Genomic DNA, 280,079 nt, shown 5'->3' with positions numbered 1-280,079 from the left:
GTTCCCTGTGCAGGACCCTGCTGGTGTCTGGCATAGCTTCCAGCGTCAGAGCAACGCCCAAGCTTCCACAGACAGGTGGGTGGTGGAAGTTATAATTACTGGCAAACATGAGAACAGCAACAATACTAGGCGCAGACTCAGCAAACATCTCCTGTCTGCCCACAAAAGCGGTGATGCTGAGAATCTGCATTTATGGACAGAGAACGCCGACAGGAACAGGATGCTGCCCCAGCATCCCACGACCTCCTGACCCTGCTTTCGTCATGCCTGAAAAGCCACTGTTAGAAGAACTCTTTGCCATCCAAGTCTTTGTGTGGTTTGTGTGGACAGCCATCGATCCCAGGAAGGGACCTTGCTGAGCACCAGTCCCCATGTCCTAGTCTCCTAGGCTAACCAGCCCTCCAACAGGGCTGTGCCGGGACCCTGAAATGTCATCTCCGCTTAGCCCATCCCCCTGGACCTTCCCGCCTTCCTCACCTTTGGCCGGAAGAATGCCCATCACAACCTAATGGATCCTTGTGGTTACCACCCATGCCCAGCCACCCTCTTTTGCAGCCAGAATCACCTGTCTGTATCCCCGAGGGCTCTGGTCCAGCGTAGAATCTCCCCCTGCCTGCTCAGTGGAGGAGACTTTAGTGAGAGCACAATCTGCCAGAAGGGAGGAGAGTGTCTTTCTGATTTATTCTTTCTGATTTACCTTCTCTGAAGCTACTCCTGCTCACCTTGCTTGAATGCACAGAGAGGCAGCATGGGAGCAGGGGATTAGTATTTGGGGGTAACCAGTCAACAGTGGGCGCAGAGGCTGGTGGGTAAAGGCTGACATTCTGCCAGAAATGCTTCTCAGGGCTCCCAGGGGAGAAAAACCCCAGTCACTCCCCACAGTGAGCTCAGCCACACCCTTAGATATTTGCCTTTTTCTTTCTCCCTCTGTGGGATCCTGCAGCTCCCTCAGTCCTCGGACACTCCTTCCAGCAGACGTCTCTGAACCCACGTGCCCACCTCACGCTCTGCCTCTGGGGGAGCCCATCAAAGGTGTGGGCAGTCACAGCCAAGACCAGAAGCTCAACAGGAAGCGGGGGTGGGGGTTGGGGGGTGGAGAAAGTGGGGCAGAGGTGGCCCCACCTCTCTCCACTCAAGGTCTGAAAGAAACCAGCAGGCAAGGAAGTGCTGGTGAGCAGCCTCTGTGGGCAGGCCTCTCAGGACAGAGCAGGGCAGAGAGAGAGGGTGGGTCTGGCAGGGTCCCGGAGAATCGCCACGAGAGTGTCTGAGACTCAAAGCTTGCCGGGCCACTCCTTTCACAGCAGTCCAAACAAGAGCAAAATGAATGCTAAGGAAGGGCATCTCCCAAGCCCTCTCTGGCTAGGCTGGGCTACTCCTAGATTTTACCTCGATGATCTCATCTAATTCCCACAGCTCCAGTCCTCTCCTCGGTGAGGAAGACGCATCCGGAGTCTCTTGTCACAGGAAGACCTCAAAGAGCAGAGACACTAAGCAGCTTGTCTAAGGCTATGCCACCGGGCAGTCTGGTTTGACTGCGGGGCTTGCTCAGTGAGGTTTGCATTCCTTAGCGAAGGGGGTTAGGTCAGCAGTTTGAACCCACCAGCCACTCCACAGGAGAAAGGCGAGGCTTTCTACTCTCGTAAAGACTCACACCCTGGAAACCCACAGGAACAGTTCCACCCTGTCCTGTAGGATTCCTATGAGTTGGAATTGACTCGATGGCAGTGAGTTTGTTTTGTTTCTCCTCCAAACACGGGGCTGTCAGTCCCTGTAACAGCCCCATGAGTCAGGAGTAGTGTCCAGCCGGACACTTGACCCATGGATTTGGACTGCTGCCTCCATATCTGCATGCCCTTGAGCAAATTGCCCTCTCTCTCTGGATAGGTGTGTGTACGTGTATATGCTTCGATGTCTATTCAATGGGACTTCCATTTGCCACAAGGTTTTGAAGTGCCCTCACTTTACGCTTCCCTGATGGAGAGAACCCAGCAAGCCTAGTACAGAAAGTGAGGTGGAAGCGGGGACACGGGGGCTGGTGTGAGGGCAATGGAGACAGACAGGAGAATGTCCTCTGGGACCTCTAAGGCACTGTGCAGCTTTGAGCGCTAGTACTCTTGAAAGGAAGTGTACATGGGGCAAGTCTTGCCTAGGTCAAGGTTGACTTTCTGGGTTGCTTCACTCACTCACCATTTACTCATTCAACTCATGCACTCACTCATTCACATATTCACTCATTCATGCACTCACTCACTCCTCTCCAGCAAGGACCCTTTGAGTGCTACCTCAAGTCACATATGTATCCATAGGGACCCCGGGCTGCTTGACCTTCTGTCTCCTGTCACAGATTACATGCTTTCACCACCCCACGCCGATATTTAAAGTTGAAGGTGAATGGAAACGAGTTCCTACAAAAAGTATTAACATTATTCCACACTCTGTCAATTTTGACCCATTCCAGGTGTGCAGACTCGGAGCCGGGGAGGCTGCCTGTGTTTGTTCAGTGCACTCCCTGCTCGGGCATTCACGGAAAGAAAGGGGATTCCTTTCATTGGAACCTTTGACGGAGACACACACTGCTTACTCAGGGCGCCGAGGACTCAGCGAACACATTATTGCTACTGCCTCTCCTTGTGTGACTAGCCAGCCACCACAGACGGACGGGTTTGCCTGCTGCTTCAGAACTATGAGTTCATCTTCTCTCCCATCACTCGCTTTGGAAAGAGCAGATCACATAGAGACCGAGAAAGCTGTCTGTAGGCCGAGAACCAGGAAATGGCTAGTGCAGGAGACAGAGCCAAGGCGACCCGTCTCATCTTGTTGCTTCTGCCACCTGTCATTCGGCTTCCCTTTCTGGTGTGCCCTCCCCACAAAGCCAGTGACCAATGTTTCCTTATAAAAATTGATCCCGGGGGTGGGGGGACAGCTAAACAAACACAAACACAAAAGAAAAAGATTCAGCTCTTCTGTCTTGTACTCACGGAGCTAACAAAGAAAATAGAAGGTGGTCTCTTTCTTAGATCTTTAAGCAAATTTCTTCCGTGTGTCAAATGAAAACAGAGTATTAAGAGAGAATTTAACTTGCAGGGGAAAGAAGAGTATTGACAACTCACAACACCTCGACCACCCCATTGCTACCGTTAGATATTGTTTGACTCATGAAGGCATTGACTTACCTCTACTGAGCCGTCCTGTGCCATTAAGTGGTGGGCAGGAAGCTGTCCTGTGATCTTGGAGAAATAGTCACTCCCCGCTTGCTCACATGGTGAACTCCGGCCATCCTATTACCATACCCAAATCTTTTCTCACCATGCTAACACTGACTGCTTTGGAAAGAAACCAAGAAAGTTCTTGTCAAAAGAAGTGGAAAAGAAAAGTCTATTGTTGTAAAGATAAAGGAGATGAACATTTTAAAAACCTTTTAATCGTTTTATTAGGGGCTCATCAACTCTTATCACAATTCATACACACATCAATTGTGTCAAGCATATTTGTACATTCATTGCCCTCACCATTCTCAAAATATTTGCTCTCCACTTAAGCCCCTGGCATCAGGTCCTCATTTTTTCCCCTCCCTCCCCGCTCCCTCATGAACCCTTGATAATTTATGAATTATTATTTTGTCACATCTTACACTGTCTGACATCTCCTTTCACCCACTTTTCCATTGTCTGTGCCCCAGGGAGGAGGGCACATGTAGATCCTTATAATCGGTTCCCCCTTTCCAAACTACCCTCCCTCTGCTCTCCCACTATTGCCACTCACACCACTGGTCCTGAAGGGATCATCTGCCCTGGATTCCCTGTGTATATCCTCTGGGCTAGCCAGACTTGCAAGGTAGAATTGGGATCATGATAGTGGGGGGTGGGGGGAAGCATTTGGGAACTAGAGGAAAGTTGTATTTTCCTTTGTTGCTACATCACACCCTGACTGGCTCATCTCCTCCCCAAAACCCTTCTGTAAGGGGATGTCCAGTGGCCTAAAAATGGGCTTTGGGACTTCACTTCACACTCCCCCCCTCATTCACTATGGTAAGATTTTTTTGTTCTGTTAATGCCTGATACCTGATCCCTTTGACACCTCATGATCGCACAGCTGGTGTGCTTCTTCCATGTGGGCTTTGTTGCTTCTGAGCTAGATGGCCACTTGTTTACCCTCAAGCTTTTAAGACCCCAGATGCTCTATCTTTTGATAGTCGGGCACCATGAGCTTTCCTCACCAATTTGCTTATTCACCCGCTTTGTCTTCAGCAGTTGTGTCAGGAAAGTGAGCATCATAGAATGCCAATTTAATAGAAGAAGTATTCTTGCATTGAGGGAGTACTTGAGTGGAGGCCCAATGTCCTTTTGGTACCTTAATACTAAACCTATAAATATATTCACATAGATCTATTTCCCCATCCTCATATATAAGTATATTTGCATATGTGTATATCTTGATCTAGACCTTATAAATCCCCTTTGCCTCCCAGCTCTTTCCCCTATTTCCTTTTACTTGCCTCCTGTCCCACTATCATGCTCAGTCCCCACCAGGGTTTCAGCAATTTCACTTTGTTACATTACCCTTGATCATGCCCTACCAGGCTTCCTACACCCTCCTTACCACCGATTTGAATCACTTGTTGTTGCCTTGTCCTTGGGTTTGTTAATACCACTACCTTTTCCCCACCTCCCCCTTTCCCATGTCACCCCCGAACTGTTGGTCCTGTTGTTTTCTCCTCCAGATTGTTCATCCAGCCGATCTTATTTAGACAGACCTGCAGAGATAATAGCATGCACAAAAACAAGACAGAGCAAAACCAAGAAACAATATACAACCAAACAACAACAACAAAACAATGACAAAAACACAACACAACAAGAAAGAAAAGCTTGCAGTTAGTTCAAGGATTGTTTGTTGACCTTTAGGAGTGTTTTCCAGTCCAGTCTGTTGGGACACCACGCCCTGTTCCCAAAGTCCACCTTTGGCATTCCCTGAGGACCTCACCGCTCGGTTCCCTTGCTGTTCCACTGCACCCCTTAGTGTTTTTCCTCGGTGTAGCAGGATCAGATTGGGTGCAATTCCCACACTGTGTCTCTGGTGTTGTCCCTTGTAGGGTTATGGGTCAGTGCAGGGTGTCATGTCTCCTAGTGGGGCTGGCCATGGGGGCCTGTCTGTGGACTGACTGCCCTAATTGGGGTCATCGTCCTCATGGCCTGGTGGGCCAGGATGTGCTCCACTCTCTCCTCCTCCCCCTTCATCTGCTCCCATGTGCTCTGAAGAGATATGTCCCTCTAAAGGAGATGAAATTCATTAGGAAATCTCTTCTCTCAGGATTGGGAAGCTTCTGGGCGGACGCCCAGGCAACACATTGCCTCTGACCAACATTGTTTTCTGTAAAGCAATGTCTTAGGTCAGAAGTTCCACGTCTGCAATGCATTCAGTGTCTTTTTTAGGGTCAGTTGACCCCATAGGTGAGGGTACTTCAAGAGGCTGCTCGAGAGGAAAGAACAGCTTAAGATTTATGACAGCTGACTGCTATTGGTGCAGAGCATGTTGGGTGGAGGATGATGTCACTGAGCTGTTGCAGGAAGAGTTTGCAAAGTCTGAAAATGGCCAAAAGGAAAGATTCCAGCCCACGATTAAGAGCTGCTTCTTTCCCATCTTCTGTAGTGCTCTATCTCCTTTAGTTCCTCCTGCCTTTTCTCCTGATCCTCTCTTGGTTTCTCGGAAGAGGACTGGTGACACAGAAGAAGCCATCTCTGTTTTGAAGCAGAGGCATTGAGCTCCACGTCTGGGATTGAGGCACCGAATAAGACCAGTTGTCCGCCAGTGTCTGTTGACTCAAGATTAGAGCAATCAGTTCAGTCTAGTCGAGAGTGCCTCCTGGGGATCCCTGTCTGAGTCTAACTGTGCTCCAGAGCGTTTTCAAGGGCTCAACGTTTGAAAGTCGATCACGAGGCCTTCCTGCTGGGGTGTCCCAGTCACCTGTCTCATTGCATTAGGCTCCCACCACGAAGCCCCCAGCGTTTAAAAGAAAATTGGGGTTCCATTTGTCTGAAGCAGCAGCAGTAGAAGGCGGGTCCGAAGGAAAAGGATGAGATGCAATGTGCGGTGATGGCCCCATGAAGCACTACTTCCTTTATCATGAGGACAGAACTGGCTGTGCCCGGTTGCCATTGCTGAAGACTTTGATCAGTGAGTCTACAGAAGAAGCCTGAACAAAAGAGGGGAAAATGCAGAACATAATGGCAAATCCTCAAGGGCTCCAGACTTTCTGGATGTATTGGGGCTGAAAGAAACCCTGAGACGATGCCTCCAAGCCTTAAACTGAAACTCTCCCTGCAGTCATCCTACAACCAAACAGCAGTTTAATTTCACTAGGAAAATAATGCTTGCCTTGGGCATATGCCCTTTTAGGACTGATTTTCTGATCAGAGTAGTAATAGAAACTCAAAAGATGAGATAGGAACTTTCTGGGCCAGTGGCTTTATGTTAACCGGGGAGGGGCAGCTCAGAGCAAGGAGGGTGAGCACAGAGGCACAGTTTGAAGAGTGTCACCCATGCCGCTGTGTTGCCAATGGTCGAAACTCTTGATTGAATTGGTGTGTGCTTTGCCGTGTATATGGTCAACTATTGCAACAAAGTCAATGCGATGGAAAGAATTTAAAAGAAAGCCAAAACTGGGACCAAAAAGGATCAACAAATACAGAAACAAAAGAGCAGTCTTGCATCCATCAGCCTCACCACCACCCCCGCCCCCATCATCCAGTTCACAAATAAATAAAATGTGGACGTGGTTTCTTGGCAATTTTTCCCCTGGGTGTGAAGTTGATACATTAGTTTGTGTGAGAGAGTGGACATTGGGTGAGGTGAACATGCAAGCCTGCTGCCCTCTTGGTTAGCAGCTGAGTGTGCCCACCAGTTGTACCACTGGCGGGCTCAGGGTTATGTATCGGGCTGCTCTCCGAAAGGTCAGCGCTCAACACCTTCAGCTGCTCTGCAGAGAAAAGATGAGACTTTCTACTCCTGTAAAGAGTTGCAATCTTGGAAACCCTCAGGGGCAATTCTATGCTATTCTAGAGACTCGTTATGAATCGAAATCAACTCAAGAGCAGTGAGGGTTTTTTTGGTTTTCTTTTTCATGGACTCCCAAAGGAGTCCTGGTGGCATAGTGGGTAACAGAGTTGGGCTGTTAACCGCAAGGTCAGCAGTTTGAATCCACCAGCCACTCTTCGGGAGAAAGATGAGGCTTTATGTTCCCATAAAGACCGACAGCCCCAGGAAACCAGATGGGGCAGTTCTACTCTATCTTTACTCACTGTCATTGAGTTGGTGCTGACTAATGTTGACCCTATAAGACAGGGTAGAACCGCCCCCTGTGGGTTTCCCAATCTACAACTTTTTATGGGAATAAAAAGCTTCTCTCCCTCCTTGGGGCTAGTGGTTTCGAGAATGGCTACCCTGGAGGTTAGTTCCGTAACAAGTAACCAAAAATGCCTCCAGGGCTCCTGCAGGGTCACTATGACTCAGAATGGACTTGGTGGCAGTGAGCTTCTTTGGTGGACTGTGTTTGGTGAGGACTCCGAAGGCCGCAGAGAAACGGGGGAAAGGTGTAGGGCAGGAAGGAAGATGATGGGCATGGTTTAGATCTTACTGAGTCTTAGAGTGAAGGAGCACTGGCTGGCGTAGTGGGTTAGGAGTCGGACTGCCACCTGCAAGCTCAGTAGCTCAAGACCACCAACTGATCCGCAGGAGAAAGAAGAGGCTTGCTACTGTTGTAAAGATAGCCAGCCTTGGAAACCCACAGGGCAGGTCGACCCTGTCCTACCGGGCTGTTATGAGTTGGAATCGACTCGATGGCAGGGAGTTTGGTTTGAATGTATTAGAGTGAGTGTCACCAGCACCAGCAGCTGTGACCATGTGGAGGGTGGGGACCTCTTTGATGCTCTAGATGCTTCCTCCTGGACTCACACCTGGCAGGAATGTGGCACACCTTAATACAGGGACTGAGCACACCTGGCCTTGCTTTGGGGGATCTCTGGTCTCTTTAAAAAGCAGTGTTTGTAATGGGAAATAGCCCCTACGTTGATGTACAAAATGTGTGGCCCCCTACTGAGGAGTATAGTGAGTGGCCTGTACAGTGTCCCAAATTCATCCTTTCTGTGCACCCCCCCAACCATGCCTCTTCTTCCTTCTTCTGGTCCCTAGAGGTTATCATTGTCCTGGGAATCTAACCAGAGGCTGCATTTAATCTCAGCTCCACGATTTTCTGACGGGGGTATTTGGGGAATCAACAAGATTTTAAGATGCAAGCTCTCAAGTTCTTCAAACCCAGAGCCCTGCTCACTGCCATCCAGTTGATGTCAACTGATAGAGACCAGATAGGACCAGGTAGAGCCACCTCTGTGAGTTTCCAGGAGGGTGACTCTTTATGGGAATAGAAAGCCCCATCTTTTTCTCGCCAAGTACTTCAAAGGCTTTCAAAATATCGATAAAACCTATTTGAATGAGGTGACATATCTTAAGCCGCTTTGTAAGTTGCAAAGTGTGGTAAATGTTGAGGTTTGACTTCTCCCCAAATCAGCTTGGGTTTCAGCCTGCCTGTCCCAACTCTTTGGGAGCGTGGTTATTCTAAGAGTGAGAATGGAGGTCAATGTTTCTCAGTCCACATAGAGGCTGCCATGTCTAAAAGTCTTTCTCAAGGGAATCTTGGTATTGGGAGGGAGACAGAGCTTCTTCAAGGAAGCAGCAGTGAGTAGCTTTTCTTGGGGGTTGAATGAGTGGGGTGGAGAGGATGATTCTTGGGGTGGAAAAAGTCTTTAACAAGTGCACTAAAGTTGCTTAGCTTTAGGAAGGTTTCTTCCAAGGATGCTTACCTGCAGTCAGTCTTATCTAAAATTATTGGACTAGACATTTATATTTATCAACACATTCTGAAATTAAAGCACCTTGGAAAATTCCTACTGGGGTGAAACACAAACTTCCTATTGGGGCTTTATCAATGACTAACATCTATTTATTTGTTAGTGGTTTTCAGTTAGTGTTTTTTAAATCTATCTATCTATCTGTCTATCTATTTATCCATCTATCATCTCTCTTTATGGCATTAGGAGCCCTGGTAGGGCAGTAGTTAAAACCTTAGCTGCTAACAGAAAGGTTGGCAACGTGAATGCACCCACCAGCTCCACGGGAGAAAGGCCTGGTGATTCCCCTTTATACAAAGTACAGTAAAGGAAGCCCTATGTGGCAGTTCTACTCGGCCATGTGGGGTTGCTCTACGATAGAATCCCAGCATCCTGAGAACACCAGCTCAAGCAAAATTTGGTGGAAGGAGCCATTTGGACGGTGGGTCAGAGTTAGTGAGGTCTGGCCAGGCCTGCCTGGCTCTGGGAAGCTCTGGGACATCAGCGATAGGAGAAGGGATTTCTAGGACCTGGTTGGTGTCTCAGAGGAAAGAAAGAAAAAGCATCCAGAGTTGTGATTTGCTGACATGATTATATGTCATTTTCTCAGCAACTTTCTGACGAAGGCACACTCAGCACCGCAATTGTTCAGTGGAGAAACTGAGGCCGTGAGGGGTTGTATTTCATTGTTGGTGGTTACCTCGCGGAGGTTATCGGTGGAGTGACTGGAGGTCCGGTTGCTCAGTAGAAACTCCAGCCACGTCAAGATAAAGAAGGCCGGATGGGGAGGAAGAATTTCGCCTGACTTGCTCACAAGTAGACAGTAACAATGGTGCGGAGAAAGCCCTTGCGGTCACAGATGGTCACAGGCAAAGTTCCGAAGAGAGAGGAGCCTCCACATTCCCCTGGAGCAGGAAATAGTCTTCTTCAGTAAAGTCAGGGAAAGCTGAAAGGAATGTGGGTGGAGTTCGCTCCATAAAAAACTACTACCTTGATGGTTAAAGATTTATTGAGCGACCACAATGTGCTGGGCATATAAATAGAATTCACCCTTGCCCTTAGGGAACCCAGAATAAATCTGCAAGATTTACAGCTAGACGGTTTCACGCCAGACTAGATGTTTTAGGGCTATGCACCCGGCCAGGAGTCTGCGGAGCGGAGCTGAAATATGTGGCCTGGAAAGATGGCTGGGCTGGAGGCAGCAGGCCGGGCAAGGCAGACGCATCCCTGGGCTCCTTCCTGTCTGCTGGCTGCGTGAGCTAGGGCAGGTTACTTCACCTCTTTGACCCTCAGGGTCCTTTTCTACCGAAGAAGGTTTCTATGCGTTGTCAATTACAGTAGCTGTGGTCAAGTCGGCCTCTGAGGCATGGTGCTCCCGTGCACGAGGGAAAGGAACAGAACTCTGTGTGGTCCTGCACAATCTGCCCAATTGGTTGTAGAGCAGACCATTCTCCTCCATAGGGTTGCCATTGGCTGACTTTTTGAAGAAGATCGCTAGGCTTGCTTTCTTCTGGAAGTTTCCCTGAAACCTGTTCACCATCACAGCAACAAGTAAGCTTGAAGCATCGACAGATGGGTGTCTTTATGGATGAAGTGCTTGGTCAAGAATCAAACACAGGTCTTCTACATGAAAGGCAAGACCGTACCACTGAATCACTCCTGCCTCCAGCCATGCTTGTCCACGATGGTGTTGTCCTTGTGAGGTGCTGTAGACTCAGTTCCAAGCCCCGTTGACCTCCGGACAACGCATAGTCTTTCCCTGTGCTTGAGCCCCTGGTTTCAGCCCCTGGGTCAGTCCAGCTCTTCAAGGGCCTTCCTCTTTATCCTGCCCCTCTGCTTTACCAAGCATGGTGTCCTTTGGGACTGGCCTCTCTTGACAACACGTCCAAAGTACCCGTGAGGAAATCTCGCCATCCTTGTCTCTCTGGAGCACTGTGGCCATGCTTCTTCCAAGTCAGATCGGAGTGCTTGTGGCAGTCCGTGGTTCTTTCCGTGTCCAATAAGGCTATGTAAGCCTCCCAGTGCTCCACCAGCTAGCACATCCAAGCTCGGCTCCCTGGTGTTTATGGCTCTCCTGAGGTTAGCATCAGCCTAACGCTCAGTCTCCTCTCCTGCTGCCCTTTGCCCACTAATCGGCCAACATGCCAAAGATATTCACTTCATTCTACTTCGTCTGAGTCCTCCCCTTCCTTCACAGCTTAGAACAGCGATTCTCAAAATAGGTTTACTGACCCCCGGGGGTCTCCAAAGCACTTTCATACTTTCATATGTCTTCTGGTCAAGGTTATTTCATCACATTATACTGTCATTTGTCTTTTTTTTTTTTTTTTGCTGTAAGGACATTTGTGATAAACTAAAACAATGGTGATGACAGTCAGGCAGTACTAGTAAGCACTGGAGTTGTCAGTTTCACTCAAAACAAAAGAGAAAACATCACTGCCATGGTGTTTTTGAGACTAAGTCTTTATGAAAGAAAGCCTCATCTTTCTCTCTCAGAGTGGCTGGTGGTTTCAAACTGCTGACCTTATGGTTAGCAGCCCAACACATAAGCAATATGACACCAAGGCTCTACTTAACAATGTTCTGAATGAAAATTTAAAAGTTTTAATTGGAGTAAATCTTGACCTTGGAGTACTTTTTAATATTCCCCATGATGAAATGGACAACATATATCCAGCACCTTTGCTGTGTGAATACTGATGTCCAAGGGTCCTAGAAGAAAGCATCTGTGCCCTTGAGCTGTGGGCTGAGCTTTCTCATGGCACACCACCTTTATTCAAAACAATAACCGATGGCCAATCTATGGTTATTCAGACATGGGGATGAACAAATGAGGTTGTCACTTTAAGAAAAACAACTGGTCGTGTTTGTTGCCGAGTGATACAATTTGGGCTTTCCAGCAAAAATCAAATAATATAATAGAATTCTAGAGAACTTATATCTGCCTGCCAAGATTCACAGCAATAGTAGCAAATGTGATTCTTCGGAATATTGTATTATAAAGCTTGTCAAAATTTCAAAGATACAAAACTTCCAAACAACCTGTACCTATTGTTATAAAATCATGCGTGGGTAAAAGATTCACTCAGAGTTCTTGATAGAGCAATGGACTGTAATGTGATACACAAGAAAATCTCACTGATGTGATTTCAAATTGATTCCACTTTGCAGTTAATGTTCAGCGAATTGCTCTCTGTGGAGTTTGGTGTCATAACAAAGGAAAACTGCCCACTGTGTTCTCAATTAGAATACTATTAAAATAGTCCTCCTTTTCCCAAATACATACCAGGCGAAGCTGAATTTTTTTAATAGCAGGGGGCTTCAAAAATTTCATGAATTTTTGTTCCATTTTCCCACGAACTTTTGGACACTCCCTCATAGATTTCAATCCGGTTAATATGTTGTTACAAGAGAATCCAACTATCCATAAAGAAATTTAGAAATTTATAAAATATCACTTTTCTCCCTGGTTTTCTTTTGTTTTAGACAATGTCATGTTTTTTGTAAAAGGCGTTATGTAATAGATCCATCTACCCATCAATTTTATAGTACTGCTGGCAAGTGTGTTGATATAAATATTAAATATCCAAGTAAGATTTATTTTTTAAAAGGACGTAATGTGTGTTAACACATCATTGAGCTTATATTGTTATTTTTTACAGGAATTGATAAGTATTCTTAACATTTCAGTGTTTTAGTTTCTCATTTGGTAAGTCTGTCTAGAAAACCTGCATAAACAGAAGCCCTGGGAGGAGCTCAGGGATTCTCACCCAGGCACTCTGCCCATGTAGATGTCAGTCACGCTGTGACTGATGTCACTACGGGGACCTAGAGGCCACGGAAGCAGGATTGGCACCCACATCATCAATGATGGCGAACGGGTGCTAGAGACAGGGATGTAGGATGGTACAGACATCTTCAATAAGTTTTAAAAAAATGTTTTTCTCCCTTCCTTCCACTTCTTTCTGGCTGTACATATCACGAACACAAATTTCAGTTCATTCACACATTTGAGATGCCATATGCTGACTCAGAGCAGTACTTGAGGTATAAAAAGCAGGGAAGTAGGGGGGGTGGACAACAAACAGAACAAAAACAGGCCCTCTTTGGCTCCCATTTACACCCTCCACGTCTCACCCAGTAGAACTGTTAAGGATTGAGAACAGCTTGCTCGAGGCTGATGTGTCTCCGATCCCATGTGGAGTTGACATTTTTCTCACGGTGTGGCATTCTCTCCCGACTCAGCAGCTTCCAACCGCTCCCTTTCCCCCCAGATTTCTCAAGTACTTGGTTTGCTCAGCTGCCAGCAAATCCCACTTTTGCTGAAGTATGGCAGGCACCCCCCTGAACCATGCGGTACTGCCTGAGTGGCAGGCATCCGCTTCTCCAGGAAATGAGCAGATGGGTCGTGGCTCTTAGGGCTGATGAAGATGTAGCTGCTCAGAGCTTGGAATGAAAATTTAAGGAGTCACAAAGTTGGACGAAGCCTCCCAGGTTTCTCCCAGCTTCAATTTCCTTGTATTTCCTGTTTTAGCACAACATTCCAGTCGTGGAGAACACAGTATTGCTAACCATCTCCATTGGTTGGAGGAGTCCCTGGAGGTGCAAATAGGGAATGTGCTTGACTGCTCAGTGATGGGCTGGTGGTTTGAAATCACTCCAAGGCACGTCAGAAGGAAGGCCTGGTGATCTCCTTCAGAAAATTCAGCTCGTGAGAACCCTGCAAAGCACACTCATGAGCCCACACACACAGGGTGGCAGGAATTCAGAACCGACTCACCAATAACTGATAACACTGATGGGGCTGGATGTAAGAGAGCGCTTCACAACATTCATGGGATTAAAAAATGCTATTGTTATTGTTGATTCTAACTCAGGGTGACAACAGATACGCCAGAAGGAAACACTGCTGGATCCTGCACCATCCTCACAACTGGTCTGATGCGGAGCTCACTGAGTCAGCCCATCCCGAGGGCCTTCCTCTTTTTGGCGGTCCCTCCACATGACCGAGCATGACGTCCTTCTCCAGGGGCTGGTCTCTCCTGACAGGGCTAAAGTAGGTCAGAGGAAGTCTCTCCATCCTGGCCTCTCAGGAGTGCTCTGGCTGTTCTTCTCCCAAGACAGATTGATCTGTTCTTTGGGCGGTCAGAGGTACTGTCTGCATTCTTTGAGGAATTAAAAGATCATGGGGATTTTTGTCCCCATGAACCTTCTGAAACCTCCTCCTGTTTGACGAGGTAGTCTAATAAGAGTAATATAACTGCCAAGTGCTGCCCATGTGTCAACCAGCCTTCTAACACTGCCTAAATAGACAGCCTCACAGCAATTCCATGACGAAGGTCAACCATCACTGCAAGGTTAGAGATGGGGAAACCGAGGCACGAGATGGTTCAGCTGCTTGCTCAAATTGGCAGTATTCTAAAGGCAGAGTTGTGATATGAACCACGGAGGTGCCACTCCGAAGCTCATTCTCCTCAAAGAAATAAAGACAAAAACAATAATAAAACAGGAAATATAGCATCAACAAACCTAAGCAAATCAAACCTCATTGCCTTCCAGTGGATTCCAACTTCCGGTGACCCTATCACTGACTCACTGCTGGCCAGTCAATTCTGACTCATAGCAGCCAGACAGAACAAAGTAGTGATACTGCCGGACCAAGCAGAACTTCCCCTTGGTTTTCTAAGGCTGTAAGTATTTTTCCCATAGAGTGACTGGTGGTTTCAAACTCATGACTTTTCCATTAACAGCCTAGTGAGTAACCCACTGCACCATGAGGCCTCCCATAAACAAAACAGGCTTTAAAAAGTGTATCTTTTTAAAGACGCACCTCACTGACTCAAAGCCCTACAGGAGACAACACCGGAGACACAGTGTGGGAATTGCACCTGATCTGATCCCGCCACACTGAGGCAAAACACAAAGGGGGTGCAACAGAACAGTAAGGGAATGGAGCGGTCCTGAGGGAATGCCAAAGGTGGATTGGGGGGCCAGGGCCTGGTGCCCCAACAGACTGGACTGGAAACACTCCTGAAGGCCAACAGACAGTCCTTGAACTAACTACAAGATTTCCTTTCTCATCGTGTTTTGTTTTGTTTTTTGTCATTGGTTTGTTGTTGTTGTTTTGTTGTATATTGTTGCTTGGTTTTTCTCTGTCTTGTTTTTGTGCATGTTATTATCTCCCCAGGTCTGTCTAAATAAGATAGGCTGGATGAACAATCTGGAGGAGAAAACAACAGGTCCAACAGTTCCAGGGGGGCATGGGAGAGAGGGAGCTGGGGGAAAAGGTAGTGGTGTTAAACTCAGGGACAAGATAACAAGAAGTGATCCAAATCGGTGGTGAAGAAGGTGTAGGAGGCCTGGTAGGGCATGATAAAGGGTGATCTAACCAAGAGGAATTACTGAAACCCAAATGAAGGCTAAGCATGATAATGAGACAAGAGGAAAGTCAAAGGAAATAGCGGAAAGAGCTAGGAGGCAAAGGGCACTTATAGAGATCTAGATAGAGGCATGTATGTATGTAAATATATTTATATATGAGGATGGGGAAATAGATTTATGTGCATATAATTATAGGTTTAGTATTAAGGTAGCAGATGGACATTGGGCCTCCACTCAAGTACTCCCTCAATGCAAGAATATTTTCTTCTATTAAGTTGGCATTCTATGATGCTCACCTTCCCGACACTATCACTGAAGACAAAGCAGGTAAATAAGCAAATGTGGTGAAGAAAGCTGATGGTGCCCGGCTATCAAAATATATAACGTCTGGGCTCTTAAAGGCTTGAAGTAAACAAGTGACCATCTAGTTCAGAAGCAACAAAGCCCACATGGAAGAAGCACACCAGCCTGTGCCATCATGAGGTGTCAAAGGGATCAGGGATCAGGCATCATCAGAACAAAAAATCATATAATTGTGAATGAGGTGGGGAGTGCGGAGTGGAGACCCAAAGCCCATTTTTAGGCCACTGGACATCCCCTTACAGAAGGTTCTTGGGAGGAGTCAGTCAGAGTGCGATGTAGAAATGATGAAACATACAACTTTCCTCTAGTGCTTAAAGCCCCCCCAACCACTATCATGATCCCAATTCTACCTTACAAATATGGCTAGACCAGAAGATGTACACTGGTACAGATAGGAACTGGAAACACAGGGATTCCAGGGCAGATGGATGATCCCTTCGGGATCAGTGGTGTGAGTGACGATACTGGGAGGGAAGAGGGAGGGTGGGTTGGAAAGGGGGAACCGATTACAAGGATTTACATATAATCTCCTTCCTGGAGGACGAACAACAGAAAAGTAGATGAAGGGAGATGTCGGACGTGGCAAGATATGACAAAATAATAATTTATAAATTATCAAGGGTTCATGAGGGGGGTAGAGGGGAGGAAGAGGGGACAGAAGAGGAGGGGGGAAATGAGGAGCTGATGCTAGGGGCTTAGGTGGAGAGCAAATATTTTGAGAATGATGAGGGCAATGAATGTACAAATGTGCTTAACACCATTGATGTATGTATGGATTGTGCTAAGAGTTGTATGAGCCCCTAATAAAATGGTTTTTAAAAAGGGTGTCTTATAAGCCAAGGCATGCGACTTTTCATTATCGTACGAGGACAGCGTCTTGTTAGCTCATCATTTACAGGCGAGGAAAGGGAAACAGGGAGGTTAAGAGACTTGCTCGAGGTCAAGCAGTCCTCAGTGGCAGAGTTGGGATTGGAACGTAGGTTTCAGAGTAAATGCTTTGGAAGCACATCCCTAGATTTAACTGAGATGAGGCTTCAGCCTTGCCCCTCCACCCATGTAGGGAAAGTGGGAGAAGATTTTTCCCCAATTCTGACTCCGGGTTCTTCACTTGCATGGACAGTTCCCCTGCTCCCGTGCACAGGTGGCTTTGCTGGTGATCCAGACAAGTGGTCATTTTCCACCTTTCTAAGATAGCAAGAGAAACGTGGCGTGCTTTCTGCAAACAGAGAGGCATTCACTCCAGGGAGAGGAACCATGGTCCCAGCTCCAGGAGTTTGAGGGCAGGCAGGGAGAGCTGGTCCCTGGAGTGCAGAGGACCCTGATCAACCAGGAGGTGGAACCGTGGTAGCCTGAGGTTTGCCCTGCCCCACCCGCAGTACTTTGTTCTCATGCTAACCACCCACGTTCTCCAAAGACCGGGAGGGAATCCATGCAGGTACTGGCTGGGTGAGGGCGATTCCTTGCCAGGACGCCTGGCGGAGGCTGATGTAGAGAGACTCAGCTCTTCCCGTAGATTAATGACCTATATCTGGGAGACTCACAGTTCTCCCCTGTCCTACAGGGTGGTTACGGGTCTGAATCGATTCGATGGCACTGAGGGTTTTTTGTTTTATGAATAGATTTTGAGCTTGCCTTTAATCTTATCCTTAACCTAAGAACAGTTAGTTCATATGACAGGGCCCTCCTCAATACTGCAGTTTATGAAGAGATCCCTGAAGATGAGGGGGCCACAGTAAAGCGTGGTAAAGAAAGCAGATGGTACCTGTCAATCAGAAAGAGTGGTGGTCTGTGGTCTTAAAACAAGCAGCCACCTAAGTGAGAAGGAAGCACACCAAGGTGTGTGATCCAATGATAGTAAATAATAAAATCCAAGACCAGAGGAGGGAGCAATATTAGAACTTAAATTCTGAGTATCTGGTTTTCAGAAGGCAGTGCATGACAAAGAAAGCCAGAAATCAATAAGCAGCCTCCCTACATGGATTAAATCTCTGGCACAGTGCCCAGGGTGGGGTGGGGGGGGTGTCGGTAAACAGCTTTGCTATCGGACAGAATGCATTAGAAGGTGGATGAACCTGGGCAGTTTGGTTAAAATGTAATGCCTTTTCATCTGTTCTCAATTTTGACCCCTTTTAAATTTGTTTTAGTTTTTCTTATTTTCTGCTTTCTTTTTGATTGGGGATTTTCTCTGTTTTATTCCATCATTGCAGTTTGCCTGTTTTGTATTAGTTTTTTTTAAAAAACAATTTATTAGGGGCTCATACAACTCTTATCACAGTTCATACATATACATACATCAATTATATAAAGCACATCTGTACATTCTTTGCCCTAATCATTTTCTTTTTTTTTTTCTCCTCTTTTCTTTTTTACATTGGGGGTAAGTTTTTTTATATGAAATCCAAGATACGCAATCTGGAGCGACAGTAACTGGATTAATAGTTTCTTAGGGTTAGGGAGGAGAGTTTGCAGGAAGATGGGGAACTAATAATAATGAATACAAGGACGAAGAAAATCTTCTAAAACTGATTGTCATGATGATTACGCAATTCCTTTAAATATGTTTAAGCCACTGGATTATATCGTATGTGAATTATTTGTCAAAAGAACTGTTAAAAATATAAGAGGTTTTTTGTTCGCTTCCCACAGCAGTTCAGAGAGCCCTAGTGGTGCGAGGGGTTAAGCATTGTACTGCTAACTGCAAGGTGGACATTTCAAAGGCACCATCCTCACTGGGGGCGGAAGCTGAGGCAGTCTGCTGCGGTAAATACCTGGTCTCAGACACCCAGGGCAGCACTCCTGCTCTGAGTCCGTATACACTCTGTGGGGATGGACTTAGGGAGCTGTTAGGTGTGGTTGGGGGGTGGGGGGGGTATGCACTTAGTCAGGTGAGTAGAAGATAGTGTTGCTGATGGGCTGAGAAGGTGATGGATAGACAGCTTTGAGGCCTCACCATTGGCTCCGACCAATTCCCTGATCTTTCTGTTGTGGGGACAATAAGCTCTCTTTTCATCGAGTTCAGAGAAGTTGACTTTGCCGCTTGTAACTGACTGGAAACTACCCGCAAGGATGTAACTTAGTCTTTGAAGCGGTGGAATGCTGTGCCTCTCTCCACACATAGCCTGACTTGAAGTGGTGTGCTGCGAGGACCACTAGTAGCCACGGTACAGAGACCTCAATCCAGAAAAGCACATGTGAGTTCATCCATGTGTTGGGTCTCAGACTCGTTAGGAAACCAGGCAGGGAGGTAGGGAGCAAGGTGCTGCCCCAGTTAGCAGGGCTGATGGCTTTGGAAGGTAAACACTAGCGATCCAGTGACCTTGGGCCAGTCACTTAACCTTTCTGGGTCTGAAAGATGGTCAGAGCCAAGCAGATTGGGAGTTTGAGGCATTTGACCCACCACATGTCCAACACACGTGTCTCTTTGGGGTTTGTTAGAGTGGGGCTTTGGAGAACAAGGGCATAGGGCAGCCATCTCACCTCAGTACACCTAGGGGTGGTCTACTTGGGGAGAAAGAAGATTTAAAAAAAATCATTTTATTGGGGTTTCATAGAACTCTTATCACAATCCATACATGCATCCATTGTCTCAAGCACATTTTTACATTTGTTGCCATCATCATTCTCAAAGAATTTTCTTTCTACTTGAGCCCTTGGTATAGGCTTCTCATTGTTTTCCTTCCCTCCCTCCCCCACCCTACCTCCCTAATGAAACCTTGATAATTTATAAATTATTATTATTTTTTCATGTCTTACACTGGCCAATGTCTCCCTTCACCCACTTTTTTGTTGTCCATCACCCTGGGAGGGGGTTAATTGTAGATCATTGTGATTGGTTCCCCTCTCTCCTCCCACCTTCCCCTTACTCTCCTGGTATTGCTACCCTCAGGATTAGTCCTGAGGGGTTTATCTGTCCTGCAGTCCCTGTGTTTCCAGCTCTTATCTGTACCTGCTTACATGCTCCGGTCTAGTCAGATTTGTAAGGCAGAACTGAGATCATGATAATGATAATGGAGGGGCGGGTGGAGGATGGAGGGAAGGAAGCATTAAAGAACTAGAGGAAAGTTGTATGTTTCATCAGTGCTATACTGCACCCTGACTCGCTTGTCTCTTCCTTGTGACCCTTTTGTAAGGGGATGGCCAATTGTCCACAGATGGGCTTTGGGTCCCCACTCCACACTGATGCTTCTTAGAATGGCGAGTGCATGGAGCCCGAAAGAACAAACTCTCTGCCATGGAGTTGGGGCTACCTTATAGGCAGAACCCAACAGGACAAAATAGAAGAGCCCCTGAGGGTTTCCCAAGACTGTAGCTGTTTCCGGGAGTAGAAAGCCACATCTCTCTCCTACAGAGCAGCAGGTGGATTTGAACTACTGACCTGGTGGTTAGCGGCCCAACACGTAACCGAGTAACAAAAAAGGAGACCGATTTTTAATTGGTTTCATAATTTTAAATTATAATCATATTGTGGTTCAATCATCACCATTATTCACTTTCAAAACTCCCCATCACCTTTAATGCCATTATTATTGGCTTATGATTCTCTATAAATTAGGCACTCTTCTGCGTGGGTGGTTGAGGTGGACTCTTCAAACGGTCCCCAACCGTATTATTATTTTGTTTTAATTGCAGTTTGGATGGAAGTTTAAAGAAAAAAATTAGGTTTCTTTTCAACAATGTGCGTGTTTTGTTTCACAACATGCGTTGCAATTCCTTCGATGGAATAGAGCGCTTTCCTCTTCCTTCCTGGGCTTCTCTTTCCATCATCCTTTTTTCCCCTGCCCCTTCCTTCCTCCAAGCTTTGTTTTGAGGCAAAATGCCGTCCTTTGGCCTCCTGTGGTGCATTACTCTGAGTAGCACAATCTTCACTGGTGTCACTGTTTGCTTTATAGATTTGTCTACTGTTTGGCTGAAAGGTGACCTCCCCACCACCCTACCACTAGATGCTCCCCTGTGCCCCTTAATCTTTCACCTGCTATTTAATCTCTTTATTGCTTTTATTTGGGGAGCATAAGAGCTGTTTCCCCTTTTATTGTTTTTTTTCACAGTAAAAAGAACTTTTAAAAGTTAGTTATATAAATAACCTATGTGAACACATTCAAATAGTACCAATGAACCTTGATCTCGATGATGCAATCAGGAAATTTCTGGACAAGATACTTATCTTCCCTCAAGTATCTCCTATGCCAGCAACATGCACTAGGTACCGCACAACGTTTGCAATGATTCCAAGAGAAAAATCTAAACTGTACATTATTACAAAAAAAAAAAATCAAAGTTACGTTTTGGGGGCTGGGGTGGGAGCTACTCAGCCAATTTTGATGAACTCCAGAGAAGCAGCTGGTTGATAAATTCGAGTATTTTGTCCTGTTCAAAATCAAACCAAAGCAAAATAAAAAAAAATAATAAAACTCCTTAATTAAATCTCTATGTCTTGGCTTATCAAACAAAAAGAGTAGGGTTTGGTCACTGCAGTGAATTTTGTTTGTTTGTGTTTTGTTGCTCTGTTTGTGTTATATTGTTGGTGTTTATTTATTTTTAAAACAAATTTGTTAAGCTTTGGGGTTGTTTTCTTTAAAAAAAAAAAAGAATAACACTAGACATATTCTCTCTGTTCCAGGAGAAACATCCAGTCTACCCTCAATTTGAACCTGCATCCATGTGGTCATAATTAAATGCCTCAGAAGAACAGGGAATCATCTGAGAACCATCTGACTACATGGTAACATGTCCAGCTACACAGGACAGGCAGATGCTGTGCAGAAGTTTTCTGTCTAAAGTGGCATCTGTGGATGTCAGGGAGAAGTGGCTTTTCAGCCCCAATGAGCGCGGAGTGGATTCGCCTCGTTCTCTGTGCTCATTCCCAAGCATCACTGTGGTTTTGGATCAGGCGGCGTGAAGGGTCCTTTCACAAGCTTCCACTTCTATCGATAAGGAGGGCTTACAAAGGCCCCACAGCTTAACTAAATGGAGGACCAAATCCTTCTGAGGTCCATGAGGAACACTGCTGGGGGACTCATGATCCTGAGGCCAAGCCCGAGGACTGACTGACTGACTGACTGTGGTGGCCGGTGGAGAGGGCTGGGGGGTGGGCAGGGTCGCTTGTGGGGTAAGGACTGTGTACAGACGAATGGGTGCATCCTGAGAAAACAATGCATTGTCTTGTAGGGCCCATGGTTGGGGTGGGGAGAGGGGTGGGAGAGCGTGGCAGAATGGGCATGGCTGTTCCAATGAAACTTCATTTTCAAAGTAATCTGGGATTCCAATTTGGTCAGAGCGGAGGGCTTTCACTTGCTGACCTCAGGCTTGGAGCACACGGTGAAGTTTCGTGTGATTCCGATTTTACATGAGCTCTTTTACAGCCCTTTAACTTACAGATGAATGACGACAAAGCAAAATAAGTCTTGACTCTGATGCTTGGAGGTACACTGGACCCTGCCTTCCCCTCCTCAGCAAGAAGCTATTTTTGTCTGGATTTGCACTTCTTGTTTTTCTTGTCCCTGTCAGTATTCTTGGTCTGTAACTGTGTCCGTCTTTGGATTCTCCGGTGTTCCATTCCTTCACTAATAATGAGTTAAATAAGATCTTTTACATTTTATATGCAAACAAGAGTTATGATTTTTCTTATTTTTTAGACATCGTGCTTTAGCTACTAGAACAGTGTAGGGATAGCTCGCAAAGGGTTTGCAAGCTAGTTGAGGGTCTTCGGATTCCGGCCTCTGTGACAAGGGTCTCTAATCTTTTTATATGGCACCCTTACCAACAAAGGCTTAAGTACTCTCGTTTGATGTGTGTGTGTGACAATATCACACCCTTACCAACAAAGGCTTAAGTACTCTCGTTTGATTTGTGTGTGTGACAATATCACACCCTTACCAACAAAGGCTTAAGTACTCTCACTTGACACGCAGGCGCGTGCGTGTGTGTGTGTGTGTGTGTGTGTGTGTATGTGTGTGTGTGTGGTTAGAGTCAGCTCTAGTTACAGGTAGATGCTATATCTCTCTCTGGATTCAAACTCACTGCCACTGAGGCAATCCAGACTCATAGTGACCTAAAGGATAGAATAGAATTGTTTCTGAGACAGAAATCTTTACAGGAGTAGAGAGCCTCTGCTTTCTCCTGTGGAGTGGCTTGGAGTTTCAAACTGCTGACCTTAAAGTTAGCAATTCAGAGTCCTGGTGTGGCAGTCAGGTAAGTGAGAAAGCTAAGACTTCTATAAATATTTTCAGTCTCAGAAACCCTTACATAGGGTGGGTCATAATCAACTGCATGGTACCGGGTTTGTGTTTTTGGTTGATGTTGTGGGTAACACATTGGGCTGCTAACTGCAAGGTCGACCGTTTGAATCCACCAAGCTCTCTGCAGGAGAAAGATGAGGTTTCCTATTTTAGTAAAGAGTTAATAATCTTGTAAACACACAGGGGCAGTTTTACCCTGTCCTATAGGGTCACTATGAGTCAGAATTGACTCAGTGGCAGTGAGGTGGGGTGGGTTTTTAATACATATATACAGTATATTGTATATATGCAATGCATTGCATGCATGTTAACATACATGAGCATAAATAAAAAATTGAACTAAAAACAAATATAGACATTTTAGTAGTTTCTTCTTCTGCCTCAGTGGATAATCTTCTTAACATCTTTGGTGTCCTCGCCAGTTGGCGACCCACTCTCTTGGATAATAGGGAATCAAATATTAATGGTAGTAGTAACATAATCTGGTGTCAACTTGAGACTATTAAGAGCGAAGGGGTGGAATTAAGCCTGTCAATCAGGTCGCAGTTCGATGACCTCCTTTGGAGGCGCTATGGAGATAAATAGCTCACTGGAGGCCAGACCCACACTCTCTGCTTTGTCTTCCTGCTGACAAGACATGTTGAAGGAAGTTGATGGAAGAGTCCTGGAGCTGGAGGAGCCATGAGGAGGCCCACACCAGTGCTGAGATGCTTCCACTGTCATTGGATCCACTAGACTTTCCACCCACTGGCCTGTGATCTTCCATTGCATGTATTGCATGAGTCTGAATTGGAATTCATAGACTGGTACTGGATATATGGGCTAATATCAGACTTATGGATTTGATATGGACTGGGCTGGGATGATTTCTCAATATACAATTGCTTTTTTATATAAAGCTCTTCTTATACAGTATCTTCTTATATGAGTATCTCCTGGGATTTGTTTCTCTAGTCTACCCAGACTAACACATAAATCAACTGAAAAACAATGAGATTTGAGTTAAACAGCTACAAGAACATGCCAACAAAGCATGTTGTTGTAAAAACTGACTGTGGTTTGAGCTGATTGGCCTAAGGTGGTGGCAGAATTCTTACGGAGACAACTACTCGTTTGTTCTGTAAAATCACCTGAACTGATTGCTCATTAAACAACAACAACAAAGGAGTACCAAGTGGTGTGAAGGAGCCTTGGTGGCATACTGGTCAAGCATTTGACTGCCAGCCAAAGGTTGGCAATTCAAACGCTCCCACTGCTCCAGGAGAGAAGGGTGGGATCATCTGCTTCTGTAAAGACAACGGTTCTGGAAATGTTATCGGGCAGTTCCGTACTACCCAGCTGCTCTGAGGGGTGACAGGCCATTCACTTCATTACCAACCATGTAAGGTACGGGGTTGTGGGGAAAGGTTACAGACTCAATATGTTCTATAAAAACAATGCCGCCACCCCCCCCAACTCCTAGGTGGTGCCAATAGTTGGTCGTTCAAACTCACCCGGTGCTAACATGGAAGAAAACCCTGGCAATATGGCTCCATGAAGATTACAGTAAGATTGCAATCAAGAAAGAAGCCTTAGGGAGACGTTCCACTCCGCAACACATGGGCTTACCAGGGGTTGAATTCAACTTGATGGCAACTGGTTTCTTCTTGGGGGGTTGTGGAAGTTACATAATTTCATGTCAACTTTAAGGTATTAAGAGTAAAGGGGTGGAGTCAAGCCTGTCAATCAGTCAGAACTTGATGCTTCCTTGTAGGCATGGGCTGCTCATGAGGGTTTTGGGAACTTCCTCTCTCTCCCTTCATCTTCCTGTTGACAAGCCACGTGGAAACCTGCTGAGCCCTGCAATAGCCTCTCTCACTCTGCTTCACCTTCTTGTTGAAGAGCCATACTCAGAGAACTGGATGAGCCATCTGGAAACCTGTGCTGACACTGAGATGCTTCCACTGCCACTGGATCCACAAGACTTTTCACCCACTGACCTGTGATCTTCCTGGATTCTGCATCACTGCATGTGCCATATGGGTCTGAAGAAGAATTTATAGATGAGAATCAGACATATGGGCTAGTATCAGACTTATGGACTTGAGTTGGACCGGTCTGGGATGTTTTCTTAATATACAATTGCACATTGATATAAAGCTCTTCCTTAGGCATATATGTGTGTCCCTTAATTTGTTTCTCTAGTCAACACGGACCAACACAGGGGTTTAGGAAACCTGGAGGTGCTGTCCCATAGAAAGTTGAGCATACAGGTGAACACCTCAAGAGACAGGACTAACAGGGCTAACAGTACCCCTGCTTGGGAATTATCCTTTAGTAAGTGATATGGTTCTTTTTTATCCTTTTATAAATATTAAGAAAGCCATACTTTGCTTTACATACTCATTCATTCAAAGGTATCTATTGAGTGGACCAGCCACATTCTGGTCCCCTCCTAGATATGACAGATGCATGATTCATATAGACTTTGGAAATACGCAGTCTAGCCGATTTGGTCACAGATAAAAGCCAGAGATGCAGAAAAGAGAGCACTTTCCTTCTGGCTGGGATATCTGGACTTGGCATTGGCTTAACTGAGTCCGGCGGCAAGATGACCAGGTTTGGAAGAAAACAGGGAGGCATTGCCTTCAGGGATGGAATTCTTAATGTACACATATGGAAAGGTAGTGAAGAAGTTCACTTACCTTTGGGTCTATTACCTGCCCAGTTTTCTCATACACCCACCCGGCATGTCAAATATTGCTCACCACTTTTTCTGCCTCCTGCAGACTAGGTCCTTACACCCGTGCTGACAGTTACTTCCTCTCAGCACAGGCAGCCAGCCAGGATCAAATGGCCAAGAACAGGGTCTGGTACTTGGCTGGGAGGATTATGCTGGCCTGGCTTCTCCTCTGCCAACTCCCCCCCCCCCCCCGGATTTAGGCCTTGCTCTTCTTGCGGCTGTATAGCCCTCAGTATCCCTCGGGATAGCTCCAACATATCCAGGAGATGGAAATTGAGTTTCGGCTTCTTTTTCATTTGACATTTTCCAAACTCTCCAGAGACAAGTTTCATTTATTTTCCTTTCCGTTTAGAGCAAAGACACCCACTTTCGACGAGAGACCTCTCAATCTTCTACTCAAACTTCAAGGACTATTTCAAGGACCATGTCTTCAATGAATACTTTTCTACCTGCTTACCTCCCCGATGACCCTACCAGATGTGATGGCGGTCACATGTCTCAGACTGTTCTCTCTTAGCACGTTGAATAGTTGCCTCTCATCCTCGTTGAGAACAGGAAATGTAATATTGCTCTAGCTAATATCATTTGGTTGTATTTACTGGAACCTACCTCCGCACAGGAAGCATAACTGGGGATCGATGGATAATTTTTGTTTAAGCCAAATTAGATGAAGTTCTGTGGATTCCAAAGGAGTCTGGCTAATGCAATGATTAAATGCTCGGGTGCTAACGAAATGGTTGGTGGTTCAAACCCACGCAGTGCCTTCCTGGGAGAAAAATGTTCCTGTAAAGATTCCCAAACCAAGTTCATTGCCACTGAGTCCATTTGGACTCATAGCATCCCTCACAACAAAGAAGCACTGCCCCTGAGGGTTTCTGAGACTGGAACTTTATGGGAGTAGAAAGTCAAGTCTTTCTCCCCCTGTAGAGATGACAGCCTACCAAATCCACTGGGGAAGAATGAGTTTGTAGACAAATAAAATGAAAAGGCTGTGAAGCTTTTCCATGAGCTTTTCGAAGACCCCCCCCCCATAAAACCCCCCATCCCCCACCCCCATAATACTTGGTCATAAAGAGTTGCACGGGGTCATAGTCAACTTGGCACCCAACAATAGCAATGTATGGATTTCAAAAGTCAATTCAAGTTTCTTGCTGTTGTTGTTTTTAAATTCAAGCGACAAAACTAAAACCTCAAAGGGACCATATTTATCACTCTCTGGTTCTTTTTTTAGAATAAGCTCTTTCCTGGTCTTTGCTCTGAGAGAACCCCATGAGAAAGAGCCGAGACTCTCATATCACAATGCCATTCTTGTTGTTGGCTATGACTTTGGAAATCAGGAATGTTCCGTCAACACACATTCCAGGATTCCAGGCCTACACATCTTGGCTGGATTTCACAGTGCTGACTATTCATGGTACCCAAAATATACATCATTTCGCATGCTCTCTGCAATGGACTGAGGGTAGGATTTTCTTTTGTCCTCCCACCAGAAACTCAGCATTGCTTCAGCTCCCAACATGTACTCCACATGATTCTTTGCACAACAGTAAGTACTACTAGTCCTTAGTTTCGACCCCTCGACTCTTCCAAGACTAAGCTCCTTCCAAGTCTTCTGCAAAAGGGCCAGTGCAAAGCCAAGCAGAGGACAGACAGAGTGGAAGGTTTTAGGGTTCAGAAAAGAGAGAGAGATGGCAAATGACTTGTTATTTTTCTATTACCACAATCAAACCAAAACGCAGAGAATGGGAGAGAGCGAGAAGGAGAAACGAACCATTTTAAACGCTCACCTGAGAGAGACGCTGGGTTTCAGGTTTCAGTTTTTACTGTAAACTAAGAGTCTTCCCTCCAGTTTATTCAAAAGCTCCTGAGGTTTTTGTCTGTCCAGGAAGTCGGGCCTAACCGATGACCTCATACTGAAATCATGCAAAACCCATGAGCTCATGAACTGGGTGAGACAAACATGGTTCGGGTGAAAGTGTAGTCTGTCTTCGCAGGGTCATTGAAACCTGAAGGTGGATAAGACTGGGCCGGTGGAATTTGGAGACTCTCTTGCAGGAACTTGTAGTCAAATGAAACAGCTTGGTTTCACCCAAGTCCTTGAGAGACTCTTAGAGAAACTTTGGGGGAACAACTTGAAGGCTAAAGAACACTTAGTTTGCCTTTCGCCATCTCAGAGTTTTGATGTGTGCCAGACTAAGAATTTAACACAGCCATCGAGGTCAAGGCTATCGCCAATGTCCTTCCTGCTCTCTTTTCATGCTTGCTTCCGGTCCTCCATCATCAAATGACTCCCAGTGATGCTGCTCCAATGACCTCATCGCCCCTTGTTCTGTGCCTCTGTCTGAGATAAGGAGCCTTGGTGGCATAGTGGACTATGCGTTGGGCTGCTAACAACAAGGTCAGCAGTTCCAAACCACCAGTGGCTCTGAGGGAGAAAGATGAGGTGTTCTACTCCCATAAAGAGATACAGTCTTGGAAGCCCACAGTGACAGTTCTACCCTGTCCTGTAGGGCTGTAGGGTCCCAATTTGAGGACAGTAAGTTTGGTCTGTGTTTTTAGTTTTCTGCGATAGACAGGCCTTGCAAGCTGATGCACTCGACTCAGGCTGCTAGAAGCCCAGGCTGAGTTCGGGCTGGTAATGGGTTTGGTGTTTTGACTGTGATGGTACCCAAAAGGAGGCATTGCGTTCAGGAACCCCACCCCTCCACATCTGGCAGATGAAGATGTTGAACTGAAGGAGAGAGTCAGAGAGGTTGAATTTGGGTAGAATATGAAGTTGAGAAGCTCTTGCCAAAGCCAGAGTGTTCACTGGAGTAACAAGGGCCTAGAATAGGATCGACAGGACTTTCCTAGCATACCAGACTCTCCCTCCGTAAGGCAGGTGGTTGTTGGGAAGTGCCCTTGAGTCGGTTCTGATTCACAGTGACCCTGTTTGCAAGAGAACAAAACACCACCCACCTGGTCCTGCACCATCCTCACAATTGTTCTCAGGTTTGAGCCCTTTGCTGCAGACGCACTGTCAATCCATCTCATCAGATGTCTTCTTTCCATTGCCTCTCTGCCAAGTGTGATGCCCTTTCCCAGGGACTAGTCTTTCCTGAGAGTATGCATATCCGAAGCACATCATGGAGGGAAATTCAAGCTCACTGCCATCGAGTCCATGCCAACTCATAGGGGCCCTCTAGGACGGGCTTTCCGAGACTTTAACTCTTTATGGAAGGGCAAAGCCCCCTGTCTGTCTCTTTTGGAGCTGGCTGGTTCTGAACTGCTGACTTTGTGGTTAGCAGCCCAATGCATAACCACTACGTCACCAGAACCACTGTATGTAATGAAAGAGAGGCTGTTAAATGCCTTGTATCAGGTGATTTCACAGAATAGAATCAATTATACTTAGGTTAAGCAGAAACAATTTGATTCAAAGGGCAGAGGAAACAGACTCAGGATCTAAGTTGCAGTAACAACTCTCTAAGGGTCGTGAAGGACCAGATGACCAAGGAGCCACTGCTGCTCCGGCATCTGGGAAGAGCGGCTGCAGAACACCAGGCCGCTGCGGTGGTCAGGAGGCTGTTTCGGCGAGGGGGATGCTACCATCCCCAGGCCCTGGCTGTCCCTGCTGTGATTGGCACCAGCAACGAAATGAATGCCTTACACCTGCTCGGACACTCAGTGAGCTCGTGATTGGAGGCTGGGGAGGCTGCTTCCACCACAGCAGAGATTCCTTCAGGAGCAACGTGCCCACAGGAGCAGCACAAACAGCAGAAGCAGGAAAAGCCTTGTCGCCTCCAGGTCCACCCATTCCCAACAAGTGCAGGACCCTGGGAAGAGGTGGGAACGGAGGTCCACTTAGCTCTCTCCATAGCTGAAAGTGGGAAAGTGAGGTACAAGCTGCTCTGTCTTCCAACCTTGGCAAATGCAACAAATTCTAGACATTCCTAATCAAATTGAGGTTCGCATAATCCTCTGAAGTTCGTGCCAGAATGTGGCAGCGTGGGCAGTGCTGCTCCTGCCTTAATCTCTCAACCACTGGCTTAGCCCGCATCACCAAGGGCTTTCTGTACATGTGCGAGAACACTCTGGCCAACAGGGCCTTCCTCTGTCTGCACGGTACTCTCTACCCTCACTCGACAACTGCCCCTTGGTTACCCCTCCGTGGACCTGGCTTCGTGGTTTTGGTTAGCAGTGATCCTAGGTAGAATAGAACAAAACACCGCCAACTCCTGCGCCATGCTCACAATTGTTCCCATGCCTGAGCGCATTGTTGTAGCCACGCGTCCTTCCATCCTGTGAGGGCCGCCTTCTTTTTCGGTACCCTGATAATTCAGGAACTGGTCTCTCCCAAAACATGTCCAAAGTACATGAGATGAAGTCTTGCCATCCTTGCCTCCATGGAGCATTCTGGCTGTACTTCTTCCAGGACAGATTTCTTTAGATGATTTAGATAGCTTTGTAGAGCCTTTTATGATGGGCATCTCCTTCTCTGTTTTCTTTCCCACCCACATGAATTGATTTCAAGGGTTGGCAGGAGGAAGAAATGGGTCTTCTCCTAAAAACTTGGGTGACCGTGGGTCCACAGTTCACGAGACAGTCTGCAAGGCTTTGGCAGTGTCTACATCTGTCACCTTCCCTAAGTTCTCAAAAGTTCAGTTCCCTCATGTTTGAAATGAAAACATCAGGCCTCTTAGGAAAAATGCATGTAAATTACTGAATTGAATAAATTCACGTAGTAAGCTCTCAAAAAAAAATCTCCAAACCACGTGAACCATTGTTATTGTGGTAGTGATTACAACTGACTAAGACTGAGGAAGTGGAAGGGGGTAGGACACACCTGACCTCTTCTAGGTATCCAAGAGGGAAGGGGCACTTCATTCCACATCTGCCCAAGGATGATTCCTAGGAGGTAGAGGCCAGACATACCTTTACCCTCTCACCTTCTCTATGCTGTTCTGACACCAGCCATCGCTCTCAGGACACTGGGCTCGATAATGCATGGCAATGGCCCTGCAGAACTCACAGACAGGACTCAAACTATGGGGCTTTAATTAGGGCAGTTAACAGGTCACAACAAGTCAAGATCAGAGAACATTAAGGATACAGCTCTTTGGTCCACAGCAATGCCCTTTCTCAGCCATGCCAGGAGGATGTCTCTCCTTGATCCTTAGCCTGCCAGCCAAGTATCTGTGTGCCCCCTTGGCCTCTGTCCTACTTGGGCCCCGCTCCCCGCCCTCACCCTTGTGACCCCTTGATAGATTATAAAGTATTATTATTTTCGTATCTCACACTGATCACTGTCTCTCTTCCCCATGGCTCCTGTTGTTCTCTCCCCTGGAGGGGTGTGTGTGGTTGTGTGTCGGTCATTGTGTATTGCCATATAAATATATGTACATAGGCCAATGCCGCTATTTTTATGGATTAATGTATTCACATACAGACAGACCCATGCTTATACCTCTATCCATAGCTCCGCTTCCTAGATACTTTCTCTGTTTCCTTTTACCTTCCTCCTGCCCCACCATCATGCTCTCCCTACTTCTGCTTCACAGTACTTCTTCTCAGCTAGACTGTTGCACCAGCGCTCCTGGGATCTATATATCCTCCTCGTTATTGATTTTTATTTCCTTGCTGTTCCCCTATCTATGGTGCTGTTTGTCCACCACACCCTTCCCCCGCCCCCTTCTCCCCCAAAGTCCCCTGGGTACATTGGTCCTGTGGCTTTCTCCTCCAGCTTGCTTCCCATGTCTGTCTTATATAAATAGGCATACCAACAATGGCACAATCCAAACAAATAGAAAACAAATGATTGGAAAAAAACACGCATAATTCCAGGTCTGTCCACTCACCTCTATGACCATCTCCTCACTGGTCCTGAGAACTGCCCCTCCCAGCCTGAAGTCTATTTTGGGGGACTCTTTAGGGGTTTTGTGGCTTTGCTTTGTTCCCATGACTGATCCGTTATGATCCCTCCTTGGTTTGCCCCTCTAACCACCCAGGCAGGTCATTAACTCTAATAAAACCTGTTCATTAAATCTATGCTTCCCTTTTATTCCCATTCTAGCACTCTGCAAGGCAGCTTCCTGCCCAAAGGGATTGCCTCACTCATCCTGTGGGCGGGGCCGCTGCTTGTCTCAGGACTCCAGAGCTGCTCCTCTGCTGCCCTCCTTTCTGGGCGGAGGTGGGATGCTCACTCTTGCTGCTTCTGAGATGGCTGACTGTACACCCAGAGGAACCGTGACCAGGCCCCTCTTTAGAGTCCTTGATTGTTTACTTCCATGTTTCTTCCCAGTCATTTGGATAGAATGCCATGCCGAGTAATTTCACATCGCCACAAAGACTGACCCCTTATAACATTTGTATTGTTAGGACCAAGAGTCTTGAGTCTTGGACCAGATTTCGATTCAGCCAAACTCTTGCTGTGCTCTGAGCCAGTCATGGACATGGCTCTCAGCAGAGCAGGAAGCGGTTTTCGTCTTGCTTGTGTAACCTGGCTGATCATGGCTGCCTGGGAAATTGGGTTGGGGAGAGCTGAGACCAAATCTGGGCCGAGCGCTGTGACTGAGGAACAGTATCTGTCTCAGGGACAGGAGGAGATGGGGCTGTATGTGTGTCAGCCATTGGCCATTCCTTGGTTGGATCTCCTTCCAGAGTAGTAACAAAGAGCTCACCTGGCAAGAGATACTGTGTCCGAGTCCCACTTCTCCCATGTCCAGGCTCGTGATCATGACCCAACATTTAACCTGACTTTACTCAGTTGCTTCATCAGATTTATTGTCTCCCTTATAGGGTTACTTGTGAAGATCGAATGAGATAATACTCATGAAGACACTGTCAATTATGAGGTGTTACAAAATGCAATGTGTTTTTGTTATTAGACTGTGGTATTTGGCCGGTTTGTACTTGACAAAGGAGGGGGAGCCAAGCCAGTGACGGTTTTCGATTGGCCTTGCCGGCATCATCTTAGCACAGACTTCTCTTACCTCCTGTGACTTCTGAGTGCTGATTTATTGGGAGGGAGCCTGGTAAGGCAGTAAGGACTTGCATTTAAAACCAGATGTTGGCTCACTTTTTCAATGCACAATTTTGGTCAAGTTTTGTAACCCACATGAGCCTCGGTTTGGTGGTCTGTAACACGGAGGTATCATGATGAAAATATTTGTCCTAAATAACTCCCAGGGTGATTATAGATTAATCTATAATATAATCTATAATATTTCCCAGGGAAATATAGATTAAAGGTCACACACACACGTGTGCATGGTCAAAAACTCAAATTAGGAGTTTCTATGGTTCCTTATTATGTCTATGCCAAATGGATTTTCATTCTATGAATTTTTGTTCTGTTCCACTCTCCTTCCTTCCTTTCATGACTCCTCAACATTCCTATCCTGCTTAACTTGGGGTACAGCCTCCATGAGATCTTGGTGCCAACACTACATTCCCAAAGCTAAACTATAGAGCCCATAATTGGAGGTCAGAAAGTCAAGCAACGAAGGTGCTCAAAACTGAGCTGGAGGGTGGATGGGCCATATCAGGGGGTTCCAGGGTAGCCTCCAATCTACAAAGAGTCCAGCTGAGGGAAAAGGTAACTGGATCATCTGTGAGGCTGGCCTAGAAGCGCTTGATTCAGTCTTTACAGCACCTCAGAAGGCTCTGGGGCCTTTGCCAAGGGTGTTAGAGGCTGATATGTAACACATGTAGACTTACCCCTGACTCTACTTCCCCTCTTCCTCTTCTATAGATCCCTTCTTTGCGCTCTACAAACCTCAAGTCAGAACAGTGTAGTTTGAACAAGCTTCTCCTGGCTTCTCTGGTGATGATGCAAACCAAGGAGGATGGTGTGATGGTTACATTTTATGCCAATTTGATGGTACCTGTGTGGGCGTTGGGGTGGAGTCTGGCCTGTCCACTGGGTTGGTGCCTCGTTAGAGGTTTGGCCTTTCTGTAAGAGCGATACGGAGGGGATGGGACCAAGCCCTCTCTTGCGCTTTGCCTACCTGCTTGACTGAGTGCCGTGTCTCATGTCTGGGGCCAGGAACCAAGGAACGGTTGTTGCCCTGCTCCGTTCCTGTGGTCCTGGGATCCACAGGCCTCCGGAGCCACTGGCCGGTGATCTCCCAGCCTCCTGCTATGTGCCCTGCTTCAGCCGCTGGCAGCTGCATGAGTCTCAGAGTCTCCAGCTGGCATCTGACCCAGGGACTTGAGTTGGACTGAGCTGGTGTGACTATTTCTTTATATATAATTCTTTCTTGATAAATATACATACATATATATATTTATGTAAATGTATGAGCCTTACTGGTTTTGTTTCTCTAGAAAGCTCAGCACAGTCAGGGAGTGAGATAGAATAAAACACCACACTAACAGGTTTCTGCTTTGCTCGGTCAACAACTGTACGAACAGTTCTACTCTAAAGACTCCTGATAGAGGGGGAAAGACCCTTCACTATCCTGTCTTCGGTGCCTAGAATAGTGTCTGACATAGACTAGGTGCTCACTAATAATGACTGAAGGAAATAGCCCGTACCAGCAGCTACTTCTGGTTTGGGATCTGGGGCCCACGCACTGCCTGGCACGGAGACAGGACACAATCGTGGTGATTCGATTGATCATCAGTTTCTTCCACTGAGTGCGTGTGGTCTTATCTTTAAGAAGCAGGTCTCCTGGGGAGTGGAATGCAGGGCTGAATCTCCGAAGGGCCAGCTCTTCCTTAGCTCCTGCCCCTTGACCCTCCTGAGGGATCTCCCACCACTCCTGAACCCACATACCCCATTCTAAAGTCAATCTCAATCTGAACCCAGACTTCTCTTTCGAAGCCGTCACTAAATCCTTTCCCTTCTCGGGATACACTGTTCCTGCATCTCACAAAGTGAAAACCTAGCATTAGACGGACCTCAGCCAACATTGAATCCCACCCTGAAGGTCTGAATGAGGGAACTGAGGTTGAGAGGGTTGAAGCAACGTGGCTAAGGCCACACAGCAGGACCCCTAGCTCCCAGCCAATGGCTCTTCCTTTACCCTTCACCCTCTCTTCTGTTGGATGGCTGTTGGTAAAGAATCGATAGTGTCTGAGAATCCCTTTGAATGTGGTTGTGCAGCCGTTTTCGGAATGACATCCCACCTATAAGACATCTGGCAGCCTGGGAAAGGAACTGGGTCAGGCCCTGCAAATGCTCAACCCTCAAGTTTGGCTATCTGTCTGGGTGTTTGATACACCTACAGGAAAAACCGGCTTTACATTGTAGACTCTGATGTCAGCTCTCCCACCATCCACAGACAAGACAGGCCTTGTGGGAAGGCAGTCTATGGCCCAAGCTTGAACTCACACTGGGCCGTCCTTTCTAGTTTCCCAATCATACCTTTCCCCCAGCCACATTCACTGCTGAACAATGACTCCAGTCTACAGGAAGGTGAGCACACGGACGGCCTGGTGCAGGTGCTGCCTTTGTGCAGGTGTCAGGCCAAACCAAGGGCAAGATGCGGGCCTGCTGGTTGCTCTGAGAGCAGACTACAGTTTCCAAGACTGGTCTCTGCCCACACAGCCACCTGGTACTCCCCCAGCACCCAGCCAGCCCCATTGATGCTAACGATTATTGCAGGCCAGGTTTGCTTACAGTGGGCACCTGGTCTGCATGGCCCTGAGTATGTATTTGTCACACCTATACTGCCTTTAAGAAGCCGAGTTTGATAGGTACAAGTCAGCCAACCCACCAGCTCAAGCCTGAAGTGTGACTGTATGTGGGTGAAGGGTCATATTTGAACTGTTCAGTTGAACAAAGGAAAATACAGGACCCCCTGTCTAATCTGAATTTCAAATCAATCAGGGATACTTTTCCAGTATGAACAGACCAGGACCTACTTGAACCCATGCGGAGCAGACTCGTGGTCTTAGCTTGTGCTGCTGTGACACCATTGCAAACACTGCCAATGTTCTTGGTAGTGCCCATGAGTTGGTTCTCACTCAAGACGACCCTGAGATGACAGAACCAAACACTGCCCAGACCTGCACCATCCTCCTGGCTGTCATGTGTGAGCCCATTGTTGCCACCACCATGCTGATGCATTCCACGAGGGGTTTCCTCTCGGTCCCTGTCCCTCTGTCTTACGGAGCATGTGTCCTTCTCCAGGGACAGTTTTCTCTGAGAGCAGGTCTGAAAATTGGGCCTTAAAGAACAGAAGATTTGCTCACAATTCAGGAGGTTAAAAGCTCAAATCTAGTTCTCTCCAAGTCGACTCTCTTCTTCTCCCCCGACCTCATGCATATCATGCTGCCTGATTATCTTTTAAAATGTTTTCATTGGAACATATCATAAAATTCAATAGTTCAATCATATTAACAGTTGTATGATCGTCAACACAATCAATTTAGAATCTTTCTTCTTCCTTGTACTCATCGTGATTAGCTCCTCATTTCCCCCCAACCTCTCTTGCCACGCCACCAAGAAGCCATCAGTCCAGTTACGGTCTCTATATATTTACTTATCCTAGATTTCATATACAGAAAAACAGACCAAACAAAAACAAAAAACCTCAACAACAACAAAGTAAAACAGAGGGGAAAAAACCTCAATTTAGAAGAAAGTAGAAAACATTAAAAATTCTAACACATTTAAACTGGGTGCAAAGGGCCATCAAACGACAAGGTGTTACATTGTAACCTAACTGCACATGCAATCACCCCCTTTATAATGTACTCTGTGAGACAGCACGGCTGTCACACCCCCAACTGACTCCTTCTCATCGGCGGCTGGCTGATTCCTTGGCGTCCCTTGGTTTGTAGATGACCCTCCCATGGTGTCTGTCTTCACCTGTCTGCACCCATGCAGCTCTCTTGGTAACTTAGATGTGATTAGATTTGGAAGCCACTGTACTGGGGTCTCGTTTAATTAACGTAACACAGAAGGCCCTGTTTCCAAACGGAGTCACATTAGCAGGCTTAGGGATCAAAGCTTCAATTTATCCTGGTACTTGGGAGACATGTGATCGAATTCATGATGTGGTTGAACAACAGAACAAAACACCCATCCCTTGGCCCCGCTCCATCCTCACAACTGTTTCCATGTTTGAGCCCGTGGTTACAGTCACTGTGTCCATCTCGTTGGCGGTCTTCTTCCCTCTTTTGGTGCTCCACCACGCATGATGTCCTTTTCCGTGGACTGGCCTCACCTGGCAACATGTCCAAAGGGAAGTGAGATGAAGTCTCGCCATCCTTGCTTCTAAAGAGCCTTCTGGTTGCGCTTCTTCCAGCGCAGATCGGTTTGTGAACTGCTTCCCAATCAGATTGGCTTCTTTTTTTGGCAGTACTTTCAGAAATCTCTGCCAGCACTGTAGTTCATGAGCATCGATTCTTCTTCGGTCTTCCTTAGTCAATGTCCAATTTTCACATGCCGATGAGACCATGGAAAATACGACGGCTTGGGTCAGGTGCATCTTAGTTCTCAAGCAATATCGTTTCTTTTCAACATTAAAAATCATTTTATTAGAAGCTCTTACAAATATAATAACAATCCACGATTCAATTAGATCAAGCATCGTTGTACAATGAAGCCACCATCTTTTCTAAGACATTCTCTTTCTGCTTGAACTCTTTGATATCAGCTCACCTTTATCCCCTCCATCCCTCACCCTGCCACCCCCATGAACCTTAATATATTATATTATTATTATTATTGCTGCCAGATCTTGCACCATCCAATGTATCCATTCACCTACAATCCTGTTATCATTCCCCTGGAGTGGGATTGTATAGTCATCATAGCTAACAGTTCCCCCTTTACCGCTCTTCCTATCCTCTCAGGCAATCATCATGCCTGCTGCAGTTTCTGAGGGGTTTAACTATCTTGGGTTTCATGCACTGAAACATCTTAATTATATAAATGAACATATACAACATTTTCAAGAGTTTTTGTGTATCTGAAGCCAGAATAGTCAAATTACAAATTAATTTGATGTTTTTCTGTATCCAGAAATTATAACTTAATTGGCATCCTATTCATTAATAGGGCACCTCCTATTTGTCTGACACCTCTCATTGGCGTGGAATTTCAAGGTCAATATAGCCTGTGAAATACACCTTAAGAGCTAATCTGGGCCCTTTTCCAGCTCCCGTCTTGGCAACTCTCCTTGATCATTAGTATTCACAGCACTGGACCAGGGACTACAGGGAATTCCACAGGAAACTTGAGAGTGATCCCTATTTCTGGGGATTCCCAGAGGCAGAAGTGACACAGCAATTCTGGGAAAACGAACATCAGAGGGAAGCAAGTCAGCACATTGTAAAATATGCAGTCTTCTTAAAAACAACACAACACACACAGTCACATGCAAGCCTGCAACCCACTGCCACTGAGTCAATACTGACTTACAGTAACCCTGCACTATGGTTCCCGAGACTGTGCATCCGTATGGTTCTTAGCAGCCCAATTTGTGATCTACAAAGCCACCAGTCTCATTCAAAAACACCCAACCCACTGCCACCAACTTAACTCACTGCCATCGAGCCAATAGCAACACACAGCGAGGACAAGGGAGAACCATCCCTCTGGGTTTCTGAGGCTGTGAATCTTGACGGGAGTGCGCAGCCTCCTCTTTCTCCCTCGGATTGGCTGGTGGGTTCAAACTGCTAGCTTTGCAGTTAACAACCCAACTCGTGATCCACCCCGTCCAGGATTTCCAAGGCTGTCAATCTTCCCAAGAGCAGATAGCCCCATCTTTCTCCCGCAAAATAGCTGGTGGTTTTGAACCACTGACCTTGGCAGGTAGCAGTCTAACACTGACCCGATGGTACCACAGGTCTCATTATAAAGAGCCTCTTCCCAGACTAGGGTCCAGCAATCTGACCATCTCTGCTGACAGAGAGCAAACACTCAGGTGAGGGTCAGCGGGTTGGCGGAGGGAAGAATCGAGAGTCCATCTCAGCCACCAGGCTCGATGACAACTGCTCCTTTCCTTTTTGTTTGCACCAAAAAACCCAAAAAACAAACAGACAACTCACTGCCATCGTGCTCGTCCCAACTCTGAGTGAGCCTCTAGGACGGAGTAGAAGTGCCCGCTGGGGGTTTCCAAGACTGTGAATGTTTACAGCCTTGTCTGGGGCATGCTACTTTATTAGCATAATTGGAGACCTCCTGGCTCAAATAACGACACTGTTTTTCTAATTGGCAAAGCAACACTTGGTTCTTGTGGGAAAATTGGAGGGCAGAACGGAAAAAAATCGCAGAAGACAGCATGTCACCCTGGAGAGACAGAATTGCCAAGGACACAGACATGTAAGTGCATGGTCTTTGTTTGAAAGAAAAAGGCCAAGCCATCTTAGACATCCGTATATGTAAGACACGAAACTATCTCTTGTGATTGGTTATACATATGGAGATGAGTAGGCACATAGGAACTTCAAAAAGTCTACAGAGAAATTGTAAGGTCTCTTTCTCAGGGCAAGATTTCAGCCTCGGTCCTTGGCTCCACACGAGAAAGATTTCACGCCGAAGCCTGTCTCGTGATCCAAGTGAATTTAATGAGAGTTAAAAGAAGCTTCAGGTTTTACGCGGCACCCATAGGATTCCTTTGACCATGCGGCCTGGAAGAGACTGCTTGGGGTCACGCAAAGATCTCTCTCCCAAGTTTTCCTCTGAAACAGACAAGCCCCCTCTCCCTCTCAATTCCTGCCTTTTCAAGGATTCCCCGGGGAGGCGTGGTGAACGACCCCAGGTCGATCCCATTGGCTGAATTGCAATCACCTGGCCCAGGTGGGCTGATCCAGGTTAACGCCCGTCCATGCCCACAGGCGGGAAAATCCAGACCTTTTTCCTATGCTGGCTCTCCTGGCCATGCGTCAATGGACAGCCCAATCCCTATGCTAGCTACCTAACAAAATGACCTGAGGAGATCAAAGAATTTGTCCATGAACATTTTGAAGCCCTTTCACTGGTGTGCAAACATCTCTAGACCTAGGGCGGTGATTTTAAAATGAGAGGATTCGCTTTTGGCAATAACCTAGACTCAGCCCAAGACCCCCAGTGGTGCAGCAGCTAACCACTCAGTTGCTAAAACCCAAAGGTCACAGGGCGAACCCACAGCAGCGCCAAAGGAGAAAAGACCTGACTCTTCTCAGGCCAAGACGACAGCCGAGGAATACCTGTGGGGCAATGCTGCTCTGCCCCCAGGTCCCTCTGAGTCAGATTCTATGATTCAACAGCGTGCACACCACCTACAGGAGCAGGGCTATGTTCAGAGCGAAGGTGGACGTTACCAAACCATGTCCTGGTACAGAGCAGAGTGTGGGTGGACCGGGAAGGACAAGAGGACAGCCTGCTGTCACCACGACCCGTGAACTCCACCTTCCCCTGCTCTCCACATTGAACTGTTGCAACAAAACCAAACCCCAGCTGGTCGGCAATTTTGACCCAAGACACTGTTGTGCCCCTTCCTTGTGTGGACGCCATTTGCCTGGAATGACGTTTCTAAGCAGACAAGCTCCTAATGCGAAAAAAAAATGGCATACCCAAAGTGCAAATTCCTGAACCGTGGAAGGAAATCCATGCAGCACTGGCCGTGGTGTTTACGTCACGACGTGCACTTACAGATTGCATATGTTATTAAAATCCATCTTCAGCAGAATTTGAAGCGATCCCTCTCAAATGCTACTCCTAGGACGGATCCCACCCCAGGAAGGCGACTGCCTTGGCTCAACAGATGTCTGGGGTTAGTCTAGACACATGCTACCACCTAGTGGCATGCACTAACTTCTTCCAGAAAACCAGAAATCCAAACTGTCATCAAATCAGTTCTGACTCACAGTGGCCCCTCTAGGGCAGGGAAGAACTGACGCATCTTTCTCCCCTGGGGGGGTTTCAAACTGCTGACCTCAAGGTTAGCACAACATGTAACCACTGTGCCATCGGAACTCCTACTTCATCTAGAGGGCCTGGGAAATCCAGCCCCACGTTTAGAAACATGGCACCAGGAGGTGACCATTCTTAGCTAGTGCTGACTTTCACTCGGGCCCCATGCCTGTGTTCTCTTTAATTCCACCTCTCCCTCTTTGGTTTTATTTATTAGAAAGTGGCTCATGCACTGCTGTGAATAGGAAACTGATTCCTCACTTCTCCGTGTCTCTGAAAGCCCACACCCCCACCTAAACCCCCACTCCAAGTCTCTCATTCCATCTCCCCATTGTACCCCAGTTGCTCGGTCAAGATGAGGAGTTCTTGCCTTCTTTCTCCCCACCCAGGGCGAAGGATGGGCTTTCTACTCCGGTCAAGAGTGACCGTCTCAGAAACCCACAGGTTAGTTCGACCCCATCCTGTAGGCGGCCCTGAGTCAGCATTGACTCGATAGCAGGGCGTTTGCTTTGTTTGGTTGCCCCTTCCCGCTCCTTCTATTGTGTCCTTTCTTCTCCAGGTCACACATTGTGGCGCAGGGCTCTCTATGAGAGAAACCCTGAGAGAAAACTGCACGGGCAGCGGCAGGACTGAAAACAGTTAGCTCCCTTAGTAAACATTCCTGATTCTGCCACAACATCCGCGGTTTTAAAGTACCGTATATACTTGTATATAAGCCGAGTTTTTTTTAAAATGTGCTGAAAAACTGGGGATCGGCTTATACACAGGTCGGTGGCACCCCCAGCGAGGTAACATCTCGCGGGTGATTACCGTTCCTCCGCTGTTCATTCAAAGCCCCGCTGACACTGCAGGGCTTTGAATGTTTGTTTACTCACCTCTAACCAATCAGAGCCGTCCTATGACGTGGACGGCTCCAATTCACAGAAGCACCCGTAGTGATTCACTCACGCCGGCAGCTGAACTGGTAAGGATGTGTCTGTGGCTGCGCTCCGTCTCTCCCCTCTGGTCTCTGTGTTAATTCACATCGTGCATTTCCCACTCTAGGCTTATACTCGGGTCAATCAGTTTTTCTGGTTTCCCAGGTAATAATTAGGTACCTCAGCTTATACTCGGGTCGGCTTGTATTCGAGTATATACGGTAGTCATGTGATATTAACAGGTGTTGGTGATGAGTCTCTACAGGAGAAAAGAAATCTTGTATCTTTTTTCATATTTTAAAGCAAGGATATCACCCGGTACGTATGATATGGCAGAAAAGAATGAAATCCACACAGGATAGCTCAAATGACAAGGGTGCAAAAGGCTGAGGCAGGGGTGAAGAGAGTCTCATCCATGTGATGACGCAGCTTGCCGCAGGCCTCTTCCCTCACACCTAGACCCCGTCTCCTCTTGCTCTGCTTTGCTCTCGGCCTCTAGAGCAGTACTTCTCAACCTGTGGGTCTCGACCCTTTTGTGGGGGGATTGCCAAATGACCCTTTCACAGGGTCGCCTAAGACCATTGGAAAACACTTATTTCTGATGGTCTCAGGAACTGAGACACCGCTCCTCTATCCTTCTCAGGCGGGTCTGCCCACTTGCAGACATGCCCACATAAGAGTGCCAGGTATTAAGACTGTTACTCATGCTACACCATGCTTCCAGACAAAAGTTCATTTATTTGTCATTGGAAATAAATATTTTGCCATGTATAATAACTTACAGTTTTGTGATTCATCCCTATGCTTTAATTATGTTCAATTTGTAGCAATGAAAATACATCCTGCCTATCAGATATTTACATGACTATTCAGAACAGTAGCAAAATAACAGTGATGAAGTAGCAACAAAAATAATCTTATGGCTGGGGGTCACCATAAAAGGAACTGGATGAAAGGGTCGCGGCATTAGGAAGGTGGAGAACCACTGTTTTGGAAGCTCGCTCCTGGCAGGTAGGCTCCCTTGCTGGTAGGTTTCAGTTAGGTTTTACCAAGGAAAGGCGCCATCAGAGAAGTGGGAGGAAGAGGAGAGGGAGTTAGGGCTGGGAGTGAGGGTGCTTCCTCTGTCACGTGCCTCCCTGCTCAAGCCGTGTTTCTGGAGGTCGCACAGCCCTGGGTGACCCCGGTTTCAGCTGGCAGGTCTCCCTTTACTCCATCACAAGCCCTCATCAACACTGAACATGCACAGATTTTTGAATCTTGATATGTGAAAAATGGCAACTCTTATTAATCGGCATTTCTTTCTCCACTTAGAGCTCTTTCCACGCCCCCGCCCCCCCCCCCACTGCTGCTGCTTGCTGTGAAGTGTTTGTTTGTTTGTTTTTAATCTGGAATTGGGTGAAGGTCTGGAGAACAAATCGATTTTCCATACTACAATCCGTAAAGGTTTTGTTTGACATCATTGGTTGCAATTGGCTACACTGATTGCAATCCTGCAATGTAACACTATTTGCTTTCTGAACTCTGCCTTGGGCCAATGCTGTTCTTTTTTATCTCCAATGGCTGTTTGTTCTGTGGAATGCTACCTCCCTGGACTGTCTGTTCCCTTCCTAGACCTGTCTATTTGGATGAAAAGTGAGCTGCAAGGGCAAGTTCAGTTCCAGGCCTAGAACCGAAGGGGGACAAAAGGACCTACCTGTTTCTATCTGACCAGTAAACCCAAACCCTACTCACTGTCATCAAGTTGATTCTGACTTATAGTAACCCTATATGAACTCTTTATGGGAGCAGGCAGCCCCAGTTTTCTCCAGTGGGATGGCTTATAGGTTTGGACCGACCAGCCTTGCTAACTTGTTGGTAGCAGTCCGATGCCTACCTCACCGTGCCATGAGGGCCACATCTGACTAGGATGCCTAGTCTTTTTTATGTCCCCCACATTTCTTCTCCCATTCTGTCCTGGGTCTTCTAATGCAGTGGTTCTCAACCTTCCTAATGCTGTAATCCTTTGATACAGGTCCTCATGTTGTGGTGACCCCCAACCATAACATTTTTTTAGTTGCTACTTCATCACTGTCATTTTGCTGCTGTTACGAATCGAGCAACCTCTGTGAAAGGGTCACTCGACCCCCAAAGGGGTAGCAATCCACAGGTTGAGCACCTCTGTTCTAATATGATCCTTTTCAGAGTGGTTGGCAGTAGCGGCAGGGCACCATCTAATGTTTCTGGTCTCAGGGTTGTGGAGACTGAGGCTTGGGCAGGATCAGTCCCTTAGTCCTTTGTGCTCATGGTTTCTAGGCATCCTTGATTTTCTTCACTCTCCCTGGCTCCAGATGCAGGGAGACCAGCTGTTGCACCTTCATTGGCCTATCACAAGTTTTTTGTTTTAAGCATTGGCGTACAATTCACATATCGTACAATTCAACAGTTCAGCCCTATTAAGAATAGTTTGTGTGATCATCACCAGACTCAGGTTTAGAACATTTTCTTCTTCCTTGAAGTTACTGCTGTTAGAGCCTCGTTTCCCCAACCTGCCCTGCTAGGTCCCTAGGAAATCACTATTTCAGTGACTGTCTTGATAGATGGGCCTCTCCTGCATTTCATATACAGAAAAAAACATACAAAACACAAGAAACAAGCAAACAAAAAGACCCAACAATGAAAAACCGAGAAAGATGCTCAATCCCCTAGCTGCTCGCACCAAAACAGAATGATGAACACTGTTTTTTGTGGACCGCTGTGCCAGTTGACGTTGATGTCCCCCAAGACTATGGTCCCGAGAGCCTAGGCCCGTTGACTCATTCCTTCGTGGCATTGGTTAGGGTTCGTGAAAATTTCCCTCCTATGCTCCCCTGAAGAGCCCTGGTGACACAGTGGGTTAAGCCTTGGGCTTGTAACAGCAAGGTCAGCAGTTTGAAGCAATCCACCACTCTGTGGGAAAAAGATGAAGGTTGCTTGTTTGTTTGTTTGTTTGTTTTAACTCCCATAAAGAGTTGCAGTCTGAGAAACCCACCGAGGCAGCTCTACCCCGTTCCCCTCCATTTCCCAGGGTTGCAATGAGTTGGAATCAATTTGAGGGCAGTGAGTTTGGCTTTAGTGCATGCTCCACTATGTTCATGGACAGATTTGCAGCGCATGTGAACATATATGTAGAAATATCCTCTGTCACATCTCTCTGTGCTTATACATCTGGGAACATAGTCCCACTCTCTTTCCCACTCCTGCTCAGCTCTCATGCCTGTGCATGCATCTACTCGTAGGTTGTTTTGACTGTTACTGCAGGGTTGTGAATCTGAAAGGGTTTGCCTCTGTTGCCTCTCACTCTTGTACTTCTCCCAGTCTCTTTCTTTGCCTTCATCACTCTGTTGTTGTTGTTGTTGGCTGACTTCATCCTTATTGTATGGCCTTTCCATTAACCCAGCCCTTCGCCTCGCTTCTTTAGACCTGGATCTGAGGGTGGTAAAAGCTTCCTGCTGTTGCTACTCTCTGGACACTTCAATCTCCTGTTTATTTCCTAAACCCCACTCGTGCCTCTGCGGGTATTAAACCCTTCATACAAACCATCTGACTTGGATGGTTTCCTCTGCTGGGATCTTGATACAATTAGAACCATCCTGGTTTTTTGCCAGTTAGGTTTCTTGTTTTATTTTGATCATGAAAATAAAATGTTTATTGTTGAATATTTTCGTTCAATTTCTCCAGCCAGTTATGTACTGTTACTTGTAACTTACCCTCATCAACACTGATCATGAACAGATTTTTGAGTGTTAATACATGACAAATGACCAGTAATTAAAACCCCCAAAGAACCCACTGCCGTTGAGTTGAGTTGAACTCATGGCAGACCCACAGGGGAGTAGAACTGCTCCTTAGGGTTTCTGAGGCCATACGTCTCTATGGGAGCAAACACCGGCCTCTTTGCTGGTCGAGTGGTGGTGCGTTGACCTTCCAGCATTGTTTCCAGCTCAACGCTTCACCTGCAGAGCCACCAGGATTCCTTGACAGCTAATGACTCAGCATTTACTTCAAGAAATGAAATATTTTTTGGATTTTGAAATATATTTTCCTTCTGTAACTTCTATTTTGTAAATTGCTAATGCCCCTTTCCTGTTGATCAATCAGATTAAAATGTAGTTTTCTCATATGAGCGGGGGTAGCTGTTAGAGGTAGGATATTAATCTTTTGTGTGCTATCTTTGAGGAACTTTTGTTCCTTTCATTTATATATATATATATAATTTTATTGGGGGGCTCTTACAAATCTTACAACAATCCATCATTCAGTCGTATCAAACACACTTGTACAGATGTTGCCATCAACATTTACAAAACGCTTTCTTTCTACTTGAACCCTTGGTATCGGTTCCTCATCTTTTCCCCTCCTTCTCCACCCTCCCACCGTCATGATCCTTGATCAATTATATATCATTGTTATTTCATATCTTACACCTTCCATTGACTCCCTTCACCCACACTTCTGTTATTCGTTCCCCTGGCGGGTGGGGGTGGGTGTGGTGGCCGGCTATATATCCAAGCTTGTGCTGGTTCCTCCTTTGTCCTTCTGCACCCCTCCTTCCCCTACCCTCACAATATTGCTACTCCAGCTACTGTTCCTGAGGGTTTATCTGTCCTGGATTCCATGTGTTGAGAGCGCTTATCTGTACCAATGTGTGTTTTCCGGTCTAGCCGGATTTGTAAGTTAGAATGGGGTCCTGGTAGTGGGGAGGAGGAAGCATTCAGGAACTAGAGGAATGATATGTGTTTTCTCAACTAGACTGCACCTTGGTTGAATCATCCCTTCCTTATAACCCTTCTATGGGGGTATGTACAATTGTCTACAGATGGTTTTGGGTCTCCACTCCCAAAGCCCCCCTCGTTCTCATGCATATAACTGCTTGTTTGGGATCTTTTGATACTTGATAACTGATCCTGTCAACACCTCATGATCACACAAGCTGGTGTGCTTCTTCCATGTGGGCTTATTTGTGGGCTGCTTGTTTAACTTGACGTCTTTAAGACCCCAGATGCTGTGTCTTGCTCTTCACCACATTTGCTTATGTAGCCATTTTGTCTTCAGTGATTATGTCGGGAAGGTGAGTATCAAAGAGTGCCAGGTTACTAGAACAACGTGTTCTTGTGTTAAGGGGCGCCTTGAGTAGAGGCCCAAAGTTTGTCTGCTATCTTAATACTTAACATATAAATATATGCACATTGACCTCTATCCCTATTATAAATCAATATATAATATTTACATATATACATGTCTATAGCTGTACCTCTATAAGTAGCTTTTGCCTCCTAGTTCTTTCCTGTGTTCCCTTTCACCTTCCTCCTGTCCCACTATTATGCTCATCCTCCATTCGGCTCTAAGTAATTCTTCTCAGATACATTGTACTTGGTCAAACACCACCAGGCATTATATGCTCACCTTGCCATCAATTTTAGATCTCTTGTTGTTCCCTTATCCCTAAGATTGTTGGCTTCTCACTCCCCCTCCCTGCTCGCTCTTCTCCCCTGTCCCCCCAGAACCACTGGTGCCCCTGTTTTTCCCTTGGGAATGTTTGTCCCGCCTATCTTATATATAGATACAAATAGAGTGAAAGATTTAAAAAAGAAAAAGCCGATAAATAGTTGCAAGTCTTGTTTGTGATATTTTTGATGTGTAGAACTTCTATATTTATATGTAGGAATATTTATCCTATAAAATTTGTTGCAAAACAGATCATTTGGAAAGCCTCCTCCTTATATAGATAAATATACCCACTCTAGCATATATTTTTGTCAATATAGCTTGATTTTTAAGTATGTAATTCTTTAATTTATCTTTAATGTATTGTATTGTGATATAGAATATTGGACCAAGACTGAATTAAAATTTTGTTTCTTTCAAACTACTAGCCAGATCTTCCTGAGCCCTATTTTGAGTGTGTTCCAATCTGAGAGGCTTATCCTCCAGTACTGTGCCTGACAAGGTTTGCTGCTATTCATAAGAATTTTAGTGTTTAATCTAATCGCTCAGAAGTACAGCTGGAGAGCTGGACTACTTCTTAGAGGCAAGGGTGCCAAGATTTCATCTTATACACTTTGGTCTTGTCGTCAGGAGAGACCAGTCCCTGCAGAAGGACATCATGCCTGGTAAAGTTAGAGGGGCCGTGAAAAATAGGAAGGCTTTCAATGAGATGAATCGACATAGCGACGGCAGTAATGGGCGGGGCCATGGGAATAATTGTGAGGATGGCACAGGACTGGACAGTATTTCCTTCATTGTGCGCAGGGTGGCTGCAGGTTGGAACCAACTTGCTGGCACCTCACAACAGCAATCCCTCAGCAGTGGACAGTGGATTTCATCTTAGTAGTATGCTCTTAGTCTGGAAGCTCCGTTGAAACCTGTTCACCTTGGACGACCTTGCGAGCCATTGAAATACCAGTGGCATAGCTCCCAACATCACAGCCATACTCCAGCACGGCAGGATGGCATATTGATAGACCACAGATGTAGCGCCGAATGCCATCAGGGAGCTGCCAGAAATTCAAGCTGGGTCCAGCAGCAGCCATGGCTCAGGGAATATAAAGTGCTGACATTAAATGGATCTTGGCAGGAGGAAAAGAATCCCAGAAAGAGGTTTACCTGCGTTTTAGTGACTGTGCACAGGCACTTGATGGTGCGGTTCACAACAAACTATGGGTAACACGGAATTCCAGAATCATTCGCTGTCCTCATGCCAAACCTATTCATGGACTAAGTGGTGACCACAGGCCAGTGGAGGCTGAGTTGAGTGCATCCAAGGCGGACAATGTGTCAGGCCACCGACAGTCCCAGGAAGCCAGACACAGGATCCAGGCTAACACAAAGAAGGAGAGAGAGAGAGAGAGAGAGAGAGAGAGAGAGAGAGAGAGAGAGAGAGAGAGAGAGAGAGAGAGAAATCTATTTGTAGATAGGCAGTAGGCCACATCCCCAAGGAGGCATCATCTGGCCATCCCTGACGATTAATTGCGAAGCTGTTCGAAACTAAAACTGAGGGGAATAAGATGAGGACCAGATTCCTTAACTTATAACAGAGGGAATCTGGGAAGCTAGTATTCCATGGTAGGAAACCCTCCTCTTTGATAAGTTAGAGGTAAAGTGCAAGTACAGTACTGTGTTTTAAATATTCCCACAGATTCTCCCCCAACAGCTATGCTGCCTTAACGTGAGCACAGTGGGTTCCAGCTCCTGCAGAGCAGATATCCTTTCTCTCTTCCAGCTGTGTCACCCCCCTCCCCAATACTGTCCCCTAATGCAGGTATTGGGTTTCCTCACCTGTGAACTCAGGGACCTGCATGTGGATTCCACCCTCCTTGGGACGCATGTAACTACTTGAATATGCATGTCTGTGGCTACCTATAAATGTCCCAAAATAGTAGTCTCCCTCTCTCTTCTCCCCTCCCTCTCTCTTCTCCCAGTTCCACGTGGACAACAAGAGGGGCTGAGGTGAGCATGCTACTATAAAATGTGTCTGACTCCTCTATTTTATTCGCTCTCCTATCTTTCCTATCCTCTATGACTTTACTATAATCTTTATATATTATTGCCGTACAATTGCACCCACTGGCCCTTCAGTTGCTGGAGGCTGGTTTCCTCTGACACCAAACTATTGAGGATCTGGACCCAGCCAATTCAACACAAAACCTGTCACATGGACCTGTAGACGTCTTCATGATAAACAGAGAAAAGATTGAAGTTGTCAAGGATTCCATTTTCCTCGACTCCTCAACCGCTATGGCAGCGTCAGTAGGAAAACAGAGACCGTATCGCATTGGGGAAGGCTGCTGAAAAAGAGAAGACCTCGGTATGGGTCAGGTGCCCCTCAGTCCTTACAACTTAGTGGCCAAAATCTTCATGACTGGACAAATAGATAAATAACATCATGAATGGAGAAAAGGCTGAAGTTGTCAAGGATTTTGTTTTGTTTGGATCCACAATCAATACTCATGGAAACAGCAGTCAAAAGATTAAAAAACAAAAATGTGTTGCACTAAGTAAATCTGCTGCACAAGACCTCTTTAGAGTATTAAAAAGCAAGGATGTTACCGTGAGAACTAAGGTGCGCCTGACCCAAGTCATGGTATCTGTAATTGCCCCCATATGCATGTGAAAGTTGGACATTAAATAAAGATTGAAGAAGAACAGATGCGTTTGGATTGTGGTGCTGGAGAAGAATATGGAAAGTTCCATGGACTGCCAAAAGGACAGACAGATCTCTGTTGGAGAAGTGAGGTCCGGGTGCTCCTCAGAGGCAAAGATGGAAAGACTTCACCTTGTCAGGAGAGAGCCATCCCTGGAGAAGGACACCAGGCTTGGTAAAGTGGAGGGGCAGCAAGAAAGGAGAAGGCCCTCAACCGGATGGATTGACACCATGGCTGCAACCTTGGGCTTGGACATAGACACAACTGTGAGGCTGGCGCAGAATTGTGCAGTGTTTTGTCCTGTTGTGCAGAGGGACGCTATGGGTTGGGACCGACTGGATGACACCTAACAACAACGTGTGCATACGAAAACTATCCAATGACAAGGAAGCTCAAAGAAGAACTGATGCCTTTGAATAATGGCGTGGGCACGGGATACAGCCAGAAGAGTAAACAAAGCTGTGTTGGAAGAACAGGCAGAATACTCGTGCGAAGCAAAGGTGGTGAGACTTTGTCTTATGTACCTGGGACACAGCATCGTGGTTGCTCAATTAAAGGTCGGTGCAAAAGAGGAAGACGCTCGAGAAGGGAGACTGACTCGGTGGCTGCAACAATAAGCTCAAATGCAGGGACATGGTGAGAATGGAACAGGACCGGGTGATGCTTTATTCTGTTGGACATAGGGCTGGTATGACCTGAGAGAACCTAACAACAATAACAATAAGCCATTGGAGTATAAAATGCTGGACAAAACAGACAGTGTAATAAACTCAAGGAGTGTCCAGCTTTCATGTGCCTAGGAAGGAGTTAAAAATAGCATGGCTTATGAAGTGCTTTCTCACCCTCGATGTGACCTCTTTGCTTTGGAGTACTTTGAAGCAGTCTTTTGCAGTATATTAATGATGAAACATACAACTTTCCTCTAATGCTTAAAGGCCCCCCCACTATCATGATCCCAATTCTACCTTAAAAATCTGACTAGACCAGAGGATGTACACTGGTACAGATAGGAACTGGAAACACCGGGAATCCAGGGCAGATGATCCCTTCAGGACCAGTGATGTGAGTGGAGCTACCTGGAGGGTGGAGGGAAGGTGGCGTGGAAAGGGGAAACCAATTACAAGGATCTACATTTAACCCCCTCCCTGGGGGACGGACAACAGAAAAGTAGGTGAAGGGAGACATTGGACAGTGTAAGATATGATAAAATAATACTAGTTTATAAATTATCAAGGGTTCATGAAGGAGGGGTCGTGGGGAGGGAGCAGGGAAAATGAGGAGCTGATATTACGGGCTCAAGTAGAAAGCAAATGTTTTGAGAATGATGATGGCAACAAATGTACAAATATGCTTGACAAAAATGGATGTGTATGGAATGTGATAAGAGTTGTATGAGCTCCCAATAAAAATGATTAAAATAAAAAAATTAAAAAGATAATCTTTTAAAAACCAAAATGGGTTCTTCTTTTTACAAATTTTACTTTAAAAATAGGGGAGAATTCTGTGAGTACTTTAAGGCAGCCTAGTAGTGATGTGGGTTAGGTGCTGGGCTGCTAACTGCAAGGTTAGTGGTTCAAACCCACTGGCTGTTCTGTGGGAGAAAGGTGAATAAGCTGCTCCCATAACCACTTACAGTCTCAAAAGCCCTAGAGGCCCTTTAAAGGGTCATTTTGAGTCAGAATTGACTAGAAGGTAATTTTTTTTAAAAGCATTTGTCCCAGTGAACTAAAGCATTCCCTGTCTTGGTTGTTACTTTCACGGGCGTTGATTGTGGATCTAAGGCAAATGAAATTCTTGACAATTGCCGCATTTTCTCCACTTATCGGTCCAGTTGTGAGGATTTTCTTTTTCCTCCTGTTGACAGGAAATGCACACGGAAGACTGGGCTCTGCATCAGTCAGTGCTTCAAACGCTCTTCCCTTTCAGGGAGCAAGGTGGTGACCCCTGCCTATTGCAGGTTGAATTCAGAGATCTGCATTTGCAGATCACAAACCCCCAAAGGCCAGCAGTGCACAGAGGGGTGGAGAGGCACGGGAATCATTTCTTGAAAAGATCCAGCAACAACAAAAACATACATGTCAGAAATGTAATCATCCTAGTAAAGCCACCCCTTGGTCTTCTACTTTATTATCAGCTGAGGCCCCATTGAGTTCACAGATTGGCAGTGTGTTTGTTAGCTGAATATGCCCACAGCCAGTGTTTTAGCTGCACAGTACTGAGTTCCTGGTGCCATGTATGTGGTCTTGATGGAGGGAGTCCAAGAGCCATGTGAGAGGGAGCTAGCTGTACAGGCGTGCTTAGACCGGCACATCAGGAAAGTCGCGATTGCAGAGAAGGAAAGACCTGTCCTAAAGAGGAAGACAGACCCTACAGAATTAATAAGGAGATACAGTGGTTACATGTTGGGCTGTGATCTGCCTGCTCAGCAGTTTGAAACCACCAGCTACTCTGTGGGAGAAAGACTGGACTTTCTACTCCCGTGAACAGTTATAATCTCAGAAACCCAGGGCGGGGGTGGGGGGGTGTCACTGTGAGTCAGCATTGACTTGAAGGCAGTGAGTCCTAATTGTTAAAGTGACCCATCAGACTCCTGTCTGATTCCCTCTCGGTACATTAAAAAACAGAGCTTTAAGAATTTGTGAAAGGTCACTACCACTACTTTTGTTCCCTTCCTAAAGGGAGAACATTACTTATCCTACCCGTTGACATGTGCCCTTAAAAATAGAGTCACTGGAGCGGACTAGAAAGAGGACATCCTTTTGCTTGGGGCCCTTAGGAGGCCCCCCAAGGATCCATACATTTTAGATAAAGTAACTGTCCACTGTCTTTATACATGAACCTGGGAGAAATGGATGAGCTCAATGGATGGGAGATGCTCAAGGGCCATGCATTGAGTGTCAGGATCCAGGTTCTGGGTGCACCCAGGTAAACACCCCAAAACTAACAATAACTTTGGACATTGGAGATGAGAGGTTCACACCCTCTCAGGGTTGCCTTGGAAGAAACGTGCGGCAGTCCCTTCTGGGACACCAGCCACTGAAAATGCTACGGCGTACACTTCCACCCTGACACACAGGGATGGTCCCCGTGAGCTGGAATCAAATCAGCAAGGATGCTTCTTTCTTTCTTTCACAAATTTTCATCCTGAGTTTGGCTGCTGTCTTGCCAATGTTCTAGCCAGGCGTAGTCGGTTAGGGTGTTCAAACTTGCCCAGTTTAGTGAAGTCTCATCAAGGGACAACAAAGTAGTGCGATAAGTCATGTGTCACCACCACCCTACCCCCCAGCCTAATCGCTGCGAGGAGGGAGTGGTTCACAGAATCTAGAAATCTAGAAAGTGGCCGAGCGGGAGAACGTTAGTGAGGGCAGGAGCTGGAACCTCGATTGGAGCGTACAGCCATTCTTCAGTGGCACTGGAGGGGGCCAGGGGCGCCTGGAGAGCAAAGACCAACATCCCTTTTCCTTCCCCTTGCGGGCCTCTTGGAACCGCTTCCCATAGTTGGAACTCAACTAGTAAGCCAGAGAGCAAGAGACACGGTCAGCTCTTGGGGTGCAGAGAATGATGAAGAGTGGAGAGCAGGCCTAGCGGGCAACCAGCAGATAAACAGGTCAACTGCTCCTCAGTTCGCCTGGCCTCTGCTGTCTGGGAAGTCATAGTAGTTTAAACGGGACTTATAAAAACTAGAGATGGGAAAGAAAAGTACTCCTTCAATGGAGAAATTAAGGAGAGAATCGTGTGCTTGTCTGTAAAGTCAACTTTTTTCCTACAGATGTATACATTCATGCACACACACGTACATGGTCTACACACGTGCCTGTGACAAGAGAATTACAGCAAACAGGCTGTCAGACAGTGGCTGGCCACATCTAGGTCCATTTCCAATCCCTGAGTAATTTTCATGATAATGCCAGAATTTGGGGGAAGCACGAAAAAACAGTTTTTACTTTACTAATTTATCATTTCCGCTGCCTTAAAAAACATGTTAAAGAAGTGTGTTGCAAACTAGCTCTGAGACTGCTCTCAAAAGCAGTATCATTGAAGTAAATCAGAGCATCTTTGTAAAGCCACTCAGCCCAGACACCGTAACACACCAATAAGATCTTATCAGGTATCTGTAATAGCAGCCATAGAAATTCCTAATAAGATTTAGCTTTAAAAAATTAATTTTTAAGTATTTCTAGCTTCCAAAGAGGTTTAGAAACATATGAATTGGTATGTGCTACCCAATCCTATGTTTTTTCCCTTTTGAGACTCATTGCTCAACAAAAATTCCCAGCTCCCAGTGACATCGATTGAGAAAACGTTTACAAAGGTGAATTGATTGACAATAGGCAGAATGAGAAAAACTGGAAATTTGACCATGAAAACACAGGGGCAGTTCTACTTTGTCCTGTAGGGGCACTGTGAGTCAAAATTGATTCAATGGTAGTGAGTGAGAGTGTTCTTCTCAATGGTAAAACTGCTTTGCAATGAAGTAGGACCTACTGTTTGCATGGTCTAAGTCCATAAATGAAAGTTCACCAAGACTAATTGTGCTAGGCAGGGTTCTCTAGAGAAACAAAACCAGAACATTTATGATTATATAAATATATATATATACGCGCACACACACACACACACATATATATATGAATGAGGATAGGTGTGGCAGTTACATAATCTGGTGTCAACAATTTGGAACTTGAGAGGATTAAGAGTGAAGGGGTGGAGTGAAGGGGTGGATTAAGAATGAAGGAGTGTCAATCGGGTCCTAGCCTCTGTGTGGGCATGGCCTTCTCCTGAGAATTCTGGGAAATCTAGTATGTCCTTCTTGGAGGCAGGAGACACTCTCTCTCCTCCCTCTCTGAGAGATGCTCTACTGACAAGACACATGGTGCTACACTCTGGGAGCTGCAGAAGCTGCATGGACTTACCCTGATGCAACCAGACCTCTGGAGCCAGAGAAGCCAGTAGAGGTCCCTGCCAGCACTGAGAGTCTTACAACGCCACTGGATTGACAAGACTTCCAACCCACTGGCCTCTGATCCTCCTCCATTCAGCATTATTGCATGTGTTTCATGAGTCTGAAGAGGACTTCATAGATTGGTATCGGACATATGGGTTAATACAGGACTTATGGATTTGACCTAGACTGGGCTGGGATTTTTTTCAATATTCAATTGCTCTTGTATATAAACCTTTTTCTAATATACATATGAGTGTCTATGAATTTGTTTCTCTAGTATACCCAGACTAACACAATAAGTTTATACAGCAAGAAGGATTATAACAGCGAATTAGTTCACACGGCAGTACAGAGGACTCAGTTCAACTCACTTCCATGGAACAGTTAATATATTGGAAGTCCTTCAATTCACATGGGCTGCCAGGTCCAAGGTCAAGGAAGCAGACAACAGAGTCCTCTCTGGTGAAAGGCAAGCAGAGTCTGCCCACAGGCAGCAAGCAGCAGAGTGGGTCACCAACAGTCAGTACCTTGGGAGCTTAGCGAAGCAGGCCCTGATGGGATATCAAATACAAGCAATGCAAGGCAACAGGCTCCACCAGCCTCAAGCTCAAGTGATGTGCGCACCAGGAGTGGAGCAGGTCTGGAAGGAGCCTCAAGCTCTAGGGACACAATCTATGGGTTGGCCTGGCCCACTGGTAGTATAGCCAAAGCATGCGCGCTCCAGCACACTCTGATCACCAGAGAGCAAGACAGAGGGAGGGGCCCTTGCAGAGCCATTTATCTCTTTGCCCTCCAATCGAACTGTGACCTGATTAATCCCACATGTTCCTATTGGCCAGATTGGCACAATAAACCTAACTGTCACACTGACCTTGGATTCTGTGGCATTTAGAACAGTGGGCTCTGTTTATATGACCAGCAAACACATGAAAAGCTGATCAACACCATTAGCTGTTATTGTTCTCAGTCTCCACCATAAATGCTGACTCGTCGTGACCCACTGTGGGTCTCCAGGACTGTAATTGTTTATGGGAGTAGAAAGCCCAGTCTCTCTCCCTTGGACTGCTGGTGGTTTCAAACTGCTGATGATGCAGACTGTTGGGCGCCATCAAGTCGGGTTCCGACTCGTAGTGACACTATGGACAACAGAATGTAACACTGCGTGGTCTTGTGCTCTGTTCACAATTGTTACTATGTTTCGGCTCATTGTTGAAGTCACTGTTTGCGGTAGTTATAAAATCATTTGTCAGTCTGAGAAGGTTAAGAGTGAAGGGGTGGCATCTAGCCAATCAATCAGGTCATGGTCAATAAGGCCTCTGTGTGGGCATGACCTTTTCCTGAGGATTCTGGGAACTCCAGTATTCCTCCTTGGAGGCGGGAGACACTCTCTTTCTCTGCTCAGTCCCTGCTGGACATTCTTGTTGACAAGTCACATGGAGACAGACTGATGGCAGTCAGAACCTTGGAGTTGAAAGACTCACATGGAGACCCCTGCCAGCGCTGAGATTCTTCCTCTACCACCCCTGGATCCACAAGGCTTTGCACCCACTGGTCTCTGATCTTCCTGCATTTCGTGTCATTGCCTGTGTTTCATGAGTCTGCAGGGGACCTTATAGATTGGTATTGGACATATGGGCTAATATTGGACTTTTGGACTTGATCTGGACTGGGCTGGGATGTTTTCTTAATATTAAACTGCTCTTGTATGTAAAGCTCTTTCTTATACCCATATGCATGTTTATTAATTGGTTTCTCTGGTCTACCCGGACTCACACACTATGTCAGCCCATCTTTTCCTATGTCCCTCTACTTTACCAGACACAATTTTCTTTTCCAGGAACCGATCTCTCCTGACGACATGTCTAAAGTCAAGAAGTCTTGACATCTTGCTTCCAAGGAGCATGTATGGAGCAGTCTTCCAACTTTCTGGGCATAAACGAATGTTTGTGCTTCATCAGCTTGTGAAACATTCCCATGTGTATGCTGCCCATCCTTTGAGCCTTGCTTTTTAGCTAATGCTTTCAGTGCAGCTTGGACTTCTTCCTTCAGTACCCTTGGCTTTTGCTCATATGCTACCTCTTAAAATGGTTGAGGATCAGCGAATTCTTTTGGGGACAGTAGCTCTGTGTATTATTTCCATCTTCTTTTTTGATGCTTCCTGCGTCATTCGATATTTTGTCCAGAGAATCTTTCAGTCTAAGATCTGTTGAGCGAGTTCTTCCGTTTTGCTTTTCTAGCTCTAGACATTTGCACATTTCTTCATAAAAGACGTGATGGACTTCAATGGCAACTCTAATGGGGACGCGGGAGGGAGTGAGGTGAGCAGAGACGCCCGAGTTGGCAAGCAGCAGCAGCGGCGAAACAGGCAGCAGAACTAGGAGGCTCGTGTGGGAGTTGACCTACGGAGAAAGCGAGCTGAGCGCCCCTGCACTGGACGCTTCCTGAAAGAATTGCATACCTTTGAGCTCTCATTGGGTGTGTGAGGGGAGCCTACCCACCGAGATGCCAGAGTGTCTTCAGACCAAAGTTTACTGAGGTGAAGTGTGGTGTCGCCAGGCACTTATTGGTAGAGTTCATATACATGTCTTCACAATGCACCTGCCATGGGGTCTTTCGTAGTCGCTCACACAGATTCCAGCATTCAACGTCTTCCAAGCTTCCTTGTCCTCTCCCGTGTCTCTCTGGGGACATAGATCACTAGAGTTCTCTTGTTTTCATCAGGGGGTTGGGGGGCCGGCTCTGTAAAGTGATTTTTCAGCCTGTCCACCTCGATGTATGCACCGGTTCCCCGCTGGCATCTTGAGACCTGACGGTGTGCTACCTGAGAAAGTGCTTTGTTAGCCCTTGACCCTGCCTATCCTGCCTCCGCCAATGGGAAAAGGAGTCTTTGAAACATGTCTATTAGCAGAATGAGTAAGCAGGTATTACAAAGAAACTTTGGAAAACAAATAGAAGCTTCTCTCTCTCTCTCTCACTTAATCCTTTGACCTGTCTAGACTGGTGGGCAGTTTGTTTCATGAGGACATTCAAGAAACTAGGCTCCTTCCATCTAATTGGTCATCATCCCCCAGGCTATTTTTTTCTTCTCTGTGGTCTAAGGCAGGCTTGGGCACACTCATGTTCTAGAGCACTTGTTGTCGGCAGAGAAAAGGGAATTTAGGCCAGGTGAGTCCCGTCCTTTAAGCAGATGAGGCAGATATTGCACAAGCCATTTTCACTCACAAACCTTGACAAGAACCTACTACATGACCAATGACTTATGTGAACACTCCTTCCAATTCTGTTCAGTATGTCCCTTCATTATAAGATTCCCAGTGTTATTTACCTCCCAGTTCCTTTGGAGCTCTGTTGGGGGGGGGAGGGGGGGGAGTTCTCCTTGGCCAGTTCCTTCATTGGTTCTAAAGACAACGATGGGAGTGGAACTGACAGGACCTGACAGCTGATTATGAATGAATGGTTGGTGAAATACAAAGAGAAAGTGAAGGGTTTTTCTTTTTTCCTACTTGCTTGTTTAATTTTGAATCTGGGTTGACTTAGAAGATGGTCATGATATACCATCAGAAATATATATATATTTGGAAATACATATCTATAGGAAATAATGGGAGATGGATAGAGCCAATGTGTGTAACACAATAATAAGAATAGCTATCATATATTATTAAACAAGAATATTTGAGTGAATAACTCCATTCAATCTTTAAAGGAAGACATACTTACTCTACCCTTACTCCCATTCCACTCTCCACTCCCCTCTGCTTGCCCTTCAGAAAATTTAAAGATTAAGACTCGGAGGTCCAGAGAGGTAAAATAAGTAAAATAAAGTCATAAAGCTTGCCGCCGCAGAACAGAATCAAACCTGGTTGTAGTAACCCAGACCCTCTACATATGATCACTGCTTTTCAGTGTTTCCCTAATTAGATTAGTCTCACCTGGTTAATTTGGGTCTATCTTCCTATGTTAAGGCCAGGTGATTATTAACCTTAATTATGTCTGTGTAGTCTCCACGGTAATAAGTAGGGCAGTGTATGAGTGAATGCAGGGGATAAGGACCTTGGTGGGGCATCTACAGATTTCTGCTTCCTCCAGGGAGTATCTTAAATAGCAGTTCAGGAGACCCAGGAACTAAACAAGCTATTTAATTGTTCTACAAATACCCATTGCTCAGTGGTGAACCACAGATGGGACAATAAGAAGAAACAGAGGGGAGGATAGGAGGCATCTTGCGGTTGCTGGCCCATAGTGATTCTCAAACTTCCTTGGCAAATGCTGCCAGGAACCCCATTCTGGAAGTAGTAATGCTCCTCAATAGTGCCCTGGTTCTACTTCCAAAGGAATAATGTTGTAAAAATAATTTTTTAAAAATCCCTGCTAACCCAGAAAAGCTTTTACAAAAGTAGACCAGAAAGGTAACAGTTTTATTATTGAATAAACATTAAACCAGTATGTGATGTGCATCACAGGTCATCTGCTAGCAACCTTCCTAATGCCGTGACCCTTTAATACAGTTCCTCACATTGTAGTGAACTCCCAAACATAAAATTATTTTTGTTGCTACCTCATAACTATAATTTTGCTACTGTTATGAATCAGGTGACCCCTGTGAAAGGGTTATTTGACCCCCAAAGGGGTCACGACCCACAGGTTGAGAACAACTGTGCTAAAGGCATCTCAAAGACAGAAAAAAATTCCATCTAAGCAGATACCACCAATTCCATATGATAACTAGTTTTCTTAAGTAAGGGTCTTGGCAGAACTATTTGCCACACAGAGTTCATTCTAAAGTCATCTAATAGCTGGTGGCAGTCTGTGTCAGCTAGTTGTCTATTTGCAAAAGAAAAATAAAACTTCTCAAGTCTTTTCAAGCTAGAGCCAGACATTGCTGATGTTAGTTTTGTACGCTCCCATGGAAACAAGGAGACAGGGATGCTTTTTTCCCTAAGGATCCCATTTCAAAGAGACGATTCCCCACATCCTTGAGATACACATGCCTGTGTGGTAAAGGTAGCAAGAGACTGAATAGATCAGGGGTCCTCAAATTTTTTAAACAGGGGGCCAGTTCACTGTCCCTCAGACCGTTGGAGGACTGGACTATAGTTTTAAAAAACTATAAACAAATTCCTATGCACACTGCACATATCTTATTTTGAAATTTTTTTTAAAAATGGCAAAAACACCAGATGGACCGGATAAATGTCCCTTAGCGGGCCAGATTTTTACACACATCTTAAAGGAGTAAAGAAAGATCTTACAATTTCAGAAAATGTAAAATAAAGGCTCTAAGAAAGGAAGGTGAAGGGGCAGTCTCTTGTCCTTACTGCATTAAGGAAAACGTATTTATTTTATTCAATTTGTGTTTGCTCTTGGGGTAGTTCCCGAGCCATTTGTCCTCTGCCTCTTGACTTTGCTTTTTGTGAGAATGTTCCTTTCTCGTCATCTCCCTTGCCTATTTCTTAAAAGGGCATCGGAAAATACACCGTCTCTCATGGCTTAGCAATGTGCTTACAGAAAGCAATTTATCTCTCAGAAAGCGAGGTATCATCATCTACCTGTTTTACATTTCAAGAAGTCTCAGTCTCTTTTCATCCAAGTGGAACCAGTTTTTCTAATACACTCAAAAGACTTGTGGGTTTTGGTTGTGGGTTGGAATACCCAGGGGTAGAGACAAATTACCCAATAAACATGTACTTAGGGCAACAACAGAACAAGGGAACCAGTTGTGTAAAGCACTGTCATAGGTTTATTGTGCCAACCTGGCCAATAGGAACATGTGAGATTAATAGGTCGCAGTTTGAGTGGAGGGCAAAGGAAAAATGGAACTCCAAGGCATGCCCTCCCCCCTCTATCTTGCTCTCTGGTGATTGGACCAGTGTGCAGCTGCTTTGGTTAGTTCTCTGCCTCAACTTGTGAGCAGCACTACCTGTGGGACAGCCAACCCATGGATCATGTTGCTCCTGTGAGCCCTGCTTTGCCATGCTGCTGGTGGGTACATCACCTGAGCTTGAGACTGGTGGATCCTGTCATCTCGCATTGCTTGAGTTCAATATCCCATCTGGGCCTGCTTCCCTGAGCTCCTGAGCTGCTGACTGATGGCAACCTGACCTGCTGTTTGCTGCCTGTGGATGAAACTGCCTGCATTGCCCAGATGGAGGTATCAATCGACACAATGGGGACATGATTGATAAATAGAAAAGAATTCACTGTACAGAGTCAGTATGTTACCAATGTTCAACAGTAGCCATGGTTTTGACTGAACTCATGAATTTGAAACAGGAATTAATGAAGTACAATGGTATCGAAAGTGGATGAAACTGCCTGCATTGCCCAGATGGAGGTATCAATCGACACAATGGGGACATGATTGATAAATAGAAAAGAATTCACTGTACAGAGGCAGTATGTTACCAATGTTCAACAGTAGCCATGGTTTTGACTGAACTCATGAATTTGAAACAGGAATTAATGAAGTATGGTATCGAAAAAGCCATCACTGTAGTCATTGTAACAATGGCTTATAGTGGACTACCTATTGAAAAAAGAAATAAAGCACTTGGGTCCCTACGAAATGGAAATTGTTGGGTGCTGTTGAGTCACTTTTGACTCATAGTCGCCCATGTTCAAAAAAATGGAAAAGCTGTCCACTCCTATGCTCCCCTCCTAAATGTTGCCACGTTTGAGCCCATTCTTGCAACCACTGTATCAACCCCTCTCGCTGAAAGGCTTTCTCTTTTTTTGCTGACTCTCTGCCAAGCATGATGCTGTTTCCCCGTTGATAACATGTCCAGAGTATGTAAGACAAATTCTCACCATGCTCGCTTCCAAAGAACATCCCGGCTATACTTCTTCCAAGACAGATGTGTGTATTGTTCTAGTGGTCCGTGGTATATTCAATATTCTTCTCCAACACATAGGTCTTTGTTCTGGATAACTCGCACCTTTGTTGCTGCCCTAAGTACAAGCTTATCTCGCTTATTGGGTAATGAAGGGTTAGAGATGTCTAACCCAAACCCACATGCCTTTTTAGTGGATTAGAAAAATTTCTTACACGTTAAATTAAAAGAGACTGAGATGAACATTTGGTCTAGTTGAATGGTGACTCCACACCCCCTGCCCCCTTCTTCCCTGGCCCCGTCCCCCACTCCACCCCACCCCATCCGAGTCCTATTATTCTGCTTCTTGTATGTGGTAGGCCTGCTCCCTCAGTTTTGCGCAGTGGATCCAGACTCAGCCTCCCGGTGCTCTGGAATGACCATCTCTAGGACTAATTACTGCTAATCTGACATACCGGGCCTCTGTGGGAATGTGCCCTGAAGCCGTCCAGGAGCCCTCTGTGCAGCTGTGTGAATTGGTGAGGTGAGCATCCTGCTGAAAGACAGAGGGTGACCTTCTGTCTCTACCAGGGCCTCTGTCTCTATAAGGGGTGGAGTCTTAGGAAGGGAGTTGTCTGTAGTCTGTCAAAGAGATACCTTCCTTCTGTCCTTCTGTCCTTCAACGACCGACCCTAGGTCATTGTTGGTAGGTGCCATTGAGTCGGTTCCGACCCATCGGGACCTTGTGGCGATAGATAGAAATACTGCCTGGTCCTGCACCTTCCTCAAAATCGATGCTCTGCTGGAGCCCATTGCTGCAGCCAACATGTCCCTCTATCTCCCCAAAGGCCTTCCTCTCCTTCTCTGCCTCTACTTTACCGAGCACGATGTCCTTCTCCAGGGACTGGTCTCTCCAGACAACGTGTTCAAAGTACTTAAGACCAAGTCTCTCCATCTTTGCCTCTGACCACACTCCTCCCAGCACAGATTGACTGATAGACCACTTACCTGTCAGTGTGTTGTACTGTGCCGGCTTGGGTGGTGATGGGATGCTGGAAGCTGCATCACTGGTACATCAGGCTCGCCCAAAGTGAACAGGGTTCAGCAGAGCTTCCAGACTAAGAACAGACAACAAAGAAGGACGTGACTCCCCACTTGGGAGGAAGATGCTGCTGAAAAGGTTCTGCGCATTGAAAGCCTGCCCCGGGCGCAGACTGTTGATCAAGCGTGATGGTCCTCTCTACGGAGCGGCTTGGGAAGCCCGGAGGGGGGGCGGAGGGGGATCCTTTCACACCATTAATCATAATCCCTTCTCCCAGGGCAGAGTCGCCAGACCCTGCCTTATCCTTCACCCTCCCTGCCTCTCAGATTGCCACTCATGTTCAGGCACTCTTGCCAATTGGGGTGGTAACCCAGGCCAGTGGGGAACCCCTGGGAGAAGATGCCTGTCACCATGGACATGCCTTAATTACTGCTGTCAGCTGAAAAGAAATCGCCACAAGAAAGAAGGCAAGTGTGTGGACCTGGGAGAGCATGAACCTCTCGGGCAGACCATCTGGTGCCAGCAGTGCCCGAGTCCTCAGGGCACTTTTTGCAGAGTAGACAAAAAAATTGTTTTAAAAACCCAGTCACGGTCCCTTGGTATGTAAACTGCTCAGCGTCTGCCACCTACTTGGCAAAGGAACCAGGCTTCAGGGGCATCTGTGCTGGCAAGCAGTCAGTGTGTCTGAAAGGGCTTTTTATTGGCAGTGGGAAACGCTTTCCCAACTCACTCCATGCTGATCCCTTGTAAACAGAGTCTATCCGTGGTGCTTCTACCATGCAGAACAGTTTAAAAGTTCAAGGTTAATTCTGGGGAGATGTAGGAATGCCATTATGTCTTCGCTTTGAACAGTGACCACCTGGTGAATGCGAATATGTAGTAAGATGTGCATATACACCTGTGCGTCTACACACATACAGGAGGGGGCTTTAACAGGCAATGGAAATATAATGACATTTTTCCCTCAAGGGCTTTTTGAAGCCCCTGTGTATGCACATGTACAGTTTCAGAATGTGGTTCCCAAGCCAGGCCAAAGAGCATTTTAAAATTATATATTGTCAGATGGAATGCTAGAAGATTCGGATCTTGTAGTTTTGGGGAGGAGTTTGTAAACATGTGTTATAGAAAGCATTTTAGGCATAATAGTTAGGTTCTGTGGGTTGCTGTAACAGCCCCCTGCCCCTATTATTTTAGGGTTTGACACAATCAAATTGTCTTTCTTGCTCATGTAGCATCTCAGTGCACTCCTTGTCAGGGAGACGCTGTCGTCCATGTGGTGACTCCGGGACTCAAGATTCTTCCCCCTTAGGTCAGATAGAGAACACAGTGATTGTGGCCATAACACTGACAGGAAGAACTTGTTTCCCCTCAGGCTGGGGAACCAAAGGGAAGACATTAAAATTATTAAAACACAGACGTTTGGAGAGGAGCCCCATAAAGTAGATTCTCGGATATTTGAGAAAAGCCTGTGTTCAGTCTCACCAAGCTTGGAAAAGTATGCCAGGGTCTGGGACTCAGACCTCTGAGGGGTCCATAGGACAAGACGAGACTTGTTCTACAAACATTCTCCCTCAGAGGTTCCAGCAGGAACCAACTCTACCAAACACCTGGATTTCAGACTTCTGGCTTCCAGGAATGTGAGAGAATCCATTTCTGTTGTTTTTAACCTCTCTGTTTGTGGTTCTTTAGTAGGGTCTCCCTGGGAAATTAATACCAGAACCTCTGTCTGGGAACTGGAAGAGGATGGGGTTGGTCACCTGCTTCAATGCATGGCTGCCTTACATGGATTCTGGACTTTGCAGGTGGTGGGTTTGGCGAGTGTAGTGCCAAGAAAGGTTAAACATGTGTAGACCTTCTTTAAAGGTGACTCAAAGATTCTTTCGTAGTACAGAGGAATGAGCCCTGAATGCAGAGTCTGACACATGGGTTGAACTCTGCCCTCTGGTGTGAAAGCAAGTCTGGATGTCCTCATGCACAGTGTGCTTGGATCACCACGGGCGCACCATTTGGCAAGAGAACATACGTAGGGAGCTCTCTGCATTAAATGCATGCCACGACCAACAGTTGATGTAAACAGAAGTCTAGCTGTGGGTGGACACTGGCACTGGCTCAGGGCCATCTCCCCAGATCACCTATTGACATAGCTCTTCTGTTTGTTCCAGAAAAATCTCCTGTTGGCTGCTGTGGCTACAGACATCAGGCCCTTTCAAGGTCAGAAGGAAGGGGGTGTGGTGATAGACTCAAGTATATGGCTGCTATTACCCTCAACCCTCCTTGCCATTGAATCCATTCTGACTCATGGCAACCCAGTGGAAAGAGTTACGCTTCCCAGAGTCCCAAGCAGAATTTTCATAAGACAATTGGTGTTTCATTGACCAGGGAAGTGTTACATGGCTATTCAGGGTAGGCTAGTGTTATGGGTTGAATGGCATCTCTCCAAAAATGATGTAGAAATCCTAATCTCTGATTCCTGTGAATGGCACCTTGTTTGGAAGTAGGATCTGCAGGGGCAATGACTTACTTAATATGAGCCTTTTAGCTAAAGGTCTCTGTAACGTCCACTAAACGACCTTCCCATGCAGGAGTCTGGCTAAGAAGGTGGGGGAGATGCTGATAGAATTCACCTGTAACTATTAACTGGCCGCATGAGCGCACCGTCTTGCTAGGTATAATGTAAGCCCTCTGAGCAGCAGGCGGGGGATTCCACTAGCAACAAGTACCAGAAGCGAGCACATCCTCTGGACCCTAAGATCCCTATGCAGTGAACCTCCTTGATCCAGAAGATAGCGTTGACATCAGAGGAGCAGTCGCAGATCCCGGCGTGAGCATGAAATGCAGTGGTGGACTTCCCAGCCTGTGGAACCAGGAAAGCTGACTGTGCTTGCTTGGAGGCTAGCTTGTGGAGGGGGGGGGGGGGTGACTGAGCACTTAATTGGGGGAGCTGTTCTTGCTGAGAGAGGGAGATGAAGCTGGGTGCCTTTAGGTTGTGGCTTATTGGAGTGGGGTACCTCTGGGCACTTCATTTGGGGAGGTGAATTCTCAGATCCACGGACCTTGAGCTGAACGCCTTCAGGTTCAGGCTTACAGCCAAGTGGGATACCTTTGGGGCATTTATTAGCAGCCTGAAAGAGCTTTGTAACGCGTCAGACTGAACAATTATATCCGGAGTATTTCTCATGCACACTGCAATTGTTCACTCCCTTAATAAACCCTGTACACATGAATATCGTCTGTGAGTTCTGTATGTCCATTGCAGTGAATGGTCTCAGTCCGTAGTTGGAAAACCAGAAAGTGTTGTGAATGACAAAACAGAGTATTTGAAGGTTGATGTTGTCAGTTAGCATAAGGTCATTTAGTGGACTTTACAGAGACTTTTAGCTAAAAGGCTCACATTAAGTAAGTCAGTGCCCCTGCAGACCCTACTTCCAAACAAGGTTCCATTCACAGGAATCAGAGATTAGGATTTCTACATCATTTTTGGAGAGATGCCATTCAACCCATAACACTAGCCTACCCTGAATAGCCATGTAACACTTCCCTGGTCAATGAAACACCAATTGTCTTATGAAAATTCTGCTGGGGACTCTGGAAAGTCTAACTCTTTCCATTGGGTTCCGGTTATGAAGTAGCAACAGAAATAATTTTATGGTTGGGGGTCACCACAACATGAGAAACTGTATTAAAGGGTCTCAGCATGAGGAAAGTTGAGAACCACTGTTCTAGAAGGCTCTTTGCTCGCTGGATCCACCACCCTTGGGACAGTGGCTTCCCTTGGTAGCTGGAGCTCTGACCCTTATGATTCAGAGCGATTCTGACTTTGTTGAAGAGGGTTTTCCAGACCCCAAACAATGGCAGTTTTGTGGTCCCGCTGTGCTGTGTCCCCCTCCAGAGAGACCAAGGCTTTCACATCCTTTGAAAAGCACATTTAAATTGCATGGCAAGGCCTCACATCAGGCAACCGCTGCTCTGCTCATTCTTGTCCAATGCTGGTCTCTGAGGAGTCATTAGAAGCTCAGTAAGAGAGACCCGGTTGCCCTGGCTGGCTTCCAGGGCCTGATGATATCCCTCCTGCTGCCGGACTGGGCCTTTGGAGAGCCTCTGAGCATTTCCTGTGGCCTCTGGCTTTCGCCAACAAACAGGTTAATGGCCAGCTTCCCCTTCGCCTGGGGAGCCCTTGTATTTCTGTGTCTGTTTGGTGAATGGCCACAGGGTGTTTTCTTTCCCACTGGAGCTCAGCTGGAAGCTCTTTATTAACATTTTGTTTGCAAAGCTCATGGTGGTCTGTGAACTTGTCCGGTTATTTCCTGGAAGAGAAACAACTGCCGCAGCCAAACTTGAATCCCGGTGGAACATTTCCATCACTCTTTCCTGAGGCACTCCCCGCCTCGACTCCCCCCCTTCCCCCCCTCCCCCCACCCTGCCCATGAGAAAAGCCCCCTTCACTTCCAACAAGAACCTTCCAGGCATCCTCGCAAGAGAGAAAAGATTCCGTTCTATCCCCCAAATATTAACCGTGCAGGGCTACCTGTTTATGTGTGTGTGTGTGTGTGTGTATGTGTGTGTGTGTGTGTGTTGTTTTCCACAAGACTCCTTAAGGATAAATCCTATGAGTATCAGAAACAAATTTTTGTTCACCTATTTATTCAAGAACATTCCTGAGCCCACAGATGTCCGCTTGGGAGGAGGTAGAAGGGGAGGAAGTATAAAAAGTGGCTTGGGCACCAAGGCCTGGGGTACAGCCTGATCCTGCCCCTTGAGCTCCTTCTGTGGGCACCCCAGGGCTGGCCAGTCAGCTCCCAGAATCCCCTCTCCATGCTCCTCCTCTGGTCACTTTTGTCTCATCCTGAGGGAACGTGAGCCGGGCTTTGCCTGCTGTCTCTGCTAGGGGTTTTGGCTAGGATCCAGGGGGGCCATGATCCCCCCCCCCCCCCACACACACACACACACTCTAAGTTACACTTCATGTAAGTCACTTACAGGCCTCTGTACTTCTCAAGGCTGAGGGTGATGAAGTAACCCTTAACATCACATAGAAGGTGGAAGAAGGGCAGAGAGAGAGAGAGGAGGTGGTGAAGCATTTTCGGCCAGAGCAAGCTCTTCTGCAATGAAATCTAACAGAGAAGCCCATGTCCTCAGACCCACACAGACGGGACTTCTTCATCCTCAGTATTCCCGCGGCTCTCAAGTTGAAAGCTTAAGACTCTAGAGCTCAAGTTGAAAGTCACTCATTACCATGGAGAGACGTGTGGCCCCGATAACTCAACTGACTCACCTAAGGTTATAGTTGGGGCTGGAGCAGAACGGAGGCCAGGCCTCATAAAGCCAGGCTTATACACATATAGGAGTCTCTGGGTGGTGTTATTGGAAGGGTTAGGGGCTTGAGTCCACTGAGATGCCTCAAAGAGAGGCTTGGTGATCTTGTTGTATTGTTAGGTGCCTTCCAGATGGTTCTGACTCACGGCAACTATAGTTACAACATAAGGAAACGCTGCCCAGTCCTGTGCCATCTTCACAATTGTTCTTATGTCCGAGACCATCGATACAGCCACTGTGTCAACCCATCTTGTCAAAGGTCTTTTCTCTTGGTCATTTTTCTGCTGCTTTACCACACACGATGTCCTTCTTCAGCAACCAGTCTCTCCTAATAACATGTCCAAAGTAAATGAGACAAAGTCTGGCTATCGTTGCCCCAAAAGCAGTGGTTCTCGACCTGTGGGTCAAGACCCTTTGGGGGTCAAATGACCCTTTCACAGGCATTGCCCAAGACCATCGGAAAACACATATTTCCAGTGGTCTTAGGAACTGAGACACAGTTCCCATATCCTTCTCCAGGTGGGTCTGCCCACATACAGATATGCCCACATGCAATACCTGGTGTGATGACATCATAGCGCCAACCCCATCAATTACACCCCATACAAATACAGGTATATGTGACTGTAAAACCTGGTTTCTCCTGTTCTTCATAAAAATTCACTTGGATTACAAACCAGGTTTCGGCGTGAATTTTTTCTCATGAGAAGCCAAGAATCAAGGTATGACCCACTTGAGACACCTCACACTTGTTTTCCAGCACTTTAAAAAGGTCTTGTGCAGAAGCAGGTTTACCCAATACCTCCTTTGGTCTCTCAACGGCTGCTTCCAAGAGCATTGATTGTAGACCCAAGCAAGATTAAAATCCTCCACAACATCAGTCTTTTCTTCTTAGTGGTCCAGTTGTGAGGATTTTGGTCTTTCTTATATTGGATTATAATCCCCACTGAAGGCTGCAAACCTTGATCTTCTTCAGTAAGCACTTCAAGCCCCCCTCCCTTTCAGCAAGCAAGGTGGTATCATCTGCATATCAAAGGTTGCTCATGCCTCTCACCAACCCTAATGCCACATTCTTCTTCATAGAATGCAGTTCCGCTGATTCTTTGCTCCCCATCCAGATTGAATGGGTATGGTAAGAGGAGGTAACTCTGACACACACCTTTCCTGACTCTGAGCACATAGTGTTCCCTTGTTCTGTTTGCACACTGCTTCTTGATCCATGTACAGGTTTCATGTGAGCACATTGCAGTATTCTGGAATTCCCAGAGTCAAATGCCTCCGCATAGTCAACAAGACATAATTAAACCTCTTTCTGATATTCTCTGCTTTCAGCCAAGGCCCATCTGATGCTCCCAATGATACCCCTTCTCCACATCCTCTCCTGAATCTGGCCGGAACCTCTGGCAGTACCCTGTCAGTAGAGGGATGGCAGCGCTGTGGGGTGATCTTTCACAATTTCTATTCGGTCCTTAAGGTTTTCTGAGGCTAATTCCTCAGCTGGGCTCGCAGTTTTCCTAGTTTCATCACAAATGGAACAATAATCTTTAAGAATGACTATTATTGTTTTTTCAGTGATTTCCTGGAGCAGAAATGACAGTTCACCTTTTCTCTGCCATTTCATTCATTCATTCGTTTATTTTAAATCATTTTATTGGGGCTCATACAGCTCTATCACAATGTATCCATCCATCCATTGTGTCAAGCACATTTGTACATTTGTTGACATCATCATTTTCAAAACATTTTCTTTCTACTTGAACCCTTGGTACCAGCTTCTCATTTTCCCCCTCCCTCCCTACAAACCCCCGATAATTTATAAATCATTATTTTTCATGTCTTACACTGACCAATGTCTCCCTTCACCTACTTTTCTGTTGTCCGTCCTCCTGGGAGGGGCTATATGTAGATCATTATGATCAGCCCCCTCTCCCCCCACCACCTTCCCATTCCCCTCCTGGTATCACTCATTATTAGTCCTGAGGGGTTTATCTGTCCTAGATTCCCTGTGTTTCCAGCGTTTACCTGTACCCTTGTAGATGCTCTGGTCTAGCCAGATTTGTCAGGTAGAATTGGGGTCATGATAGTGGGGGGAGGAAGCATTCAAGAACTAGAGGCAAGTTGTGTGTTTCATTGGTGCTGCGCTGCAGTCTTCTTGTCTCTTCCTTGTGATCCTTCTGTAAGGGGATGTCTATGGCCTACAGTTGGGCTTTGGTGGTTCTCCACTCTGCACTCCCCCTCATTCACACTGATATGATTTTTTGTTCATTTTAATATCTAGGAATAATAAAATTTTAAAAATTGGAGGTACTAACATAATATTTCCAACTTTTAAAATTTTGTCAGATAAGAATATTTGAAAAGAGAAGAAATTCTTTATATGATCATCATGATTTCAACAAAGAAAATCATAAGACACTTAAGCAACTTCAATCACATCAGCCCAGGAGAATGGTAATCCTTTGAAAGAGAGAATTAACACAGGAGGTGTCTTAGTTATATTGGGAAATATTCATTTTTGAAGAATTTGCCAAAAACTCGCAACTTAAAATTAGACTGTCTAAAACTTTCTTTTAGGTAGCCTGTCAACAAATGAACCTGAAATCAAAATAAGAACATAAATCCTTATATTTGGGAATAAATTCATTTCTTTCCTTTCCTTTATAAAATATCACTTTATCATGGCTTCATTATTTTATTATTACTAGTATTATTTTAAGCTTTCTTTTCTCCACTACCATTAAGTTGACTCGGATTCATTTTTAGGGTTTAGATAGTGATATGATATTATTTTAATGCTAAACAGATTTTTGTCTTTCCTTATCAGAAAACCCAAAAACAACTCACCACAGGTCTGTTTCATAGCAATCCCAGGTATTTCAGAGTAGAGTGGAACTCAACAAGGTGTTCTTTTTATTTATTAAAAACCCCAACTCTTTGCCGTCAAGTTGATGTTGACTCCAATCTCTCTCCTGTGGGGTGCACGGTGGGTTTCAATTACCTCTCAACCAGCGGCCGAGCATTTACCCACGGTGCCACTCGGCCTCCTTTTGGTTTCCATAGAATTTATGTGTTGTTGAGAAAATACAGATCACCACGCCTTTCTTTTGGGCAGAACACGCACTGGTTTAATAATTTCCACATGTACAATTCAGTGACTTTGATGAGGTTCTTCAAGTTGTGTGACCATTTTCACTGTCCTTTTCTGAATTGTTTCTCCACTAGTAACAACAACCCGCTGTCCCATAAGTTTCTATCTCATATTTAGAGTTGTTGCTTTTAGGTTTATTGTGCCAATCTGGCCAATAGGATCATGTGGGATTAATCAGGTTGCAGTTTGATTGGAGGGCAAAGAGATAAATGGCTCTGCAAATCCTGCCCCCCATCTCTCTTGCTCTCTGGTAATCAGACCAGCATCCTGCTGCTTTAGCTAGTTTGCTGCCTCAACCTGTGTGCTACACTACCTGTAGGCCAAGCCAACCCATGGATCATGTTTCTAGAGCTGAAAGCTCCTCTGAGACCTGCTTCACCATGTTGGTGGCGTATATGTTGCTTGAGCTTGAGGTTGTGGATCCTGTCGCCTTGCATTGCTTGAGTTTGATATCCCATCCAGGCCTGCTTCACTGAGTTCTCGAGCTACCAAATGTCGCTGACCCACCCTACTGTTTGCTTCCCCTGGGCAGCCTCTGGCTGCCTTGCCCAAGGGAGGACTCCACTGTCTACTTCCTTGACCTTGGACCTGGCAGCCCATGTGTGAGTTGAAGGACTTCCAGCACATTAACTGTTGCACAAAAACGAGTTGAACTGAGCACTCTGTGGACTAATTAGCTGTGATATTCCTTTTTGCGTACAAACCTATCCTCTTATACATATACTCATACATGTCCTGGTTTGTTTCTCTAGAGAACCCTGCCTAACACTCTGTTGTCAATTTGAAGCTGTGATCCCATATAGATAAATCTTAAAAGAGCACGATGCTCAAAGCAGACGTTCTTTACTAGTTAAGCTAAATTATTGCTTGGGTTTGAGAAGATTCTCATGGAGTATTTTGGCTTAAGGTTTAAAGATGATCTCCAGGCAGTAGTTTCAGGGGTTAATCCAGCCTCCATGACTCCAGAAAGTCTGGAGTTCATGAGACTTTGGAATTCTGCTCTGCATTTTCCTCCTTGTGATCAGGATTTTTCTATGGACTCTGTGATCAAAATATTCCATAATGATAGCCATGCACCATCCAGTCCTTCAGGTCTCATAGCAATCAAAGTTACTGTTCATGGAAGCAACCAGACATGCATTCTATTTCCTACTCCCATTCCTAACTCTGCTCCTTCCATATCATTCCAAGGAAGTAGAGACCAGTTGTACCTTAGATGGACACTTGCAAGCTTTTAAGACCATAGGTCAACCTTCCTAATGCCACAACCCTTTCATACGATCCCTTATGTTGTGATGACCTCCAACCATAACATTATGTTCGTTGCTACTTCATAACTGTAATTTTGATACTGTTATGAATCGTAATGTAAATATCTGATATGCAGAATGTAGTTTCATTGTTACAAACTGAACATAATTAAAGCATAGTGATGAATCACAAAACAATATATAATGATCTATTTTGAAATATTTATTTCTAATTACAAATAAGTGAAATTTTGTCTTGAAGCATGGTGTAGCCTGGATAACAGTCTCCATGCCGGGCACTCCTATGTGGGTACATCTGCATATAGGCAGACCCACCTGGAGATGGATAGAGGAGCAGTGTCTCGGTTCCTAAGACCATCAGAAATATGTGTTTTCTGATTGTCTCAGGCAACACCTGTGAAAGGGTTGTTAGAACCCCAAAGGGGTCACAACCCATAGGATGAGAACTGCTGCCATTGGCAATATGCAATAAGCAATATCAGGTCCAGCAATAAGCTTCTGTTCTATAACAGAAGTACTAAATGCAATATTAAGCCAATTTACTATGAAACCATGGCTCTAAGTCACCAAAACAAGGAACCAAATCCCATGTAGTGTCCGGTTGTTCATAATTAGCTTCAATAGTGGCTCTTTTTATTGTTGTTTTGTAAACATATCTATCATACAACCTTTGTGAATTCACTTGGTAAAAGTGAATTATGAATTAGTTTATAAATAATGAATTAGCCACCATTTATTTAAAAGTTAACTAATTATAATTATCAACAACCAGGTAAGATTTTCAATGCCTAATATTTTAGAAGAAGACCACCAGACCTTTCTTTTGAGGTCTTTCTTCTTTTAAAAAAATTATTATTAATTGGGAGTTAGTACATATATCATATCATTCCTTAGTTCAATCACATCCAGCAGTATTATACAAATTATACCACAATCAGTTTCTAACCATTCTTTTGGACTCCTTGACATCATTTCCCTTGTATCCACCCACCACCACCTCTGTACACCCCCGCCCGCCAAAACCTTTATTCTACTTGCTCATCAATCCTGGGTTTCATATACCAAAAAACAGGAAACCATATAACACCACTTTGAGAGGGTGACCCCTAAATGGCATAACGCTCTGAGACAACCCCTAATATGAACAAACAAAAAACAAAACAAAAATACAGAAAATGTTGAACACCCGATCAGGTCCAACATGCATCAGAGTGGGGGTGGGGGGTCATCTGACAAAGTGTTAACTGTTCAAGTCAGGTGTATCCCTTTGATCATCTATACTCATCTCCCCAGTGCACTCTGTTTAGTAATCTCTTTCCTCCTATCCCTCCATTATGGATAGAGGGAGATCACTGGGGACAATGCAGTTCCCACAAGTGTAACTTGTTCTCCCACTGTCATCCATAGCCTTCTGCAAACTGGATTCTCAGAATTTAGGCTCTGGTCCTAATCCCTCCTTGGACTTTGGATTATCTGATTTACAATCCTTTGGTCACTATTGATGGTGCGCTTCTTCCAGGTGGACCTAGTTGCCATCTCACTTAGGTAGTTGCTTGTTTGGAGACAAGTCTTTTAAGCCCAGATGCTATTTTTTTAAACAATTTATTAGGGGCCCATACAACTCTTATCACAGTCCATACATATACATACATCAATTGTATAAAGCACATCTGTACATTCTTTGCCCTAATCATTTTCTTTTTTTCTCTCCTCTTTTCTTTTTTTACATTTTATTAGGGACTCATACAACTCTTATCATAATGCACACATATACATACATCAATTGTATAAAGCACATCCATACATTCCCTGCCCCAATCATTCTCAAAGCATTTGCTCTCCACTTAAGCCCTTTGCATCAGGTCCCCTCCCTCCCCACTCATTTTATCTGATAGCCGGGTACCATTTAGTGTCTGTGATACATTTAGCACCCATACCTTCTGCGTTTCCTTCCTGACGGTGAGTATCAGGCAGGGCCATGCTGTAAGAATTAATTGTTCTCAAGTTGGAGCTAAGATTTAGTGCGAGCCCAAAACCCATTCCTGGATCTATGTTGAGTATTTTTTGTTTGTTTGTTTTTCTATCTGTCTTTGGCTCCATTATTTATGGTAGAGAGAGAGTCTTATCGATCATCCCCCTAGGGCATTAATATTGTCTTTGATCAGCCCCTGGTACGAATTTTCTAAAGCCCTGTTGCAAGAGGGATATCAGGTCGATCATATCACAGCTAACTCCATATCACAGCACCTGATTTAGTCATGTGTACAGAATCTATCCTTTCATGACTGGATGCTATTTACACAAACAGTGGGGGCCAATTGTTAGGGAAATTTACAATGATAAACACTGAGGATGTCAGTCTCAGGTTTGTCGGTATAACACATATCTTAACACAGCAGATGGGACTTTGAGGTAACAAGACCATGTTTGTCTGCCGACCAACGGATCAACAAGTTTGATACAACTCTCTTCTGCTTCATCAGACATCAGGTCGTTTCCTCTAAGTCCTCATGTTACAAGCGTTTCTGAAGGAGAGACCAGTTCATCCAGGGGAGTTTCGGCATCGGATCTCATGCTGCCACTCTGGAGGGTGCAGTGCACCTTCAAGATTCAGGATTCAGAGTCCTGGTTTTCCACAGCTCCCGGTCTGGCTCCCCAGTTTGAAGGCATTTCTGAATGGGCTTGAACCTTCAGGCCTTCGGTTGTAGCTCAGCTCATGAAGTGTGTGTCACCAGGGACTCCCATTGAAAAAGTTGTTGTGGGGGCCGGGGTGAGCCCTAAAATGGCCGCTCCAGCACGGGCTGGTTACATGTCTTGCATGTGACAATAAATCAAATACCATAGAACCTTTCTGGGATCTGTCATTGGAATTTCCAGAAAGATACCAGTGTAGTGGAAAAGATATTGCTTCACAGCCATGTCTGGTTACTGAAATGTTGGCCAAATTCACAGAAACTGAAGCTTTAGAAGGAAAAATCTACGTCTGTGACCACTGTAACTCAAAACGTAGAAAGTTTTCCTCAAAACCAGTTGTACTCACAGAGGCCCAGAAACAGCTTATGATATGCCACCTACCTCAGATTCTCAGACTACACCTCAAACGGTTCAGGTGGTCAGGACGTAACAACCGAGAGAAGATTGGTGTTCATGTTGGCTTTGAGGAAATCTTAAACATGGAGCCTTATTGCTGCAGGGAGTCCCTAAAATCCCTGAAACCAGAATGCTTTATCTATGACTTATCTGCGGTAGTAATGCACCATGGCAAAGGATTCGGCTTGGGACACTACACTGCCTACTGCTATAATTCTGAAGGAGGGTTCTGGGTACACTGCAATGATTCCAAGCTAAGCATGTGCACTATGGGTGAAGTATACAAGGCCCAAGCTTATATCTTGTTTTATACCCAGCGAGTTACTGAAAGTGGATTTTCTAAACTCTTGCCTCCAGAGCTCCTGTCTGGTAGCCAACATCCCAGTGAAGAAGCTGCTACATCTAATAATGAACTCTTTAGTTGATCCAAAGATTGTAGGGGCTTTCTCCTTATGATTTGTATATACACTTTTTAAAAGGGCTGACTCCACAATTTTGAGCTTCATTTTTTTACGTAATAATCAGTGAACACGTTTCTGCATTCTATCTCTAGCTATAACAAAGTTCCTTTTTACAGAGACAAAATTAGTATAAATACATGTGTATCAACAAAAGGTAACCAAACCTTCCAAAATAATTGGAAATTTTAAACTTTTAGTGTTTACCTCAGGTTAGCGTTACCTCTGTTGTATTTTGATGTCTTCATTGACTCAGATCATGATTTTGTGCAATTTTCTACTGAAGTGCATAATTTTATAGGTATTATGTTTTGTAACTTTTCTATACAAATTCTTATTAACAGGAAATTACATACTTCCTTCACTTGTAGTCTTACTGAAAAGGTGGGAGGGGGACCCAAACATTTCTTTCAGGCTGTTTGTATATGGAAATTAACTTTGCCCCTTGGAATTAAACTACTGCATTCAAAGTATAATATTCATGTATCACGTAAATATGCACCAATCATATTCACTGATTGAGAGACTTTGTTTTGAAATCCAACTAGATATTATTTTGGCTAATTGGATATTTTAAAAATTTATTAAGTTTTAGTAATTATTAGTATTTGTCATAATCAAACTGTACTGTATCCAAATAAGAATGTTAGCTTTATAATGAACTGCAATACTATGGACATGAAAAAATGATGGCTGAGACTTAAATTTCCCTGGCAACAAATAGGGTTTGTCTACATTCCAATAAATCGAACAATATATTATGACATAGAAGTACAGTTTAGCCTTTGTTTTAACAACATTTTGTTTAAGATTAGCTTTCTTTAAAAAGTTTTGTACCACACTGCATCTTGAAATTTGTAGCCCTAATAAACAGAAATGTCTTAAGGAGAAACTACAGAGGGCAGAGAATTGTTTAAAATTGACAACTGGGCAACATGTCTAGCATTCCATTTTTCTAAATAGAGCCTAGATTCCTTACTCTTGCCCAGGATTAACTCTCTTAGATATTCAAACGTTAGGCCCAAACATTCAGAAGATATTTTATATCATTTACAGTTGTATTTTGTTTAAAAAACAAACATGGGGCGTGCTCACTTCGGCAGCACATATACTAAAATTGGAACGATATAGAGAAGATTAGCATGGCCCCTGCGCAAGGATGACATGCAAATTTGTGAAGCGTTCCATATTAAAAAAACAAAACAAACATGGGGCGCTCTTTATGCTTTTCATTAACAATCCTACTAGGTCTCTCTCAAGCCCTTCTGCTGCTAACCTCAGGTTACTCAGAAAGGGGGGAGGCTATTAAACTCTGTAGATTATGGATCAGCCAAGTAACATCAGCTCAGTGTTAGCAAGTCATTTTTTTCTTTTTTCTCAAGTTGGTTTGTTTGTAGGCTAAAATCTTTAAAATATCCTGTTAAAAAAACTGCTTGCTATCAGTGATCGCCTCAAAGTATGAACTATAAAAAGTCCCAAGTTGACAGATTTTTCTTTAAATTTCAGAAATCAAGTAATTTGAGGCAGCTGATAGTGAAGTACAGTGAGAATATATTAATTGTACAGACAAATCACTTAAAACAAAAATACAGCTTGGGTATAAAATGGCTGTGGTTTACAATATTTTTTTACTAAACACCTACCTATGCAAGTTGTTACCTCAACTGTTACGTAATTATACCTCATTAAAGATTTATGTGGACAAGAAAAAAAAAGTTGTTGTGTTAAGTTCCTTTGAGTGGATTCCAACTCCTGGTGGCCCTGTGTGGATTAGAGTAGGACTTTCAAAGCAGTGACTTTTCAAAAGGAGCTCTTCCCTGAGACCCCTCTGAGTGGATTCAAATCACCTTTCGCTAAGTCAATCGGGCATTGAATTTTTGTGCCATCCAAGGATACTCCGGCTAACCTTAAACATCCCCTTGGTCCCAACCATTGCTGATTTCAGGTTCCTCATCTGAAGTGGAGGCTCGCTGGTGGCCTAGTGGGTTAAGAACAGAATGGCCACTCCCAGAGTCAGCAGTTTGAACCCATCAGTCACTTTGCAATGAGCACCCCAATCCTTAGCCCACCATGCCACCAAGGCTCCAACAGACACTGGTAAGAGTGTAATTAAGGGCCCATCTCCCACTTCTTTCAGAGAGAAGAATGAAGCATTGTGCAGCAGCCCCAAGAGCAGTCTGGGAGGGGCTGAGATTGCATCGTGGCTGACTCATGGGGACTTGAGTGATATGTGGGGAAAGGCTGGCCTGCAGTCAGGAGCCCAATGCACAGCCCACTGCACCATCAAGCCTCTTTCAATCGCCCACCAGGGAGGTGAAAGAGATGAAAAGACATTTGCTTCTGAGAACACAAAAGGGACTGCTCCCATGGGAAAGGAGTAGGCTAAAAGGCCCAGCCAGGACTGGGGAGATGGGGGTGGGGGAAGGTGAGGGAGGAGGGAGGGAGCGAGCCTTAGCAGCTGCTCTCTTCTTGCTGCTGCTTTTGTGTCTGGGGCCATTCATGTGCCACTACTTTTTCCCACTTGAAATCAGACCCCGAGCAGATGGTTGTCAACTCCCATGGGCACAGCCTTGCAAGAGGGACACAGGGACCCCGGCGCTGAAGGCTGCGCTTGCACTCTGGCGCTGCCGTCTGCTCACTGTGTAAGAGATCTCCTTGGATCTTCCTTGTCTGCGTCTATAAGAGATGATTGGATGAATGCTGGTAGATGAGCCGCCAGCATGCCCGGCGGCTGGAGGGTCCAAATGAGTTCACGAAATGAAGGAATCATAATGATTCATAATGGGGACAACTCGGGTGCTCATGGTACCTCTGCACCACTCCCTTGGACTGCCCCAGTGACCCGCAAACAAGACGGGCGTGTGTGGGATGGAAGAGAAGGAAGGAGAAAGAGATGAGCTGAGGTGTGGCAGGATCACCCCCGGGGAGTTGAAGCTATTTCAGCGATGATGAAAATGACAGAGATAAAGAAGGAGCAATCATAAGAGATGAAGCAGTGGCTAAAACGCGCTTCCGTCCTCTTCTCCCTCTCAATTTCTCTGCCATCCTGACTGTGGTGCTGCTCCGACTTCACCATGAAAGTCTCATAAGACTTTCAGGATCAAGAGATTCCTGGCCAAGAAATAGAAGCAGAATCGGCCCATTCCCCAATGGATTCGAATGAAAACCTGTAATAAAATCAGGTACAACTCCAAGAGAAGACATTGGAGAAGAACCAAGCTGGGTCTGTAAGGAGCCCCCTGAGGGATAGCACACAATGCCGCATTTTCCCAGGCCCAAATCATGTTGCATTAAGACTTTTGTCCCCATCTGATCAATTGAACTTCTATTGGCAAATAATCTGGTTTATTCCTTGGTTTTTTGCTTCCTCATCAAGTTTAACAATAAATAATGTAAGGCTGTTTGTTTGGGGGAAAAAAGATATGAAGCACTGATGGTTACTTGGGAGATAATTGTAATTTTTTCCCTGTTTTTATAATAAGCAATCCATGGCCCCTGCACCCCTCCACACTCCCCACTCCAGGTTTCCCAATGTGCCCACCAGACTTAAACTTCTCATAGCCCTGTGAGCTTGGGCAGTGTGAGGCATGCTGGGACCTTGATTACATAGGCAGGGAGGAAGGAGGCAACAACACAGAGCTGGCTCTGTCTTTCAGGGAGTCGAGCCAGGAAAACCTCCAGGTGGAGATTCTACTTGACACTGGGAGATTGGGGCATGGCCAAGGAGGGTGTCTCATACATACAGAGATTCTTGTGTCAGGTGCCGTGGAGTTGGCTCTGACTCATAGAAACCCCATGCACAGCAGAATGGAACACTGCCTGGTCCTGCTCCATTCTCGGTCACTGTTTTGCTGGTGCCCATGGTTACGGCCACTGTGTCAATCCATCTTATTGAGCGTCTTCCTCTTTGTCACTCATACTCTACCCAGCATGATGGTCTTTCGCAGGGAGCACGCAGCAGCCTGCAGCTGGGTGTGGGACATCATTCCAGGTCCCCTCGGTGTGAGAATGGTTCTGCGATGCTCTTTCTGTTGGTTCCATGATGGCTTTGGTCCATGGCCAGGCGGAACATGCAGGGAAAGGACCCCATGAACAGGGTCATGAAGAATGGACCTTGGGAAATTTCCCAGGAGGGCCGACTTCTCTTTCTGCTGGCCAAAGCAGGCCCAGCTTTGAGAGTCACCCGGGGCACTGACTGCTGGCTCAGCAGGAAACTCAAGGGTGTCCTGGTAGGGACGGATCTGTTGTGGGGGAGGGAGATGACTGCAATGGGGAGATCCCACCAACCACAAGAGCTGCTGCATCTCCGAGAGTGAGAGGGGAAGGCATTTTGTCCCCTTAAAAAGACTTAAGACTAGACAGGGACAGGAAGAATAAAATCCTGCGTGGGAAGTGGGATGAAAGAGTGGCATCATAGGAGAGCATGAAGATATAACATCAGTGTTTTCCTCAGGTCAGCCTGTTCTCTGGGAAGCACCTTTACCAAAGGGTAAGAGCTCTGGCTCTAACTGAGGGTGTAGGGACTTGGAGGGCAGGGAGAAGCTTAACCAAAGCTTGTTTAACAAGAACTTTGTTTCTTTCTCCACCCCCCATATGTATTTGTTTTATGAAAGTAAGTATATAAATAACAAACATTTACTATTTCATCATTCTCCACATGCACAATTTAGTGATTTAGGTATTGAGCATAAATCATGATTATTATTCTTCAAAACCATTTTATTGGGAGCTCATATGGATAAACCTACCATTCCATCATTTAATCACATCAAGCACTAGTGTAAACTTGCTACCACAATCAGTTTTAAAACATTCTCTTCCTTCTTGAATTACCTGAAATCAATTCCCCTTTACACCCCCAACCCCCACCCCACTGAACCACACAGGAAATTTATTCTACTTGCTCTCTCTATAGGTTCATCAATCCTGGGGTCTGAATACCAAAACATGGAAAGAAAACATGTAACAAAAAATTGGTTACCCCCAATGACAAAATATATCTTAGATAAACCCCAGTACAAAGGAACAAAAGCACAGACAATGCTGAAAACCAGATCAGGTCCAAGGTGCATCGGGTCAACTGACAAGGTTTCTACCATTCAAGTCAGGTTGATCATTTTGATCTCCTATCAGCATCTTTCCAATGCACTCTGGTAACCAGTTTCTTCCCATCCCACTAGGGCGGATAGAGGGAAATCATTGGAGGCTTATTTCCTGTGTGGGTCCCACAAGTGTATCTTGGGCTTCTGCTGTCCTCCACGGCCTTCTGCGAACCAGAATCTCACAGTTCAGGCTCTGATTCTATTCCCTCCTTTGACTTCAGATTAGATGATTGACAGTCCTTCGATGACTGATGGTGTGCTTCTTCCCTGTGAACTTAATTGACATCTCACTTAGATGGCTGCTTTTTTGGAAACAAGCCTTTAAGACTCCAGACATTATTTTATCTGATAGCCAATCACCATCTGTGTTGGACAGGGTTCTCTAGAGAGACAAACCAGATTGCTAGTAATTATATATAAATATATTTATAAAGATAGATATATAATATAAGAAATGAACCATTAAATTATATACAGATAGGTAATACAAGAAATTAACAGTTAAATTATAAAGCAGTGAGACACTAGCAGTCCTTTAAGGCTTGAGAGCCGCCAGTTGCCAGTCCCCTTCTGTAGAGAGAGCTGGGCTATATATATCCAGGCAGCAAACAGCAAGGCAGGTCCCCAACTGTCATCAACTGTCGGTCCCCAGCTCCAGAGACGAACATTCCAATCGTGTGGGCTTGAAGGGACCTCACCTTACAGCGACACAGTCCACAGGCTAGGCATCCCACAGGTAGTGTACCCCTTTAAACTGAGGCACAGAACAAGCAAGGCGAGGCTCACCGAGCCATTTATCCCTCTGCCTTTCAGTTAATCCTACTTGTGTTTATCGGCCAGGCTGGCACAATAAACTATAGCACCATCTAATGTCTTCACCACTCTTTGCTGTAGCACCTGCCCCTCTGTGTTCCCTTCTCGAGGGCGAATCTCAAGCAGGGCCATGATATTAGAACTAATTGTTTTTAAATTGGAGCCAGGATTTAGTTGTTTTTTTTTTAATCTGCCTTTGGCTTCCTTTAAAGACCTCCTTGCTAATTTATGATAGAGTCTTATCTATCTTTCTCTAGGGAATAAAGATATTCTGTTAATATTATCATTGATTAGCCCCTGGTACTACTTCTTTGAAGCCATCTTGAGTGAGAAATATTGGCCAGTGTAGTCTAACTCCATATTGTAGTACCTGAATTATTCACTTGTACAGAATCAGTCCTTTCATGGCTAGATACTACTTACCCAAACAATGAGAGTTGGTTGTCAGGGAAAATTTACAATAATAATCACTGAGAATGTCAATCACAGGTTTGCCAGGAAAATATATATCTCAATAGAGCACATAGGGCCTTGAAGTAGTAACGTAATGTTGGTCCACCCACCGCCAGTTCAATATTCCTTGTATAGCTGTCTTCTGCTTCTTCCACCACCATGCAGGTTCAGTCTTAAGTCCTCAGGTTACACGTGTGCTGAGGTAGAACCCAGTGCAGTTTCCACATTGAGCTCACTGGTGTGGCCTTTGGAGCATGTTGTGTGCCTTGAAGATCCAGGATTCAAAGTGCCAATGTTCCATGCCACTCGGCCTGGGTCCCCAGGCTGTGTCCAGAAACTCAGGTTAATGTGGCTTATTCAGTGCATATTATCAGGGATACTCCCACTTAGGGTCCTTTAAAGTATTTTCAGTGATCCCCCCCACCCTTTGGAGGTTGTTCCTCCCTCTTTGTCTACCCATAGTCATGCACTGTGTACCCCCAGGCATGTCTGTTCCCCTTCCCCTCACCTAACTCGCCTTTCCTCTCAGTATCCCTATCCTTCTAATGAGAATGTCTACCTCCCAGGGGACCTCGCAAAAACTTTGTTTCTGATTGATCAGTAAGGATAAGCAGCTTAGTTATGAGGCCAAGAAGGGGGATTTGGAGGGGCCGTAGCTGTCTTAAAAAGTCCTGGTGCCATAGTTGGTGATGCATTGGGCAGCTAACCTAAAAGTCAGCAGTTCAAACCCATCAGCCGCTCCTCAGAAGGAAGACGAGACTTTTTAACTCCCTTCAAGAATTACAGTCTCAGAAATCCTGGGGGGGGGGGGCGGGCGAGGCGTTTCCCTCTGCCCTCAGGGGTCAGAATGGGGTCAGTGGCCGCTGGGGTTTTGGGTTGTTTGGGGGCCTGGCTCTGTCATTGGTAAGTGAGTGAGCATCTGAGTCTTCTATCAGTTATATGATAAGGGTGTTTCTTTGAAGCAAGACATCTTCTTGAACACAAAGACCCGGGAAATGTCCTTAACCATTTCTCTTATCCAAGTTCACAGAGTTCTATAACACTGGCAGTGGCCTTCTCAAGGCGGAGAAGCGTACTATTCCCCTGGCTCCTATGAACGATCTCCACCAAGGCAAGCGGGAGGAGCACAAACAGCTCTCACCTGTAGCAGGTGTCTGCTGGCAGGTGGGGGGGTTAGCCTCTATCCTCTGCTAAACCCACAGGTGATAACTCATCAAGCAGAAAACTAAAGATTTGACCTATGACTGGGATCTTGAGGATAGAGTATAAATAGCCACAGTTTTCAAAACGATATGTTGAAATGCAAATGCAAGAATAAAGTTCCCAAGTAGAGTTTGTAAACATGTTTGGGGTTTTGATTTAAGATTGACTGACCAATCCAAGGGCCGACAACTGTACCTGATGAACAACGACTCAGTATTTGTAGGAGTGGAGCGGGGAGTCAGGCTGCAGTGAAGAGACTCATAAGACAGATCACAATTCGTGACAGAACCTCTTGCTTCGCGGGTTTCTGAAGACTCATTGGCTGTCTGGAACAGTACCTTAAAAGTTGTCCAAACGCTTTTTTCCTAATTTCATATATATATATATATATATAATATTGTGGCCTGTCACACACTTGAAATGACAATTAAATATACAAAAGAGAGAAAAACTGATTAGGTAAAAGAATTGAACTGAACATTTCAAAAGGCAGTTTGAGAAAACAAAGTAAAGTATTACCAAGAAATGTAGAAAGACCTGGGATGGGGAAGCCTTTCACCTGGTGGATGGCAACCCAATCCCTCACCCCCAGCACCATGAGGGCAGCTGCAGTGTATCATCCAAGGTGCTTACTGACACATCCAAACGCATTGCCTGATGCTGCCTAGTGAACTAGATTTTGTTTTGTTCTGGTTTTTCCTGACCTCTGTCAAAACCTGTTCCAGCTAATGAGTCTGCTAGGTTTTCAAGGTGACTATCAAGGATGGGGCGGGGGGAGGGGGGAGGGGGGAAGAGACAGCTCTTTGTGTTGATACATATTTAGTGGTATCAGTCATCATTGTGATATCATGTAGCAAAATCGCCATGCCTTGTTTCATGATGTCTGAATAGGGAGTGTGCGTGTGAAGTTGGCTGTACATGCATCTTCTTATATGTTCAACTCCTGTGACGTGGAATCGAGTCCAATTCCGAGTGGCCTTCTGCATAACAGAACACAACACTCAGCTCCCCATCCTGTTCTGCCTGAGCCCCCACTGAGCCAAGGCTGCCTTTGGATGACTTCCTTTTCTTCATTCCAGGCACGATGTCCTTCTCTAGGGAGTGCTCCGCCTGACAACATGTCCAAAGGAGATGAGACGAAGTCTCGCCATCCTTGTTTCCAGAGGTCATTCCGACTGTACTTCTTCCAAGGCCCAAAAAAATAATTTAAAAAAAGGAGTGGGGGTATACTGCTAACGATTATGAAACCACCAGCCTGGTCTCCTCAGTTTCGCAGCTCGGGAAACGAGCTTGGGGTGCACACGAACCCCCTGACCTCACACGGCCGGCAAGTCGTCCTGCCGTTTTCCTGTTCTGTGCTTGTCCTTGCGTTGGCCGGTGATCTGGCAAGCAGCGTTCAGTGGGGTGTCACCCATTGCCTGGTGTTTGAGGGCAGGGTGCACGCGCTCGCTCGGAGATGCCTGGCGAGTCCGCGTGGCTCACAGGACTGGGAGCGGGAACACAGAGCCCGGACTCATCCTTGGGGAGAGGTTTGCGTTGCACCAAACTTAAATCACAGGAGGCGTTAGCATCCCTGTAGAGAGCGAGGGGCCAGCGTGGCCCCCAGGGCTTGGGCTGCAGGCCCTTCTGGGTTGTCGAGAGGAACTTCCCCAAGTAGGGTTACTCCTTGCTCGAGGCACGCCCTGGCAGATGTACCCCGGTCCAGACAACCGATGCCCATCTTTGATATTAGCTCTGAAATCCAAGTCAAGGTCATGAGCCTTTCCCTTAACCCATAGGACACTGCATGGACACGAGAGATGCACCTCCCTTGCCCTCGCTGGGGATGACGGTCTGCCACCCTCACTTTCTGCGGCTACTTCTCTTCTCTGGGCCGCGGGCGAGATTCCTAGGAGTTTCTGATGTCACTTAGGAGTCCCGGTGACCTTCTTAAAGTGCGCTTTCTGCTCTGGTCTCTCTGGGGCGTGGACATGCACATGTTCAGCCAGGACTGGAACCAGAATGAACTCTTTTGAAGGCCTGTTGTGCCCACTCTGCAAAGCGTGATCACGGAGGCTCTCGGGGATGAGGGCACTCACTTTCACTGCAGGCGGATTTCTCACAGCAAGTGATGGCACGCAGCCATGGTGCCCATCTCTCTCTGTGAGTCTTCCTCCTTCCCACTGTCCTTCTGTTCCAGAGACACTGCTCAGTGGCGGCCCCTCCAAATGGCATCCAGGGCATCTGCACACCTATCATAGCAGGTGTGCCTCTGTCAAGTCCCCCCACTGCCTCAAACTGCCCCCCTTGGTGTGCCAGGGGGCCGCCTCTTCCTTCCTTCCAAATCACCCATAAAACAGCAAACCTAACCAAACCCACTGCCATCGAGTCGACGCCAACTCATAGTGACCCTCAAGGACAAGGTAGAACGCCATGTGATTGGGCACCGCTGACCTTGCAGTTAGCAGCCCACTGCGTAACCACTATGCCGCCGGCCTCCTCTAGGCTAGGGTTGATTGGTGCAGACCCATGGTGACCTCGTGTGCTACTGAGCAGAACTGCTCCGCTCCATATGGTTTCCCGGACTCTCCTCTTCAACAGACCCCAATCTCCAAGGTTCTCTCCGAAGGCACCTCTGGGTGGGGGTGGGCCTCTAATGCTCAGGTTAACCGTCAGCGGCAGGAACCTCAGGAAAGGATCCAACCACCGACACAGGGCTGGGAGCGGCTGAGTGGTCATCCTAGGTCCCGGACGCAGTGATGGGGAAGGAAGAAGAGGCGAGATGCAGGTGGCCTGACTCCCATCAGACCCAGGACCTCACACAGACGAGCGAGTGTGATATCGCAGATGTGACCGCAGACAGCTTTCAGACCTCAAAGGAGCCACAGTAGTTTCTACAGAAGTTGGATAAGAATAAAGGGAGACAGAAGAATGGACACGTTCAAACTGGGGTTCAAATGAATTACCCTTAGAAGAAAGACAGCCGGAATGCTCCCTTGAAGCAAGGATGGCAGGACTTTGGTTCATCTGGAAGGACTAGGAAAAAAAATGCATGTTTGGTAAAGGAAGACCTCAGGGAAGATGAAGAAAACCCTCAATTAGAGGGACTGACATCAGAGATGTGACAAGGGACTCAGAGGTGCCAGTGACCATGAAGGCTGTGCAGGCGCAGGCAAGGCCTCATTCTCCTCCCTCCCACATCCGGTCGCCAGGAGTCCGAGCTAATTCCACCGCAACTACCAACTACAGTACGATTCTCCAGAGAAGCAGAGGACTCACTGCTGTGATGTCCACGCCAGTGCACAGTGATCCTATGCCATGGAAGACAACCTCTCCCTAGCCGTTCTAAGGCCGTAAGTCTTTACAGGGAGAGACGGCCTCATCTTTCTGCTCCAGAGCGGCTGGTGGGCTTGCACTACCAACCTTGTAGTGAGCAACCCATCTCCTACACCACTCCTCGACCAGGGCTGCATTAGGGGCAGAAGACTGGCTTCCTATGGGAAAGTGGCGGCAAGTCGACCTGACCTTGGTGTTCTGTGATGTTCATTTTCTGGGTTATCATTGAGGCTGGACCTGAGAGCTTATTTTGCCGCCTCCATACTTTAGGAGGGGGAGCCCTGGTGGCATAGTGGTTACATGTTGGGCTGCTACCACCTGCAAGGTCGGCAGTTCAAGACCACCAACTGCTCTGAGCAAGAGAGAGAGAGATGAGGCTTCTAATCCCAAAAAGAAGGTCACGTCTCTGAACCCTACAGGGGCAGTTCTACTCCGGTCCTAAGGGGTCACTAAGAGTCTTAATCCACTTGAGGGAACTGAGTTGTTGCTGTTACTTTAAGGACCTCTCTCAGAGAGAGAATAAACATCAGGATTAGAACCCAGTTCTCCCCACTTCAGCACTTCTTGCCCTGGTTCAACCTTACATCTGACCAGGCCCCAGCCCCATGGGAGCACCCTTGCTCTGACACCCAGGTGGCAGCTCTGTTCTCAACTCCCTCACCTTTTCCCTTTTGCCACCCTCCTCAGTGTTGGCGTCCCACCCCCCAGCAGGGTGCCGACTGACTGCTCTGACCCCCACCTGGTCCTGCAGTCTCCAGCAGCCCCATCTGTGTCACACGGAGTGTGATCCTGTGCATAAGCAGGAAGAGCCTGTGGGATCGATGTGAGGTTGGGCAAAAGGACAAACAGCGAGCAGCATACAGATTCCTGTGTGGTCCTACTTTTCGCCCTGCTCCCCAAACAGTATCTACAGACTCCTTGAGGCTGAGGTTGGAATCTTTCATAACTAGGCAGCAATCTTCCAAAGGTTTCATTAGATTCCTCCATCTAAACCCGCCCTGGATGCTTCAAACCACACAGTGCTCCTTTCCAGTTTCATGTCATTGTTTTAACCTGACCCTTCGGCTTAGAAGGCTTTCTTCCTTGTAGCTGCTCTAAAATTCTCCCTGTATTCCCAGGCTTAGGGAAACTTTCTCCAGAGGGCTTGCTCCCATTCTCCACAAACGACCCTCCCTTTGCTTCTGGGCCCTCAGCATAGAGCCAGTGCAGTGTGGCTGACTGGGCGGCTGCTCCTACACTCTGATGCCGGTGCTGTCAACTCTCTAAAACCTGGACAGAAGGCATGCCCTTCCTGAGCGCTGGTTTCCTGGGCTGGGAAATGAAGGTGATGGCATTTGTGAGAGGAGAGGCTTTAATGTATGAGTCCATACGGAACTCTGAAAAGTTCCTAATGATGAGCACCAAGCCAAACCATTGTCCTTAAGGCCATTCTGACTCATAGTGACCCTGTAGGGCAGAATAGAACCACCCCAGGATTTCCAAGGCTGTGAACTTTTTTCCATGGACTGCCAGAAAAACCAAGAAACCTGACTTAGAAGAGGTGAAGTTTCCTTAGAAGTGATGAGGGTGAGACTTTATCTCACATACTTCAGACATGCTATCAGTCCCCGGAAAAGGACATCATGCTTGGAAAATACTGGTCACTGCTGGACATCCCCTTACAGAAGGGTCACGGGGAGGAGAGGAGTCGGGGTGCAGTGTAGCATCCATGAAACATACAACTTTCTTCTAGTTCTTTAATGCTTCTCCACCCCCCCATTATAATAATCCCAATTCTACTTTACAAATCTAGCTAGACCAGAGGATGTACAGATAGGAACTGGAAACACAGGGAATCCAGGACAGATAAGCCCCTCAGGACCAGTGGTGAGAGTGGCAATACAGGGAGGGTGGATGGAAGGTGGGGTAGAAAGGGGGAACTGATTACAAGGATCTACATATAACTCCGTCCCTGGGGGATGGACAACAGAAAAGTGGGTAAAGGGAGATATTGGACAGTGTAAGACCTGAAAAAATAATAATAACATAAATTATCAAGGGTTTGTGAGGGAGTGGGGAGTGGAGAGGGTCGGGAGGTAGGGGAAAAGTGAGGAACTGATACCAAGGGCTCAAGTAAAAAGAAAATGTTTTGAGAATGATGATGGCAACAAATGTACAAATGTGCTTGACACAATGGATGGATGTATAGATTGTGATAAGAGTTGTACAAGCCCCCAAATAAAAATTTTTTATTTATTTGTTTGTTTGTTTATTTATTTGTGTATATATGTCATTGAAAAGAGGAAGATCCTGAACAAGGAAACTTGCAATGGTGGGAAGCATGCTTCACTTTTCTTTCCTTCTTATTTTTTAAACCACAATTTAATGCATTTTTATGAAAATTTTTAACAGGCTTTTAAAAAATGAGTTGGCATATAACATGTCCAACTATGGAAAAAAAGTATTTTTTTAAAAGGAGAAAAGCAAAGCATGAAAAACATGCAAAATAGTACGATCCTATTGACACCACTCCTTTGTCATTTAGGAAGTCAAAACGGCGTAGCTGGGGTTAAGGGGCAGACAAAGCTGACTCTTATTATAATGTGGGTCACTATTGCTCACACTACAGAAGCAGTCCCAGGTGAACCCCTGCCGTATGAGCGATCTTCTCCTGCACCTGCAGAAGGTGTGCACCAGGCAGAAGGAGACATCTCCCGCCACCATCGCGTCAATTCTGACGCAGAGGGACAGAGGACAGGACAGAGGAGAACTGCTCCTTGGGGTTGGTAGATTGTAAATGGTCACGGGAAAAGACTACTTTGTTTTTCTCCCAAGGAACAGGGTGCGTTTGAACTATCAATCTTGCCATTAGAAGGTTCTCAGGAAGGACAACCAAATTCTGCTTCAAGTGAACCCTGGGCGCTGCTTCTGGTGGCCTCTGGCCTCCGTCGCCATCTACTGGTTATGCGTGAAATAGCATTTGCATCAAAACCTCGTTGTCATCCTGTAGGTTTCCCCACAGGGATGGTCTCTCTGAATTTCTGAGGAGTCATTCAAAGGAGCTCACAAGGAGTTAAACACCGGCTGCGAGTCACAAGGCAGGTGAGTTGACCCCAGCCATTAGGACAGCCACCAGAGGAGGATGTGGCCTCTACTTCTGAAAAGGTTTACAGACTCTGAAACCCCAAGGAACAATTCTACTCTTCCTACGGGGTCTTTGTAAATCAGAGCAGACTCAGGGCCAGTAGGGTTGGCTTGGTTTTGGAGAATTTAATAATAGAGTAACAGAAATCTAGGAAGGGGCTTCAAAGAGTTCCTGAAACGCCGAGACCAGAAGAGCGACTTGGTGCCTCGGGCCACAACTACCACCTGAAAGAAATCCATTAAGTAAAGTGGGAGAAAACGGGGACCAAGAACTCACAAACAGCCCCGAGGATGGGCCTACGGGTCAGACAGGGACAGGTGGAGACCCTGGCACGACGTCTCCATCCTGCAAATGGAATTTCTAACAGGACTTGGGACTGAGGAGGTGTCATGTTAGAGTCTCCTCGCTCGGTAGAAATCAACAGCCCTTAAATGAATGTGTTCAAGGCTCACTGATTGCCATTGAGCCAGTTCTGATTTACGGGGACCCTACAGACAGAGTAGAACTGAACTTTTGGGTTTCTGAGACTTTAAGTTGTTACAGGAGCAGAGAACCTCATTTTTCCTCTAGAAGAGGGGCTGATGGATTATAACCACTGACCTTGTGGTAGGTGGCTCTGCGGGCAGTCCACTGCACCGCCAGGGCTCCCGATGAATACGTGCGTGGATGTGTTGTGGTTAGGTGCTGCCTAGTTGGTTTCGACTCATAGCAGTCCTGTGTACAACAGCCCAAAGCACCACCTCGTCCTGTGCCTTCCTTACAATTGTCCTTAGGTTTGAACCCATCAAGGCAGCCGCCATGCCGATCCATCTTGTGTGCCCCATTCTTTCTTTCTTCATAAGTCTCTTCACTGTGATTAAGCAACATAGTGTCACTCCATCCCCACAAGTGTCAGACAATCGTTGCTATCACTTGTGTGGGAGTGGGCAATGCACAGCTGTGGAATGAATCTCATCTGAAGAGGCCAGATGGGCTTATGTTCCAGTCTCCCCTCTCCCCCTGACTAGAAACTATATCCTTTTCTACTTCCTAGAAAATATAACTCCTGATACTCAGCTGTCACATGGAATGTTGGGATAAAGAATAAAGACCTCATTTCCTAGTGTCCCTTACGGGTATAAATCTCCCTGGGTGACCAAATGGTTATGTGCTCAACTCCGAGCCAGAGGTTGGCAGTTTGAACCCAGCAATCGCCAGGGCTGGATAACCCAATAACAAGGTAACCATATGCTGTGCTAGTCCGGGTAGACTAGAGAAACAAAGCCAGGGAGACACTCATATGTGTATAAGAATTAGGTTTATAGATATGAGCAGTTGGATATTGCGAAAACATCCCAGCACAGTCCAGATCAAGCCCATAAGTCTGATAAAGTCCTCTTCGGACTCACAAAACACATGCAATGACTCCAAGTGCAGGAAGATCACAGACCAGTGGGTGGGAAGTCTTGTGGATCCGGTGGCGTTGTAAGCATCTCGGGCTGGCAGGGTCTCCATGTGGCTTCTGCAGCTCAGGGCCCTCGCATAGTTCCATGTGTCTTGTCAGCTGCTATGTTCTCAGGGAGTGAGCAGAGAGAGTGTCCCCTGCCTCCAATGAGGAAATTTAGGAGTTCCCAGAATTCTCAGGAGAAGGCCATGCCCACACAGAGGCTTCACTGGCTATGATCCGATTTACAGACTAGACTCCACCCCTACACTCTTAATCTTCTCACATCCCAAATTGACAGCAGATTATGTAACTTCCACATCAACTACGTAGGAGTATCAGTTATCCAAAGACCCAGTGAAGCCAAGCAGGACACAGGAAAGAGTTGTGCTGTGGTGCACTGAATGAAACTGATACAATTTAATAACTTTTTTATACTGGAGCAATTACATTTTCTCCTTGAATCTTAGGTCAAAGACTTCTTTTGATGATCTTAAACCTGAACACACCGAAATTACAAGTTCCCAATAAAATGTTTTGGCTTATCTTCACATCTAGTTGTATTGTGTTATGTCTAAATTTGAATATAAAATCTTCGTTTACAAACATTTCCTTGTTTAATACATTTTATTTATTTTTAGAACCAAATTTAAGCAGCATAATTTTAAATCTTGCTAAGATGAAATGTTGGCAACTAAATGGAGCGCAAAGATGAATAGTTACGGAAGATTTTTTTAAAAAAAGAAGAAAGATTTGTGAATCCATAAAGACAATTCCAAAATCAACTTTATTTTTTTAATGGAATGAATGACAATAGATTTCTGCTTATGAACACACAAGATGATTAATGGGTGCAAATAATTCTACTAGAACTTTTAGTACTGCAATTACTACTAATAAAAATAATATAACAGAGCTTGAACTTGTTTCCAATTCTGCATTCATTCCTTTCTGGAAAAAAATATGAGAGAAGATGAAACTATTTTACAATCCAGAACTGTTCCATCTGCAGGCCCCGTGTGTTAGACTTGGTTTGTCTATGGAAACAAAACCAGTGACATTTAGCCAAGTGTAAGAAAGAGCTTTATATCAAGAAGGCAGCCCAGCCCAGTCCAACTCAAGTCCATGGTCTGATGCAAGCCCTCGTGGGACTCACGCAGGTACAGGCTGATGAAGCAGAAAGATGCAGTAGAAGCAGAGAGGTCACACGCTGGTGGGTGCAGAGTTGGGTGGATCTGAGGTTGGTTGGCAGTACACATGGAACCAGCCTTGGAGTCAAACAGAATCCATGCAAGCATGGAGGTGGAGAGAGAGGGAGAGACTGATTCTTGGTGTCATTCGTATAAAAAGGCCACATCCCCAAAGAGCCATCATCAGGCTGTGACCTTATTAATAGGCTGACCTCTACCCCTACACATCCATCCAAGTTCAAGTTGACATAAAATCTAACCACCATGTGAGAAGTAGCCGAAATGCAGACACTGCTTTGTGGAATCGTTTTTTTTTTCTAATAATGTCCATTATTGGAACAAAGGATTGTTAACAAGCGGGTTATCAGCAGGTTTGAAAATTCATGTTCTGTAGCCAGAAGATATTGCTAGAATGCAAAATTAATGGTGAAGTTTAAGAGGGAGTGACTAATGTGTTCTCCACACGTCAGCTCTCTCCTGTTTTGTTTGCAAAGTATTCAATCCTAAGTCATTTGCTTCTTCATTGGTTACAGATGGATTCAGCAGCACAACTTGAACGTGATTGATAAGCATGACAGCAATTCAGTGCACAGAGATTCTTTGTTGTCAAATTTAAACTAAAGATAGGGATTTGGCTTAACTCAGGAATGGTGAACACAAGTTGATGAAGAACATCGTCATTGGGAAGCTGCTGTGGAGCACCTGACTACTTTCACTTTAACACCTGTTGGGGGTGGACTGTCTTTTCAGGGGACAAATGAAATCTTTGGATCCCCTAAAAATGGAAACTTGAGTTTGTTTGGACTTGCTGTTTAGCTTGATCCATTTTTTAGCAGGTCCCATCTCAACATAAGGCAACATAGGGAAGGGCAACCCATCATGTACGTCTAAACGAACGTGTGAGGGATTCACAAGCTTCACACGTGGTAAAGTTCAGTCACCTGTTTTCAGTAAATTAAGTGCAGCTCGGTATTTCAGTTTTCTGTAGATTCTTTCTACTCCTATTCTTTCTCCTCTCATTGTTTTAAGAGATACATCTCCAGCCAATGGAAAACCTGTTGGCTTTATTGCACTTCCTAACTTGAAATGCCTGATGGGTGAAAAAAATGCAAATCAAATACTTCGCTATTGATGTGAAGTTTGAAAAACTGATTATTTCTGTGTGGTGAGGTCAATGATATGGCAATGCTGCCCAAACGTCCGGGTGTTCTGAAAGGAGGTGACAGAAAAAATGTAAGTGAAATGAGTATGTCCCTTTCATACCCTGTCCATTTAGTCTTGTAGGTGTAGAACAGTACACCTTCAGTGCAAAATTGATCAAGCATGCAATCAAGATTTATTGATAATTTTTGGTTGTTTAAATATTAAAGTTGGAAACAAGGAGGAAGGGACAGTTAGAAAGCATAACCTTGGAATTGGGGAAAACGAGATCACATGGTAGAATTCTGCAAGACTAATGCCATCTTCATGGCAAATACCTTTTCTCAACAACATAAACAGAAGACCAAGGACACGGGAATCACAATGATTCCATCTGTGGAAAGAGACTATGGGGAAGCTCGGTCTGAGCAGTGAAAAGGAGGCCAGGGGCTGATGGCTCACATGTAAGTTCAGGTTGAAGTTGAAGAAAATGCAAACAAGTCCAGAAGAGCCAAGATACAGCCTTCAGTCTACCGGACCTGAATTTCGAGAACATCTCAAGAGAATCGACACAGTTAGCCCTCATAACAAAGACGCAGTGAGCTGTGGGAGGAGGTAAAGGTTGACATGCATGAAGAAAGGAAAGAGAATATCAAAGTGGATGTCAGAAGAAACTCTGAAGCTTAACCTTGAACATAGATAAAGAGAATGGAAGAAATGATGAAGCCGAAGACAGAAAATTCCAGAGGCCATCTCAGGGAGACAAAGTAAAACCTTACGATGCAATGCACAAACACCTGTCATTAGGAAGCTGAAAAGGAAGGACACGCTTGGCATATCTCAAGCTGAAAGCACTGAAGAAAACTGTCAAGTTTTGAGGGGAAATAATGAAGGATTCGGTGGGCAAAATATTGATTGATTCGGAAATCATTAAAAATAAAAAGGAGGTGTGCTTGGTTAGATTCTCCAGAGAAGTCAAGTTGGCAATGCTTGCGTATGTTGCCGTTAGAAAGAGACTTCTATCAGGAAATGGTTTACATAGTTGTAGAAGTCAAACAGGTAAGTTCAGTCTGATTCAAGTCAGGCTTCTGACTCAAGTAAGCTGATGAACAGGAAGGAGGATAACAGAGTAGACAGGAGCAAGTCTGGTGGATACAGAAGTAAATGAGGGTGAAGTCAGCCAAATGAATTCACCCTTCCTCATCCACAGCTGGCTCCTGGGATCAGCAGGTGACACAGCAGGAGAGCAAGATCCAGCTCCAGGTCCAGCTGAAGGGGAGGGGCCAAGGAGAATTCCTCAGTCTCTCTCTTATACAAAAGGCCACACTCCAAAGGAAGTATGCTAAGCCGGGTTAGACAGAGAAACAAATCCAGAGACACTCATATGTGTATAAGAGAAAGCTGTATATTAAGATGGTTTTGTCCATTACGAAACCATCCCAGCCCAGTCCAGATCAAGACTATAATAAGCCCCATACTAGCCCATATGTCTGATACTAGTCCATAAATTCCTCTTTAGACTCACACAGCACATGCAATGATGCCAAATGCAGGGAGCTCACGGGCCAGTGGGTGGAATGTCCTGTGGGTGCCATCAGTGTGACTCCAAGGAGCTCTTCAACAGGAAGGTCTAGCAGAGAGAGAGTGTGTCCCACCTCCGGGGAGGAAGAGATGAAGTTTCAGAATCCTCATGAGAAGGCCACGCCCACAAGGAGGGATCACCAAGTTGTGGCTTGATTGACAGGCTAGACTCCCCTCCTTCATTCTTATTTATCAAGTTGACATGAAATTGTGTAACTACCACAGGTGGTGTCACCAGGCTGCAACCCAACTGATAAGTTGGTCTTCACTCCTCTCCTTACCTAGGAGTATCTAATTGACATGGTCCCTAATCATCTCAGAAGGCATAAACAGAGTCACTGTATCAGAAAGAACTGGCCAATATTCAGTCATTTCAATAAGTAGCATGTGATCAAGAATGGATGGCACTGAAGGAGGTGGTCCAAGCTCACCAAAACCATTATTGAAAAGCAAGGTTCCAAGAACTGGCAGAATACCAATGGAAACATTTCAACAATCTGACAAAGCCCTGGAAGCATTCACCCATCTGTGCCATGATATTGGGAAGACAGCTTACCTGGAGACACTCATATGTGTGTAAGAGAGAACTTTATATTAAAGAACCGTTGTACATTAAGAAAACATCCCAGCACAGATCAAGTCCATAAGTCCAATATACCCCATACGTCCAATATCAGTTGTAAATTCCTCTTTAGACTTATGCAATATGTGCAATGACACCAGGTGCAGGAAGATCACAGGCCAGTGGGTGGAAAGTCTTGTGGATCCAATGGCAGTGGAAACATCTTAGTGCTGGCGTGGGTCTCCACATGGCTCTGGCTGCCATCACCATAGCTCCATGTGTCTTGTCAACAGGAATATCTCACAGGGAGTGTGTTTGTGTCCCACCACCAGCGAGCTATATATCTCCTTAGTGAAGTGCTTCTCAACCTTCCTAATGCCATGGCCCTTTAATACAGTTCCTCATGTTGTAGTGACCCCCAACCATAAAATTATTTTTGTTGCTACTTCATAACTGTAATTTTGCTACTGTTATGAATCGGGTGACTCCTGTGAAAGGGTCGTTCAACCCCCAAAGGGGTCGTGACCCACAGGTTGAGAATTTCTGCTTAGCACCTCCAAATGAGGTCCTCAAGCTGTGACCCGATTGACAAGCTAAACTTAGCTTGTCAATCTGTTTAGCTTGTCACCACTTCACTGTTTATAGTCTCAAATTGACAACAGATTATATAACTACCACACTGCCCAAGTGGCTGGAAGAGATTCATACTTCCGCCCATTCCAAAGAAGATGATCCAGCAGCATGAGGACATTATCAAACAATATCATTCAAATCACCTGCAAGAACAAATTTGATTGAGGTTGCTTCCACAATGGTTGCAGCAGTACAGTGACAGGGAGATGCCTGAACTACAAGCTAGATTTAGACGAAGACTCAGAACAAGGGATATCATTGCTGATGTCAGGTGGATCTTAGCTCCAAGCAGAAAAAGGCAGAAAGAGGGTTATGTGTGTGTAATTGACTATATAAAGGCGCTTGCTGTGTGGATTTTAACAAACTAGGGATAGCGTTGAGAAGAATGGGAATTCCAGAACACTTGTTTTGTTCACGCGGAACCTTTACACGGCTAGAGGCAGTTTTGCAAACAGAACAAGGGACTAGTGGTTGTTTCAAATCAGCCGAGGTGGGCACCAGGGCTTTTCTGTCACCATACTATTCATGGTGTCTGCGCAGCAGGTAATCGGAGAAGCTGGACTACATGAAGAAGGTGGCATCGCGATTGGGGGAAGGTTTATCCACAACCTGCACTACGCAGGTGACACCAATGTGCTTGTTAGAAAGGAGGAGGACTTGAACCCCTTGCTGATGAAGATCAGGGACTGTAGTCTTTCGCCTGAGTGTAAGGAAAACCCCATCTTCACAAGTGGACCAATGAGAAAAAAGACATTGCCAAGGGTTCCATGTTGCTTGGAACCACAATCAAGGCTCCTGGAAGCAGCATTAAATGGCACCTCGCACTGAGCAAATCTTCCGCACAAGACTTCTGTAAAGGCTTGAAGACATCAAAGGATGTCACTTTGAAGACAAAGGTGTGCCTGAACCAAGCCATGGCATTTTTTCAATTCCCTCAAATGCCTATGAAAGTTGGACAATGACTAAGGTAGACTGAAGAAAAGTTGATGTATTTGAATTGTGGGTCTGCTAAAGAATGTTGAAAATACAGTGGACTACAAAGGGAAAAAAATAGAGGACAGACAAATCTGTCTTGGAAGGAGTACAGTTAGAATGTCCCGGAGAATGTAGTATGGCCATTTTTTCGTCTCCTGTGATATTTGGCCTTGTTATCAGGAGACGAGTCCCTGGAACAGGACATCATGTTTGGTAAAGCAGAAGGTCAGTGAAAACAGAGGAAGGCCCTCAAGGACACGGACTGACCCCGGGGCTGCAGCAATGGGCTCAAACGTAGTCACAATTGGGAGGATGGCACCGGCCTGGTTAGTGTTTGCTTCTGTTGCCCATTGAGTCGCTATGGTTTGGAATTAACTCAAGGATGCCTGGTAACAGTTTGGCCTCTTCCTTGCTATGCCTGTCTTGATGGATTTCTAATAGAAAAGAATGGAAAGAAATGTTGATTTATGACATGTTAGAGATGAAAGATTTTTCTAAAAATTAAAGACGGCCCTTTATTGTAGTGTTTGTTTTCCGATCATTAAGTTCTCTTTGATAACATCTATTTATTCGTTCATTTGTAAACATAGCATTCATTATGAAGCAAGCATTGAACGTAGTCATTTAAGGCATAATTGGCAGAAATCAGGTTTTGTTATGGGTGATCAGTAGAAGTTTACACTGATTGTTGAGACTCCAAAGTTTGTTGCCTCATTTTCTCTGTTGCAGAATCTGTAGAACGTTCTTTTTGGGGAACTTGTGATACACATTAAAAATATTAATATCCCCCATTCACTAAAGTTTTTATAATTCAGTTCATCTGGCTCCACTAAAATGTTACATGCCTGTTTTACAGTCCCATTTAAAAAGAAGTTACCTAATGAACAGCGAAGTGGGTTACTCATCAGGCTGCTAACAGCAAGGTCAGCAGTTCAAAACCAGCAGTCACTGTGCAGAAGGAAGATGAGGCGGTCTACTCTAGTTAAGCGTTACCATCTCAGATAACCACAAAGGCAGTTCTATCGGGTCACTATGAGTCAGAAATGACTTGGTGACAGTGAGTTCCCTTGGGATCTTGAAATGCACAAGGAAACAGGAGGAAGCACTGCAGATTAGGTCTCACACCCTTTAGTGTCACAATTAATTACTCCTTGGGCTGTTAAGCATGATATTGGCGGTTCGAACACACCAGCGACTCCACGGGAAAAAGACGAGGCCTTTATAGGAGATGAGGTCTGCCTGGTCTTGTAAAGACTTAGTTTCAGAAAAGCCACAGGGGGACCACTGTGAGTGTGAGTATACTTGATGTCTGTGGGTCTGGTTTTGGTGGTCCAAAGCTGACTTCTCACGCTCCCTGTTCCAGGAGCCCTGGGGGTGTCGTGGTTACAGGTTAGGTTCTGATCTGCATGGTTGGCAGTTCAAAACCACCAGCAAGCTCCGCAGGACTTTCTACTCCTGGGCCTTCTACTCCCCTAAACAGTTACCGTCTCAGAGACCCACAGGGGCGCTCTCAGTCCGTCAGCGTGGATGCCCCGGCAGTGTGCTGAAATCAACAAGTCTGAATCAACAAGATGTCACGGAGTTTCGTTTTGGGGGAGTTTTTGTTTTCCTTAAACGAGTCAACAGAGGGCGCTGTCGACCCACAAACGGCTCTCAGGCTTGTCATGCATTTCTTTTCTGAGTGGCTGTTTCTCCCTCCCACTGCAGGCTGTGCAGACCCCGGACGGAATTGTTTGATCAGCGTCTGACCCTACTGTTGCAGATGTTTGTTTACAGCGGGGGTCCTGGTGAACTAACGATGGATAGGGTGCCGAAAGTCCTGGGTGGGCCCAGGGAAATACATAATCGTTCTGGCAGTGTTCTGTGGTAGCATTCACCGGGCCCTTGGTTCTTGTTTCTAGGCCAGACCTACGTTTCCAAGGGAAGAAAAGGGCATTTGAACAGGGGTGTAAGTGGAAGACTTAAGGGTGTGTATTCTAAGATAGCAAGAGAGTTACTACTGAAAGAAAAACCACTCTACCTCTCTCTCGCATACACACACACACACACAAACACACTCATACACACACTCTCTCATACACACATACTCTCATACACACACACTCTCTCTCATACACACATACTCTCTCTCATATACACACACTCTCTCTCATACACACACACACTCTCTCTCTCATACACACACTCTCTCTCATACACACACACTCCCTCTCTCATACACACACACTCTCTCTCATACACACACACTCTCTCTCATACACACACACTCTCTCTCATACACACACACTCTCTCTCATACACACACACACTCTCTCTCTCTCATACACACACTCTCTCTCTCATACACACACACTCTCTCTCTCATACACACACACTCTCTCATACACACACACTCTCTCTCATACACACACACACTCTCTCATATACACACACTCTCTCTCTCTCATACACACACTCTCTCATACACACACACTCTCTCATACACACACATGCACTCTCATACACACACACTCTCTCTCTCATACACACACACACACACACACACACACACACACTTTCTCTCATATGCTCTCTCTCTCTCTCTTTCTCATATGCTCTCTCCCTCTGTGGGAAACTTGCAGAGGGGAGGAGGGAGTGCATCCTTCCATCCGTGTTTGCCCCTGTCTCCCAGGCAATGAAACACCACTGCTCCCTCTCACACCCGTGGGCAAACCCTGGCCCCTCATTGCAGTCCCTGGGTATTGGGAGTGCTGGTAGCTGGGGCACTATTTTTCCAGCGCCGTATCAGACAGTATTCTCTGGTGGGCCTTAGGGTTTTCATGGACTCGTTTTTAGAGGCTGACCTTTTCCCCTAGTGTAGCTTCGTGTGGAAGCTCGGCTGGTGTTCAAAACACTGGGGATCCTGCTGGTGTTTGGAATATTGGATGGTTCCAGCGTGACGGCCATGGTCAAGCCAGTGCACTTGACATGAGTGGTGGTGCCCCAGAGCCGTCCACTGAGGAGGGACCCTATGGGGCAGAGTAGGAGTTTTCCATCGGCCTGAATGTCTGCTCTGCACAGATGGAGTTGCCAGGAAGGCTAAGAGTAAGTCCTTTGGGAACTCTGTCCAAACAGCCCCACACCAGGAGAGGAGAGACTGTCCCCAAGCAAATGAAGCCCCTGGACTCCCTGACTCCGAGGGCATGGCTTACACATCTCCAAGGTCACGGGAAGGGCTTGCACAGAGAGTTCCTGCTTTCTGAACGTGAGCTCAATGGATTCTCGTAGGATGCTAGAGCTGGAAATAGATTTCCCCAGATATGACCGAGGTTCCATTTCTCATCCCTTATAAACAAATTATTGAGCAGAATGTAGAATTTCACCTTAGTATTGTGAGGCTAAATCCATTCCGGGGATACTAGTATCAGCAAGCAGCCACGTTGCTAGGGCTGGGAAGAAATCGCTGTCGAGGAATGGCTAATACAGTTGTAGAAGTCAGGAAGTCCAGTCCCGCTCAGGTCAGGCTTTTCCTGACTCATGGAAGTGGGTGAACAGGAAGCAGGATGATGAAACAGAGGCAGTGGGGTGCACAGACTGGTAGATGCAGACATCTGAAGTCGGCCAGATGAATCCACTGCCAGTACTCTGCTGATGGTTCCTGAGAGGGGCAGGAGACAATGCAACCACAGATTGAGAACCAAACACAAGATCCAGCTCCAGCAGAAGGCTCAGGAGCAAGGAGGGGCCCACTATGCTCTGTCTCTCTCTCTTATCCTAAAAGGAGGCTCGTGGCACCCAGGAGGTGTCATCAGGCTTTGGCCCAAATGATAGGTTGGGCTCTACCCCTACCCTTACCCAGGAGTGTCTAGCTGGCATAGTCTCCAATCATCGCAGCCCTCTTTAAGACCAAGGAAGAAAGGCAATGTAGACAAAGTTAGGCACAGCAATGGTTCTGTATTTAGGAGGCAAGCAGAAATTGTAACAAATTGCAAACTATCAAAAAGTGACGGCTTTAACAAATCACCACAGACCTGGATTGTTTACAATGACAGAGCGTATTTCCTCTGAAGCCTTCAAGGATACCGGCAGGAGGTTCTAGCGGAGCATCCCTTCTCCACCTCCTCTGGCTTCTGGCGGCTCACCTGGGCATTCCTTCAGGGCTGCATCTCTCCCATCTCTGCTCCACAGTTATGCGGCATCCTCCCCATCCCCCTCCTCTGTGTGTCTGATAACAGTTGGATTTCCTGCCTCGAAAAGCCAAACCTCAAGCCAACAGGTGGGGCTGGGGGTGTGGAGAGAAGAGAGAGATTGAAGAGAAACAGAGTGAGCCCAACAAAAAAACTGAGTGATCCGATACGGAATATGGGAGGGTTTTATGACCGTCAATGGATATGAACTAAGGGTCTTGAGTAATGTTCCTAACAGTCATTGTGGTCGTGTGCCCCAGACGGGCAGCCTCCTTTGCGGCCTATCCTCTTCTACTTGGGGCGTGGCTTGGTTGATGACGTTCCGGTTATGGGACATAAAATGGCTAGAGGGTAGTGACTCTGTTAGTCCCTTACTCCTGCAGGGAGCATGACAAGAATGTGGATGAGTATAAACTTACTGTCATCTTCAGTGGCCCTATAGGACAGGGGAGAACTGCCTGTGTGTATTTTTGAGATGGTAACTCTTTATGGAAATAGAAAGCCTCATCTTTCTCTTCAGGAGTGGCTAGTGATTTTGAACTGCTGATCTTGCAGCTAGTCGTCAAACATCTAATCAACTGTGGTGTGATGGTTCTAGTTACGAGTATAAAACCAAACTCACTGCTACTTGGTTGATGCCAATTCATAGTGGCCCTATAGGACAGTGCAGAGCGGTCCTTGTGAGTTTCTTAGAATGTAACGCTTTACAGCCACCATTTGTCTGTCCGTTTGTCGTACTGGGGTGGCCTGGGATGCTGGGCGCTCTGTCACTGGTATTACAAATGCCAGTAGGGTCACCCAGAGTGAACAGGTTTCCCCAGAGCTTCTAGACCAACAGTTCTCAACCTGTGGGTCATGATTCGTAACAGTAGCATAATTACAGTTATGAAGTAGCAGTGAACATAATTTTTATGGTTGGGGGGGAGTCACCATAACATGAGGAATTGTATAAAGGGTCACAGCATTAGGAAGGTTGAGAACTACTGTTCTAGACTAACAACAGAAAGCAAAGAAAGAATCAGCTGCCCACTTTGGAAGAAGTAACTGCTGAAAACCTTATGCTTAACTTCGAAATATAGTCAGATACGGAAGGCCAGATAATGAATGAAAACAGAAATTGTCAAAGAAGATAGGGAGCTAGGATAGGCTCCTCGAGGGAGAGGGCCCTGAAGATGGGACTGTGGAGGATCTGCTTTCTCAGTGTGGAATCAACCATGTGACATGACTTGGGCGAAGCCTGTAGGGGAGGAAGCTTTGGGGCTCTTGATTTGCTTATGGGGCATGACTCAAGGGACAGAAAAACAGTTGCCAAAATCTGCTGGTGATCAAAACTTGGAATGTGAGCAGTATGAAGCTAGGAAAATTGGAAGTCATAAAAAATGAAATGGAATCTTTATGAAGATCAATACCCTAGGCATTAGTGAGCTGAAACAGACTGGCATAGGCCATTTTGAATCAGAAAATCAATACAACTATTTTTCAAATTTATGCACCAACTACAAAAGCTGGCGATGAAGAAACTGAAGATTTCTGTCAATGACTTAAGTCACAAATTGATCAAACATGCAATCAAGATACATGGCTAATTATTGACCAATAAGTGACAGATATCATGATAAATGGTGAAAAGATTTAAAATATTAGGATTTCATCTTGCTTGAATCCACAATCAATGCTCACTAAAGCAGTAGTCAAGAAACCAAAAGACAAATTGCATTTAGTAAACCAGCTTCACAGGGCCTCTTTAGAGCATTGAAAAGCAAAAATGTTACTTTGAGGGTTAAAGGCAAGGCTGGAAGACTTCCTTACAGACTGTGGATGTGCCATCAGGAGAGACCAGTCCCTGAAGAAGGACATCATACTTGATCAAGTAAAGGGCAGTATGTTAGACAGGGTTCTCTAGAGAAACAAAACCAGGACACTAATGATCTAGATAGATAGATAGATAGATAGATAACATAAGAAATAAACAGTTAATCTATAAAGCAGTACAAATGGCTCAGTGCAACTCACTTCTGTAAGACAGTTAATACACTGGCAGTCCTTCAAGTCTTGAGGGCCGCCAGGTAGTTCTCTGTATAGCAATTCAGGCTATCCAGGCATAGACAGCAAACTGCAAGGCAGGTCACCAACAGTCAGCCAGATGACAAGGTCCGACAGTCCCCAGCTCAAGCGCTGTACACTCCAGAAGCATGGTGAAGCAGATCTTGAAGGAACCTCAAACTACAGCGACACAGTCCACACAGATCAGGTGTCCCAGAGGTAGTGTAGCTTGCAAATTGAGGCACAGAACGAGCTAGGGCAGCTGCACACTGGTCTGATCATCAAAGAGCAAAACACAAGAAAGGCTAGCCTGGCTGAGCCATAGATCTCTCTGCCCTTCAATTAATCCCACATGTGTTCATTGGCCAGGTTGGCACAATAAACCTACCTAAACCAGAAGACCTGTTAGATCTCTCTGGGGATAGAAATACCTTGGTCCTTGGCTCCATGTGAGAAAGAATTCACGCCGAAGCCTGGTTTGTGATCCAAGTGAGTTTTATGAGTGTTAGAAGAAGTTTCAGGTTTACACAGGCACCCGCAGGGCTCCTCCCGAATATGCAGTCTGCTGGAAGCTGCTTGCAGAGTCAGGCAAAGTCCTGGTTGACTCAGGGCTCCTGCCTTTTCAAGGATTCCACAGGGAGGCGTGGTGGACGACTCCTGGTCGACCCCATTGGCTGAATTGAATTCACCTGGCCTAGGTGGGTCAATCCAGGTGCAGTGCCCACCCATGCGTACCCAGAGGGAAACCTGAACCTCTGAGCATGTGCAGTGTGCCACTCCTTTGTTTCCATAGCTGGGACCAATGGGCATGCATTAATGGATGTCCCAGCCCTACTCTACCTTGCCTAACAGACCCTGGAGGAGATGGATTGGCACGGTGGCTGCAATGATGAGTTGCAAGCATGAGAACCATTGTGAGGCTGGCTCAGGACTGGGCAGGATTTCATTCTGTTGTGTCCAGGATGACTGTGGGCCAGAACCAGCATGATGGCACCTAACAACAAAAGTAAACCCTCCATTTAGAATTTTACCCACTTGACCATTGGGATGCTTTTCCTAGACTAGCTTCCAGCTCTATCCATCTCAACCCTGGCTTATGGAGGTTGTCAGAATCATCAGCCATTGTTAGGTGCTGTTGAGTCAAATTTCAGCTCCTGGTGTGATCTGTTTGGTCAAGCAGAGGAAATCCAGGGCTGGACTTTCAAGAAGGGGTTACTGTGGCAGGAGTCCATCCCTGTGGACTCTGGGGAGCCAAAGATAAGGGAGGGGGGAACTCACACTCACACACTCAGCAGTTCAGCATTAAGCCCAAGTTTTTACAGCACAAGGTCATTTCCATAGAGAGGAAGCAGGCCCCTCCAGTGAAGTGAGCAGGACCCCACCCTCCCAGCTGATTTTTTTTTCCAGCTGGTTTGTTTTTAAAGGGCACTTTCAAAGGGAAAAGGGGTGGCCCTTTTCTAATTAGTTACCAAGTTTATCCGTGGGTCTCTTGTGTGTTGCTTTCTAATTGATCTGAAGCTACACTTCTGTGTCAGGAAGTTTTGAGTCTTATTTCAAGCTGTGAATCTGGTGTGGAGTGTCGAACTTTCCCCAGGCTATAACTCAAGATACCTGCCCAGCGTGACCTCAGTGTTGAGACACTGACCAGGCTTGTTAACTCCAGACCCACTGTGGGTTTTCTGAGCCTGCAGAAGGCTCCTTCCCTAACAAGCAGAATGTGTGTTCTCAGCACGCAGAGTGGTCATCCCCTTAGCAGGCAGAAGCCCTACTCCCTCCCTTGGTCCAGTTGAGTCCCTGTCCTTAGCAACTCCATGTGACTGAGTGGAACCGTCCCATAAGGTTTTCTAGACTGCAGTCACTGCAGAAGTAGATCACCAGGTGCGTACCCATAGTCAAATCCTGAAACTCCAAATTAAAATCCCCAGAGAAGGAACATTGAAAATAGGTTCCTAAGGAGGACAAAGGGTGGGTCCTTGATTCTTGAAGAGACTCGGACCTGATTTTGATTCTCGTCCTAAGGTTACCCCTTGTTGGACAGAATTACATTGTTCCCATCTGGAAGTTCTCCTGCAGGTTCCACAGCTTTCCTCCTGACTTTAATTTCCTTCCCAGTGCTCAGGGTTCCCAGAGAAGCCAACTGCTCATCAAGCTTCCCGGAAATCCCCCATCTGCCTTGGCGGGCTGCGGGGAGGGCCAGGTATCTGAGCCTGGCCCTCTGACTCTGGGACCCAGCTGCACAATGACTTCATTTACATTGCTATTCAGAAGCAAATGGCCCAGCTGGATGGAAAGTCTTTCATTAGCAGCAAGCAGCCAGCATGTGGCATTCCTTTTTCCCTTACTGTGCAGGGTAAAACGGACCTGGCAGATGTTCTCTTAATACCAGGAGAATAAGACTCACAGATGAGCTGCCGAGGGAGAGCGGCTTGGCTCGGCGACTGGGCAAGCCAGTTGCCATGTGGCCTGTGGTCCAGACAGAAGGAACAGCTGTGGGTTGCATTTGGGAACTGATTGCAAGGCGGTGGGCAGGGAGCCAGAGGCCCTGTAGTGGAGGGTCTTTCCTAGCAAACTGCAGTGAGTGTAGAGCAGGCTGACATAGGAGTAGCTCATTGACCTGATAACCTTGTGTGTGAGATCTGGATGACCCATCCCAAGTTGCCTCACATGATCCATTACATTGGTCACGTCTGGTGCATGACTCACCCCAACACTGAGCAGCGTAGGGACTGAGTTCAGCCAGTGGGGTCCTGCCACCCGACCCTTATAAAATCCAATGTTGTATCATTGTGTACTCACCTCCCAATACAATCACTGAAGACAAATGGGGGCATAAGCAAATGTGGTGAAGAAAGCTGATGGTGCCTGGCTATCAAAAGATATAGCATCTGGGATCTTAAAATCCTAAAGGTAAAAAAGCAGCCATCTAGCTCAGAAGCAACAAAGCCCACATAGAAGAAGCACACCAGCCTGTGCGATCACGAGGTGTCAAAAGGATCAGGTATTAGGCATTATCAGAACAAAAAAATCATATCATTGTGAATGAGAGGGAGTGTGGAGTGGAGACCCAAAACCCATCTGTAGGCAATTGGACATCCCCTTATGGAGAGTCGTGGGGAGGAGACGAGCCAGTCAGGGTGCAGTGTAGCAACAATTAAACATACAACTTTCCTCCAGTTCCTGAATGCTTCCTCCTCCTGCGCCCCCTCCACCCACCCCCAGTGTCATGATCCCAATTCTACCTTACAAATCTGACTAGACCAGAGGATATACACTGGTACAGACAGGAACTGGAAACACAGGAAATTCAGGGTGGATGATCTCTTCAGGACCAGTGGTGAGAGTGGTGATACTGTAAGGTCTCTCTCTCCGGGCTAGATTCCAACCTCAGTCCTTGGCTCCACAGGAGAAAGAATTCACGCTGAAGCCTGGCTTGTGATTCAAATGAATTTAATGAGAGTTCAAAGAAGCTTCAGGTTTTACGCGGCACCCATAGGATTCCTTTTGCCCATGCGGCCTGGCAGAGACTGCCACACGAAGATCTCTCTCCCAAGTTTTCCTACCACAAAGATGACCAGACCAGCCCCTCTCCCTCTTGGTTCCTGCCTTTTCAAGGATTCCCGGGGGGGCGTGGTGAACAACCCCAGGTCGATCCCATTGGCTGAATTGCAATCACCTGGTCCAGGTGGGCTGCTCCAGGTTTAACGCCCATCAGTGCCTAGCGGGGGGAAAATTCAGCTTTGTCTATGCTGGCTCTCCTGGGCATGCGTTAATGGACATCCCAATCCCTATACTAAACTACGTAACAATACCAGGAGGGTAGAAGGAGGATGGGGTGGAAAGGGGGAAACCCAGAGAGACAAAAAACAAACCATGGCCAGACATCTGTGCCCCAATGTTCATTGCAGCACAGTTCACAATTGCAAGGAGTTGGAAACAGCCCAAATTCCCATCAACAAACGAATGGATTAAAAAACTCTGGTACATACATACAATGGAGTATTATGCATCCCTAAAAAGCAGTGATGAATGAATGAAGCACATCACCGCATGGGAAGAACTGGAGGAGATTATGCTAAGTGAAGTAAGCCAAGCACAAAAGGACAAGTACTACATGAGTCCACTGAGGTAAACTCAAAAAATTCAAAAGGGGCATAGGGAAGAAGCTACTGTAGACATACATCCCTGGGGTGAGGTTCAGGTAATATGGCAGGGGCCAGACTGAACTCAGGGATACATGTGGGATACATATGGTAGCCCATTAAAAGGCATGGGGCGGGGGAGGTATTGGTGGGTAGCCAGGGGAGCAGGGCACTAGCCCACAGCCCACACAGGGGGAGGGTGTTGATTGTGTCTCCACAGGGAAAGAGGGAACAGACTTCAACCCGGAGCTCCAGGATAAGAACGCAACACACTGACATGAAGCCGGGAACGGATGGAGAGACCTCTGTTTAGGCTTTCAGTGTTTGGAAGGGCTTCGAAGCTCTGCTTCAGGTTTTCAGGGGCCTTTTCCTCTGAAGTAGGGAGCCCAGTCTTTTCTCTTCATTGTCTGTTCTTAGTCTGGCAGCGCTGTTGAAACCCGTTCACTCTGGGTGGCCAAGCTGGCTTTTGAAATGCCAGTGACATAGTTTCTAGCACCACAGCAACACACAAGCCCCACAGTAGGACAAACTGTCACACAAGTGGTGGTCCCTGTGCAATAGACATTTTAAAATAATTTCTATGGCTTGAGAGACACTTGAATGCCATTGACAGAAATCTTCATTCTGAAAGTAAAATACACCACGAGGCAAGGAATTAAATGAAAAGGTGTCAAGCCTGTCTGAAGAGGTCCTTCTCCTGGCAGTCATCAGAAAGGCCACTCTGTGGGTTGGTGGAGGGCCAATAAAAACGAACCGATTACAAGGATCTACATGTGACCTCCTCCCTGGGGGACGGACAACAGAAAAGGGGACGAAGGGAGATGCCGGATAGGGCAAGATATGACAAAATAATTATCTATAAATTATCAATGGCCATTGAGGGAGAGGGGAGGGGGGAAGGAGGGGAAAAAAAAGAGGACCTGATGCCAAGGGCTTAAGTGGAGAGCAAATGCTTTGAAAATGATGAGGGCAAAGAATGTACAGATGTGCTTTATACAATTGATGTATGTATATTTATGGATTGTTATAAGAGTTGTATGAGCCTGTAATAAAATGTTAAAAAAAAGAATAAAATATTACCAAAAAAAGAAAGAAAATGAAGAACAGTGCCTAGACAGATTTCATGTGTAGATCCCGAGGATTTTCAAGGATGGGACTTTTCAGAAGCAAATTGTCAGTCCTTTCTTCTAAGTGTCTCTGGATGAGACTGAACACTTTGTGTTCATTGTTACTGGAAGCATTCACTATGTACATCTCTACACAGGGATATAGATGTCTAGAGGTGCTGTGGGCTAGGCATTGGGTCGCCTAAAGATTTACAGAGTCAGAAACCCTGTAGGGTCACTATGCATTGAAATGGAATCAGGTGTTTAATACACTGACGGGGAGCCCTGGTGGTGCAGAGGTTAAGTACTTGACATCTCACAACAAGGTCAATAGTTCAAACAGACCACCGGCAACACTATGGAGAAAGAGATAGCAGTCTGCTTCCAGAGACTACAGAGCAGGCAGTCTTATGAGGCCGTTCTACTCTGAGCTGCAGGGTTGCTATTACTCAGAGTAGACGTCAAGGTGATGGTATAAGGACTTGTATACAATTGGGGGCCTGCCCCAATCCCAACTATGTGGACAGCCGTCCCTCCCCCCAGAAGAATTTACTTAAGAGGACAGCACTGAAGCTACAGCTCAGGGAGCGGGACACGTCTGATCACAGCGCAAGGGAGCAAATGAAGAGAGAGTGAAACACATCTGGCCCACCAAGTCTTGAGAATGATATTGCTGCTCAGAGCATCCAATGTACAGAGAGGACCATATGGCTGGCCCCACTACGAGACACAACATCCCTCACTGATCCATAGCCCTACGGGGGTAAACACTGGAGACACAGTGTGGGAACTACGCCCGGTCTGACCCCACCACACCGAGGCAAAACACTAAGGGCGTGCAGCAGGGGGAGCAGAGCAAGGAAGTCCCCAGGGAATACCAAAAATATCAAAATAGACTTTGGGGCCAGGGCTTGGCACCCCAACAGATTTGACCAGAAAACACTCCTAAAGATCAACAAACAGACCTTGAACTATTTAAAGGTTTTTCTTTTTTGTGTCATTGGTTTATTGTTGTTTTGTTTTGTTGCTTTGTTTGCTCTGTCTTGTTTTTGTGCATATTATTATCTTTGCAGCTCTATCTAGATAAGACAGGTAGGATAAACAATCTGGAGTAGAACACAACGGGACATGGTGGGGACATGGGAGAAGGGGAGGTGGGGGGAAGGAAGAGGTGTTAACAAGCCCAGGGACAAGGAACAACAAATGATCCAAAATCAGTGGCAAGGAAGGGGTAAGAGGTCTGATAGGGCTTGATCAAGGGCAATGTAACTGAGATGAATTACTGAAACCCAAATGAAGACTGAGCATGATAGTGGGACAAGAGCAAAGTAAAAGGAAATAGAGGATAGAACTAGGAGGCAAAGGGCATTTATAGAGTTCTAAATACAGGCATGTACATATGTAAATATATTTATATATGATAATGGGGAAATAGATCTATGTGCATATATTTATAGGTTTAGTATTAAGATAGCACATGGACATAGGGCCTCCACTCAAGTACTCCCTCAATGCAAGAATACTTTGTTCTATTAAACTGGCATTCCATGATGCTCACCTTCTCAACAGGATCACTGAAGCCAAAGCGGGTGCATAAGCAAATGTGGTGAAGAAAGTTGATGGTGCCCGGCTATCAAAAGATATAGCATCTGGGGTCTTAAAGACTTGAAGGTAAACAAGCAGCCGTCTAGCTCAGAAGCAACAAAGCCCACATGGAAGAAACACACCAGCCTGTGTGATCATGAGGTGTTGATGGGATCAGATATCAGGCAACAAATACCCAAAACAAAAAATATCATTGTGATATTTTTATCACAGTCATTATATCACATCATTATATAATTGTGAATGAGAGGGAGTTTGGAGTAGGGACCCAAAGCCCATCTGTAGGCAACTGGACATCCCCTTACATGGGGTCATGGAGAGGTGACGAGCCAGGCAGGGTGCAGTGTAGCAATGATGAAACATACAGATTTCCTCTAGTTCTTAAATGCTTCCTCCCCACCACTATCATGATCCTAATTCTACCTTACCAGTCTGGCTAGACCAGAGGATGTACACTGGTACAGATAGGAACTGGAAACACAGGGAATCCAGACAGATGAACCTCTCAGGACCAGTGGTGGGAGTGGTGATACTGGGAGGGTGGAGGGAAAGTGGAGTAGAAAGGGGGAACCAATTTCAAGGATCTACATATAACCTCCTCCCTGGGGGACAGACAACAGAAAATTGGGTGAAGGGAGACATCAGACAGTGTAAGACATGACAAAATAATAATACTTTATAATGTATTATATATTATCAGGGAGAGGGGGCAGAGAGGGAGGGAGGAAATGAGGAGCTAATACTAAGGGCTCAAGTAGAAAGCAAATGTTTTGAGAATGATGATGGCAACAAATGTACAAATGCGCTTGACACAATGGATGTATGTATGGATTGTGATAAGAGTTGAACGAGCCCCCAGTAAAATGATTTTAAAAATTTATCCCACATTTTCTCCCTCCTCACTGAGTGTTAGCACCCCTCACTGTCCACCTCTTGAAAATGTGAGTTTCATCTTGAGTTGTGGATATTGCAGCAGAAGGCCAGCACTGGGCGGATGGACTGCAAAGTGGCTGTGCAGATCTTCCAGATGGATCAGGAGTCCATTAAAGGCATAGAATATTAGATATTGGTTGAAAATGCAGGAAAGTCATTGACAAATGAGGATCTGTGATGAGTGAGACAATTAGCAACTAAAGGAGGAATAATGATTCAGGTACTCTTGAATATCCAAAAATTAATGTAAAGTTTGATTAATATTAAGTGCTCTGGAAATTTGTAAAACTCATCTAATTTAAATTGCTTTATAAAAACATGAAGTGAAGGACATTGTATTATGCAGGTCCTAAAGGAAAAATGCATAAAAATTAAAATCTTGATCCTAATAATAATTTGCTTAGCTAAGGGATAAGACATAGTCAGCATGATAACCGAAATTCAGTTCAATGAGAGATAACTAGAACTTGATTATGTTTATATCACATTTCCAAAATAGTTTTAATTCTTCTTAAATTAACTACCATGAAATATAGGTGTTATTTGTCCAGCATGATTGGCTAACGGACATTATTGGTGTTTTCCTCTAATGCTGGTTCTTTTCTATTTAAATGTTTTATTGTGCTATTGGTGGAGATTTACAGAGCAGAACTTGAATTTTACATTGAACACTTGACATGCATTGTGGTTCAACTCATCTATTTCAATCCCCTTGCTCCCCTTTCCCCATTAATCCCCTTTCCTTCTAGTGCTTCATGTTTCCATGTCTCCTTCTCTCATAAGCCTTTGTCTGTTGGTAAATAATTCCCTTTTGACCTTAAAGGGTTTATTATTCCAATATGGAGGTGAGTTTAATTTCAGATATGAAGGGTGACGGTGGACCACATTTTTGGAGTCCCACCAGTCCTTATCTGACCAGTAAGACTGGTCGCTTATTGTGTTAGTCTGGGTAGACTACAGGAACAAATCCATAGAAACTCTTATGTGTACAAGAGAGAGTTTTATATAAAGGGTAAGTGTACATTAAGAAAGTATCCCAACCCAGTCCAGTCCAAGTCTATAAGTCTGATATTAGCTGATACCAATCTATAAAGTCCTCTTCAGACTCACGGAACACATGCAATGACGCCGAATGCAGGACTATTATAGGCCAGTGGGTAGAAAGTCTTTGGATCCAGTGGTATTGTAAGCGTCTTAGCACTCACAGGGGTCTCCACATGGCTTCTCCAGCTTCAGATGCCTGGTTGAATTAGGGTAGATCTATGTAACTTCTCCAGCTCCGGGCACTAGTGTGGTTCCATGTGTCTTGTCAGCTGCAGTGTCTCCCAGGGAGTGAACCTTGTCAGTACAGAGTCTCCAAGGGAGTCAGCAGAGAGAGAGAGAGAGAGAGAGAGGATATATCCTGCCTCCAAGGAGGAAAAACCTGATTTCCCAGAATTCTCAGGAGAAAGCCATACTCCCACAGAAGCCTCATTGGCTATGACCCAATTGACAGACTAGACTCCACTCCTTCACTCTTAATCCCCTCAAATCTCAAATTGACACTAGATTATGTAACTATCACACTTATGATTTTGAGTTCTGTTTCACTTTTTCCACCCACTCTTTCCTGGTCCTTCTCCTGGGATCCTATTCTGAGTTGTTGGGAGGAGGAAGTAGCTGAGCACCATCTCATTCTTCTGATCTTAAGGTTGTGGAAATTGATGTTTGTGTGGTCCATTAGTGAATTGGACTAGTTGTTTCCATGTGGCTTCGATTCTCTTCCTTCTTCTGTCTTCCCGAAAGGGAGAGCCTAACCTATGCACCTTCGATGGCCACTTTCAAGCCTTTAAAACCCCAGGCGCTCCTTACCAACGTAGCATGTAGAACATTATCTTTGTGAATTATGTTATGCCAATTCACCTTGGTGGCCCCCAAGGCTGAGATCCTGAGCCATCAGACCCAGCAATCCGTTCCCTCCAGATATTTGGTCATGCCCAAGAATGCTGACTATTTGAAGTTACAAGAAGAACTTAGACCTTAGCAAGCAATGGAGAGTGCTAGTGGGAGAGAGAATGAGGTGGGAGAGGAGATGATCGGATCTACTGTGTGGGAGGAGCAGAGGAATCAGCTGGAGAGTATCTTCTTTCATAATGCTCCTGTAATCAAAAAACCAACTCAGGCACAGGCTCGGGAGGAGAGAGTGCTCAGGAAGAACATTTGCTCTCAGGTAGGTGTCAAAAGGGAGCCAGAGGAGTTTGGTTAGTAAATGTGATGAGACCTTCAGGGAAAATTTAGAGATTGCACTTGGGCAGTCATTACATCTGCCTTTCAGAGCAGGTGGATTTATGGAACAGAAATTATTTTTTCCCACAGCTTTATAGGCTAAAAGTCTAAATCAAGGTCTCAGCTTGGCTGATTCCTTTCTTAGAGGTAGTCTGGGTTCTTTTGGGGCCTTGGCTCGTAGACAATCTTTTACACGGCAGCTCTGCTGCCCAGTTCCCACCTGTCCACCTCCCCCACCCCATCCAATCTTATGTGCTTCTATCTTTGAGCTCTTTTTGTAGCTCAAAAATTATTATATTTATAACCCATCCTACTTGGGTAGGATCTCATTAGCATAAAAGAATCCCTGTTTAAAAAAAGGATCGCATCACAGATAAAGAAGTTAGGATTCCAACACATATTTGGGTGGGAACATAATTAAATTCCTAACCAAGTCATGACTGCCTGTTCATGATAGTTCCAGCTCCCCTCCCCGCACCCCCCCACCCCTCCACCCCCCAGCACCCAGGACAAATCTTTACCGCAATTTTTCCTGAGCTGGAACACATTGCTCTTCTTTTGGCTTTTTCTTCTTGGTCATGAGTCTTTGCCAAGAAAGGACTGCAACTTGGTCAACTTGTCTTTTTGGTGCCTTGTACTTCCAATCCATCCTGAAAGGGACTGGGGGGGGGCAGTCTGAGAGAGATAGCACTGGGCACCATATGGGCACCTTAATGAAAATATGAACATTCACTCACTCAGTCAGTTAGTCATTCTAGAAATATGGATTGAAAGCCTGCTTTGTGCTGGGCACAGCACTAGATTCTAAGAAAATTAAGTACATAGCATAAATAAATTTATGGGTTTACAGTACTGAATATATAAACATTAGTGCAATATAGCACTGGTGTTCTGGATAGGAGCAAGCTGCTGAGGCAAGCCTGGTAGAGAGACAGAGGTGTACCCACGATTCACTCTTTGGGAAGTCCTTGGGAAGGATTCACTCTTAAGGGCCTCCTCTCAAATGTCCTGGTAGAAATGAACAAAAAGGTGACTATGGGTCATACAGAATGGGGGACAGTATGTTGGGGTTTGTGACTTTCAGAGTGCATATGCATCGTTTGCTTTTTGCACTTTAACACACTGCCCACAACTCCTAGTGTGGGAGGAAAAACTGCACTTCCTGCTTGGCCCCATGTTGTTCTTGCTCCAGCATGCACTGAGAGCCAGCCAAGCCTCTCTCCCATCAGCCAATCATTCATCTGACTCAGGCTTCTGCACAGGCCTCAGGCTTTCCTATTCTGCAGAGAATGGTTATTTCTCTAAGATTTCTGAAGGTGAACTGATTACCCCCCCCCCCCCGATGAGCCATGGAAACAAGGGGGAGCAAAGCCTTGGAGGGAAATAACACAGGAACATGGTTAGGTGGGTTGCCAGTCTTGCTCCCGCTTTCTTGCCCACTTCTGTGCCTCACTGTCTCCAATTCCCTTCTCTGAAAGACAGCAGTTTCCAGTTGGTGAAATAATCACTATTTGGGGAGAGCACATGTTCTTCACAGGACTTATAAGAAGATGGGCCATCTGTAGACAATTGAACATTGCTTGACAGAAGGGCCACAAGGAAGAGACGAACCAGTCAGGGTGCAGTAGAGCACCAAGGAAACACACAACTCCCCTCTAATTCTTTAGGCTTCCTCCACACCCACCCTATCATGATCCCAATTCGACCTTACAAATCCGGCTAGACCAGCGCATGGGCATGGGCACAGGTAAGAGCTGGAAACACAGGGACTCCAGGACAGATGAGGCCCTCAGGACCAATAATGAGCATAGAGACACCAGGAGGGGGAGGGGAGAACAGAAAAGTGGGTGAAGGAAGACATCGGTCTGTGTAAGACATGAAAAAAAATTATAAATGATCAAGGCTTCATGAAGAAGGAAGGGTGGGGGTGGAGGGGGAAATGCGGAGCTGATACCAAGGGCTCAAGCAGAAAGGAAGTGTTTTGAAAATTATGATGGCCACAAATGTACAAATGTGCTTGATACAATGGACCGATGGATGGATTGTGATAAGAATTGCACAAGCCCCCAATAAAATGATTTTAAAAAAAAGAAGAAGAAGAAGATGGGCCAAGGTACAAGAAGAAGGCACGATGCGGTCTGAAATCAAATGGAGCCTCAAATGAGATCCGCGCTGGGAAAAATAAACAGTGCACGAAGATGAATCATGTTGAAACTTCCCAGAGGCCTCGCTGACTTTGTTCTCCCGCACTTTAATCGTCTCTGATCATTCACAGACATGCTTTTGAGTGGACTGGGCCACCTCAGAGGACAGCCAGCCGGTGGAGTCAGTCTTTCCCGGCAAGCTTAGTACAGGATCTCCAGGAGTCCAGGGGTGAGGCAGACTTCCTGCCCAGAAACACAACCCAGAGCTCCATTGAAAGTGTTACAAGAAGCAGCTACCAACCCCAGTGTGTTTATTGTGGAAAGAAAAGTGCTGACCTGGCTCTGCTCCAGGACCTGTAGACTCCAGGAACTCGAGGTACTGCCTGGCTCCCACAAACAGGACACTTGATTGTTACCCGCGGGAGAAAGCTGGCCAACTTGAACTTGTAGTAGCTATTTGAGGCTCCCGGCCTTCCCACCGGATGCAGAGAAATGTGCCCTCATCACCAAAAAACGTCTTCTAGTAAAACAAACACTCAATATCCACCAGTGCTGAGAGGCTGCGAGGTGGAGGAGTGGTTACACTGCTGTCAGCCGAAAGGTCTGCAGTTCAAAGCCACCAGCTGCTCCCCAGCCTGAGCTTTCTACTCCTGTGAACAGTTACAGTCTCAGAAACTCACAGGGGCAGTTCTGCCCTGTCCTGCAGGGTCGCTAAGAGTCGGTATTTACCTGATAACAATGAGCTTTTCTTCTTTTGTGTCTTTTGTTCTCTTTTGAGGTCCAGGGATTCTGTATGCTAAACGAATAGTTGGAAAAGCTCTTGCTGAGCTCTGTCTGGGCCATGGAGGGCAAGGGCAAGAGCATGCCAATGTTGCTCTCCGGCTTTGTGCTCTGCGCGCTGGCCTTCCGGCACCTCACCACCCACTCGGACACGACATTCAGAAATATATCCCATGCTGTCAGCTTTGTAGGCTTTATCATTCTTTAGCTGAAGATAATGAGCAAGAATGTGGTAGGTTGGTATACGTTCTGAAGGCATTCAGATCAGATCACTGGCATAATCAGAGAGAGAGAGTGCTTCGCGAACACCGACTAAAGCAACTTTCGAACCAGGAGCTTGTTCTAATACCAAGTAGAACAACCGAGAGCTGCCCCATGCATCTTTTGGAAGGCGCCTTACTTACACCTCAAGGAGGACTTTTCCATAGGGTACCTTTAGGGGCTGCCAGTCTGGCATGTCTGACCGGCCGAGTTACAAAACGAAGTCAGTTTCTGTAGGTCTGCTGGTTTGAGCAGTGAAATCATACAGCTCCGAATAGTTTTGAGAAGTTGGATCTTTACAGGAGGTACATGAGCTAAATGAAACGTATGCGCCGTGACGGGAGGAATTAAAAGAGTGTGTGCAAAGAAGTGGAACACAGAGGGAGAGCAGTAGAGAAACTCCTAGGAGATGTAAAACAAGAAATTAAAAGAAGAAAACAACACAGATCCAAGCAGCAGGAGAAAAGGATTGTCCTCTAAAGAACCTTGGGAGGACATCTCTCTGTGTCCACTGATACAGACGTGATGTCCCGATTCAAACCCCCTTCATCCATGTGGTATCGCTTAGAAACAGTGACGCACTTCTAAAAGTTGCTGTAATTCTACCCACCATCCTGATGTGGCAGACACACTGACCTTAATGGTAGAAGACACAGACCACGTAATCGTTCCGGAATCCAGTCCAGCTTGCATCCAGCAAGCAAGGAAGCGGAAAGCCTTGGACATGGATGGTGGGTGGCAGATCAAGAAATGATACAAACGATACAAGAGATACCAACCAAACCATTTAAAACAGATCCTGATGGCAGTCACCAAGAGCGTCCACAGTGAACGGTCCAGAAGCCGATTGTTGGGGGTATCGGAACCCCCAACACCCAAGCGGGTCCTCAGGAGCGACTTTGCAATTGCAGTAAGTAATAAAGACAGACAGACCGACAGATAGCGGTTCACTGGGGATCCTCGTCCCATGTCAGGACTGAGAGAGTGAATGTAGTTTCCAATGGGTGTGTATAATGCGGCTTACAGACCTTTCATAAGGCATGCAGGTCATACCGTTTGCTCCAGATCACCCCCAGGCAGAGTGATGTAGCCAGAAACAGAAATGATTAGTCTATCATGGCAACTCCTTTAAGACTGGCTCCTTAGTGGAGGGCTATTGGGGACAGGTTGCAGGGATGGGGTGGGGTGGGGTAACACTATGCAGCCTGGAGAATGTGTATATGAAAGCATTTCTCTCTCGAAACAGTGGAGATCTTTCTCAACATAGGACTAGTGTTCTGTGCCTGTGGTTGTGAAAACAGAACTAAGGTCAAATACTTTGGAGCAAGTCCTCAGGTTCCCATGAGAGATGGCCGCCTGAAGGTGAAAGGCTCCTACCGTTGCTCCGATGGTTTGCTAAAGAAGAGAGTTTTGTTGTATTGAAGGGTAAAGCCAAGCATTCTTATTGTTTGTATTATTTTGCACTATTCGTCGTCATGTATGTTTATTCTACAAAATTCTTTTTGAAATATTAGATACTTTTATTTAAAAATCAGCCTGTTTTACCTTTCCCATGAAAAGGAATGGCTTAAATAAAAGCATGTTCATTCTTTAGAATTAGAAAAGAGATGCACGTTTCCACACCATGGAAGAAAATGTGTTATCTATGTCATAAAAGTTCCCATTCCTTAAGGAATTCTGAATAGCACACGATGGCTGTGGTTGGGAGCTGAAACACTGCTACCACGTGCTAATTTGGGTCCTGTAATAAAAAATTGCTTTCACTTTTAATTTTTATATATTATTAAAGAAATAACTGTTCGAGCTAGGTGGAACTGATACAATAATAACTTTCTTGTTTCTCTGAAAAGAAAAAGAAGATTTTATGAGCAGGTACAGCTGACTGCCAGCAGATCAGACGCCTCTGCTGTTGGTGCAGCCGGACGCTCCTGGGAGTGCGAAGGGCAAGGACGCTGAGATGGCGAGACTTTGGACCCATCTCCCTCCCCAGTAGGGACCAGTCTCTGAAACAGAACATGGAGCTTGGCCAATGGGAAGGTTAGTGAAAAAGAGGAACATCATCAAGGAGATGGGTTGACACAGTGGCTGTAACTGTCTGGCTTGTGTTCCATTTACTATAAAACCTGAAACAGCTTCTAACTCTCCTAAAACTCACTTGGATCACCAACCACGAGAGAGCTAACAACTATTCCAGAACCCATCTTTCTGGAGATGGGCACAGGAAGGAGGAATGTAGAGTAGGGATTGAAAAGAGTGAGCTTGGAAGAGATGCCTGAAAGACACTGCACATTTTGGTCATGGGTCACTGTCGCAGGAAGACTAATGTCTCTATTGTCTCTCGCTCCATGGACAGACTTGAAGAACAGACCAGAGTCGTGTAGAACTCCTTTCCCATTGCTTGATTCAGCTATGCACATTCATCTTTAAACACACAGAGCCAACCTGCTGTCATGCAGACTCACCTCCAGGGTTTCGGAGACTGTCAGTCTTTGTGGGCACTGACAGGTTCATCTTTCTCCTGTGAAGCAGCTGATGAGCTTGAACTGTTGACTTTGCAGTTAGTCATCCAATACTTAGCCCACAGTCCCAGGGCTTCTTGAAACACAAACTCACTGCCACTCAGTCAATTCTGACTCATAGCAATCCGATAGGACAGAGTAGAACTGCCCCTGTGGGTTTCTGAGGCTGTAAATCTTTATGGGAACAGAAAGCCCCTCTTTCTCCTGAGGAGCAGCTGAGGGATTCGAACTGCTGAGCTTTCAGTTAGCAACCCAACATACAATCCACAGTGCCACCAGACTTCCTCATTAAATCTTTAACCATCCAGCCCTCTACTTATGGGTTGTGGGTGACATGGTTGGTGGAAGAAAGCTCTGGGAATCTGCTTCCATAGAGACCCCAGCCAAGAACACCCTCTGAAGGTCAGTTCTGTTCTATAACCCATAAGGTGTTCATGCGTTAGAGTCAAATGGTGGCAATGGGTTAGTCCTACAGAGTTAGTCCCACAGTTCCTTTCACCCCAACGTCAGCAATTCTGTTAGTGGTTACGGCAGCTGGGCAGGAAGGGGGAAGAGGGAGCTCATTGCTTAGGAGACGAGGCTTCTTTCTGTTCAGGGTGATAGAAAAATTTGGAAATGGAGAATGAGGACAGTTGTACAGGTTGATGAGGCCTTGTGTCACTACGTTGTCCCCATGAAAAATGTTGAAATGGCAGATACTTTGTTATATCCATATTTATGACAATTTTTTAAATTAAAAAAAGAATCATTGACGCTACTTGTCACTCAAAGTGAAGGCTGTGTTTTTCAAAATGTGGTTGTTTATCAACCATATGTCACATCTTTGCTAAGTGGTAGCAGGTGGCTTGATAGTTTGAAAGAAGAGAAAGCGGTGCATTTAAATTTCACACATTCGGAAATGTAAGCTTAAGCCTTCTTCCAGTAAGTCCAAAGTTTTCTAAATAAGTGAGATTTTTAAGGGGACCCAAGACCACATTCATTGGTCAGCTTGGCCCTCCATCGGTTTGAGTTGGCTGGTAGCACCAACGATTATTGGGCATGCTTGTTAAATTTGCCTTTTTCATTGTTAGGTTTTGTAATTATTGCATATATCCAATTCATAAAGATGCATCCATTGCTCAGCCTGGCTCTTTAGAATGTCAAAGTCATTGCAGAGAATTAATCAGTAAAACTCTACAACCCAGAATAACATAATTTAAAAAAAACCGTGAAATGAAAATTTCAGGATAAATAGCAGTTATGAGTGTATGGGTCATGGGTAAAATCATAAGTGTGATAAATATCCGCAATTACCTGTAAGAGAATGTTCTAGGAGGATGCATAATCATGAATATGCAAAATAGCACTTTATTGATTCGGCATCTCTTTCACCACAATCCCCAGTGTATTGTCTGTTGTGAAACCATAAATAAAGAGTGAAACCCATCAAAACCTTGCATAATTTTCAATAAGAGCAGAGGCTCTTTCTGGCTAGCAAACTCTTTTTTCCTGGAACAAAATGTAAAATGAAGCATTTCAGGGTAAGTTAGTGGATGAGCAATTTCAGGTGACCTTGGCAATGCTAGTGAAGGCGGCCAGGTCAGGTTGTATAAGCCCGGCATGGCTGGTTATGTGGAACGTCTGCTAATTGAACAGAGGTTTCACAATCGAAAGGGAAGGCAATGGAGGGCACTGACTCCTATTTCACCAGCGTGAGCAGCTGTCGTCCAGCTGCTATGTCTCAGCTGAAGAGAGATGTATGCTAGTTCCCATTGCATATTGGAAAATATGAGATTTTCTGGGTTGAAAAAGCCGGGGCATTGCATCTGTCCCTGGAGCTTCAATTTATTGATGAGGTCTCTGTGGATTTGGCAAACAGATGTGGACTACCCAGCCCCAGCAGAGGTAAGGATCACGGTTAGTCTGAATCTCCAGTCTTACAGTCTCTACTGTGAAATGAAAATCCATCTACGTCTCCAGGGAATGTGAGTCTGATGTCATTGACACTCTCCATCCTTCCTCCTATACTAGAGCCCCTTGGCAGAACCCAGTGTCTAACCTGATCAATTGTCTGGTCAGGTGAGAATCATGTCAGGTGACAGGTGTGAATTAGGCATTTCCTATAGTAGCCAAAAGAGCCTTGGTGTCATAGTGGTTAGGCACTGGGCTGCTAATCGCAAGGTTCACCGTTTAAAAACACCAGCCTTTCTGAGAGAAAAAGACAAGGCTTTCTACTCCCTAAAAGAGTTCTTGTCTCTGAAACGCACAGACCTACCCTGTCCTATACAGTCACTATGAATTACAACTTATTTGATGGCAGTGGGTTTGATTTTTGATAGTAGTCGTGCCTTGGTCTCAAATTCCTCATCAGTGCTGAATGATTTTTTGTTATTATACTGGCAGTTAAATATCCGTTCTCCTTTCAGTGAGGTGAGATTTCCCCACTGTACCTACCAGTGGGAATCAATGGGAGACCAACCATCTACTGTAGACATTGAAGTATGGAGATTTTCCTTTTGTCCCACCCTCTGGTGGGGGAAACATAGATATGTGGTGTAGAAACAGCCAATCAGATGCTCCCATCCAGGTCCTGCACCTTCAGCACAGCTGGGACAGAGCATCAATTACTCATAGGCAAGTTCACGCTAAAGTTGAAGAAAATTAAAACAACTCTATGAGAGTCAAATGCAACCTTGAGTCTACCCCAGCTGAATTTCAATAACGTCTTGAAAACAGATCTGGTACATTGAACACGAATGACAGAAGATGTGATGAGCCTGGCATGACATCCAGACCACCATTCCTAAAGGAAGGAAAAGGTCATTAAAAAGACAGGAACGAAAGAAAAGATCAAAGTGGGTGTCAGAAGAGATTCTGAAACTTGCTCTTTATCAGAGAGTAAGTAGCTAAAGCAAATAGGAGAAAGGATGAGGTTAAAGAGCTGAAGAGAAAATTTCAAAGGGAAGCTCAAGAAGACAATGCCAAATAGTAAAATGAGATGTGCGAAGACCTAGAACTGGAAAACCGAAAGGGGAAACCCAGCCAGCATATCTGAAGCGGAAAGAGCTCAAGTGCAACTCAAGCCTTGAGTTGCAGTCTTAAAAGAATCTTTGGGCAAAATAGTGAACGATGCAGGAAGTGTCAAGAGACTAAAAGACACAGAGTCGCTGTACCAAAAAGAACGAGTGGGTAATCTACCGTTTCAGGTGGTAACATATGAGCAAGAACCAATGGTCCAGAAGGAAGAAATTCAAACTGCACTGAATGTATTAGCCTAACACAAGGTTCCAGGAATTGTTAGAATATCAGGACACGTGTCAGCAAACTGACAAACACTGCAAGCACTTTCTCATCCATGCCAAAACTTCAGAAGACAGCTACTTGGTCAGCTGACTAGAAGCAATCCATATTTGTGCCCATTTAAAAGAAAGTTAACCCACCAGAATACTCAAACTATAGAATGATATCATTGATATCACACAAAATAAAACTTTCCTTAATATTATCTAGCAACAATTGTAGCAGTACATTGACAGGGACCTGCCAGAAGTTCAGGCTAGATTCAGAGGAGGACTTGGAACAAGGGATATCATTGCTGCAGTCAGATGGATCTGGGCTTAAATTTGAGAATACTAGAAAGATATTTACTTGTGTTTCATTGATATGCAAAGGCATTTGACTTTGTGGACCATAAGAAACTGTGGCTAACCTTGAGAAGAATGGGAAATTCAGAATGCTTCATTGTGCTCATGAGGAACTTGTACATGGGTCAAGAGGTAGGTGTGTGACCAGAACAAGGGAGTACTTCATAGTTTACAATCAGGAAAGGTGTGCATCAGGGTTGAATTCTCTCATCATACTTGTTCAATCTATGTACTGAGCAAAACATCAGAGTAGCGGGATTAATTATATCAATAAGAATGTGGCATCAGGATTGGAAGAAGGCTTACTAACAACCTACAATATGCAGATGTTAAAACTTTGCTTGCTGAAAGTGAAGAAGAATTGAAGCACTTGCTGATGATGATCAAAGATTGCAGCCTGCAGTGTGGATGACACGTCAATGTCAGGAAGGTCGAAATCCTCACAGGAGGACCAATAGGTAACATCATGCTAAATGGAGAAATGATGGAAGTTGACAAGGATTTTGTCTTGCTTGGATTTGCAATCCATGCTCAAGGAAGCAGCAACCAAAGGAGCAAAAGGCATATTGCATTAAGAAAATCTTTTGTGCAAGATCTCTTTAGGGTATGGAAGGGCAAGGATATTACTTTGAGGACTAAGATGTGGCTAACCCAAGCCATGGTATTCACTACGGCATCATATGCCTGTGCAATCTGGACAATGAATAAGGAAGACTGAAGAAGAACCAATGCATTTGGACTGTGGTTCTCAAGAGTATTGAAAGTACAGTGAACTGTTCAGAGAACAAACTGATCTCTTTTGGAAGAAGTAAGGCCAACTGGACATCCCCTTACAGAAGGGTCTTGGGGAGACGAGACAGTCAGGGTGCAATGTAGCAACGATCAAAAATACAACTTTCCTCTAGTTCTTAAATGCTTCCTCCCTGCCTTCCCACTGTCATGATCCGAATCCTACCTTGCAAGCCTGACTAGACCAGAGGAGGTACACTGGTACAGATGGGAAGTGGAAACACAGGGAAGCCAGGGTGGATGATCCCCTCAGGACCAGTGGAGTAAGTGGCGATGCTGGGAGGGTATAGGGAGGGTGAGTAGGAAAGGGGGAACCTATTTCAAGGACCTGCATTTGACCTCCTTTCTGGGGGACATACAACAGAAAAGTGGGGGGAGGGAGACGTGGGACAGAGCAAGATATGACAAAATAATTATAAATTATCAGGGGTCCATGAGGGAGGGGGGAGTGCAGAGGGAGGGGAAAAAATGAGGAGCTGATGCCAGGGGCTTGGGTGGAGAGCAAATGTTTTGAGAATGATGAGAGCAACGAATGTACAAATGTGCTTTATACAATTCATGTATGTATGGATCGAGATGGGTGGTGTATGAGTCCCTAATAAAATTATTGAGGGAAAAAAAAAGAAGTAAGGCCAGAAGCTCATTAGAGGCAAGGATGGAAAGACTTCATTTTATATACTTTGGATGTATTGTCAGGTGAAACCAGTGTCTGGAGAAGGACATCATGCTTGCTAAAGTGAAGGGGCATTGAAGGAGCGGGTGGCCCTCAATGAGATATACTCACATCAATGGGCTCAGGCAGAGGGACAATTGTGAGGATGGCACAGGACCATGGAGTAGTACTATTGTTATGTTATGCATAGGGTTTCCAGGCATCGGAGCCAACTTGATGACACATACCAACAACATCCAGGTCCTGAATTTGGTAAAAGCTACAAAGAATAAATGTTCAGTTAAGATTATCTTTTGTGGTAGTTACATAATCTGGCGTCAATTTTGGACTTGAGAGGATTAAGAGTGAAGGGGTGGAGTCAGTAGGAAGCATCCAGTTGATCAAGGTGTTTACTAATGGGTGACTATTTAGTCCCCTGCGCCTCTGTGTCTCTGCAGACAAGCGTTGCAAAGTGACTGTTATTTGTGACTTTGCTGCTAAAAGCATTGAGGGATAACTCAGCTATTTACAATCTCTTTGAGGCTCTCTTGAATCTTGCATATCCGTGTGATTGTCCTTGAACCTAGTGCTTTTATTATTCTAAAGTTAAGAAACTGTGACTAGTTAGGTAACATTTGCATAGATAAGAGTTTAGGAATGTTTAGGTTCTTTGATGTTTGTTTTGTAACCAATTCCCTTGTGTAAGAAAAGTATATATACCAAGCTTCAAATACACTCGAGACTTCAGTCCATCAGATTGGAGTCCTCCCGATCCCATGCTTTGTACATAGCTCTTTCTTTTCCGTTCATCCGCACGCCTCAGTTCGAACCCAGCTTGATGCGGGATAGCTGGTCTAAATCCCCCGTAGGAGTCTAGTTTGTCAATGAGGACTCTATGTTGGCATGGCCTTCCCCTTCGGTTTCTGGGAATTTCTGTTTATCCTCCTTGGAGGTGGAAGACTCTCTCTCTGCTCACTCCCTTGGAGACTCTCTACTGACAAGTGTGACTCCCTGTGAAACATCCCTGAGGTGAAGCCACATGCACCTACCCTGATGCAACCAGACCTCTGGAGCCAGAGAAGCCACGTAGAGACCCCTGCCAGCGCTGAGATGCTTACAACACCACTGGATCCAGAAGACTTTCAACCCACTGGCCTGTCATCTTCATGCATTCAGTGCCATTGCATGTGTTTTTTGAGTCTGAAGAGAACATTATAGATTGGTATCGGACATACGGACTAATATTGGAGTTATGGACTTGATCAAGACTGGGCTGGGATGTTTCCTCAATATTCAATTGCTCTTGTCTAAAAACCTCTTTCTTATACACATATGCGTCTATAAATTTGTTTTTCTAGTGTACCCAGACTAACGCATCTGAAATTGGGGTGCGTAAGGTGTGCAGGGTTGACCTGCATTGAAAATGACATGATTGCTTGACAGTTCCTATAGCAAGACCATTGATAAAAGCTTGAGACCCGCGAAGCTGCCTCCCCTGAGTGTGTTTCACATCCGTCCTTTAGCTGTCAGTTTTACAATCACCTCATATTTTCTAATACGTGTATTTTTGAAAGCGTCTGTGATGGTTCCTGTTGCTTACATTCAAATCCCTAATTGGTACCCAGGCTTTTGGGTCTTTTCACAGTGGGAAGTAGTCACAGGAAGGGAGGCAAAGGAAAGGGGAGGAGCCAGTGGAGGAAGAGGTGCTGATGACATTAAGTTTGGTTTTTGAGTTTGGAACCCCTTCAGACTACTAGCATCAGGACTTAATCCTGTGTGTCTCTGCCTATTCTACCCTTTTTAAAAAATCAATCATTTTATTAGGGGCTCATACAACTCTTTTTTACAAACCGTACAAACATAATTTGTGTCTAGCGCATTTGTACATATGCTGCCATCATCATTCTTAAAACATCCACTCTCCACCTGAGCCCCTGGCATCAGCTCCTCAGTTTCTCCTCCCTCCCCGCTACCCCCTTCCCACGAACCCTTGATAATTTATAAATAATTATTCCTTTTATCATATCTTGCACCATCCTTCGTCTCCCTCACCCAGTTCTCCGCTGTCCGTCCTCCAGGGAGGAGGTTATATGTAGACCTTGTCATCGGTTTTCCATTTCTCCCTCACCCTCCCTCCACCCTCCTGATATCGCCACTCTCACCGCTGATCCTGAGGGGCTCATCTGTCCTGGATTCCCTGTGTTTCCAGTTCCTATCTGTGCCAGTGTACATCTCCAGGTCCAGCCGGCTATGTAAGGCAGAATTGGGATCATGATAGTGGGGGGGAGGAAGCATTTATGAAGTAGAGGAAAACTGTATGTTTCATTGTTGCTACATTACCCTCTGACTGGTTCGTCACCTCCCCTCAGCCCTTCTGCAAGGGGATGTCAATTTCCCCCAGATGGGCCCTGGGTCCCCACTCTGCACTCCCCCTCATTCACAATGCTATGATTTTTTTTTTTTTTGGTCTTTGGTGCCTGATACCTGATCCTTTCGATGCCTTGTCATCTCACAGGCTGGTGTGCATTTTCCATGTGGGCTTTGTTGTTTTTCAGTTAGATGGCCCCTTGTTTATCTTCCAGTCTATGGGACCCCAGGTTCTATATATTTTGACAACTGGGCACCATCAGCTTTCTTCACTGCACTTGCCCATGTACCCGCTTTGTCTTCAGCATTTGCATCAGGGTAGGCTGATGTGATTCTTCCTTGTGGGCTTTGTTTTTTCTTAGCTAGATGGCCACCTGATTGTCTTCAAGCCTTTAAGACCCCTGATGCTATTTTACCCTTTTTATTGATGAGAAAATATTAGGTTTTGTACCCACTCTAATGGCCTCATTAACATAAGAAGGAAATGTTTATTTCCAACAGAGTCATATTTACAAGTACAGAGGTTAGGATTTCAACACATATTTTGAGGGGATATTTCAATTCATAAGGCTGATAGCAGGATTTGAGCCAGGCCTAGTCTGGAGAGAGATGTAGTCCAAGACCATTCATTATTTCCCCTTCACTAATTGGAGAGCAACAACTCATTGCCCTATATGCGTAATAGGTCATTCATTGTGAAACATGGACACCTCGAGTCTAGAAGTTGGCAGACTTATGCTTTAGTTCTGGCTTTGGCACTAGCTAGCCATTTTATCCAAGCTATGTTACTTCATTTTTGTGGGGCCTTATGTCCTTAAATATAATGGGCTAAAGGGATTGTATTAAATGGGCTGCATCTGAGACTTAGCTATCTTAAAATGTAGGGTGGTCTCTTAAAGCTCTCATAAAAAGGCGACTTCTCTTCCTTGATATACATCCCTCCAAGATGCATCAAACCAGGTGATTTTGCACTAAAGTCCACGCTAAATGGGGTGAGCCAAGGGTGCTGCAGTCCTGGAACATAAGTATATGCCTGGGTTTGAGGGAAGGTGTGCAGACAGGAAGCAAATGGCTCTGAGAGATGAGAACACGAAAAGGGTATTCATAGAGGTATAAAGCCTGGGATGTACATATATATTTATATGAGTGTGGGGAACCAGATCTATGTGCATATATTTATAGGTTTAGTATTAAGGCAACAGATGGACATTGGGTCTCCACTCAAGCACTTACTCAATGCAAGAAAACTTTGTTCTAATAAATTGGCATTCCAGGATGCACACCTTCCCGACACGATTGCTGAAGAGAAATGTGTGTATAAGCAAATGTGGTGAAGAAAGCTGACGGTGTCCAGCTATCAAAAGATATAGTGTCTGGGGTCTTAAAGGCTTGAAGATAAACAAGTGGCCATCCAGCTGAGAAGCATCAAAGACCACATGGAAGAGGCAAACCAGCCTGACCACAAGGTGTAGAAGGGACCAGTTATCAGACATCAAAGAGCTAAAAACCATATCAGTGGGTGCCCACCTTCCTGATACAATCAATGAAGACAAACGTGTGCATAAACAAATGTGGTGAAGAAAGCTGATGGTGCCCAGCTATCAAAAGATATAGCATCTGGGGTCTTAAAGGCTCGAAGATAAACAAGTGGCCATCTAGTTCAGAAGCAACAAAGCCCACATGGAAGAAACACACCAGCCTGTGTGACCACGAGCTGTCGAAGGAATCAGGTATCAAGCATCAAGGAACAAAAAATCATATCATTGAAAATGTGGGTGAGTGCAGAGTGGAGACTCAAAGCTCAATGGTAGTCAACCAGACACCCCTTACTGAAGGGTTGGGGAGGAGGAGATGAACCAGGCAGGGTGCAGGGTAGCAACGATGAAACATATAACTTTCCTCTAGTTCTTAAATACTTCCTCCCCCCAAACTCATGATCCCAATTCTACTTTACAAATTTGGCTAGATCAGAGGATGTACATAGGCACAGATAGCAACTGGAAACAGGGAATCCAGGACAGATGACTCCTTCAGGACCAGTGGTGAGTGGCGATGCCTGGAGGGTGGAGAGAATGTGGGGTAGAAAGGGGAAACTGATTACAAGAATCTACATATAGCCTCCTCCCTGGGGGAGAGACAGCAGAGAAGAAGGTGGAGGGAGACGTCAGACAGCGTAATATATGACAAAATAATAATTTATGAATGATGAAGGGTTCATGAGGTGGGGGGAGGGAGGGGGAAAATGAGCAGCAGACATTAAGGGCTCAAGTAGAAGGCAAATGCTTTGAGAATGATGATGGCAACAAATGTACATATGTTCTTGACACAATGGGTGTATGTATGGATTGTGATAAGAATTGTATGAGCCCCCAATAAAATGATTAAAAAATAATTTTTAAAAAGATGAGAACACCACGCTCCCCAGGAGGCACGAGCCAATGGGGTCGAGGAGGAACGGGTAAACCCATTAGGAGACACAGCTGGGTGGACTCCTGGTTTAGGAACTGCGAATGTCTTTTCTTTACCTCCTGGGCTGAGGCTTGGAATGAAGCAATCCGTTTGGGATGTCAATCCTAGACTTGCTCCTCTGTGGTTGGGGCGGGCTGTCTGGAATCAGCATTACTCATGTGGAAACATCGTGCTCATCACGGGCTCCAGAAGGTCCTGGAATAGGCAGCGGCAAGCCACGAAAGCAGAGCTTCCCTGGTCCTCACTGAATAACCATTAACTTCAAGGCAGATTAAGGCTTTTGTAGGAGCTATTCATAAATCTACAGAGCTCCATTCCTTCAGGAGATTTATGTCTCCGTCTCTTCCCAGACCAGACACCTGGCTTCAGTTTTCCAACTCACCTTTAGAAACCGAAAGAGGTTAGTGGGATATATTTTAAACCTGAACGAGGTCTTCAAACTATTTACTAGCGGATTTAATAATTTTCCCTCAATTACAGAAGCACTGCAGATTGTTTTTATTGACCCAGGATCTCTTAGTAGGTGAAAGACCCAGCCACTACTTTTAAATTGCAGAAGGTATAATCAAGTTAGCCTTGACCTGATGTTTTGATTTTAATGGTTCTCACTACTGTGGCTTCCTTTTTAAAACGCTCTGGCTTATAATGATTATCACCATGGCCAACATCAGCAAGAGAGGGCTGTCCCGTGCTGTGTAAATAAGAGACTTGCATGGCAGTTCTGTCTCTCCCCATCCTCGCAATACACAGGACTCCTCTCACCCATTTCATTTTACAAGTTCGGAAATGAAGATTTAGGCAGGTGCAGGGAACACAGCTGGGAAGTTGAGCAGGGACTTAAACTCAGGTTGTTCTGAAGCTAAAGTCTGTCTGTTTGTTGGTCCATCGATCCTTGCAAATATCCCACCATTCACCTGTCCACCACTACCAATTAATTTTTAACATTTGAGGCACCCCAGGTTATCTAGAGAAGCAAAACCCATGACACTTACATACGTATGTATAGAAAGAGAGAAGATTATAACAAGAAAAATAGCTCACGCAGTTGTAGAGATAGTGAAGTCCATTTTGGTTCAATAGTGTGTGCCAAACGTTTAGCTGGAGGCTTTTCCTGACTTGCTTGGCTGCCTTGGGTTGGGAAACCTGAAAGCTCCAAAACCAGGAAGCTGGAAGACAAGTCAGAAGTAGGAAGTCAAAGCTGGAAGACAAACCAGGAAGCAGAAAGACTTGAGGCCGGTGGAAACCGAGTCCAATCAGCAGATCAAATGCTTTAGGAGGCTGACTCAGCAGGTGATATGGCTGGTAGACCATGGCCCAAGTTTAATGAAACAGAGGCAGATATGTGGCAAACAATTGAAGGATGAACAATTTCCTATTGCAAAAGGAGTGGGTATTGACCCAGATCAGAGATGAAATCAGGAAGTTTCTAGAACCAATGAGAATGAAAATACAACAAACCAAAACCTGTGGGATATAGCAAAGGCATTTATCAGAGGAAGGCTGATAGCAATAAACGCACACATTAAAAAAGAGGAGAGACTCGTGTATGATATGCTGACACAAAATTTACACCAATTAGAGCGGAGTCAACAGAACAACCCTAGATATAATAAAAATCAGAGCCGAGATACAGGAGAGGGAAAACAAGAAACCTATGGGAAAAATTAATGCTGCTAAAAGTTGGTTCTTTGAAAGAATTGATAGACCGCTGGCAAACCTAACCAAAGAAAGGAAGGAACAAATGACATTTACAGGGTGAAGGATGAAAGAGGGGACATTACAACGGACCCTAATGAAATCAAAAGGATAATTACAAGTACTATGAAGGTCTATACTCTAACGAATTCAACAATTTGAAAGACATGGACAAATATTTGGAAACACAATCCTTCCCTAGACTATCCCAGATGGATGTCAAGAACCTCAACAGATCCATAGCCATGGAAGAAATAGACAAGGTAATCAAGGGATTACCAATAAAAATAATCCCCAGGCCAGATGGCTTCACAGGAGAATTATACCAAGAATTCAGGGAAGAACTGACACCAATGCTATACAAACTCTTTGAGAACATAGAAAAAGACAGAAATCTCCCAAACTCTTTCTATGAAGCTAGTATAACTCTGATACCTAAAGCTGGCAAAGATACCACAAGAATCGAGAACTACAGATCAATATCCCTAATCAACATTGATGCAAATATCCTTTACAAAATACTGGCCAATAGAATAAAAAAGCATATTAAAAAAATAATTCACCGCGACCAAGTGGGATTCATACCAGGAATGCAGGGATGGTTCAACATACGAAAGACCATCAGCATTATTCGCCACATTGGTAGGAAAAATGATAAGAACCACATGATAATTTCGATAGATGCTGAAAAGGCATTCAACAACATCCAATACACATTCCTGTTTAAGACACTCAAGAAGATAGGAGTAGAAGGAGAATTCCTCAGTATTATACAAGCCATATATGAAAAACCAATAGTCAATGGAGAAGAGACTAAAACAATTCCACTGAAAAAAGGCACCAGACAAGGATGCCCCTTGTCCCCACTCCTATTTAACATAGTACCAGAGGTCCTAGTTAATAACATAAGACAAAGGAAAGATATTAAAGGTATTCATCTGGGGAAGGAAGAGGCAAATTATCATTATTCGCAGACAATATGATTCTATATATTGAAGATCCCTTAAACTCCACAAGCAGAGTGTTGGAAGCAATAGAGGAATATGGCAGAGTTACAGGATACAAAATCAAGAAACAGAAGTCTATTGGACTGCTCTACACATCAGACAAGATCACAGAAGAGACATTTTAAAAGACAGTACCCTTTACAATAGCCAAGCACAAATTGAAATACCTAGGGTCTAAGGTGACCAGATGTCGCGCTTTTGGTGGGACAGTCCCAATTTTTAACAATTTTTCCCGTGTCCCGCGGCATTTTTAAAAAGACCCGATTTTTGGAAAGAATGCACGACAAGCTAGGGTATACAGTCTTCGGCTGCCATGTGGCTATTTTGCCAGGGCATGAGTTTTATCAATGGTGTCCCGCCGGTGTCCCGCTTTACCCATGTTAAAATCTGGTCACCTTACAAAAAAAGAGAAAGCTATGTATGAGGAATATTATAAAACACTACTTCAAGAAACCAAGAGTGACCTCAACAAATGGAAGAATAGCCCATGCTTGTGGATTGGCAGATTCAATATTGTAAAGATGTCAGTTCTGCCCAAGGCCCTATGTAAGTTCAATGCTGTCCTGATATGAATACCACCATCCTTCTTCAAAGAATTGGAAAAACCGATTACCCACTTCAGATGGAGGGGGAAGAAGTTTAGAATTAGCCGAGAACATCTCAAGAAGAAGGACAAAGTGGGCGGGCTTGCTCTACCTGGCTACAGCACGTACTATACGGCCACAGTGGTCAATACAAGGTGGTACTGGTATAAAGACAGATATTCAGACCAATGGAAAAGAGCTGAAGACCCAGAAATTAAAAACATCAGCATACAGGCAACTGATCTTTGATAAGGGCCCAAAAATATTCAATGGGAAGCAGATGCCATCTTCAATAAATGGTGCTTGAGAAAAATGGATATCTACCTGCAGAAAAATGAAACAAGACCCTTACCTCACTCCATGCACAAGAATAAACTCAAGGGGGATCACAGACCTTGAGATAAAACCCTAAACAATTGGGGCCATCAGTGAGGGAATTGGGGACCAACCTGAGAACCTTGGCACAGGGATTACATAGGCTACCAGAAATAGGGAAGGCTACAAATACAGAGGAGTCACAAATAGACAAATGGGATACACTGAAGATAAGACGCATGTGTACATTGAAAGAATTCACCAAGAGAGTAATAAGAGAGTCCACCCGAAGAAAGCTGATGGTGCCCGGCTATCAAAAGAGATAGTGTCTGGGGTCTTAAAGGCTTGAAGGTAAACAAGCAGCCATCTAGCTCAGAAGCAACAAAGTCCACATGGAAGAAGCACAACAGCCTGTGTGATCACAAGGTGTCGAAGGGATCAGGTATAAGGAATCATCAGAACAAAAAATCTTACCATAGTGAATGAATGGGGAAGTGCAGAGTTGAGACCCAAAGCCCATTTGTCGGCCACTGGAGATCCCCTTGCAGAGGGGCCTAGGGGAGGAGATGAGTCAGTCAGGGTGCAATGTAGCACCAATGAAGAATATAGCTTTCCTCTAGTTCCTTAATGCTTCCGCACCACCACCACCCTGCCCCCACTATCATGATCCGAATTCTACCTTGCAAGTCTGAATAGAGCAGAGGATGTACACTGGTGCATATAGGAGCTGAAGGCACAAGGAGTCCAGTGCAGATGATCCCTTCAGGACCAGGGGTGTGAGTGGCGATACTGGGAGGGTAGAGGGAGAGTGGGTTGGAAAGGGGGAACTGGTTACAAGGATTTACATGTGACCTCCTCCCTGGGGGACAGACAACAGAAAAGGGGGTGAAGGGAGATGTTGGACAGGGTAAGATATGACAAAATAATAAGTTATAAATTATCAAGGGTTCATGAGGGAGGGGAGAGTGCGGAGGGAGGGGAAAAAAGAGGACCTTATGCAAAGGGCTTAAGTGGAGAGCAAATGCTTTGAAAAAGATGAGGGCAATGAATGTACAGATGTGCTTTACACAATTGATGTATGTATGGATTATGATAAGAGTTGTATGAACCCCTAATAAAACCTTTAAAAAATGAGTCTATCAACTAGGAAAACATCTTTAACAATGGCACATCAGACAAAGGCCTTATTACTAAACTCTACAATACTTTGCAAACTTACAATAAGAGAAAAACTACCCACTGAGGAGGTGGACAAAGGACCTGAACAGAAGTTTCACAGGGGCAGAAATCAAATGGCCAATAAACATATGAGAAAATGTTACCAATCATTAGCTATAGGAGAAATACAAATCAAAACAACTATGAGATACCACCTAACACCCTCAAAGATAGCCCAATTCAAAAAATCAGAAAGCAACAAGTGTTGGAGGGGCTGTGGTGAGATAGGAACTCTCATCCTCTGCTGGTGGACCTGTAGGTATGTACAGCCACTATGGAAATCAATTTGGTGATTTCTGAAACAGATGGAAATTGAGCTATCATACAACCCAGCAATCCCCTACTGGGCATATACCCAGAAGAGGCAAGAAACAAACCACGGCCAGACCTCTGTACTCCAGTGTTCATTGTGGCACAGTTCACAATCGCAAGGAGTTGAGAACAACCCAAATTTCTATCTACAGACGAATGGATTAAAAAACTGTGGTACATACATACAATAGAGTACTATGCATCGCTAAAAAGCAGTGATGAACACATGAAGCATATCGCTGCATTGGGAGAGCTGGAGGAAATTTTGCTAAGTGAAGTAAGCCAAGCACAAAAGGACAAGTATAACATGAGTCCACTGAGGTAAGTTTATATATATATATATAAATATATATATATATGAGAACAGAAAGGTAAGTGCAAAAGGGGCACAGGGAAAAGCTACTGTATACAAACACTCCAGGGATGAGGTCCAGGTAGTATGGCAGGGGCCAGACCAAATCCAGGGGTACATATGGTAGCTAACTAAAATGGGGGTGGAGAGAGGAAAGGGGAAAGGAAAAAAAAAGATGTGTGGCTGGGGAATAGGGCACTGACCCACCCAAGGGGAGGGTATTGTTTGTGTCTCCACAGAGAAAGAGGGACCAGATATAAAGCCAGTGCCAGACAAATGCAGTGTGCCGGCAAGGAGTGGGGAGCCAGTGGAGGGGCCTGAGGGCTCAGCCCCCATACCAGCTACGTGGACAACCGCCCCTCCCCACAAAAGAATTTACTTGAGAGGACGGCACTGAAGCTGCAGCTAGGGAAGAGGGGCATGTTCGATCAGAGCAAATAGTAGCAAAGAAGGGGGAGGAAGAGAGAGTGGAGCACATCCTGGCCTATCAGGCCTCGAGGACGATATCCCCACTCTGAACAGCTAATGGACAGCGTGGACAATATGGCTGATCCCACTATGAGACACACCGTCCTTGATGGCCCAGGGCCCTAAGGGGAACAAGACTGGAGACTCAGGGCCGGGACCGTCCCAGATTGGCCCTGTGACACTGAGGCAAACCACTAAAAGTGTGTGGCAGAGCAACTGTGGGAGCAGAGCAGGGAGCCCCTGTGGGAGTATAAAGGACATGAGCTCTGGGGCTAAAGCATGGTACCCCTTTGGACCTGACTGAAGGACATGACTAGAGATCAAAAATCAGACCTTGATCTATTTACAGGTTTTTCTTTCTTTTGAAAGATATCCTCTTCCAGGGACCAGTCTCTCCTGATAATATGTCCAAAATATGTGAGGTCAAATCTCACCAGCCTTACTTCTGAGGGGCATTCTGGCAGTACTTCTTCCCCAACCGATGTGTTTATTCTTTGGGCAGTCCACTGAACTGTCAATGTTCTTCATCAGCACCAGAAATCAAATACGTCAATTGTTCTTCAGTCTTCCTTATTCAGTGTCCAACTTTCACATGCACAGGAGGTGATTGAGCACATGATAGCTTGTACCTTTGTCCTCCAAATGCCATCTGTGCTGTTCAATGCTTTAAAAAGTTATTGTGCCGCAGATCAGCCTAATGCAATAGATCATTTGATTTTTTTTGACCACTCTTTTCATGAGCATTGATTGTAGATCCAAGCTAGGTGAAATCCTGATGACTTCAATCTTTTCTTTATCATGTTGTTTGTCAATCTTTATCATAACATTACTTATTGGTCCAGTTGTAAGGGTTTGGGTTTTCTTTTCATTGAGCTGCAATTCATACTGAAGGCTGCCATCCTTGATCTTCATCAGCAAGTGCTTCAAGTCCTCCTCGCTGTCAGCAAGCTGGGTTATGCTTTCTATATATGGCCGATTGTTAACAAGCCTGCCTCTGATCCTGATAGTGCATTCTTCTTCATATAATCTAGCTTCTCAGATTATTTACTCAAAACACAGATGGAACAAGAAAGGTGAAAGGATACAAGCCTGACACCCACCTTTCTTGATCTTAAACCATGAGGTATGCTCATGTCCTACTCGATCTACTGCCCCGTGATCAATGTGCACATTCTGAATGAGCACAGTGGCGTGTTCTGGAGTTCTGAGTCTTCTCAATGCTAGATACGTAATTGGCTAGGATTCACCCAGGTGAATGCCTGTGCACCATAATAAAGCACAAGTAAACCTCTTTCTGGTATTCTCTGTTTTCAGCGGATCCATCTGACCTTAACTAACAATGATATCTCTTGTTACAATGGGGATCTGGCCTGTATTTCTGGAAGCTCTCTGTTGATGTACTGTTGCAAACACGGCTGAATTATATTCTGCAAAATTCGACTTGCTTGTGATATCAATGATATTAGTTAATAATCTCATTTGTTGGATCACTTTTCTTTTGGATGGGCACACATACGGATCTCTTTCAGTCAGTTGGCAAGGTTGCTGTCCTCCAAATTTCTTGGCATAGACTAATGAATATCCTCTTTACTTCATCAGTTTATTGAAACATGTCAGTTGGCTTTCTGTCAATTCCTGGAGCCTTATATTTTTCTAATTCCTTCAGTGCAGCTTAGATGTCCTTTAAGATTGATGGTTCTCGATCATATGCCACCTCTGGCAATGGTTGACTATTTACCAGGGTTTTGGTGTTGTTGTTGTTTTTGTATAGTGGCTCTGCATTACTTCTGTCTTATTTTGATGTTTCCCGTATGTGTGCATCATAACCAACTTTGGATCATATTGAGAAGAATGGGAATTCCAGAACATTTCATCGTTCTCACTGAGAACCTGTACCTGGATGAAAAATCAGTCGTTTGAACAGAACAAGGGAATAAGGTATTGTTTAAAATCAAGAAAGGTATGTGTCTGGGTTGTATCTTTTCATCCTACTTATCTAATCTGTATGGGAGTAAATAATCAGAAAACACGTATGAAGAAGAACACGCTTCAGGGTTGGAGGAAGACTTATAAATAACTCTCACTGTGCAGGTTACATGACTTGGCTCTCCGAAAGGGAGGAGGACTTAAACATTTGCTGATGAAGGTCAAGGACTGCAGCTTCCAGTGTGGATTTTGACTCAATGTAATGAAAACAAAAATTCTCACAACCAAAACAACAGCTAACAACCGGATAAACGGAAATAATTGAAGTTGTCAAGAATTTTATCTTGCTTGGACCCACAAGCAATGTTCATGGAAACAGCAATCCAAAGATCAAATGAAGCACTGCACTGGGTGAATCTGTTGCCCAAGACCTTTCTAAAGGGTTGAAGAGCAAATGTGTCAGGAGGGTGCACCCTGGCCTGAGCCATGCTATTTCCAAGGACCTCATTTGCATGTGAAAGTTGGACACTGAATAAGGAAGCCTGAAGAAGAATTCGTGCATTTGAATTGCGGTGCTGGTTGCAGACTGTTTAAGGCACCATGGGTTGCTAAAGAACAAACCAACCTGTCTGAGTAGAAGTACAGCTGGAAAGCTCCTTAGAAGCAAGGATGGCAAGACTTTCTCTCTCTCATGTACTTTGAACTTGTTATCAGGAGAGACCAGGTCCTGGAAAGGACAGCATGCTTGGTAAAGTAGACGGGCAATGAAAAAGAGGAAGGCCTTCATGACATGGGTTGGTACCGTGACTGCAAGGCTGGGCTCAGACTTTTCAGAATGGAGCAGGACTGGGCAGTGTTGTGTCCTGCGGCACACGTGGTCCGCGCTCACCAGCACCTAACAACAACTGGCAGCCTCCACAACTTCTTTGAGAAGGAAGTAGCAATGAAAGGAAAAGGAGAAAAAACAATGAAAGGCTTTCATTTAATTACTAATGATATAACTGACAAGATTGACATTCGAGGTAGAAAGATTTTACAAAAGCGTTTTGTTGATACCATTCGTGTAACGTAAGAAATATCACATCTAAGTAACAGACACGTTAATCTAGCACATATTATTCCACCATTTAAAAACTGATTAAAAATCTCACCAAGGATTCGGTATGTCTGGTACAAGAGGACACTGTGAGATACTGCTCAGAGACACCAACGCCCCTACAAACAGATGCCTTCTTGAGCTGCTCTTTAAGTTGGCTTTGATATAAAGACGCATTAAATGCAGCACAGTTCTTGATTGTCGCTTGCCAGGCCAGAGCTGGTCGGCTTTTGGCCCGGGCCACTGTGGGGTACCCTGGTTGGGACCGTACAGCAGCATCTCATAACGGCTTCCTTTGTAAAGCTAAGCAAATATTTGCCTCAAGTTTGCAAAGCTGATTCCCAGAACTGGCCTTTACAAGTATATTCATTTACATCTGCTGATGCTCATCATAACGTCTGGGCCAACATCCAGGCTGGAGTCCAAGGGCTGAGGCAAGCCAGACAGCAGCGCCACTCCCACCATGTCTTAAGCCCCTCAGTCAGTGCTTGCTGAGCAGGACAGGATTTGGGGGTGAGATTTTAGGAGTGTTAAATAATCAACCCCGACACGCATTGGCACAAGACCTCTTTACAGTATTGAAACTGAAAGGTAAGGATGTTGGTTTGAGGACTAAGGTGCATCTGTCCCCAACAATGGCATTTTTAACTGCCTCAAATGCATGTGAATGTTGGACAGTGAATAAAGAAGAGCAGAAAGTAATCGATGCATTTGAAGGTGCATCAACATTATAAGCAAGCAGTGTTGAAGTGTCTCCTTCCAGTGCCTTCACCACACAAGCCTTTACCTGCTATTAGCATTTGATTTTAGACCCCCTCCTACCTTAATGGGATCTGCCATTGCCTTTGAACTGATATTTCTCTTTTGAATTATCACGTGGGTTCTTACGCAATGAATCTTTAATAAAATGTAAAAAAAGATGCTGGAGAAGAATATTGAAAGTACCATGGACTGCTAAAAGGACAAACAAATCTGTCTTGGAAAATGTGCAACAGAATGCTCCTTAGAGGCAAGGATGATGAGACTTCATCTCACGTACCTTGGAGATATTGTCGGGAGGGACCAGTCCCTGGAGAAGGACATCATGTTTCATAAAGCAGAAGGGCAGCGAAGGGAGGAAGGTCCTCACGAGATGCATGGACACAGTGGCTGCTACAGTGAGTGTAAGCATAGGAACAATTGTGAGAATGCTGCTGAACCAGGCAGTGTTTTGTTGTTGCTCTGTGGTCACTATGGGTTGGAACTGACTTGTGGGTACTGAACACCCACAGACCAAAACCAACAACAAAAGATGCCAGGTTCTTATTTTCATGTTTGGAAACTGAATACAATGTCCATCACCAAAGAAATAAGCAAACCCGTTGATTCCAACTCATGGTGACTCCAGGTATGACAGAGTAGACTGGTTCTGTCTGGTTCTCTTGACAGTCATCCTGACAAAAGCAGGTCATGGCACTGCCGGGTGAATTTGAACCACCAACCTGGTGGTTCATACCCGAGCACAAATTCATTGTGCCATCCAGAGATGTCACCAGACCATGAATAAAATCAGAACCCCAAGTTAGATTTAATCATAAGCCAAGGTTGAAATGCATTGCGTGGGACAAGTATGGGAGGAGCATGAAATGGCCCTGGGAGACTACAGTTCCCTTCTGTGGACCAGGTTTGTACTCATCGGTCGTGAACTGAAAGGGAGGCCTGGTGGTGAATGGTTAAGCACCTGGCAGCTGACTGAAAGTCCGGTGGATCAAACCCACCAACCCACTAGCTCTCTTTCCCTACACATGACTCTTGTTGTTAGGTGCTGCCCACTTGGTGCCAACTCATAGCAACCCTATATAGAAAGAATAAGTGAAACACTGCCCGGCCCTGCACCATCTTCACGATCACTGGTATGGCCAAGCCCATTGTTACAGCACTGTGTCAATCCAGCTCCTTGAGCGTCTTCCTCTCCTTTTGTCCCTTTCTGACCTCTGCTTTATCTTCTTTGGGGATTGGCCCCTTCTGATAGCATGTCCAAGTATGTGAGAGGAATTCTTGTCACCCACATTTCTAAGGAGGAGTCTGGCTGTATATATTCTAAGGCAGATTTTTGTTGTTGTTCTTTGGGTTGTCTGTGGTATATTCAATACTAGTTTCCTATGCCATAGTTCAAAGGCGTCAATATTTATTTGGTTTTTCTTATTCATTGTCCAGTTTTCAAGTGCATATGAGGTGGTTGAAAATACTATGACTTGGGTCAGGCACAGCTTAGCTTTCAAATTGATTCCTTGGCTCATTAACATTTTAAAGTGGGGGTGGTGGGAGACCCAAAGCCGATCTGTAGACAATTGGACATCCCCTCACAGAAGGGTCACAAGGAAGTGACCAGCCAGCCAGGATGCAGTATAGCCCCCATGAAACATACACCATTCCTCTAGTTCTTTAATGCTTCCAAACCCCCTTACCCCCCACTGTCATGACCCCAATTCTACCTATGCAGCTAGACCAGAGCATGTACACTGGTACAGATAAGAGCTCTCAACACATGGAATCCAGGGCAGATAAAGCTCTCAGGACAATTATGGGAGCAGTAACAAGAGGGTAAGGGGAACGTGGGGGGAGAAAGTGGGACCTGATTCCAATGATCGATGTATAATCGCTCCTCCCTAAGGAGGACAAAAACCAGAAATGTGGGTGAAGAGATACAACGGTCAGTGTAAGATATGGAAATAATTTATAAATTATTAAGGGTTTAGGAGGGAGGAAGATAAAAAATGAGGAGCTGATACAAAGGGCTCAAGTAGAAAGAGAATGTTTTGAAAAGGATGATGGCAACATATGTACAAATGTGCTTGACAAAGTGGATGTATGTATGTAATGTGATGAGCTGAAAGAGCTCTCATTAAAATGATTTTTTAAAAAGGAAAAAAATTATTGCTTTATATAGTTTCAACCTGGTGCTCCAAGATGTGAATGCAACATACCGGCATGAAGCAGGGAACCAATAGAGAGATCTGAGGGGCTGGCCCCAATCCAAACAACGTGGACAGGCACCTCTCCCCCCAGAAGAATTTACTTCAGAGGACAGCACTGAAGCTATAGCTCAGGGAGAGGGGCATGTCTGATCAGAGCACACAGGAGCAAATGAAGGGAGAGGAAGAGAGAGTGGAGCACATCCTGGCCCACCAAGCTTTGAGGACGATATCCCTGCTCAGAGCAGCCAAACCACAGAGAAGACCATATGGCCTTCCCCACTAGGAGACATGACATCCCTCACTGACTCATAGCCCTACAGGGGACAACACTGGAGACCCAGTGTGGGAATTGTGCCCGATCTGACCCCACCACACTTAAGCAAAACACTAAGGGCATGCAACAGAATGGCAAGGGGAGCAGAGCAAGGAAGTCCTGGGGGAATACCAAAAATAGACTTTGTGTCTAGGCCATAGCACCCTATCAAACTCCACCAGAAAACACTCCTAAAGGTCAAGAAACAGACCTTGAACTATTTAAAGGTCTTTCTCTTTTTTGGTAATTGTTTTTCCTTTTGTTGTTGTTGCTTTATTTTGCTCTGTCTTGTTTTTATGCATATTGTTATATCTGCAGGTCTATCTAGATAAGATAGGTGGGATAAACAGTCTGGAGAAGAAAACAATGGGACCCATGGTTCTGGAGGGACATGGAAGAGGGGAAGGTGGGGGAAAGGAAGTGATGTTAACAAACCCAGGGACAAGGGAACAATAAGTGATCTAAAATTGGTGTCGAGGAGGGTGTAAGAGACCTGGTTGGGCTTGATCAAGGGTAATGTAACTGAGAGGAATTACTGAAACCCAAATGAAGGCTGAGCATGAGGTGGGACAAGAGGAAAGTAAAAGGAAATAGAGGAAAGGACTAGGAGGCAAAGGTCATTTATAGAGGTCTAAATAAAGATATATACATAAGTAAATGCATTTTTATATGATGATGTAGAAATAGATTTTTGTGCATATATTTATAGGATTAGTATTAAAGTAGCATATGGACATTGGACCTCCACTCAAGTACTCCCTCAATGTAAGAACACTGTTCTATTAAACTGCCATTCCATGATGCTCACCTTCCTGTCATGATTGCTGAAGACAAAGCAGGTGCATAAGCAAATGTGGTGAAGAAAGCTGATGGTGCCCAGCTACCAAAAGATATAGCATCTGGGGTCTTAAAGGCTTGAAGATAAACAAGCGGCCACCTAGATCAGAAGAAACAAAGCCCACATGGAAGAAGCACACCACCTGTGTGATCATGAAGTATTGATGGGATCAGGCAGCAGGCAACAAAGAACAAAAAATTATATCATTGTGAATGAGGGGGAGTGCAGAGTGGAGACCAAAAGCTCATCTGTAGGCAACAGGACATCCCCTTACAGAAGGGTCGTGGGGAGGAGATGAGCCAGTCAGGGTGCAGTATAGAAACAATGAAACACAACTTTCCTCTAGTTCTTAAATGCTTCCTCTTCACCACTATTATGATCCCAATTCTACCTTACAAATCTAGCTAGATCATAGGATGCAAACTGGTGCAGATACGAATTGGAAACACAGGGAATCCAGAACAGATGAACTCCTCAGGAACAGTGGTGAGAGTGGCGATACAGGGAGGGTGGAGGAAAGGTGGGGCATAAAGGGGGAACACATCATAAGGATCTACATATAACCCCCTCCCTGGGGAATGGACAACAGAAAAGTGGGTGAAGGGAGATGTCGGACAGTGTAAGACATAACAAAATAAGAATAATTTATAAATTATCAAGGGTTCATGAGGGAGGGGGAACAATGAAGAGCTGATACCAAAGGCTCAAGTAGAAAGCAAATGTTTTGAGAATGCTGATGGCAACAAATGTACAAATGTGCCTGACACAATGGATGGATGTATGGATTGTGGTGAGTTGTATGAGCCCCCCCCAAATAAAATGATTAAAAAAAGAGAAAATATTGTAAAATTGATTATGGTGATGATTGTGTACAACTCTTTATGTAATTGAACAACTGAATTCTATAGTATGTAAATTATATGCCAATAAAACAGCTAAAATAAATAAATTAGAATAAAGAAAAACATGTTCAGGAGGTTGTGTGCAATAGATTTGCCCAATGCAATACGTCCTTGGATCTCGACTTCTACTTCCCTTGGTGTTGATTTTGGATCCAAATAAAATGACATCATTGACAAATTCAACCTTTCCTCCATTTATCATGATTCTGTCCTTTGGTCCACTTGTGAGGATTACAGCCCAGAAAACGTGTCCTACTCTCACATGTGGTTGGAATCAAATCCACAACCCACAGAGTGACAGGCTGGGTCTCTTAAGACTGCCATCTCATCTGTAAAAATGGTGGGGCATAGAGTTAATTTTCCATCAATAATCTCTGCCCCAGATTCTAGACAGATGTCCAGGTAACTGACCTCACTTTCTCTGCAGTTACGTGGCATTGGTCTCTCTTCTACTCAGAAGAGAGGCAAAAGAACTGAGATGCGGAGAATAGACCAGAAGTCAAATCCTGACCATTTTCTTACAACTGTGATTCCTGACAAGCCTCCTTCCCTCTCCAAGTCTCTGTTTTCTTGTGCACAAAATGGGGAGGAAAGGTTTGCTAGGAGAAGTCAGTGGACAAGCAAAGAAGTGCTTGGCTGGTGAACCAAACCAGTAGTCCTGGAGTAGAGTCCTGGGATGCATGGCACTCCGCCTGGTCAGAGAATCCTCCACAGGGTTTACAGTGGCTTATTCTTTTCAAGTCGATCACCAGGCCTTTCTTCTGAGGAGTCTCTGAATAGACTGGAACCTGGAGCCTTAGGTTCCACCAAGGAGGAAGAACTGGCAATCTGTTCCCAAAACGAGTATTATGTTGTTAGGTGCTGTTGAGTCTGCTCTGATGCAGGGACCTTATGTACCACCGAATGAGACCCTGCTTAGACCTGGACTAGCTTCACCATTGTTTATGTTTGAGCCGGTGGTTGCAGCCACTGTGCCAACCCCTCCTGTTGGAGGTCTTCCTCTTTTTCACTGCGCCTCACTTTGCCATACACGATGTCCTCCACAGACTGTCACAAGCATATGAAAGGTCCAGCTTTCCCAAGCAGTTGAAGATACTCTGGCTTGGGGCAGCCACACCTTAGTCCTCAAAGTAACAGCTTTGATTTTCATCACTTGGGATCCCTTGTCCATATGAAAATTTGCTCCAAAGTACTATGAGTTTTGCTTGGGGAAACTGATGTGCTATTCGATGTGTGATGTGTCAACCTTCCCAGAATTGAAAGTACCATGGACTGTTGAAAGGACAAATAGTTTGTCTTGGAAGACATACAGGTGAGCGCTCCTTAGATGCAAGGATAGTGAGACTTCATCTCACAGACTTTGGACATGTCGTCAGGAGAGACCAGTCCCTGGAGAAGGGCATCATGCTTGGCCAAGTAGAGGGGCAGAGCAAAAGAGGAAGGCTCTTCGTGAGAAGAGACTGCACGCACTGCGGCTGCTTCAGCAGCTCAGGCACAGGAACAATGGTGAAGGTGGCACAGGACCGGGCAGTGTTTCCTTCAGTTTTGCATCGGATCACCATGGGTCAGAACGGACTCAATGGCATTTAATAATAATAATAAAACATCATTCCCAGGAGGATTTACCTTTACAGTGCTATTAATGGACACTTCAGACACTCAAGCGTAGGTTTCTGGGATGAAGTGGTGTAGTCATAGTCCCGATAGGCGGCAAGTGCTTTCTTGGAACCCCAAACCCAAACACCACTTTCCAGTCAATTCCAACTCATACTCCGTGTCGATTCCCATTCCTAGCCACCTTCTAGCACAGAGTAGAACTGCCCTGTGGGTTTCTCAGACTGCCACTCTTGTGGGAGCAGAGAGTCTCCTCTTTCCTCCATGGGGTGGCTGATGGTTTCACGAGGCGAACCTTGCTGTTAACAGCCCCAAGTGTAACACACTAGGGTGCTCCACAGGGGCTCCACACTGCGACTTGGCCGCTGCAGACTGGAATGGCACCAGAGGCTTTTCTCAGCTCTCATATTTGACTCCTATACCAGTGAGCGGGGGAGTTTTTATTTTATTGGATAATTCCCTCGCTCTCTCGGCTCCACATCCATTCGAAGTACAAACAGGCGTGAGATCCAGAGGCAGGTGTTGGGCTGACACAGCCAGGTGGCCTCTGTCCAGCGCGGGCAGTCCAGGGAGTGGCTCTCAGGTTTTTGTTGAGTGAGAAGCACAGCTGTGAGCCCCACGCACCAGCTGCTCTGTCCCTTCAAACACAGGCCAGGCCTCTCCACGCTTGGTCTTTCTGACAGTGCCCCCCTTCCACTTAGCCTCTGACACTTACCAGTTACATCTCTAAGCCCCCAGGGTCTCAGCCACGGCCGTCACACACGGTCTCCCGAAGGCCAGTGACATTTTATTGAGTGAGTGAGGCACATGGAAGTAAAGAGCCGGCTGATGAAGGCCCTCTTCAAGGGCAAGGCTGCTGTGCATTCCCGTCCTCTAGCGGGATGAGGGCTGCTCTTACATTTGCTCTTTGTTTGTGGCAGTGTAAATGTGCAGCCCATGTGGCTCCGTGGGTGTCACCTTCGGCTGCTACCTGCAAGGCCGGCAGTTCCAAGCCATCAGCTGAAACAGGAAGCTTTCACCTCCGGTAGAGGGACAATCTGGAAAAGTCAGGGGCCAGCTCTGCCCTGTCGTGTGGGTTGCTGTGAGTCAGAATGGCCTCTATGGCCCTGAGTTTGGCTTTGATTTGCGCGAATATAATAAAAAGCATCCTTCTCTCCATCTTGACGTTTGCCCCGGAGGCCTGTTTCCTCCATTTAAATCAGAACAGGTCAGCGGGAGAGATAGCCCGGACAATGAACTGTCTCTTTCCAGGGGTATTTAGCTTTTCAGTGCTAATAATGGACATTTTAGACACTCGAGGGTAGGTCTACGGAATGAAGTGGGGGGTCATAATCCTGTGAATCAGGGTGAATTGTTCACCTGACAGGACGAGACCTGGTGAATGGCGACTTCACTTGGGCCCGTAGAAACTCGAGGCAAAGGGACATAAAGGCCAGGGCGGGGAATTACTTGTTTTTACAGAACCCAGAGACCTAGCGCCTGGAGCCGGCTGGTGTGCAGCAGGCAGGTTCCATTCCGGGTGGCCACTGTGTGCTCCCGCCGCAGGGCTTTCACACGGCGAGGTTGCAGCAGGGGAGAAAGATGAGGCTGTCTACTCCCGGGAACAGGGACGTCTCGGCACCTCCCGGGGGCAGTTCCACCCTATCCTGTCGGCGGCGACTCAACGGCAGTGTTTGTTGCTTGAGTTTGGACAAGGGCATCTCCAGGCCTCATTTCTCAGGCACCTCTGGATGGACCCCAAACTGCAATCTTGCAGTCAGCAGCCAAACCCATTGGCTAGTGCCCTGCTGGCCTCATGCAGGGGCTCTCACTGGCGTCTGGAGGGGGCTGGGGTCGGGGATGGGGTTGCAGAGTGAAGGAGCCGGAGCATTCCAGTCAGCCAGCCCGAGCTCTCCGGACCCTGCCCAGTGCCTCCCCTCCCCTCTGGACGGGGTTGAGGGCAGCGAAGCCGGAATTTCCTGGCAAGCGCCAGGGGTCGGTTTTTCCAAAAGGCGTTTCAGCCCGCGACTCCTCCGCAGGCTTCCGTGTCAGCTGGCGAAAGCACAGCCCGGGACACATGTTCTCTGTTGCCAGCTGGCTGCAGATGGTCCCTGAATTCACACTCGTCCCCACGACATGCCAAGGTGTGACATTTATGGGGCGCGCAGCAAGCCGTCTCCCACCCCCCTCCTGGGGCGTGGGAATGGCTGGAGGGGGCTGTTCCGCTGTCACTGGGGCCGCCTTATTTATCACCCACCCCGGGATAAAAGCAGCCCTCGGTGCCGCTCCGTCTCGGAGGCTCTGCGGCGCGGCTGGGAACCATGCTCCGGGGGCTGCTCGTCCGCTGGTACCTGCTGGCTCTGCTTTGCCTCCCATGGTGCCTGTGTGAAGACGAATACATGGAGGTGAGAGGAAGAGCTAAGAAAGCGGTGGCGAGAATAGTGCAAAGCCACCAGCAGACTGGCCGTAGCCATGCCCGGAGGGAGAAAGTGAGAGAGAGGAGCCATCCTAGAAGTGGGACTGTGGATAATACCACGTCTACAGACGTGAAGCCCCTGGGACCGGCTGAGCTCCCGCACCCCGAGGTAGATGACCTAGCCCAGATCGCCCCTCTCTGGGCCCAGGTACTCAGCATTCTCTTCTAGGGATGATTGCCAACGCGGAATGGGGTTGGGGCTTGTTCGCTTTTTCTCGGAGCTCAGATTCCGACGCTGGATGCATCCGAGGAGTTCTCGAAATTAGCTGCCGGCTTTCTGGGCTGCTAGTGGGGCTTCGTGGGAGGGGCCCCGGTGGGTTATGCGATGAGCTGCGAACCCCAAGGCTGGGGATTCAAACCGATCCACCCGTTCATGGGAGGAAGATATGGCTTTCTGCTCCTATAAAGATTTACAGCGTTGGAAACCCACAGTGGGCAGTTCTACTCTGTCCTACAGGGTTCAGATGACTCGGAATTGAGTCTGTGGCAGTGTAATACATTATATAATACGTGTGTGTGCATATATATGCAGGCAAGTAGGACTGTTAGCGTCTGCTGAGTAGAAAAACCAGCAGAGGGATGCTATGCTGTGCCAAAGAGAGCCTGTCTCTGCCAGCCCATCAGAAAGGGGGTGGATGGGCAGCCAGCACCCTTGTAGTATACTAACTTGATTGCTTTCCTGCTCTGCTGGTGCCCACAGGAAAACTGCCAACCTCTGCAGATTGTTGTACATATGAAGGCCTCTCTCCATCAAGAGAGAGGTGGGATACCTTGACACTTCTCAGCGGGGTGCAGTTGCCCTTTGAGTTTGTCAAAAGCAATCGCTGCAAGGCTGCTAGCTGGCCCATTATTTCACGTCAGCCTGGGTTTACAGGGGTGTAAAGTGCCCGGCCTGTTCAAAATGTAATCAGAGCTAAAACAAAGCCAAAAGAACGACACGTATTTTAAATGCAAACTGTAGTGTCTGATGCGGTGTCCGATGTGCAGAGGGCTTGTTTATTTTTGCTCCAGTATAAGTGAGTTCAGCATCTAAGGGAACATCGTGAACTCATGTAGGGTGGCGAGTTCAAAGGTGGAAGCCTCTCAATGTGGCGGGTTTGACACCGTGGCTGTAACAAGGGCTCGTGCAGGACCAGTCAGGGGTCCCTTCTGTTGCCCACAGGGTCCCTCCGACTCTAACAACGACATGGGTGTTACACAAGGCTCCAGCAACCCCATTGTAACGTACAACATTGAGAACAGGAAGAGACACATTGCGACTTACCTTCAGGGCATCCCAAAGGAGATGCAGAGGGGCAGGGAAGGATTGCTCCCAATGATATCATCTCCCAAGAAATTTGTTTGACTGCAAGGATGGACTGCTTGGGGGCCCTGAAACATGTGTGCAGTAGAAATGTAAACCCCTCATCATAGAACGAGAGATTAGGAACGTGTGCCTGAGCAGATGGAGATCACACATTGATGCAGATCAGGGCACAGATTCTGCAGCCTCCAGCTAGGCCCATGGCACAGCTGCCCATGCTGCTTTGTGCCAGGAGGACTCTCCTTTAAGGAGCCACAGGAAAAAGGACATCTCTGCGTGTTGAATGGCACTTTTGAAGATGGCCCTTTCATCTGACAGTTTGGGGGCTAAAGGTTTGTAAGTAGTGGAGATGCTGTGGCCTTCCCACCTCAATGGTGCCCTTGGGCGGTGCAAGCTGTTACCGTGGTGCATGTCCAGGTACAGGAACCCCAGAAGAAAGACCTGCTGATTTACTTGCCCAACATTAGCCATGGGGAAAAATAGTTCTATCGTATAGGGTTCTACTGGGACCCATGGGACCCCCATGAGTTGGAGTTAGCTCCCGGAAACTGTTGCCAGCTGAAAACATAGTAGCTCCCCTGGCAGTCCCAGCGAGAGGCACCTCTGGTTGTCGGGGGGCATCATTCCCTAGCTAGAACGCCTTCTCTCCTGGATTCTTGACTATTTTCAGATAACCCCCAACAGGAGATACTATGGAGATGTAAGTCATGGACATCCTCGAAGCTTTCAATGGATAGGCTCCCTAACTGAATTTTGAGATTGTACTTACACTGCGTTCGCTCTTTCTTCTCTCTGCACTTCTTCCCCTTCTTCGATCCTAGTCTCCTTGTTTTATACCCACTCATTCCTTCACGCACCAAGCATTCCCTGTGCTTCTCCTCCAGGTCAAGCTTTGGGGTGGGGACTGAGGGTTGAGAGATCCACGCACCTCATCTCCGGTCTCCAAATGAAGTCGAACCTGTGCCGTTGAGGAGATTCTGACTCGTGATAAACCCTTGTATTACAGGCTAGAAAGAACTGCTCCCCGAAGTCTTTCTTGGCTGTAATCTAAATGGATCCAGTGGGTGGCTGCAAATGAAATCTTCAGGTTAGGAGTTGAGCACAAACCATCTGTGCCATCTAGGAGCCCTGGTGGAGGTGGAGTTATGCATCAGGCTGCTAACACCAAGGGCAGGAGTTCCAAACCACCCACGGTTCTAGGGGAGAAAAATGAGCCTTCCTACTTCTATAACGAATACTATTCTCAGAAGCCCACAGGGGCAGCTCTACCTTGTTCTATGGGATCACTACGAGTCTGAATCAACTCCATGGCAGTGAGGTTTTCAGTTTGAGGGGCTAGAAGGACTCTAAATCACGCCCCCCCCCCCCCCGCTGACTCTCAGTGGCCCTACAAGAATTCATAGTAGCTGACTGCCACATCTCTTTCCCACAGAACTGCCAATCTTTTGATTAACAGCCAAGCACATTAACCACTGTCCCTCTAAGGTTCTCTTCAGAAGGACTGAGGCTGAATCAAGTCCACTGCAGCTGAGTCAGTTCTAACTCAAAAGTCACTTTATGGGGCAGAAGAGAGCCACTCACACGCCCACCCTCTCCCCTGCTGGCTCCCCCCCCCCCCCCCCACCGGCTGTCAGTCTTTGTAGGAGCAGAAAGCCTTCTCATTTGCTTTTACTTTGAATTCAGAATCTTAAGATCCAGGCTTCAACTTTTTCATCATCAGCAGGACTCTTGTTGGGATAAATCAAAAAATAATTAAATGCACTGTAATGAGGTCAGCGCACAAAGGTGTCAGTGGTGGTGATGGCAGAGCTGGATCCTAAAAGATGAGACGGGCAGTAGGGGCAGCGGTGGAACATGCGTGCCACAATCAGGAGACTCAAGGGGCCGAGAGGAGTTGGTGTGGTAGGAGCTTCTGGCCTCGGGAGGAGCCAGGGAGACTTTCGTGTTATGGACATGGTACAGATTGGGATCAATCCTGTTGGCTGGTTAAAGAGCTGAGGCCTTATTTTACCAGTGTATTTGTTCATTCCTTCACAGCAGGGCAGTGAGGTAATCAGGTTTGTGTTCTAGAGAGATAACTCTGGCTGTGAGCTTAGGGGGAATTAGGCAGAGAGGCTTAGGGTAGACATAGAGACTTATTTTTGTCTCCAACGCTTTCTTGTCTGTGGTCGCTTTCTCAGTTCCCTTTGTCAATCTCCTCTCATCCTCCTGGACATCTGTACCCCCCGCATCCCCCCACCCCCTTTCACACTTTCCTCTCCTTGCTCTTTCCTGTCCTTGATTAAAGATGCTCCTCTGATGATATCACTTAATAACCATTGGATTGATCTGGCTCATGGTCACCTCAGGGGATACAGAGCAGAACTGAATTCCATAGACTTTAATCTTGGAGGAAGCACATTTCCAGGGCTGCTCTCCTGTGGAGCTGTAGCGGGAGTTGCAACTGCCTATATTTAGATTATCAAGCTGATCAGATCACAACCATCTGAGCCAACTAGAGGCCCCACTTAATAATTGTGTGTGCGCGCATGCTTGCGCCATCAAGTCAATACGACACACAGAGATGCCATAGGACAGAATATTACTGGCCTATCTCAGGAACTCACAGGGGTGTTCTACCCTGAGCTATAGGGTCCTTATGAGTCAGCATGGCCTCTATGGCAGTGAGTTTGGCAAGTTTTGGCATAGGATATTCTAGTCTGTTTTCTCTGCAGGATCCAATAAGCAGGTCTTATCCCTTGAGGAGTTGGTGGTGGGTTTGGATGGCTGGCTTTCCAAGTAAGAGCCAAACACTCACCCATTGCTCCACCCAGAGACTCCAGAGTTAATCACCGTGGAACTCAATTCTGAGTAGCTGCACCTAACCTCCATCTGCAAAGTGGGTGGAACTTATCTTAGAGAGAAAGTTCCTTCCTCTCATGTCATCTATTTGAATGGCCCTGCTGTACCTGTTCCATCTGATTTTGGGAAAGCGGTTGATAAATTTTAAAGGTGACAGACATATATTACCTGGAAAGTAATTCCTTTCTTACCTAGAGGAACACTTCTTTTTAAGTGGTTCTCGGAGTTTCTCCACTGATCCAGAAGCATTGTTCCAGCCACAATGGTCCGTGTGACTAATCCTTAAATGACAAGGCCAGAGGCAGGCCCAGGAGATGAAACTTCAGAGGAAGGGAGGGTACTCAGGAGCCGCCCAACTAGTTGTACCCCAGATTCTCTTGTGATTTGGCTCTATGCTCTTGAAGTGCCCTCAAGGCACTTCAGCCTCGTTAGAAACCCCTCCCCCTCCCCAAACACTAGACTCTTAAGTAAAAATATTTCTAAGTGACCATTTACGAAAGACTTCCATATCTTTTTTGCATCTTAGAGCTGGAAAACAACTTTATGACCATCTGATCCAAATGTCTAATTTAATAAACCCCAAAAACTGATGTCAAGCAGACAGTGACTTCACCAAAGTCACGCACCACCCAGACCAGAACCCTGGGACCCGCCCATGGTCTTGGTGACACTTTCAAGGGTTGCAATGTTTCCCTTCTCTTCATAAGCAAATGGTTCCACTTCAGAATGTTTCCCTTCTCCCCTCCCTTCTTCTTCCCCTTAAATCCACTCTTGGCAGAGCCCTGGGTGTCTTGGGGTTTCAAAGGCGGTCTTTCACATTAGCAGAACCAGACCAAGACACCATGGAAGATTCCTCCGATTACATGTTTGCTTTGCGGTGGGGCGGTGCCCGTGTCTTTGATTTTCCGAGTGCCTTGAAATCTCTGATCCCAGGCCAGCTCCTTTAACCGATTCTCTTTTCCTCCATGAGTTTGACAAAGCGGTTTTTATCGGTGCCCACAACCGCAGGCCCAGCGCTGGTCTTGGTGAAGGGACTAGACCAAGAGTTCGTGTTTAGTGGCGACCTCTGGTCACTGGAGATTGGGGCTGTGAGTGGTTGCAGGAGAATGTCTGAGTTGTAAATAGTGTTGGGTGTTCTCCCTGAATAGCTTGGTGGAAACCTTCAAGACAAAAGGGAGGAGAGAGTAAGGAAAATGTCTAAGCTGTTTTTTAAAACGTCAAGTGGAAATGTGCAGCCGAGGGGATAGTCTTACTTTTTGCAGAGAAAATAAGAAATTTAAATTCCCTTTCTCTACTTCCCTCCCTCTTCTCCTTCATTTTTTATATGAAACCTTTGCCAACGACAGCTGTTTACAAAAATCGCATTGAGCCATAATGGATATCCAGGAAGTTTCCACAAATGTTTTATATAACTCAATTAAAAGGCAATGTGCCAATTTAGAGGAAAATCAAAACTTTATAAGCACCTTGAAGTCTTTTGATAATCACCTTCCACCAGAGCTCAAGCTCCTGAGTGGTAAACATCAATTGCAGACATTTATTTTTCACATAAGTAAGCATTTAGCTCAGTGACATCTTTGAGTATATTTAGTACCCGGTAAAGACTACTCTCTAAGTACTTCTAATGGTGGTGCTGTGGGCTAGGCAATGGGCTAGGCAATGGACTGCTAACCGCAAAATTGCTAGTTCAAACCCACCAGTCATTCTGAGGGAGAAAGAAAAGGCTGTCTACTCCCATAATGATTTATATGGACTCAAGGGCAAAGTGGAGTGCCCAGTATTTGTTCAATATTGATTCACTTAATGTGATAATGATTTTTAAGATGTCAAGTGGAATACGAAGCAGAACATCATGTTTAGCTCTTATTGATAAGAAGTTAAACTTACTTTAAAGGTTGGTAGTCAATGAAAGCTTGTTGGATTAATGGATATTTCTTTAAATTTCTTGTTAGTCAATGAGTTGTGTCCGTGTAAAAAGCCAGCCTTATCACCAGTGTTTAAGAACCATCAACTCTTAACCCAACATCACTTGGCTCAGACTCAGGGCCAGCTCACGTGTGTCAGAGCAGAACTTACTCTATGGGGTTAAAATGGCTGGTGTTCTCAGAGGCAGATCATCCAGCCTTTCTTCTGAGATACTGCTAAGGGGGCCTCCAGTCTATGAGCTATCAGGAGAGAGAGAGAGAGAGAGAGAGAGAGAGAGAGAGAGAGAGAGAGAGAGAGAGAGAGAGAGAGAGAGAGAGAGAGAGAGAGAGAGAGAGAGAGAGAGAGAGAGAGAATTAGCTGTTTGCACCCCGGGGCTTCTATCATGAATACACTTAAAGACAGACAAACAAGCCATTTGTCATGAGTTGATTCGGACTCCGGGAAGCCCAAGAGTGTCAGAGTAGAATGTCCTCCAGAGGGTTTTCTGTTTTTTAATTAAGATCATTGTATTGGGGCTCTTACAACTCTCCTGACAATCCATACATCAATTGTATCTGACATACTTGTACATATATTGCCATCATTCCTTTGTAGTTTCTATTGAGCCCTTGGGATCAACTCCTCTTCCCCCCGCCACCCACCCTTGGAGCCCCTTGAGAGATTATAGATTGTTATTATTTTCATATCTCACAGCAACCACTGCCTCCCTTCCCCTTCCCCTCTGGTTTCTGTTGTTCTTTCCCTGGAGGGTGTGTGAGTCTGTGTGTGTGTCTGTGTGTGAGTCTGTGTGTGTGTCTGTGTGTGAGTCTGTGTGTGTGTCTGTGTGTGTGTCTGTGTGTGTGTGTTTATGTGCCAATCATTGCGATCGATAGTCCCTTCCTCCCTTACTCTCCCCCCGCCCCCCTTCCCTTTTGGTATCACTATTCCCATTCCACTTCCTGGGTTCCATGTGCCCTGAGCTTTATCTCTTAGCAAGCTGGAATCTTTGGGAAGTGGATTGCCAGTCCCTTCTTCCAAGGTGCCTTATTAGGTCAAAGGGCCGTTTTTTCAGTGAGTAGCAGAGTGCTTAGCTGCTTGTGCCACCTTAAAACAAAAACAAAACAAGACAAACTCAGTGCCAATGAGTCTGACTCACAGCAACCCTGTAAGGCAGGGCAGAGCTGCCCCCATGGGTTTCTGAGACTGTCAGTCTCTATGGGAGTGGAAAGTCTCATCTGTCTCCCATGGAGTGGCTGGTTGTGAGGGTACACCAGCCCCTAACACATCAATACGTCCGGTAGGTGCAATTGCACAGCAATAATAAGTAAAGATTAGCATGAGAGATAGAAGAGAGGTTGAAATAATGGAGCCAGACACATTTCATGATAGCATGCTTACCTCAGCCTCACTTGATGGTCCACGTGGGGAGAGAGAGAGAGAGAGAGAGATTCATTGCTAACCAAGGCTTTAGTATTTTCTGGGGACATGCAAGTCCCCTAATTACAGGTGAAGATATACATCACAGGGAAGGGTTGTGCTATAGGTAATGCAGTAATGGGAGGGGGAATGACCTAGAGGTATCCACGTAATAGGAAGAGGAGGGATTCGGGGTACATATGTGACAAGATGGGTGGACTCTAGATTCAGGATGACAGCCTGGCTTTGCATGTCACTGCACAGGTTTGACCTGTTCTCTGGCTCACTAGAGAAACCATTATCAGGAGGGGGTAAACCTCTTCTACAGGGACTGCACTGATGGCCTCAAGCCTTTAGGGAGAAGTAGCCCATTGTCCTTAACAGCAGGGAGTTGGGCCCCAATTGTGGTGGGCCCAGACAGTAGCCTGGCAACTGACTGCCTTCGGGGAGGTCACTTGACAATCATTTACCATTTGCTGCAAGCAGTGTCCTAAATCTCACATCTATTTGGGGGAGAGGACTTGGGAGAAATCTTTGTTTTCCACAGCTGGTGCTTGTGAATTGCTGGCCTCACAGTAGCAGCCCAAAGAGTAACCGGTCGCCACATAAGCAATGCTTAATAAACATAATGCAAGTTGGTAATTCCTGTAATTTGAGGGTCTTCTCAATCCAGCTATACTTGGGCTTTTGGTGGTTGGGAAAGAGAGGCAAGGACTATTTCCACCTGATGGAGGGCGGCAGCAGCACAGCACTACCCTGAAACACTTCCCCATCCCTCAGCTCTCAGCACCTCTCACACCCTTTCCCAACGAACTTGTTCTCATGCTGGCTCTCTTGTTACCTACCCAACGCTCCTTAGCTACTCTGACCCTAGACATTGGCATTTCCACCCTCCACCATCTTTTTCTGATGCTGCTGTAAAGTGGTTGAAGTTAAACCGAGACTCACCTAGGGGCCAACACCAGAAGAAATCAGAAAATCCTAATAACCCATGGGTACCTTTCTCTAAAGCTTCTCTTTCTATCTCCCTAAAGTCGCCCCAAGCCGGAGGACTGCCCCCAGATTGCAGCAAGTGTTGCCATGGAGACTACAGCTTCCGAGGCTACCAAGGACCCCCTGGACCTCCGGGCCCCCCTGGCATTCCAGGTAAGGAAAAATTGGGTACTTGCTAGGCTAACCATAGACCCTCTAAACGAAGAGCCCAGGACAAGCCAAAGACCTGCCATCACTTGGGTGTGGGCTAGCGGGCATGCAAAGAAAATCCCTAAGAAAGAGAGTTGGGTACGAGGGCTGGGTTTCCTGAGCTGGCTTAGGGGGAACTTTTCACCAGCGTTATTAATGTTCACTGGCATCGAGTCTGTGATTCAGTCTTTCTGCCACAGGGCACATTATCCCATGGAAACATTTCTATGCTCCTATACCATTGTGTGGTAGGTAGAACATCGTGAAGCTACCCCAAGACCCCTCTAGACATACCTCACAGTCAATTCTATGCTTGATCCTATGTTGCCAAGCAAAGGAACATTCTGGAATGTGCTGCTAGCTTCAACCTGCTGAGGAAAGGGCAACTTAGGCCCCCCTGCACCAGGACCTCAAGCCTCCTATGCTGGACTTTTTGTTGTCGACTCCCCTCTCAGGAAAAACCCCAGGGGAGTCTCTTCTTAGAGTTCAGCATCATGCTACTTGTTCCTGTCTCACTTCTCTTCATTGGCATTTATGACAGTCACATTATCATTGATATCACTAGATGATAAACCTGAAAAAAAGGTGAAGTGGCATGAGGGGGTACCCAAAAGAAAACAATTTTTTTTACCCCAAAGCTATGCATTTATTTTTTTACAAAACACCCTTATCATCTTCGAAATACTCTCCATTACACTTAATGCATTTGTCAAATCTTTCATTTCATTCTTGATCAAGCATGCCACAAGGCTCTTCTGTAAACACGGCCTAAGTGCACCCACCTGAGGGGACTGCCTGCTCGATATGACACCTCACCAGAAGGAGCATGCAAAATAAGCAGCAAAAGGGCCCGGAATTCAGCAAAAAGAAAAATACAGAAAGAGATTTAAATGTAGTCTTTGCATGGCAAAATCAAGCGAAGAGTTGAAATTGCCTGAGTCTTGCTTTCCATGTTATTATTATCTATTTTTTTATCTATGATTTTGTTCAACCACTCCCTCCAGTTGTAAATGTGATACATGTTCATGATAGCAGATGTTAGAAAGACAAGTATTTAGAATGGCTTTAAAAATGACTCCTGGTTAAGCCACTCAGAAACCAAGCAAAAAAAAAAAAACCCCAAACACTCAATTATGCTTATGCAATCTATTCTGGCCCCTGCCCCCAATGGATATAGTTTATTCCGATATATTTTTCCAAACAAAAATAGTATCCTGGTATCCCTATGGATTCATAACCTTTCTTTTATCTGAAAAAAAATGAAGTGGGTTTATATGTCATTCAGTTTTTTTTAATTTTCCCAGTAGTAATTAGTATTTACCTTTAAAAAAAATGTAAATCTTGCCTTTTTGGTGTTGATGGACATTTAGGTGGCTTCTCATTTTTGCTCCTATCAATGATTATGGGGTAATCAGCTCCTACACAATTTTTCATATACAACCTGCTTTAAAGGAAAACAAAGCCCCCACAGAGCAGACTTGCAGCCCTAGAGAGCAGAGGTGCTTCCAGAGCCTGGTGTGCCACTGGGAAGGGGGCTAAGATCCCATGGAAGAGAGGGGTAGGATTTGCAATCCCTTCAGGTATCCAAATCGAATTGGGACATTTAAAAAGGAGGGGGCTGCGTTTGTCTGGAAACAGATGGTGGTATGAGCATAGGGCTTTTTCAAGTGACGCTGTCTGGTTGTTTAAGGAAACCATGGGAACAATGGCAATAACGGAGCCACTGGGCACGAAGGGGCCAAAGGTGAGAAAGGAGACAAAGGCGACCTGGGCCCACGAGGGGAGCGAGGACAGCATGGCCCCAAAGGAGAGAAGGGCTACCCAGGCATTCCGCCGGAACTCCAGGTAAATCACCCTCCCTAAATCTCCAAACCGATTGCCACAGGGTCCATTGCCTCGCCCTCTGCAGGTCCCCAAAACTGGCAGTCTCTAGAGGAGCAGAAAGCCTCGTCTTTCTCAAGTGGAGCGACCAGCTGGTGGGGTTGGAACTACTGCCCTGTGGTTAGCTCCTTTCCTTTCCGGGTGACTCTAAACCTGCCACGGTCACCAGACGCCAGAATCCAAGGGCCTGAGAGATTCCACACCTTTCACAAACCTCGAGGTAGCCTAGGTCTCAGTTTGTTCACCTCCAAGAAGGATGTCTGCATGAGGCTTGTGTTGTTCTTCATATAAATAGAGCTCAAAATGAACAACTTTACCAACATGATGGGGTTCTCGAGGACCGGTCTTTCCTGACAACATGTCCAAAGAATGTGACACAAAGTCTTGATATCCATGCCTCTAATGAGTACTGTGGCCCTGCTTTTTCCAATATAGATCAAAATAAAAAACATTTAGCCACCCATGGCACTTTTACAATTTTCTCCAGCATCATATTGCAAATGCATTCATCAGATTTTCTTATTCAATGTCCAAGTTCACATACATGCGATGTAATGGAGAATACAATAGCTCGGTACAGGCACACCTTAGTCTTCAAAATAACATCCTTGCTCCTCCATACTCTACAGGGAACTTGCGGCACAGACTTGCCTAATGCAATACGTCTTTGGATCTCTTTACTGTCACTTCCATGAACATGGATTGCGGATTCAAGTAAGACAATATCTTTGGCAAGTTCAACCTTTTCCCCATTTAGCATGACCTTACCTACTGGTCCAGTGGCGAGGATTTTGGGTTTCCTCACCTTAGTTGTAGATCATGCTGAAGGTTACAGTCCTTGACCTTCAACAGCAAGTGCTTCAATTCCTCCTTACTTCAGCAAACAAGGTTGGGTCAACTGCATACTGCAGGTTGTTACTAAGCCTTCCTCTAATCCTGATGTCACATTCTTCTTCATATAAGACAGCTTCTCTAATGACTGCTTAGATGACAGATTATACCATGACACACCTTTCCTGTTTAAACATGCAGGACTTCCTGGTTCTGTTCGCACGACTGCCCCTTGATCCATCATGGACATGTGCACCATGAACACAGTGAAGTGTTCTGAATTCCCATTCTTCTCAAGGTTATCCAAAGTTTAGCGTGGTCCACACAGTTGAATGCTTTTCCATAGTTAATGAAACATCTTTCTGGTATTCACAACTTTGACATCCATCTGATATCAGCAATGGTATCCCTTGTTCTATGTTCTCTTCTGAAAGCGACATGAACTTCTGGCAGCTCCCTGTCAAAGTACGGCTCCAATTGTTGGCTGGCCTTCAGCAGAATCTTACTTGGGGGGGATATCCATGATCTTGTTCTCTAGTTTGTGCACTCTGTTGGGTCACCTTTTTTTGGAACGGGCAAAATAAGGATTCTTTCAGTTAGTCAGCCAACTAGCTGTCTTCCAAATTTCCTGGCGCAGATCACTGAGTGCTTGTAGACCTTACTCAGCCTTCTGAAACATGTCCATGGGTCTTCTGTCAATTCACGGAGGCCTGTTTTTAGCTGATGAATCCCGTTGGGTTTGAACTTCTTCCTTCAGCACCATTGCTTCTCGCTCATGTACTACCTCTTGAAATGGTGGACTGGCTACTAGTTCCTCTTGGTGACTCTGTGCATCCTTTCCATCTTATTTTGATGCATCCTGCATCATTCAAATGTTGCCTATAGAATCCTGCAAGGCTTCCATTTGAGGCTTGAATTTTTTCTTAGTTCTTTCAGTTTCAGATATGCTGAGAATGTTCTTCCACCTTTTGGAACCTAGGATTAAGGGAATGAACCACTGTCTAATCAGACCACATCTTTAACATCTTCCTACATTGTTGCACCCACTGTGTCAATCCATCTCCTTGCTGGAAGGTATGCGGAAAGCTGTTCTCCATGGGTGACCCTGCTGGCATTTGAAACATCAGTGTCCTAGCTTCCAGCATCACAGCAACATACAAGCCATCAGAGTCCAATCAAGTGACAGAAGGAGAAGGAGCTCTCTAACACCAAGAAAGAACAACTAGGGGCAGAGCCTGTGTTTAAACCCTAGGTCCCGAGACTGGGAACCCCGTAGACCTAGAGGCAGATTGATGCCAAGTCACGTGGATGTCACCAAGCAGTGGTGAACTCACGGTTATTCAAAAGATGCAAGGACCTTCCTTCAGAGCCAACAGAGAGACAGAGCCTTCCGTTAGTGCTGGGCCCTTAGCCTCTGAAACTATGAGAAGATGGAGGAATAAGGAAGACAGACGAAGAGTCAATGCCTTTTGAATCACGGTTCTGTGGAATAATTTTGAAAGTATCTGTAGGTTGCCAAAAGGACACACAAATCTGTGTTTGCAGAAGTACAACCAGAATGCTCCTTAGAGGCACGTGTTCTCACATATTTTGGTGGTGTGCTCTGGAGAAACCAGTCTCTGGAGAAGGACACCATGCGTGGTGAGGGAGAGGGTCAGTGAGAAAGAGACTGTCACCAAGGTGGATTGACTCAGGGCCTGTAAGAATGGGCTCCAACATTGGAACAAACATGAGGGGCCCAGGACCAGGCGGAGTTTTGTTCTGCTCGGCAGGGGCCACTGAGTCGATACCAACTCAAGGGCACCCTAACAACCACAACAGACTCTGAGAAAAGCAGCTTAGCTCTCAACATCATCCTCCTGTGGGATTTCTCTTTTGCAGCATTAGACAGTGGAGACAGAATTCTACAGCCAACCACCTTTTAAATTTATTTAACCTTATTTCTTTTCCTCAAAAAAACCCCCATTAAATTGAAAACATTCTTTAAGAATCTTTGAAATTGTGTTATACTTACATATACACATATTGAGTTTAGTGTATTGTTTAATCAGAAGGCAGACAACAAAAGAGTATTTTGATCTGATATGGGACTTCACGTGAGAGTATGGAGGGTGTAGAGGGAGTATTTGGGCAGGTGAACTTAGGGAATTATCTGTAAGAACATCTCTTGTTAAATGCTCATGATTGCATGCAAATATTGAGTGTTCTCCCTGAGTGATGTACCAGGAGTGAGTCTTATAAAGTCACTCACCTATCTAAAATTATTAAAAACCAGCTTGATATGGTTGCATATATGTTGCCACCATTATTTTCCAAACATTTACTTTCTATTTGAGCCCTTGTTATTAGCTCTGATTTTTCACCTTCTTTGCCCCCCACCCTCATTACCCCTTGATAAATTGTAAATTATTATTACATTCTAACACTGATCTCGGTCTCTCATCCCCAAAGGTTTCTTCCCCACTTTTCTCCCACTTTCCCCTTAACCTCCTGGTATTGCTACTGCCATTTCTGTGCCTGAGGAGTTAATATGACATGGATTCCTTGTGTCTTGAGCTCTTATCTGTATCAGTGTTCATGCTCTCGTCTAGCCCATAGTGAAAGACAAAATTGGGTTCATGATAGTGGGGTGTGAGGAAGCCTGAGGAAACCAGAGGGATACTGTGTGTTTCATCAGTGCTATACTGCGCCCTGGTTGCCTCATTCCTTCCTTGTGACTCTTGTGTGAGTGGATGTCCCATTGTCTACAGATGAGTTTTGGGTCTTTGCTCCAACCACCCTTGTTCTCAACAATGTTTTTTTTGTATGTGTGTTGGGGTGTTTGGGGTATTCTAACACCTGATACCTGATCCCACTGATGATCACACGGGCTAGCGTGCTTCTACTATTTTGGCTATTTGCTTCACTGCTTGATGGCCATTTGTTTATCTTCAAGCTTTTAAAACCCCAGATGCTATATCTGTTGATAGCTGGGCACCATCGGCCTTCTTCACCACATTTGTGTGTGAGCCCATTTTGTCTTCAGCAATCGTGCTGGCAGTGTGAGCATCACAGAATGCCAGGTTGTTAGAATAAAGGGTTTTGTGCTGAGGGCCAGCCTGAGCAGATGTCCATCCATTTCCTCAATGTATTGACATATTAAGAGATGTACAAAGGCCAATGCCCCTATTTTAATTAATTACTATATGTATATAAGCACACACCTCTGTTTATACCTCTATCCGTAGCTTTACTTCCTAGATAGTCCCTCTGTTTCCTTTTACCTTCCTCTTGGCCCACTATCTTTCTCACCCTTCTTCTGCCCCTTAGTAATTCCTGTCAGCTAGACTGCTGTTGCTCCAACATCCCTGGGATCTCTATGTCCTCCTGGTTGTTTATTTTTATTCACTAGTTGTACCCTTGTCTATGGTATTGTTTGCTCACTGCTGTCTTCCTCTGCTTCTTCCTCCCTCTAAGTCCCTCCTGAAACATTGGCCCAGTTGCTTTATCCTCAGGCTTGCTGCTCATGTATCTTATACAAGCAGGAAAATCATAATAATGTAGGCAGTACAAAAAGAAAACAAAAGATTGAATAAAACAAGAGAGAAAAAAAGGAAAACCATATGTAAATTAAAAAGAGGGAAAAAGATGGAAAAAGCATAGATAATCCCAGGTCTGTCCAGTCACCTTGATGACTATTTCCCCACTGGTCCTGCGGGGTCCCAGGGACTGCCCCTCCTAGCCTGCAGTCTATTCTTGGGGCTCTTCAGAAGCTTTCTTTTTAAAAAATCAGTTTATTGCGGGGCTCTTACAGCTTTTATAACATCAGTCTTATTCAGCATATTTGTACACATGGTGCTGTCATAGTTTCCACAACGTTTTCTTTCCCCCTGAGCCTTTTGTATAAGCTCCTCTTTTTTACAATCTCCCTACCCCCACTTTCCCACCCTTGCGAATACTTAATTATATATTATTATCATTTCATATCTTACAGTGCCCGTTGTCTCTCTTCTCCCACATTTCTGTTATTTGTCCCCTTGGGGAGGGGGGCTAAATACCCATTCCTTGTGATGGGTCCCCATCCATGACCAACCTACTATCCTCATGATATCGCTACTCCCACCACTGTTCCTGGAGGGTTTATCCATGCGTCGAGAGCTCTTATTTTTACCAATGTGTGTTCTCCAGTCTAGCCAGATTTGTAAGATGGAACTGGGTCATGGTAGATGGTGGGGGGGGGGGTTAAGCATTCACCAGTCACCCCTTCCTTATAGCCCTTCTGTTGGGAGTAGATATCCAATTGCATACAGGTGGGCTTTGGGTTTCTACTCCAACCCCCCTTGTTCACATCAATATAATTGTTCGTTTTGGATCTTTTGATACCTGATACCTGATCCCATCAACACCCCATGATCACACAGGCTGGTGTGCTTCTTCCATGTGGGCTTATTGGCTTCACTGCTAGATATCTGCCTGTTTAACGGAAAGCCTTTAAGCCCCCAGGCACCATCCACTAATCTTCTTCACATTTGCTTATGCACCCATTTTTTTCTTCAGTGATCGTGTCGGGAAACTAAGTCTTAAGGAGTGGCAGGTTATTAGAACAGTGTTTTTATGTTAAGAGAGGACTTGAGTAGAGGCCCAAAGTCTGTCTGCTATCTTAGTACTTTACATATAAATATACACACATTGACCTCTATCCATTTTATTATAAATTTACATATTTACATCTATACATTCCATAGCTGTACCTCCATAAATAGCTTTGCCTCCTAGTTCTTTCCTGTATGTCCTTTCACCTTCCTCCTGTCCCAATACATGCTCACCATACATTCAGTTCTCAGTAATTCTTCTGAGATACACTGAACTTGATCAAACCCCACCAGGCATTATACCTTCCTCGCCATCAACTTTAGATCTTTTGTTTCCTTTCCCCCGAGTTTCCTTATCCCTCTCCCCACCCCCTCCTCTCCTATGTCCCGTGGAACCGCTGATCCGATGGTTTTCGCCTCAGGATGATTTGTTCTGCCTATCTTCTATAGATAGACGTAGGCAGAAGCCTTTTCTTAAGAGTGGGACCCAGGATGCACCCTACATTAATGCTGTCTTATTAACATGTAGAATTTAGAATTAATAACTTAGAAATGGAGAACAGTTATATAACCTCAAAAAGTTGAGAAAAAGCACAGAATATTGGGAATCATGAACCTGCCAAATTGACACATTTTTTCTTGGGACACAATTCAATTCATGACAGCTGCTCAGATTCCAGAAAAGGTTAATGTTTACAAAAGGAGGGTGTAATAGATTTTTTTCCAGCATTATTTGATTAAGAAACCAGAGGTAAATAAATGAACTGCTGAGAGTTGGCAATACACAAGCAAATGCGTTATATCTATCTGATGAGTGGTGATTTATTGTTTCAGTTGGAATGAAAATTATTTATGAGAGATGCTGACCTATATTCTTTGTCTATTTTTCTCTTACATTTATGTTCCCCTTATTGGATTTTAGCTGCTGCATATAGGTTAAGGTTTATATAGGTTAAGAGTATTAAGCATTTGTCTCTGATGCAAATTACCAATGTGTTTATAGTTTTAAAATTTTTGCTTAAATTTTTTTGTTACAGAAAATGTTTAATGATGTCTTATCTGTCAACATTTACATATTTGCTAAGCCTAAGAAAGGCTTGCATATTTTTTAAATAATCAAGTGATAAGATATGGTAGAAAAAAATTAAGGATGGAACTTTACTGTATGAGAAGCCTTCCCAAGCACTCTCAACCTTCCTCTAGGGCTGCATACTTTGACCACTGAGGTCTATATTGTTGTTTATTTCTTCTCAATTTGCTTGCGATCTCATACTATGTACAATTTTAATTTTTTTGTGTGTGCAAATCACACTATAAACAAAAACAAACTCAATTCCAACTTATTGCTACTCTATAGTAGACCTGCTCCCAAAGGTTTTCCAGGCTATGAATCTTTACAGGAGCAGATAACTTCACCATTCCTCTCCTACATCATGCTAATTGCCTGCTAATTAATAACCAACTCTTTCTCTAGATTGCATTCATGGCTTCTCTTGCAACTCACTTCAGCAATCAGAACAGTGGGATTATCTTCAGCAGCGTGGAGACCAACATTGGAAACTTCTTTGATGTCATGACTGGTAGATTTGGGGCCCCGGTGTCAGGTAAGACGTAAATGTAAAGGAAAGATTAAAAAAATCTAGTGATGAGGGAAGAAAAACAAGGGATTAAAATAAGAAGGGAGAGAGGGTGAAAGGGGAGAGTGAGGGAAGCCGAGGGGAGAGAAGGTGGGGTAGAGAGAGAAAACGAAAGGAAGGAAGGAGTGAAGAATTCCTTCTGATCCAGTCCAAACAAGCAGGTCATACAGATTCCTAGTACACGAATCTTAATATGAAAAAAATGAGATATATAAAAGTAAACACACAAAAATGGTTACTAAAATTATTAAGTATGACCTGAACAGAATCAAAAGCATCCTAAGAGAGCACAGTGATGCCTTTCTAGAATTCTGTTGGGCGCTGTATTCCAACAATATTGTCCATCCGTTGACTCCCTTGATACTGTTTAAATTTCATCCAGTAGATTTCAAAATGCCCGTTTGATATGTCTCCGTGTTGGGAGTGATGAGATACGGAAGACTGAGTTTCCATGACAGTCATGCAAGATCCAACTAAGAACCACAGTGCAGGCCTGTCATTCTGGTTTCAATATCTATTCTTGTATAGGAAAATCGTGCTTGAGTAGAAGACATATTAACTCCTGTATTTTCAGCTCTTGGCCTTTCATTTACACATCATCTGGTTACTTAATCTGCACTTTTCTTAACTGTTTTTGCAGTCTGTTTTTTATAGTACTCATCATTCCCCCCACCTCCCCCAGAAAAACCAATATTCGTTCCTGTCATTTTTATTTCAATTCTGTCTTCTTGAAGCACTGAAATTGGGGGATTGGGGGGCAGGGAATTAAATGGATAATATTAAGTTTTATAAAATACACAACATTTGAACATATTTAAACCTCTTCCCTAGAGCTCTATAATTTGTATCTGCTGTCACTTTCATCTGAGGGCCAATTTCTAGGCTGTGAGTAGAGACAACTGATTGATATACCTTTTTCTTCACTCCCATTGCACTGGGCATGCATGCCTAGCACTTAATGAAGCATGATCATACTTCTTTTATTTCGCTGGACTCAGAAACTAAAGAGAGCCACAGGCCACAGCTTCTGCCTTACTTGACTGTACTTTTGGAAAAGGTACATGGGACTAGCCAGTACTTTTTCAGGTGTTTCTGGAATTTTTTCCTGCAAGATCTTTAGTACAGAAACCACACAGAAATCAATAAGAGCTTGCTCACTTGGATTTGCTTCTCCAAAATGCTCTCCCAAACCCAAGACAATTTGGAGTTAGGACAATTTTCCCTTTAGCTCGCGTGTCTGATTTTGATTCTTCTTAATCACTCATGGACAGAATTTTCCATGCTGGCGTTTCGATCACTCCAGGCTATATTAAGTAGCTTTCCATTAGGAATCCTGGGCTCGTCAAGAAAATTCACATCTTTTAACATATGCTCGTTTTTTGAGAGTGAAGAGGATCCAGACTTTCATTAACTGGGCCATGCTGCTGAGATCTCTGTTGATTGCATATCATTTTACCCATTTATCATGAATAGCATGAGAAACGACTGGAACTTTTGTTTTCAGAACTAATGAACATTTATTCAATGCGCCAGCACCACCTTGTATTTGGCTAGTGCCTGTGGCATGGTGAGTGAGGTTCTCTATTGTAAGGTTGTACTTGGCAGATTTTGTTGGGTTTTGGAACGCCAGGTCCTCATCCCCTTGAAGGACTTCCGTGATAAATGATGGTGGCAGTTAGCCTAGACCCAGTCATAGCACATGCTCAGCACTTTGTCAGAGGGGAGGGAGAGGCAGTGAGAATTAGCCCACACTTAGCTCTCTCCTTCATGGTTTTGTCATCTGTTGGGGACACACCGTAGACATGTTGGGAGAGCGAACATTTAAAGCCATTTGACGGTGAGAATAGAGAGAAAAATATTCATACAAATATAGGCCAAGACGGAGCTAGGCACAACATAGAAAATGAACAAATAGATGGGATGAGATCTGTCATCGCCCCACTGTCTACTGGTCCCAACAGAGTATGTTTACTCTCACAAACATGGCTATCCCCCTGCTCTTTCCAGGTGTGTACTTCTTCACCTTCAGCATGATGAAGCATGAGGATGTGGAGGAGGTGTACGTGTACCTCATGCACAATGGCAACACCGTCTTCAGTATGTACAGGTGGGTGCTCTTTACCCTCACTGGGATCAGCCAGGCTGCCACCCTGAGCTCTTATCAAATTGACAACAGCTTAAGTTGCTACCACAGACCCCTTCTTCCCACGCTTAGAATACATGTGTGTCCACCCTGCTCCCAAGGGAGACGGTAACTCCCAGTGAGTGCATCCCACTCCAAGATCGCAATCTCTGGGAGCTGAACAGTTCTTTCTGTCAAGTTGGAGTCAGTCCCCAGCAGAGTCAGTCCTTCTGCTGCTAACTGAAACATTGGAGGTTCAAGTCCACCCAGTGGCCCCTTGAAAGAAAGACTTTCTGATTACTTGCAAAAAAAAAAAAAATCCACCCCAGAGAAGGTTATGGTGCTCAGTTCTGCTCTGACACTCACCCAAAGTCAGAATCAACTCAACAGCAGCGGGGTTGTTCTACCACGTCCACCCTCTGGCTCCTTTTCCCTTTTGGCTCCGTTTCTGTCTTCGTGGTCTGCTCTTCTTCATGACCACGTCTCAAGGGTGAGGAGGGTCTCCCCTGGGCAATTCCAGCAGCTCCCTTTCTGTGGGAGCCAGGTGGAGGGGATGCGAGCACATACTTGAAAGTTCCCAGGCTCTTAGGGGCATATTTCATTTAGTGTTACTCCTGGTCCCTCAGACACGTAGTCACCTTGTGATGTATTTGTTCCAGTTAGTGGCCTGCGTTAGTCAACCATGCCCAGTGCTTTGTTCTTGACAGGTGGTCTTCAGCTTTTATCACTCTGCTTCCCTGTTGGCCTGGCTCCGCCTCTCCCTTTAGTGGTGCCTAGCATGAGTCCTTCTGAAACAATAGATTTCAATAGAGAAGGCAATATTTTGAATCCTGATGTGTGATCATGGCATAGACCAGCGGTTCTTAACCTGTGGGTCACCATCCTTTTGGGGGTCAAACGAACGGTTCACAGGGGTCGCCTTATTCATAACAGTAGCAAAACTAGTTACAAAGTAGCAACGAAAATAATTTTATGGTTGTGGGAACACCATAACATGAGGAACTGTATTAAAGGGTCGAGGCATTAGGAAGGTTGAGAACCACTGGCTTAGACTATATCTGTTCAGTTGGAGGAGAGGCCAACTGTATTACCTCTGCTTCCCGAAGTGTCAAAACTTGGTTTTACCAACCTGGTGAGATGCCAACTTCCCAGACCCTCTCTACTTATTTCTTCTGCTTCATACCTATCAGCTCACTTTATCTAGAAACAACTTTTTTAAAGCAGTAAAGAACTCCCCCTTACCACCCCACTGCTTCTCTAACTTAGAGCTAAAGACCTAGTAGGCATTAGGCCAACCTTTCAAGGTAACCCACACTCAACTCTGCTGCAGATCATGATCTGGTGTATATCACTCTTCCACTCCCTTCCCAGCTCCCAATATGTAGTTCCTCACTGCCACCTGCTGGCCAGAAGCTAATACAATATGTGCTAGTTGGAAGCACCCTTCCCTTCTCTAGTACCAATATCTAGGTTAGTCAGAGCAGGCTATGCTGCAGAACATAAACCTTACATGTAATTATGCGAACCTTAGAAAACTCTCCCTCCTTTCCTTCCTTCCTTCCTTCCTTCCTTCCTTCCTTCCTTCCTTCCTTCCTTTCTTTCTTTCTGCCTTCCTTCCTTCCTTCCTTCCTTCTTTCCTTCCTCCCTCCCTTCCTGCCTTCCTTCCTTCCTTCCCCATGGACTAGCCCAGGGTGGATGTTCCAAGTTGCAGCAGGGAGTGGGCTGGGGAGGGTGGAGGAGGGAAGCCTGCTCTTTTCACATCCAGCTGTTAGTCTATGACCTCCAGGGTCCTCCTGGCCCTTGTCAGCACCATTCCAGTCATAATAGGAGAGGGATCCAGAGGGTATTGTGAGAATTTTCTAGAAGTAAACCCCAAACCAAGCCCGGTGTTGAGTTGATTCTGACCCAAAGGGCAGGGTAGAACTTCCCCATAAGGGTTCCCAGTCAGACCCTTTAAGCAGTCACATCTGTCTCCCTTGAAAGTAAGTTTGAACCACCTACCTTTCCATTATCAGCCAGACACTTCACCATGGTGCCAGCGGGACGCCTTAGCGCCTAGAAATCTCACTAACTTACTGCCACTGAGTTGATTCCCGACTCAAGGAAACCCTGCAAGACAGGGTAGAAGTGGCCCTGTAGGTTTCTAAGACTCAGTCTTTACAGGAGTAGAAAGCCTTGGAGTGACTGGTGGTTTCAAACTGTGGACCATATGGTTATCAGTCCAACACACAGCCCACACCACCACCACGGCACCTAGAAACAGCACCGATCATTTTCTCTCACCTTCCATTTAGATAACTTCCTTTCCACGAACACAGGGCTTTCTAGCAGAGGAGAAACAAGCCCAAAGTCACCGACACAAGTCCATTCTTACTCCTGGCAACACAATAGGACAGAGTAGAACTGCCTCTTTGAGTTTCCAAGATGTTCAATCTTTAAGGAGACAGAGACATTGGTGGGTTTGAACCACTGACCTTGTGGTTAGCAGCTCAATTCATAGTCCACTATACCACCAGGGCTCCTCGGAGAGGGGGGGGGGCGAGTTTAAGATTTTGGTGGAAAGCAGATTGTCCATTGCAAGGGCTAAGTCTCTGGTGTCCTCTTTCTTTCTTTGTCCCCCTTCTCCCCTCAGTTATGAAACCAAAGGGAAATCAGATACGTCCAGCAACCACGCAGTGCTGAAGCTGGCCAAGGGAGATGAGGTTTGGCTGCGGATGGGCAACGGGGCTCTCCATGGGGACCACCAACGCTTCTCCACCTTTGCAGGCTTCCTGCTCTTTGAAACAAAGTAACCCCGTGAAAATACCAGCTCCTCTTTGGGGAAGCCTGGTAGCCAAGCTGGTTTTGTTCTGATCTGACAGAGAGTAGAGTTGAGGGTTCTACGTGCTGCATTAAAAAAAATTTTTTTGGTTACATTTGTTAATCATACTACAGGTACACAATTAATGTTGGATGACTCCGCGGCTCAGAAGAACATCGCCAGCACACGGTGTTCCCTTGACTGTTACCCACCGCACCTTTTCCACAATCACTGAAACACTTAGAGGGGAATTCCCTGCGGTGCAGGTACAGACAGACTCCCAATCGGAGAAGCCCTTGACAGCGGGTCTTGACTGCTTGGTCCCTTTTTGCTCTCGGCTTCCAGGAACCTCTCAAGTCTTGGCTCTTCAGAAACGTTCAGAGATGTGGGGCAGTGATAATCATGGAGTTGAGGCAAGAACAGAGCACTTGACAAGACATAGTTCCACACATATCTGCAAAACCCAGGTACACACATTCTTGCACAACCCTAAGACTTAATGCTTTGTTCTAGTAGGTCAATATGCATGAATAAAATATAAATATTAACAATTCCCGATAGCTTTTAGATAGAAAGAGCATTCACAATGTCCACAATGATGTGGCTTCGCCTTTTCTGAAGGCAATTCTGTCGCAAAATCTTATCTTCTAATCATTTTACATTTTGGAAATAGAATTTTTTCATGACCCAGACTTGGGTTTATCAAGCTGAAGCTTAAAAAAAAAACTGTTTTATTGTGGGTAAAAATATATAAAACAAAACACCTGCCATGCCAGCATGTTTGTCAATTAGATACGCAACAAATTATTTGCCATTTGAACATTCTTCACATGCACTGACATGTGACACTGGGTAACTGGGTAAAGTCAGCATGGCACGCAACCAGCACCGCTGTTTCCAACTACTCTACTCTCATCACCATCAGTGCCCTCTGAACAGACCTCCCTCCTCCTCCTCCTGAGCCCTGGAAGTGGCTAGCAACCTTTGGTCTCTCTATTTAGCTATTTCATGTCATAGTGTTACGTAATATTTGTCCTGTTGTTTTGACTTAGTTCACTCCAGATGTTTGCAAGACTCATCCATGTGTCATTTCTCTTTATAACTAATATCCCATTGAATGTATGCATACTCGAAGGCATCCCATATTTTGTTTTTCACTCACCTGTTGCTGGACCCTTGAGGTTGTTTCCTAATGCACTTTGGGATACAAGTTTTGATTTATATCCCTGCTTCCAGTTCTTTGGGGAGTGGGGTACATACCTATGATTGGGTTTTATGGATCAACTGGTAGTTCTACACGCAATTATTTTGTTTTCCTTAGCAACTGTACCATTTTGCATTCTCACCAAGCAATGGTGGCGGGCTCCAATTTCAGACTGAATGTCTCAGCATTTCTTTGGTAGGCAGAGATCTTTGTTGATGCTGCCCTGTAGAAGCAGCTGAGGTCAGTTAAGCCTATTTAAGACAGTGAGAAATCACCATTCCGATCCATTTGGAAGCTGTCTCAATAAGTTTGATCTTTATACACACTGTCCTGGCACATGGAAGGTGCTGTCTTTGTAGTTACATACCATTAGGCCCACACACAGTGGAAGGCCAATTCTATTCAAAAGACACTCAAGGCATTCGCCTAGCTTTCTATTTTGTCAAAATGATATGACTTCCTTGCTGCTCATATCTAATCAATAATCACAGAGCAACTACTAACTACCAAGTACTGTAGGAAGTGCTACGTGTTATCATTGTATTTACCACCACCCCCCAATCCATTCTCAAAGGATTATGCTTTGCCTCAAAAAATCAGATTGACAAAAGTATGTCTAAATTCTGAAGATCATTCCCAAAGAGAGATACTAAGTTGATTTTGCACACAAAAAAAAGCTTCATTGGAAGAAGTGTTTACCCTGATACCGAAATCATATTAACAATGCACCAGAGATGCAATGAGTCCTTATTTATTTCCAATCACGGTCAGAATTTGCACACAGGCTCTCTCACCATGAATTTACTTGTATTGATGGCCCTCTACAGCTGGGGACAGAGAGGCCTACTTAGGGCAGTCTTCTAAGCTAACCAAGGAGCCCTGGCAGTGTTATTGGTGGTTACTTACTGGGTTAGCAAACTGCAAGGTCAGCAGTTGGATTCCATTAGTCTCTCCATGGGCGTGAGCTGGGGGTGGAGTGTGGGGGGGGGCGGGGAGGAGGCGCTCTGCTCTCCTAAAGACTCAGCCTCAGAAGCACAAAGGGGCGGTACTACTGTGCCCTAGAACAGGGGTCCTCAAACAACGGTGTGCGGAACCCCCCCCCCCGCAGGACATTTATCCAGCCCACTGGGTGTTCTTGCCCCCCCTTTTTTTTACTTCAAAATAAGATATGTGCAGTGTGCATAGGAATTTGTTCATAGTTTTTTTTTTAAAACTATAGTCCGGCCTTCCAACGGGTCTGAGGGACAGCGAACTGGCCCCGTTTAAAAAGTTTGAGGACTCGTGCGTGCGCTAGAGCGTTTTGATGAATCAGAATCGACTGGCTGGCAGTGGTTAACAGTTAACTGGCTGCATTCTTTCCCAACTCAGCCTTTGGCTCCTGTCCTTTGATCTGAAAATATTTTCAAATGCTTCCCAAATCCAAATGCAACACCATTTGAGGGTAAATGCCCATTAGCTGTTTATATGTGCTTGACCAGAAATGCTTTGTTTGTGTATATAATTGTCCATTTAGGGCTTTGGCGGGTATGTGGTGCTCCTGTTCCTAAATGTCCTAAGTGTTCCAATAGATGTGTGAATGTTAACATGCCACCCCAAAGGACGTTCCATGTCTGAAGAGCATACACTGTTAATCAGGTGCCAAAGAGAAAGTTTGTGACATGCTATTACATAAAACCATGGCTAGAAAAATGCAGTATGTGACAGATGGAAAGAAACACTACCTTTATTAACTGGTTTGTTTTAAAATGCTCTTAATAAAATTTATCCATAAAAAGTCTGTAAGTCACTCTGGTCTGCTAATGTAAGTTAAGGTGCTCCCATGCAAACTGTAGGACATGGGCACAGTCAGGGGTACCTGTCTCTCAAAAACACTCCATTTTCCAGTTATCACATTGCTGTAACTTCAATCCTTTGAGTCTTTAAGCCGTTGATCTTTAGAAGAACCAAAGACCTAAGTTACTCTGGAGTGTGACAGAGTGCAGAACTGCTTCTTAAGGACAGTAGGTTGGGTGGTTTTCCTATGAACTCCATCCATGTGACTTCTGGACAACAGAGATCATGTTGAAGGAATGTTATCGAACGTGTTGTAAATATAAGCTGAGGTTAAACATACGCCAATAGAAAATGGGATCTATTGCATGTATTAATTATCAGAAGGAGCTGCAAAGGCACAGTGGTTAAAGTACTTAGCTGCTAATCAAAATGTTGGTGGTCTCAGTGTACCAGCTGCAGTGCAGAATAAAGCCAGGGAAGTCTGCAAAGGGGAGGTTCTATTCTGCCCTATAGGGTCTCCAGCCATAAGTCTGCATTGACTTGATGGCAGTAGAAGGGATGCCACAGGGGGAGAATTAACAATGCTCTCAAACATGACATTACAAGGATGTCTCTGAGGTGCAACCAGAGACATATATAAACCATAGATGCATGAATGGGTTTGGGGCTTGCACTTAAGTCTAGTCCCTATGAAAGAACAGTTAGGTCTCATGACATAGCCCTGCTTGATACTCATGAAGAGATCACTGAAGATATGGGTGCTCTAGCAAGGTGTGGTGAAGAAACTAGATGGTGCCTGGCTATCAGAACGAATAGCATCTGGGGTCTTAAAGGCCTGTTTTCAAGCAAGCAGCCATCTAAGTGAAACATCAACGAAGTCCACATGGAGGAAGCACATCAGCTTGTGCGATTCAAGATTGTAAATAATTTAATCCAAATCTAATGTTGTCGGAGCTTAAATTGTGAACACCTGGTTTGCAGAAGGCTATGAATACTAACAGGGGAAGCCTCAAATCCATTTGGATGGTCCACTCATGGATTAATCCTCTGGTGAATCTCCTCCGATCATACTTGAGGAAGTGAATAAATAGCCTTGTTACCAGACAGCATTGTAAAGTAGATTATAGCAGATGAAATTAGGTTAAAATGTAATATGTAATTGCCTTTTAGACCTATTTTTAAGCTGTTGTAGTGCTGAAGCTGTTGTGATTTTAAAAAAAGGAAAAGGGGAAATGCATGGATTAAGCCCTGATCAATCCCCACTGACCATGGGCCAGGGGTGTGACCAGCCTTGCTAACAAGCACAATGCGTTAGAACGTGGATTTACTGCAGAAGCAGTTAGATACATTTTATCTTCCTTATGATTCACTTATGTTTGCTCTAGTTTTGGAGGATACGGAGCAAAGGAGAGATTATTTTAAGGAGTTCCAAAAGAAAGAGACTGTCTGACACCGGCTGTGGTGGCATTGTACAATACTGCCCAATGTGATTGAACTATGGAATGATATCCGCATTAGCTCCCAATAAAAAGGTTTTAGAAAAAAAATAATTTGTTCAATTTTTTAATATTTTCTGATTTCTTTTTAGATTGAGTTTTTTAGCTGCTTTACTTTGTTATTCTGTATTTAAAATTCAGGATCGGTAAGTCTATGGCGATGATAACTGGTATCATGGTTCCTTGGGGGCATGGCAGGGGAGGTGCGGCGTTAACGGGGAGCTAATAATGATGAGCACAAGAGTGAAGAAAATGGTCTGAAGCGGACTGTGGTGCTGGTTGTGCAACTCTTCTTGATATGACTGAACTACTATTGAGTGATATGTGAACTATATGCCAATAAAACTGTTGGGGGGGGAGGGGGGATGTGGCAGTCTGCTCCCATGGAAACTGTATGGGGACAATTACACATTGTCCTGTAGCATCACTATGAGGCCAAATCAACTCGATGAAGGTGGGTTTCGTTTTGTTGCTGTTGTTAGATGCCACTGAGTCTGTTCAGACTCATAATAACCCTGTTTATTTACAACAGAATGAAATACCGCCCGGTCTTGCACCTTCCTTGCAATTGTTCTTGTATTGAAGTCCATAGTTGCAGCCACTGTGTCAATCCTTCTTGTTAAGGGGCTTCTTCTTGCTGATTCTTCACTTTATCAAGCATGATGCCATTCTTGAAGGACTTTGACCCTGTGTTAGACAGGGTTCTCTAGAACAGGGGTTCTCAACCTTCCTAATGCCGCAACCCTTTAATACAGTTCCTCATTTTATGGGGACCTCCCCCAACCATAAAATTATTTTTGTTGCTACTCAATAACTGTAAGTTTGCTACTGTTATGAATCGGGAGACCCCATGAAAGGGTCATTCAACCACCAAAGGGGTCGTGACCCACAGGTTGAGAATTGCTGCTCTAGCGAAAAAAAAAAACAAAAAACTACCAAGCATATGGATAGATATATATAGCATAAAGGAATATGACAGCTAATGAGCCCACACAGCAGTACAGAGGACTGAGTTCAACTCGCTTCTGTGGTGCAGTTAATATACTATAAGTCCTTCAACTCATGAGGGCTTCTGGGATCAAGTTCAAGGAAGCAGACAGCTGGAGTCTTCAGTAGAGCAATACAGGCAATCTAGCCACAGGCAGCAAACAGCAGAGTGGATCACCAAGAGTCAGCCAGATGACAGGATCTGGCAGTCCTAAGCTCAAGCAATATATATACCAGCAGTATGGTGAAGCAGATCTCAAAGGAACCCAATCCACAGGTTGGGTATCCAACAGGTAGTGTAGCTCACAAGGTGAGACAGAGAATTAGCTAAGGCAGTGGTACCTGCACACTGGTCTGATCCCCGGAGAGCAAGAAAGAGAGAAGTGGGGCTTGCCAAGCCATTTATCTCTTTGTTCTCCAATCAAACTGCGATCTTACTAATCCCACATGTTTCTATTTGCCAGGTTGGCACAATAAACCTATCACAGACCCTCTGGTTAACATGTCCAAAGTCCTACCATCTTTAATTCTAAGGTGTATTCTGACCATGGGTTCTCAGAGACAGGTTTGTTTGTGCTTCTGGATGGTTGCAGTGAAGTGACATTTCATATGCCTCTTCTCTCTCTGTCTCTAATTGGGTGGGGCTATGCACATAGAATGTGCAGAGCATTAGTAGAGAGGATTGGTCAGCTTGGGTTGTCATTCCTTGGTGAATAAGAGAGCTATATCGGAAGCAGAGAGAAAGACAGAATTCCTGGGATCATCAAAGAAGAAGGGGTACCAACGGCATACTTTTGAAATTCTGACCTGAAGTGGCAGTCAATAGAGGTCATGCCATGCCAAGACCAGAGGCTGAGGACAGCAGAAGAGCAGTGATCAGACTATGAGCCTGTGAGGCCAAGTAGCAGGTCCATTTCCTGGTCTGTGGTGGCAGAGGCATAGAGACCATGTGACTCAGAGGGTCAATACCAGAGAGACTTGGCTACTGAATGAGAAGAGCATTGTAGATGAGTAACTGTATTCTTAATGCTTTCTGATCATGGCTGGTGATAGCTTGTTAACTTCTCTAATAAACCTCTGTAAACGTGAGTGTTGTCTGTGAGTTCCATCTGGCCATTGAAACGGATTACCAAGTGCAGCAGGAGAGTAGGGTGTTGTGGAGGGAATGGCCGGTGTATGAAAGAGTAGGCAAGAATGGAGTGTGGAGGCATGTCTGACCTCTGCCTAATGGACCCCGAGCCAGCGTGGAGCTGGATTATCCTTCTCCCTTGAGTAGCCAAAGGAGATTAGGACTCTACATTGATTTTGGAATAGTATATCCAATAATCATCTCTAAGACCATAACACAAGGGCATGAATTCTTCAGTCTTCCTTGTTCTTTGTCCAGCTGTTGCATACACATGTGTACAAACTCAGTTGCAAGCAAACTCACTGCCCTGAAGTCGATGCCAACTCCTAAGGACCCTGTAAGGCAGGGTAGACCTGCCCCCATGAGTTTCTGAGACTGCCACTCTTTCTGGGTGTAGAAAGGCTCATCTTTCTCCCATGGAGCGACTTGGAGTAAGCAGCCCAACACATAACCACTGTGGGGAGAGAGGGCTGGGAAGAGGGTCTGAGGACAAATGCTTTATTTGAATGTTTAAGAAGTCTGGGAGGCCGGGATTCTGTATAGGGGGAGGCCTTCACACTTGTGCGTTAGACATGAGTCCCAATCACATTCTCATAATTAAGATTAATATCCACACTACGCTCCCATAATAGTACCAACTTAAAGTGATCTCTTATAAGCACATGGCTGATTGCTCTCTGGCTGAGAGCTTCATCTATGGAAGTGGTTCTCAACCTTCTAATGACGCCACCCTTTAATACAGTTGCTCATGTTGTGGTGACCCCCCAACCATAAAATGATTTTCATAACTATAATGTTCCTACTGTTAGGAAACGGACGACCCCAGTGGGTCGCGACCCACAAGTTGAGAACCGCTGATCTATAGGAACACAGTTGTTGCTATTGCCCCCCTCCTTCCCTCCCCACCCCACCCCCGTGAAGCTGTCACTCCCCCTTACTTGCCCAAGTACTGGTGTTAGGTTATCCCTTCAATGAACTCAGGGAGCTCTAGGGTTAGTATAGAGCCTACTTTGTTACGTAGGTGGTTACCTGTTGTGGCAGTTACATAATCTCCTGTCAATTTGAGCGAAGGGGTACATTCTAACCTGTCAATCAGATCTGAGCCACTGATGCCTGTGTGTGGGCAAGGCCTTCTCTGGAGGATTATGAGCTATCAGCCATCTAGAGCAACCAGCCACCACTGTTTATCCCACACAAATAGGGCCCACTCCCTTCTGATAGGGATAGTAGTTGTCTGTTTCCTTGTAGGAGACCCCAGAAAGGTCAAACCCACCCAAGGATGACTAAGGCTAGGCTGCCATCTTGAATCTAGGATCTGCCCATCTTGTCACATGTATACCCCCAATCCCTTCTCTTCCTATTGCGTGTATGTCCCTAGACCACCCCCTCTCATTACTGTGTTACCTATAGCACAGCCCCCTTCTGTGACGTATGTCCTCACCTGTAATTAGGGGGCTTGCATGTCCCCAGAGAATATAAAAAGCCTGGGCTAGCATTAAAGAGGTCTCTCTCTCTCCCTCCACGTAGACTATCAGGCGGGGCTGAGGTGAGCATGCTACCATGAATCGTGACTGACTCCATTTATTTCAATACTTCTATCTCTCATGCTCTCTGTAAGTTTACCATGATCTTTACTTATTATCGCTGTACAATTGCGCCTACAGGACCCATAATGATGTGTTAGGGGCTGGCCTCCCCTGACACATGGCGCCCACTACGTGGGGCCCTGGGGGAAAAGAACTCTGAGTTTTATCCCGTGCAACAATTGTACGGCCTCATCAGGCAGTGAAGGTGAATCCGGACTTTTTTTGAGTTTATTTTTTTAAGTGTGTTTTAGTCCGAGTGAGATATGGGTCAGGCAAAGAGCAAGGATACAGAGTATGGTATCACTCTTTGACACCTCTTGAAGAAACAAAACGTAGTTGTAACTAATAAGAGAATGAAAGAGTTTCTTCAATTGGTAAAGAGATTTAATCCTGCTTTTCCAGAGTCAGGTAGGTAACTTTGATATGGAGATCTGGGATAAGGTGGGCATTAATTTAAGAAAAGCTCACAGGGAAGGACAGAGCATCCCCATGGAGACCTGGGATCTGCGGGTGCAGATTAAAACAGTGTTGGAACCACTGCAAGGTGAGAGAAGGAAAGATCAAGCCCAGCAGGGTGTGAGAAACCTCTAAACTATGCAGACTTTAATCAGGTGAGAAGCAGGCAAAATGAGTTTCAGTCAGATGAGATTTGTTGTTTTTTTTTTTAACATTTTATTAGGGGCTCATTTAAGTGTAGCTGGGAAAACAAAGTTTGAATCAGGAGATAGCAGAGTAGAAGCATCTGCCCCGCCAGAATACACCAGAACACAGCGCAACAGGGAATCACAGTACTATCAAGCAAGCCGGTGCTGCAGGAGAAGAGATTAGACCCAAAGGAATGCAAATAGAGAGATTTAACCTAGCAAGTGAGGCTGGGAAAGTGAGAGGCAAAGCACCTTTGCTCTCAAGGGTGGTGAAGAGTGTAGCTCAAGAAGCAGATTTAGAATTCAGAATGGCTTATCCTGTTAGAATTAGCACCCCGAAGGGAATCAAGAAAGGCGATACACTGCCTTTCCCTTTAAGCTACTGAAAGATCTTAAACAAGCAGTATCTAATTATGGTCCAGATTCACCATTTGTAATTGGTATGGTCAAGAATATGGCAGATATGGAATATTGGATCCCGGCAGACTGGAAAGCTTTGATGAAAGTGTGCCTTTCCTCTTCAGAATCTTTGCAATATCAAATGCTATGGAAGGAAGCAGCCCTTGCCTGAGCACGCAAGAATGCTGAGGATGGGATAGATATAGGAATTCATCAGTTACTAGGAGATGAAAATTATATCACAGTTGACTCTCAGCTACAGTTTACTGGACAGATACGTGAGGTTTGCTTAAGGGCCTGGGAAAAGATAATTCCATCAGAAGAGAGAAAGCCGAGTTACACGGCTATAAGACAACGGAATGATGAGCCTTATGCTGACTGTGTCCCGACTGGAAGATGCTATTTCCAAGTGTGTAACGAATGTCCAGGCAGTAAGAGACCTAGTGCATAAGCTATCTTATGATTTCTCTAATAAGCACTGTAAAGATGCCTTGTGTCCCTACAGGAAACAGGGCATGCTGCTGGATTATTTTAGGATATTCAGGAATATAGAGGCAGAGGAATACAAGGCAGACCTCATGGCAGTGGCCTTGGCAAATTATATCAGACCTAGAAGAGAGTGCTTTAGTTGCGGAAAGACAGGTCATCTTCAAAGAGAGTACAGACAGCACAGGCAGACCAGCCTGGCCGAAAAGCAAACTGCGGCCTGCGCCAGAGCATGGGCCAGGGCCACCTAATTCCGGTTTAAAAGAACCTGAACTCTGGCCCTACAGGAAGGGAACTCAGTGGGAGAGCCAATGTCGTTCAAAATTCAACACTGAAGGGTTGCTATTAGCAAAGGCTTCCCTACGGGAAAATAGAGGAAGGAGCTTGATACAGCAGAACATGGGAGACAAGGTGTTTGCCTGTAAAGATCTTAAAGAGAAACTGCAGGCATCCCCCAGTCTCACAGCAGGAGATCAAACCTAGCCAAACAGGCAAAAAAGCCCAGCCTCTGTTCCCCCTGCAGTGGGTTTGACTAACCAAGAAATGGCTCAGAAGCCCTTACAGCAGTTTGTTGATTCTAAAAAGCAGGAGCCTCTAATTGAAGGAGTAATACAGTTTCTATCAGGAAGATTTAACCTAAGTACTCAGGGAATTAAAATTGATACTGGAGTTGATAAGAGTTGTGAAATAAAGCCAAAAGCTGTGATTAAATCAGAAATTATTAAGAGTGGTAATTGGGGTCTGCTCCCTAAGAGAACGCTAGGATGTTTATTAAGAAAGTCCAACCCAAATTCTCAGAGTGCTGGAGGAGTTATTGGTCAGGATTATGAAGAAGTTAAGGCAGTGATGAATTCTGATATAGCTTGGTTTATAAAAGAAGATCGCTTAAACCAATTTGTGCTTCCTTGCGTTCCTAGAGTAAAAATGTATGTCTATCAGGAAGGAGTACTTGGGAAGCCTGATCACCCTTTAAATCAAGGGGTCTTCTGGAATGCTGTGTGGGGAAACACCAGCGCCCTCACATGAAATTAGAAATTGAAGGAAAAAGGTTTTTAAACTTTGCAGGTAGGGTCATTGCTTTAAGGTATTCAGGAGGGCCTAAGACCCTCCCATTAACTTCCTCTAAGTCCAGCATGGAAGGAATGAGTGAAGTTAACCAAGAGAGATGATTGAAAGGTTGTACAATCATAGTGTGAGAAGTCTGAAAGGCAAAACGGCTTAATTGAGCCTATAACCTTATTGGCAAACTTGGAGAAAAAATGTCTGTTTGGTAAGTTGCTTCAAGAACAGCTGAACAAATTTATTAAGAAATTTTCAGTCTTTCAAAATATGGTAAGAAGTTCTCCCAAATAGTCAGCTCTCTTAATTCTCTGAGCGCTGGAAGCCAAAATTTACTTAACCATGGAAGAGTAGTTTTACCGGTTCCAGACCAAACAAGTTAATTGAGATTGCTAGCCATGCTTTAATATTTACATTGTCAAAACAGAAGGGGGCCAAGAGGAATCTTATGTGTGACAAAGTTCATTTGGTCATTTTAACCAAAAAAAAAATTTCTCCTTACTGAAAGCTTATAATAAAATTAGGGAAGATAAACACGTTTTCACTTCTACAGAGAAAATTGATCCTAAGAAATCCGAAGATGATGGAAACCGCATTTGGGATCCAGGTTCATCGGTCACCTTGAGAAAGGGCTATGCATTTATGTTTTTACAGAATAAAACTGATGGGCTCCCTTTAAAAGGATGCAACCACGTTTGGAGAAAGATGGACAAGGAACAGATGGAGAAGCCACCCAATATTAATCATGATTCCTTTTTCAGGTTAATGACACCCTGAAGAGAGGGGCTATTTGTTTATATTTTCACAGGCAAAGCAGATAGGTGGATTTCTCTTCAGCCAGCAAGGCCCAGAAGAAAGCAGGGAAGCTGATGCGTGACCTGACCCTCCTGTCCTGTTACTGAAGTTATCCAAAAACATCAAGACGACCTGACAGATTCCTTAGAGTGGCGATTGCTGACCGCTGAGATATTTCTTTCATTGCTGATCCTGTCTAAGACAAACTGGGACTCTATCATAACTGAACTTTTTATAAAATAGTGACTGGACTATTACTGCAGACTGCTTTGCTAAAAGATCAAAATTTTGGGCTTGTCAATGTTATAATGTGATTGGAATGTAACTAATTTCTGTGTAACTCCTTACCTATATAATGCAACATTGCATGCCTGGGATTTGATTAGGAAACATTTGCAAGGGAAACATTTCATTGGATGTTGATCAGCTTAAAAAGGATATTTTCTATACATTCAAAGAGGCTTGAGGCATCTCCTGGCTCTGACATAATTAAGCAATTGGTGAAGGGCATGGAAGGATTGACCCCTGTGATTGGGTTCAAAGTGTTTCTCATAGCCTGGGTTCCAGCCTAACTGTGCTGTTCATTATCACAATTTTCCTCCTGGCTATCACGTGTTGCTTCTATAGAAAACTAAGGCGTAAGAAGGAGAATCACACGGCCTCTGTGGCACTTTTGAAGTTCGCGCATGAGGCAAATACCATGAAGAGCAGAGAATGGGAAGAGAGTGTTTAAGGACGAATCCTTCATTGTCTCGCAAAGGAGCCTCGAAGGTTAAGTTTCTAATGGTAGAGGGGGACCTCCACCCTTGTGAGTAATAGGTAAGTCCTAAGCACATCCACATGACATTGTTCCTCACTTTACCCTCTTATATGGTGCTGATTTGAGGTTGTCTCCTACAGGCACACAGCTGGTTGCTGTGTGGCCAGCAGCTCTGACTATGGAAGCAGACATTCCTATTTGGCTCTATTTCTTCCCGTCATGTATCCAGTCTCTCTCATACCTTTCTCCAATAGTAGATAGGCATAAGGGGTCTTTATCCCCAGCGCCTGGATTCTAAATGTTTCTATTAAGCCTGACTTTTTGGCTATAATAATTGATCATGAAGTTTTGCCTTCTCAGCATTTAATGTATAGAAAATAACCATGTCACCCGTGTGGCTTTTGAATTTTATATATAAAACAAAAGGGACAATTGTGGGATAAGGGGCTGGCTTCACTCTGCATCATTGCATGTGTTGTGGGAGTCTGAAGAGGAATTTATAGACTGGTATCAGCCATATGGGCTAATATTGGATTTATAGACTTGATCTGGACTGGGTTGGGATGTTTTCTTAACATACAATTACTCTTTGATATAAAGCTCTGTCTTAAATACATATGAGGGTCTCTGGATTTGTTTCTTTAGTCAACCCAGACTAACACACCTGTATTAGGGGGGCTTGCCTGGCCTGAGACTATATAAGCTGATGTAAGAATATATTTTCTCTCTCTTCTGGACCTGGTCCCTGATACAATGGAGGTGAGCACCCTAAAACTTTTGTCTGCCTCTTAATATCTTCCCTTCAATTACAAAACAGTCCCTGAGTATCCATCCAGATGTGGGGCTGGACCTCACACTAGGATACTGATCTTTATGTGTTCCATTTCACTTTGAAAGACTCCACATTTCCTAGATTCATTCCAAAAATTAGCAGATTTTACAGTGGTGTCTTCTTACCTTGAGTTGTTCCCCATCAGTAAACGAAGATCCTGAAGGCTCCACTCGGCAGGCTTTCCTCACTCACGCTAAGCAGCGCCCCCCTCCCCCCCCACACTTTGAGTTAGCTCCAGCCTAAGGGTCTCCTTCCTCCAGCACGACCTCCAGCAATGTCCTGCTGTCTGCCATTCCCTAGGCCTTCAGGATCTGACCCGGTTTTCAAGCTTGGCATAAGGTTCTTTGAGTTATAAAGGTAGTGAGGCTATTTGTCATTACTGACTTATTTTGAAATGATTGTGCTTGAAGAAATTCTCGACACCGTAATTATCCCTAGAGATGGCAGGCAACCAAAAAGCTTTTTAAAGCTCGCATTTGTGTTTGCTTTCTGATTGGCCTCTAGTGGTAACATTTGTGCCTTGAATGGCTGGACTTTCAACACCAGGTACCCACCTTAAAGGGTTTTTTGTCTTTAAGACATCGAATTCATGCATTTTTAAACTGGAAACTGAGGTCTTAGCTCGTTGCATTATTGCACGGATGGAGGTACTTTTTTTTTAATCTCTGAAGGGCCAGGCATGACGAGGGGCTCCCGTGGTACGGTATAGACGAATCGCATGAGTGACAGTGAAACTTTTCCGAGAGGACGTCCAGCGGCTCCGGTTCCCAAGGTCAAGTCCATTCACTGCGCTGGGCTTGGAGGCTGGGCAAAGAGGAGCGTGGGTAGAAGCAGAAGGGACAGTCGGGCAGCGAGTCCGGAAGGACGCGCGGGGCAGAGCGATAGTGCGCAGACTCGCGGCTGGGCGCAGGCGCCGGAGGAGGGAGCCGCGCTTGGTCGGTTTGGGGCGTGGCCGGGGCGGGAGGGGCGGGGCACGCCGGGCGGGGCGGGGCCGGGGCGGGCGGGGCGGGGCCGGGGCGGGCGGGGCGGGGCCGAGTTTTCCTAGAGGTCCGGGTGGTGGTCCGCCAGTGGCGGGTGCGGACTTCCGTTGGTGCTCGCGACGGTCATGGCGCTGCGCGGGATCTTCGTGGTGGAGATGGCGGGCCTGGCCCCGGGCCCGCTCTGCGGCATGATCCTGGCAGACTTCGGGGCGCAAGTGGTGCGCGTGGACCGGCCCGGCGGCCTTGGGGACGTGAGCCATTTGTCCCGGGGCAAGCGCTCTGTGCTCGTGGACCTGAAGCAGCCGCAGGGCGCGATGGTGGTGCAGCGCCTGTGCTCTCAGGCCGACGTGCTGCTGGAGCCCTTCCGCCGAGGTGAGCCCGGGCCCGGCGGGCCGAGGGCAGGCTCAGCGGCCGGGCAGATCCAGTTCACCGGGCTGCGCGCACCACCTTTCGCCGCCCTCCCTGCCGTGTAGATCGTTGTGTTGCATTGCTAGTGTTCATGGATTCTGCGATACTTTCGTTGCTGTGGTTTCTCTTAGGTCTGATGCCGTCCCCGCCGTCCCCCGCTGCCTCTCTGTGCTTGCCCCTTGTTATTTGTAGGTCATGAACCCTGTGTGACTTTTCATGGAAGCGAAAGATCCCGTACCCGCAAAACTTAGATCCGTGTGACAACCGCTCTTAGTGCGCGTTGTTTGGCTCTCTTAAGCCATCCGGGCTCAAGTGCTTGTTAGGTACCTGAGAGTGGGCTCCCTCTGGAGAAAGACGAGGCTCTGTTCCCCCAAAAGTGCCACAGCAAGACAAACCAAAAACCCTTCCAATTCAAGTGTCACCCAGTTAATTCTAACTCTCAGTGACCCAACGGGATAGGGTAAAACTTTCCTTGTGGGTTTCTAAGATTGCCTCATTTTTCAATTAGGGAGCAACTGGCTGTTTCGAACTGCTGACTTTGCATTTAGCAGCCTGACTCCTTACTTGTGACCAGAGGGTCGCTCTGTAAGAACCAGAATTGATGGCAGTGGGTTTGGTTTGGTTGGGGCTACTTTACAAAGCTAACTATATTAGCTTTCGATGTCGGATCTCAAGTTCTAGCCTCAGCTGGTCGCATGGACATGCTGTCTGTGGAGCCACCTTCACCATTTCCCTCAGACTTGAGGCCCAAACAAAGCTTTGAAAGCCACTGGCGGCTGTTCCACCTTGCAGTCCTCCCTGCGCTTCAATTCCCACAGAACCGAATCCTAAACCAAGCCTGTCTTCTCTCCTAAAACAGTGACTGCTGGACTCTCAGGGAATGGAACCCAGTTGCCTGAGCTTCATCCTCAAATTCCACGATCACCAGTGTACTCCACTTGACCTCAGGGATGTAGTTATTCCTCCTCCAGATCATGCCTCAGGAAGCTTCCTCTGCATACATCAGGCAATCGCCATGACACAGTTGTGGAACACGTTTTAGAAAAACTGGCCTTCATGGCACCACGCCAGTTCGCTATCAGTACCAGTGCAAAGAGCAAGCACTGTCTGTTCCCTTAGCAGGAAGTCAGTGCATGCTTGGTGAATGAATTGGATATCTTTGGGGTTGGAGGCATTTCTTTTTTTAAAAAAAAATCATTAAGGGCTCATACAATTCTTATCACAATCCATACATCATTTGTGTAAAGCACATTTGTACATTCATTGCCCTCATCCTCAAAAAATTTGCTCTCCATGTAAGCCCCTGCCATCAGGTCCTCATTTTCCCCCTCCCTCATGAACCCTTGATAATTTATGTTATTATTTTGTCATATCTTACACTGTCCAATGTCTCCCTTTACCTACTTTTCTGTTGTCTGTTTCCCAGGGAGGGGGTTGTATGTAGATCCCTGTAATTGGTTCCCCTTCTCCACTCCACACTCCTAGTATCGCCACTCTCACCACTGGTCCTAAAGGGATCATCTGCCCTGAATTCCCTGTGTTTCCAATTCCTATCTGTACCAGTGTACAACCTCTGGTCTAGCCAGATTTGTAAGGTAGAATTGGGATCATGATAGGGAGGGTGGGGAGGAAGCATTTAGGAACTATAGGAAAGTTGTATGTTTCATCTTTGCTACACTGTACCTTGACTGTGACCCTTCAGTAAGGGGATGTGCAATTGCCTGCAGATGGGCTTTGGGTCTCCACTCTGCACTCTCCCTCATTCACAATGATAGGATGTTTTGTTCTTTGATGTCTGATACCTGATCCCTTTGACACCTCATGATTGCACAGGCTGGTGTGCTTCCATGTAGGCTTTGGTGCTTCTGAGCTAGATGGCCGCTTGTTTACCTTCAAGCCTTTAAGTCCCCAGACGCTATAACTTTTGATAGCCGGGCACCATCAGCTTTTTTCACGACATCTGCTTATTCACCTGTTTTATCTTCAGTGATTGTATTGGGAAGGTGAGCACCATGGGATACCAGTTTAATATAGCAAAGCATTCTTGCATTGAGGGAGTACTTGAGTGGAGGCCCAATATCCATCTGCTACCTTAATACTAAACCTATACACATATGCACATAGATCTATTTCCACATCCTTTTATACAAATGCCTTTATATATGTACATGCCACTATTTAGACCTCTGTAAATGCCCTTTGCCTCCTAGCTCTTGGCTGGAGGCATTTCTGTCTATTGAATCCTCACAGCCATGTTTGAGGATTATCCTAGTAAGTAACATTCTAATTAACTTAGCCCTCATTTGCAGCATGGCGAAATAAATTGCTCCAGGTGGGTGATCTGGTAGAGCCAGGTGAGGGTATTGTGGCTGGTGTTTATTTGCTTCTGTGACTTGATAGTCTTGGGAAGGGAATGTTTACTCAATCTTGAACCAGCTTACTGCCAACTGCAAGATTGGTAGTTTGAACTCACTCAGCCACTCTGTGGGGAATGGTGTGGGGGAGGGGGGGAGGATCTGCTTCTGCAAAGATCACAACCAAGAAGACCTTGTGGGGACATGCTCCTTTGATAGAAGGGCTTGTTTTTCAACTCGACAGCACCTGACAACCAACACTCTTAATCCAGGAGACTCCTGGTATCAGGTGCCAAGGTTTTATGCACTGATTACCTGTGACTTGCTGAAAGGGAGGAGGACTTGAAGCACTTGCTGATGTTGATCAGGGATTGCAGCCTTCAGTATGGATTGCACATCAATGTAAAGAAAAACAAAATCCTCACAACTGGACCAATAGGTAACACGATAAACAGAAAAGACGGAAGTTGTCAACGATTTCCTGTTGCTTAGATCCACAATCAGCGCTCATGGAAATAGTCGTCAAGAGATCCAAAGAATCATTGCATTGGACAAATTTGCTGCCTAAAACTACTTTAAAGTGCTGAAAAACAAGGATGTTCCTTTGAGGACTCAGGTGTGCCTGATCCAAACCTTTGTATTTTCAGTCACCTCATAAGCGTGTGAAAGTTGGACATTGGGTCAGGAAGGTGAAAGGAAGAATTGATGTGCTTGAGTTATGGTGCTGGGGAAGACTATTAAAGCACCATGAACTCCCAAAAGAGCCAATGAGTCTGACTTGGAAGAAGTACAGCCAGAGTGCTCCTTAGAAGCAGGGATGGTGAGACTTGGTCTCATATGCGTTGGACGTGTTCGGAGAGCCCAGTTCCTGGAGAAGCACTTCGCGCTTGGGAAAGTCTAGAGGCAGTGAAAAAGAGGAAGCGCCTCAGTCAGACAGATGGATTGGCACAGTGGCTGCATTGATGGGCTCAGACATATGAACAGTTGTGAGGTTGGTGTAGGACCCAGCAGTGTTTCGTTCTGTTGTTCACAGGGTGGCTGTGCGTCAGAACCAACTCAACAGCACCTACAACAACCAAAACGTGATCACTAGGGTAGGGGAGGGCTCTGCTGTCTCTAACCTCTCTGCAGATGCGTACTGAGTTCTTCATTGTCCTGACCTAGGAGCTTTGCCCGCCTGGGCAAGCAGATGGCATGACTCTTGCCAGAGGAGCCTCTGAGCATCCAGGGAGCCGAGCTATATACATACATACTATAATACCAGGTAGAAGGTAGGCACAACGACAGTACCTTGGAGTTGATTTGATCCCGGCCAGTCTTGTGTGTGCCAGAGTAGCTAGAGTATTTTCAGTGTCTGTGGTGTGCTGGGCTGCTAACCACAAGTTCAGCAGTTCAAAACCACCAGCCACTCTGAGGGAGAAAGATGAGGCTTTTCTTAACCCGAACGACTTATAATCTTGAACCCCACAGAGGCAGTTCTACCCTGTCCTAGAGCATCCACAGAATGGACTTGATGGTAGTGAGTTTTGCTTGTCTGATCTTTCAGAAGTGGAAGGTCAGGCCTTCTGAGAGGCCTCCGGGTGGATTCGAACCATCAGCTTCTTTGGTAGTAGCCTCACTTTTAATCGGGTGTACCACCCAAGGAGTAGCGGTTCCTGAAAGTCTATTGTTGACCTTTAGTAGAGACCCAGGGTAGCTGTTACCAAGGGAAGAACCATTTACAAGTGGATAAAGAGAGCTCTGGGGAAATGGTTAGGGGGCTGGAGGACAAGGCACCTGCTCAGGGGTTTGTGTAGCCTTGGATGTGGCCAGAGGGACACCTGGCTTTCGCGCTTGGCTGAGCCCGTCACAACTGGGACTAAATCTAGTGTTGTCAGCACTGGTACTGTAAGAAACGCTGCTTCACGTTTGTCGCGGAGGAGGAATTATACTTGTCCTCAACTCATGCTCTTACGATGCGTTAATTTTATTGGTAGGTGTCATGGAAAAGCTCCAGCTTGGTCCAGAGGTTCTGCAGCGGGAGAACCCAAAGCTCATCTATGCCCGTCTGACCGGCTTTGGCCAGTCTGGAAAGTTCTCAGGAGCAGCAGGGCACGATATCAACTATTTGTCTCTGTCAGGTATGTTGGGGCCAGTTTTTATGCCTATTTGTACCCTGTCAAGAGCTGAAACTACATTTATCAAAGTGGCTTCTTAATGCCGATGATTTGCGTATTTTTCAAAAACAATAGTTGTTTAAAATGATTTGGCTTGACTTCTTAGAATAATCATTCTCAACCTTTTATCTCTTGCCTTCACCCATGTGAGGGGGCTCTACGTGGCGTGGTGGTTTTGCATTGGGGTGCCAGCTACAAGGTTGGCAGTTTGAAAGCTGCAGCAGCTTCTCTGGAGAAAGATGAGGCTTTCTACTGCCATAAACGCGTCTGCCGCACCACAGAGGGTTGCTTTGAGTCAGAGCTGACCCTGCGGCAGAGAGTGCACATGTCACACTCTCGCCCGACGTGGGCGGGGTTGAGTTCTCGGGCAAGCACGGATTCGGGAGTAAGACACTCGTGGCAGTAGTAGGTGGCTGGCTGCTCTGGTGTAGAGATGTTGATGTCGTTGATTCTGACCTTATGCCCTTTCTCCCACCCCTTCTGGGGGAATCACTGCCAGTGAGTCATCATTTCTTTTTTCTGTGAACACTAGAAAAGCTGAGCGGGTTTTTTGTTTTTTTAACTTTTTATTGTGAATGAGGTGACGATTTACAGAGCAGACCCTCAGTTTTACATTTGACAACTCATACATATTTTTGCCTCACCGTACGCATTGCAGTCTCCTCCCTGCCCAGGCACTCATCCCACTTTCTCTGTGTGTTTCCTGTTTCCGGTCCAAACCCATTGTCCTTTGTTCCTGAGACAGTGCTGGCTTTGATCTGGACTCGTTGATTATTCTAACACGGGATGAGTTTACGTCCAGATCTGAAACATGGCTAAAAGCCATCCTCTTGGCTCCAATCAGCCTCCTCCTCTTCCTCCTCTTTTTGTAAAGAGAACCTTTATTGTCTTAAATGGGGCAGGGCACGGGGCAACTTTAGAGATATATCATCCGGACGAGGCAAGGGCGCCTAGCGCATGGTATACCAGTAACATTCATGATAAAGTTTCACTAAGCACAAACCATTCCTTGGGACTAATCTTATCAACAAATGTAGCTGTGTTCTCAGTTTATCATTGCATCTCAGAATTTGGGAAAACATCATAAGGACACAGTGTCTCCAAACAGCCCAGAGAATCACCACTAAAACTCAGGGACACTCTATAGCAGGGGTCCTCAAACAGTGGGCCAGTTCACGGTCCCTCAGACCTGTTGGAGGGCTGGACTATAGTTAAAAAAACAAAACCGAACTATGAACAAATTCCTATGCACACTGCACATAACTTATTTTGAAGTAAAAGGGGCAAAAACACCCGGCAGGCCAGATAAATGTCCTCGGTGGGCCGCATGTGGCCCGCGGGCCGTAGTTTGAGGACGCCTGCTCTATCGGATGTAAGGCAGAACAACTTACAGTCTTGGTCCAGGTGCTTCCCCTCGGCAGTCTGGGCACGGCCCACACGAACCAAAGCCTCTTCTAAACGGAGACCAGACGTAGGTAGTGGCTGGTGACTCCTACAGATGATCCTTAACAGGGACACGGTAAGTCGAAGGCCGTAAATACAACAGGAGGAGCATGTAGAACAAAACTCAAAATTCTGAAACAGATCAGAATTTGCGGCTTGATAGAGACTAGAGGATTGACAGACTTTGGCTGTAAGATACCCTTTGAACTTGGAATGGAAGCTGTTTCGGAAGGAAACATCTGTTACTCAAATAGATTGGCTTCAAAAAGAACTGGCAGGACTGTGAGTGGTACATTTCCTTAAAGAATCACCGTTTATCCCAAAGCGAAGCAGAGAAGGTGGGAAAGGGAGGTGAGATCAACGGAGATAGAACAAACAGAATGAACAGAGTGAGCATGCTGACCCTTGGTAAAAATTGTAACCTGAGTCACAGAATCATTTGTGAGAAAAGCCCAGTTTGCTCTGTAAAAATTCAACCAACAACACAGTGAAATAGTTTTATTGTAACGGCAGGGTTGGGGTGTATGATACGGTTTTAAGTCATAAAGTAAATGGATGATGATAATTTTCCCTTCAAAACTCAGGTAGTAAAATCTTAGTAATAAATCGTGAGCATAACAGTGGGATGAAAGCAGGAGAGAGGAGAAGACAAAGAGGCCGCCTGGCAGGAAATCCCGTTGAGAACTCCACCCCAGACCAGGCTCAGGACCAGGCTCAGGTTCGGAAGATGACCTGTGGGTTTTTACGCAGGTCAGCCGCTGGAGAGACGGGCTGTCGCTCTAAAAGGGGTGCGCATTGGCTGCCAGAGGTGTGACGTTCACTGTCGGCGTTTACCAATGCTTTTGCGTTTGTTTGTCTTTTGCTGGTTGCAGGCGTTCTGTCGAAACTTGGCGCCAGTGGTGAGAGCCCGAGTCCCCCTCTGAACCTCCTGGCCGACTTTGCCGGTGGCAGCATCATGTGCACGCTGGGCATCTTGGTGGCCCTGTTTGAGCGCATGAGCTCAGGCAAGGGTCAGGTCATTGATGCCAACATGGTAGGTGTCCCTTGGGGGGCTGTTGGGGAGGGGAGCCTGCCCACCGTTCTGGTGCCGCCTCCCTCTTCTGAGCATGGCAGGAGGAGAACGGGAGTTTGAATGCAGATGACTGAAGGGATTCTTTTCTTTAAAACGGCCTGCGCCCTCTCTCCTTAGCCAGCAGGCCGCACTCGGGTCCCCGGCCTCTTTCTGGAGGAGCACCCGTGCGGTAGTCGGGCGGTCCCAGGGCTTTTCAGTGGCCTGTCTTCCAGAAGCTGATCTCTCAGCCTCAGCCTGGCAGAGATGGGGGCACCGACACCACTCACGGGAAGGTGGGGTTGGGTGCCGGAGGCCCTGGAGATGAAGAAGGGCTGGGATTTGGTGGTGGAGTGCAGGGAGGGAGCGAGGGTGGAATCAGGAGGGCTCCCTGTTCGTGGAGTGGAGGGCCTGGTGCATGGTGGGGGGCAGTCGGAGGGGGAGAAGGCGGCAGCCATGGCTGAGTGGCACCGTGACCAGGATCCTGGATGGTGGTAGGAGGGGGTGGCGGGACACGGGGTGGCTGGTGCCCTCCATCCAGCTCTGTAAAATGGGCACAATGAGAAGGACATCTGCCCCAATGAGACCATGTCCTGCCTGGAGTTCTTATCCCCGTGCCCCCAGGCCATGCCATACTGCCTAGGCCACAGATCACACAGGTGCGCTGCATCCAGAGCCAGCCTGCCCTCCCAGACGGGGCTCGATTTACTCCCCAGCCTCTCTCTGACAAGGCGCCGGGCCAGCGGGCAGCAGCAGCATTACCTTTGAGCTAGGTGCTAGAGGCTAGTCTGTGCCTTCCCTCTGGTCCTCGCTGACTCACCCAGGTCACATTTGTAGCCATTCAGACATGGAGGGGTTAACCCGCAGCCTTGGTGACAGTCAGGTCCTCAGGAGGCAGAGGGCCAGCAAGGTCCTGGAGTGCTGACCCCTGCCCTCTTTCAGTCACTCCCTTTGTGGATGGTGTTTGTACCTCCGGAGGTGTGTAAGGAGGGTATTTTTGGTAAAAACCGGGTTGGCTGTATTCAGAAGTCTCACTGCCAATGGCCTGTGACCTGCTTCAAGTCATTTGCGTAAGGTTAAACAAGCGGGCAGGAAGGAAGGGAAGTGAAGCGCTGTCTTCCAGCCTGTGTGTCAGTTCTCACACCAGGACTCTTGTCTGGCTAATCTTTGCAGTGAACTGAGGCCTTGGTAGAAAGTATTTAACCTTATTTTTTACATCTGCAACCATGGGTAAGGAAACCTAGCCAGATTTTGAGAAAGATCTCCATTGTTCTGAGATAGAAATGTTTTCAAATGCACATTCTCCAGGTGACTCTGTGCCCCACCCTGCAGTGGCCCTCCACCAAGGAGCTGTCTTAAAGGAACTGCCGTAATAGACGAATCGTCCCTGTGTCTGGCTACGTCACTCTGCCTGAGGCTTATCTTTAGAAAAGTAGCAAACTCTGTTTTTGTTTTAAATAATTTTATTGGGGGCTCTTGCAGTTCTTATAACATTCCATGCATCAATCATATCAAGCATATTTGCACATATGTTGCCATCATCTTTTCCAAAAACATTTCTATTTGAGCCCTTAGTATAAGCTCCTCTTTTTCCCCTCCCTCCCTCACCCTCTCAGCCTTATAAATCCTTGATCAATTATATATTGTTGTTACTATGTCATATCTTACTTGTCTCCCACACATTTCTGTTATTAATGGGTTCCGTTTTCTCTCCCTTCCCCCTCCCCTAGTATCCCCCTACCCTCATGATTTCATGTTCTTGAGGAGTTTATCTGTCTGAATTCCATGTGTCCAGAGCTCTTAGCTGTACCAATGTATGTTCTCTGGTCTAACCAAATTTGTGAGGTAGAAGTGGTTCTTGGTAGTGGGGGGAGGACGCATTCAGGAACTAGAGGAATGATGTGTGTTTTGTCGGTGCTATACTGCACCTTGGTTGAACCATCCCTTCTTATAAGACTTCGGTAGGGGGTGGGGGGCATATCCAATTGTCTACAGATGGGCTTTGAGTCTCCTCTCTGAACCCCCTCATTTGCATCAGTCTAGTTGTTTGGGATTTTTGATACCTGATACTTGGTCTTGTCAACATCTCATGATCACACAGGCTGGTGTGTTTCTTCCATGTGGGTTTATTTGCTTCCCTGACAGATGGCTGCTTGTTTAACCTCAAGCCTTTAAGACCCCAGATGCTATATCTTTTGACAGCTGGGCACCACCCAATCTCTTCACCACATTTGCTTATGCACACATTTTTTCTTCAGTGATTATGTTAGGAAGGTGATTTTCAAAGAGTAACAGGTTATTAGAACAAAATGTTCTTGTGTTAAGGGAGACCTTTAGTAGAGGCCCAAAGTCTGTCTGCTATCTTAATACTTAACATATGTACATTGGTCTCCATCCCTTTCATTAAAAACTAGTATATTTACCTACATGCATGCTGATAGTTGTACTTCTATAAATAACTTTTGCCTCTTATTTCTTTCCTCCATTTCCAAAAACTCTGTATTGACATCTCTTGTTGATACTGATCAAAGATTATGTTGTAGGTTCGAATAAATGACAGCTACTATAAGGTCCTGATCATTCAGAAGAGTCTCTATTCGGTTATAACCAGACTGCTAGAATCTAAAAGTGATTCTTTGGTTGCAGTCTCGAGTCCACATCTCAGTTCATCTTTAAAGGTGAAAACTCATTGATCCTTCGTCTAAGCCTTAAGCAAGTGTGGACAGAAGCAGACGCCAAATTAATGTTGTGATTCCTGAGGGTTAGGAAGCATTGCAGGGCACAGCATTGATTGTAGCATTCCGGTAACTTCAGGAAGAGGAAGCCTGCATTGCAAGGCACATTTCCTATCAGAAAAGGAACAGTACCAACATTGACTATAACATCCTGGTTGCCATGACAAGATTAACGACACCATTCGGATTGCAAATCAAAAGGAACAATATTAAAACAAATGATATATTGAAGAATAGTCTAAACTAATGGTAGTGTCCTGAACCTGGGTGCATGAGGGTACATTCTAAAATCAATCACTAACGGGACTTTCTGAGACTGGATAGGGAAGGAGGCAGGTCATTCAGCAGCTGAATAAAATGGGGTTTCTTTTGCTAGTTTACCTTAATTACTACCCCTGGGGAGGGCTAGGGGAAGGAGGGTACAGTGGAATCAAGGTCAACTAGCACTTGGTTAAGACACTGACTCACCTCATTGCTTTTTTATTATGGTACCTGCTTATGATATTACCTATTAACTGTGTAATATGTTAGCTGTATGACATGCATGCCTTATGAAAGATCTGTAAACCCAGTTTCATATACGCATTGGAAAATACATTCTCTCGGTCCTGACATGGGGAGAGGAGCCCCTGCACCTGTACCCCACCGTCTGTCTGTCTTTAATACTTTCCACAATCACGAAGTCACTCCTAAGGACCTGTTCAAGTGTCGGGGAACCTCACGTACCCCAAGAGATCTTAATCGAAAGTAAAAACCTAAGTACTTTCATCTAACTTTCATATTATGCTCTCAACTGAAGTGTGCAGCCTATTAGTACTCTAGCCCAATCCTAGTGTAACACACTTCCTATCAATACCAAGGAAGTTGTATCATTAGACATAATCTGTCTATATTCCAAGATTAGCATTTTCCCACAATTTTTTGTGTGCTTTTTTTTAAGTCACCGGACACCTATCCTGGTTTTATTGTCAAACTGTCTGGATTGATATTCTGTTTCTTCAAAGGTGGAAGGGACAGCGTATCTAAGTTCTTTTCTATGGAAAACCCTCAAATTGGGGCTGTGGGAACAGCCTCGAGGCCAGAACCTGTTAGATGGCGGAGCTCCTTTCTACACAACCTACCGGACAGCCGATGGGGAGTTCATGGCTGTTGGAGCCATCGAACCCCAGTTCTATAAGCTGCTGATCGAAGGTAAGTAGCCCTCGCACGTTGGTCCCCACATCCTCCATTGACTACCTGATGTTCCTCAGCCTCTGTTAAGAGGCTTCTTGAAATTCATGATTTCTTTTTCTTATAGATATACTTCAGAAGTCATTTAACTATAGCCATCATTCCCTCCATCTTTTAAATTGACAGGAAATTGTACTGATCGATAACTCAGTAAAAGTTCTCGTAGACTCCCTGCCATTCAGTCAATGCTGACTCACAGTGACCCTACAGGACTGAGTAGAACCGTCCCCGTGGGCTTCAAGGCCCCAACTCCTTATGGGAGTAGAAAGTCTCCTCTTCCCCCGGAGCAACTGGTGGTTTCAAACTGTCAACCTTGCAGTTAGCAGCCCAGCGGGTAACTGCTCTGCCAGCAGGTGCAGGTTTTAAAGAGATCCCTTTCGGGGGCCAGCGGTGTTTTCATTACTGATCGCTCAAGGTTGTTAGGTAATTCTCTTACCTTGGGTGCTGTGCTGGGAAGGACCTCAGGTCAAGCAGGTTCTTGGTTGGTGCCAGGTGCCTTGGAATCTGGCGTCCAGTGGCTCACTCCGTTCACGACCAAACAAAGCACTGCTGGGTCCTGCACCCCTCCCAGTCGGCCTCGTGTTGAAGCCCATTGTTGCAGCCACGGGGTCGGTCCAGCTTGTTGAGGGAGGGCCTTCCCCTTTTTCACTGCAGAGGCCTTTCCCAGAGACTGACGAACGACACAGCCCACCGATGTGGGATAAAGTCTCCCCAGCCTTGCTTCTAAGGAGCAGTCTGGCTTGGCATCGTCCAAGGCGGCTTTGGTTCTTCTGGCACTCAGTGCTACTTTCAGCACCGGCTTTGCCAGCGCCCTAATGTGAGCGTATTGGTTCTTCTCCCGTCTTCCCGATTCACTGTCCAGTGTTCACACGCACATGGAAACTACAGAACCTCACTGCCTTGGGTTGATTTCAGACGCCCGGTGTCTCCATGTGCAACCAAGCGGCTGAACACAGTGATGCCTGGGGTCAGGTGCAGCTCGGTCTTCAAAGTGACATCTTTGCTTTTTTCCACGTTAAAGGGATCTTGTGCAGCAGATGTGCCGCATGCACAGTGTCCTTTGCTCTCTGGACTGCTGCTTCACTGTGCATCCTGTAAAACGAACCCCTGGGCAACGTCAGTCTTATCTCCACTGACCGTGCTGTTCTCCGTGGGCCCAGGTGTAAGGATTTTGATGTCCTTCGCATTGAGCAGCAAACCATACTGAAGGGTGCCATCTGTGATCTTCATCTGCACGTGCTTCAAGTCCTCGTGCGCTTTCGCAAGCAAGGTTCTATCATCTGGGTAGCGTAGGTTTTTAATGAGCCTTCTTCCAACCCCGAGGCTGTGTTGTGTTTCGTGTGCTCCAGCCTCTCGGATGATGTTCTCTGCGTGCAGACTGAATAAGTATGGGATGATGTAAGTCTCACGCACACCTTTCCTGATGTCAAACAGGGCAGGGTTCCCGTGTTTTATTCCCGTGACTGCCTCTTGGATCTTGTCCAGGTTCTGCACGAGCACAAGGAAGTGTTCTGGAATCCCTTCTTCAAAATGTTCACACGATCAAATGCCTTTGTTGAGTCATTAAAACACAAGTAAACCTCCTTCTGTTATTCTATGCTTTCAGCCAAGATTTATCTAGTGCCATCAGTTATACCTGTCATTCCACACACAGCCTCGATCGTGAATGCAGCAACATTCCTCTTGAATAAACGATACTATGAGCTAATTCGAAATGGCCAAGGTTAGTTCCTCAAAGCTCACGAGCGCCTAGGATATATCGCTCTCTGTATCTTCCATGTTTGCCACTCTCCAGCTTCCCTTGGGTCATGCTTCATACATTCCACATTCTGATTATGCATGGCTGCTTGCTTGCAGCTGTTTCTGCTCATGTTCAGTCAAGCCCCGCCAGCAAAGGAAGGTCAGGGAAGACTCGTCACGGTTGAGCCTACCTTGAGGCGCAGCCCTTTGGAATGCCTCCTCTTTGGGCACTCTGTCTGACCAGGTCCTGCTGATGGTCCTGAGGTTTTCAGTGTCTACATTTTCAGAAGTAAATTGCCTCTTCTTCTTCCTAGTGGATTCTTAATTTGGAAGTTCCACTGCCACCTGCTCACTGTGGGTGGCCGTGCTGGTACTTAATGGAGCCGATACTGGCAATAGATTATATATGTATTTTAACAAATCATTTTTACCAGCCGGACTACACAAGGTTCAGTGGAGGAACAAATTTCCCATTTGCCTGTCTTTTCTGGCCATGATTATTATTGGTTTCACTCATCGTTGCTCCTGAAAATAATTTTGTTGTAGTAGAAAAGGTGATGTTAAAAAAGAAAAGAAATTTATTGGGCACACCCTTATAATGCTATGTGAGCTACTAAATAATTGTTCTCTCACTACAACAAGTGGAGCGGGAGAGGCTGTTTTGTGAACTGATTTGATTAGCAAGTCAGGGACGGAGTCGTACGCAGTTGCTGTTGTCTTAAGTAGATACTCAGGTTGTACTTGCTGCCGTCTCTGAAGGGGCTTCAAAAAGTTCACAGAGGACACTGTCTTCCAATTCCATTTCCTGCCAAAGTTTCACACACACACACACACACACACACACACACACACACACACACACACCACCCCATCTTCTTGCTCAAACACACACACACCAACCTCATCTTCTAGCTCAAACACACACACACACGCACGCACACACACACCCCACCCCCATCTTCTTGCTCAAAGCAGTAGAAATAGAAATAAGTGTTTTATGTGAAACAGCTATCTCGAGGGTAAGCATCTCGCTCCTTGAAAAGTGAGATGGTCGTGAGTAACCTGGCCTCTGCCTCATCTCTTGTAGAGTGGGAGCGAGCGCATCAGAGAACATGCGAGGCTGTTTTCACTGGGACTCAGAGTGATAGCATCACAGTGACATGTCTTTCTCAAAGCCCGCTTCTAGAAGGAATTGATTTCTGCAGTGTAGACAACTGGATGAAATGAACACCATAAAACCTCGGTAGCGGAGAGTCTGCTTTGGAGTCCCGCACCCCGGCTACGTCGGCCCTCTTGAGCTTTGGGTTCTCACTTGACCCTGATTTCTTTCCTTGACTCCTGTGAGAAACACAGCGGCACAGTGAGTTGAGCGTTGGACTGCTGTCCTCAAGTTCAAACCCACCGGCTGCTCCTCGGGAGAGCAGTTCTATATCTTACCGGGCCACCTGAGTCAGAAGTAACTTCGAAGGCAGAGGGTTGGACTGGGGTTTGGGGGTTTATAGAACAGTTTATATCTGGCAGTATTTGATGGTAATCAGTCTACCCAAACCATACTAAGGATAAGAAATTGTTTTCTTGTCTCCTCCCCCCCTCCCTCCCCCCAGGGCTTGGGCTAAATCCTACTGAACTTCCCCACCAGATGAGCACGAGGGACTGGCCGGAAATGAAGAAGAAATTTGCCGCTGTCTTTGCAAAGAAGACAAGGGCCGAGTGGTGTCGGGTCTTTGATGACACCGATGCTTGTGTGACTCCGGTTCTGAGGCTTGACGAGGCTGCCCGCCATGACCACAACAGAGAGCGGGCCTCCTTCATTACTGACGTGGAGCAGGGCGTGAGTCCACGCCCGGCGCCCCTGCTCTCCAGAACCCCCGCTACCCCTTCCTTGCAAAAGGATCCTTTTATAGGGCAGCACACTGAGGAGGTGCTTAAAGAATGTGGGTTCAGCCAGGAAGAAATTGATCAGCTGAAGTCATCCAAGGTCATTGGAAGTCACAAACAGAGAGCTCATCTCTAACCGGGAAGCCCACAGCTCCGGTGATTGCTAATGATGCAGTTCACAGCATCCAACAAGGCATACAATGACGATGTACATGGAACGTGGAAGAACCAGGTCCCAACACTGACCTCTAGTGGAGCCATCACGAAGACGTGATTACCAAGGAGTTGTGTGTGTAGCGTGGCTTTGAAGTTAGAAATGGTTTCCCATTTTCATGACGTCCTGATGGAATGCCCAAAGGGGGACTCCAAGAAGCATGCAGAAAAACGGAATTAAAAGATGATAGAATTTTTCCCATGAAATTTTGGAAGGCTCCTGGATATTAAAAGATGTACTATATACTTTAATTAATATACTGTACCTCATTAATAAAATTGAAGTTTGATTGCCTCAGTTTATGAAATGCGTTCAAGCAGGTTTTTAAACTAGCATTTTGGTGCACGTGAATATTTGCGTTTCCACAGGGACGTTCTTTAGATAGAGAAACTCGACCCCTTCCATTTGATTAGGAAACCCGTCTGCCAGTCTCTGCATGAGATGTTAGACAATTCTTCTGAGGACGTCCCCTTCTCTGACCACGGTCCTCTCAGGGGCCTGCCTCCTGCCAAATCCCAAACCTGCTGCCCATAAGTCCATCCCCATGCCTCTGGACCCGATAGGACAGAGCAGCACAGCTCCGGTGGGTTTCTCAGACTCTAAACACATCCCTTATGCCCAGTATGTCGTACTGTCACCGTTCCAATCCTGGGCTGCTTACTTACCTGTCTCCTTCCACGCCTTGTCCTCAGACCCCTGCCTAAATGTCACTGCATGGAGAGGCCTTTCCTGTCCCCTCTCTTAAATTGCAGCCACCACCCCTCGCCTCATCCCTTCACCGGGATTCCTTTTCTTCACAGCACCTTCCTCTGCAGGCGCCCCGGGCAGGGGCCGCCGGAGGAGCCCTGCTTGCAGAATGAGGATTTCTACCGCTGCTACCATTTGCACTCTGCCGATGAAACCATAGGAGTCCGCCCCAGAGCGTCGCCTGGCTTGATGGTTTGGGATGAAGCGCTGCTGACATTTGATTCTCCTTGGCCTCTTCCCCCACCTGCCAGTCCACACGGAATAGAAGCTTTAGAGCGGTGGTCCTCAACCTGTGGGTCGCGACCTCTTTGGGGGTCAAATGACCCTTTCACAGGTTGCCTGATTCATAAGAGTCACAAAATGACAGGGATAAGTAGCCACGAAAATAATTATGGTTGAGGGGTCACCACAACACGAGGACCTTTATTCGAGGGTCACAGCATCAGGAAAGTTGAGAGCCACTGCTTTAGAGGGTCAGGGACTTTGTAGATTTAATTCATAGCTAATTTCTCATTATCTAGCATAGTGCCTGACCCATAGTGGAAACTTGCTAAATATTTATTAAATAAATGAATATCCTAACACTAGTTCACCATAATAACTCATTTCCCTCTATGTCCAACTCCCAAGATCCCAAATAAACACCTCTAACCACTTCATTGAGTTGCCTCTCACCCAGTGACCCTGCCTGGAGTTTCTAAGCTGCTTGTACATCTCTGTGGTAAAGAATAGCCCCATCCTTCTCCCATGGAACTAACTCCCTCTTTTTAAGTCTAGCAATTGCCTCCTGAGTTCTGTGTTTAGATAGCTTGTGGTCGGGGAGAGGTCAAAAACTTTCTGGAAAAAATTCCATGATCTCTTAGTCCAATTTTTTCACAAACTCTTTGAAACTTCCTTGTATGCAAACAGGAATGCATAGAAAGATACCTACTCATATTTGGACTTAGCATCAGAATATAGTAGGGCCTTGTTATTTTAAAAGTGTGTGTGAGTATGAGTGTGTATATATATGTATGTGTGTATGCATATATGTGTGTGTGTCTGTTTTTATGTGTGTATGTATGCATGTGTATGTGTGTAAGCATGTGTATATGCGTTATGTAAGTGTGTATATGTCTATAAATGTGTGTGAGTGAGAGAGAGAGAGAGAAACTATCAGTGAACCCTTTAGGAAATCCCAAGAGGCCCAAGGCTCCCGGCTGCTAATCTCGGTCATGCTCGCCAGCCCCCCTCTCGGCAGACCTTGTGATCTGGAGGCATGAGAGAATCTGGCCCCTCCCCCTGGCCGACCAGCTCTGTGGGCTGCTCAGTCAGGTTCCATGTCAAATCGGGCCTGGCGTGCAGACCCGGCTGGGGACCACGCAGGAGTTGGTGGGCTTGCCGCATGACTCTACGCCCGGTGGTCATGGGTGGCAACGGTGGCCAGGCTGGCATGCACACCTACAAATCCTTAGCTGAGGACAGCCTTTCCGACTTCAAGAAGCCGCCTAAAAGACCCCGGGGCAGGCTGATCATGCACAGCATGGCCATGTTCGGCCGGGAGTTCTGCTATGCAGTGGAGGCGGCCTATGTGACCCCGGTCCTGCTCAGCGTGGGCCTTCCCAAGAGTCTGTACAGCATGGTGTGGCTCCTCAGCCCTATCCTGGGCTTCCTTCTGCAGCCCGTGGTCGGCTCGGTCAGTGACCACTGCCGGGCCAGGTGGGGCCGGCGCAGACCCTACATCCTGGCCCTGGCCCTCATGATGCTCCTGGGCCTGGCTTTGTATCTCAACGGGGACACTTTTATATCAGGTAAGCGGACACCCAGGTCGGTTAGCCAGGGACAAAGTCCTATACAGCAGCTCACCACGAGGAGAAGTGCATTTCTTTATCTGATGCATAGAGATGGGTTTGAATGGGTTCTCTCAGCTTCCCGTGAGCCTCCACCTTTGAGTGGCCTAAGTGCTGTGACTGAATACCCTCTGCTTTTAGAAAGACCAGGATACATGGCTTTTTATGGTTAGGAAGACTTTTAAGACAGGATCAATTTTTAAAGCTTATTAAATATGCAAAAATAATTTACCCATTTGGATTTGTATTAAGCACATTAGTTGCCAAATATCCCCATAAACAGACATCGTAAATTATCTTTGTGTTCAAATATGGGCTGGGTCAGGAAGTACTGATACAAAAGCATTGTTGTTGGGAGTTGGTTCTGACCCACAGCGACTCTTAAACGTAACAGCTCAAAACCCTGCCCGGTCCCACTCCACCCCCACAACAGTTCCTCTGCCTGAGCCCAGTGATGCAGCCACTGTGTCAACCTATCTCCCTGAGGGCCTTCCACTCCTTCACTGCCTCTCCACTTTACCAAACATAATGTCCGTCTCCAGGGGCTGGTCTCTCCTAACTACACATTCAACCCTCGAAGGAGGCATTCTCGCCATCCTTGCCTCTAGCTCTCTTGGTCCTTTTGGCAGTCCTTAGAACTCGAAATATCCTTCGCCAACACCATAATTCCAGCGCATAGATTCTTCTTCAGTCCTCCTTGTTCAATATCCAACGTTCACATGCAGACGAGGCTAGTAAAAATCCCCTGACCCGGGCCAGGCACACCGTAGCCTCCAAGTCCATCTTGGTTTTTCAACACTTAAAAGAGGTCCTGTGCGGCATGTTTACCGAATGCAACACGTCTTTTGGTCTCTCCACTGTTACATAGAAAGATGTGCTTTTAAACATAATAAAATCAGCTATTTCCCCCCTATATAGTCTCCATCCATGACTTCTCTAACGCCTCCCCTAAAGAACTCTGTGCTTGTTGATAGATGCCCCATCCAAAGAACAGGGTTGACAACCTCAAGAGACTCCCATTGTGGTCCTCTCCCATGTTCTTTGAGTCTGGGGCACCACGAGAAGCTGGAAAGGGCAAGGTCGGGGCTGTAAGGTGAGTGAGGGAAGGCTTCCCAACAAAACTCTCCCAGGACAGCCCTTGCTGCCCGCAAAGATGGAGCGAGTGCATTGTATGATGGGAAAAATTCCCTGACACACTTGGCAGTTTTCCATGATCCTAAAGCCCCTTGCTAATAATCCCCTCCGATCGGCACTGTGCCTTCAGCGTTGGCCTCAAGGATGGAAGCCACTGTGAGGAAGGCGCGGGAGTGGGCAGTGCTTCCTTCCGCGGGGCATAAGGCCACTGTGGGTGGGAACTGACTTGGCACCTAACAGCAACAATAATCCCCTCACCCTCAAGGACCGTCCCTTGTCCTTGCAGAACTCTTTCAAGATTAGCCCTTGGGAATCTAAAAAAATGGCTCCATAATCTTCTGAGCTGACCTCTCGGCCTTGAATCATCCTTGAGGTCTTCCTGACCCGCCATCCAAAGCACTTGTGTTAGGTGAGGCAGCATTCCCGTAAAGTTGTAGCAAAGCCTCGGTGATTTGGGAAGATGTTCTCTTGAGTTTTATGGGAATGTTGATATGAGCTCAGATCTCAAAAAAAAATAATTTTTACCTCCCCCATGGAACACCACCACCACCACCACCACCACCACCACATTTGTATTGAAGGTACCCTAATGAGACTAACCTTTTCAAAGAATTACTGGGAGAATTTGGCTGCAGCCATCCACGAATCGCAGACATGTTTAAGCATGTTTTGGAAAAAAACATGCATGGGTGAACGGGATCCCTAGGAGTGGCACTTGGTGACTTAACCCAGTCAGAGTTGAGGAAGTCCTGGTGGACTGCAGGTTGCATGCACTGCGAAGGCAGAGGTCACACGCACCAGTCCAGCCAGACTGAGGGAGAAGGAGGATGCTGTCTGCTCCCATACAGATTTCGGCTCAGAAACCCTAGGGAGGAGCGGTCCTACAGGGCCTCCTAGGTTTACAGGAGCCAGAAGCTACCCTGACGGTGGGTTTGGTTTGGTTTTGGCTTAGTAAGAGTTAATTCTGAGCACAGCTTTCTCTGGAGCCTTATAATGGGGGGCATTTTTGCATTGCAAATGCTGGACAAAATCAAACCTGATGGTAAGCACTCTTTCTAGCCGTTAAGCAGTAATTGGTGATAATACATTAAAAGTGGCATTGAAAAAAGCTTTGTAAAACTTAAAAATAGCACACAGTTACAGACTGTTATCTCTCGGGCTAGGGGAAGGGTTGATTATGAGGCAGCATAATCAGTTATCATTTGTATATATTATGAAGAGTGTACAAACCCATAGATGTCAGCTGCCTCTGCATAAGTGCACACACACACACACACACAACGCATGTAAAAGTAGTTGCCTCTCGGGAGGAGACATAAAACACTGGAAATGAGAAGCAGAAGGTGTGGACTTATTGTTGTGCTTATTGTTTTCAATTACTTTTTAAAAAAATTAAACTGAGTTCACCAAATCCATTGCTATTGAGCCAATTTTGTCTCATAGCCCTAAAGGGCAGAGGGTTTCCAAAGCTGGTGGTGTCGTGGGCTACACCTTGAGCTGCTAACCACTAGGCAAACGGTTCAAACCCACCAGTCACTTCACAGGAGAAAAACGAGGCTGTCTACTCCTGTAAAGACCTAAAGTCTTAAAAACCCAAATGGGCGGTTCTTCATCCTACAGGCTCACTAGGAGTCAGAATTGACTCAATGGCAGTGAGTGTGGAGGATCTTTTCAGAGACAGACTGCCACATCTTTCTCCGATGGGGCCGATGGTGGGTTCAAGCTGCTACCTCTTTGTTTTGTCTTGAAGCACTGTAACCCCCATTCCAAGAGGGAGCTGTCAACTTCTTGATGAGCAACGGAGAGCAGAGGAAGCAACAACTCTTTTTTCAGTAGTCGGTTGGGTGAATGAATTGTTACATATCCACAGACTGAATCATTTTAGCCATTAAAAATTACACAGTTGCTCTCCATTTAATTGAATGGAAAGATATACACTTGGTTCTAAATGAGCCTATTTAGCATATCATGGCCCCATTAAGCAAGCTACTCAATGTGTGGTCCCTGGGTTAGCAGCAGCAGCATCCTTCAGGGGCATGTTAAAGATGCAGATTCTCAGGTACCACCTCAGATCTCCAGAATCAGAATCTCGGGGGAGGCAACTAATGCTCTTTGCCCTGACACGTCCTCCAGGTAATGTTTAAGCATGCTAAAGTTAGAGTAGCTCTGTTTCGTGCATAATTGTACACCTATATCTATCTGTATGTAAATACATAAACCAAAAATTCAAACCCACTGCTGTGGAGCAGTGTATTCAAGACTAAATCCTTAAGGGAGCAGAGAGTCTCATCTTTCTCCCTCTGAGTGGCCGGCGGGCTCAAATTGCTGAACTTGTGGTTAGCAGGCCAGTGCTTACCACTCAGGGCTACCTGAGCTCCTCATAGAAATACATCAAGGGATGTTTAAAAGCTTGGCCATCACTGTGAGCTAGGATTTGAAGCTCCTTCACCACCAGCTGCTCTGTCTCATTGGGATTGCTATAAGCGGCATGCATGATTTTTAAACAACATTACTGATTTACAATTACATGCTAACTCACCCACCTAAAGAGCACAATTCCATGAATGTTTGCAGTCACAGAGCTGTACAGTCGTCCCACCATTGATTTCAGAACTTTCCAAAAAGGAGACTCAAATTCCTTAGCAGCCATTCCCCACCCCTGTCCCTTCAGACTTAAGCGGTCACGAATCTGCTTCCTGTCTCTGTAGCATTGCCTATTCTGGGGCGCTGTTGGTGTAGTGGCATATGCCTTGGGCTGCCAACCACAATGCCAGCAGTTCAAAACCACCAGCCACTGAACACACAGGGGCAGAAGCAGTTCTGCTTGGTTTTATGTTCTGCAGGGTCACTACGTTTGCACTCAATTCATTGACAGTGTGCCATCGTTGGAGTTGGGTTTTAGAATGTATCCATTTTTAAACCACAAATAAATAATGGAGCTATTTTTTAGTTTGGGCAATTGAAAAATAAATAAAAGGAAGCCAAGGGAGATTCTCTTGATGGCAGAAAGTTCTGGTGGAAATGAAAAATGGGGGTCATCGAAAGCAGGCGCTAGAGGGACAACGTTTATTTATTTCTCTTTGAGCTTTGATCGCGGACCCAAGCAAGAGGCGGATTGGGGCCATAAGCATCACCATGCTGGGCGTGGTCCTCTTTGACTTTGCTGCTGACTTCATGGATGGGCCCATCAAAGCCTACTTATTCGATGTCTGCTCCCATCAGGACATCGAGAGGGGCCTCCACTACCATGCCCTCTTCACAGGTAAGGAGTCTCCCAGATCGTCCCTCCTGTCAGGGAGGCGCTGCCCAGCAGCGGGCCAAGGTCTCTGGGTAGTGAGCTTTTCCAATGAATGGGTCTCTTCATCGGGTGCCCCCATCACATGGACTCTCTCTCCAGTACACTTCTTAAAAAATAGCCAGAGGCAGCTTGTGACCGGGGTCGCTCCCGCCTTCTCGCCAAGGAAGTTCACATGTTCCAGAAGGAACATTTATGAGGCCGTTACAACAGAAATGAAAAGAGGCCTTGTGAACTTAGTTTTTGTGATTCGAGCTTAGGGACTTGTTAGAAGTGCAATTTCCTGGGGCCCTTCCTCCAGGTATTCTGGTTCTAGGGGATTCAAGGAAGTGGGAGGCCCAGAAATGAGCATTTTCATAAATATTTCTGGTGAGTTTGTGATAGGCATCCTAAGAATCACATCCAAAACCAAACCCAAAAGACCTGTCTTAGAGATTTCGCATCGTCTCCACTTCCCGGCATGAAGAAGGCATGAAGAGGACTCTGGATTTCTTGGAGCTGTTGCAGGTGTTCTTTTGTGGAAGTAAGATAGCGATCAAGGATGCTAATTTATTTCAATGTGTACTTATGGAGCCCCTGTTTATGCAAACAAAGGGAGGGAGCTAGATGAATAAATGATTGATATATAACGCTATTAGATAAGACTTTGAGAGTGAAAGCAAACAAATTCATTGTCAGCCAAGTTCATGGGGTCTGCTGGTGACCTCATCTATGTCAGAGTGGAATTGCAGCATAGGGCTTTTTTTTTTTTTAGTTCAAGGATCGTTTGTTGGCCTTTAGGAGCATTTTCCAGTCCAGTCTATTGGGGCACCACGCCCTGGCCCCGAAGCCCACTTTCAGCATTCCCTGGGGACCTTGCCACTCCATTCCCTTGCTGTTCTGCTGCACTCCCCCAGTGCTTTGCCTTGGTGTGGTGGGATCAGGTCAGGTGCAATTCCCACAGTCTCTGGTGCTGTCCCCTGTATCACCCTTGGTCACTGAGGGGCATCATGTCTCATAGTGGGGCCAGCCATGTTGTTCTCTCTGTGGACTGGCTGCTCTACTCAGGAACATCATCCTCACGGCCTAGTGGGCCAAGCTGTGCCCTACTCTCTCCTCCTGCCCCTTCATCTGCTCCCGTGTGATCTGATCAGATATGTCCCTCTCCCGGAGCTGCAGAATCAATATCGTCCTTTGAAACAAATTCTTCTCGGGGGAGGGGCAGGAGTCCACTTAATTTTTGGTGCTGGGGCCAGCCTCCCAGATCTCTCCACTGGTTCCCTACTCCACGCTGGAATATTGCATTCACACCTTGCGCCACTGGGTCCCTCTTTCCCTGTGGAGATATAAACAATACCCTTCCCTTGGGTTGGTTAGCATCGGGCTTTTAACAGGTGTTCTTTGGCCAGTCTGGCGAAAGTTTGCCGAGCAGATCCTCAGTTTTATATTCAACACTTCGTACCCAGGCTGTTCCGCCCCCTTCATCACTGTCCCCGGCAATAGGCCATCGCCTAGCCCGCCTCCTCCCTGAGTGCCCTGTGGTTGTGGTGTCCCGGAAGTAGATCTCCAGGTTCTTCTTCCGAGGACCCTGTGGGTGGATTTGAACCTCCAATCTTTGGTTAGCAGTGGATCGGGTGAACATTTACACCCATCAAGGGCTCTGGGCAGCACCTCCCATCTGTCAATGCGTGTGATTTTCACGTCCCTGTGCTGGCGGTGGTCTTGCCGAGGTCAAGTGCTGCCCATTTTGAAGAGGTGAAAGCAGAGACTGGGTGGGACGTGTGAGGCCAGCTCACACTAGCTTGTGAGAATCCATTGGTCATTTTTTAGAACTTTAGTGAGCACGTGTCTTGAAATGTACCATGATGAAAGTATTTATACTACAGTGGTTACATATTTTCTGCAAACCAACACTTAGGGCAGAGGGTTGGTTACCAATTAAGTAACTCATTAACTGGTCCCAGCATAGGCATTCAAACTTCATTTTCCTAACTGTAATCCATGATTCCTTCTGCTCTATCACTATTTGTTTAAATTAAGCCCAATGAGTTCACGGGAGGCTTTTGGCTCTTCAGCAGCAGGACGCATTGTGAGTTTTGATCCTAAAGGACTTTGGGCAACGTAGGCACCACTTCAAAGTTTGTTATAGTTGTTGTTGTTGTTTGGCACCGCTTCATAGTTTATTATTGTTGTATCGAGTTGGCTCCAATGCCTAGAGACCTTATATGTGACAGAAGGAAGCACTGCTTGGACCTGGGCCCTCCTCACAGTTGTTCTTATGTTTGAGTCCATTGTTGCAGCCCCTGTGTCCGTCTATCTGGCCGAGGGCCTTCCGCTTTTCCGATGCCCCTCCACTTTGACAAGCATGATGTTCTTCTCCTGATAGAGGGAGTGGTCTCTCCCGATCCCATGTCCTAAGTACTTGAGACAAAGCCTCCCATCCTTACCTGCCGTACTTCTTCCAAGACAGATCTGTTTGTCCTTATGTTGGTCTATGATGCTTTCAACTGTCTTCACCAGGACCACAGTTCAAAGGCACACAGTTTCCTTTGGTCTTCCTTATTCAGTGTTCACCTTTCTCATACATTTGAGGCGATAGAAAATATCATGGCTTCGGTCAGACTCACCTTAGACCTCAAAGGAATACCACTACTTTACAACACTTTACTGAAAGACATCTCACGCATCAGATTTACCCAATGCAAGGTGCCCTTCGATCTCTTAGCTGCTGCTTCCATGAATATTGATTGCGGATCCAAGCAAGATTAATCGCCTTGATGACTTCCATCTTTTCTGCTTATCATGATGCTACCTATTAGTCTAGTTGTGCGGGTTTGGGTTTTCTTTACCCTGTGTTGTCATTAACACTGCAGGTTGCAGTCCTTGATGTTCATCAGCAAGTGCCTCACGCTTAGCACAGTATTAAACAGGCCAAACTACCTCTCTTTTGCTGCCCCCGACTTTAAAGGGACAGATTTATTAAATTACATATTTTGGAAACATTTCCAAGGCTGATCCATGATCATGTGTCTATCAATTTTGAGATTTTTGGTTGATGTTGGCACATGGTGTGAGCTCAGTAGACCATCATGAATGTGTATATTGGTTTGGTATTACACAGATTCAGGCCACACAATATCTTGTCTGAGCTTTGCTGGTTGCCCCTTAATTATTCTTCCAATCTCTGAGTTCCTCCCATTCTATTATGCAGCCAGATTCTAGATTCATATTCCAACATGACAACTCTGGTCCGGGCCTCCTCTTGTTCAATGACCTGCAGTGGTTTCCCATTTGTCTACTGGATTGACAAACACATTCCTAGAGAGTGTTCAAATATTTCCACAATCTCTTCTCATTTTAGGGTACATGCTTCACTTTCCAATATTTCCTCTCCTCCACATTCTATCCTCCACAGAGCACCTTTCCAACAAATTCTGAAGGGCAGAGGCCAAGTTAATCCTCAGTCCTCCAATACCACCTGGCACATGGTAGGTGCTGGATAAATATGTATGGAACAAATTGAAGAACCTATCTTTTCCTATCCAGCTCTTGGGTTGGAAATTTCTTTCCCTTTTCCTGCAGGTCAAATTGGAAACTTGGAAACTTTCAGCCACTTGGAAACTTTCAGCAGTATCCCAGAGAGAACAACCACCATCTTCTAAATTACATCAGGTTAGGTTTCTTCAAGTCAGTTCCAACTCATAGTGACCCGATGTACAGCATCTCTTACCGTCTTTCCAAGGGGTGTTATGTGTGACCCCATTGTGCAGGCAACTGTGTCAATTCATCTGGTTGAGGGTTTTCTTCTTTCTCACTGCCCTTATAGTTTGTCCACCATGATGTCCTTTTCTAAGGACTGATGTCTCCTGACATGTCCCAAGTACCTGAGATGTAGTCTCATCATCCTCCCTTCTAAGGAGAATTCTGACTATACTTCTTCCAAGACACATTTGTTTCTTCTTCCAGTAGTCCAGAGGACTTTCAATGCTATTAACCAACGCCATAACTCAACGGCATCCGTTCTTCCTCACAGAACCTTGGTGGTGCAGTTATATGTTGGGTTATATGTTGGGCTGCTTACTTCAAGGTGAGTAGTTTTGAACCTCCAGTTGTTTTGGGGGAGGGAAATGAGGTTTTCTAATCCCATAAAGAACAGTCTTGGAAATCCAAGGTGTCAGTTCTACCCTGTCCTATAAGGTTGCTACGTATGAGTCAGAATTGACTTGATGGCTGTAAGGTGTTTTAAAATATTTTCTTTGATCTTCTTATTCAATGTCCATTTTCAATTGTGACATCCTTGTTCTATAACACTTGAAAGAGGTCTTGTGCAGAAGATTTGTCCAATGCAATACATCATTTGATTTCTTGACTATTGCTTCCACAAGCATTGATTGTGGATCCAAGCAAGATGGTGAAATCCTTGACAATTTCAATTTTTTTCTTTGCTCATCATGAATTTATCTATTGGTTCGGTTGTGAAGACTTTGGTTTTCTTTAAATCAGGTTGCAATCCATTTTGAACGATTCTCAGTTCTTGATCTTCATCAGCATGTGCTTCAAGTCCTCCTCACTTTCAGTAAGCAAGGTTGTGTCATCTGTACAGTGAAGGTTGTTAATAAGCCTTCATCTGATCCTGATACCATGGTCTTCTTCTTCCAGTCCAGTTTATCAGATGACTTACTCAGTATACAGATTAGATAAATATGGTGAGAGGATACAATCCTGAAGCACACCTTTCCTGATTTTAGCCATGCAGTAGTCCCGCGCTCTGTCAGAGGGACTGTACTGGTCATGAACAGGTTCTTTGTGATCACAATGAAGGGGTCTGGAATTCCTATTCTTCACAAGGCGACTCATCATTTGTTACAATCTCCACAGAATAATAACTTTTTGTGGTCAATCAAACACAAATATGTGTCAGGGTAAACCAGCTGCCGACAAATATCATGGGTTCGTAGGCGCAGCTGTATGGCGATAATATATAACGATTATGGTAAAGCCATAGAAAATAAGAGAAATAGAAGATAGAGTAAAATAAAGGAGTCGGGCACACTTCATGGTAGCATGCTTACCTCTGCTCCTCTTGGTGATCCACGCGGGGATGGGAGACGAGAGGAGGAGAGAGATTTATTTCTAACCAAGGCATATATATATATATATAATATATATAATATATATATATATATATATATATATATATATATATCTCACATACTTTGGGGCATGCAAGCCCCCTGATTACAGGTAACGACATACATCACAGGAAGGATAGTAACATAGGCAATACATCAGTGGGAGGGGGATGATCTAGGGGTGTACATGCAATAGGACGAGGAGGGATTAGGAGTACACATGTGACAAGATGGTTGCATTCAGCCTAACCTTGGTTGTCACCGAGCTGGTCTGACCTGCTCTGAGCGCTCCAGGGAAGCAATCACTATCCTTATCAGTAGGGTGTGAGCCCCACCTGCAGTGGACCAGACAGTAGTCTGATTGCTCTGGATGGCTGATGCCTTCAGGGAGATCACTTCTAAGCAGCTTGCTTCCAAGCGTGCTACCATCATCTTTCTTTGGAAGGGGCACAAACATGGATCTTTCCCAGTCAGGTAACTATATTCCAAGTTCTTGGCATACATGAATGAATGCTTTCAGCACTTGATCATGCTTCTGGACACATTGCAATTGGTACTCGTCAATTCCCAGAGCCTTGCTTTTTGTGAATGCCTCTAGTTCATCTTGGCCTCCTCTTGTCAGGACCATTTGTTCTTGATCACACGGTGCTTTTTGAGACGGTTGACCAGTTCTCTGCAGTACAGTGACTCGATATAGTCCTTCCACTTCTTTTGAAGCTTCCTGCTTCGTTCAATATGTTACACATAGAGTCTTTCAACTCAAGGCTTGTTTTTTTTTTTCTTCTTCAGCTTTTTCAACTTGATATAAATTGAGCACATTCTTCCTTTTTGGTTTTCTATCTCAGAGTCTTTGCACATTTCATTATAGCGCTTTATATTGTCTGCTTGAGATGTCCTCGGAAACCTTCTGCTGAGCTCTTTTATTTAATAATTTCTTCCATATGCTTTAGCTCTTTATGTTCAAGAGCAACTTTTAGTCTATTTTGACATCCATGCTGATCTTTTCTTTCTCTCCTGTCTGTTTGCTGACCTTTTGCTTTCTCCACGTATGATGTTCTCCATGTCCTCTCATAGCTCATCTGGTCTTCTGTAATTAACCTTCAATGAGCCAAATCTACTCTTGAGATGTTCTTGAAATTCACGTGGGATATATGTAGGGTTACATTTTGGCTCTCATGGACTCATTTTCAGTTTCTTCAACTTCAATCTGAAATTGCATACAAGCAATTGGTGATCCATTCCATAAACATCCCCTGGCCTCATTTTAGCTGCTGGTATTGAACTTCTTTGGCTCTTCCCACAGATGTAGTCTTGTGTATTCCATCTGGTGAAGTGTAGTTGCTGTGTAGTTGCTGTTTATGTTGTTGAAAGGTATTTGCAAAGAGAACCAGACACTGTCATTTATACTATGCAAATATACAAAGAATACCTCTCATAATAAAGCAATATTCACACTAATTAAAAAAGCAAGGTATTTGCAATGAAGAAATCATCGCTCTTGCAAAACTTCACCTCCAGCTGTGTTTCTATTACCAAGGCCATGGTTTCCAACTACTGTTTTTTGTTTCCAGCTTTTGCATTGCAATCTCCAGTCATTTTCAATGCATCTCAATTGTATGCTTGATCAGCTTCAGACTGAAGGAGTAGGTAGAATATTCAACTTCGTCATCATTAGTTTTAGTTGGTGCTGTGTGGATTTGGATAGTAGTGTGTTAATTGGGTCTCTTTGTAGGCAAGTAGACATGATCCTATCAAGAGAGCATTGTACTAAAGACAGATCTTCTTTTTGAAGATAATGTGACACCATTCTTCTTGAATCTGTCATTCCCAGCATAGTAAACCGTATGAGTGTCTGATTCAAAACGGCCATTTCAGCTCATTAACACCTCTGACATTAGTCGTTATAGATTGCATTTTATTTACACCTTCCAATTTTCCTCCATACAGCCCACATTCTGATTATTAATAGATGTTTGCAATTGTTTCTTCTCATTTTGAGTTGTGCCCATCAGCAACTATGTGGTCCAGAATGCTTTCCTCCATCCAAGTCATTATGGTCAACTCTACTTAGAGGGAGCGGCTCTTCCTCCATCATATTTTGAGCACATGCAGTCCCGAGGAGACCATCTTCGAGAACTATATGTGACGAGGTTCTGCTGCTGTTTTATAAGGTTTTCCATGACTAATCTCTAAGAAGTGGACAGCCCATTTCTTTTAAATTATAGGTATATTTAATTACATGATCTCTGACTGCCGATCACTTTATTCACAAAATAATGATAGTACAACCTGCATGTGTGAGTTTATATCAAGTTGTCAGCAAAGGAAATACCTCCAGCTGGAAATGCCAGTTGAATGTTGGCTCATCACAGTACCCCCTGTATAACAGAGCAAAACCCCGCTCAGTCCTGCACCGTTCGTACAGTGGTGTCACATTATCTTCAAAAAGAAGATCTGTCTTTAGTACAATGCTCTCTTGATAGGATCATGTCTACTTGCCTACAAAGAGACCCAATTAACCACCAATCTGATGACATGCTCTACAGTTGGGGCTTTTCTGGAATGCCATCACTTGGGCTCATACAGGATGTCTTTCTCATGCTCTCTGCCATTGAGTCGATGCTGACTCATAGTGACGTTCTAGGACAGGGTAGAACTAACTGCCTCTGTGAGTTTCTGAGATGGACTGTTTATGGGAGTGGAGAACCCTGTTGTCCTCCCTACGATTGTCTGGCGGTTCCAACCACTGACCTTGCAGTTAGCAGCCCAACTCGTAACCACTTCTACAGGATGTGGTGTTTGTCAAACTGGTTTCCTTCACTTACCATAATGTACTTAAACTCTGTTAGTCACTCCTTTCTTTTTTATTGAGTTGATTATGCTTTCAAGTTATATTCCTGTTCACATAATCATTTGGTTTGTGCATTTATTGTTTGAGCTTTTTGCTGTCTTATAATGAGCTATGTATTCATCTCTCTCTCATACAAGATTTATAGATTCCCTGAAAGAGGGCTCATCTCCAAATTCCCATGACTCCAGGCTCATTGCCTGGCTTTTAACAGGCATAAAAATGTTAGCTGTATCAAAGGAACCCCTCATTTCAAACCCTGCTTGCCATTTAACATCAAGTTCAACTACATGCAAACCACATCAGTCAGATGAATGTGCTCATTCAAAGACTTTGCTTGGTCTCATGCCCAAGACTGAACTCTGACCTTCAGCCAGCTGTCACCAGTGCAGACTTTTGCTCATAAGGCTGACGACTGAGGGTGTGTGAATGGCTTAAATCAGATCCACCTGCTCTCCCACCAGAAACATCAACTTCTTTCTCTTGTCGAACAGGACAGTAGACAGAGACTTACCTTACGTTAAGGCTTAGATTCCAGCCTCCTTACACCAGTGACAATCATAGACGGCATTATCCAGAGACTCCTTTACAATCACCCATAAAATAGTAGGCCTGGTTTTGAATAAACAAACCTGTGCAGGATCGTTCCTGCAGACTCCTTCGTAACCCCCTTACCTGCCCCCACCCCACCTTGGTTTACTCCTGGGCACAGGATCCAATCATGGAAGAGCAAACTATTTAACAGGTACTCTCTCTGCATTTCTCTCTCCGGAGTAGGAACAGATGTATTCTTTGAGTTATTCTCCTGAGCACATGACTCCAGGGCCATATCTTTGCCATGACCGAAAGGCTGTATTAAAAGATGGGGCAAAACCCAACCAAACAAATAAACAATGTGTTCTCACTCTGTCCTGTCTTTGCACACCTGTGGGCCCCGAGGCCTTAAGGGAAGAGGCAAAGATGAAACACTAACATCATTGACAAAGGCACGTTTCCCGGCAGGACCTTTTTTCAACTTGCCTGAGCAGTACAGTATTTATCCCCTAAAGAACCCAGTAATCCACATGAATGGAAGTGGTTGGTGTCTGCTTTCATCCAAGCCCAACAACTCCAAATGTTTTGTAAATAAGGCCCAAAGGAGTCATTATGAATATTTTTGTCAGATGATTTCTAACAGTTTTAAAAAGACTTTACTGGCTCTAGTGAGACAGTTTCTATCTTGGCTCTGTCTCCTAGAACAAGGTAACTCTTCCCATCTTCCCACTTCAATCCCTGGTCTAAGTGGTCTCCCCTGCTGTCCAGCCCTGGTCAATATGGCTAGGCTCAGGTCCACCCCCTCTTCTCACCACCGGGGCCTCCTTTAGCAGGATTCTGAGGCTGTGGAATGCTATGAGTGAGCAGGCCCGTCCCGAACAGAAGGAAACATTTCTTTGAGTCAGAAGGATTCACTGTTGCACCCACTGTGTCAATCTACCTTGTCAACATTCTTCTCCTTTGTTGATGAGGGTCACCAAGCATAATGTCCTTGTCCAGGGATTGATCTCTCCTGATAACGTATCCAAAGTATGCCAGAAGAGTCTCACTAACTCTCTTCGAAAGAGATCCTGGCTGTTCTTCTTCAAGGACAAATTTGCTTGTTCTTCTAGCACTCTATGGTACACTAAATATTCATGACAGAACCTTAGTTCACAGGCTTCGATTCTTCTTTGGCTTCCTAATTCACTGTCTAACTTTCACATTCATATGACAATATCACGGCTTGGGTCAAGTGGATCTTAGTCCTCAGATGTGATGTCTTTGCTCTTGAACGCTTTAAAGAGGTTTTATGCAACAGATTTGCTAAATGCATCACATCATTTGATATCTTAGCTGCTGCTTCCAGGAGTATTGATTGGATCCAAGTAAAATTAAATCCTTGAAACTTCAGTCTTTCCTCTATTTGTCATAATTTTTGTCTATTGGTCCAGTTGTGAGGACTTTGGTTTGTTTACATTGAAATTGTAATCCACATTAGAGGCTGTTATTAGTAAGTGAATCAAATCTTTTTGGTTTTCAGCTAACAAAACTTTTCCATTTGCATACATGGTGGGTTGTTAATGATCCTTCTTCCAATCTGCTTTCTTCCTTTAGTAGTGCAGGGTCTCAAAATATTTGCTCAACATACAGATTGAATGAGGAGGGTGAAAGCATACACTTCTGACTCACATTTTTCCTACTTTTGAAATGTGAAATATCCTGCGCAATGAAATATTCTGGAATTCCCATTCTTTGCAACGTGTTTCATCGTTTGTTATGATTTTCATAGTCAAGTGTCTTTGCATAGTCAACAAAACAAATAAACACAAATCTCTTTCTGGTATTATCTGGCTTTAGCCAAGATACATCTGATATCCAATAGGACATACACTCACAGAAGGGTCACAAGGAAAGGATGAGTCAACCAGGGCACTATCACAACTCCAGGCCTGATTTTCAGCTCCTGCTAGACTGGAGCATGTACACTGGTGCAAATAAGAGCTCATGACACACATGGAATTCAGGTCAGATAACCCCTCAGGAACAGAAATGGGAGAGCAATACAAGAAAGGGAGGGGAGATCATGGGGTGGGGGAACGTAGATGAAGGGAGACAGTGGTCAGTGTAAGACAGGAAAATAATAATAATTTATAGTTAATCAAGGGGTCACAGGGGGTGGGGTGGAAAGAGGAGCTGATACCAAGGGCTCAAATAGTTAATGTTTAGAAAATGATGGTGGCAACATATGTACAAATTGATATAATTGATGTATGGATTGTTACAAGAGCTGTAAGGGCTCCCAATAAAATGATCTTAAAAAATACATCCAAAATCGATAACAACAGCTCTCTTTCCAGGACCTTTTCTGAATTAGGCTCGATTTTCTGGAAACTTCCTCTTGATATACTGCTGGAATTGATTTTGAATTTTCATCATGTGATATTAATGGTACGCTGGTAATTTCTGCGTTCTGTTGGGCCTCCTTTCTTTGGAATGCGCGTGCAAAGGAGCTCTTCCCGTCGGTTGGCCAGGTAGCTGTCTTCCACATTTCTGGACATAGAGGATTGAGTGCCTCCATGGCTGAAACAGCTTGGGAAAACATTTTAATTAGAATGCTGTCCATCGTTGGAGCCTTATTTTTGGCGAATGCCTTTAGTGCCATTTGGATTTCTTCCTTGTGCTCCATCTCCTCTTGATCATAAACGATTACCTCTTGAACTTCTGTGTGTCAACCAATTCTTTTAGATACAGTGACTCTTTCAAAAGAACCTCCCTGTTCTTTTGAAATGTACCGCATCAGCCAATATATTGCCCATAGAATCCTTGAATATTGAGTTTTCTTTCTTCACTTCTTTCAGTTTCCTATATGCTGTGTGAATTTTTTTCTATTGGATGTTCTAATTCCAAGTCATTGCACATTTCTTTATAATACTTTACCCTGTCTCCTCAAACTGTCCTTGGGCATTTTCTGTTCAGCTGTTTTACTTCATAATTTCTTTCCCTTTAGCGTCTCTACATTCAAGAGCCACTTGCTGTCATTGTGGTTGTTGGTGCCATTGTGTCGGTTCTGACTTGCAGTAGCCCTGTGCACAGCAGAACGAAACACTGAGCTGTCACGCATGCTGAAGGCTCCATGCCTTAATCTCCATCAGCAATTGCTTCAAGCCCTCCGCTGCTGCCAATGTATAGTTGTTTCTTAGGAGTGGGAGGTAGTTCATTTATTGTGCCAACCTGGCCGATAAACACATGTGGGGTTAATTGAAGGGCGGGGGGATAAATGATTCAGTGAGCCTCGCCTTTTGAGTTCTCGGGTCTCTTGCTTTGTGATGGTTGGACCAGGGTGCAGCTGCCTTAGCCAGTTCCCTGCTTCAGCTGGCATGGTTCACTTTCTAAAAGACATCCTTGAGGAGAAGCCGCATGGACCTACGCCAACGCAGCCATGGGTGCTGGAGCAGCCGTATGGAGACCCCTGCCAGTGCTGAGATGCTTACACATTCACTGATTTGACTTTCCTCCTGCAGTCGGCATCATTGTCTGTGCTTTGTGAGATGGAGGAGGACTTTGTGGATTGGTGTTGGCATATGGGTTAATGTTGGACTTGTGGGTTTGGGCAGCACTGGTTTTGGATGGGTTTTTTTTATGAGCACTTAACCTTTATATAAAAGTCTCTCCTATACATGAGTTTCTGTGGATTTTTTTCTTCAAAGTACCCACACTTATACAGTGTCATAAGAAAACGATACAAAGTATGTGGTTGATGAACACAGAAATGCACTGTCTCACAGTTCTGGAAACTAGAAGTCTGTTCGGGGTGCTGGCAGGGCATATTCTAATGGAAGATCTTTTGTGAACTTTCTTGGATTCTTGTAGTCCCATGTGCACTGTGCTTGTATTTGTAGCAGATACAGCATAACTTTCTCATCCCATGGCCGAGGTCTTTCCTCAGTCGTCACTCTGTGTCTCTTCTCTTCTTTTATAAGAACTCCATCCAGGTGGGATTAATGGCACCTCACTCTGATAAAGGAAGCACACGTGGTTTTGTGTGGGAGATCAAGGTTCTTGGTCAACACACTTCATGTGCTATCATTACTCATCTGTGAGTGGAGGCTTGCGTTTTACCATGATGTAGAGCTTCCAGGCCAAACTGTCTTAGAAATGGAAGCTATTAGTGGAGGCTGACAACCTAAGAAGGAAGGTTTGACAAACTATTTTGTCAAACCCAATGGTTTATTTGATCCACAACCAACCATGGGGATGATGTAGATCGGGGAGGTGCTTAGTTCTGTTATGCATGGAATAGCTTTGAGTCTGGGAGTCAACTCAATGGCAGTTGACCACTAAAATGTTAACTGACCTTGACATCTTCGAAGGTCCAATTTCCAAACAGTCACTTTCACAGGCACAGCGGCTAGGAATTCCTATTACCTTTTAGGAAACACAGTTCAGTCCACAGCACTTGAGCTTTCTCCATCAGAAGGAGGCCAGAATGAGGCATGATGGGAAAGCCTGTCCTCATTCAAATCCTGACTTACTCAAACACATCACCATCCTGTCAATTCTGACTTATAGTAACCCTCTGGACAAAGTGTAACTACTTCTCTGACTTTTTGAGGCTGCAAAGTTTTATAATTTATAATTCCCTGGGAGACATTGCAGCTGACCAGACACATAGAACTATGCTAGTGCCCTGAGCTGGAGAAGCCACATGGACCTACCCTGATGCAGCCCCTGAAATGGGAGAAGTCTTGTAGAGACCCCTGCCAGTGCTGAGATGCTTACAAAACCACTGGATCCAAGGATTTTCTACCCACTGGCCTGTGATCTTCCTGCATTTGGTGTCATTGCATGTGTTTCATGAGTCTGAAGAGGACTTTATCAATTGGTATCAGACATATGGGCTAATATCAGACTTATGGGCTTGGACTGGACAGGGTTGGGATGTTTTCTTAATGTACAACTACCCTTTATGTAAAACTCTCTCTTCTACACATATGAGTCTCTATGGATTTGTTTCTCTAGTCTACCCAGACTAACATACCAAGAGTCACTAGCTCCGAGGGCATCTAGCAAATAGCAACAATAACAATATACTTCCTTTATATTTTCTTAGACACATGTACTGTTTTGTTTCTCTGTTGTACCATGGAGTCCATTCAGACTGGGGTTTCCTATAGGATGGAGAAAAATTTCCCCATAGAGTATTTTTCTTGACTTCATGAGAACAGATCACCACGTCTTCTCTCCTTTGGAGGCTCTGGGTAGGTTCAAACCACTGACCTTGTTGGGTAAGTAGCTGAGTCTGCCACTGTTGTGCCTCGTGGGCTCCCTGTCCTTAGAAGAGTTCCTGGATATGGATGGTGCTCAACAGATACTTGTGGAATAAATCTTTTATCATCCTCGTTTTACCTGTGAGAAAGTTATATAGCTGAGAAGGGAAGTGTCTAACTGGTAGCCCAAGGGCAAACATCAACCAACTAATCAACAATGAGCCAACCCATGACATGGCTCCTCTTAGTCTAGATTTCCCTCAAAGTTGACATTGGAAGAGACTTCAGTGTAGAGCATTTCCTTGGGACAAGATTCCAGAGAGGAAGAGGAAATGGTGGGGTGGACCAGGCAGAGCTCATGTAAGAAGTGCCACCAAGTTGATCTTTGTTTTGTGTTGCTACCCTTCATCTCACCAGGAGCTTCTGAGACATCTTACAACTTACATCTCAGCCGTCTGCTTCTGGAGATGAAGGGGATGAGATGAACTCAGGGGCTCCAGCCTCTGTTAACTCAAGGTGGCCATGGGTGCAAGTGCTTTTATGTGCACGCCGAACCCCACACGTGTGTGTGTGTGTGTGTGTGTGTGTTCCTTTGGAAAAACCTTATTGAATCTGGCCACTGCCGTCTTGGCTAGAGCAAGCCGGGGCCATGAGACCTTGTAAGTAGCACATCAGGCTGTCTGACTCAGCTCCTCCTCCTAAGCATATTTGCTCTGTAGCAAATGGGCCCTGCGATCCATGCTTACCAGGGGTAGGAGTTGAAGCCTTTTGTAAAAAAGCACTCAGGTAATTTACCTTAGAGAGCAATGAACTCCTTACAGAATGTAAGAAATATCTGACTTACAGACAACTCAAGGTAGTCACAGAAGTTCCAGGGTCAGGCCAATTCGTGACTTAATTTTGCAATCATTTCTAATTATTAAGCACACAGAAGAAACAAAAGTCAGATTGGCATGAGCTGTGTCAGGAAATGGAAAGTTTCAAAACCCTAATCTCATCTAGGGGAGCAATCGTCATTGATCTGCTCAAATTGAGAGAGTTGCTCTCATATAATTACGGGATAATAAGGAAACTGCTCAATGGGAGCTATTAGTGCGTTGGACCCATTAGGGCAACATTAACAGCTCTCGGCAGGGACACACATTGCCATCACAGTGCCAGGCTTCCTCTGGGAACACACCCACCCGGTCTTGACCTCCTTTGTTGAACGTGAAGAGAATATGATTTTAGCATTGGATTCTAGCTTATAGCATAGCTGATTCTCACAGTTTCTAGCTCAGAGCAGCTGCTGATTCTCAGATGAAACTGTTGCCCCAAATTTTGTATCCAAAGGAGTGTGAATCCCAAACCACAAACATAAATGAATTGAACTGCTTCTGTTTTGAGTTGATCGCCCCAGGATGGTAAAAACTTAAGTCGATTCAGAATGTCCTCCCACATCTTTCTTCAAGAGCTGCCTGGAAGTTCTGAGGGATTTACAGGGTGAAGGCTGTTGGGGTGGTGAAGGCTGTTGGGGTGGGAGGGCCCTTCATTTTTAGTGTCATCAGTTCGTTCTGGAAAGTCTCTGGGTAAGGGCAAATGGTTCAGCACTCAATGACCAATGGAGAGGGTGATGATGCAAGTCCATCCTCTGGTGTGTCAGAAGGAGAGAGAGTGGCCTGTTTTCGAAAGACCACGGTCACTAAAAGTGCACTTAGTTCCATTGTGATGCACAGAGAGCCTCCGTGAGTCAGAGTGGACTCAGCGGCCACTGGCTTGGCTTGGGTTCATGCTGGTTTACGGAGACACTCATGAGCTAATTGGTTAGGCTGAGCTGGTCACAACGGAGGGATCTCCCATTCCTGTCTGCAAGACTCCTTCACTACCCTAAGGTGCTTGGGCTTCCTCCCAGCCACATCCTCTCCCGTGACCATGTTAGTGTTCCAGGAAGCCTGTAAACACCAAGCTCTCTCTGTTTTGATTCCTTTTCTCTAAAATTGAGGTGGCGTTAGTACTTTCCTCAAAGAGTTGTCACGAGGACTGGATGAATTGATATGTGTCAGGACTTCAAATAAAGCCCAACATACAATAAGCTCATGTGTCTTGACCTTTCTTCCTTGAAGTCTTGCTACTCAGGAAATGAGTTACCAGTCTCTGGCTCCTTGACTCTTGCTTCCCGGATGCCTCTGTAGAGTTCCACTCCAGCCCAGCTAGATAAAAGGAACAGGAAACAAGACCACCACTGCCTTAGGAAATTACCGGTACATGTGCATCCATTATGGACACTCCCTCCAGCTGGAGAGCGTCATGTCTCATTGCCACTCAATCTACTTCCTGTGCCATGGGTTCACCACCACCCCCAAGCCCCCATGGAGCTGATGTGCTTTTGAAATCCAGAAGCAAAGAAAGGCATTCTGTGCCGCGGTCCAGCCGCAGTGGGTTCGGGTCCCCCGCTAGGTGGGTAAGGCTTCGACGAGTGGGAGACAGAAATCACACAACTCAAAGGTTGCGGTGACTGCTCCAATTTTATTCATGCAAAGCTTCAACTTATATATTCTTTTTCTTGGCTTAAAGCTTATGGTCTGAGATCATACATTAGGAAATTCTCAGGCCACAAGACCGTAACAAGTTACATCAATCACATCATGATTCTTGGTTAAAAATTAGTACATCTTGAAACTAAAACATTCTCCTACAAGGGTGATAAACATAAACCTTCTAACAATAACTGAGCATACTTCATCCAACTAGGGTGCATTGTTCTAACTATGAAATCAATAAAGCATTAATACATTTCATTATCAAAATTTACTTGACAGGCGTTGGCTGTTCTTTCTTAGGCTGTTCCTCTAAGGCTTTCATTCCTTGTTCTTACTTTTTCAGTAAGTTCCCATAAATTAAACTCCCAAAAGTCTTTCTGTACCAAGGCATGAGTTGTCTCACAATAGGTAGCTTTGCTTCAGTAGACTTCAAACATCACAGAGGCCCTCTTCTTGCTAACCGTTCCATAAAACTTAAACTACTAAAAGGAAATTGTACACCTTCGTTGTTAACTATTCTTATGCCATTTTCATTGTAAGTCCCTGTATAAGGTTAATCAGGGCCAGGAACTCTATTTCTCTTTGGGTTATTTCCTGGAGGGGGATGCCCTATTCTGCCCGCTATGCGGTAACCAAGATAAGGAAAGGGAAAAACTGGATGATAAACTTTTTTAGAATCTTGCCCAAAAGCACTCCAAATAATTATGGCAAGGCCAATCAAACAAGTCCAAATACATGTCGAGAGCGGGTTTGGGCAGCCAACTCCCACCATCCAGCTTCTTTGAAGCCGGGCCAGGCGTCGTTCGACTCTGTCTTTGACGTCACGCGGCAGGACTGGTCCCCTCAATTCTGGTTTCTCTGTTTTATGCTGCCGCATCCTATCCCTGAAGCAGGGAAGCATCCTGCCCAGTTTGGGTAAAAGGCAGGATCCAGTCCAAAATACTGGGAGGAAGGTGGGTGGGTGAAAATACTGGCTGATGTATTAAACAAATCATCTCACTAAATTGTCCGAGGAAAGGTACTTCGTAAATCTAAGGAAATGACAGACCTGCTTGTGTCTCCAGGCTGTAAGCTGAGTATTGGTGACCTGCAGCTTGGTTTTCTATATGTTCGGCCTCCAGGGTCCGGTGTCATCCCAAGTCAGGTTGCAGATCAGACCATTGTTCATAGACTTGTCATCATTGGTTGGTTTTCAGAAGTAGATGGTAAGACCTTGCTTCCTAGTCTGACTTAGACTGGAAGCCCCATAGAAACCTATTCCTTGTCATAGCAACACACCAACCTCCATGGACAGATGTGTGGAGCATTGGATAGGAACTAACCCTGAGTCTCTCACGTGGAAGGTGCCAATTCCACCCCTGAACTCCCACAGCCCTCTGCCAAGGGTTGCAGATAAAGAATGCCTTAAGTTCTGTTTCCTTCCTTGATTCCCTGGTGGGTGGTCATGCTGTCTCTAGCTGGGAAATAAAGTAGACACATTACTCATCAGACAAAGATACAAACATCCAATGACCTATTCAGGTAGGCAGTTGTGCTTGGCATTGCATGATGGGAGGTTAGCAGACAAAGCTTTCTGTTGGAGAAACAACCCTGCACAGCTGGTGGTGGAGGTAGGCAATATGTTTGACCTGCTTCCTGACTTTCTTAGCTATCCTTCCACCCCATGCTGTCCCCTGACTTTGGCCTCATGTTCCCAGAAGTCCCTGTTGTCTGAGGGGTACCGTTTTCTTAGCCATTGAGTAGACCAATGCCCAGACCAAGAGGACTTGCCTGTATGAATAGAAACCCAGTAATGACCGGTTGATAGTGGGATTACAGATATTAGACCATAGTGGGGGGTCAGTTTTGAGGGGCCCTTTCCTGTGTCCTTGAAGTGACAGCATGTTTAATCATCTGCAGAGAAAACAAGGACAGAAACACTTCATAGAGGAGTCTGGTCCCCTGATAATAGGAGCTCAAAACAATTTATGCTCAAATTTTTGTTCTTATTTTTCCTGTGGCCATCAGCTGAGAACCTTGGGCTCCTAATGGTGGAAGGAAGACAGACTCCAGACTCTGGAAGCTTGCATTTTCCTGGGAAATGTCTTAATAGACAAATAACAATATAAATAATTTTATCTTATTGCTGCCAGAAACTCATTTTCTTTGGGACTCCCCCAGGCCAGGACTCTCACTGAAAAAGCATGGTGGAGAGTGCAGTTAGGAAATGCCACCCCTGATCGGCAATAGCCACTAAGCGCTGCAGAGCACTGTGCGCCTTAGGTCCCTGAGGGTGCAGATGGTCTTTCCTAGATCCTGAATCCAAAGGAGGATGACACAAGAGAGGCCTGGCCATGTATTTCCATAAAACTTACTGCTAAGAAAACCTTATGGGGCAGCTCTACTCTGCAACACAGGGAGTTGCCATGAGTCCTAATTGCCATGAGTCCTAATTGACTAGATGACTGGATTTATTTACTTATTTTTTAAACTATGGGTCTTGTATTATTTTGAGCACCTTTCAGTTTTGATTTATGACCTCATTAGTATGTCAGGGAGGAAGAGGAGGCTTTCTGTTCCCACAAAGATTTCAACTTCAGAAATCATCCTCTGTCCTCGAGGCTCAGTAGGAATCAGAATCAACTTGATGGCAGCAAGTTTGGACAAGTAAGTAGGTTTCCCTACAACCCCATTGTATAAATGAGGACGTCCAAGATGACACAGTAAGCAAATGCTTCAGCAGAACTTGAACCCAAGCTGCCTGGCGCCAGATCTCAAAGACTCTCACTGTATTCCTTCTCCGGTCACACTCAGGCTGCTTTTATTGTGAAGGGAGGGCTTTCCCACTGAAAAGGCAGGCTTTCCCACTGAAGGGGCAGGCCTATACACAATGGAAAAGGAATATGGCTTGTTGCAAATGCTAATACAGCTCTTTCTTGCTTTTTCAGGTTTTGGAGGTGCCCTGGGCTACATTCTGGGAGCCATAGATTGGACCCACCTACCACTGGGAAGAGTGCTAGGCACGGAATTTCAGGTCATGTTCGTCTTCTCTGCCTTGGTGCTTACCTTGTGTGTTACTATTCACCTGTGCAGTATTCCTGAATCCCCACTCAGAGATGGCACAGGGGACTTTCCCCCACAGCCAGCTCCTCAGGACCCGCTGCTGTCCTCAGTCAAAAGGCATGAGCACGGCTCCATTGAGAAAGTGAAAAACGGCCGAGGAAGCCCGGGCCTGGCAATGGAGGGAGAGGAAAACAGTGCTTGTCCTGGACAGGTAAAGGTGCAACCACCTTCGTCTTCACTCGGAAAGCATATTCTTGCTCTTGATCTTTTATTTGCTCTTTCTTGTTTTCACAGGTGGTGATAGACACAAGTGTGGTGTCTTGCATTGTATAAGGTGTTAGGTTTTGGTATTGTTATAATATTTTATGAATCCAGCAGAAGGCTCAATGCTCTAAGCACAAACATAGATTGAGCACAAATCTCTACTCCAACAGAACTCTCAAACAAACATAGTGAACTTGACTTTTGTTTTGTTGACTTTGAAGGTACCATATATTCTTGTGTATAGGAAACCAGTTTTGAAGGATTTTAACTCTTTACATTTTAGCTTGGTTGCTGATTGAGCTCAGGGAATAGTCCTCTTAAGGTATCATTGTTGATACTTTATTGTTGTTGTTGAACCTATTTTCCACTTACTGTGCTGGTTTACTGATGTTAAATGACTTGTTGTCCTTTTATTTATGTTTTTTATTTAAAATAAATATTTAAATACATTACCCCATTGATGTCTCAATTTTTAGTAATTTTATTTTCATTTGTATTTATTATTGAAACTCACCAATAGCTTCTGCATTTTTCCACCCTAGGCTTGTATTTGAGTCAGTCAGTTTTTCTGGTTTCCCAGGTAATAATTAGTACCTTGACTTATACTCGGGTTGGCTTATATTTGAGTATATAAGGTACTTTATATTACTCTCCAAACCAAACCAGACTCAAGGCCAGTTTAATCAAATCAATTCCAGCTTTTGTCATTGGGTGCCATCAAACCGGTTTGGATTTCGCAACACTATGTACAATAGAATGAAATACTGCCTGGTCCTGTGACATCCTCACAATTATGTTTGAGTCCACTGTTGTAGCCATGGTGTCAGTCTGTTTTGTGACTGGTCTTCCTCTTTTCCCCTGCCCTTCTACTTTTCCAAGCATGCTTTGCTAGGGACTGGTCTCTCTTGAGAACATGTCCAATGTACTTGAGAAATCCCTCCACTCTTGCTTCTAAGGAATATTCTGGTTATACTTTTTCCAAGATGGATCTCTTTGTTCTTTTGGTAATCGATGGTACTTCCAATATTCTTCACCAGCACAATAATTAAAGTGCATCAATTCTCTCAGGTCTTTCTTATTCCAACATCTGTATGCATATGAGGAAATTGAAAATGCCCTGGCTTGGGTAGAATGCACCTTAGTCTTCAAAGTAATATCCTTGGTTTTCAATACTCTACTGGGTTCTTGTGGAGAAGATTTACCCACTGCAATGCGTCAGTTGATCTCTTGACTACTGCTTACATCAGCATTGATGGTGGATCCAAGGAAGATGAAATCTTAGATCACTTTAGTCTTCACTTGTGTATCATGATGTTATTTATTGGTCAAGTTGTGAGGACTATTGATTTTGTTTACACTGAATTGTAATCCATACTGAAGGCTACAGTCCTTGATCTTCATCAGCAGGTGTTTCCAGTACTCCTTACTTTCAGCAAGTAAGGTTGTATTATTGAAGGTTGTTAATAAGCCTTTCTCCAATCCTGATGCCATGTCCTCCTTCTTATAGTTTCTTATATCAGATAATCATGATGAAAGGATATGACCTGACACAAACCTTTCTTGATTTTAAACCATTCAAGATTTCCTTATTTTGTTTGCAAAACTGCCACTTGACCCATGTAAATGTCCTTCATGAGCACAATGAAGTGTTCTGAGTTTTCATTCTTCACAAATGTTCTCTGTAGTTGGTTGTAATCTAGGTAGCTGAATACTTTTGCATAATCAATAAAACACAAGTAAACATTTCTCTGGTATTCTCTGATATCATTCTTTATGTATTCATTTCATTTTTGATGATTTCCAATTTTCCAAGATTCATGCTTAGTACATTCCAATTTTTGATTATTAATAGACTTTACAGTTGTTTCTTCTCATTTTGAGTCATGCTCCATCAGCAAAAGAAGATGCAGTAAAGTTGCTCCTTCCATGTCATTAAGGTTGGCTCTGTTTTTAAAATCCAGCTCTTTCTCAGCCATATTTTGTGTGCATTCCAACAGCTGGGCTCATTTTCTGCACTGTATTTTCTGCTACAGATGTTCTGCTGCTCCTCATAAGGTTTTCAGTGGCTAATGCCTTAAAAGTGGATAGCCTACTTTTGATCTGTAGTCTGCTCTTACTTTGGAATCTGCTAAAAACTGTTCACCTTGGGCGACCATGCTGGCTTTTGAAATACCAGTGACATAACTTCCAGCACCACCGCACCACACCAGCTACCACAGACAAACTGACAGATAAGTGGGAGTTCCCATCTATAGTGACCCTTTAGTGACCCTATTGAGGCTGTACATCTAAAGCGAGCAGACAGTCTTTTTATTTTGGCTACCATGTCAGTCAGTATACAACAGAAACAAAGCGAACAATCCATCGCTGTAGAGTTGATCTCCGCTTCTGGTAATCCTGAGTGGCATAGTAGAGCCACACATCATAGGCCTTCCAAAGGTTGTGACCTTTTGGAAACTGGTCCCCAGGGGTGGAGGCTAGCTGCAAACTTTTAAATTAGTAGCTTAGCCATTTGCAGTTCAGTTTGAAGAAAGTTTTAGCCAGGTCCATATGGGAGCCCATTGCCTTGCAGGAAGGAGCCCTGGTGGCACTGTGGGTTAGGTGCTGGACTGCTAACAGCAAGGGGTTAGTGGTTCAAGCCCACCAGCTAGCCACCCTACTGGAGAAATAAAAACCTGGCTGCTCCTCTAAAGGTTGACAGTCACAGAAACCCTGTGGGGTTGCTGTTCGTCTGCATCGACTGGATGGCAGCGGGTTTGTATCTTGCAGGAATGGAACATTGGTGAGGGCAGCCCAGGGAAAGTGTGGCCTGGGAGGGGAGTAGGAGTGGGCACTGAGAGACTGCCGTTGGGGCTGTCAGTGACAGGTCACGGGGCGGGCGTGGGGCATGTTTCTATGACTTCGGGAAGTGGCATGATAGTGACTGCTCCAACAAGACAGCGATGGCGCGTCTGCAAATCCAGGGAAGCTTCCCGAACCGGGTAGCCTGTGAGCGCTGACTTCAACGATGGCTAGGATTTGCATGGGTGGTGGGAAGAATATTGCTAGCAGAGAGAATAGTTTTAGCAACAGAGATTTGCACATTTAATGGCAACAGAGATCAAAAACATTTAAAACAAACCAAGCCACAGAGGCAGCCTAAGTGGTTTGGTTGATCAGAGAGTGTGTAAAATTGGAAGTAAAGACAGGAAGGTCCCTTGGAGACAGATGAAGCCACAGTCGTCTGACACCTGGCTAGACCACCCCCACCACCCCCGGCACTCAACAGCCTGTGGAAGAATCACCCCAGCCTGGGTCTCCAGTCTTTTCTACCCCATCGCAACTCAGGCTCTGTGGTGTCCACTTGGACTAGAGCCTCCTGGTGGTGAAAGTAGGCAAAACCGCCTGGGAATCCTGGACAATCTGTACAGTGGCGGTGGTGGTGGTGGTTGGGGTCCTCGGGGTTGTGTCGGACCCATAGGCCCTATGCACAACAGAACGAAAGATGGCACAGTCGTACGCCATCCCCACAATTGTTCCTCTGCTTCAGCTCATTGTTGCAGCCAGTGTGTCCATCCACCTCCTGAGGCCTTCCTCTTGTTCACTGCGCCTGCGGTTTTCATGCCCCACAATTACCAAGCACGATGCCCTTCCTTCTCCGAGGCCTGGTCTCCCCTGACAACATGTCCAAGGTCACATGTCCACGGTCTGTCAGATGACCTGTGCAATGGGAGCCAGGAGGTCGTGAGAAAGTGTGTGTTTGAAGGTTTATGTGAAGCAAATTAGGTTATAGAGCTCTGTACATGTACACACGCGCAACTGAGCTCTTTTTTTATTTTTGGAAAAGACATGTATGCAGAGAAAGGAAGGGAGGAAATAATCTAAAAATGTTAATGCAAGCATGTTTGGGGGCTGTGGAGAGTGAGAGGCTAACAGGAGGTTTTAATTCTTTAAAAAAATCTTTGATAGATCCATAATTTCAAGTTTTACTTTGAAAATAAGAAACTCTAATGGCCAGAGTTTGAGAAACAGAGCCAGGCAGGGTTTAATGAAGGTGTGTGGACACTGTTGCAATGGCTGATTGTCCTCCAATTGATTTGGAGGCTTGTTGAGCCCATGTTATAGATCAGAACTGTTCCAGAAGGTTTGCTTGACAGTAATCTTTCTTTTAAAAAGCTTATTTTATTGGGGGGTCTTAAAGCTTTTATAACAATGCATACATCAATTGTATCAAGCATATTTGTACGTATCATTATTTCCTAAATATTTATATTCTGTTTGGGTCCTTGGTATCAGCTCCTCTTTTTACCTTCCTTCCCTCTCCCATCCTTGTGGCCCCTTGATAAATGATCAATTATCGCTACTCCCATTTCTGTTCCTGAGGGTTTTATCTGAGCTGGATTCCGTGCGTCCTGAGCGCTTCTCTGTACCAGTGTGCAAACTCTGGTGCAGGAAGAACTCAAATACAGGACTGGGTTCATGATGGTGGGGGGTGAGGGAGCCTCCAGGAACCAGAGGGATACTGTGTTTCATTGGTGCTATACTGTGTCTTAATTGACTCATCCCTTCCTTGTGACTCTTCTGTGAGTGGATGTCTCATTGTCTGTAGATGGGCTTGGGTTTCTGCTCCTACCCCCCTTGTTCTCAACAATATTTGGGGGGGTTGTGGTTTATTTGTTTTGGGTCTTCTGATGTCTGCTGATTACATCAACACCTCATGATTGCACAGGCTGGTGTGTTTCTTCCATGTAGGCTTGTTGCTTCCCTGCTAGATGGTTGCTTGTTTAACTTTAAGCCTTTAACAACCCAGACACTATATCTTTTGATACTTGGGCACCATCAGATTTCTTCAGAACATTTGCTGTGTACCTGCTTTGTCTTCAGCAATCATGCTGACCAGGTGAGCATCACAGAATGCCAGGTTGTTAGAACAAAGTGATCTGTATTGAGGGAGGGCTTGAGCAGAGGCCCCAAGTCCATCCACTCCCTCAATGTATTGCCATATAAATATTCGTACCTATGCCAATACTTGTACTTTATGAATTAATATATTTACATAAGTGAACACCTATGCTTAGATCTCTATCCATAGCTTTGCTTCCTAGATCATTTCTCTGATTCCGTTTACCTTCCTCCTTTCCCACCATCATACTCATCCTACTTCTGCCTCTTAGTACTTCCTCTCAGCTAGATTGCTATTGCTCCAATACCCCCAGATTCTAGTTGTTCCCCTGTCTATGATGTTTGCTCACTACTCCCCCACCACCCCTCTGCTCCCTAAATACATCCAGAACCTTTGGTCCTGTTTCTTTCTCCTCGGGCTTATTTCTCATTCCTATTTTATATAGGTAGGCAAACAGACAATACAAAACAAAAAGTTGAATAAAAAGAGGAAAAGATATATGTATACATAAAGAAAAATAATAGCAACTAGCAAAAAAAAAAAACAGTCACAAAAAGCATAGATAATTCCAGGTCTGTCCACTGACCTTTATGACTATCTCCGTACTGACCCTGGGGGATTCTGGGCACTGCCCCTCCTAGCCTGAAGTCTATTTCGGGGGCTCCTCAGGGCTTTGTGACTTGGCTTTGCTCCATTGCTGATCTGTTATGCTCCCTCTTTGATGGGCCCTGCTGTGGGGGGTTCAGACTGGACTCACAACCACCGCATGTCCCCAGTGTTGTCCTCTTGTCGTGGTACACTCCAGTGAGGGGTCATCATCTCTTGAGCCCTTGTTGACCCTACAGTCCTCTCTGTGCCTTAGCAACTCCGTGCAGGGACCTTGTCCTCCTGGCTTGGTGTGCTGATACGAGATCTAGAACTGCACTCTCCCTTTTCCCTTCTTGGTTTGCTTCTGTGTGGGCGTTGCAGGCTGGCCCCTCTCCCCAACCTGCAGGCTTGGTGCTGTCCTGTGTAGCACACGGTTCTAGGGAGGCGTCAGTTGGCTCTGATTAGAGGCAGTCCAATCTTTTCATGTGTCGCTCTGCGTAGTTGCATTTCCCTCCAGGTTTGGTGAGCTGGGTGGGGGGGAGGGAGTTCTGCATGCACACTCCCAATTCTGGGGAGACCTAACCACTACTCTCCCTCTGGGTGGGTTCCTGCCCTGCTCTCCCTCTTGAGAGTAATTTTAACAGATGTAGAATACCAGGGCTTCCTTCTTCAGTGCTGGTGGGTGGGTTTGAACCACCAAACTGGATTAGTATCACCTACATCACCCTTAATATGCAGACTTTAATAGTCACATCCTCCAGGCCACAAAATCACAGCATGCGCATACATAATAAAAAATTCTACTACTCTCTGTGGACATATGAATATACATACATACTTGATGTATGCATATTTATTGAGGGTTGCTTCGCCAACTCACAGGCTATTGTGAGGCTCAGATATGATTACATAAGGAAAAGGCATATGTTCTCCACACCCCTGAGAAGCTAGGCTCCCTGGTGGCACAACAGTTAACGGATTGGTTGGCAGTTCAAATCCCCAGGGTGTCCACGGGAGAAAAGACCCAGTGATCTTAAAGATTAGAGCCCAGGAACAGATGTTGTGGTTCGCTTTTATTGTAGGATCATGGGTAATAGTTGGAATCAACCCAACGGTCTCCAAACTCGCACTCACTGCCAGTAAGTCCATGCTGACTTGTCGCGACACATAGGACAGGGTTAGAATGGCAATTGTGTGATTGGAAAGGAAGTGGAAAGCCTCATCTTTCTGCTGCAGAGCGGCTGATGGTTTGGAACTGCTGACTTTTTGGGTAGCAGCCCAACATCCAACCACTGTGTCGTCAGGGCTTCCATCTCGTTGCACAAGAAGAACCCCAATAAGAAAAAGAACTAATACACACATGAACTGAGCAATAAAATGAAACAATACAATTATTAAGAAATTATTTAGGAAAACTATTAAGTTTCCATTACATGATACTGGATTCTGGATGAGTTTATTTGGTTTAATACAGAGAGACCTATTCCAAGCGTGCATCATGGGTGCCACTAGCTAAGCAGTGTGAGCCTGTGCTAGATCAGAGCCAGGGACCTGATGCCGTTGTTTGTCACAGTCAGTACTTTCCATAGTGGCGTTAGCTGTGCAGTCTGAGAACAGTTTAAAGATACATAGATAGATAGATAGATAGATAGATAGATAGATAGATAGATAGATAGATAGATAGAGACCTGAGTTAGTTCACATGATTGAATTTCATAAAATCCATCTTTAATTCATCTATGCCAGTCAATTGCCCCCTTCCCCACTTAAATCATCTCTTTTTGAGTTGGTAATTGTGTACTTTGTGGGAACTCTCGGCCCCTGTAGACTCTATGACTTTTTCGCTCATCAGTTTCACTCCGCAGGCTCAATGCACACAATAACAGCACTCTGTGCTCAAAACCCCTGAAAGAGCTTTGACAAGGGAACTGACGCATCAGGGTTATGATGCCAGCTGAATTCTCCTGAGTTAAAATACCCACAGGGCTCTTTACAGAAATGCTACACACAACCGGGAAGCTCTTACCATTTAGAACATAGGAAAATCTAGGTAAACAGTGAAAGAAGCAGGGCAAAGACAAGGCGGTGGCATAGGTTAATGCTTGCACTGGGGCTGATCGCTGGCCAGCCAGACTCCTGGTTTTCATGGGGGAGGGGTAGTGCGCAGCTTCCTGTGAGGCACAAACCCGGCGGATGCACACACGCGCACACAGACACCTTTTCCTAGTAGAGCTGTGAGTCCGTATGGGCGTTCTGCTACAATCGCCACCGTCAAGCCAAGGTGAAGAGCTCTAAAGAAAACATTGTCAGAGTTAAAACAGAACATCTCAGGAGGCTTCCTTGTGAATGGACTAGCCTGGGCTCAATTTCATCATGTCAAGATGCGGGATAAATGAGAGGCTGACAGCAAAGAGTCACACACTCCCTTTGGTTGGTCTTGATGTTCTCACTCTTCAGAACAACTGCCTGCTTCATATTCCGGAGACTCCTCTTCTTTGGCAATGATAAAAGGTCAAAGGGTGTTTCTGCTTTCCTTCGTCTCTCAAAACAGTTGTGTCAAAGGTTGACGGCGCCATTCTCTCACGGCTCCTGCTACCCCCAAATTATAGCCTCCGGTTTGAACACCGTTCAAGTCTGCATGAAAGAATTTGGGGTTTGTGTACTCATTTTTGACTTATTTTAAAACCCCAAAGTCTACATTGTTGGCACTTCCACGAAAAGGTAAATGTATTTTGCACATAGGAAAACACGCATTTTTAGGGAGGAAGCCAAATGGTGGGAGCTTTGGGATGAGACTTTGACCCTTCGAAATATTTATTAAATTCTTAGCCTATTTACCCGTGGATAGGATCTGATATAAATGAATCATCCTACATCCAATGTAATTTAATGACTTTCCATAATGTAGTGTAATTACATTCCAAAATGCAATTTAATGTGTTGGTGTTGGTAGGTGCCAGCCAGTCAGCTCCAACCCACAGCGACCCAGTGCACAACAGAAGGAAACCCCCGCACAGGACTGCACCATCCTCTTGATTGGTCCTGGGCCTGAGCTCATTGGTGCAGCCATGGTATCAATCCATCTTGTTGAGGGCCTTTCTCTTTTTTGCCCTTCCACTTTATCAAACAAGATGACATTCTCCAGGGACTGGTCTCTTCTGACACTGTATCCAAAGTATGCGACACAAAGTCTTTCTCTCCTTGCCTCCAAGGAGCACTCTGGCCTTACTTCTTCCCATACAGGATTGTTTATCCTTTCACTCTTCTTCTCCAGCATCATAATTCAAGTGCATTGATTCTTCTTTGGTCTTCCTTAATCATTGTCCAGCTTGCACAAGCATATGATGCAATGGAGAATATTATGACTTGAGTCAGGGGCACCCTAGTCCTCAAAGTAACGTCCTTGCTCTTCAATACTCTAAGGAGGTCTTGTGCAGCTTATTTACCTAAAGCAACTTGTCTTTTGAGCTCTTGACTGCTGCTTCCATGGGCATTGATGTGGATTCAAGTAAGGCAAAATCCTTGGCAACTTTAACCTTTTCTCCATTTATCATGATGTTACCTATTGGTCCAGTTGTGAGGAGTCTGTTCTTCCTCACACTGAGTTTAATCCATACTGAAGGCTAAAATCCTTGACCTTCATCAGCAAGTGCTTCATTTCCTTCTTATTTTCAGCAAGCGAGGTTGTGCCATCTGCAGACCTCAGCTTGTTAATAAGCCTTCCTCCAATCCTGATGTCACATTCTTCTTTAAAAATCCAGCTTCTATGATTATTTGCTCAGGATAGAGATTGAACAAGTATGGTGAGAGGATGCAACCCTGTCACACGCATTTCCTGATTTTAAACTATGCTGTATTTCCTTATTCTGTTCGCACAAGTAGCTCATGAGCGCAAGAAGTGTTCTGGAATCCCCATTCTTCTCAAGGTTATCCAAAGTTTATTATGGTCTACACAGTCAAATACCTTTGAATAGTTAATGAAACACAAGTAAATATCTTTCTGTTACTCTCTGCTTTGAGCCAAGATCCGTCTGACATTGATAATGACATCCCTTGTTCCACATCCTCCTCTGAGTCTGACCTGAACTTCTGGCAGTTGCTGTCCATGTGCTGCTGCAACTGCTGTTGGATGATCTTAAGCAAAATTGCCCTTGTGCGCAATATCTATGATATGCAGTGTAAGCATTCTTTCTTGGAATCGGTGCAAATATATAGATCTCTTCCAGTCAGTTGGCCAGGAGCTGCCTTACAAATTTCCTGGCATAGACGAGTGAGTGCTTCCAGTGCTTCTTCAGCTTGCTGAAACATTTCAATGGACATCCTATCGATTCTTCGAGCACGGTTTTTGGCTAATGCTTTCAGGCAATTTGAACGTCTTCCTTTATCACCATTGGTTTTTGCTCATATGCTACCTCCTGAAATGATGGAATGTCGACTCGTTGTTTGTTTGTTTTTTGTACAGTGACGGTGTATTCTTTCCATCATTTTTTGATTCTTCCTGCATCATTCCACATTTTGCCTGTAGACTATTTTAAAATCGCAACTTGAGGCTTGAATTTTTTCGCGTGCTATTTCAGTCTAACATCTACCAGCGTGTTCTTCTCTTTCAGTTTTCTAATTCAGGCCCTTCGTTACCATATTTGGCTTTGTCTTCCCAAGCTGCCCTTTGCATTGTGCTATTCAGCTCATTGACTTCCTCTTTTCTTCCATTTGCTTTGGCAACTCTAGCAGTAAGAGCGAGCTCCACTTTGATCTTTTATTTGTGTTCTGTCTTCTGCTCTCTTCATGAATATGGTCTTGATAACCTCCCACGTTTCATCACATCTTCTGTCACTTGTGTTGAATGCATCCAAGCTGTTCTTCAGATTCAGTGGGATAGACACAAGGTCATATTTTGACTCTAGTGGATTTATTTTGATTTTCTTTAGCTTTATCCTAAGCTTACGTATGAGCAATTGATGCTCTGTTCCATAGTCAATCCCTGGTCTGGTTTTTGCTGCTGATATTGAGCTTCTCCATCCTGTCTTCCCACAGATATAGTTGATTTTGATTTCTGTGTATTCCAACAAGGAAAGTCCATGTGTATGGTAATCTTTTGAGTTGTTGAAAAAAGGTATTGGTCATTGTTGTGGGTTCAAACAGGTGACAGCCACTATAATGTCTTGATAATTTAAAAGAGTCTTTATTCAGTTATAACCAGACTGCTAGAATCTAAGAGCAATGCTTTGATTGCAGTCCTGAGTGGACATTTTAGTCCATCTTTAAAGGAAAAAACTGATTTATCATTTGTCTAGGACTTAAACAAGCAGGGACAGAGGCAGGAAGCAAAATTAATATTACTATTCTTTAGAGTTAGTGAGCGTTACAGGGTACAGCATTGACTATAACTACCTGGTTAGTAAAATAAAGATAATAATATCCTGGCTACAACATCAAAAGGAACACTATTAGTAATTAGAATGTTCTGATTTTGAGAACATGAGGGTACATTCTAAAATCAGTCACTAGTGGGATTTCTGAGATGGAGGGGAAAGGAGGCAGGCCATTCAGCTGTCAACAAGATGGCATTACAGTGGCGAGTGTGAGTGTGGCTCACTATGAACAAGTCATTGATTTTGCAAAATTCCATCATGAGATCTCCAGCTTAATTTGTATCACCAAGTCCATGTTTTCCAACTACTAACCCTTCCTCTTTGTTTCTAACTTTTGCATTCCAATAATAATTATCTATGCTATGGATTGCAATAAGAGTTGTATGAGCCCCCAATAAAATGATTAAAAATATTTATCAATGCATCTTGATTGCATGTTCAATCAATTTCCAATTGAGTTCATTGGTAGAATTCTTCAATTTCTTTATCACTAGTTTTTATGGCTGGTACGTAAATGAATTTGAATTATACTTGTATTGATTGGATTTCCTTGAAGGTGGATAGCATTGAACCTCATGATGGATTTAACAAGATCCTTTCTGACAATGAGTGCCACACATTCCTCTTTTGTGCTATTCCTGGTAAAATAAATCCTATGATTTTTCTGATTCAAAGTGGCCAATATTAGTCCATTCAACTCAGGAGATTGATCTTCATGTGTTCCATTTCATTTTTTATGATTTCCAAGTTTCCTAGATTCCTACTTTGCACATTCAGCATTCCAATCATTAGAATATTTGTGTAGCTGTTTCTTTTTACTTTGAGTCAACAAATGAAGGTCGCATGGCCACAACTGATTTCTCTCCAAGAAATCATCTCTCTTTAGTCATATTTTGGGTGCCACTGGACGCAAAAGGCCCATCCTCTGGCAGTATCTCTGACAAAGCTCTGCTTCCTTTGTTTACTCGGTCAGTGTTTGACAGTGCTTCAAAGTTGTGCCTAAGGTTCTCAGCAGTTTCTTCCTCCGAAGTGGGGAATCAAATCCTTCATGGTCTGTTCTTAGTCTGGAAACTCTGCTGAAAACTGTTCACTTTGGGTGACCCTGCTGGCATTTGAAATATCAGTGACATAACTTCCAGCATCACAACCACCATCTGACAAACTGACAGTTTACTATAAGGTAGTCAATCTGTTGAGGTCATCCTAGTTTAGGGTGGGCTGACCCTAATCATTTTGGGGTGACATAAAAAGCAACATGGGTTCAGAGACAAACACATACACACACACACACACACACAGAGGAAATGGATCTAGCCCTTCAGCCACATCCTGTATTTGGACGTTTCTCTTTGGGTGATAGGATGAAACTTCCAATAATATTTATTTACATCAGCAGAACTACACCTGCATGTCATAATAAAGCAAGGAAGGAATTAAAATAATAAACATATGGTGGTCTCAGCCCATCATTCCTTGGGCAAGAGATCTGAACCAAAGTCCAACAAAAGCCAGTTCTAGAGTCATGTGCTTCTCACAATAGAGAGTTTCAGCCTTAAGTCAAAGGACTTTAGGTGAGTTTGAGTTAAAGCCCAGTTCACGTAGTAGGGGTTTCACATCAAATCCTTCTTGTGTAGTCGGCCTAAAGGATGTTGTGTACCTTGAAAAAAATTAAGAGTTTGAAGTCCCAGGAGTCTATAGCACACAGCCTAGATCACTAAAGTATAGACAGAAATGATCTAGTTTCTGTGTCCAGATAATTGGACACTAGATAATAAGTGTCTAATTAGGAATGTAGTACCAGGTATATTCTCACCTTGGTGTTCTACAGATGTATTGTCAAGCATTCTTTTTGCTGATGGGAGGTTGAACCTCCCATTTCTCTACAAACAGAAATGTAACTATCTTTTTCTGTAATTGGATTTCTAACTTCCTGAACTGTGAGAAAATAAACACCTATTTTTAAAAGCCATCCACAAATGTGTTATGGCAGCACCAGGAAGCTAATGCCCTCCTCTGGACCTACAACTGCTTGTGGTAGTGGTCAGGTGATGTCAACCAGGCTCTGATTCACAGTGACCCAATGGATAACAACATTAAATGCTACTTGGCTCAGTGCCAGTCCCCCAATTGTTACAATGTATAAATCCACCATTGTTACCATTGTGTCAATCCATTTCATCCAAGTTTTCTTTTAGTCCACTCTCTACCATGCATGATGTCCTTCTCCAGGGACTGGTCTCTCCTGCTGGCATGGACACAGTACATCAGACAAAGTCTCTCCATACTCACTTCTAAGGAGAATTCTGGAAGTACTTCTTCCAAGACAGATTTGTTCATTCTTCTGGCGTCCATGGTATATTCTTCACCATCCTCATAATTCAAATGCTTCAATTTTTCTTCAATCTTCCATATCAGGAATTGGGTCAGTAAACATTAGTCCTCAAAGTAACACCTTTGCTTTTGAATATGTTAGCAGGTCTATTTACAAGATAATTGCCCAGTGCAATATATTGTTTGATTTCTTGAATGCTGCTTCCATGAGCAACTCCTATAACTCCACTCCACAGAAACCTAAAGGCCATGTCTCTAAAAAATGGCCCAGTATGATGGCCCGGTGACCTATAGATAGCTTGGTCAAGTGTGCCAAAGCCTGCAGGTGACTGGGTCTGCATTGAAGACGATGCCTGTGTCTTTTGTTTTATGTCAGACTCAGAGGTCAATGACCATGAAGTCACTGCTGAGGGCGCTGGCGAGTACGCCTCCCCACTACCGCTACCTTTGCATCAGCCACCTCATTGGATGGACTGCGTTCCTGTCCACCATGCTCTTCTTCACAGATTTCATGGGCCAGGTAACACCAACCTCTCTGCACGTGGTCATTGGCGTGGACATTAATTCCTCTCTTAAAACCTATCAAGTTTCTTCTGGGCTCATTTCTAGGATAGGCAGAGTAAAAGTGTAGAGAAGCGTATCTTCAAGGAGCTACCTTATAAATAGGCTCTGGAAGCAAAAAGGCTGCATCTTGGATGATGAGAGGACATTATGGAGCCTGAATGAATCACCAGCGTGTGATTAAACACAGCAAAGAGTGAAAAGTCAATGTGAGCTGTTGTGGCCATGATCCCAAACCAACTCACTACCATCTCATCAGTGCTGACGCATAGCGACGTTCTGTGGGTTTCTAAGACTTCAACTGTTCATGGGAGTAGAGAATCCAGTCTTTTTCTCATGTAGCTGCTGCTGATTTTGAACTGCTGAGCATGCAGCTGGCAGCCCAAATGTAACCACTACACCATCAGAGCTCCTTCAGCAGCCACGGTAGACTTATTAAAAGAAGTAGAGTGAAGTGTGGACTTTGGCAGGCAAGTAGGCACTGGCGGGAGGGAGGAGTTGGAGCAAACATTGCACACAGGAACAGAACTAGCATGTGTAGAGATGTGCGAAGCCTGTTGGCTGGAATAGAAGGTGGGAAGGAGGGTTGCCCGTGGGGGCCCCCACAACTAATCATGGTTTCGGTAGGTTCAATTGTACGGTTGAGATATATAAAGATGATAATAAAGTCATAGATTAATAGGGAGAGATGGGAGAGAGAGTAAAATGAGGAAGTCAGACACATTTCATAGTAACATGCTCACCTCTTGGATGGCCATGATCTCAACAGCCAGGTCCACTCACAGCATGGACCAAGAGGGCAGAAGAGGGCAACTTATTGCTAACTAAGGCTTATATATTTTGGGGGGCGTGCATGCTTCCTAATTACAGGTAAGGACATATATCACAGGAAGGGGTTGTACACTAGGCAATACAAGCAATAGTAGCAGGATATACAATGGGCATAAGGCAGAAAGGGAATGAGCTCTGTGTACATATGATAGGAAGAGGAGGTGCTAGAGATATACATGTGACAAGATGGGCGGACCCTAGATTCATGATAGTGGCCTAACCTTGGTCACCTTTGAGTGGGCTTGACCTCCCTGGGCTCTCCTTCAGGGAAACAATCCACTACTATTCTTATCAGAAGGGAGTGGGCTCTACTTAGGGTGGGACAGGATATACACTCTGCGCTAGATGACTGATAACTCTTAGGGAGAATTACTCTGACCTACTTTCATTGACCTCCAGTGTATAGTCATTTAACATGCATAGCAAGAAGCTAGGTTTGCCATATATTTGGTGGAGACAACTTGGGTGAAATCTTTCTGTTTCCCTTAGTTGGCCAAGTCAGAAAGGGTCAGATGTTCAATAGAGGCAAAGAGGGTCAAGAGCCAAGAAAATGTTGTTCAGACTTGATGCCGGAGGCATTCTGTTTTCCTGAATGTTCGTGAGCAGAAGTGTGATGGGATGGAAATGGTTACTTGGGCTTGGCAGCATGAACTTCATGTCCAAGGACAGGTCCATCAGGCAGGAGCATGGGGGTCCCAGGGAATAGAGGCAGAATTTATGAAGAGGGAGGGAAGGCCCAACAGCTCTGCAGCTGTAGCTCAACAGCGCAATTCTCTCTTTCAGATTGTGTATCGTGGGAATCCCTATGGCCCACACAACTCCACCGAGTTTCTCATCTATCAACGAGGGGTCGAGGTTGGATGCTGGGGCTTGTGCATCAACTCTGTGTTCTCCTCACTTTGGTCCTGTAAGTCTCCCGATCTTACGGGTGTCTTGAGACTGGTGGAATCTTGAGTTTCTATTTCTGTATCTGTTTTCTGCTTTCTAAAATGGAAGGTTTTGAAGGAGCCCTGGTGGCATAGTAGGTAGACATTGGGCTGTGACCCACAAGGTCTGCGGTTCGAATGCATCAGAAGCTCCAAGGAAGAAAGACAAGACTTTCAACTCCTATAAAATGGAAGGAGGCCAGGAAGAATTACTTTATTAAGAACCACATGAAGTATCCTTTCTTTTTTCCTGAAAATCTTTGTAGACAGTTCCCGGCCTTGGGGATTAGTTTATTCTTGGGCTCAATGGATTTCTGATCAAGGTTCTCTAGAAGCTAAAAAGAAATTTGATACAAAGCATCGTGTAACGGGATGATGAAGAGAGGGTGAGGGACAGCTTCCCCACAGAGTGCACTGATGAACAGGGGGCCGCGTGCTGCTGCAGCCTGATAACTTATGGAGTCTTAGAGATAAGCTTATCAGATTTTCAGATGAGGTAAAATAGGAGGGGTGGCTCATATGGCAGGGGACAAAATCAATGTGTAACATGATCTCCGCTCTAGTGAGGCAGAGTGCTATGTTCCAGGAGCTCGGTCTCAGGAATGAAAGTTCCAGCAGGAAGACTTCAAACAGATAAACTGGAATCAGAGAGCCCTAAGCTAGACGGCTCTACCAAATGATCCATCTCAATCTTTTGTGTTGCCAAGGGATACCTTGACCGTGGAATGACTCAGCATGCGCAAACGTCTCCCTACTTGAAGAACAGAGTTCAAAAAAAATCTGGCCAGTGTCTATAACTTTGTTGAGTAGAAAAACCTGCAAATCTGACTTGAAAAATGTGTACAGATGATAATATGGCATGCGTCGCGTCTCACCATGGACACAAAGGGAGAGACGCTTCTAGGTGCCAGTCTCCCTCGGACAACATATATGTGTTAGGACGTGAAAACATTTGTCATTGTGGGTTTTTAAAAAATTTTCACTTTATTTACATAAAATACATTATGGCTCCAAAGAAGGTTAATGATACCAACAGTAAAGCTAAGCGGGAAAAAACCTGTGAGAACCCTATAGGGTTAAAGAAAAACAACACTGCAGACTTTGAAGCAGGTCACCGCTTGTCTGATTTGGTAGCTGAGCACAGCCTGGCTACGGGGACATTACCAACATTTTTGGAAGGAAAAACATATGATTAGAGAGGCGAATGTAGCGAAAGGTGTGAAATTGTTCTCCATGAAACACTCAGACCATTGAAGAGGTTGAAAAGTGACTGTTTATTTGGATAAATCAGAACTAGCCCTATGGGGATAGTGTATCTGAGACAGTGATGTACAAGAAAGCTAGAAGTTTCTGTAGTGATTTAGAGGCCTGGAAAAATGAATTTATAAGTGTAATTTGGGGGCCTCAGATCCAATTATTTTGTTTTCTATTGTTTTTTATGAGAAAAATATATTCAGTTCTCAAACTTTTTGGTGTTAGAACACGAATTTGGAATAAATTGATTTCGACAACAGAGGTATCACTGTAGTGCTGTCTTAACACTTAGATAAAAGGTACTCTCTTAATTTTGCATCCATTTTAACTTTTTCTTTTTCCCTCAAAGATCCCTACTAAGTAACAGTCTTAACAGACTGCTTGAATTCCTGAGTGAATTTCATGTTATTTGAAAATTTAAAAGTATGCTGGTTTTTTTAGGCCTTTTCTAAGTAAGAGCCCTCAATATCAAATAAACTATTATTTTATTCATTTTCTAAAGTTATATGAAGTATACTTTATGAGGTCCCTAAAATTGTGAATTAGTATTAAACAATAATTTCTAGATTAGCATCAACCCTGTTGACTAATGTTCAGAGGCTTCCTGTAGCCCATCTGGTAAAGTCAAATGGCTGAGCTCGGCATTGAAGGCTGTCACGCTTTGGACGGCACATTGAACTCTCTAATTATCACACAAGTTAATCACTCACTCTTGATGACTCACTGCACAGCCATACACACCTCTGTACATTTAGTTCCACTCATGCTTTTCCCTACCTGATCTACTCTCTCTCTACTTCCCTACCTAGCAACTTCTAATCATGCTGTCAGATTGTGTTAGGCCAGGATGACTAGAGAAGCAAATCCAGTGAATGAATATATATATATGTATATATATCACCAACAAGTAATTATGTATCAGGAAAGCATCTCAGCTTAGTCTAATTCAAGTCCATAACAGGAGACACTAGTCCCTAACTCCCTCTTCAGACTCACACAGCCACATGAGATGATGCAGAATGCTGGAAGGTCAAAGGCTGGTGGGTGCAAAGTTGTGTGCATCTGCGGTTGGTGGAAAACATGGCAGGGCTCCAGCAGCTCTGGGAGTCAGCAAGCAGGAAGGTCAAGGCAGAGAGATAACAGGAGGCGAATCCCTGGGCCCTCATTATGAGAAGGCCATGCTCCCAAGAAACACCACAGTCCTGGGGCCTGACTGACAGGTCTGACTCTACCCCTAGTCAGGGGCGTTTAGTTGACATAAAATTGTCTAACTACCACACAGACCCAAATCAAGGATCACTTTCCCTCTGCATCTTCTAATGTTTCTCCGTATCTCAAGCCCAACCTGGGCAGATTCAATTAATTTTTTTCCCATTCCAGAGTATAATCAATGTGCTGTCTTCATTCGTGCTCTCTATTCTGTCTCTCTAGGATTTAATGTTACAGGAATCCTGCTAGTGTCGTGGGTATCCATTGGACTGTTCACCACAACAAGGTCAATGGTTTGAAACCACAGGGGGAGAGATGGGGTTTTCTACTCTTGTAAAGAGTTGTAGTCTTTACAAGAGTAGAAACGCACAGGGGCAGTTCTACCCTGTCCTATAGGGTCACTGTGAGCTGGCAGTCAGCCAGTGGTAGTGAGTTTGGTCTCTTAGCTTTTTAAGATCTAATGTCCATTGCAATGGTCACACAGAACTCACAGACAACATCCATAATGAAAGGGTTTATTAAGAAAGCTGAGGCGTTTTAATTCCAGTGAGAAATGCTAAGGGTTGAATTGTTTATCTGGACATTTTATCAAGTTACTTCAGGTCTGCTCATAAATGCCCAAAGGGCATACTACTCTGATGGAAGCCTCAAGCTAAAGGCATTGGGCTCAAGCTCAGTGGGTCAGCAAACCCAGCTCCCTGAATTAAGTGCCCAGAGGCACCGCACTCCAGTAAGCCTCAGCCCAAAGGCAGTCAGCTTCACTTTCATGGGTCAGCAAGCCCAACTTCCCCAACTAAATGGACAGAAGCACCCCTTTCTGCAAAGTCAGCCGTGCATAAAGTACTCTATTTGCTCTGAAAAGGTCATCACTCTGTTTCATGCTCTGGCTCCTGGTTCTCGCACACTCCTTTGACATAGCTAACATCTATCTGGATTCAGGACATCAGGGTACACAGGGATTGCAGGTCCAAAGGACATGCTTGCGGGTGATTAGACCAGCTATCCGCATCAATCTGCATCTGAAATGAGGTGTGCGGATGAAAGAAAAAGAAAGAGACATGTACAAAGCATGGGATTGGAAGGATAACAGTGTGATGGACTGAAGTACCGGAAAGCTTGGTTTTTATACTCTTCTTACAAGGGAATGGTTACAAAACAAACACCAAAGAACTTGCTTTTAAAAAACATTCCTAACCTCTTATCTATGCAAATGTTACTTAACTAGTCACACTTTCTTAACATTTGAATAATAAAAGCACTATGTTCTAAGATAAGCACAAGGATAGGCAAGGTTCAAAAGAATCTTAAAGAAGTAGTAAATAAAGAAACATCTATTAACTCAATGAACAAATGACTTAAATGTCTTAAAATTCATTTATCAGAGTACATTGCTGAAATAAAGTTCAATTATTTTCAAGGAAAAAAAAAAAGAAGTAGTAAATAACGGAGTTATCTCACACTGCTTTTAGCTGCAAAGTCATAAAGAACTGAGTTATCTCACAATGCTTTTATCTACAAGGCAAACAGAGGCACAGGGGACTGATTAGTCACACACCAAGAAACACCTGGACCAGCCTATGGCCTCCTAGACATGCTCCTCTCCTGGCTCTTGCTGGTAATGAGAGCCCTCCTCCTGCTTCTCAGAGGGCTCATTTTATACCCAGCAGAATGGCACCCCAGGGAATCCTGTTTGCATTTATTCCTAGGTGAATGTTATCAGTCTCTTCCCCTACCTTCTCAGCAGATCCATTCAGGGAAAGGGTGTTTGGTGGGAGTCAGAGACTTTTGCTCAAAGAGCCACAATAAATATTTCACTACCCTGAAATTACCCTACAGCCCTTTGTGTTGGAGTCATTACATAACTTCTGACGCAGACCCAGTATTTCTATCTAGATCAGCGATTCTCAATTTGTGGGTCACGTCATAACCCCTTTGGGGTCAAATGACCCTTTCACACAGGTTGCCTAAGACCATCGGAAAACACATATTTCCAATGGTCTTAGAGACCGACACGTTGGCTTTTTACACATACGGTCGCAAAATATAGCAATGTAGTGTACTGTTGTTATATTAAGAATGATACCCATGCTACACTATGCTTCCAGGTCAAATTTCACCTATTTGTAATTAGAAATAAATATTTTACAATATAGAATCACATATTATTTCTGTCATTCATCACTAAGCTTTATATTTGATCTGTAACAATGAAAATACTGATATCTGCATATCAATATTTACATAAAAATTCAGTAGCAAAATTATTGTTATGAAGTAGGAACAAAAATAATGTTATGGTTGGAGGACCCCACAACATGAGGAACTGTATGAAAGGGTGGCGGCATGAGGAAGGCTGAGAACCACTGCTCTAGATGGAGTGTGGTGGGTCAATCTAGGGCATAGGGATAATGGATTTGTTTTCCAGCTCCCTTTGTGTAATATGCAAACTCAGAGCATTGTTTGGGTAGAGGGGAAATGTTGTTCCTGAGTAGGGACATTTCTTTTAGCACTGGTGTGTTAGTCCGAGTAGACTAGAGAAACAAATCCATAGAAACTCATATGTGTATAAGACAGAGTTTTATAAAAAGGGTAATTGTACATTAAGGAAGCATCCCACCCCAGTCCAGTTCAAGCCTATAAGTCCAATATTCGCCCATATGTCCGATACCAATCTATAAAGCCCTCTTAAGAGTCACAAAACATATGCAATGACGCCAAATGCAGGACAATCACAGGCCAGTGGGAGAAAGTCCTGGGATCCAGTGGCATTGTAAGCATCTCAGCACTGACTGGGGTCTCTACGTGGCTTCTCCGGCTCGAGTCCTGGTTCCATCAAGGCAGGTCCATGTGGCTTCTCTGGCTCAGGGCACTAGCATCGTTCCATGTGTCTTATCAGCTGCAATGTCTCCCAGGGAATGAATAAAGATAGTCTGTCTTTTGCCTCTAAGCAGGTCATACCAGAGTTCCCAGAATACTTAGTAGAAGGCCATGCCCACACAGAGGCTCATTGGCTATATCCTGATCAGCAGACTAGACTCCACCACTTCACTCTTAATCCTCTCATATCGCAAATTGACACCAGGTTATGTAACTACCACACCCGGGCTTTTCTGTTCTAGGAGGGTAGAATAAGAGAGAGGTAAGGAATGCACAGGTTGAAAAAGAAGAAGAGTTTTTAAAAGGAATTTTTCTTACCATGTGGAGAATATCATAAGATGTTTTCCAAAGTGTTTTATTTGTTTAAGTAAAAATTAGCTCTGCCACAATGCTTTTTATGAACAAACCAAGTTTGCCTGGGGTGGCGTGTCACCAAGTTGAGTCGACACTCTTCAATACAATACAACCTATGTACATTGAAATAGCAATAAATGAATACACAGGAATAAAACTAATTGGCAAGGTAGGCAGAGTTTCCAATGGCAGGCAGAGCTCTGGAAATGACAGCCTGACAACATCACTTCCTTTAATAAATTCACATCAGTTGGTAGGTAGGTAGATATATAGACAAACAGACAGACAGACAGACATCAGATTCATGGTAATCCTATGGAGGACAGACGAAGCATTGGTCCCACACTGTTCTCACAATTGTTGACATGTTGGAGTCTACCCTCACAGGGTTTGTGCCAATCTGTCTCATGAGTTTCTCCCCCACCTTTGCTGCCTCTCTCGATACGATGTCCTCCTCTCACGATGGATCCTTCTTATTGAGGTGCCCAAACCATCCGAGTTGGACAATGTTTTGTTATGACCCACAGCATAATCAATATAAACCAAAAAACCAAAGGCCTGGAGAACCCCTGTGGATTTCTAGGGCTGTAACTGTTTCCAGGAGGAGGAACCCAGTCTTTCATTTGCAGCGCTGCTGGTGGTTTCAAACTGCCAACCATGTAGATCACAGCCCAACTAGTAACCACTCCACCACCAGGGTGATGTAACCCCCTTTCAAAGGATTTATCACGCCACTTCTGGTGCAGTTAGGTCTCCACTGGTTCCTTTTCACATGTGCATCATCAGAATGTTCTTTCTAGTCTGTCTTTGTCTGGAAGCCCAGACACCATCCACCCTTTTGGGTTTGGAAATATGGACAGCCTAGTGTCCAGCATCACAGCAATGTGTAAGCTGCCCAAGAAAACAAACTGACAGATGGATCTCGGGAATTAGTCACAGCTACCACTAATGGAATGCTTTTATGTGCTAGGTTCTGGAGTGGGCGATTTCATATATATTTGACCTCATTTGATCCTAACAATCATTCTAAGGGAAGGTTATGTATCTTATTTTTCAGATGAGGAAGCTGAGGTTTTGAGAAGCTAAGAAACTTGTCACAGAGGGAGGGGTCAGTGATGAGGAGGTGTTGGGCCCTCGGGGAGCCTTTTACAGCTTGGGAAAGGCTGGCGAGTCAAGGAAAGGGCCGATAGGTCATTTCACACCATTCACTTCACTCTCTAGGAGCCCTGGTGGCATAGTGAGTCACATGTTGGGCTGCTAACTTCCAGGTAAGCGTTTCAAAACCACCAGCTACTCTGGGGAAGAAAGATGAGGCATTCTATTCCTGAAAGATTTGCTGCATTAGAAACCCACATGGACTGGTTAACTTTGTCCAATAGGGTTACCGTGAGGTTGAGGTGAGTGACCTCTTCCGCTGCCATTCAGGCTACGCCCCTGGATGGCAAAGAGGCATAGAAGGCTTGGACCATGGTGAAAAAAGCTGACTTTAAACATTTTTTTTTCAGAGACAGACTTTGGATCACGGGGAAAAGCAGGTTAGCACAGGTATCCCCCCTTGTTTTTCGAAGGTCACTCTATATGACTTAGCTTTTTATGAGAGACCTGCATTAGTCCCATGATACTTTTACTAGGACCCATTTTTGCTAATGGAAGGAATCTGAAGAGGAATTTTTATCTTTACAAAACAGAGGACAAGTGGAACAAGTGTTGGCTTCTCAAAGTGGCACCGACACTTCAGCAGCCAGAGTGGTGACTCCAGGCTCCTGCTCTAGAACCACACTCAGCAGCCAGTGACAGAGTTTGGGTTGTGTCTGTGAACAGAATTATGTTTGTTTTTTATATTATTTGTTTGATTTTGGTAGGTTTTTAAAAAAAATCAAATTTTCCAGAGTGGGTATGTATGTGTCTGGGGATTTCCAAATATTTCCCTAAAGAATTGAATGGTAATTGCACTTCACTCTTTTGGCTTACGAAAGGTTACATACAAATGCTACACTTTTGGATAACAGGGGAAGCCTATATTGGTATTAGGTCCTCTCAGGCCAGTTCCATATGAATCAGAAGGATATCTATATAGTTGCCATTGAGTCATAGAGTTGCTATTGAGTCAACTCTGACCCCTGGTGACCCTGGGGGTGGTAGAGTCCAGTTGTGCTCCATGGTGTTTTCATCGCTGGCCTTTGCAAGTAGACTGCCAACCCTTTATTCCATGGTAATTCTGGGAGGGTCATTAAGTTAACTGTCAACCATGTTTATTGCAACTTGTATGAATTGAAATAGCAATCGATAGGTAGGTAGTTAGGTAGGTAGGTAGATTGGTAGATAAAACTCCGAAGTCACTGCCATCAAGTCAAGGCCAATCCATAGCAACCCTAGAAGTCAGAGCAGAACTGGCCCTGTGAGTTTCTGAGATGGTAACTCTTTACAGAAATAGAACTCCAGGTCTTTCGCCTATAGAGTGGTTTCAAACTGATGACCTTATAATTGGCAGCCCAACACGTGATCATTACACAACCCTGGTGGACTCCTTAGATAAATATATCCATACCATCAAGTCAACTCTGACATTATGCGTGGTTGAACAAAATGGCGGACTTGACTCTCTAGCCCTTCCATCAGTAGCTATGCTCATCAACTCTTCACACCACCCAGGGAGTCCTCTGGGTCAGGAAAACCCACATTTCTCTTCCACACCATGTGACCCCAGGATGTTTGGCTGAGGGGAGCTTTCCCACACCCTTTTATGCATCCTGCCTCCGTTCAGCTGCCTGCCATGGTGCCCGGCCCTTTTTTGGCGAAAGAGAAAATCAGCCTAGCAAGGCATTTTCAAGGTCTCCTTTATGCAAAGGATTTTTAAAGTGATTTCAGATGCCAGCTGTTTCCAAGCACAGATATGGCAGCTCTTTTGTTACGGATCCAGTATGAAGGAAGTCTCCCAGTAAATGCTCATCTTTAACAGAAAGGATTGTCTGAAGTGACTAAGTGTTGGGAGGTGTGGCTAGCTGTAATATTGCCCTTTCTTCTCTTCCCAGACTTTCAGAAAATACTGGTCTGCCACGTGGGATTAAAGGGCGTCTACTTCATAGGGTACCTGCTGTTTGGCTTGGGGACAGGATTCATCGGGCTCTTCCCGAATGTCTACTCCACCCTGGCTCTGTGCTCCTTGTTTGGTGTCATGTCCAGCATACTGTACACCGTGCCCTTTAACCTCATTGCTGAGTACCACCGCGAGGAGGAGGAGGAGAAGGTGCGTCTGTGAACGTCTGCTCTGGGGAACCTGGGGACTCACCTGGAGGTTTGGAGAAGGGGCGGGGATTTGGCAGAAAGTCCGAAGCTGGAAACTAAGGGCATCGATGTTCCAAACTGTTCACCACCATGGCCTGGGGAACTGATGGTGACCTCTTCACCTCACCTCACCCCTGCCCTCCTCCTTACTCATCTTCTGTTCTTTTGATCAAGACCCTGGGAGGTATAAATATTAACTAACAACTCAACTACTAACCAAAAGATTGTGGTCTAAACCCACCCAGAGGCACCTTGGAAGCAAGGCCTGGCAGTCTGCTATTGAACAGTCCTTCAACACTATGGAGCAATTCTCTCTGCTCACATGCGGTTGACATGAGTTGGAACTGACTTGATGACAATTGGTGTGTGTGTGTGTGTGCACACGCCTGAAGCACAGTTGGGCAAGTGCTGGTTCTCTCATTTGCTTAATTAGGAGGAGGAGGCTTAGGAGGATCAGCAACCTGCACACAATCCCACAAAGACAAAGGAGAACAGGGTCTTCTGACAACTGATCTGCTACCGCCCCGAACAACCCAAAACAAAACCCTGTTGCTGTTGCTACTAACTCATACAACAGAGTAAAGCCACCCCAGAGGGCTCCCAAAGCTGCAGTCTTACACACACACACACACACACACACACACACACACACACAGAGCTTTCCCCCATGGAATGACTGGAGGATTTAAAGTAGGGCCCTTTGGGTTAAGCAAGTGCTTAACCACTAGCTCATCAGAGTTCCTCAACCAATCTACGCACACAAACTCACTGCTATTGAGCCTGTTTCCACTCAGATTTCAACCTCGGAAACCTGTGGGACAGAGGATGACTACCCCACAGGGTTTCCTACCCTGAAAACATTTACAGAAACAGATGGCCATCTCTTTCTCTCCAAGAGTGGCTGTTAAGTGTGACCCCAAGGGCTTTTGGGTAACCTGCAATGTTTAATGCACCATGCCATCAGCTCCTTCCACCCCCATCCCCACCCCATCTATAGGCCCTCGTAAGGCACTTGCAGCTCTTCTGGGCACTAACAGGAGTTGGCTTGGTGAAAGTGAGGAGGACTCAAAGCACTTGCTGATGAAGATCAAGGGTGGTAGCTCTCAGTGTGGATCACAACTCAATGTGAAGCAAAACTAAATCCTCACACCTGAACCAATAGGTAACATGGTGATAAATAGAGAGGAAAGATGGAATTTGCCAAGGATCTCATCTTGCTTCGATCCACCATCAATGCTCATGGAAGCAGAAGTCAAGAACGATCGAATAGCATGTTACATGGGGTAAAATTGCTGCACAAGACATCTTTATAGAGTGTTAAAAAGCAAGGATGTTACTTTGAGGACTAAGATACTCCTAGCCCAAGCCATGGTATTTTCAATTGCCCTTGTATGCATGTGAAAATTGGAGTTTGAGAGTAAGGAAGGCCGGGGAAGAATCAATCCATTGAAAAATACCACGGACTGCCAAAAGAACAAACAAATCTGTCCTGTACAAAGAATAGAGTGCTCCTTAGAAGCAAGGATGGCAAGACTTTGTCTCATATACTTTGTACATAATATCAGGAAAGACCAGTCCCTGGAGAAGGACATCATGCTTGGAAAAGTGGAGGACCAGTGACCAAGAGCAAGACCCTCCTCAAGATGGATGAGCACAGTGGCTGCAACAATGGACTCAAGCCTCACAATGAGTATGCAGATGGTGCAGGACAGGGCAGTGTCGACTTCTGTTGTACATAGGTCCCTGTGAGCCAGCAATGATGCAATAGAACAAACAAACCAAAATTGGCTGAGGGTAGGGAATTCTTGGGCCCTAAGAATTTTTATAAGAACATGAAATTGGCTGCTTCCATTCTAAAATTACTGCCTCTTCTTACTAAAAGGTACAACTTTTTTTTCTGTATGAAAGTAAGCTTACATTTCCTTAACTACGACAGTTATATATAAGGGTAAGTAAAAAAAGTATTATTATAAAATTACAGAAATCTTTGCATGATAAAACTATAATAATTTGAAGGTATTGTTCCTGACATATGCTCCATCTAGACCGATGTGCCTCTGAAGGTGGCATTGATGCACAAGACCTCTTAAAGCGTTGAAAATATAGATGTTACTTTGAGGACTGAGGTGCAACCGGGTCAAGCCATAGTATTTTCAGTCACCTTGTATGCACGTGAAAGTTAGACACTAAATAAGGAAGACCAAAGAAGAATCGATGTATTTGAATTACGATACTGATGAAGAACAATGAAATACCACAGGCTGCCAGAAGAACAAACACATCTGTCTTGGATGAATTATAGCCAGAATACTCCTTAGAGCCAAGGATGGTGAGACTTAGTCTCACACACCGGGCCGTGTTATCAGGAGAGACCAGCCCCTGTAGAAGGACATTATGCTTGGTAAATTAGCAGGGCAGCAAGGAAGAGAAAGGCCCTTGGCAAGATGAGTTGCTGCAGTGCCTTGAACCATGGGCTCCAACACCCAAGGTTGCACAGGACTGCACAGTGCTTTGTTCTGCTGCACAGAGGGTCTCGATGAGTTGGAACCGCCTTAGCGGCACATAACAACAATAGGAACATCAACAACCCTCCTTCCCCGAAGCATCCTGCGCTCTTCAATTTACATCAGGGTCCGATGGCAGTGTTGGTTCCCTTGAGGGACACAAATCCTATTCTTTTGCAATGCTCTTTGAGTCTGGGGAACAAGAAGAAACCTCAAAGGGCAAGATTAAGGCTGTAGGTTGGATGGGGTAAAATTTCCCAACAAAATGTCCAGTAGTCAGTCCTTTGCGACTCTTACAGACGTAACAGGTGCATTGCAATGATGGGGAAACATTTTTTTCTTGGGGAAAAAAAATCCCTCAGTGTTACTCCCCCAACCCTTTTCTCACTAATGCTGTTTTCAGTTTCCTGGATCCTTCTTCATAATAAGTCTCCATGATTGTCTGTGTCCTTTGAGAACATCTGTAAGGACCGTCCCGTGGGAATTCCCCCAAATAGTCACCATAATTGTAGCTGACCTCCCTGCCTTGAGTTCATCTTTGACACCTTCCTGAAAACATACGACCCATTAAAACAAAAACCGGTTGTGTTGTATGACGCAGCATTCCCGTCAACTTGTTGCAAAACTTCAGTAATTGAGAAGAGGTCTACTTGAGTTTTGTTAAAAATTTGCTATTAGCTCTGACTTCAGAATAACTTTTCCCCACGAGTCTCAAACAAGTGTATTACAGAGCGAATTTGTCTACAGCCATCCACTGACCTCGCAGGGACATGCTTTAAAATGCTTTGCTTGAAAAATAAAACCTACGGTATGAGCTGAAATCATAAGAGCAATACTTTTGACTCACCCTTGAAAGCCAAAGTGGTAACTCCTAGGTTGATCCATCACAGCATAAACATTCAAAACCTTAGGACACGCGGTCATTTTGGTCTTCCTGAGCATCCTCTGTTTGGGAAAACATAGCAGGGTGGTAAAACAAAGGAGGTGAAACCTTCCCCAAAGAGTTGTGACTGGTCCTTCTCCAGCAAAGACTGCTGTTCATGCTTCCAGAACTTGCTGCTGAAGATGCTGTGCTCCTGAAGAGCTGTATCTCCAAAGAGAGAGTTGCATGGCTCACAGGTAAACACACAGGAGCTTTGGAGTTACAGGAGCCCGGGTCCACATCCTACCTCCTCTACTCTGCAGCTATGCGGCATGAGGCATGTTGTTTAATTATTCAATTTTGGTTAACACTTTCTCACTTCATTTTTAGATGAGTAATGCATTCACGTAACTCATTAATCACAGTCTTGTACAAAGTGTACCTTGAGCAATGGCTCCTATCCCTTCCTGTTCACCTTCTCCTCTGTACAGGTAAACATGCTCAGTGCTTTGCTTATTTTTAATACAAGCCAAGAAAATATGACTCTGTTTTTTCTTTTTCCCAGAATGCTAATATTTATTGTTCTGTGCTGAGTTTTTCTTTCTTTCTTTATTTTTTTGAACTTTTTTTTTTTTTACCTTAATAGTATAAGCCACTGGTTCAGACCCATTTGCTCCTCTGGGGGGCAGATGAGATGACCTTTTCCTATAAGAATTCACAGGCTCAGAAACACTTCCTCTGTAGAGGCACCATGAGTTGAAATTGGCTCATTGGCAATAAATTTGGGTTTTGATTTAATGGTATCAAAAGGAACATTCAAAGTCTTAAAAGCTCCATCCAGTCAAAAATATAAGGGGGAACACCTTATAAATTTGCACAACACTAAATGTATTGAAGATAGTTTAGCTAATATATTTAGTATACTACCTACGTAGCACCTGGAAAATTATTTTTGTAAATGGTCATAGTAGTATTATTAACACAGAAAAAGTGATGATCAAAAGCCACCTAAGGAGGTGGTGAGAAAAGTGTAGAAATATATGGAAGATCCCTGCACAAGTCTTAGCAAATGTGAGATATCCACCAAATGTATTGTTATTAGCTAGTTTGGACCAAATAAAATACTTGCCCAATCTTTGTATGTTGTTGTTGTGAGGTGCCCTCAAGTCCGCTCCAGCTCATAGCACTCCTGTGCACAACAGAAGGACCCACTGCCCAATCTGGGGCCATCTTCACACTTGGTGTTCTGCTTGAGGCCACTGGTGCATTCACTGTGTCCACCCCTCTCTCACAGGGTGGGTGGACTGACCCTTGACTCTGCCAAACACGATGTCTTTTTCCAGGGACTGGTCTTGCCTAATAACATGTTCAAAGTACGTGAGACAAAGTCTCGCCATGCTTGCTTCTCAAAAGGGTCCTTCCAAGATTTGTTTGTTCTCCTGGCAGCCCACTGTCCCCTCAATCATTTTGTAAACGCCAGAATTCAAACTCAGCTATTCTTCTTTGATCATCCCTTATTCGTTGTCCAGCTTTCACATACATGCGAACCTTTGAAAATGCCAGGGCTTGGGTCAAGTACACCTTAGGTTTCAAAGTGACCTCTTTGATCGTCAACATTTTGAGGAGCTCTTGCTTGCTCAGCAGATCTGCCAGATGCACTATATTGTTTGATCTCTTGACTGATGATTCCATGAGCATGGACTGTGGATCCAAGCACAATGAAATCCTCAGCAACTTCAACCTTTACTGTATTTATTATGATGTTGTCTATTAGTCTACTTGTAAAAAATTTTCTTCACATTGAGTTGCAATCCATAATGAAAGCTGTAGAAGGACATTGGGCCTCCACTCAAGTACTCCCTCAATGCAAGCACACATTGTTCTATTAAATTGGCATTCTATGATGCTCACCTTCCCGCCACAACCACTGAAGACAAAGCAGGTGAATAAGCAAATGTGAAGAAAGCTGAAGGTGCCTAACTATCAAAATAAATAGTGTCTGGGGTCTTAAAGGCTTGAAGGTAAACAAGCGGCCATCTAGCACAGAAGTAACAAAGCCCACATGGAAGAAGCACACTAGCTGGTGCGATCACGACGTGCCAAAGGGAACATTTATCAGGCATCAAAGAACAAAAAATCATATAATTGTGTGCTCATGTCGCTGATATGATCGCTGAAGACAAATGGGTGCATAAGCAAATGTGGCAAAGAAAGCTGATGGTGCCTGGCTATCAAAAGATATAGCGTCTGAGGTCTTAAAGGCTTGATGGTAAACAAGCAGCCATCTAGCTCAGAAGCAACAAAGCCCACATGGAAGAAGCACACCAGCCAGTACGATCACGAGGTGTCGAAGGGATTACGGATCACCAGAACAAAAATTTTTACCATTGTGAATGAGGTGGGGAGTGTGGAGTGGAGAACCAAAGCCCATTTGTAGGCCACTGGACATCCCCTTACAGAAGAGTCTCAGGGAGGAGATGAGCCAGTCAGGGTGTGATGTAGCAATGATGAAAAAGAAAACTTTCCTCTAGTTCCTAAATGCTCCCCCCCCCCACACACACACGCATCATGATCCCAATTCTACCTTGCAAGTCTGGCTAGACCAGAGAATGTACACTAGTACAGATAGGAACTGAAAACACAGAGAATCCAGGGCAGGTGATCCCTTCAGGAACAGTGGTGTGAGTGGTGATACTCGGAGGGTAGAGGGAGGGTGGGTTGGAAAGGGGGAACCGATTACAAGGATCTGCATGTGACCACCTCCCTGGGGGATGGACAACAGAAAAGTGGGTGAAGGGAGACATCGGACAGGGAGTGATATGACAAAATAATAATTTATAAATTATCAAGGGTTCATGAGGGAGTGGGGAGTGGGGAGGGAGGAGAAAATATGAGGACCTGATGCCAGGGGCTTAGGTGGAGAGCAAATGTTTTGAGAATGATGAGGTCAATGAATGTACAAATGTGCTTTACACAATTGATGTATGTATGGACCATGATAAGAGTTGAATGAGCCCCTAATTTAAAAAAAAAGCTGTAGTCTTTGACAGCAAGTGCTTTAAGTTCTCCTTCATTCCTTCTAGCAGGCAAATGGTGTCATCTGTTTATCACAGGTTTATCTGTTGTTATTGTTAGGGGCCATCGAGTCAGTTCCACCTCCTGGCAAAACCCTGCCCGATCCTGCACCAACTTTCAATATTCTTCTCCAGCTTCATCATTCAAATGCATCGACCATTGCCTGGTTTTCCTTATTCACTGCCCCCCTTTCATGAGCATATGAAGATTATATCTACCCAAGGAACAACCGCCCTGTGAATGATTGCATTGCTCTCTTACGTCGTATCTCCTAAGCATCTTTGTGACTTAACCCCCTAAATGTTTGAAAGTTCAAGATGAAGCAAGAAAGCAGGGGGAAATGTGTGGAGTTTCTTTGACATTCTTTGGCTTCCCATCAATGGCTAAGCACGCTCTGTGGGCGAGAGGCCTAGTGATGGGCCACAGTAGGAAACGTTAGAGGAAGTTCTACTTTATTTCACAAGGCTGTTCAGGGTCAGAATTGCTGTCACGTCAATTCTGACATGAGAAGGAAAGGAAGGCCTAACCATCTTCCTCTGCAAAGATTACAGCCATGGAAGTCCTTGGAGTAAACCCCACACCAAGCTGACTGCCATCTCTAATGGATTGCTCTTCACTGTGACCCTGTCAGGGGTTTAGAGAGAGATGATTTTGTATATATGAACCACCCAGCCCTCATGTATGAATGATAGGGTTTTATGGTATATGAGGAAGACAATTTCCTCCAGGAAATGGGAGCTCGCTGATCAGAGCTCCCAAATCCACTTGTCAAATATCCCCTGCAACTTGGTTTTGTTGAGCCCATGCCCTAAAAATTATTTCTAAAAATTTTAATGGTTGAAACATCAGAAGGGTCACATTTTATGGTAATAGAAAATGACCCCAAACACAAACTTCAATGTCTGTAAATGAAACTATGCTAATTTGTTTATATGTTGTTTGCACGTGCTTTGCACACAACAGAATTAAGTACAGGTAATCCCTCACTTAACGACACATCTGAGTTATAATGAGTGGCACTTATGACTTGTCTGTTTGTTTATTTTGTGTGTTCAGGGGGTGTCTATTTTATTGTTTATCATATGTATGACAAACCCAAACCATGCTCACAGCCGTGGAGTCGATTCCGACTCATGGCGACCCTGTCAGCAGGGGAGAATTGCTCCATGTGGTCTTCTGAGACTGTCACCCTTTACGGGAGTAGATGGCCTCATCTTATTTCTATAGGGTGGCTGGTGGTTTCAAACTGCCGGCCTTGTGGTTAGCAGCCCAATGTGTAACCACGATGCCACCACGTTAAAAAATTCTGCAAGTTTGTATGTAATGTTTCCAACCCCAAAAGACAAATCAAGAGGGGATTTATCAAGAGACTGATAATAAGAGGCAACAGTAATGAAAACTAAGACAAAACAAAGGAGAAATTCGACTCACCACAGAACGGACTTACCGTGGAGTTTGGGATGGAAGCCTATGTCCCTCGGGGACTTATGTGTAGTTGTAGCAGAGAGCACAGGGCACACAAAGCCCAACCCTTTTCTGCCTGGCTCTTTACAGAATAGTTTGCCGCCCCCTGCCTTCCGTGTCTGTTCCCTGTAGCCTCAATGTTGTTCCTGTGCTTCCCTTGCAGAGACAGCAGGTCCCAGGTGGGGACCAGAACAGCAGCGGGAGAGGGAAGGGCGTGGACTGTGCTGCCCTGACCTGCATGACACAGCTGGCCCAGATCCTGGTCGGAGGCGGCCTGGGCTTGCTGGTCACCATGGCTGGCAGCGTCATCGTGGTGGTGATCACTGCGTCTGCAGTGGCATTGATTGGCTGTTGCTTTGTGGCTGTCTTTGTGAGATACGTGAATTAGGTCAATAAAGAGACCTTAACCTCAGCCATGGTGAAGCATCTGTCGTTGCTTTGATCTGCCTGTTGGATATTCCTCTGTCTCCCTTTCAGGCAGTCATCTGAACTGCGATCCTCTGTTTCAGGCATCTTTTGTCTAAAACAAGGCTGGACAAGGGTGTGTGTGCTGGGTACCATCCACAACACACACCTTTCTTCTTGCATCTTGGAACAGGGGAAGTAGGGAGGCAGAGTCAGGCCTGAGAGGCAGCCGAGTCTATATGCTTGGCTTTCTTTTAGGACACATATATACATTTTAAATCTGAGATCCATATTCTTCATCAACATCAACATCACCAGCATGCCAGATAGCACTATTTATGAGCTCTCTAACAGGTCTGCTTCAACTTCTCACGCCGTGCACTGTATGTTTGTACTGGTTCAGTTCTGAAAGTGTTTCAAAAGGAGTCCTCTAGTTTCCCCTTGGTTCATCTCTTTCCCCAAGCTATAAGTTTTTCCCTAGCCATACGCCTTCAAGTACTTCTCTAGGTCAGGTTCATAGCAGCCTCAAGAGGAAGCTTGGCTGAAAGATACAAAGATCATGGGTCTGGAACCAGGTTAGTTGCGCACCCTGACTTTGCCTGTCTCCAGCAAACAACACGACCTTCCTAAGCCTTAATTGCTCACTGATGCAAGTGGGAAAATAATTCCCATCTTCAAGAGTTGGGACCATTAGTGGTACATGACACTTACTGATCCCCTCACCACTATTTTTTTGTGGGGGGTAGTATTTTATCGTGTTTTGAGCAACAATCCAATCCATCCATACACTCCCGTTCAACAACTTTCACACAAAATTATTCAGTGACACTGGTTACATTCTTCACAGTCCCTTGTTCTGTTTCCATTAACTGGTTTTCCTGCCCATCCATACATGCTTATCTTTTGAATACAGTCATTGTGGATTGTTTGGTCCCACAGCGTGCATGAGTGGCACTCGGTATTTTTGTGAGTGAATCTGTTATTTGGCTACAAGGCGATCTCAGGGGCTAGCTTTGGTTTAAGGGTTAGAGCATCGGAGAGCAACAGTCTCGAAAAGTCCCCTGTTTCCACCAGCCCAGTAAGTCTTGTTTGTCGATGTCGTCTTCCCGAATGTGAGGTCTTGTTCCACCTTTCCCCCATCCCACCGGGGGCTGCCGGAAGAGCTAGTGAGTCACGACATCGGGGCATCATGGAGTTCTAGTCTCAGGGTGGAGGAGGCCAGGGTTAGAGTACACTTTGGGTTTCTTCTGTGTGTCTTAGGTTTCTGGCAACTGCCGGCCATTATTGTAAATGTTCTGCCCGTGATAACACCGTGATTTTGTGAGTGGGTGCTGTTCTACCACTCTATTCTGTAGGTGAGGAAACAATGGCTGTGGAATTCTTCTGAAGCCACGTAGCTTGTAAGTGGCAGCACCGGACTTTGAACCCAGGTGCTCTGGCTCCACAGCTTCCTATGTGGGCAGCACTTAGCCTAGTGGTTGGCACTGGGTCCACTCTCGATAACTACTATCACGTTGGTAAAGAATCTTCATCCTGTGCCTGCATCCCAATCAGAATGACAACATCAATCAAAGAACAGAAGCAAATCATCAGAGTAAACTCAGGTAAGACAAAAGTATATACACATACATTGTACATATAAAGAATTCTCAATGCATTTATGAATAAATGTATAAATAAAACAAATGGTTTTCATTTTTGTAGTTGGTAGATAATTTTGGCTTGATGATTTTCTAAGTAGCCCACATGCTGAAAAAGTATGAGCACCCTGCTCTTGTATATAAAGCTTGTGAGTTTCTCTGAATTTATTTCTCACTGAGGGGATTTATTTCTCACTGAGGGGATTCATGAAGGATTGGTAGGCACAGGACAATCTGGGTGGGAAATTCTGAGGCCCCAGTTATCTAGAAGGTGGGAGAGGGAGACACAGGCCCCAGATGGCCCTGCAGATTGCCTGCTGTGTGGGGAGGGAGAAGAGAATAAGGCTTCCTCCCTGGTGACCGCCAGGGCAGGGATTTGGTATGCCAAGTCCCAGGGAAATCCTGGAGACTCCCAGCCCAGGAGCCCAGTCAGAGAGCAGATCCATTGTCTTCCCTCTCCTTCAGTAGTCTGCAAAGAAAGCTGGCTCCCTGTTCTCTGGAACACATCATCTCCTCCCTGATCCTGCTTCTGTTCTTTGATTGATGTTGTCATTCTGATTGCCTCTTCCTGGTTCAGGGAGCCTGTTCTCTACAGCTATCAGGTGAGCATGCCTGTAACTGTACAGTCAGCCTTAGGGGTGTGGGCGGGACTCTGGAGCACTCCTATGGGGATCTGGCTCCTTGTGTGTGTGTGTGTGTGTGTGTGTGTGTGTGTGTGTGTGTGTAGAGGGAGAGTGGGGGTCAGGGTATGCAGTGGTGCTTCAGTCTAGCAGGGGCCTTACCACATAATTGGATTTCGATACAAAATGTTGAGAAAATTTTGCATCAGAGCTCGAACAAACAATGGAATCTGACTCAACGCATGCGATTTTTGTAACAAAAGCAGTGTTTCGGTCACTCAACATTAGTTGGCATTGTTAGTACGTATTGTTTACACTTTTTGCAGCTGTGTTCCAAACGTTTTGCTATAATTTTCTTAGTTTTTGTGTTTTTTTGATAAAAAAACGTGGGTCCTAAGAGTTTTTTGAAAAGAATCATCGTGATATGGAACTGATGAACTGTTATTGATATAGTGATTATAATTTAGTAAAGTCTTTTAGGAAAGTTAAGGAAATGTCAACAGCAGACCTCATTAGACTTTTTTTTTTTTTTTTAGAGAAAGCCAGCCAGGTCCTAGTAAAAAAAAGGCAGAGAAGGGAAAAAAAACTTGTGAAAAGCAGCTGATTTGATGAAAGGGGATTTCCCTTCCAAACAATGTCTTTCTCTCCAGACTTCCTCTCCACTTACGTGTCCACAGATCCAGATCCTCAGCAGTCTCAAGGTATGCGCCATACTGTACTTGTTTAAAAACTTTTTAAATGTTGTGCTTTTTATTAAAATTTTATTATTTAACTCTGAACTTATTTACTTTGAAATTTCTGTGTAATGTTTTGTATAAAAAGGCAAGGTTAGGGGAAAAACTTGGTGGTAGAGATGGATTAATCCATTTTCAGTTATTTCTTATGGGAAAAATTGACTTGGAACTCAACTGCATCACATCTCCTCACTCCTTCTAGAACGGATTAGCGTCGAGGCCCCAGGGTCTACCGTACATTGTATGGGGATTGTAATCAGTGGCATGAAACAAAATGTGTATGAATTGTTGAATGGAAACCGGGTTGTTCATGCAATCCACAATAAAATGTTAAAAAGATTATTCATTGATTTCAACTGATTTGACTATATATATAGATATATATTTTGACCCACTGACCTTGTTGTAGGCAGATGACATGGTCTTGGCTGCCTCCCACTGTGCTCTCAGAGACTTCATGCTGGGTTGGAGACAAGGTACCCTTTCATGAAGTTGTTTTCCTGAAGGTCTTGCTATCTGTCTTCTCTTGTCTTTTTCTAGGGCTTGTCATCATGGAAGCATGCCCTTCAACCTGCTTTCTGAGGAGACCACCACTCCTTTTGGTCGAAATGAAGTGGCAAGTTGCTGTGATAGTTTAATATGGGTGTGTTCTTTGGGGCTGTTTGCTTTTTCATTTATTTGTATTCAGAGGGATATGAGGGGCTTACATTTCAATCTTTGTCAGCCTGATGGCCATTCAATATCAATATAGTTTCTTCCTCAAAGGTGAAGGAAGATCAGTTTAACTGCTTCAAAACAAAAGCACTATAGTGTGTTGTGTTTGAAAAGAGCTACAATCTCCGGGGGACTCGGGGCTGACAAGGTCAGGCAGCCTCTGTTTGAGGGCAAGGTATGCTTATCTAGTGAGTAGCTAACAACTGCGCCAAGTGGTGCTGCAGAGTGGAACAGAGCATGCTGGGCTGCAGATCCCCCACTTTAGGCCTTAAATCTCAGTTCCAGACACCAGAGGAAATGTCCAACTAAACAGCGAAACAATGCGACCGTTCAAGAATCTATGGACACAGACTTGGCTTTACAATGATTTATTGTATTAAAAGAGCCCACCCCAATAAGGGTCTCCCTTTCTGGTTTCTTTACTCTCTAACAATGTTGCCATCCTCTGAGAGCTGGCAGGGTAATTTGTTTGATGTTTGATCTCAGTTTCTGAACAGCCATGGTGGCAATCTTAGTGCCTTAAATTTTCTGCCAAGGCAGAGTTGTCTGAAAGAAACGGGAGACGCTCTTCATAGCAGGCCCACAGACTTCTCTCGGGCTTTGTAAAGAATTCGTGGCACACGGTCAACGTGGAAAGTGCTCTTTAGACTCTCAGGAGCTTGGCGAATACTCTATAGGGTATTTTGAACCAGCACCTACTTTTGTCCAGAATTTGAGCCATGTAGAACCCAGTCCTGAATTTTGGTACCCGACCCCCCCTCCCCAACAGGCTCCTCAAGATGCCCTCCCCTGTAGGTTAAGCTTACTCGCACTGAAAGGAATGTGTCCATTTGCATTTCTGCATGTCTATAAATAAAATCACCTCACAGGCCCTCTATAGGGGGGTGGTCCAGGACCTCAGCCAAATGGGCTGCGATCTGTTTCTTGAAGAGTGAGAGAGGGGCAGGCCTGCCAAGGCGTACGCTCAAGCCCAGGCGCCTGTGCGCTCAGTTTTTCAAGTTGTTCAGGGTGAAGTTGGAGTGAAAGTTGGGGTGAAGTTGGGGTGAAAGTCCCCAGGTGTTTAGCCAGCCCTACGGAGCCGGGGAACCTGGGTCACCCGGGAACCTCCACTTCCTGCGAGGGTTAACAAGTGACTTCAGGAGCCCCTTTTCCTTCCGAAACAGCAGCCGAAAACAGGTCTTTCTACCAAGCGCCCCGACCCGCGCTCCCCAGGAACACGCCGGACCCTCTCCCTGTCAGTGCGCCGCTCCACCCCAGCGACTCCACTCCCGCGCTGGGAACGGACATTTTGCTTAAAGCAACACGGAAGTGCAGAAGGCCAGCCAGAGTCTCCCGTCCCTTTCCCTTAAGGTAAGAGGAACAGTGAGCCAACACACGGAAGTCCCTCTCCTGTGCTATTTCTCCCGGGGCAGACCGAGAATGTCACCACTGCTCCCGACTCCAGACAAATGTCTTGCTTTCAGATTCAAGGCTCCTGGGGGCCGCGTGGCGCGGCCAGGCCCGCCTTCCCCGCGGGGACACCATCGCCCCGCCGAGCGGTTTGTGGCGGATGCGCTGACCGCGCGCACCAGAGGGACTTAGCCAAGGACTTGGTCAAAACCGCTGCCATGAATGCGCTCTGCTGTCCGCGCGCCACTTGGCTGAGCCCCTCCGCTCCCCTGTTCTCTCCCTTCCAGACGTCTTTCCCGGCGTTTGGGCGCCTCTACACTGCCACGTGAATGGTGTGGGGAGAGGATGGCGTGGAGGGGTCCTAGAGGTTGTGGGTCGGCTTCTGGGGGTAGAACTCGGCCCCTTTGCACCCCTCCCCTCCTGGTCTTCAATCTCTCTCCACCGAGAAGGGCGCCTGCTCCCCTCAGGTTGCTCCCCGCGCGTGTCCATCCCAGTCCCACCTACCCTGGACCGAGTGTCCCCACCAGCGGTCCGCTACTGGCCCTCTTCTCTCGCCGCCCGGGAAGCCGCCGGGGTCGCGCCCGCGCCCGCGCGCCCTCAGCCTCCGCCGTGTTCGTAGGCGGCGCTGTTGGGCAGCAGGTCGCCGCGGCCCCCGCTGTAGACCACCACGCCCGGCGGGTAGTAGAGCAGGTCGGGCTCGGCGGCCACATGGAGCGGCGCCAAGGCCTGCAGCCCCTGCTCCTCGGGCTCGGGCTTGGTGGTGGCGGTGAAGGGCCGCGTGCCGGTGAGCGAGGGCGACGCGATGCGCCACAGCAGGCTCTTGAGCGCCTTGCGGAACTCGCGGCGCACCAGGCAGTAGAGGACCGGGTTGAGGCAGCTGTTGCAGTGAGCCAGGCACACGCTCAGCGGGTGCGCGTACTGGTGGAAGAGGAAGTACTCTTGGCTGAAGGGCAGGGCGTCGAACTTGATGAGGATGCCCCAGGCGGTGACCATCTGGTTGGGCAGCCAGCACAGGAAGAAGGACAGGACCACGATGGTCACGGACTTGGTGACCTTGGACCGTCTGCGGGCGCTGGCTTCAGCCAGGCCACTCCCGGGCGCCACGACCCCGCCCTGGGCCCCCGCCGCGCGGCGGTCAGAGATGAAGCGCACCAGCAGCAGGTAGCACAGGCAGATGACGGCCAAGGGCAGCACGAAGCCCAGCAGCACCTTCTGCGTGTGGTAGAGGCCCAGCCAGAACTGCCCGTCCCCTGGCCGCCGCTGGTCGGGGAAGCGCACCAGGCAGAGCTCTTCGCCCAGCACCTTGGTCGTGGACGCGAAGATGCCGTTGGGCAGCGAGGCCAGCGTGGCCGAGGCCCAGATCAGCACACACAGTGCCTTGGTGGAGAAGCAGCAGCTGCCCCGCACGCTGCGGCCGCAGCAGGCAATCCGGCGGTGGCCTCGGGTCCGGTGGCTCTTGAGAGCGGAGGCCACCGAGTAGTAGCGCGCCACGCTCATGGAGGTCAGGAAGAAGACGCTGGCATACATGTTCAGAGAGGACATGATGGACACAAGCTTGCACATGGCCGTGCCAAAGGGCCACTTGAAGTCCAGCGCGCTCTCCACCGCCCAGACAGGCAGGGTGAGCACGAATAAGAAATCCGTCAGCGCCAGGTTGGTGACGAAGAAGTTGATGGAGGACTTGCGCCAGGCCTGCTTGCTTTTCATCAGGTAGAGCACCAGCAGGTTGCCCGCCAGCCCCACCGCGCAGACCACCGAGTAGACCACGATGATGAGGATCCGCAGGCCCTCGCCGCTGCCCCCGCGGTCGGGCAACTCCAGCCCCAGCTCCCACGACCAGTCTTGGAGCCGCAGGGACGACGCGTTGCCACTCGCATTGCCCGCCGTAGTCTCATTCATGATGGCGAGGGCGCGACAGCCTCTAGGTCATGTTCCAGGGGCACGAGTTGCAACAGAGTCGGACTCGCCCGGGGCGCCGCTTCCGGGGAGAGGGCGCGGGGCGTGGGAGGATTGGAAGCGGGGCCCAAAGACAGCGCCTGGCAGATAGGGGCAGAGCGCGTCCGGGGCGCGCGGGCGCTGCGTTGCGCGCGGGAGGGAGCTGCGCTCCGGGTCTACTAAGAAGCCGAGAACAGCTCCTAGGGCGAGCTGCCTGTCGGCTCCGGAGCTCTCGGGCCAGGTCTTCGGCACTTTTTAGACTCAGAACTCTCTCGGTCTCCGGTTGTCTCTGGGTGCTGGAGCGTAACCCACCAGATTGTACCGGAGCGCGATTCCCGGCTCGCGCCTTCTCTTCGCAAATACCTTTGTGGGTTTCCTCCGCTCCTCCCGGGCGAGGTTTCGGTCTTTTTGAGAGGTCGCAGCGCCGTCCGCCTAGCTCGCAGTGCTTGGAGAGCTGTCGGCGTCGCCCTCCCTCTCTGTGGAGAGACTGTCTCTCTACGGTAATCAACTCTCCAGAGTTGCGAGCGTCACTCCCAGTTAGCTTCTCAGCCTCTCGGAGGTGGCTGTGCACACCAGGAGCATGCGTGCTTATCGCGCCAGCGAGGGGGCGCTTTCCGAGGTGCTGAAACCCTCCGGGGAGGGTGAGTGGGCTGGGCAGCAGGCAGTGAGCCCACCGACCAATATGCCCCTCGTCAAAGTTTCAGAAGGAAATGGTCGTGGGCGTTAATTTTCTTAACGCTGCCGGAGAAAGTGGGCTTTGGTTTCTTCCTCTTCTTCCTTTCTTATCCCCCAAATTACGATTCCACACCCCCACACCTCCCCCCACCCCGTTTTCCTCACTCATGTCTTTTCTTTGAAATCTGTGCCTTTGGATGAAAAGGTGGTTCTAAAAAAGATGAAATCGCCTCTTCATTTTTCTTTATTTTTAAAAAAGCAGTGATTTTGGCTTCTTTACACTGCTCAGATCCCAAATCAGGCGCTGGAGCCTTTTCCCCAAAACTGGCGTCCATCGGCCTTTCAAGGGTCTTCGTAGAGCAGAGCGGTGCGGGGGTTCGCTTTGCAGTATTCTGGGCCGCGACACTCAACAGCCCATCGCTAGTGAAGGGACGCTTGGACAGCCCAGGCTCCGCCCTCATCGGGGCATTTGCCCACGCACTCCCCGCCATCTCTACACCTTGCTGTGCTGGCGGGTGTTTCTGGAGCACCCTCCGCTCTGATTTTAAGTCAGAATTCTTATCAGGTGTCTCTCCCACAAATGGAACTCAGTTCTAAGGAATTGTCTAAGATCCTTCCGAGGGGCAGAAGCAAATGACGCGTCTCAAGTTTGGGCTTATTTTAATGCCAAACCAACTTGTGTGGTGTGAATCATACTTTGTAGAATGGGCTTAAGAAATTGTCTAAAACGAAAGGAAAACAGAAGTATCTGACGCCTTTCTGTCTTCCCTCCTTCCTGGGGTAATGCAAACCGACAGATGTAAAAGGGCTGTTGCTTTCAAGCAGAGAACCTGTCGTGAAAAGTAACACGATTCCCAAAACAGGGTAAGAGAAACAGAAGCGATTTTTATTCCAAAGATAAACCAGTCTGCTCCATCTTTCCACTAGAGGGCACCACGACTTTAGTTAAAAACCAAACCCAATTCCCTTCTGGGACCAGTTTGAAATGTACTGTAGCTCTGAGCCTTGCTGTCTGATAATGCCTCCCAACACCATGGCTTGTTTCCTACTACGGGAACTTCTCCCTGCTTTTGGCCTCACCGTCAGGCTCACTTTCCATGTTTTGTGTTTATTAGTTCCATGTCCATGGACATGGATGCCTATGTCTTTATACAGCGCTTTGGGCACAGCATCGACATGCATGCCTATGTCTTTATACAGTGCTTTGGGCACAGCATCGACATGCATGCCTATGTCTTTATACAGCGCTTTGGGCACAGTATCGACATGCATGCCTATGTCTTTATACAGCGCTTTGGGCACAGTGGTGAAGCGCTCTGCTGTGATCCAAAGGTCAGCAGGTCAAACCTACCCGCCATCCACAGGAGAAACATGCGTCAATTTGCTTCCATAAAGATTCCATAAAGAAAATCTTGAGGAGGCAGTTCTATTTGACAGAGTCACTGTGGGTTGAAGCTGACTTAATGGCAACAGGAGTTCCAGCCCTGGTAGCGTCGTGGTTCCGGGTTGGGCTGCCAACAGCTTAGGTCAGCAGTTCAAAACCACTATTCGCTCAGAGGGAGAAAGACGTTTTTTTTTTTTTAATCCCATAAAGAGTTACACTCTTGGAAACTCATAGTAGTAGTTCTACCCTCTCCTATATGGTCACTATGAGTTACCTTCACCTACCCAAAAAGTCTTTTGTGAGTGGGCTTTTCTTAGGTTCACAACCCACACATAGAGCTTCATGTTCTTAAAAACATTTATTTTTGAGCTTCATGTTCTCAGAGCTTCTAAAACCTACGTGGAAAAACATCGAGTTGATGCTCTTCCATTCATATGCACATATTCACTTTATTGTGCACGCTTGCAGGAGACTGATCCAACTCACATCCATCCCCCCTTCTTTGACTGCGTCCTCTTTGCAGGCATGGTTTGGCTGACAGACATACTAGGAAGTCCTCTTTTACTGCCCTCTACATGCTTGTGCAGTTCGCTAGTGTCCCTGCCTAGCTATCACATCTGTGTGTAGATTGACCAAGTGTCTGCAGCAGTGTGCTCAACAGAGGGATTATGAGAATGGCCCAGGGTGGGCACAGTGTTTTGTTCTGTTGTACATAGGGTCACAAACAACAACAACTCTCTGTAGGTGAGAGTACAAAGGGGTACTACTGACAGATTTAGTGATACTACACCCAAAGGGAAGGAGGGAGGGAGAAAGGGAGAGAGGGAAGGAGGGAGGGAGGGAGAGAGAGGAGACAGACACAGTGGTAAGTAAAAACAACATTTAAACTAGGGTTCCAGCTCATGCACACATGGTTTTATTTCAAGCAGAGAGTGCTTAAAATGTCTCTGTGATTGGTGGATGACTGTGGACAAATTCTTAGTCTATTTTTTTAAAAGGAAGAAAAAACAAACTCATCGCCATCAAGTCAATCTTGTTTCATCATGACCCTATGGGACTCAGTAGAACAGGCTCTGTGGGTTTCTGAAACCATAACTCTTGACCTTAGTAGAAAGCCTCATCTTTTTCCTTTGGAGTGTCTGGTGGTCTCGACCTGCTGACTTTTCAGTGAGAAGCCCATACATAACCCATGAGGCCACCAGGGAGATTAGAATGTCTTTTAAAAAATATCCCATTAAAACAGTGGCTTCTGGCCCAGTTAAATTCAAGACGAAGGAGTCAGCTCAGAAGTTATGCTAACTGTCCTTTGGGAATCCCATAGGGGTAATATTGATAGGTTTTCTTCAGGGACACAGCATGATCATGGGGACTTTTAGGCAAAACTATTAAGAAAATGGAAAGTGATCTTGTTGAGAAAAAAAGTTAGGAATGTTGAGCTGAGGACATTCTCCCATCGTGATAATGTACTACTCAGTCTTCCAGTGTAACAAGAACTGTCAGTTGGGATCATTCTTGAGAACTGTGGTCCCATCAACCCATATCCCCGATCTCGCCCCTCCACACTGCTTTTTGCTTCCCAAACTCAGAGGACATTCAAAAGGAACACATTTTGAGTCCTGTGAGGATGCCCAACAGTCACCCATCCTAATCAAACGCTGTTTGGATACATTTGTAAATGGAAGCATGCGGAAGAGACGGAAACATCACTTTCAAAGATGCATAGACTTAGGTGGCAGATAGGTGGAGGAACAATGCCTTCACATTTTGCTATTTTTGTTTACTAAAGACTGCTATGATTTTTGTAGCAATACTTTTGACCTACCCTTCTTTATAATTTTGCAGAGGAGCCCATGAGAGCTCGACTTTGACAGGGCTGCCTTGCATTTCCAGGTCTTGAGAGTTACCTGTCTTCCATAGGGTGCGGCCAGACCACTTTCTGTCACTCACTTCTGTGAAAATGATCTGTTATCCTTCTTTTTTTAAAAAACATGTTTGATTATAGCTATTTTGTTTACATTTTATTAGGGGCTCATACAACTCTTATCACAATCCATACATATACATACATCAACTGTATAAAGCACATCCGTACATTCTTTGCCCTCATCATTTTCAAAGCATTTGCTCTCCACTTAAGCCCTTTGCATCAGGTCCTCTTTTTCTTTCTTTCCTTTTTTTACCCCCTCCCTCCTCGCTCCCCCCTCCCTCCTGTTATCCTTCTTGAGCAGGTTTCCACCATACTCATGCACACTCTATATACCTGCACACTCTATGTACCACGCATAGCACACGTAGGACACGAACATGCAGGGGAGTGTGAGGTTTAGGGAAAAGCTCAAATATGCGTGTTATTTACATAAAAATGTGGTCATTCTGCTGATTGTGATTCAGCCTAGCGGGACACAGAAGAGAATGATTTAAACGAATGCCTGGAGGTTTCCTTGACAGAACTTGGTGATGGGTTGAGTGCACCGTTTCTGCTTTGTTCATCTGTGTGGGTGGGGATGCTGAGAAGGTGCAGAAGGAGAAAGGGGGCAGATTGGACAAACTGGATGGTGAATGCCTGTGCAGCCATCAGATGGAGAGACTGAACAGTTGGCTATATGGGTCTGTAACTTAGAGCACAGGTCTGTACCCAAGATAAAAGCGTGTGGGCCTGCAACTTAGAGTGGACAATTGAAGCTTTGGGTTTGATGAGACCGCTTAAAGGAAAGTTGAGAAAGAGCGATCGTGTATGGAGTCTGTGGAAACCAGAAGGAACTATCTCACAGAGACTGTGGGCCTGTGCTGAGTCCACAGGCAGATTATATTTTAATTGCCCCTCGCCATCTCCTTAGTAAGCAAAGGACACATTAAAAAACAAAACAAACAGAACCCACTGCCTCGGAGTCCAGTCCAACTCACATGACACTAAATTTGTGCCTTATGGGAGAAGTTAGTGCCCTCTGAAGAAACCGAAAAGTCTATTAAGTTATTTAGTGAGGCAAGACTCCTGTTAGTCTGAAGCCAGTAAGTCTAGAATAACGGTCAAGAAATAGTCCCCCATCCTAATCAGGCACGATAAGTAATGACCATTCCCCTCTGGGGGTCTTCAACTTTTACTACCCCCTTTATGTTTGATGACCTCCTTTCCCCTACTTGATTTGTGTTCCTGCTGTTTGGTTGTATTCATGGACCTTGGGAGAATTCATGGGCTTCCGTGCTCTGCTTCCACAGTGCACAGTGTGGCTTATCTAGATGGGATCACGATATTTGACCCCTAGGATGGGAGTCTAGCTTTGAGGACACGCCACTCATTCGGATGCTTACTGTGGTACTCATCCCTGTCCTGTTAGTTCTGGGTAAGAACCATCCATTGACCACATGTTAGACAGCAGTGTTTCCTCTGTGCTCAGCTCCAAGTGACTCCCGCACACTGAGCTTGTGTGGGGCCATGAGAAACAGTCATTGGAAATGTAGGAGGAAAATTGGGGGTGGTGTGACATGGAAGCCAAGTGATATGATTATTTTAAGAAAAAAGGGGGTGAGGGAGGTTGTGTTCTGTGTCTAATGCTGCCGAGAGGTCAGGAAGACCAGAAATGAAGCCTGCTCCCAACTCACAGTATATTCGAGTTATGATGAACTTCATTTATGGCTGTCTCCCCCCCACCAACAACCCCCCCCGGGTATATCTTATCATTAGTGAGTTAGAAAGATATGTTAAAATATTTCTGCAAGTTTCTATCTGATGTTTGCAACCCTCAGAGACATCATAATGAAAACTAAAACACAAAGGAGATCCCGACTACCGTGTCATCTGAGTAATGGAACCCACTCTAAGTCTGGGATTACTTGTATTTAGAGACCTAAGTACCACTGTTGAGCTCCTAGGGAACTATCTTGAGGAGTCAATGCTGGGCAAGGGCATGCTAATATATTTATGGACTTCTACAGACAACTAAAGAAATGGACTCTGGAGTTACAGTAGTTTACCCAAGTTCACTTGGCTAATTAATGATTATTACGGATTGAATTGTGTCTCTCACCCCTTGGATGTGAATTAGAACCCTAACTCCTATACCTATGGCTATAGCCCCATTTGGGCATGAAATTTCCTTTGTTCTGTTAGTTAATCCAGTGTATTGTTTGTCCTACATCTAATTATTTCTGAATTATGAGAAGAGCAGGTTACCTTTGGTGAAGGGAGAACCAATGTACAGTAAGAGGGAAGCTGGGGGCCAGAATTGATAGAGTTAGGGGAAGACATTGGAAGGAGTGCAAGAGTTAAAGGTAATTGTGGGAAATATTATGTACATGGTCCTGCAATAATGGCGACCTGTGAGTGGATGCATAAGTAGACATTCTACACTCTTTGAGAGTGCAGATAGGATGCTTCCAGGCTTGGAATGCGCTTCATTTAGGAAGATATTCTCTGAAGATGACCTACATACCATATGCTGGAGTTTATAATAACAACATACTTTACTCTGAAAATATTATCCAGGAAGATCACCTTTGTGGAAAAATTAAAAGAAAAATCGTCTTCTGTCTTAGGCTGGGTTCTTTTTAAAAATTTAATCATTTATTGGGGGCTCATACAACTCTTATCACAATCCATACATACATCAGTTGTATAAAGCACATTTGTACACTCATTGCCCTCATCATTCTCAAAACATTTGCTCTCCACTTAAACTCTTGGCATCAGCTCCCCAATTCCCCCTTCCTTCCCCGCTCCCTTCTCCCTCATGAACACTTGATAACTTATAAATTATTATTTTGTCATATCTTACACTGTCTGTCATCTCTCTTCACCCACTTTTTTGTTGTTCATGCCCCAGAGAGGAGGTTATATGTAGATCCTTGTAATCGGTTCCCCCTTTCTACCCCACCCTCCCGTATCACCACTCTCAGCATTGGTCCTGAAGGGATCATCCACCCTAGATTCCCTGTGTTTCCAGTTCCTATTTGTACCAGTGTACATCCTCTGGTCTAACCAGATTTGTAAGGTAGAATTGGGATCATGATAGTGGGGGAGGGGGAAAGGAAGCATTTAGGAACTAGAGGAAAGTTGTACTTTAATCGTTGCTACACTGCACCCTGACTGGCTCGTCTCCCCTTCTGTAAGGGGATGTCCAGTTGCTTAGGCTGGGTTCTGTAGAGAAGAAAAACCAGGGATGTGTATGTGTGTATTACATACATATATTACATACATACATATATTACATACATCACATACATATATTACATACACACACACTGGGGTTAATGGACCCAAGATCTGCAGGAAAATAACAAGCTGGTGACTGAAGAGATAAATGAATTATGAATTCCAGGTTATCAGGTTAGACTTGTGATTGCAGAGGCCAATGAATCCCAGGTTGACAGGTCAAATGGGAAGCTGCTGACAACTCATAGGATCAGCAGGCAACAGGGCAGAGGCAGAGGCTTAAGTCCAAAGAACGGAAGTGTAATGAACTAGATGGAAAATGACCTAGCCAAAAAGCAAGCAAGCCTTCCACAATATCCCCTTATATTGGAAGCATGCCTTATCCCCAAGGAAACTTGATTACATCAGGGCTGTGGCCTGAGGAAGGGTGTTGCTTCCCATCCTTAATCTTAGATGGGCTGCTCATTGCAAATACCATTCTGGAGGGGTGCAGAGGGGTTACATTAGGACAAACCATGGGAGATTAGTAGGTGCTAACTGCCAAGACATTGAGAATCCTGGTGCCAACAAATTTGGCACAGAACATAAAATCACATCTTCTCAGTTGAGCCAATTCTGCCTCAGTCATCCGTACGCATGAAAGGAAACACCACCCGGTTCCTCTCCCTTGTGGTGAAATTCTGCAAAGCCACCTGGGAATCCTTCATGATTTGTACTGGTGTTGTTAAGGTGCCATGGAGTTGGTTCATAGTGACCCTGTGCACAACAGAACAAATCACTGCCTGGTCTGGCCATGGTTCCTATGCTTGAGCTCATTGTTGTAGCCACCTGTGTCCATCTGTCTCCTCCAGGGCCTTTATCTTTCTCCATGCCCCTCTCCCAAGCATGAGGTCCTTCTCTAGGGACTGGTCTCTCCTGACAACATGCCCAAGGTTCGTGAAACCACATCTCATCATCCTTGCCTCCAAAGAGCATTCTGGTTGTACTTCTTCCAAGCTAGAGCTGTTTGTCCTTCTGCCACTCCACTGTACTTTCAACATTCCTTGCCAACACCATAATTTAAGTGCATCAGTGCCTCTGTGGTCTTTCTTATAGTCCAACTTTCACATGCATATGATGCAATTGAAAATACCATGGCTTGGGTCAAGGGCGCCTTAGTCTTTAAAAAAAAATCATTTTATTGGGGCTTGTACAACTCATCACAATTCTTCCATCCACCCATTGTGTAAAGCATATTTGTACATTTATTGCCATCATCATTTTCAAAACATTTTCTTTCTACTTGACCCCTTGGTGTCAACTTCTCATATTCCCCCTTCCCTCCTACACCCTCCCTCACTCATTAACCCTTGATAATTTATAAATTATTATGATTTTTTTTCATGTCTTGCACTGACCTATATCTCCCTTCACCCACTTTTCTGTTGTTCATCCCCCTGGGACGGGGTTATATGTAGATCATTGTGATTGGTTCCCCTTTCTTCCTCCACCTTCCCCTTCCCCTCCTGGTATGGCTACTCTCAATATTGGTCCTGAAGGGTTTATCTGTCCTGAATTTCCTGTGTTTTCAGCTTTTATCTGTACTCATGTACATGCTCTGCTAGCCAGATTTGTGAGGTAGAATAGGGCTCATGATAGTAGGAGGGGAGGAAGCATTAAAGAACTAGAGGAGAGTTGTGTGTTCCATCAGTGCTATACTGAACCTTGACTGGCTCGGCTCGCCCCTGCAACCCTTCTGTAAAGGGATATACAATTGCCTATATATGGGCTTTGGGATATGATTTTTTGTTCTGGGTCTGCCTGATACCTGATCCCATTAACACCTCATGAACACACAGACTGGTGTGCTTCTTTCATGTGGGCTTTGTTGCTTCTCAGCTAGATGGCTGCTTGTTTATCTTAAAGCCTTTAAGAAAGGGGTTCTCAACCTTTCTAATGCCATGACCCTTTAATACAGTTCCTCATGTTGTGCTGACCCCCCAAACATTAAATTATTTTCTTTGCTACTTCAAAACTGTAATTTTCCTACTGTTATGAATTCAGCAACACTTGTGAAAGGGTCATTTGACTTCCAAAGGGATCACGACCCACAGGTTGAGAACCATTTCCCTAAGACCGGAGATGCTGTATCTTTTGATAGCTGGGCACCATCAGCTTTTTTCACATTTGCTTATGTACCCACTTTTTTCCCACTCCTCCTCCCTCATGAGCCCTTGCTAATTTATAGATTGTTATTTTGTCATATCTTGCCCTAACATTTTTAATGCTTCTGTTCTTCAGCCTCATTCATTGTGTGGTGTTTGATGCCTTAAAAGTTTGCAAGCGGCCATCCAATAACTTGGTCTCTCTTTACTCAGAGCAACATAAAAAGGAGAGTCTGAAGTAAGAGTGGGATATGAAATGTGTGACAAACCTCCATAAACAACTGCCATATTTTCCAGGAAACTGGAATAGCTACGTGGTACTGGAATACCATGACTGAATAATTTGAGCAGAGCTTTCATGGAAGAATCCTGATCTGTAAGCAGAACATGCAGAACAGAATTCCAAATTCTCATTTGAATTCTCATTGTAGTCGCATTCTCAAAGCCCTCAGACTTCCTGGAGTCATGGGGGTGGATGAACCCGTGAAATTCTTGCCCTGAGGTATTTTTTTTTTTTTAATCTTAAACCAAAACTTTCCCCAGAAGGGATCCAAAAATCAAACAATAGTTTAGCTGACCTTGCAAAAAGGCCTGCTTGAGCATTATGCAGTTGTAGGGACTCTCTAAGTGGGATCCAATTGACAACAGCAACTTGAACGTTTAGATAGGAAGCTCGGGGAACAGCGAGTGCATGGCAATGAGGGAGGGATGTCTCAGAATAAGGGGATGAGAATGAGGATAACTTGGAGAATGTAATCCATGTCACATTGAATTGGTGTGTCCTGATGAGCATCGATTGGTGTGTACAATCTGAGCGAGGTTGACAAATAAATAAATGAAATGAAAATACTGTATTATCTATCCATTTTCAAGGTTTCCATTCTTTTTAATAGGGTGTGAACTAAAAGTCACCCACGTGTCTCACGAGCACTGAGTCAATACTGACTCACGGTGAACCTGGAGGACAGGGCAGAACTGCCCCTGTGAGTTCTGCGACTGTGATTGTTTATGGGAGTAGGAAGCCGTGTACTTCTCCCGAGGAGCTGATGGTGATTTCCAGCTGTGGACCTTGTGGATCGCAATGATTACCCACTATGCCGCCCCACACATACAATGGTTGCTGCATCTGGAAATCTGGATCTCTGTCGCCAAGGTTCTTTTTCTAGTTTATATTCCAAGGTTGGATGCCTGAGCAAGAGCAATGTGCACTGGTGACAGAAAGGGAGTGCCCAGGCAATCTAGAAAGTTCCCTGAACAGCGTCCTGAAAACGGAGAGGGAAGGGAATAATCTAATATTGAAGCTATAATAAATCTCCTCAAGGCCACGTGGGAGTTAGGATAGGAGGCCCCAAACTCTTTTTAAATACATGGGTGTCTCTGTGGACCCCCAACAGATCATTCTCCAGAATATTCTTCACCAAGCCATCCACTCACACACCCACGACCTGATCACATATTCACTTACCAGTTTCGTCTTTGAGAAAAACACGGAGATGAATAAAGCATAGTTCCCATACCTACAGTTTATAATCAAGAGGAAAATCAACTGCAAGCATTAATTAACTTGAATCTTGCTGCACGGAACAATTCAGTTGGCTGCCTCACTATTTGATAGCTCTGCTAGTTTCCTACAAGACTCTCAGTGGTGTCGTTTTGCTGTACATACTGATGAATGCGTTCAGCAGACACATCCTGTGTACCCAATTTTCTCACACTGGGTTTCAAAGGTTTTGTCAATCAGATCACCCTTCTCACCTTCAAAAGATGAATCATAGCATCTTATGCTGATCACGGCCAATGTGTCTTACTCCAGGAAACAGTGGGGGGACCTATGCAACCGTTTGCTCTTGGAAGCCTCTCAGGGGGCTTGGTGAAGACAACACAACAAGTAACTAATAGTGTGAGTCAGAGTGTTATCTGCAACCCTCAGAGGGGCTGTGCAGCAACAGAAGGGGCCTCCCTGCTGAAGACAAGATCCTGGCTGGCACCATTTGGATGGCGTGGCTGAGATGCATAAAGTATTAGTTGTCTCCTGGGCCTCATGAAAGGGTGTCTGAGAGCAGTCTGGCTTTCTGTCCCTTGGAGAATCAAAGTGCCACAAATATTAATCCCAGAGCTGTCTAGATCGCCTGTGCTTCTGCCTGGCGGCCCGGGAAAGGGAGGCTGAGACTCTTCATAGATTATAAAGAGACCTTTATCTTCGTTCATGGTTAGCTTCAAAGCCCATTTTTCATTATCATAGAGTGCATCTTTGAAAGTCATTTTGCTCTCCAGAGGAACACATTACCGTCCATCGAAATGTGATCCTGACCAGCACTTCAGGGCCTTTTTCAATTCCAGTGAATGGCCCTTCAACATGAATGACCTGACGTTAGGTGAGGCAGACAGGACCAGGTTGCTTCCACCACCACTCTCTCCACGGTTTAGCTTTACAATAGAACAGTACTCAGAAACACAAAAGCCACACAGTGAATTGGTATATACAACATCACATATTATGCTGATTAAAAAAGACTACAGCTTCTAGTCTAAGATAGATTAGGAACAAAGGCCTGGTAGTCTATTTTGTCAATTATTGTCTGGATCACAGCAAAACATTGTTTGAGATAGTGGCGGGTATTGGTTGAGATAGTGTCAGAAGACGAGTCCACCTGATTACAAGGCATTCTAGCAATGACATCAGACATGCCAATGATCGGGATGATGAAACAGGATCAGGTAACGATTTGGTCTGTTATGCTTACAGTTGCTATGATAATAACTGACACCAATTGCAAACAATGAATTTCTCTTACTCCTTTCAAAAGGTGGATGCTCTGCTCTCAGTGGGCCAAGGCAGATACCAAAGAGCAGTGATAAAGTGTCAAGGCACTTATTTTCTGAGATATCGTAATTCTTTATGATATTGTACTACACACTATTTTCACTATGTAATAATGCAAGATTAAAAGATTATATGGGCCCTGATGGCGCAGTGGTTTTGAATTGGGCTGCTAACTGAGCAGTCAGCAGTTTGAAGCCACCAACGGCTCCTTGGGAGAAAGACAGACTTTCTGCTTCAGGAGAAAGTTACAGTGTCAGACACCCACAGGCACAGGTCTCCCCTGTCCTACAGGGTCGCTATGAGTCCAAACGGATTCGATGGCAGCGCATTTATGGGCAAAATATTTAGTGATGCAGCAATCATCAAAAGAAGATGGAAAGAATACATAGAGTCACTTTGTCAAAAAGAAATTACCATTCAACATCCAACCATTTCAAGAGGTAACATAATACCAAGAACCAATGGAACTGGAGGAAGAAATCCAAACTGGCTGCAGGCATTAGCAATAAAAACAAGGCTCCAGGAATACCAACGGAAACGTTTCCACAGGCTGATGAAGCACTGGAAGCACTCACGCATGTATGCCCCAAAAGTTGGAAGACAGTTACCTAGCCAACCAAATGGAAAAGATTCATATGCGTACCCTTTCCAAAGAAAGACGACCCAACAGAATGCAGAAATTAATGAAAAGTACAATTAATAACACATGGCAGTAAAATTTTGCTGAAGATGATCCAACAATGACTGCAGCAGTGCATCAACAGGGAGATGCTAAATTTCAAGCCAGATTCAGAACAGGACCTGAACAAGGGATACAATTACTGACGGCAGATAGATCTTGGTTGAAAGCAGAGAATGCCAAAGGATGTGTACTTGTGTTGTATTGACTATACAAAGACATTGTACTCTGAATCATAACCCACTGCGGATGGTCTTGAGAAGAATGGGAAACCCAGAATACTTTGTTATGCGCATGAGGAACCTGTTGACTCCTACAGCTTCCAGTTGAGCTCACTGGGTGAAGAACACATAAAGAGTGGGAATATTTTCAGCACTTCCACTCAGACAACATTGCTTTCTATGAGGAAGCTTAAATCTGACCAGAGTTCAAGACTATCTATTGAACTTCATTTACTGATGCGGGATATTATAGTTTTATAACTATACTCCATGGCATATATATTTATAATTAAACTCCATGGTGCCAATTTCTCTCTTCCTTGCAGTTAAATTGGACCACCCCATCTTTCTTGTCCTCAATTGGACCACCCCATCTTTCTTGTCCTCATTTCTAGTTTGGTGTGGTAAGTCACTCCACTCTTCTTAAAAACTGCCCCCATTTGATGTTGTAAAATTAAAAAAAACAAAGTACAATCAAACTTTTAACTTTGATTTCAAGGAATTGCTTTTACCTATGAGCCCCCAAGGACAGAGGACCACCTGTTAGCCAGTTTGTTGTACCGTGGTTCCTTGTTTGCTGTTGTGTTGCTGGAAGCTCTGTCATTGGTATTTCCAACAGCGGCAGGCTCACCTGAAGGGAACAGTTATCAGCAGGGCTTCCAGACTAAGAAAAGAAGGGATATGAGGGATACACCCCCAAAATGGAATTCTGCTAGGCAGAGTGGAGCTGTCTTAGTACACATTTTCCCCACTAGGTGAGTATCAAGCAACTCACTCTAGGCTAGTGCACCCATGGTGTCACCTGGGAAGGGTCTCTCTGGTCATAGTGAATTTTTTGGGGGGAAATGAAGTTTCACTCAAACCTCACTTTGTGATAGTTGTGAGATTTTGTTTCCTGCTCGGGAAAAATGCCACAGAAACTGTTGTGATGTTCAACACAGTTTACAAGGACAGCACTATGGGAAAAACTCAAGTATGAGTGGTTTTCTCATTTCAAAATAGGTGAAATGTCGATGGTTAACAAACAATCTTGTCTGGGCATCCATCAACTTACTGAATGGATGAAAATGTCGACTCATAGTGCATTTGGAGTTCATTCCACCAGGTCAGACTGTTGATCAAGCTTCCTAGTTAGAGGTTCTGAAAAGATAGCATAACAGTATGCGACCAAAAAGGCCTGGTTTGTGGCAGATAGGGGACTGGTTTTGCCACCACGACAATGCACCTGCTCACATATTGGGCAACTCAGTGCATCAGTTTTTGGCAAAAAACAGCATGCCTCTGTTGCCCCATACACCTTACTCACCTGATCTCACTCAGGAAACTTCTTTTTGTTTCCATGAAAGTGGAGGGACATGAAAGGGCACCAATTTGATGATGCAGAAGAGGTGAAGAAATGAACGAGGGAGGTGCTGCCAGCCATTCAAACCAGATGAGTTTGAAAAATATTTCCAAGAGTGGAATCACAGATTTGACAAATGTATTAAGTATAATGGAGAGGACTTGGAAGGTGATAATATTGTCTGGTAAAAAAATTAAATACATAGCTTTGAAAAAAAATCCATTTTGGTGTGTGTGTGTGGGGGGGTACCCTTCATACATGGTCTACCTCGTAGGAATTAGCCACTGAAAATTTTAGGGATAGCAGAGATATATTGTCATATACTGCAAACCTAATAAAGAACAGCAGAACACTGTCAGAGAAAGTACCAGAAAGTGAGTCCCTCTGATCAGGAAACGAATACACAGAACTCACTGCCATCAATTTAATACTGACTCGTGGCGACTTATGGTGCAGGATA

At 45.4% G+C, this 280,079-nt stretch overlaps 4 protein-coding genes, 1 non-coding gene and 1 pseudogene across 5 annotated transcripts; 5 read left to right on the top strand and 1 right to left on the bottom strand.

Annotated features, from left to right (window-relative positions):
* The first annotated feature begins 76,652 nt into the window (after window positions 1–76,652).
* Window positions 76,653–76,759, top strand: LOC142441941 (U6 spliceosomal RNA). Its single transcript, XR_012783218.1, has one exon. It is a non-coding gene; the product is annotated as a U6 spliceosomal RNA (small nuclear RNA).
* Window positions 76,760–116,321: 39,562 nt separating this feature from the next.
* On the top strand, window positions 116,322–117,275 carry LOC142439938 (BRCA1-A complex subunit Abraxas 1 pseudogene; annotated as a pseudogene).
* Window positions 117,276–146,837: 29,562 nt separating this feature from the next.
* C1QTNF3 (C1q and TNF related 3) lies at window positions 146,838–172,539 on the top strand. The gene is made up of 6 exons (XM_075542999.1): window positions 146,838–147,140; window positions 155,492–155,603; window positions 157,330–157,484; window positions 164,397–164,526; window positions 166,567–166,666; window positions 169,314–172,539. The coding sequence occupies exons 1-6, from the start codon at window positions 146,838–146,840 to the stop codon at window positions 169,471–169,473; spliced, it is 960 nt and encodes a 319-aa protein (XP_075399114.1). The 3' UTR covers window positions 169,474–172,539.
* Window positions 172,540–183,672: 11,133 nt separating this feature from the next.
* On the top strand, window positions 183,673–199,108 carry AMACR (alpha-methylacyl-CoA racemase). Its single transcript, XM_075540913.1, has 5 exons — window positions 183,673–183,983; window positions 188,350–188,493; window positions 190,845–191,005; window positions 194,760–194,946; window positions 198,330–199,108. The coding sequence occupies exons 1-5, from the start codon at window positions 183,737–183,739 to the stop codon at window positions 198,737–198,739; spliced, it is 1,149 nt and encodes a 382-aa protein (XP_075397028.1). The 5' UTR covers window positions 183,673–183,736; the 3' UTR covers window positions 198,740–199,108.
* A 1,861-nt stretch (window positions 199,109–200,969) lies between these two features.
* Window positions 200,970–258,152, top strand: SLC45A2 (solute carrier family 45 member 2). The gene is made up of 7 exons (XM_075542998.1): window positions 200,970–201,354; window positions 205,613–205,789; window positions 225,011–225,336; window positions 238,939–239,082; window positions 240,738–240,861; window positions 249,607–249,821; window positions 257,928–258,152. The coding sequence occupies exons 1-7, from the start codon at window positions 200,970–200,972 to the stop codon at window positions 258,150–258,152; spliced, it is 1,596 nt and encodes a 531-aa protein (XP_075399113.1).
* Window positions 258,153–262,673: 4,521 nt separating this feature from the next.
* Window positions 262,674–265,665, bottom strand: RXFP3 (relaxin family peptide receptor 3). The gene has a single exon (XM_075542997.1). It carries the CDS (start codon window positions 265,163–265,165, stop codon window positions 263,864–263,866), a length of 1,302 nt encoding a protein of 433 aa, XP_075399112.1. The 5' UTR covers window positions 265,166–265,665; the 3' UTR covers window positions 262,674–263,863.
* Window positions 265,666–280,079: the final 14,414 nt, after the last annotated feature.

This window comes from Tenrec ecaudatus, chromosome 2, assembly GCF_050624435.1.
Source record: "Tenrec ecaudatus isolate mTenEca1 chromosome 2, mTenEca1.hap1, whole genome shotgun sequence".
NCBI lineage: Eukaryota > Metazoa > Chordata > Mammalia > Afrosoricida > Tenrecidae > Tenrec > Tenrec ecaudatus.
This window is presented reverse-complemented; position numbering and strand designations above follow the sequence as displayed.

Coding starts and splice junctions, on each gene's coding strand:
- SLC45A2 (XM_075542998.1), top strand. CDS start 200,970: ATGGGTGGCAACGGTGGCCAGGCTGGCATGCACACCTACAAATCCTTA. Junction 201,355..205,612: donor CGGGGACACTTTTATATCAG/GTAAGCGGACAC, acceptor TTTCTCTTTGAG/CTTTGATCGCGGACCCAAGC. Junction 249,822..257,927: donor GCGAGGAGGAGGAGGAGAAG/GTGCGTCTGTGA, acceptor CTTCCCTTGCAG/AGACAGCAGGTCCCAGGTGG.
- RXFP3 (XM_075542997.1), bottom strand. CDS start 265,165: ATGAATGAGACTACGGCGGGCAATGCGAGTGGCAACGCGTCGTCCCTG.
- AMACR (XM_075540913.1), top strand. CDS start 183,737: ATGGCGCTGCGCGGGATCTTCGTGGTGGAGATGGCGGGCCTGGCCCCG. Junction 191,006..194,759: donor AGGTCATTGATGCCAACATG/GTAGGTGTCCCT, acceptor GTTTCTTCAAAG/GTGGAAGGGACAGCGTATCT. Junction 194,947..198,329: donor CTATAAGCTGCTGATCGAAG/GTAAGTAGCCCT, acceptor CCCTCCCCCCAG/GGCTTGGGCTAAATCCTACT.
- C1QTNF3 (XM_075542999.1), top strand. CDS start 146,838: ATGCTCCGGGGGCTGCTCGTCCGCTGGTACCTGCTGGCTCTGCTTTGC. Junction 164,527..166,566: donor ATTTGGGGCCCCGGTGTCAG/GTAAGACGTAAA, acceptor TGCTCTTTCCAG/GTGTGTACTTCTTCACCTTC. Junction 166,667..169,313: donor ACCGTCTTCAGTATGTACAG/GTGGGTGCTCTT, acceptor TTCTCCCCTCAG/TTATGAAACCAAAGGGAAAT.